Source organism: Glycine soja, chromosome 2 (genome assembly GCF_004193775.1).
Source record: "Glycine soja cultivar W05 chromosome 2, ASM419377v2, whole genome shotgun sequence".
Classification (NCBI taxonomy): Eukaryota; Viridiplantae; Streptophyta; class Magnoliopsida; order Fabales; family Fabaceae; genus Glycine; species Glycine soja.
In genome coordinates this window covers 1,691,097-1,978,360 of record NC_041003.1, presented here as the reverse complement: position 1 = coordinate 1,978,360, position 287,264 = coordinate 1,691,097, and the positions used below count along the sequence as shown (strand labels likewise).

The window sequence follows — 287,264 nt, the reverse complement described above, 5'->3', positions numbered from 1 at the left end:
ATCTTACCGTTTGAGCTAACTCATTGTTGGCAACAAGGGATCGAGATTTTCTCAAAACTTGACTCAGATTCTAGAACAGGTACAACAAACGTAATATTAATCGAATGAATCATTTATATACATAAGCGTGCTACTTTAATATCTCAATCGATAGCGCGTGCTTTTGAGATATTTTTCTCTAAGGTCCTTATTTGTCGAGTTGGAGACTTAAGACTATGTATGCACTTAATGAGATACTTTTCAAGATAATTTAGCCATAGCTGTTAACTACTAATCAAATGGTAGCTTTGTTTAGCACATTTAATTTAAGTGCTGGTAGGTAACGTGCCTCCTGGGTCTACACTTGGGAAGAAAATATATATATAGCAAACTGGTTGTTTTATTAAATTCCGTGTTTGCGTTCAATTAGGTATTGCAAACTGGTATGTGAATTGAATGATCCTTCCCTATCCTACAGAAAAAAAACTGGCCGTGAAAGAGAAACATCAAGAATAAATGTACAAACACAAAGCTGTGTTTTCTCTTTCTGGGAGAATAATCACTGTTTGGAGTGTTTGTACTTATGCAAGATTCGTAGGATCCAAAATAGAGTATAGTTTTAGATTAGGAATGATTCCTAAAATTAGATGTCAATATAACACGAACATTATTGCTTTAAAAATGTAACATAGTTAGCAATATGGTCATAATACTCCTTATAAAGTGTGAACAATACGTTAGAATACGCTATATTATTCATATGATAGAATGATTAATTGTAAGTTGTTATATTTCAAATTTAAATTATAAATAGATTTAAATTTAAGTTATTAAGATAATTTAGTAGATAAATTTAGAATTTGTTATTCTTCTATATTTTATATATATCTTTTGTAGACTTATAATTAAATATGAATAAAATCTTAATTATTTTATCTTTTAATATAATCTTTTTTTGATTAGCTAGTTTTTGACGTTGAATAAACTTAAATCTAGTTTTAACGTGTGTTTGATTTTGCATCCCATTGAACCAAAATCATATAAACACACGTATTCCCTCTCCTGACGCACAACCAAACATATATACTAAAAATCAGCTAGAGTAGGAGAGATTTTGCACATGCCCTGCTTCATTCGTTTGAAGGAAGAAAATGGCAGGGTATTTGATGCTTCAATATTCATGAGTATAAAATGGAACATCCACGTTGGAACTTCCAAACTATTGAGAAAAGAAGAACATAGAAGGCATAGAGCTGTCATTGTTGAAGAAACAGCCAAGACACAAGAATACAGGGTACAATTTTCATCTTGTTCACTTGATTCTGTCGGCTAGTTTATGTTTAAAGCAGAATAAAGTATATGGCGCACATGAACAAAGCTAAACCATTCCAATGGAGGACATATATATATATATATATATGTTCATGGTGGTTGTACACGCTTCTTTTGTTGTGAAAATGGCCCGTTCACAAGACCCCTTTTTATCATACCTGCCTCGAAATAGAAACTGCCAAGAGTAAAAGGATTTAACCTAATCTAGCAGCTTAATTTAAGTGTTGAGTAAGAAGATTTGTGTTAAAAGGAGTTCTTTTTTGTTTGTACCAATTAAGAATATCACTTGATAGTCCAAGATTAATTTCTTGTGAATCATAAGCATTACTGAAATGAGTTTTGACATTCCTAATAAAATCTGTTTCATGTACTCGATCAGAAATTAATCTTTTTTTTAGAAGCAGATATCAATCTCTTGTCAACATATACACTTAAGGAACCCAATTAATTTTCTCATCAATGATACATATTACTTTATTTTTACTCACTTTAGATTAATCAAATTTGAAAATGAGAGCAACAATAATTGATATCTATATAACAAATTTAAGTTGTGATAAGTATGTGACTCAAGTGAGGGTAAAGTAATTTCAATTGTTGATGAGAAAATTATATTCTGACAACATCAAGATTTCTTTTTGTACGTCTACAGAATCATTCCTAAATAATAGGGTTGAATTTTAGAAGATTTGGTGGGTGATATAGCTGACAAGTATAGTAAATTATTCGACTAATTGTTACTCATTATTTACCAATTTCTTAGATCTAATATTGTCTATATCGTACACCTGCGAGCAAATGTATACAAGCTGGAAAGTCAAGAATAATTGTTATAATGGTTTGGAGTAGAAAGTATAGCTAAATTGACTAAAAATCCTCATCTACATCATTATATATCCAAGTATAGAATGCAAAGAGAAAAACCTTATTAGCTGGCTATGTATACCTTTTGACAAGTATAACACGTTAATTACCAAGCAGGACATGACCAATGTTTAACCTTTTTCAACTGATTCCCAGGCATACCTTTTTGGCTTGCCTGCCAGGCTGCCACATGAGTTGCTCCTAGCAAAATAGTTATAGCTAGGGCTAGAATTGTATATGTAAGTAATTCCTCAGAAGCCGAAACCTTTGCAATCTCCTTTAATTATTTTGCTCTTTTTTTTTATCTTTTCTTTTCTTGAATGGATTTCCATATTTCACAATTCACGTGAGGGATGCATAGTAGTGGGTCCAGTGTTACATCAGTTGGGAATGATGCTGCGGCATAGTCGCATGTGGGTTTGGAAGGGACGGCAAGGGACACAACTTTGGCCTTACCCTAAGAGCGAGGACTCACTATTATAAATGGTAAAATTATAAATTTAGTTTCCTTAATTGTCTTTAATCTTGATTTTGATTTTTCTTTAAAGTTATTTAGATCTTTTATCTTTCTTTTTTATCCAATCACATAATCTTGACCCTTAAGTAGATTTAGACGTTTTCCGTTATAAATGAATGTTGACAGTCGCGTGTCACATTTTGATTGGACGATGATTGTCACGTGTCATGTTCTGATTGACCAATAACAACAATAATACATTTCATCATCCATAGAATCGACATCCAATCAGAACATGACAAGTGACCATAAGATTGTGTGATTGAATAAAATAAGAGGACAAAATGCGTCAATAATTTTAAAGGAGAGCTAAAATCAAAAATTGAAAATAACTAAAAGAACTAATAAAAATACAATTTTGCCTAGAAATTAAGGCACTTGTGAAAGGAGAAAAATAAAACTTATTAACAATTGAATGTTGAAATTTTAAGAAATATTTAATAATATATAAAACGACACAGTACAAGCGTTTATATGTGATTCTTGTAAAAAAACTTTGGTCAACAGAATTCACGCATTCACGCACCAGAGGAATAATTAGTCTTTCGAGAACATCTTTTTTTATTAATTGAAATTCATTAAAAATTATATAAAAAAATATATTACAAGCACTATTAAAAAATCTCACATAATAATGTTGATATATAATTATATATCATTAAAACTATCATTTTTTTGTGCAATCATTAAAACCTTGGTCCGGGTCAAATTACATCGCCCAGTTCTATTTCCTTCACAATTCACAAGCAATGTAACAACAGTAATACACGTATATAATAAATATTAAATAAGAATGTTTTATATTGTTTACATAAAACATGTATTATCAATTAATTTGTTTTACAAATCTTTTATATAAAAAAAGTGCACCATAGATCATTGACTAGATATACGTTATGCAAAGCTGGCAGGTAATTAAAAGCTAAAAATTGAAAAAATAATTTATTAAATTAAAAATGTTAAGTAAAACTAGTAGTTGAAGTAACTCAAAATTATAAAATAATAGAAAAATAATAATATCATGATTTATTTAAAAAACGTAAGAAGGAAAGTAAATAAATATATCAAGAATAAAAGTGGAAAAAATATAAAAAATTAGAAGTTAGCATTTTAAAAAATGTTAAATTTCAAAGAAGTACTAAAAATTACTGATAAACTATTAAAAAAAATTTATTTATCAAACAATCAAATAAGTTTTTCAACTAATAAAAAAATTTAAAAGTTAACTGAAATATCTTGTCAAACATAATCATAATATTTGTGTGTGACATATTTATTTGAATATAAAAACAATTAAATATGTAAAAAGAATATGGTCCGGATTGGTTTGAATTATTTTTTATTGAGTTCAGCTTTAACAATAATAAATAAAATTGAATCAAAGCAGCTATAATAAAAAAAATTGGTAGTTAAGTATAATTTTTAAATTTCGATATGATTAATTTTCATTTAATTTACCGGTTTGATAATTTAAAATGTTTTGCTTCCATTTTCTATCATCCTAAAACCAAAATATCACAAAGAGCTTCTATAATCCTCCTGTATTTCCTCATCTAGAAGCCAGACAAAGTCATAAATCATAATGATTTGAGGATTCGATGAGTAAAAGTATGTTGGCCCATCATTTAAATAAGCCGTGGCCCAAGCTACCAACATATGGGCCTCATCAAAACGGACCAATGAAAAACGCAGCCCACCACCGTTCGATGAACGTTCGGATAAAGGCGGGTTCGGTTCGTAGCGGGTGGGTTATTTGGGGTATCTATTTCCATTGAGCCTTGGTGCATTCTTGAACCTTGGTGCGCGAAGGTGTGGGTGATGCAAGGTACGTTGGTTTTTGTTTTTATAACCCGCACCCGCCCGAAATAACCCACATATTACCATTTTCACACTATTTAACCCGATACCCGCATATACCCACCCGAAACACTTATTTTTGGGTCGAATTGCTCGGTTTTCTCTGATTTATGCTCACCCCTATATTTGCTGGCCTAGTTTTGACGGCAAAAATATCCAGAATTAAAATGTTGAATCAACAAGTTTAGAAAGTAAATAGCAAAATTATGTAAATTCAGTAAAATCTCTATACATCAAAGTGAAGGCTTTGAGAAATAGTTTTATTCCTTTAACAAACTTAGCGCAATACAAGTAGTTGTAGTTTATCTTTTTTCTAATTTTTTAAAAAAATTAAAGAAAAATTTATTTTTCTTTTTCTATTTTTTAATAAAATTTTATAGAATTTTTTTATTGAAGTGCACCAATCAAACTAATTTTCAAGAGTCTAAGTGGGTTATGCCTAATCCGGGAACCTATCTAATCCAATTTATCTCAATTATAATTTTATAAGTTGGATCGAGTCATTATTGAATTTGGTTATTTTAGTGCAGTCAATTAGAATTGTGTTAGGTAACAACTAATGAGTTCATAAGTTTCAAACTCAATGAAACTCAATTCAACTCAACTAGATAATAAATATAATAAAAATAGTAATTGTTCAATTCTTTCTATGTGAGTAATAAAAAAGTGAGAAAAAAAAACAAAACTCTCTCACTCTTGTTTACTCGCAAGTTGCAACAATTTATTTTGATTTTGGATATTGACTCAATATAATAATTGTGACTTGTAAAATAATGAGGCAAATAATACTAATTGTGGGCTTTATAAGAATTAAGAAGCAATGAAACAATGTTGAATTACTTATTTTGAAGTATTTTTTGTTAAAAGGTTAAAAAGATAACATTTTTTAAATTATTCAACCTGATGACCCAACCCAACCTAATTGAGGTTTAATTGGGTAGTTAAAAAAAGGTAAATCCAACTCAATCCAATTAAGTTTAATTAGGTTGAAAATTAGATTAAACTCAATATTTTCATGATTCTATTCAGGTAATTGGTTTGATTCTATTTTTGTTTCGCAATTTGTTCTCGTTCAATTTAAGTTTTGGGTTACAACTTTGTAAAATTGAAAATTCCAACTCGAATCAATTGCTTTCATCCCTTTCTTTGTTGATTGCTTCTTCTTTCCTTATTTCTTTGAGGACCTTCTCACACTAGTACTGCATGGTGTAAGTTGTCAACCAGGTCATTAATTTCTATATATTTGTCTTTGATCTTTACCTTAGCTCTCATATCTCAAATCTCACTTAATTTTGCCATTGATAGCAACCACTTGGTTTTCAAATCTTGCCCACCATGTCTAAGATTTTGTCGTTGCAAACATTGTCTTATATTTCCTTGAGACAAAATTAATAAACTAAATAAGTAACTAATTGTCACATAAAGCAATTGAAAAAAATGAACAATTAAACACTTTTACCTGGCAAGACATAGTCATCGTCGTTGTTGGCCACAACTTGACAATAATTTGTTCTCCAATCTCTTCAACAAAAAAGTCTAAGAGTTCAAACAACTTCAACCCCTTTATAAACCCAAGATCATTAACACTCTGTATAACCATGGTTTTACTTGGATAATTGACCAATAAGTCTATCAATGCCCTATTCTTTCCATTTTGTTGATGCATAAGACATGATAAAGCATCCATATCGAGTTCAATTTATCTCATGAAGCTTAAGCATTTCTTTTATGATCATTAGCAAGTGAATTCTTCTCAGCATCATCAAAACCTGCATTATTCACAACACCTGCATCCAATTACAAATCACCGTTTGAATTACTTTAAAATAATTATTTTAAAAGTCAACAAACTTATCATACATAATGAATTGTTATTAGATGACAATATAAGAAGAGATTGTTACAAATATAGAAGTATGAATAATAATATAGATTCTTTTGTACAGGTTAAAATTAAACTCTAGATTATAGTTTTTGCTTCCAAAATGGACTTTTCGTGAGCCCCATATTGATTTTTGAATCCCTCTTTTCAGAATATATAAAATAAACTTCTAGAAAGGTTGTTCCAAGTTTTGAAAAATGTCTTTGGAAATCACCTTTCCGTAAGCAAAAATACTTCTAGAACAATTATTCTGGAAAAAAAATTTGCCTGACAAAAAGGTCATTTCGGATTTTTTTTTGCATATGAAAAGATCATTTCAGAAAGTTTTTTCTTATGGAATTGCCATTCTAGAAACTATTTTACAGTAAATTAAATTTGATTAGAGAAGCCATTTACCTTCTCAGGAGGAAGGAGCGAGAGGGAGATGTCGTTGTGGGTGGTGACCACCGAGGGAGGGAGATGCCATCATGGGGGAGGGGGGTTAGAATTGAGATAGGTAGAAGGGAGTTGTTAGGATTGGGAGATGGAAGGTGAAAATTTCATTAAGGGTATGATTGTTTTTTCACTGAATAATGGGTTGTGCATGATTCAAGAAAGGAGGTGCAGGATTCAAGTCACATCCATCAAAACTTTTATGGGCAATGTAAAGAAAAATGTTTTCACTTGGGTGGATTGAAGGGCAATTGGTTTCTACATTCCCTTTTTTCTTCCTACATTGTGAGCAACAATAACCCCTTTCCTAATTCATCACCACTCTGTCAAAATTTTCGTCAAAATGCAAAACAAAATCATGATTTCGTCAAAGATACAACATAATTGTGATTTCATTGGTAAGAAAAAAAAAACTTACCTTGTCTTGAATGGGTTTGACGAGAGAGACGAGGAGATGAATTAGTAATGGAAATGGTTGGGGGTGTCATGAAAGAGGAAGGGAGAAGTGAGAGAGGAAAGGAGAAGGGTTGTGGGTGTAGGAAAACTCATAAGGGTAAAATGATCATTTGGTTGGTAGTACAAATAGCAATACAGATAGTTGTAATAGCAACTCCCTTGGAAGAATGACGGTTAAGCCCAATTTGAGAATTTGGTTTGAAAAAAAAGTAGTTAAACTGCGTTTAGGTAATAGAAATTGGACACCATAATTTTTATAATTGGGCTTGGGTCTTATTTTAGGTAGACCCAACTGAACATAATATAGGATAATATTTTTTAAATTTTAATAACTTTTTAAAACTTACTAAAATGTTTACAAGGAATTTTAATGAAATATATTTGAAGTATAGTTTTTTTTTTCAAAATCAATTCTTGATGATCCGAAACAAACATAAGTAAGAATTAGAAAGAACGGGAGCAAATTATTTTGTTATTTGATAAAATCATGATATTAAATTATAATTTTGATTTTTAAATACTTTCAGCTATATAATTAAAATTAATATTTTTTATTAATTGATAAAATAATGATATTACATTATAAATTTGATTTTTAAAGACTTTCAATTCTATAAATTTAAATTAATAAATTTAATTTCAATTTTATGATTAATTTCAGATATCAAATAAGTATTTTTAACATTTCAAATCTCAATACTATATTCTCCAAGTTTAATAAAATTCATATCAACCCGTTAGGTACGCTTGCACTCAGCTAGCAATTTGTTCTATGGGTTTATATCACACTTTCATTTATGTTAGTGAAAGATCGATCTTGGAACATAAAATATTTTTTAACATATTCTTTTTATATGTTTTGGACTGGTGGCTAAGCTTTTGTATAATGGTATAATATATGCTTAAAAGTATTTTTTGGTTCCACTAGTGCACATTATATGTGATTTTATTTGTAATTTTTTTATAAATTAATTAAGTTGCTTTATTTTGAAGAGAATTTTACTAACCAGTACTTAATATACTTGTAAAAAAAGAAAAAAGATATAAGGTTAACTTGGTAAAGGGAGAAAAGATAGGAAAAAAGTCATGGGTTTAAATTCTTCTTACTAATAAAGATTAACAAATTAACAATTAACGTTGATAAAAAATACTTGTCCAAAAATTACTAAAACATATATCGAAAAATATGTTGCAGGGGCATTGAAATTATGCAAAAATACATTATAAAATTTTTTAATAAAAAATGTTTTTAATATTTTAACTGTTATCTTTAGAGTACATATTGCCACCAAATTTATAGATCAATTGGTGTAATGCTGTTTCAACTTAATCATTACATTTGTGTTAAATATTTAAAGAAATTTTTTTATCATCTATACAATAATTTTACTTGAGTCAAATATGATTGTCTCAATTAGAAGATACTCTTTTTACAATAAGTAATACTTGTTGTTTATAAAAAAATATTTTTTTTATTATTAAACTTTTTTAAAAATTAAGTAAATTTGGTCTCTTACTTGTACTTAAAATCCTTAAATTCTCATTATTTTTACTAATTTTTAAATTAAATTGACTTTGACTCAAAATTCACCAAATTAACAAAATATCATATTTCACCCGATGCGTTGTTTTTTGAAGACCTTAATTTTACATCTTATGAAATTCCTCAAATTTTATCAATTTTTTTTATACTAAATTTCTTCTAAATTTTCAAAACTATTTCAATCACAAAACCATCACAAACCGTTAAATATTTGGAAGAAAATAAACAATTTGAGGATTTTAAGTAAAGGATCGTGATAATTTAAATTTATACTCAATTTTAAGAATTGGAAAACTTAAATAACTAAAACTTGGAGATCAAAAAGCACATAATCCAAATTAGGGAGATTAGCATTGCATTTTAATGTTTAAAATAATAATTGAATCTTTTTAAAGTTAATAATTTGCTGTTCCTCTATCACCGAAAGCATAGATTATCTGACACAACATTATTTCAACATAATAAGTTATTTCAAGTTCTAGTCGATCATAAATAATTTTACTCGTCTCAAACTAATTACCACCGTGAAAATTACATATGTTATATTTTAAACATAAATTCACGAAATGAATACTTTCAAAGATTTCTTTAAGAAGTGAGGACAATCTTCTTAAAAAAAGAAAGAAGAAGAAGAAGAAGAAAGAAAATATAATGAAGCAAGGATTCAAAGTCGTATACTCAGCCGTTCTTGCATAGCAGGGTCTCATGACAATGCCTCTCCAGCTAGATCTAATGCACTGCTAATAGAAAACTACAAAACAAATATTGAAAATAATACTAACAAGCTACCAAGACCACCCACTGAAGCAACAATTACTTTACGTGAATATTTCTGTTCACAATAATTTGCGGCTTTTTCTGTCCTTTACACGTGCAGCTTGCGATAGTACGTACCTGCATATTAAGTTATAGTAGTTATACAGCTATTTTTATTAATAAAAATATAATGTACGCCTATCTTCATATATGCCGTTGAATGTTTACTAAACACTGTAATAATATATTGAAAATTTGAAATTTTTATAAAATTTTGTAAGAGTCACATTACTGTTTGACTTTGGCAGTTCTCCTTCACAGTGACTTCTTTCAAAAATATAAAAAATAGGTAGAAATAGAATCTTTTAATATATTTAACTTATAAGATTGTTATTGATTCAATGTGACGTGTTAGAGAGTCACTTGAGATAAACACAAATTTTTTTTAGTGAAAAAAATGAATATTTAAGTTGTATAGTAGAGCCTAAATTAAGCTAATACACCGACTTTGCCTTGCTAAGATCGAATTTCGTTTTGTTTGAACTTTTTTAGAATAAAAAAAATTGAGCGACCACTTTATACGCAACAAAAGTCGTTAGAAAGAAAAAAAAAATGATTCGTGTCATGATTTCTATTCACCTAGGTTTACTTCACCCTGCACCAATCCTGTTCCACTCTCTAGCTACTATATCATCTTGTTAATTAATTAATTAATAAATATATGCAACGATAATGAAATTTTATGTAAGTCAAACAATGTCGTCACTTAAAACAAAATATGCCAGATGGTGATCTACAGAATTTGATCTATTTCTGTTTGTGTGAAATATGGTACACACATTCAAGGGGCCTTTGCTTTGTCGAGAGGCAAATGGAAAATCTCATATATTCTATTCACACTTGAAATTAAATTAAATTCGACGAAACTCAACCACTAAGGTCAGCTTAGTGGTGAAATTTTGAATAATATGCATTAGTTCATAATTTTTAACTCCAGTGTGACTATTGTAAAAAAAAAATGACATAACTGCAATAAAAATAAAATGTCTCAGAAGTCAGAATTGAAGCTCTCTAGAATGGCGAATAGAATTAGCATCTAGAGCATACCATAACAACACTTCAATTATTACATCAATCTGCTGCAGCTGCAGTGATATACATACATACATCCATCTATCTATATATATATATATTATTGTATCTAAACTATGAAGCAATTTGACACTACTAAAGTTAGATTGCATATTTAGCCTGTGTTAGATCCGGAAATTATAGATTATTTCTTTCATGTCCAAGAGATCAAGTTTAATTTTAAAGCAAAGAATAAATAATGACTAGATGTTAATTAATTTCCTGTATGTCACCAGGAACGTCTGAACCAGAGTTTGGATAACAGAAGGGAATCAAATGGAGCTGGAGGTGTCCTCATAAAGATCATAAGATAAAATCATACAGAGTTATCTCCAAATTCTCTTAATTAGCTGTCCAATGATATCAAGAAAAATTGTGCATGAATTGACATAAAGGTCACACAATGTGTGATCTCAGGTCTAATGAAGTTACTTATTGCAAGGAAGCTACCAATAACCCACCACCTCGTGTTGAAAGCTTCAGGCCATATGGCTTTTGATTTTGCATGGGCATAAAGTGTTGCATTTTAATTTTTCCAGACCAAGTATTGCATTCAAGTAAAGGAATACATAAATTATACTGCATGTAATAAGAAAATAGAGTTGAATAAAAGTAATTTGATTTTTTGTTGGGAATGTCTAAACCATAATTTGGATAAAACTATGGAACTTTCTAACAATTGTTTTGGACTTTCTAACAAACAAATAAATTTATAGTAAATGGGCTCCACAGAGGTTAACTCTCTAAACAAAGTTTATTATAACTTTTTTTATATTAGCTCCTATTTTAATTCCAACAACATGATAATAATTCTCAATTCCAAATGTGTCTCAATATAGTCTTAAAAATTCTAATAATACAAGGAATAAATAAATTTGGTGTTTTTAATAAAAAACACTTCGTCTAAACAGATTTTATGTAGAGAATCATAAACCCACAAATATTTTGGCCAGATGATCACACAGTCGGCATCTCATGTTAAGTCATGCGTTTGAATTTGGAGGAATCTAGCTAGATTTCAATATTGTGAGTAAAATTCCAACAAATTTGTTTAGATCCGCTCAGGAAGGAACTACTGTCAACCTGAAAACCAGAATATATTACTCACAATGAAAAAAGAAACACTCAATATATGAAGTTATTGATTTGCCCAAGAATTTAATTATATAAAAATGTTATAGATATGACTTTGTATACATTTAAAAACAAACTTAACAATATTGAATGGTACCTGAATTTTTAATTAGGAAGTATCTGAATCATCTATTTGACACTTAGTTAATATTTTTATATTGGGTCAGCCTATTTTGAAACAAAATGATACTTTTAGTCACAATTTCGTACCAAGCTGCAATAGTTCAAAACACATACCTTAGATAAAAATGCTTATTGATTAAGAAAATAAACTTTTAGCTGTGATATCAGCTCAGTATAGAAGTAATATTTATCAAAGATCAGTTATTTTTATTTTTGACAAACTATGACTACATGAGATTATACATTAATAAAAGTTAAAACCACACCTTCTCTAAGATAACAGGACTGCTTGGTATGCAACAGAGTACTCTCAAATTTGCAAAGAGTTATATATAATTTGATACTGACTCACTCTGACAATAAAAAACTTCCATTGATAGTTTTTTCTTTGCTAGAACTAGAAGTCGTATAATTAGGTGATATAATCCAATAAAGAACGTTGGAACACTATTTTTGTATGAAAACTGTCACAAATGAGGATTAAATAATTATAATTAGAGAAAAATAAAGTACAAAAGTAAATAGATAATTGATCATAAAGTGTAAGATTTTTTCTTCTTCTTGATTTGTAAGTCATTCAAGGAAAATTCGTTCAAATTATTCTAAAGATAATAGTCTTACAATATATATCACTGCTTTAACAAACTTTTGAAACTATACAGAGTAATTAATTGGAATCTTATCGCTAGAGGAATCTTCGCTAAATAACTGAAGGCGCCGCCGCCGCCGTTGGCATGTGTCGTAACAACTGCTGAAACAAACAGTTGATTAAATTAATTAAGGAAAACAACTCTGTTTAAAAAAGTATGAATTAAAAATTGAATCTTATCTTGACTAAATAAAGGGAAGCATCTTTTAAGAGATTTATCTTCTAAAATCAAACATAGCCGTAGGTTTCTTTTCTTTATTGAATGCTAAACAAATACTTCTTCGTTGATTTGAAATTAATAATACGAGAGGAAGAAAAAAACTATTCACACCTTTTACAAAAGGAAATGTGAATATATATTACCCCATAGATATTCTCTCAATCACTGTGCATCTTTAGATATTTTACTTGATTGTCTTGAAGTTCACATTGCACTTGCAGTATATATAAAATAAAGAAAATAATTACTTTTAGAACTATCACGTGTAGTTTGCTAATTAAAGGAAGGGTATCAATGTGATAAGGTAAAAGGTGTTTGATTCGTCACACGCATCATCTTTTTTTTTTTCCATCTTATTATACATAAGAATGTAAATACTTAGAGATTAGACATGATCAATATATATGCTTTGGTTATGTATGGCAATTATTCCATTCAAATCACGAATTTTCATTCACGTTACATTCTATCGTAAGTTAGAATTTGACCAAAAAGACATTTAAATCAGCGAGATAATTATATTAAAGGCAAATGTAAAAGATTTTACAAATCACTTAGTAAAATGTTTATATTAAAAAAATAACTAGGCGAATATATTCTACCCATGTGGTAACAAATTTTAATGTTGCATTTTCATGCATGAATAAAAAGGACTTAGAAATTTAAATAGACAATCACAAAAAAAAATACTTAATACAGTATTATAATTCCCTATAGCATAGTAACCCTCTCGTTTCTTTTCTTTATTAATTTTAACGAGGAATGAGTTCCACGTTTAATGTGAATGATGAAAAAAGTAACCATAAACTCGTCAATATCTTCAATTTCAAGTGTCAATATTGGCGGGGGATAAGTTTAATTAAATAGAATACAGATGAATCTAACTGAACTTTCTAAACTCTTCATATTCAGTGGAGAATAATGACCAGAGAAACAAGGGGGGAGCAGAGAGGGTGCTAGGGATAATATACGGATAAGCAATTATAATAAAGAGGTGATTAGGTTCCCCAAAGCAAATTAAAAGATGCCATTTTATTTCTGTGCCACAGAATAAGAATTTTTGTGTGCGGCAGTTGCAACTGTTGGTTGTGAACACTTTACGTATGTGTATTTTCACTCACAGATTTGGTGGCATCTATACTTGGTTTAACTTTGTGGGCCACATGATGAGAATAATATATGACATATTCTGAGAAATTGGGTTTTATAATCTACTCTTCATCTTTACAACAGTATAGTGTGCTTGTGTTCTTTCTTTATCCACATTGTTGAATATCATAAGAATGTTTTTTATTTCTAGGTTACAAGCACTAGAATTCTGATATGATCCTCTCTGATTTGTCATCTCTCTCGGCCACGTTTCCTAACATGGATAATAACTATTTTTTGTGGAATCGGTTGTTGTCATACTAATAGGGAAACTCTACAGTCACTTTGACAAACCACTTTGTCAGGTAGTACTGAACTCATAATGAAAGAGTCATGTCTTGTTGGAGTCACTTTGTTTCGTGGCAAAATATAATTGCATCTGCAATATTTCAGATTAATAGGTAGGAGGCAAAGCAGCATATGAGCATTACGGATTGATTCATTGGAATCGATACTATGGTTTTACTACTATGTTTGATCGAGTCTTGATAAAAGTTAGATGTGATGATTATGGTTGATGTTGAAAGTTCAAGGTTATTACCAATAAGAATAGCTTGTTTTTTTTAGTGAGAATAAATTAATAAATTATAAGTAAAGATTATTTTTAAATATATTGACGATTTATTTTATTAATGTACTCTGACTAAAAAATATATTGATAAATTATAATAACTCTTTCTCTCTTTCTGTGCGTGCACGTGTCATAATAAACAATAACAATCCTTAAATTATAATTAAAATAATAAATTATTGACATTAATTAAAAACCCAATTATAGACACTTCTGAGGTTTCTAATATCGTTGTTACCACCCAATATGATGATAATTCTAATAATTTCATAAGAAAGATTTATAATTGAGTTTTAATCTTAACAAATTATTATTTTTAATCTTGTTTGAAGAGTTATCACTGTTTGTTCTCATGTGTTTTCGTAATAATCAATTGTTCTCGTTGGAGTTGTTATCATAATAATCAATTGTAGAAGCACATCTTCTATATTAATTATCCACCATAATAAATTAGTGAATATGATATTAATTAGTGGCCACATATTCAAAATATTAATGACCACCAATAAGAACAATCTTGATTATGTTTTCAAAGGATATATAATTCGATGGCTGAGAATGTTGACAATTAATGATGACTTTTTTTTAATAACAATAAAAATTAATCTTAAGTTCTTATGCATGTAATCCAACCTTAACCGGCCCCCACTGCAAGGTTAAGCTTAGTGGGATAGCTAAAGATGTTAATGAATACTATGTAGATCTTAAGTTAAAAATTTAGGTCCCTCTAAAAGTTAAATGTGTTTGAGATCTTTTATATATATATATATATATATATATATGTGTATATATATATAAATTTAGTTGAATCTTTGAATTTTTTTTTATTTTGAGTCTCTAATATATTAAAAATTTTGTTCAAATTCATGACATTATTTAAGGGATAATGTAATATCATCTCAATAACTTTTATATAAATTTATCAAAAACTCAAAATAATAATCCAATATATATCATGACTCTAAAAATTATTTAAGCCTTTAATTAAAATTCATATACTGTGTTTGAGGGATTGAATAAACAAATTAATGAGAGCAGAACGAGATAGTGTCATAACTATATACTTTTTTTTATTTTGGGTTAAATATATTCTTATCACTCTAAAATTATCAAAGTTTGGTTTTGTTTTTCTAAATATTTTTTTATCCATTTTTAATCTATTTAATTTGGAAATGTTTCTATTTATTTTTTCATTTTGAGCGCTACTTAACTGTTTTTCACCCCTTATAGAACGTGATTTAAAGTACTTTAAGAATTAAAATGATGCATTTTAAATTTAAAGGAACAAAAAACAAATAACTTTTACTAAAAGGATTAAAATTAAAATTTAAAAATTTTAAAAGAAAAAAAAAACATATTTTACACTTTTATTCCTACTTTTAGACAAAAAAACTCATTAACAAAACCAAAACCACCGATGATGGTCAAGGAAGGCTCTGCTCCGACACTACCTTATCCTTATCAATTAAGTATTAACTATCATTCCACACAATTGTTATATCAGGCAAATAAGACACAAAAAAAAAATTGTATGAATAGACAAATGACAGTATTTTCCTAGCTATAGGTGGGTTTTATTACTACTTATGTAGTGACTACCAGCACACAAAACAGATATATAGACCATGAAAATCACATGTAATTGTTTAGTAAAAAAAAGCTTTAATTTTTTTTTACTAAATATGAGTAACAAGATATGATAAGCTAACCTACGTACTATTAGATTCAATTTTTTTAAATAAAATTTTAAGTTTGAATTTTCCGGAAAAACATCATAACTAACTAAATTCTCATATGTAAATTAGTTATGGATAAAATAAATGATTATTTTGTATAATAATATGCTAATAAAAAAATATAATATACTAAAATTCATGTAAATTAAAACTGAAATATATCCTAAAAAATCAACCTGTCTTCCAAAATTCTTCCATATGAACTGCTGAGCAAATTGACATTAAATAGATTAAGTTCTAAAATAGAAAAAAAGTTTTCTCAAAAATTAAAAATAAAATGACTTAGACTTGGAAATATAACTATAAGGTTAATTTAGTGATAAAAAATGAAATAAAGAAAGATAATCTATGAATTCAAATCTTTCACTAACAAAAATTAATAATTAACATTTTTTTATTTAAAAAAAAAAAAACTAAGACTGTGTGATGACTTGTGACATGGGTTGGGGTATGGTAAACCCTGCCGTCGGTGTTATGTAGTGCTATGCGTGGGTATGTGATACATATGACCTTAGAAGAAAATGGTAAGAAAGAGAAAAACAGAAAATGTCTTCATCGATTGGCTTCATAATTTATTAACGTTTTCTATTCTACAATACAATAATGAGCGAAAGCAATTTGACCCGAATGGCGCGGCACCCTGTTGCTCGTGTGCTTGAATTGGAATATTTCACCTTATAAATTAATAATGTTAATAATATATTTTTTTGACATAATTTCCATTACGTTTTTTTTATTATTAAATAAGAAGTTTTATATGTGTACTATTGTATAACAGACATTGTTTTGCTTTCACTAATAAGATCCCTCTCAAATTAATGAAAAGAGATTATAACTAACAAAGGATAATAGGTATCTATTTGAGTTTGAGGTACATGCATACAAAGTCAACTAATAAAAAAGTTTTTAATTATTAACAAAGGATAATATGTAAAAAGTTTTACATTGACAACTACTAAAAAAAACAGCAAAAGTCAATAACTTACTATATGACTGTTTGTGACAGTATAAAATACATTTACACTAATGTGCACTAATTATTTAATCTTTTTTTTTGTAATTGTCAATTTTTTAAAATGAATTTTTATTTTATTTGTCTATCTAAAAGTTTAGGATAGTTATATCTTTAACTAATATTTTATACATTTGTCATAAATGAAAAAGAAATAATAGTATTTTTTAATTTAGGACAGAAATAATAGTAATATCATGTTAAAAAGCTTAAAATAATTTTGATATAAATAACTATATTAATTTTTTTTTCAAATTTGTACGTTATTTTCTTAAGTAAACAGATAAAAAAATTCGAGGGAGTAATATAATTAAAAGGAAAAATATTAATATCAATTATCTACCCATAAAAAATAAAACATGATTTTAAGCAACTGAAAATAGTAAAATTTTATTGTAAAAAGTAAGAATTTATTACACTGTATTTTTAATATGATAAATACTTTCTCTTTTATAAAATCACACTATTTTTTATTCTTTAAAAACAACCTTAAAAACCAATGTTTGTATAATTTTAATTTCTTCTACAACTCTTTTTACTATTTTTTTTATGTTTTCAAGACATTAATTATATTTACTTTCCATTTAATATTTTATAAAATATTAAAAAACGTGTTAAATAACTTATAATAGGATATAACATTACTTCATGTATCAGCAAGATGGTTGTTAAAATATCTGCATCATGACTTTAATAGGAGAAATGCTTGAAAGGAGGTCTTAACCGTTATCCTCCCATAAAGCTTTGAGAAAACCGTGTATATCACATTCTTTATAGGTCAAACACAAACGTCCTTTTTGTAAACCTAGTTCTATATATCTGTATCGGTTGTTGTATATTCATGGTATATATAATATAGTTATTGCGCTACATATAAACTACTCTTGCTTCATGTGGCTATTTATAATGTAGTTAAATGTGTTAATGTTCTGTTTTGTCCTTTTCTCGTCGGTTCCAATTCCATGGATAGGTAGAGTAAACACGTTGTAGACTGTAGTAGTCTCGTCTCAGACTCAATTAATTTCATGCTTCTTGGCATTTTTTAATTCACATAAAAAAGGATAATATATATTACTCATAAATAGCTGGCTGTAGTTTGTCGCAAGAAGTGACCAAATTACAAAACCTGCAGGTAACTGTACATAGTAACATAGGTAATAAAAATACATCAACAACCTCCCCAACTCAGGATATGTTTTGGTGCTAATTTCTTGTTAAATATTAGATCTTGAGGAACATGTACATGTGCATTTACACAGGGCGTTTAGTGTCAAAGATACCATTAATTATGATATAGACACGTATAGCTGTGTTAGGCTTCTGAATAATAAATAATGTATACATTCCGTAGCTTGAGTCAAAGCTACAACACATGACAAAGGCCAAGTGAGGAAAAAAGAAACGTCAGAATATATATGTGCCGACGGGTTGACAAGGATAAAAGGTATAAAAACCTTCTAAAATACATTGAATAGAAAATATCTTCGCCCATTCTAAGTTATTTAGTTTAGCAGCTATAAATTTACTTGTGTTCTAAATTTATCAGTGCCGTTTATGTTTGCCTTGAATTTCAAAACAATGTTATCTATGAAATTAATACTGTAAATAATGTTTAATAAATTATATTTAAGAAGAAGAAATGTAAAAAAGAACCATCTTTTGGATCTTATAGTTAAAGTGAAATCTTAATCTTAGTTTTGCTTTATATATGGTTGTAAGGAAAATGCTTGCCTTTTTTCAGTATAAGTAAAATATTTTCCTAGTCATAATTAATGAAATAGAACTCTCGAGAAAATAGAGTACTAATTAAAGAATCTTCTCTCTGCAAGTGTTATATATTCTATTTACATGTTTAACAATCAAATGTTAAAAATATATATATACTTAAAGGATGGAATGCATGTAAACTAATTACTTAAATGCAGATCCTTCTTGCTGATACATGAAGTAATGTTATATCCTATTATTAAAAAGAGTAATACTTGTTATACTTGCTGATATTGACGCCTTAAATTATTTTACAGAGATAAAAAAAAGTTAACAAATGGATAAATTTTTTTATTATAAAATCAACCAAAAAGAATAATATTAATTAATATTATATTAAAAATAAAATGTCACTTATTAAAAATATTAATAAAAAGAGTAATAAATATTACATTAAAAATTAACATTACACTTATTTTATGATAATTTTTTTAAATGTAATACTTATTTTGAGATTAAGAGAGTATTTATTGCTTATTTATTAAAAAAAATAAAATTATATATATGTTTTAAATAAATAAGTAATAAATAAAACATAACAGTTATTTTTTATTTTATCACAAAATTAAACATTATAAAAATAGTGTAAACATTATTATTGATTCGGCATATATTCTCAACATTTCGAATCAATCCTGCATTTTATGCTTCTAGAACGGTTATTTATACCTTTCACACCTCACGATGTGACAGCATGCTACTGGTAACTAACCAGTTATTAGACATAAATAAATAAAAAATCTTTTTTGGGTTAGAAAAATTAAACCCGGTGCTTTTTCTTCGAAGTTCTCTTGTCTCTATATTATGGTGGAGGATTAGTGGCTTATTGGCTTGTATTTGAATTTGTCCACAATATGGCATGCGTTGATTTAATTTGGTTGGTTGGCTTTGTCAAAAAAGAGATAAGGTAGGCTTAGAATATCGCATATATGTATAAAATAACATTTTGCGATTCCGGTACATATAACATTTCATTTACTTTAACATCTGGATTAGCTAGGTAGGATTTTGTGTTCTCCATTATAATATTAATTATATCAATAAATATTTCATCAAAACCCTTCCTTCCTGTCAATTTATGTGGAATTTCTCATAGGTTGACTAATGCACCCAAATAACTACAACAAATGTTTGAATTAACTATAAAATTGTACCAGAAACTTGACCGTGCATATATGCACACCTACGAGTTCATTGTAAAAGGGTACCAATGTTCACTGAATAATACACTTATCTGTCTTTTCAAAGGGTAATCAACCTTACCTGAAAATTAAGCATATACAGCATTGACTAAATTTACTATAGCATCTACCCCTGAATGCTTATAGAGTTAGGATTAATATAGTATACTAGAGATACAAGGAACAAAAACATGTCATTGTTTTACTTTGACAATTGGTTAATAGGTTGGATGCTTTGAATTAAGTATATAGTATAGTAGAGACACAAGGAACAGAACAAGGGTCATTGTTTCACTTTGAAAATTAGTTGGTTAATAGGGTATATATTGTATATTGCAATTGCGTGTAAAAACTCTACAAAAGAAAAGACAACTGTTTATGTACTCTGAACTAAACAATGAAGCATGTATTGACAGTATTCTGTTTTATTGTAGCTTCTATTTATTTAAATTTTTAATACGTTTTTTCATTTTCTTAAACCAAAATAATTAATATTTAATTGATCGTTGAGCACATGCATTAATTTATACAAAATTATTTTAACTTAAAGTAATCTTAAATTTTCAAAATCAATTCTCACTCTTAATATCATCTAAACTTCTTATCACTAATTTAATCATTTTCAAATTAACAACGAGTTGTTTTTATTTTCCAGTAGGTTATATGCTGAATATTTCAGTCAAAACATAAAATCCTGAGAGAACTTTAATATATGCTATATATATTGAAATTCCTCAGCATTTTAATATAACTACCATTTGATTATATAACTACAAAATGAATTACGTATGTTATTCGAAATATGACATATAACTTGGGACGTAATTACTTTTAGTAGAAAGATGTTCATATAAACTTTTTTTTTAATTATCGAGATTCAGAGAAAAAAACTTGCATGAGTTTATCAAAAATATTTAAGATTTATTAGAATAATTTAAAAAAAATGGTTTTAAATTATACAATTTTAGCATGCATTTTATGAAGAGGTGTTTCTCTCAGACTTATTTTCCTTTTTTATTTTTATATAAAACTCAATCATTATAATGATGAAAAGTTATATAATGAATACTAATCAGAGCAACTACGTCTTTTCCGAACAACCAATTAAAAATCGTAAGTAAAATTAATTGTTGCAAATCATTTAATGAGTAAATATTATGTTCTCTTCTCCATGCTGAAAAGATTTTTTTTTTCTTCTAAAAATTATTAAATTAATAATATGGGTTGAAACAAAATTAGGAAAGGAAATGGACTATATCTTTGGGTAGGAAAAAGGAAAAGGATGACATTTTAGAAAAACAAATAAATAAATTTTAATTAAAGAAAAATAATAATAGACACATAAGAGTGCTAATAAACATATATATATATATATATATATATATATATATATATATATATATATATATATATATATATCTTTTAAACATGTAATCTTTTATTATTATGTGTGATCGATTGGGGTTAAATCATAACAAATTTTTTATGCCTTAATTTATAATATATTGCCACATATGTTTCCTGATTAGTAGGTATAAGAACTTGTTGCATCCCTCATTTTAAATTGGATTAGTTTTATGCAAAGAAAATAGTATTTTTTTTTTGTTCACATTTTATAATATTTTCACTTTTGAGATTATACCAAGTACATAGTTAAAAACCTTTGTGATTAAATACCTCTTCTGTCTTTAGACTCATTCCTAATTAACCCCTCCATCACCAAACTACGTTATAATTAAACTGTCGTATTTCACTTTATAATTACCAACTTATGTGTTTTTAATATGAAAATAATATATACACACATTTAACAAGTTGCTAGACATCAACAAAAAATTCAACTTAAAAACGTAAGGATAACATTAATCCCTCAAAAGAATTTAATGCTAACTAGGTTGATTAAATTGCTAACAAGGTAGATTAAATGGTCTGGAAAACAAACCTTTTGTTGAATTTCTCAATTTCCATATATAGCAGGCTCAAATTGCTTCATGATGTAGCTATAGCCTATACGAAACACATGGAAATGAGAATCATACGTTTTCAACCCAAAATAAAGGTAACGGATTGGTTTGAGTGAGGATAATATGTTTATTTGTCAAAATTTGTGACATATATAAAGGGATAGGGTCAAAATAAATATTTGTTTCCTTTGATTAAATAATGACTTTTGTGACACCCAGTTACTGTCACTAGCTGTACATTATATTGAGGAGTGCGCAATAGTTAGGTATGTCCTAAAAAAGGCGAAATTGACTCACTATTGAGCCTCCATACATCAACTCCAAAAATTAAAAAATCACATTTCTTAACCATATATGGAGAAATCACATTTTCTAACCATATCTGGAAACTCCACTACCTTATGCAACATAGATTCTCAAATTTCATCATTCTATCTTAAGCTGCATGCCTAAAATTTATTTTACGTACCAATTAAAACATTGCACCAATTCTATTGATCTACTAATAGAGACCCAATATGTGATGCATGCGTATACATGTGTTGCACAGTTTTGTGATGAATGAACAAACCATCAATTTCCTGAGGGGTAGGACAACTTTAATTTAATTACCTATGTGATGCTTCTGCCACGCGTGTTACCGGAGATAGAGGGATCAATTTTTATTATTATTGAATGATATGATGACTTAATTAATTACTTTATTATCACAAACCAAATTTAGAAATAAAGGGAAGGGAAGATCGGAAGAGAAGCTAGCAGATATTTTTCCCCATTGCCATCTAGAGTAAAAGATTGCATGCTACAGATAGAAAGGTGAAGTATCAACCATCATATAATTAAGGAACCAAAATCTTTAATTAAAGTGATTTATCTTTAAAATAAAGTGTATCACTAATTAATAATTTAGTTGGAAGCGTTTTATAATTTTTTTTCTTAATTAAAACTTAAAGATATTTATTCATTTTAAAAATCTTTTTAGTTTCCACGGATTTAAGTTTTCGGTCTTTGGTCAAACACAATGCAATACTTGTCTATCAATTATTACAATATCTTGCCCTCCTTTAGATTTTCAGCGTGGATCTAATACTCCTACTTTTGGTGGGAAGAGCAGTCTACTTCAACTGCGAAATTATTTAATTAAAAATAAAATCAAATATTCAATTATTATACTAGTGTAAAATTAATTTCCTAATTAAGATGCAATCTAACATCGAAATAATTAAATGTAAAAAAAATTAAGTGAGAAACGTATTTAAGATAGAGTGTAACTTTAACATATTTCCGCCTCGATTTCTTGAGAAATGTTAACGACATACTCTCTTTGTCTCTTTATTGGTGCTTTAGTAATTTTTGTATATTCACCTTAGTACTTCTGGTATCGCTTTTATAAAATATACTTAATTTTAAATATCAAATTTTAATTATTTCATGAATTTAATTATTTAAGTTTTATTTTCACAAATTTTATCATCTAATTTTCATAATTTTATGGATTTTATTATAATTTTTTTTTCTACACAAATTTTATCATTCAACTTTTAATATTTTACAAATTTTGTCATTTAAATTTTTTTTATTTTTATATATTTTATCATCACATTGATAACTAAACAAATGATATAAAAAATCAAAGATTTTTGTGTATCAAATAGTTATAATTGATATTAAAAAGTTACTTTCTAAATTCATTGTGGTTATAACCAATGTTATAAACAACTTTTCTATATCATTTATAATTATGATGTAACTTTTTTACATTAATTATAATTATGATGTCAAAATCATCCATTTTTTATTAGTGGTGATGAAATATACAAAAATTAAAAACTTAAGTAATAAAATTTATGAAAATAAAATTTAATTATAAAACTAATTTGTAATTAAGCCTAAATATATCTTCAATCTGCCGATAAAAAAAATAACACATACTCTCTTACATATTTTTAATTGAAATTTGTTGAAAATTATTGAATTGTGTGAGTTTTACTATTTATTTAATAAATATCAATCGTAATTTTATACTCTTTTAAACTTAAATATAAGTAAAAAAAATGTCCAAAATATAAACAAATTTTAACTCATATGTCTAACCTTATTTAAATATGAAGGGAGTATTTTTCAATATAATTGTACAAAATTATACTATTAAAGAATGTGTTTGCCAGCGCTCGTCTTATTTCCTACTCAAAAAGCATAAAATTTTCAAAAGAAAAATAATGAGACCTCTTTAATTAATTGTTTAGCTAGTTATATTTTTATAGAATTTGATGCACACTCTAATTTACTAATCAACAATTATAAGTATATATATGCTTTATCCTCTCAAATATATTTTCTCACTTTTCAAGTGTTAATTTTTTTACAATAATCAAGCTTACAAAATGTTACGAATATAATAAATTTTAAACTTTAGAAAGTTTGGCACTTCAATATATGCTCATTTTTTTCTGATATCTTAAATAATGGTTATCCACTAAATTGATTTCTGAAATCTATTTTCAAGAATATTGGTGATTGGAGAAATTTCTCTTTTTGGCATGACGAATAAGTGGATGGTGTCACAATATTAACATTAAAGTATCAGAGATTACATACACTAGCAATGGATAAAAATGATATAGTACGTAGATAATTCATTATTATATGGCTCTAGGAGGGAGTGGTGTTGAGTTGAGATTAGAGGTGGAGAAGCTAGATGATTATTTATATACTAGAAAGATTTACTTAGGGAATTGGAGAATGGTTTCTATTAAGTAGTATCGAAGGAAGGAACTGATATTTTCGGGTACATATGGGGGTTTCAGTTTTGCTGTAAACTGATTGTGGGGTATTCGCTGGTGACTTTGTATTTGTTATTGCACTTCTTGTGCTCATTATTGAAATTGCAATTGCTAACCAAAACAAAGTAATATCGAAGGAAGATGAAGAAGATAAGTGAGTATGAGGAAGACCCATCCGACATTTATTCAGTTAAATCAATGTACTAGGTTTTAGTCTCACATATATCGTTGTATCCATGTGTTTTTTTCTTCTTAATTTGTATGGTTAAAAAGTCTTCCTTAAGAAAAAGAAAGCATTTGTTTTGGAAATTGTCTTAAAACTAACTTCTCGGGCACTTTGTAGAATTCAGAATAAAAACGTATTATTTCAGCTAATATCAGGAATTATTTTGACATTTAAACAATTTTAGAGAATAAATAGATATTGTTTTACAATTTTGAGGACTAAGATGATTATTCACTCAAAATATTATTAAGCTATTTAAGCTTTTAATAATATGGTTTTTCTAATATATATTCATGAGATAAGAAGGTAAAAATATAATTTTTTTATTAAAAAGAAAATTAAAATATTTATATACTCTCTAATCGCTAAGAAATAAAAAAAAATTATTAGATATCATGTGAGTTGCATTGGTAACATTTAAATTAATGTTATATATAATTTTTCATTAAAAACATTTTACCTTTTGTTTTTTAATCTCTTCATATTATACATGAAAGAATTTGAAGTATTTTTTTAATAAGATGAATTTTATATTTTCACAACATAAGTTAAGGGGCAGATAATAATAATAATAATAATAATAATAATAATAAATATATAACTTTATATTAGTACCAATTTATTAAAAAAATTAATGTTTAAAAACATTTAATGTATATTAATACCGTTTCTTATTTTATATTTTCTTGGAAGTATTCCTATAAGAGAAAAAATTATCTTTACTCTTTATGCATTACCAAATGTATAACATATACATTTATATAAATAAGACGAGGGAAAGAAAAAGACCGGAGGTGAAAGGTAAAACAAATTTTAAAATATTTTTTTTTAATTTGGTAATGCAAGATTTTTAATTTTTCAATAATTTTTTATTATGGTCGCATTTTTTAATTGTATAATTTAAAAATTAATTTATTCTGTCAATTTATTCTTAAATTATCTACAAAAGTTATAATTAAAAATTATTTACGTTAATACGGTATTTACTGAATTGTTATTTTGATAAACTCGTTATTAAGTTTAACTTATTTAAATCTTGTAATATATATAAAGTGTAAAATACGTATTTACTTTAAATATATACAAAAGCGTACGTGGTGTTATCGTATTCACAGGTAAAACTATTAAAAGATTGTACAAGGTAAAGTATCATATTACCTACGCTAATGACGTCACATTGTAATACGTTATTTAAAATCCAAGATTAAACATTATTATAATATAATAATAAACAAATGCAAAGCACATATCAAGGAATAAAAAAAATGAATGTGAAAAGAAGGATTAAAGTCAATTTCAATGTTAATGGTGTGGTGCGTGATGACCATTATGCCGCCAAATTGGAGTCTTCTTCGCTCTACCTCCCCTATAAATACCACCCACAGTCACCACTCTTTATCCCCTAAGTCCTAACCATCGATAGAACGTGTCTCAGATCCAAACTAATCTAACCACCATGGTGGGTTGGATTGAATTTTCTCTCTCCTTTTTACTCTCCCAAATATATATATTGTGTTGCATTAATATGACACTTAATTTCTAATTAATAAAAATTCTGCAGGAACTAGAAGCTCCACAAGTTAGCACATGGGAAGGGTATGTGGATTGGAGGAACAAGCCTGCTCTTAGAGGTCGCCATGGAGGCATGCTTGCAGCCTCCTTTGTTCTGGGTCAGTCTCAAAATCTTTTCTTTTTTTTTTTTACTCAAAAAATTTCATTTTCACACACTCATACACACATTTATAGGGGCATCTTAAGCCAAATTCAATGGGGACACCGTTTCTTTTTATGTACAACGACGACAAAAAGAATCAAACTTAAATCAGCATGCATATTATTCAAACTCGTTATTAGACTAATCTTAGTGGTTTTTAGGACTCGATTTCGACCAGAGTCCTTTTTTTATGTTAAAGAACAAAAAAAAAGTAGTTTAAGATAAATATAAAATGTTCATAAGGTCATACCATAGAAATTTAATAGTTAGTATGAGACAAATTCATTGTGATATGTCTAGTATTGATTTCCGAGGTGGTTGTGTTTTGTTTATTAGTGGCGGAGATATTGGAGAATCTGGCGTTTTTGGCCAATGCTAGCAACTTGGTGTTGTACCTGAGGCAGTACATGCACATGTCACCTTCAAAGTCTGCGAACAATGTCACCAATTTCATGGGAACAGCCTTTCTTCTTGCCCTCCTCGGTGGTTTCTTATCCGATGCCTTTTTCACCACTTATCGTGTCTACCTGATAAGTGCAGTTATTGAGTTCCTGGTAAGCCACCGCAATGCATTATTATTATTACTACTACACTCTAGCTTGTTTTCTCCATGTGATATGATGATATCACTTTATGCTTTGTCTGTGTTTGTGTAAGTGTATGTTGTGTCTTGTGTTCGACTTTCTCTCACTCAACTCAAACCTACCTACTAAGTTACCTTAATTTGTCTAACTCAAGCTTTTGCACTTATTGTTTTTCCTTTTCCATGATATGTGACTCAGAGAAATGGGAAATCAAATTTTGTGTTTCTCTCTTTCTTTATAAATTTTAAACAGATAAAATTTGTTTAATATTTATTGTACAGGAGAAGATTTACTTAAATATAAAGGAGATTTTCGATTTATTTTTTTCTGGGTGACTCAAGGAACACGTGTCCGGCAAAAGGATGTGACGTGTCTACCGGAATAAGAGTCAGTTGCAAAGGTTTGCAACTTGCAGGAGGGTAGGGTTGAATCAAATGGTGCAATTTATCAAATTCTCATCGAAGAATTGAAAATGTGAATGGTGTTAAAAAACACTTATCCCAACCCTGGATTCCTTTTCTTTTGTTGCAATTCCCTCCCCCACTTGTTGTCTAACAAAACCTTATGAATTGCATGAATTAATGCCCACTCAGATATATACAAGTCAACAAACAGACCAAGTCTAGAATATATTTATTAGTTTGGGGCACAAAATGGGGGAGAGGAAAAAGATACACAATCATTTACATAGGTTTATGTCTCTTCTCAATTGATCCCAATTAAAAATATCACCATAAAGAATGTATACTAGTATATGTTATAAATTATAACCTCGAACTTGCAATCTTAGTGGTGGCCAGGGAAGAAAAATAGAGTAGCTGAGAGAAAGAAAAAAAAAAAGTAATGCATGAGCATGATGCACATAATTATATAATTGATCTTGTGGTCAGCATCTCACAACATCAGTTAAATGGAAAGGGCACATAATATGGCTGTTAGTGTCCGACGACTTTATCCTTTTGCTTAATGGAGTGGAGGAGATAAAATAATATTGGTGGAAGGAGATTTTGTCTTTTTATATAATATGATTTTTTGGTGTTACATGAAGTAAAGATGTGAGAAGATTAATTATATATATATACATGATATAGAATGCTGCTTAATTTATTATAAAGGCTAAAGAGTGTTTTATTTTATTAATTGTTAAAAAGAAAATATTTTTTTAATGTATTAAGTAATTTTATATTATCTTGATTCTTTTAAAAGGTATCTTTAAAAGACTTGTTAGCATATCTTTAATTAATTTATTAAATAAAAGAGGACCCACGTATTATTTTTCATGCAACGTATATTTAATTTCCTCAAGTGCCTAGGACCCCTTTGTTTAGTGCATCAACTTTTGTCGTTTTGGCTCCTCAAATCTCGCCTATAGTATTACGTGTCATCGTGATCACTTACTCTGGCTGTTGTACAACTCTTCCTCGTCTCTTAATTATTTTTAAATGATTTAATAATCATAAAAATTTTTATTTAGCTATAAAATTAATATTCAAACAATTTTTACTGAGATGTTTGACCAGAATCTTTTTGCTCTATTAATTTCTGTTAACTAGTAGTATCTATTTAAGAAGATAGCACGCATATTAAAAACGTAATTAATATATTTGTTTATATTAAAATTATAAAATTATTTATAATAACTGTGTAAATTATCTAAAATTTAAATAGATATAAGAATATAATTAAAATATACTAATTATATATATTTTTTTAAAAACAATACATATAAATAGAAATATTAATGAAATAGAAAAAAATATATAAAAACCAGAAGGAGTAATAAAAAATAGGAATATTAAGTCAGCGCTAATTAACTTTCCAGGGAGCAATTAACCATTTAAATACATGAACTCAGGACAATAACATCTGAGTTCAAATTAATTAAGACATCATTTTCACTTCACGCTATTATTTGGGAACAGCTTATAAATCATAGCCAAGTGAATAAGAATAAGAATTTGTAACGTGTGCTCCAAAGCCTCAACAGCTCATCTCGCGAATTCGTCAATAAATTCCTTAGAGAAAAAAATAAAATTATGCATACTAAGGTGTACTATGCACTACTTAGTAACATCAAGTAATTGATTCATTGGTATTTGGTTGGTATATATCATGTTCATGCCAAGCCTAAGTGCCATTTCTACATCTAGTAGCAGTGCATGGTCCTTGAAAATCTTTGTGGTCATAATGAACACCTTGTCTTCATGTCTTTGTTTTTTATTCTAAAAGGTTTTCTTTTCTAAAATCTACAAATTCTAGAAGTCTTAAAGGCACATATAAGGCAAGTTCACGTATTAACATAGTTATTTTTTAAGCAAAGAAAGTTTGTGAACCACGTGTGTGGTTGTCATTTTGATGATCCATTATCTGATTATCACTACCCTTTCACATATATATCGCATATTGAAAACTTACTCAAAACGCCAACATAGCACAAGTGACATTTCATAACAAAATGTTAATAGTGGATTATAATACGTCCTTGTCCGTGCGAGGTCCAGACACTGAGGTGGGGATGGAGGCATAGACACGTGGCCTAGGACCTTGTTTTATGTTGAAAACTTTTTTTGTGTATAGTACTAGAGCATTCTTTATTATTGGTCTAATATTCGAGGAAATATGGTAGGCACTAGTAGGCACACTTATGATATATGTGTAGTCCAAAAGCATATATCCGCTGGCAAATTTGTGATATTTTATTGGTTTGCTTTCCTGAGCAAAAACAGAGGGAAATAAGGGTTAGAAAAAGATTGGTAGGTGTCACTAATGCGATCAACGCAATGCCCATGCCATGTGCATTGATGTCTAACATTTGGAAGTGGTACCCACCAGTTGATGATATTTTCTTGCAGCTTTTTGTGTTTTGTTGTACATCATATTGGGCCCATGAACTGGGGCAAACTTTGGACTTGGAGGGTCCGGGTCTGCACCTAGTTTGGGCCTTCTATAAAAGCCCTTTCCAGAACCATGGCAAAAACAAAACGAGGTTATTAACTACTAGAACTAGAACAACATAAAATTAGTGAAAAGAAAAAGAGGTTAAAGCAGGAAGTATAATTACTTACTAGTGTTAATGGCCTCTAGAATTGAATGACTTTGGTGAGATGGTTATGGAAAAAAGCATAATAACGTGACTAACGTATTTTAATTCATGTAGCTAATCCTATTCAGTGTCTGATCCTTTTACACCTAAAGTCAATTTCTTTTTCTGTTGCAAAACGTTTTAAGTTAAATTCATAATTGAAATTAATTTTGGCATACATCTCAATTACTTTTGATGGTATAAAATTAATTCTAGCTAGAATTATTTTGCAATTCTTTAAAGCAAATGAGTCCTTTGTAGGTTAGAGTTAAAAATTTGAGTCTTGTGTATGAATGTTCTGACTTCTGATTGAAACAAGATTGTTTCTGGATACTTGTGCTATAGATCCCAAAACCCTTCATTTGAGTTGTGAAGCTGTGAACATGAGATTTTATTACAGATGTTGAATGTAGAAACTAAATCAACTAAAAGGGTTGACACATTTTTCCTTTTTGTTATGCTTTGTTATATATTGCAAAAACGTGACATGGCTAAGGAACTTGGACTTTTTGTGCAGGGTCTGATTGTACTCACCATCCAAGCTCGTGATCCTTCATTGAAGCCACCAAAGTGTGACTTAGACACCCCATGTCAAGAAGTTAATGGTAGCAAAGCAGCAATGTTGTTCATTGGCCTCTATCTGGTGGCTCTGGGGGTTGGAGGAATCAAAGGGTCACTGCCAGCACATGGTGGTGAGCAATTTGATGAAACCACCCCATCTGGGAGGAAGCAGAGATCAACCTTCTTCAACTACTTCGTCTTCTGCCTATCATGCGGTGCCCTTATTGCAGTTACTTTTGTGGTGTGGATTGAAGACAACAAAGGGTGGCAATGGGGTTTTGCAATATCTACTATTAGCATATTTGTGTCTATCCCAGTATTCTTGGCCGGTTCACCAACCTACAAGAACAAGATCCCTTCAGGAAGCCCACTTACAACCATTTTAAAGGTAACTTTCATTGCACCAACCTCTACTTAAGCTATTTGTTTACTTTATAAGAAGAGTTTAATTTAATTTCTATCTACTGTCAATACAAAAGTTTTAAACTGTAGACAAATCAGAAATTAAGATAGGTATGACTTTTGAAATGATTATATAAATATTAATAATCTTATCATATATAATAAATTGTAATTTAATGATGATATAATTTTTTACACCGATAGTGCATACACTATTTACTCTTAAAGATAAGCAAATTTTGCATTTTTTTTCTTCCACTGTTCCTTAAAATTTCTTAAAAAGTTTGTGATTAAATAACTATAAAATCTCTTTACACTACTAATGCATACACTATTTACTCTTATAAGATAGCCTCATATTTCCCATTTCTCTTTCACTATTATCATGAGTTATACCCCTCTCATAATAATTTAGCATGGTATGTGATTCTTTGTTTTGAATTTGAGCAGGTTCTTATTGCTGCTTTACTGAATAGCTGCACCTACAAAAACACTAGCAGTGCAGTTGTGAATATGACTTCAAGCCCTTCTAATCCACACTCAGGTAGAACAGAATCACAACAAGAAACTGTTAAAGCAAGCACAACAACTGAAACCCCAACAAGCAACCTCAAGTTTCTCAACAAAGCAGTTACAAACAAGCCAAGGTATTCATCACTAGAATGCACTGTACAACAAGTAGAAGATGTCAAGGTAGTATTGAAAATGCTACCCATATTTGCTTGCACCATCATCCTCAACTGTTGCCTAGCTCAATTGTCCACATTCTCTGTTGAACAAGCAGCCACAATGGACACCAAGCTTGGTTCCCTAAAGGTTCCACCGTCTTCGCTACCGGTTTTCCCGGTGGTATTCATCATGATCCTAGCACCAATCTATGACCACATCATCATCCCCTACACAAGGAAAGCAACCAAGTCAGAAATGGGAATCACACACCTCCAAAGGATTGGTTTTGGATTGGTACTCTCCATAGTTGCCATGGCAGTGGCTGCTATTGTTGAAATCAAAAGGAAAAGAGTGGCAACTCAGTCAGGGCTACTTGATGATCCAACCAAACCACTTCCTATCACATTCTTGTGGATTGCTTTTCAGTACTTGTTCCTTGGATCTGCTGATCTTTTCACCTTGGCAGGATTGTTGGAATTTTTCTTCACAGAGGCACCAATAAGAATGAGATCATTGGCTACTTCTCTTTCTTGGGCTTCTTTGGCAATGGGGTACTACCTAAGTTCAGTGATTGTGTCTATAGTAAACAGTGTCACTGGAAATGGCACCCACAATAAACCATGGCTATCCGGTGCCAACTTTAACCACTATCACCTAGAGAAGTTCTATTGGCTCATGTGTGTGCTAAGTGGGTTGAACTTCCTACACTACTTGTATTGGGCCACTAAGTACAAATATAGAGGAACAGGTACTACTAATTAATGAAGCAAAGGGGGAAAATTTTTCATATGGTTTAATTGAGAATTTGACTTAAAGAGTTCAATGACCAAATTTTGGCCAAGCCAGTCTTGTGTTGGAGTTGTGTTCAACGGGTGCACAGCATTTACCCCCTAATTCAAATAGCATCGGGATATGTTATATATGTATGTGCTACAATAATAGAATAGAAACAAAAACAAAAATAGTGATATAGCACCATGTGTAATCATTCTAACTCTTTCTTTTATCAATAGTGAGAGCAAAATGGTTTTTATTCAACTTGTGTTTGGGACGGTTTATTAATCTGCACACGATGTGAAATGGGACGACACAACCAAATTAACGAGATCACCCTCATAGTACCAAAATAATAAAAGCCATGCTGCAACTAAAACAAAACAGAGGCAACAAAATATAACTAAATGTGCTTGACTATTTGTTTAGTGTTTTTTTTTTATGTATTTCAAATTAAAGCACTTGTTAGGAGAGTTAATCAAACCATGATGTTGAGGACTCGAAAATAGAATTATCATATATCTTGAAAAGAAAAGGTTTTTATAATATCATTCCTGCGTTGCCTTGGTGAGAGACATTTTATTAGTTTGTAAATAATTGTGGGCCAATTAAATAAGTTTTTGCTATCTAAAATCCACAGTTGACGAATAAAATCTTTAGGCGTGAGGCTATACATTCTGTCGCTTCTTTTTGAAGTTGAATGTTTTTGTATCCTGATTAAACTTGATCTGCATGGCCAAATTGTAAAGATAGTTACCATACAGACTAAGGATGCTGATTCCGCCGCTTCTTTTAAGACCAATATTACTACATCGTTCAGTGGTACAAGGTATCAATGGGATGAAAAGTTAGAATCATCAACCCCATATAATCAAGGAATAAAGATTTTATAATTTGGCAAACAATTTATTCTACCGATGCAACCCTTTTCTTAAAAGCTTTTATCAAACAATTTTTCCTAATTTCGCTTGCATATCATCCCCTGTAACAAAGATAATTTAGTTTGGCTTGTACTATACTCTGACAATGTGAAAGATAAATGCTTATCTATCCCGAGAATGTATAGTTATCTACTCTACCTAAATAAAAAATGAATTGATTTTCTGTGGCCCAAATTGTTGAGGTGATGATTAACACATATTTTTCTCCTAATGCCTAACCTGCAAAAATCCATAGGGTAAAGCCCTACTCAAGTGTTCCGAAGTATACCATTCTCATTCTCATTTAGTTTAGCTATATTTATTTTCTATTTTTAGTTGTGTGTTTCAAAAGTTTAAAGTAACAATATTTAATTGAGTTAAATAAGAAATTGCCATTCATTTCCTCTTTTAATGAACCTAGCTAATGGGGTAGGGGGAAGAAGAAACAGCCATGGTTCCTCAAAAATATTAATTTTCAGAAGCATCACCTTCCATGCCACTACTTGCATGCACAGAAAATGTGTACATACAGCCATTGAATCATCACATCTTGTATTAATGATGCTGCTGCTGATTTTCCCATATGTTTGTGGCACAAGTGGAGATATATGGCCTCCCCTGAGTAAAATTTTAGGTAGATCCAATTTAATTGAATTAATTATATCGTGGTTCATAAATGTTATAGTACACAGTTTCCTCATATTTATATTTGACAGATCTGAGCCATTCCCTGTTGTGTAAGGTGAGTGAAGCGCGATTCTATTCTAAATAGACAAAAACATGGTCCATGCTGGTGAATGTAGTCAGATACTATCATAATAGTTGACAGCCACCACCGTCAAAGTTTCCAATTGAAGTGTGTGAATTGCCGCAAAACACAGAAAGTTTAAGGCCCCATTCAGTCAGAAACAACAGAGTACTCATTTTTTGCAAGACTTGTAACGTTGACCTTATTACTGCTACTAACCAACAGCATGCAGACGCTGCACACTAGTAGTATCTCATAGCCCCACACACATTCACTCTCTTAATTACAAGTAATAATTCACAATTTCACTTTCAACTCTTAACTACAATTAATTGTACGTAGACCGCATGCTCCTTAAATTATTTGGCATCGTGCTTTTATCAATTAATTAACTGATTCATTCATAAGTCTAAGATTGTCAAATCAATGGTAAGTTAGTTTTGATCTTGAGAGGCATACCTACCTAACCTTCCTTACTTTGTAATTAATTACTAATTATATATCATCAAATTATAGAATTGGATAGTTTAGTACGTACTACCGTCATAGGAAAATTCTAGTCGTTAACCGCAGAGTACGTATTGGAGAGGTAATTCAAGTTTTCCTTCACGTACACACGTTTTAAGACATTTGCTTGATGAAATCAAGTGAAAAAAAGAACATGTTAATTATACCATGCATCATGGCCTAATTAGCAAGGTTCAAAATCCACTTTTTAATATGTTAGTAGAAAATGATAACTCACACAAGAATGTATTTTTCAGTATGATATTCAACTCTATTTCATACTAATCATCGTGTCAGAAAAAAAATCAAAATAATTATCATCATTTAAGCTTTTTAATATACCATTAATTTTATTTTACTTATATTTTTTATAATATTAATGATATGAGTTATAAAAATAAAAAATAAATTAATAATAATAAAAATTAATTTTATAAAATTTTTATTATTTTTCATCTATTTATTAATTTTTTTTATGTAAAACAACATTAGACAATAATTATAATCCGAAAGAAAAAGTATCACATAGGAACTACATTTTTCTCTATTTTCCTAATATTACATGTTGACAATGTTAACTTGTACTATTAATTAATATTCATTATTTTTTATCTCTCTTTTTCTATTACATGATTACTACTTATCACCATAACTACATATTTTCCATCCTCTTGTGTCTCTCTAATGGATGGTATCAACTATCATTTTCCAAAGGATTATGTGTCCTCCCAAAACCCTCAAAAGCCTTGCCCCCCCTTTTATCCTCACGAGCTAGCAGACTGTCATTGCTGCTTGCTCTATTCTTTAATGCACAACAAACTCAATATCCACAATAAATTCTTCTGAGAGGGACAGTAACAAAGAGTGAGATAACGCGCAAAAGCGACGATATAAAAGAAGATAGCAGCAGTAAATACAAGAACAAAAAAGTAAAGATAATAGCCTTTGCAACGTAGGAACATAAACACTTCCATAATTAAGCACCCTTCCCTTATAAGTTTGCCTTCTATATAAATAGTTATATATACACACAATCTCGTTGGGGAAAAGAAAACACAGTAGGATCGTATAAGCACTTCTTAGTTCTTACAATGGCGTTCAAGATCAAGAACGCCTCGCCTTTCTTCCTTCTTCTTCTTCTTCTCCAATTCACCATGACACTTCAAGAGGGATCAACAAGTACTGGTGGCCACTGGGTTCAGCTGCAACGCAGCATAGGCATCTCCGCCATGCACATGCAAGTAATGTACGACAACAAGGTGGTGATCTTCGACCGCACCGACTTCGGCCCCTCCAACATCTCCCTCTCCGGCCACCGCTGCCGCTTCAACCCCCGCGACCTCGCCCTAAAACTCGACTGCACCGCCCACTCCGTCCTCTACGACCTCGCCACCGACACGTTCCGCCCCCTCACCCTCCGCTCCGACGCTTGGTGCTCCTCCGGCGCCCTCACCGCCTCCGGCACCCTCCTCCAGACCGGTGGCTTCAACGACGGCTACACAAAACTCCGCTCCTTCACCCCTTGCCCTAGCCACAACACCTGCGACTGGCTCGAACACAATAACCACAACCTCTCCACAAGCCGCTGGTACGCCTCAAACCAGATCCTCCCCAACGGCAAAGTCATCGTCGTCGGCGGCCGCAACTCCTTCACCTACGAATTCGTCCCAAAGAACCAAAACGACGCGTCGTCGTTTTGGTTCTTACCGTTCTTGAAACTCACACGCGACCCCAACCGCGGCGAGGAGAACAATCTTTACCCGTTCTTGCACCTCCTCCCCGACGGCAACCTCTTCATCTTCGCCAACCGGAATTCCATTCTCTTCGATTACACCAAAAACAAAATCCTCCGCAACTTTCCATTAATCCCAGGCCAAGAAAAAAGAAACTACCCTAGCACCGCTTCCTCCGTTCTCCTCCCGTTAAACCTGACGGGACTAACTAACGGACAAACACGTTTGCCGGAAGCAGAGGTTATGATATGTGGCGGCGCGTACCCCGGCGCGTATAGCTTGGCGAACAAGTTAAGAATATTTCTAGAAGCTTCTAGAACGTGCGGGAGGTTGAAAGTGACGGATGAAAATCCTGAATGGGTTATGGAAGTTATGCCAATGCCTAGGGTTATGCCTGATATGATTTTGCTTCCTACTGGTGATTTGATTATTTTGAACGGTGCAATGAATGGTAGTGCGGGATGGGAGAATGCGGTGAACCCGGTTTTGCATCCGGTTATGTATAAACCCGGTTCGGCCGATCCGTTTAAGTTACTGGCTCCAGCGAGTACTGGAAGATTGTATCATTCTTCTGCAGTGTTGGTGCCAGATGGCAGGGTTTTGGTAGGTGGGAGCAACCCGCACCGGGTTTATGATTTTCGGGCCAACCCGTACCCGACGGAGCTGAGTATGGACGCGTATTACCCGGAATATTTGGGGGTGGAATTTGAGAACTTGAAGCCCTCCATTCTCACGGTGGAGGCGGAGAATAATACGGCGTCGTACGGGAGATTGTTTGCTGTGACGTTTGAACTGAAGGAGTACCGTGAGGGAGGGGTGGGAGTCACGCTCGTGGCGCCGTCGTTTACCACGCACTCGTTCGCGATGAACCAGAGGGTGCTGGTTTTGGACGTTGTGGCGGTTCAGGAGGTGGCGAAGTTCGGCTACAAGGTGGTGGCGCGTGGGCCCCCCTCGCTCGCGGTGGCACCACCGGGGTATTATATGCTTTTTATAGTGCACGCGGGAGTTCCCAGCGCTGCGGTTTGGGTTCAGGTTAAGTGACTGAGGCTGCATGGTTTGGAAGTTTGAAATCAGAATTATGGTTTGGACAAAAATGTGTAAGTTTTTGTCCAAATGGTAATTTTGAGTTTCATAGGGGAAATCGTAATGGGATATTGAGGCATTCGTGTGGATGTATAGATTAGAGGGGTAATTTTGAGGTTTCGACTCGATCAGACACACCACCTATTCTTTTTGCCCTATATGCTGTTGTACATCTTTTTAATTTCCCATTTCATGTTATTTTTGGAATTCTCTATTCTGTTTAAGACTTTAAGTTATCCATCAGTTTTTGCTGAATCTTATTTTATCAACCGAGTTTTTCTTTTCTTCCTTTTGTTAGTAAAAAATAGTAGCATATCTACCATTTTAATTTGTCACCTGTTCATCTACTTAAAGAGTTAAAGCCCACGAATTTAGTGTGGTACTTAGTAACCTCTCCTTCTAAAGTGCTCTAACTAATTAATAACAAGCTAAGTTTTTTTTATTAATTACAGTAGTTTTCTAGAAATGTAAGATTAAAGACATGCATTAAGAAGAAAAAGAAGATATAGTTTAAATTCAATATTAAGATATTATAATACACTATGAAGATATTTATAACACTTATTTATTTAATTAACTGAGTTAAACCTCGTGTTAAATCAATATTAATTTGCTTTAAGACTTTATCTGTGAATTGCAATAAACACTCAAAATGGATGAAGGCCTTCTTTTCTTTAAAGAAATATAGATACTTTAATATTCTACTAAAATTAATACGTGCTGTATTAGTTACTCTTAAATTTGACCATTCAATAGCTAAATTAAAAAAAAAAACATAAAAAGGTCAATGCAGGTCAATTTTATCAAGTGGGAAAAAGCATAATGATAAAAGATAAGATGAAAATAGTACAAGTCAACTTTTATTGCTACATTACGGAAAATAAATGCAGTTAGGAAATATAATACATTTTATTTATACACGTCCAACAGAGAATGTTTTCTTACAATTGACAGTATGGACTCTCTTTTTTTTTCTTCTTCACAAATTAATTCTTTTACCTTTCTATCATCTCAACAATCACCAATTGAGATTGATTATTTTTTCGAATGGATTAATATTTCTGGGAAGTAGGCAAATATTATTTGTTCCAAACTCACATGATCCTTTTGCTACGACTCAGAAGATCCCGCAGTCATTGATAAACTCCTCACTGCAACCTTGACTACACCAACCACACTAAGTTGTCTCTTCTCAGGACTCAAACAATGGCTATCATCGTTTTTATTGTTGTCTTCTATTTGAACTCCCACAAAGTATGCAACCTGAACAAACAGAGGATTCAGTAATTGTCAGTATAATTAGCAGAATATTTTCCGTGACTTCACTATTACAAAAAATTTCACCATAAAAAAGGGGCAGAATAAGTTGGTGTTGGTCTACATTTTGCACACAGATTTCACCAGTTTAGCTTGTATGCAACTAAAATAGAAGTGGGTAATAAATCATCAAATTCAAGGCATGTAAATGTGAAGGACTATCACATGATGTATAGTGTATATACACTTAAAACCCGTATATGAAGCTGAAAGCATCTCTTCCCAAAGTGCTTGTAATGGACCCGTGACTAAATTAAATCCGCAAGATCCTTATTGATTGTATCCATGGGAAAACAAAATTCACCCAATTAACTAATGATAGTTGGTAACTCAAATTAAAAAGCCTGGATCAATAAGTCTATTGCCTATTCTAAGGAAAATAGATTGGACGGGAGGAGGCTAGACCTGGAATTTTCAACCTTTTAGCCACAGAAAGAAAAGAATGTGTGGAATAATCCAGGTATCAAATGGGTAAACGAGAGACCAAATGCTCGCATTTGAAATTGTAATCAGGTACAACAATGGACTGTAAAAATTATCCAAATAACTAAGATAGAATTGCGAATATTTATTAAGGCATCAACTACAATGTCTGCTACTACTCTTCATCATAAGACTCTCATCTCAGCCATCAGATTACATCAATTCAATTCTAGAAATTATAGATCTATAAAGTTAACGGTAGATGATGATACATCACCAAAACTTACTGTAGGGAAATTTCCAATGAACCAATCTTGAATACGTTATAATTTTTTGCAAATCAGTTTACTGACTTCATTGCTTGAATGTTTTTTCTTTTTGGTGGGGGATTAGTAAGAACTGGTAAAAAGCAACCAAATAGAATCAGTTTTGTTACTATATGAATGATTACCTTCTTAACAACCTAGCCTTAGAAAATGATTTTTCCAGACCAACAAAGCACTTCCCATGCACAAGGAATGAGAAATTTCAGAGTTTAGAATCATAAAGGGGGGATACTTCAACAAACAACATAAAAACTTCTGTAAATTTAAATATTGGTATGCATTACGACCTGACTGATTAGAATACTAAAAAAATTGGTACGGTCAAAGCAGCAAAAACAGAAGCTGTCATCTAATTTCTCCAATATAAAGACCATAATCATGTTTGATTGTGTTGAAATCCTCGCTGCTGTCCAATCAGACTGAGGAAAACAAACGACTGACAAAAAGAAAAACAGGCGTTTAAGATTTATATTTCAGCTAGTAAATACTCTGTCAACATTACCTTGCCAGAAGCATCACGAACGGGTGAGATATGAAGAAAATTCCAAAATGAGCTTTTGTCCTTCCTGTTAGTGTTGCAGAAAACTAATTCAGCATATTCAATAAATAAACTTCACGGCTTAGGCAGCAGACACAAAAGTGAAGTATTAACCTGTAATTCAAAATACGTACTGTGCATGGTTGTTCTGTTTTAATGCTTTCCCTTATCTGAACGTAAGCAATAAGAGAAAGGCATAACAAAATGGTCCATTCCCATTAGTCTAAGACTCTAAGTTGCCAAATTACAAGACAAAATTAAAAAACCTATGGCGAGAAGAAGTGTATCACCAGATGTAAAGTCGAGGTATCGGTATCTGTTCCACCTAAAAATCTACAGTTGTGGCCCAAAACTTCATTTTTTGCATAACCTATTCAAGTAACAGGATAATTGAAAACATAAGTAAATCTGAGCTATAGGTTTTAGATCCATATATCAGATGTCAGAATTTAGCTGTAAATGATCGTGAGGCTTTTTTATAAGGCTAAGTTTGGATATTCAATAAACACTTGAAAAAAAAGACAATGAACCAAACTTCTTCCACCAGTTAAAATCAACTTATGTGTCTCAGTTATTAGATGAAAACTTGAGATGAAAGTGGAAATGCATAGGCTGATATTAACTTGAGATGAAAATTTAATTCATTTTACATTTGTAGAAGTTCATTTGAAGTTGATCTAATTTATACAAGGTAACGGCTTTAGAACCTGTCAATTTCAAGAAGGCGTCACTAGCATAAACAATAGGCATGTCTGGTAAATGCGGATTAGTTCTGCATGGAAACTCAAAATCATACAAACAACAAATTAAGGGTCTGCAAAAAAGCATAAAGCTTGCGGTAAAGTAATAACAAAACTAGACATTTCCAATAACTCACAATACAAAGCTTTGTTTGATTCTACCAAGAGAAATAATCAAGGATGTGCTTAAAAGACCCACGTCAGGAATGCTGGACCTCTTTCTACACACCAATCTCCCTGTGGCCTCACTGTAATGGGTTAGCACAGAAAATATACTGTCCATGGCAGTAACAGCACTTCGCTTCTCATCATCACTCGCCTCACACGGCTCTTCTCTCTCCACTTCTGCATCCCACAAAGCTAAAAAATCAGTAGAACCCAAACACTAGGACAATTACTGGGAGACCAAAAGGAACTATTACAATTCTGCATCAAATATCAAGTTTAAAATACATTTTAACTTTTTTTCTTTATTTAGCATAACCTAACATGATCAAAAAGCACATGTATCTACGTTTTGTCCTAAAATTATTTTTAATTATGCGACTAATTTAATTATTAGGGTTGGTGAAGCAACGCTTGAGTACGAAGCACTCACTTGACATGCATGAAAAAGTAAAGAAAAGGAAGAAAAAAAAAACAAAACAAAGAAATAAACCTCTGACATCAGGTTCGAGCACTTGCTCCAATGAACAAACGCGATCAATCTCCGCCAACGAATCCACGCACACTTCCTTCCGACAGCACCCGAACCCGAAATCCCTCACTCCGGACCCTTCTTTTTTCTGAAGCGGTACCTGTACGGCAACAAAGTGCACGACGGCGCCACCGTCGCTGCTGAAAACAGGGGAAACACGAAAAAGCATCCAAAACGGCGTACCGTCTCTGCGGTAGTTGAGTAAAACGACCTGCGCGTTTCGCTCCTCTCTAACGGCCTCGCGAATTTCGATTACGGATTTTCGGGATGTTCGTGGGCCCTGGAAGATGGCTGCGGGCCGGCCCAGGACTTCGCGGAGGGAGTAGCCCGTGAGCTTGAGGAAGCCCGGGCTGGCGAAGACGATGGGGTGGCCGGGGATGGAGGGGTCGGTGATGGTGAAGCTGTCAGGCAATTCGCCGAGCGAGTCGCGCGCGTGGCGGGTGTAGCGCGCGTCGAAGGAACGCTGGATTGTTGTTGAACCTAGCTCCTGCTCCAGCTCCATCGGCATCGGCGTTGTTGGTGTTGTTGTGTGTTCTTGTTCTAGAACCTTCTTCGATGACGATTCTTCTTCTGCTTCTCGCGGTTGTTCCCAATCCCATGTGAACTCGCGCTGCTGCTGCTGCTTCTTGTTGTTGTTCTGCTTCCGGTGAATTATGGAGTCATGAAAACGACGGCGTTTAATGCTGTGAGAAGAAGAAGGAGGAAGAGAATATCTGAGGCGAATTGTGGTGGAATAGAAGGGTAGCCATTAACTGGTGTTTGAATTATTGAATGGAAAATGAAAGGGGGAACTGGGTGGACACAAGAGGAAGGAAGCAACTGAGGGAGGAACCATTCCCCTACGCAGCAAACCGGAGTCACATAAATTTCTTACATTTTCCTTATAAATTCAATTAAATATTGTTATGCTTTTTTAACTTTATCCTTTTTTCCTCTTACGGTAACCCATTAACAATACTAGTAGTAGTTATCAACTTATCATGCACAGTACATCACTACACGTAGTTTTTCAACTTCATGTACGAAAAAAAATCTTGGTTACGAAAAGTTTAGGTAAGTTCTGTACAAAAAATGAGATAAGTTTGATTTTGAGAACTCATAGATCTCAAAGTTCAAATAATTCATACTAATTAGTTGCCAACAAGATGTTCACATTAATAATAAATATCAAACTTATATTATTTTGAAATATTAATTACCTCACATGAGTTTGATTTTGACATGCATGCTAATTGCATCCGTACTATATTATACTTTCCCCTGGGGCCGAAAATGAGTTAATATGAGTTTATCTTGGCTGGATTCCATAAGCCTTGATATGGTTCAAGTTTGATATAAAAAAAAATTAACTTGGATTTAATTAAGTTGAAGTCCGTGAACAATTTAATTTAACTGGTTAATCTAATTCGATTCAAAATTGTTGTTACATATTTTTATTTCATTTCATATAAAAATAAAATTAACATGAAATATTAAAGATAAGATTAGTTTAGTTAGTTAAAGTTAGTTTGGTTAGTTACAAATTAGATTAACTAGTTATAAGTTAGTTACTAACTAATTATGTTATATAAGGCACATTGCATTTATGTTATGAGTGGGGTTTGCTCATTTGAACATTACCCCAATATTAATGAGTTTTACCTTGCTTTATCTTTCTCTTTTTTTCTCTCTTCCATTTGCACTCATTCATTCATGACAAACATGAGATTTATCATGGTATCAAGTCATACCACCCTTCATTTTTCGCCTGCTTCATTTTGTTTGCAAGTCATTATCTTTGCACTAGCCAATGTCAAAATCAGTTTGATCCCAACGCTTCTTTTTTTTCGCTTCGTTCATTTTTTTTGTTTAGAGAAACAGTCTTGCTACTCACCATTTCCAGTTCCCAATGCAGATCCTTCTTCAACAATATTGCTCACCCTTTCTTTACTCAAAACATATTGACTTTTTACCATTGCAACCTCTTTTGTGCCTTGCCGATTACGATGTCATCAGATTTTCATCATCCATATGTGAAGAAATATCAGAGTTGTTCTTGTCAGCACTCCTTTTGGTTCTACTTCAGACAATTTTTTTGTGGCCTTTCCCATCTGCATTTGAACTCTGTGTGCCACGTGATACCAAATTCATATCAGAAACAACTGATAAATCCATGAACTCGATTTTGCGTGAAAGATGTTCAACAAAACTAGGATTCTGAAGAGCCTTCTCAAAGAAGTTCAACAATTTTACGTGATACCGTCTAATAATTGCTGCAAAAAATCTTTCAACTTAGGCTTTGTTGTTGACTGATGCTGTTTGAAGTTATAAATATTGGATTCAAAAGAAGTTTTCTTATGGGAAAGTCTTGCACTATTTCAAAAAGGTGCACACCAATTGTTTGGTGATTAATCTTTTCATTGTTTCATTGATATTTGGCCTATTTTGGCTTATTGTTTTCAGCCTTTTAAGTTTATTTTGATGATTTTAGCTTAAGTCATGTGTGGTGGTTAAGAATTATTCATTTGTTTGCTTCTTCCATGGTGATTAAGTATTGTTTTAGCTTTTGCCATGGGTGGTTAAGCCTTGGTTATTGTTGGTTCACAAAGTGTTTATGAAAAGTTCTCATTAAAGATAAATTTTGTTATTCTTCTATTTTGTTAATGTAAACTTCTGTCCATGGTGATTAAGCATTGTTTAAGCTTTTGCCATGGATGGTTAAGTATTGAATTGTTATTTTGCTTCTGTCTTGAGTGGTTAAGCATTGATCTTAGCTTCTTCTCTTGATGGTTAAGCCTTGTTGCCTCTGCAAGTGGTTAAACTTTAAGGTATAGTTTCTGCTCTTGGTGGTTAAGCTTTAATAGTTTTCTAGATTGATGATTTGAGTTTTTGTCAAATAGCCTTATTGTTGATTTCGCTTGATGGTTAAGCTTTGATGCTTACTTTGGACTCTTGGAAGAAGATTGGGAAAGTTGATGATGGTCGAAGATTTTTAGAAGATATGCACCATGTCCACACCTACATTTTGATTTGTTTCTAGATTTCTATTTTGGCCGATGTATTTTCGACATATTCCAATTTTTTAGACTTTATTTTCATTTCCTTTGATGTTGATGTACTGTCTTCTCCAATCTAAAAGTATTTTCAACACCTTCTAACATGCGGGGTATTAAAGATATGTATTAGTTTAGTTAGTTACAAGTTAGTTTGATTAATTACAAATTAGTTTAGTTAGTTACAATTAGTTGCTCTTATGACTAATTACGTTATATAAGGCACATTGTATTTATGTAATCAGTGAGTTTTGCTCATCTTAGCATTACCCGGATGTTAATCAATTTTACCTTTCTTCATCTTTCTCTCTTCCACTCTTCCGTTTTTCTCTCTTCCATTTGCACTCATTCATTCATGATAAACATGAGATTTATCATAAAATTAATTAAAAATTAATTATTCATAATTCAAACAAGTTAAACTATACTAATAATTTAAGTTCATCTTATTTATTAAAATTAACATTTACTTTAAATTCAACTCATTTAATTCAAGAATCAAATTCAATCAATTATCAAATTAAAATTTAAATTAATTTAGAATTGGTTAAATTCATTATCAATCTTAACTTTAACTCTGAAGGGCCTTTTTCATGACTTTCTCATTAAAAGGCACTTTACTATGTCAAGAAAGAAAGAGGTTTATAAACTAATTATCTTAATTTTTAAGTTATGTAAGATTTTTTAGTGTACTAAAACAAATTATGCTGTCTTGATAATTATTAAAACAGGATTTTTTTTAAAGAAATGAGATGTTAATAGAAAAGATATTTCAGTCCGCGCTAGATTTTTTTCCTTCTTAATTTTACGAAAACTAATAATTTCTCTGATCATTGTACCATACTCTGAAACGAAAATTATCGCATTTTTTAAGACAAACAAAACCACCATAGTCTTTATGTGAGTACGTGAATTATTAACAATGATAAAGTGCAAGATATTTTTCAGTTATAGCACGACTTCAAGTCAAGTAAATGGACCAGTGAAGCAACATCTACAACACAAAGAAGGGGAAAAAATAGTCAGGGAAAGCCACAACCATACGTTTGTCAATTTGCTTTGTATAGTTCAAAACCCGGTTTCTCACCAGTCATTATCCATTAACAGCGACGATTTTTTTTTATTCAGGCTATATAAATTATAAGCAACGATAGATTTTGAATTTTACAATGAAAGAGTAGAAAATACGAAAGAATTCGAAAGTAATAACCATATGGTATTAAGTAACTTAGTACATTTCAAAACCATGGGTTCAAAGCCCCGGGTGAAACGGTTTCAAGTGAGTTTCAATTTTGATAGACAACAATCGAAACTAACAAATGTGCATGTTGGCTCTTACCAGATTCTTATCCAATCCGCGTCATCACTTAGTAGACATGTTTTTTGTTTGTTTCGGTAACGTGTGAGTTTCGTTTTGATTAAGATAAGCTGATAAAATGGCAGAGGGCGTCTTGGGTTTGGACTGTTGCGAGTGAATAGTCCTAATCATTGAATTCTCTCTCGTTTTTTGTTTTCGTCCGGTAAAGTTAGAGATTGCTGTGCGTTTGAACTTTGAATTGTATTGAATTTTCTTACTTAAGTGTTTTAGATTTATCTTAAAATTAATTAATATTAAATAAAATTACCTAATAAATATATAAACTGCATTTTAAGGGATGAGACAGTGGAGGTCCAGGATCAGATTTTTCCAAGGAGTGAGATAGCCGATGCGAGACTTGAATATTTTCAATAAAGTAATCTAAACATCTAGTTCAAATGATTAAGCAATCCTGTATCGATTATTGTAAAAAAAATTATATTTAAGTTTAATTCTTACCAATTACTAAAAAAATTGATGTTTTAGTTTTCAATAAAATATTAAAATTTTTATTTTAAATTTATCTATAAAAAAATTACATCAATTTAATGACTTTTGAAGTTATGGCAATGAGCAAGGCACTAGCATACAACATTAACACAAGGATTTGGAATTCATAAACTTAAAAAATGGTAGCTAAGCATCATTTGATAAACTTCAGACATGATAGCAATGCTTAATTTCATAAAATGACCATTTTGAGACGGACTTATGGACTTATAACGTAAGGATCGAGTTGTGACTTGCAGAAGACAATCATCAAATAAGAAAAAACAAAAGAAAACTTAATAATAGTCATAATTTTTAATCGTCACTATATTAAATACACTTAATATGTGTTGTTTGAAACTTAAAAAGAATATCATGGAAGACAATGTCACAATAGAATTGTTGGAGACAAAATGCTCTAGAAAAAAAGTATGTGAAAAAAAGGTATAATTAAGCCAAAATATTTAATATATGTGTTTTTATATAAAATATATTTAGCCTAATATAAAGTAAAGTTATGAAAAAATATAATAAACACACAATATAAATTAAATTATCCTATCGACAAACTTAGTTCTTTTGTCAATTTTTGTCTATTTAAAATCTTATTTTCTATTTAGAAAGTGGAAAATTTACAATAAATTTGAGAAATGAAACAATTTTTAAAATTTAAAAGTTATAAAAGATTGATAAAATTTGAAGAATTTAATAAAATACAATATTTTTTTTACTGTAATAAAATATAATATTAAATTTTGAAAAGAAGGAAAATTTATTTATTTTTTATATTAGATTAAATTTATTATTTTAATTAGTAAATTTTGAGCGAACAAAAGTTTTTAATTATAGACACCAAAATCAAGTTTGACGGAAAGTTTAAGAACCAGAAATATATTTTATTTTAAGTTAATGGATATTTTTTAGTATTTAAATATTTTCTTTGTAATTTTTTTATTTTCAAATACGATTACTTAAATTTACCTCCAATTTTATAATTTTGTAATTCTTACATCTTAATACATTATATTTTTTAAATATATAATGATAATAATAAAGTTTGAACTTAAATTCCTCACTTTTTTACTGTACTTAAATTCCTCATTTGCTAGGTGGATCCCAGTAGTTATTCTTGATACATTGTACAAAAGTGAGGGTGTTATTTACATAAATAAATTTTTAAAATTATATAATCTTAATAAACCATAGTTACATTTAAAAAATAAATTTTATATAATACATCAATAAAATAAAATATTTTAATTCAAATAATTTACATCTGATATTTTAATTATAGAAGCTTTATTTTTTCATTTATTCTCGCTTAATATAACAAGACTTTCATTATTATTAATAAAATTAATTATTATTATTTGATAACTACAAAATTTGAGTTTGATTGATAGTGAATTTTGACTATGAATGATTAAAATTTATCTATTGTTATCTTTAATGGACTAATGAGGATTTTAATATTATTGTAATTTTTTACCAGTAAGATTCAAAAGAAGGAAAATATAAATGATTTGGAGAGAAAAAATTGGTGAAAAAACTTGAATAAAAGTTGAAGATTAGGACATCTCATTTAACGTACAAGACAAGTCTAACGTGTTTCCTCGTTTAGCGGTCAAACTAAAGATCCACTTAGAGTGGATTCACATCAAGTACGAGATCACCGCCATACTTATTAAGTTCAGACACCGTCGCGCTCAACACGTGATCACATTGTTATATTTGCTAAGCACGAGGTCGGGTAAATTTTAGCAAGCCAAACTCTTGTAATGTAAACCCCATTGTATATTTAATGTAATTCCAGTTTTTATTACTCTTTTTCTGTGCTTTATTGTCATGTATTGTTTAGGAGGTAATACATTAGAAAATTGTTATTTTCTAAGGACAGGAAAAAGGGTGGAAATTGATATTGCATTAAATAGAAAAAAATTTATTAACATTAGATAGAAAAAAATTATTATCATTGTATCACAAGTAGTTTTGACATGCTAAACCCTAACACATTTACATCATAAATTCATCTTTTGCATTCAAATTATTTTTCATTTTTTTTTATCTTCTTATCTTTTACTTCTACCCTCTAATTTCTCACCTTTAATTCTTTGCCTCTTTTACTCCTTCTAATTGTTTAAAAATTTAGATTTACACCGATCTAAATACAAACAAAGTCCAACATTCTCTTTAAATAATAAATTTTATTTAAATTAAAATTATCTATATAAAATATACAAAATTTGTTAGCAGATAATGTTTTTTATATTATAAAGATACTACCACTTGTTGCTTCATTTGTAAGGAAATTTTGAGCTTTGCAGCATCGCCCATTGCCCATCGTCACGTGTGCCTTTTATATCACTAGTTTGTAGTGAGATTCGGAAGTGCACAAGGGAGCTTCATTATGTGTCATGTAGTGAGTTTGTACCCTTTAGATTTTTTTTTTCGAATCTAGAATGCACTAATTTTAGTAATTCCCGTAGAAGAGTCTATATAATATATATAACCACGAAATATAACAAAACACTTCGAGGTAGTTGTGTGTTTAGCGATAGAACAAACTATGGGACAAATGAAAATCTCAATTTCTAACTTGCTTATCATGGAAATGTAGTGCCTTATAATTTTAAGGTGTTGATGGAGTTTAACTAAATAAAATCTCACATGTTAAGTTGTAGGTTTAGGTTTTTAGGGACTTTATTTGTAATTTTAAGGTGTTGATGTAGTACTTTTATTATTTGATTAATCTTACCTGTATTTTGTAGTTTAGGAATACACTCGATAAAGATTCTCCGTGAGTGGTATGTAGTTTTCCCTTCATTTTTTCTTGGTATGATATCTTGGATTATGTACTTTGTAACACCCAATATTATGATGTGCATTTTTCAAATGTTGTAGTACTTCAGTTCTATGTTAAGTAATCATGTTGTTTTAAATTTAAAATTAACATTTTTTTTTAGTTTTTAGGATTATTCCATTTATTTATGTAATTTTTTCTTATTAAAAAAATTAGTTAAATTGACTAAATATGCATGTGAGTGTTATAAATCAATCATTAATATTGGTTCAATTTTTATAAATCAATTTTTTTTTCTTTTTTTTTTCTTTTTCTAAGTATCTTATATCATAATGAGTATTCATCAAATATATTTTAAATAAAAAACTATTATTATTTCTTTCAAAGTGTTTAAAATACTTTCATCTCTTTTTTATTTATAATATTTAAAATCTCAAACGAACTAAATATAAAGATTACAGGCCTATCCTACCATTCCACACGTCCAAGTATATTTTCAAAATTAAAAGACAACAACAATATTCCTTAAAAAAGAAAGGAAAAAAAAAGAATAAATAGTCATTTTCGTTCATCAATATGTACTACATTGACAAATTCATTTCCGAAAAATAAAAATTCAAATTTTAATATTCAAAAGTGAAAAAAGTACATTAAATTCATTCATTCCTTATCTTTCATTTGTTACTCTTGATTAAAGAGACTATGTGACACATCCAAATCCTCTACACATTTAGGGACAAAAATGATTATTTACCCAAAATATAATTTAATCTTCATATATTTGTCTTTCTAGTCATAGTAAAAATAACATTACAATAATCACTTAAAAAATAGAAAAATAAATATAAGTTAGAACAACTTAATATTGATCAATAAACATGATTTGTCTGTTGCTTTGACATTTCTATTATGACAACATTAAGTAGTGATAAAATCAAGTTAAATCTCATTTTTTGTAAGGATTAACTTCATGGTCATGCATTTTTATTTGAGTGTTATATTTTAGATAAGATACTATCACATTAGAAAATTTTGGAACAATAGATATATTATGCTTATTATTATATTTATTATAATTTATGTTTGTTTTCTTATTCTCTTGAGTATTTATTGTAATTTGAGTATTTATTGTAATGTTATAAATTAAAATAAGAGAAGAAAAAAAATTAAATTATATGTTAAATAAATAATTATTTTTATCTCGTGCGTAACAAGTTGATTTATTAAGACTATCCATAGACTTTTTCATTGTTGACAAAATGATAGATTTATCAACCTTTTTTACTTTCGGAATTTAATTTTTCCGGACGAATTTATTATTTCCATATACATTCACGAGTAAAAATGATTATTGTTTTTTTAAAAAAAAATCACAAACAGCGAATTCTATTTGATGCCCCCTCAATAATAAAATAGATGCCACCCGAAAAACAAAAGGTTCAAACTTTCAAGAAGAGAATAATTTGCCAAAACTTTGCAGTGAATAATCTTGAAAATGAAATCAAGACAGCATTCTCACTGATCACGATCGCAGCTTTCGATCTCCACCATTTCCCTAGGTAACATTCAAAGCAATTCTCTATTCGATATTCACTTTCCGTTTGTTCCGATTCCATTAGCGCTTTCTCGTTCTCGTTTCGCTCAGTTCCACCAAATTCCGTTTCGCGCTTTACAATCCGGCAATGTTATAGCATATTTCCTCGTTCTTCGCTGAAATTGAACCGTTTGAATTCGCAGGACAATATCGTAATTAACTTTTCGGTGGTGCAATGAATTTTTTGCTGCGGTCCACGACGGGCGTGTACAGAGAGCCTTCTCCGTCGATTCCGGTTCCGGAGCCGCGTGTTGATACGCATCATAGGTCTGCATCTGCTGGATCTTCTTTGGAGAATCGTGTGTCTGATGATCCGTATGCGTGGTATGATGCAAGGGTTGTTAGTGGCGTGTTCCTTAAGCACGTGGATGTTGCTGAGGATGAAGGATGGGTTACCATTCCATGCAGTATGTCTTTGCTTCACCTATCATCATTTTCCTGCTTGTTTCTGTTTTTGTTGATTCTTCCGCGTTGCAACGGAATTTGATTGCGGCGTGGTTCAATTTATTGCTATGTCAATTACTTACAGATGAGAAATGCTAAGAAGACACTTTCTCTCACACTCTTTTTGCCCACACTCTATTTGATCGATTGAAATTTATTGGAAATGACATATTTTTGTGGGTCCCACATCACATATAATGATTCTTTCTCATGTTTTTTTTTTATTTTCAATAAGTTTTAACTAATAAGTGTATTGCTAACCCTCCTCACTTACATATTGATGTCTGCTCAGTGCTTATATGACCACTAGAGTAATGCTAGTAACACATTTCCTAAAACACTCTTTATTATTTGCTGAAATTTATTGGAAAATCACGGAATTTTGTGGGTCTCACTTCTTGTCTATTGAGTCTCAGTCATGATTTTATAGTTTCTAGTATATTTTAACTAATAGTAATATAGCATAGGGTGTGTTAGAGAATATGTTATTAGTTCTTTTCATTCCGTCATTTTTTGTTTGGCTGTATTGAGTAGGGAGAAAGACACTCTCGTCATGATTGTTGGTGAAAAAATGGGAGGAACGGGTTGTTCCCTTGCATGTTAGATGTGAGCTTGTTATTGATATAAGGATTTTAAATTGCTGTTTAGTGATTGCAAAGGATTACAAGTGCTATAAACATGATACCAGCTTTAGTTTACAATTTTAGGGTATGTTGGGAGTCGGGAGTTGGGAGTTGGGTTTTGGAGGAGAAGGGAAAGGGAGAACAATTTTTTTAATTTTTTATTTCTGATGAATATTCTCTAATTTGTTAATTTTTTAAAATAAAAAATTAAATGATAGATTAATGTAAGATTAATTAGCTTGCCCCCAATGGAGTATATTTACACTTTTTTTTTATACCAGTATAAGATATGAAATATTTTTCCTAATGTTAAGCATAAAGAAACGCTGTAATAGGTCTCCACCCTTTTTGGATATAAGTCTTCGTGGTGCAAGTGCAAGTACTTGATTAATGGAGTATTGAATTGATATCTACATGGGGTACAGGAGCAGCTGTTGTGTGCTAAACCATTAGGGAAAGTAGTATTACATCAATTGTCTCTTCTCTTCAAGGTCTACCAGCAATTTGTTAATTTTGTTTCTTATATGCTTTGCACATGACTAAAATTATAATCATATCACGGTTTTTGTTAGCATTCAGTTCAATGGTAGAAAAAAACAATTTCTTTTAAGTCCTTCCTCTTGTATGTGATGTTATGGACCTGATTTCTCTGCATGTATTATGCGATACATCCAATTCTCAATTTCTTTTTGTAGAGGAACTTCCTGAAAACTGGACTTGTGCACCAGATATACAGTCTCTGTGCTCTCTTGATCGCTCCTTTCTTTTCCCTGGTAAATAGATTGTTCATTCTTTAATTATGTTAATCTCAGTTTTGGCATATGTAATTTGGTCAGCTGGCTTTCACAAAAAGTTGAGCAGACCTAATTTATACCTGTAATTCAGGTGAACGAGTTCATATCTTGGCATGCTTTTCTGCATGTAAGCAGGATACATCTTCATTCAAAGTTGATGCAGTGACAAGTGACAATGGCATAGGTCACAGCCCCAAGAAAGAAAATGGAAACATTGAAAACAGAAACAATTCAGTGTCTGGAGAAGGGGAACCTGGTACCAGTGATGAAGAGCAGATGGAAGATGTTTCTGATGATGAATCCCTTCTTCAAAAAGAGGTTCTCAAAAAACAAACCGCATTATTGTTGCAAAAGTTTGAAAATTCTCACTTCTTTGTGAGGATTTCTGAGTCTGATGATCCCCTTTGGTCCAAAAGAAGCTCTTCAGAAATTTTTTCCAACTCTTCTGATGCAAATACTGAAAAGGCCTCAACAATCAAATCTAAAGGGGACACATTTTCTCCTATTAGTACTATTATTGATAGAGGGAATTTTGATTCAAATGTTTCTGGTGGAGTGGCAAGAAATTCTGTGAAGTGTTGTGCTTTACCTAATGGAGACTTAGTGGTATGTGCCATAAAAGTTGAAAACTATGATTGTGCATTTAATTGATCTAAATTTGGTTAGGAGAGACAAGGATTTTTTTTGTTTGTTAAGGGTTTGGATTTTAAAGTTCCACTGTCAGACGAAGTATTCTTTATTCATTAAATTTGGGACCAAGCAATATAGTTCTCTGCTTCTTCCCTTTTGATTGCCTAGATTTCTCCATTATTTCCACAAATGCATGCAAGCAGCTTGCTATGTTCTTTTATTTATAATATACAATTATAGGTATTTTTAACTCAGAAAATCTATGGAAATTGTGATACACAATAAGGAAAATAAAAGATAAATTGTATTAATGGTAGCTGGGATTTTCCCCTGTGGTGGGTAGGGTGCTATGTTACTGAATCTTATGTTATTGGTATTATTGAGAATGGCATAAATAATAACTGTGAAAGCAGTATTTCATCAGATATAATTTCAACCATTATCCATGTTTTTCTATCTATTTTGGCTGAGTCAGTTAGTTCACATTCAGTGAAGAAATCACCTATGGTTGTAATTCAAGCTATTTTGTTCATAACTAAAAAATCATGGCAAAGTCAATTACTGCTGGTGATCCTTTATTTGTAGGCCATATTTACTCTGTATGCCCTGATCAAGGTTTGTGTCTGGTCTTGATCTTGGAATGTGGCCACCTGCTCTCCTTCAAAACCCATTTTTAACAAAAAAACAGAAAGGCTAAGTTCCATTTTAATTTTCTGTATTTAAGGACCACATTCATTTGGCCTACTTCAATTGTGTGTTGGGAACCAAATTTATATTATGAAAGAGTCAGTCCAGGTGTTAGAGTCAAGCACCACCTATTTTTGTACATTGTTCTCGTTTCTTAATTTAGAAGGTAAAATTCATATAAATGGTCCACTTTTCTGTCTTGAAACTAGGAACTTAAATTGAAGCATTTTGAAAGTTGGATCTTTTTCTTTCTTTCTTTCTTTTTTTTTTTTTTTTAAAGTTTTTGTTATGGTGAAAGTTAGGGATGATATAGTTCTAGTTAGAAAGTTTAGAGAGGAAATAAATCGGAAATTAGAGATGTGGAGACAAACTTTGGAAGCTCATGACTTTTTGTTAATTAGAAGTATGATAAAGTATATGAAATGCAAATTTAGCAAGAGGTGCTACAACCATAGCTTTGAGGTGAAAGTTGGAGAAAATATCTTACCACTAGTCACAGAATTTTAGTATCTAGGGCCCATCACTCCATTATACAGAATGGTGGAGAAGTAGGGATGTAAATCATAGCATTCAAGCAATGCCTTGCGTGCTATCTACAACAAAAAGATACTTCTTCAGCTTAAACAAAAAATTGTGTACACAACTATAAGACCTGGGAAGTTGTATAGAATTGAATGTTGGGCAGTAAAAAGCCAACAAGATTACAAGTGAAGAAACTCAATCCAGTACAAATGAGAATGTTGCATTAGATGAGTGGATAAACCAGAGAAAAATAGGATTAGGAATGAATGCATTAGAGAAAAGTGGGGTACCAGTACCACCTATGATAGAAAAGGTGATAGAAACTTGCTTTAGGTAGTTTGGGCACATGTGGAGAAGACCTATAGAAGAATCCCTAGTAAGGAGAGTAAATCAGATAAAGGTAACCCTGGCACTATAGCTAGAGGAAGACTGAGAAAAGTTGTAGGTGAAACCATTTTGAAGGATTTAGAGGTTAATAGTTTGTCTATAGACATGATTTCTGATAACAAACTATGGTGCTGTTTGATTCATGTTGCCAACCCTACTTAAAACATTTCATCGTTGTTTTTTGTTGTGTACCCTGTTTCTTTTTTGGTCACTATTCTGCATCTATTAGTTTGTTTTTTGTTGGATAAATTACTATTCTGCATACTGTATAATTTCTTTACAATGTTGTTTTCATCCATACTATGGAAATAATTAAGATACGGTTTTGTAATCAATTATTTGTAATGAATAATGTGCAGATTAGAGAATAAAATCTGTAGTTTGGGTTGGCATGCTTACTTTATTAAGATTGTCTGTTGCCACTAAACTTGGAGACATAATTATGTTTATGGCCTCTTTGGTGTTCAGCCCATAGTTGTGTTTTTACACCTTTTTCTTGTATCTAGGTTTTTTCTTGGATGATATCTTGTCCTCACTCTAGTTGTATTTCCCTCTTCTCTGTAATGAAAATTTCTTTCTTCCATAAAATAATCCATACAAATACATAGTTTGTTCTTACTTTATTAAGACTAGAAATAAATTTTAGTGAACCAAGGCATGCAAGAATGCAGTTCAATTCACTTGCTGTTCTTGTTATGGCTAGTGAAACATGGAGAATCTTTTAGTTAGAATGTAACTTGTTAGTGCATTTGGATGAGGTTATGGAATGGGTTTATTGTATGTTCTGCTTTGATTCAGTGTTTAACAGTATAGACATCTGAATCTTTATATTTTCTCTGGATTATATGGATCATAAAAATTTTATACGTATATGATGCTTGGACCTGCTATTGTGGAGTATATTTATTATGTAATTACATCATCATTGGCCTATCTAGTACATATCCTTTAAAACTGGGGATTTGTTGCTTCAAACTGTCTTCTGGATGCTTTCACCTTAGTCTCTTCTTTTCATTGAACATTTCCTTTTATTAAATATCTCTTAGTGGTGTTTGCCTTGCCTCTTTAATGCCTTTGAAGGCATTTGTGAATTTTTGCTAGCAAAGTCCTAGTTGATCAAGAAATGCTTTCTATATAACTTCTTGACTTCTGGGCTTTTTTATGATTGGGAAATCTAATTATCTCAATTACTCAGATTATTGATCTAACTCTGCTTTCCTGTGTGGAAGGATGCAGGTTGTTTTACAGGTGAATGTTGGTGTTAATTTTCTTAGAGATCCTTGTATAGAAATTCTTCAATTTGAAAAGCGTCAGGAGAGAATGTCATCTCCTGACAGCAAGGTGGATGCAGCAAATCAGGATTCATGTGCAGAGCTGTTAAATTGGATGCTTCCGTTGGATAATGGGAGGCCTTCTACTTACCCGCCATTTCCTCCTCATTTAACTTCAACTTCAGGAATTGGTAGCTCCTCTCAGGGATCCAATTTTTCTGGATCATCTAGCTCTCAGTTATTCTCCTTTGGCAATTTTAGAAGTTACTCCATGTCATCATTACCGCAAACCATGAGCACTCCATCTGCTCCTGTCAAAGCAGTTAGTTCTAAGCCAAATTTTGACCTTAAGGATTGGGATCAAATCTCATCTCAGAAATATTTTTGGAAAAAGATGGGGTTTGAAGGACTTCTATCTTTCCGAGGTGTTTCACTGGAACAAGAGAGATTTCATGTTTGTTGTGGATTAGAAGGCCTATATACACCAGGAAGAAGGTGGAGAAGGAAACTTAAAATAATACAGCCATTAGACATTCATTCTTTTGCTGCTGACGTCAATTCAGATGATCTTCTGTGTGTTCAGATAAAGGTTTGAACTACTCATCCATCAAATTGACATTTTTTTTCAATGTCTATTGTGTTGTAAACAAGCAATCCTAATTTCTTAATATGTTAAGTGAACATACACGAATTGTTTTATATTATATTTCTAGCACACTCTCACGCAAAAGCCCTTTGAGCTTGAAGCATGGAAAATACACAAGCCACCTACCTTGTGATGATATTTTTTATTAAAAGAATGGGGGTAACAAGGATTGTACTATAGACTACTTGATCATAGAGATTTTGATACCATGTAATGAATCAACTGCCCTAAAAGCTTAAGCTGTTAGATGAAAACATGAATGAATTTATATTATATTTCTAATATATTGTATATTATGTTTTCATGCCTCTCTTTTGGGCATTTCTACTGTTACTTATTTTTTCGGTTCTGCTTTTATTAATAGTTCTTAAGTTGTTCTCCAGAATGTTGCTCCTATACATGCTCCAGACATTGTGATATTTATAGATACCATAACTATTGTTCTTGAGGAGTTTACAAAAAATGGATCACTGTCGTCATTGCCGATTTCATGTATTGAAGCTGGAAATGATCATTCTTTACCAAATCTAGCTCTCAGGTTATTTTCCTGAATAAATATGTTAATATTGTTTATAACTTTCTATCATTACTTATCTTATGCATTGACTGACCTTAATACATGGCTATCAAATATACTTGTGTAGATGGACAACTCTCCCCAATACCTTAAACAAACCTTGTAAAATGGGGAAAGGGGGGGGGGGGGTGTTCAATAGTCAATATGCACTTGAGAAATTACTAACTAGAGATCCTAATAAGGCATGCATTTTGTTAGAATGGATATCTCATCTGTCTAATGATTCTAATGCTACTCTATATTATAATAGTTGTAATTGTTCAGATTGCTTTACTTGGTATCCTAGCTACTGTACCATATAAGCACAAAATGAACAAGTGGATAAACAAGTGTGAGGCCTAGAGCCTATGGCCTATGTGGAGGAGCAAGGCAACTTTTCTAAGGACAAAGAACCTACAAGTTTGAGAGTGTATGCAAGGAATCCAAGAGGCATTTGTACAAGGAGTGTGGGTAACGAGGAAAAAGGCAACAATGTAAACTTCAACAACTACTAGTTAGTTATGTCACAAGGCTTATGACATTGGAGATTGAAGAAAAAAAGGCATTATGGTTTCTCAGAATGTGGGTTTGATCCTAAAAAACCGACTTGTAAGATGAAAGTTGCCCCCCACTTATATACACTACTTTGGGCTTTCTCGTGAATCCTTCATGGTGTGGTGGCTGGCTCTATTGAATAGCATTCTGATTGGTCCTGGTTAGCTAGTTAATTATTGGGTTACTTAGTGAGTCAAGAGGCTTGATGATGTAAGTAAATAAGAAGAGGGGTTGAGAGGAGACTCATTCATCGTGTGGGAATAATTTGTAAAGGAATTGAGAGAGACTTGGACCTCTTGATAGTCCAGGAGTGTTCAATAGTGCATAAATAATCCAAAAATTACCTTGGAGAATAATATTTTTATCATGTTTTTTACAAAAATATTATCTGCATGTAGATAGTGAAGGTGATGTGTGTTTATTGAACACCTGATTTTTTTATTTTTTATTTTATTTTTGAGATCAATCTGATTAGCTGTTTGTGAAATTCAGAATTTGGTTTTTGTGATTAGCTATAATAATCTTCATCTTACTAAAAGTTTCTAATTACAGGAGAGGTGAAGAGCATTCTTTTATTCTTAAACCAGCAACTTCTATATGGAAGGGTCACAAGATTCAGGATGATAGAAGTTCTCAATGGTCAAGGATGAAACATAGAAATAAAACATCAAAACTAAGACTCAACAGACGGAAGACTGCTTTAATTAATGACCAGTATTCAATTTTGGTTTCATGTCGATGCAATTATACTGGTAGGCTTTTTGCCCTACTCGGTTTACTGTTGTGCCATCTAGTATCGCATGTAAGGTGATAATTAGTTTTTTTTCCCATTTTTTTTTTGTTTAATCTAGCATCAAGGTTGTTCTTTAAGCAACCAACCAGTTGGCGACCACGTAGCTCAAGGGATATTATGATCTCGGTTGTGTCAGAGATGTCAGGACAGTCTCTTGCTGCTTATGGAAAAACTTGCCAACTTCCCATACAGGTTAATATATTGTTTAGCTATTGTCTATCTCAACTTGATTGTTTTCATGTAAGCTCATTTACTTTTGTTTGATTATTTTCCTTCAGAAACTATCAGTACTTTTATACTGTCATCATCCTCAATCACAATTAATTTATTATTTGATTTAATTTTTATCAGATATTAACTCTTCAAGCTTCAAATTTGACCTCTGAGGATCTAACTTTGACTGTGCTTGCTCCAGCCTCATTTACTTCACCCCTTTCAGTAGTCTCCTTGAATTCACCAACGACTCCAATGAGTCCTTTTTTAGGTTTCTCAGAGTTATTAGTAAGAGTAAATGGTGAAAGAGGAATTGGTGCCACCCAGCGACAAAGTTTCACTCTTGGTGTAAAAGATAATGAGAAACAAAGTTATGATGGCAAAGCCCAGGCTGTTTCTACGAGTGATGATGTCATTCCTGGTTCTGATCTTAGTTGTACACATCTATGGCTGCAGAGTAGAATTCCACTTGGGTAATGTATCAAATCTCTCTGTGTCTCTTTTTCCTGTAAATTGTGTTTAGACTGGTACTGATTGATTTGAAGACATGTTTGGGCCACATCAGATGTATTCCATCTCAATCCATTGCCACTATAAAGCTTGAGCTACTTCCATTGACTGATGGCATAATTGTTCTGGACACTTTGCAAATTGATGTCAAGGAAAAAGGTATAGATTGCTGTACTTTTGGACCATTTTTTTCCTCTTAATTCCATGTTTAAGCATCTATATAGAGAATATTTGGTCAATACAAATTAATGAGAAGATGAACTGCTGGTTTAAGATCTGTTACTTGTATGATTGTCATTGTTATTTTGAAGTATCGCCCATTCACATAACAATAAGGTCTTCTGTTGGCTTCCCTTAGCTGTGAGTGTGACATTCTGTAACAAGTGCCCATTTTTGTCTTGATCCATTTCATATTAATAGTTTTGCTGCCTAGATCTAGTCATTTGTTTCACTTGAGAAGAGAAGTGAATATTATTGAGTGTTTTGCAATACAAGCACTAATCCCTATTTATAAGCTAAACGGGATGAGATAAGGAAAGACTAACCATTAGGCCTGAAAGAAGAGTCAGCGGCTACTTGCTATGTGCTGGCGAGTGGTTGGCACAGGAATGGTATGTGGCTTTCACGTGTTGGGAAGAAGCATGTGTAGTGGTGGTGGTGGAAGGCAACGTGAATTTGGGGACAAGCCAATCTGGAGATGACACCCCATCCGGTATGGTCACACTGGTCAAATTGGCAGCTGAGTGGTGACAGGCAGTGGTGGACGGCAGCAAGAGCGGAGCCCTTGAAATTGAGAGTTCTGATACCTACTTGAAATTTGAAAAGAGAAAAAACTGAATATTATCGAGTGTGTTTTGCAATACAAGCACTAATGTCTATTTATAGGCTAGACATATTATGAGAAAGAGGGAAAATAGGAAAACAAAACTATCCTAAAAATTACAAATATATTCTTAATATATACAGGGAGATTCTATTGTAAATTAGTGCAAATTTACAGCAGTTTCCACCATCATCCCTTTTGGTGTTTACATGTGAAGAACATATGCTTTTACGAATGTACAACGCAAAAGTGAGAAGTATGTATACAAAGAACTTTGGTTTATTATTTTGTACATTCTGTTTTATTTGTCATTGGAAAGATTTTTCTTCTTTGCAAATAGTCAACTGCCAATCACAATGCAAAATGCCAAAACGATACAGCTCAAGTTCTCACTGATTTACATTCGGGTGTAACAGGTGTTACCTATATCCCTGAGTGCTCATTAAAGATACATGCAACTTCCAGTATCTCCAAGGGGATATAGATTGGAATTGGACGTATAGCTGGTTTCATTTTTCTTGGGTACAGTAGAAACAAAAAATGGATGATGTGCATACTTAAATTTTAGAATTTCTCTTGCAACTTACTCTTAATTGCACAAAATGGGTATTTTGCTTGGACTTCAAATTGATCTCGTGACTTACTGTCAATAGCTCAACAGTAGTTATCTTCTGTTAGTCAGTTGAGAATTGTGTCGGAGTTGGCATGTCAAATTGTGTTAGTAGTTTCACTTTTGCTTTGTAAACCACGAGCTTAAATAGAAGCTTGTTACGTACCTCTTTAAGGGGAAGAATGTAATCATTATATATAATACTATTGAGCTGCAACTGAGTGCATTTTCCACTGATCATCTAGTTTTCAGATTTTTACACTTTTAAGATTGGATGGAGGGAAAGAGATAGAGGAATAGAGTTTGTTACTTTAAAATTTCATTTCGAGTAAAAATTCTCCTTATTTGATAATTTTTTTATATTGAAATTTATCATGTAAACTTACAATCATTTAATGCTTATTAATTATTATAAACATTTTATAATGTTCATTATGATCCATTCCCTTTTCCTTTGTAGCTCTCGTTCTGAACATACTCTCTATTCTGCTGCATTTTTCCGTACTGTGATTTCTACTCATGTTAATACTATATGGAGCTGAAGTAGGCTCGAGCAATGATGATGATGAGTCTGTAATTTATGAATGAGGCCTCCTGGGGTTCGAAAAATTCGTTTTTTTTTTTTTTTTCAAGCGAAAAGAAACTCGAGCTGCAGGACAACCCTACAAGTCAGCCTCGCATTGAAATTATTTTGAAATCCTAAGACTTAACCAAATTAAAAAACTATTTCCCATTAGAATGGTTTCGATCATATGATGGTTACTTTCTAGTTTCTACTGTTGGGAGTTGTTACGAGCAGAAATGCGAAAAACATTCATGTCTTGTGTGCTTGAGTTTAATGTAGTTACCAGAGTGCGCTGCTTGTGCAGGTAGGTGATTATACCGTTCATTATTTCAGGCCAACTATCCTTGTTTTAAGTTTTAACTGCTATATAAGCCAGAAGTATTTTCCAGAGCTTTCCTATTGAAAATATAAAATTTCTTTTAATAGAGAAACGTCCAAAAGCACTTCTAGCCTTATATGCAAACAGCCTAATATTACAATTTTGATCTACATGATGATATTCCCATGGACGGATTGAAGGGGGGCAGGCCCCCCTCATTCGGTATCTTTATGTATATTATGTGCTTCGTATTTATATGATTGTTTAATTCTAGAAAATTCGAATATAATAGTGTAATTATATAAGATTGCTTTATAGGCAATTCTTATCAATTAAACTGATTTGGTATAAATATTTTTGCAAACTTATTATTTATGTATTAATTTATTGTTTATTAAAAATCATATATTTAAATTAAAATAATTATAAAAGAAAAAAGTTCCAGTCCCTTTAATAGAGTTCTGATCCTTCCCCGGATCTTCCCATATCAGACTTTCAAAGATACTATATAAAATTCGGGCGAAACCTGATAATTGAGGTACCATTGAAATCTCATATCGATGAATAATATTTTAAGTAAATTTTTTATTGCATATTATAGACCAAATTGTTGATTTAATTATGGAAAAAACTCATATACAGTACTTTAGCTGTTTTTTTGTTTTCCCATAAAAATTGAGGTTTTATCTTGGTAATCCGCAAAAAAAAAATAATGCAGATTTTATTATAAAAATTATCAAGATAAACTATAATTCTAATTTGAGAATATTACAAATAGTACCTAAAATACGGTATTTAAGTTTTGTCAAATGCTACTTTGACATATGCTTAGAACAGATAAAAATTAAAAAGTCTACTTTGTTCTCTTTGGTTCCATTAAAGTGCTGTTTTTTTCTTTTTAATTTCTTGTTTCATTTTATTTTCACAATGCTCCAAGCATAACAAAAAAACATAAGAACCCATATGTTATTTGTCCACCAAATGGTACTTTGGCACGTGAACATATCAAATTAAAATAGAACATTATGTTGTGTTCTATTCTCTTTGATTCTGATTTCGTTTAATCTTAAATCTTGTTCTATTTTATTATTAAAAAACACCAAATATAAAATAGAACTCACATGTTTTATATGTGTTTCTAATATATATATAGATTGTGCAAAGGCCCTTAAACAAATCGAGACAAAGATTCCCATGCTCTCTTCAAGCAAGAGTTCCAAAGCCATCGGGGACAGCTCAACATTGTATAAAACCTTAAGAGAGAGAGAGAGAAGCAAGCAAGGAATTTGCTACATATATGGTTTCCCTAAAAACACTCCATAATTCTAGAGTTCAATTTGACCCAGTCGAGATTCTATATCTTAAAACTAGTGCCGCCACATAAACTGTTTTTGCATGTATTATTATTTTATAGAGGATTAATTATGCCAATAATATTTTTCCTCATTGACTCCACTGAACTTCTCAGTTCTCACCACTTTACAAGTGAAAAATTAATGAAATTTTTATGGATAATGAGTCAAATTTGTGTTTGAGAGTGTATGACACTGATAAAATTAGTTTATGAAAAATGAAAATTTTAAATTTAATTCTTAAATGTGTAAAAAATATATGATAAATTAATCTTGTAAACAATTTAATGATAAATTGATCATTAAACTTTACATCATAATGTTAAATTGATTTTTAAAAAATATAATTTATTGTCAAATTAATTTTTGAATATTATAATTTAATAATAAAATAGCCTCACAAATTTAACAACAATACTAATTTGTCACATTTTTTTATACATTTAAAGACTAAATTTATAATTTTTATCTTTCAAGAACTAATTTGTTATCGTATCACACTTTTAAGGACAAATTAAATTATTTACCCAATATTTAATTATCTTATTAGGTTATTATTATTAATTGAGAGAATCGGCATACTGAAGCAATAGATCTGAACAACATGAAATGATATACAGCTACCTAAAGAAAATAATAACAAAAGGTAACAAGAGAAAATGTTCGTCAAGTAGATAGATCGGCATCCACAAACCAAAAACAATGTACATATTTTCCCACCTTTTTCATAGTCAAATTTAAATTTCACCATTTAAACATTTTCAAATCTTACTAAAATAGTTGCTATCTTGCGGTTTAATTAACATGAATAAGGTTTATGACTTTCATCATGCATGACAAAACCATGTATGAAATGTGAAACTGTATTAATGTTGTCTTATGCAGCTCACGTACCTCACAAACTTCTCATTAATAATATTTTTACAACATTAAATTATTTGAATACCTGAGACTTGGTTTAAAACTTGCATTAATGCATGCTCTAACTAACATATTGTTATAAGCAAAGGGAAGAGACCTTGATTTCGAGGACAACGAACTTCCTTATTACACTAAATATTCTTACTCAAATTCATCTTTGTTGATTCATTTATTTACTCATGTTTATATAGGTAATAACAAACTTCTGTGATCCACACAAAATTGATTCTCCACTAATAACAAACTTCATACTCCACTAATATTACTAATAGCTTCTAATAGAATTTGGTATTATCCAGAAATAGCACTACTGTTATTGGATCCTACAGAGGCTACACAAAATTATCAAGATATGAAGGTTTATTAGTGCTCCTCGTGGGCCTACTGTCATGAGCTTCTGCTGCAACTTCTTGTTAATTGTTATTCATGAGTTATTAGTGTTTTGAAAAATTGTAAGAAAATAGCAATGTATCTCCAATTTATGGTTCTTTTAGTGGAAGTTATAAATATTTTCATTCTTGTGTGAATTTATAGAGTAGAATTCCATTTTTTGTGATCTAATGTTGAAATTCAACTCAGTTTGTAGGGCAAAGAAGAGAAGGTGCAAAAAGTTAATGATGAACTCGCTTAGCGAGACAGATTGACTAAGCGAGCCTCATCCGCTTAGCGAGGCAGCCAGCTCGCTTAGCGGATGCAAAATCCTAGAAGAGGATAAGTCAGAGATCAGCGCACAGTCAACCCGCCCAACGAGGATGTTGTCTTTTCTCGCACTTAGCACGCACAAGCTTGCTTATCAGGTTTTCACTTACTCATTCGCTTAGCGAGGCAGCTAGCTTGCTTAGCAGATGCAAAACCCTAGAAGAGGATAAGTCAGAGATCAGCACGCTCAGTGCGCAGCCAGCCCGCCCAGCGAGGATGTTGTCTCTTCTCACACTTAGCGCGCACAAGCTCGCTTAACAGATTTTCACTTACTCTCGTTTAGCGAGACATACTTGCTAAGTGAGCCTTTGTGTGCTGAGAAGTCCAAGAGCCCTTAAAGCACTGAGTTGGCAAAAAACCAAAGGTTATCACCACAACCACAGTCTAGCCAGCCATTTTGCTATGTGAAAAACAAAGAGAAGAAAGGCAGAGAGGTTGGATAAGACATTCTCCTTCACCTTTTTCCATTTTCTTTCACCAAAAATATTCTTTTTCTTGTTTGTATGAAGCTTTTCTTGTAATGGAAGGCTAGAACTTTCTTGTTGGGGAGTAGTCTACTAAAAACTCTTGATGTAATCTTCTAACTATCTATTTAATGTTATTTTCTGGTGGTTTGATCTCCCATTTGTATGTTTAGTTAGGCTTTTTAGTGTTGGAAAATGCTTTAAAACCATAGAACTTGATAAAGAAAGCTAGAGACTTGTGTATCTAGGAATAGAATGCAGTAATCTAGTATGTTTTGCACTATATGCTTATTGCAACTCTTTTAGAACGAGTTTGTTAAGAAATCAAGAACAAAAGCTAAGAGAGTTAGGCTCATTTGTGCTAGGAATCATGGTCTGAGTATTTTCTCGGTGCAAGAGCACTAGAATAACGTTAAATAGAGAAAAACCTTTTTATACGGCAAGAGAAGTTTCAGTAGGTAACTCCCCGATGCTTTTACCTTGATATTTATCGCATTTTTACAGCTTTGAATTTATTTTTCCATTGTTTACGTAGTTAAACACATTGCAAAAAACTTATCCATCATTTAATCTTTATTTTATTTCCAAGTTAAAAAGTGTTTACATATTGAATATACATAACCTAAGTGAAACAAATTCCTTGTGGATACGATACTCGGTCTTACCGTTTTATATACTACTTGTGCAAATCGGTACACTTGTCGACGAGTATTAACACTTTTTTCTATCATTCCCTAGTCCATCAAAAACACCTTGTCCTCAAGGTGTTGGGTGTAAGAAAAGAGAACTCGGATCCCAAATTAAAGTGGGTGTAGGAATGAATAAATGAAGATTGTTGCGGAGGCAGAGCCATTTGGCAGCGACGAGAATTGTGTAGAAGGTGAGGAGGAATGGGTGGTCGAGCTTTGTGTCCCTGACCTTGGTGATGAACACGACGGAAAGGGATAAGTGGAGGCCGGAGGGAAGGATGCTGCAGCTGGGAGGCTCTGAGCGAAACTGGTGAATGGCGGCCCAAAGAGGGTCAAAGGAGGATGCGTGGGGCTTGCCATTAACAGGAGGTGGGAAGTTGCCATGGGAAGGGGAATCGACATGGTTTCGACTGTGGGTGGTGACTTTGCAGTGGAAGAAGATAGAAAGTGTTGGTTGGGTACCATGGTATTCAGTTTTAGGATAATGACATCGAGTTTGGAGGCCATGGAGGCTTGGGTCATGGCAAAGCGGAGTTGAGCTACAGCGAGTTCGACAATGGCGGCCTCGAGGGGGTCCGGGTTGGCTGAGGAAGGTACGACTTCCGTCATTGGAGGGCGGCAGGTCGGACCAATTGTTATGAACAGAGGGTTTTTACCTTGTATTCGAGGACAAGGTAACCTCCTGGTATCTAAGCTATTCTAAATAAAAGATAAAAATTGAGTGATAATTTTCTTTGCTTGTTATTATTTCGTATATCATGGTATTTATAATTGTGGCTACATAGGATATTGGCACTAATGGCCTCAACAGAGGAGACAAGATAATAATAGAATGAAAATATCCTAATAACAAAATTGTGGAAATATCCTAAGTGGTTGGAGCGACTGGAATATGTTGTCTGTGAATCAAGCATAGTCACAAAGGTAAGCTGGTATCTGCACCCTTTTGAGCCTACTCTCTTTTTGGGTTGTATTGCTATCATTATCCGTCGTTGGAAAACAAACCTTTTCCTCCAGGTTGGGCAACGAAAACAAAACTAGAATAGGGGTGGGTTTAGAAAAAAACATGATGGAAGTTGCTTTGTTGGTGGGCTTGTTTGGGCCCTGACAATGTTGGAAAGCAAAGGACAAAAATGGTGTCGTGTGGGAAAGTAAAACCCAATCCCTCTTTTTCTTTCTCAATAGTGTTATTTTTTTTACTCTATTCTCTGCAGCAATTATGCCTAACCCTAAGGTCTTCTTCTACATGACCATCGATGGGAAACCTGTTGGTCGCATCGTGATGGGGCTCTACACCAATGTGACTCCTCACACCACCAAGAACTTCGGGGCGTTTTGCACCGGCGAGAAGGGCGTAAGGAGGAGCAGCAAGCCCCTTCATTACAAGGGCTTGTCCTTCCACGACATGATCTCAAGTTTCATGTGTTAGGGTGGCCACTTCACCGCCGGAAAAGAAACTCGCGGCGAGTCGATCTATGGTGCCAAGTTCACTGTGAAGAAGCACATTTGTCTCGATATCCTCTCCATGGCGAACATTGATCCCGAAACCATCATATTGAAGTTCTTCATTTGCATGGAGAAGACAGAATGGCTTGATGGAATCGGGAGATGATGGATGATGTTGAATATTGGAATGAAGTTTTTCAAAAGGAGAATGGCTGTAGTGAAGGAAGGGAAAACTTGGAAGGGAGGAGCAAGACCGCGCCGGCCATGGTGGTGGAGGAGGCGGTGGTTTGTGCATCACCATTCTCATTGCTGATCTTGTTGATGGCTCTGCTGCACCAGCAAAGGTAGGAGTAAACAGTGACGTTTGGTGCTTGGAGACGGAGGATGTTGGAGGGGGCGATATCAAAGACGGTGAGTGCTGGGGCAGTTGCAGAGGGCGATTTGGTGGAAGATGAAGGCACGTGCTGTGGTGGTCGCATGGGAAATTGGCTTTTCTGCGCTCCTGTGAAGAAGTGTGTTGACATGGAGGCTTAATGGCTCTTGATGTTGTCCTGATTGTTTCATTTGTTAGGTTGTGTTTACGTGTAGCAGTGTTAACTTGTGAATGAAACGGTAGATATGGTGGTGGAGGTGGCGACGACAGATACAATGGTTGTGGAAGAGAGGCGTCTATACTTTCTAGAGGCAGGCAAGGACATTTTATGGTTTTAGTGGTCTTCATGAAGGTGGGAAATGAAGGTTGAAGAGTTTCCTTGGTATCGCACAAGGCTAGCAATTGGTTCTACTCGCAAAATCAATCCCAAGGGATTAAGCTGGGTGCACATAAGGAGAAGGTGGGTGCTAGTGGATGGCTATGTGGAAAGACTATGATGGAAAGAGGTGGACTGGTGGGTGGTGTGGTCTGGCGTGGCAGCCATGAAAGACAGGGTAACGGCATGTCAGACCAATTATTATGAGCAAAGGGAGAAATAGAGGAAAGAGACATTGATTTCAAGGACAAGGGACCTTCTTATTACACTAAGTATTCTTACTCAAATTCATCTCCACTTATTCATTTATATACTCATGTTTATATAGACAATAACAAATTTCGGTGATCCTAATAGAATTGATTCTCCACTAATAATAGACTTCATACTTCGCTAATATTACTAACAGCTTCTAAGAGAATTTGGCATTATCCTTAAACAACACTATTGCTAATTGATCCTAGAGAGGCTACATAAAATCATCGAGATATGAAGGATTGTTAATGCTCCTCTTGGGCCTACTGTCATGCTACAGCTTCTTCCTATCACATATGCTATATTAATCATTTAAAAAAAATCTTAATTTAACTACACACTAGAAAATCTTCCTCTCGGTTCTCTACTAGCCAATTGGCTCTCTTTAATTAATTTTTTTTTATAGGGACTGGCTCTCTATAATAAATATTCATTGTTGGATTGAGATGTGAATTAATTGCACTTTGATCAAGACCTTTTATGGCTAACACAAACAAAATATACTTTTAGCTGACCATATAATGTAACGTGAAGAGATGATAAAGCATAGAACAATAATTGAATTAATGGTTAGTTATTCATTTCAAATCAAAATATCAAATCAAAAGCACTGAAGGTAAACCTCCATGCTCCACGATGATCCTTAAAGTCAAGCTTGATCCCTTATCTAGCAAGCAATCTCTTAAAATAAATCTATTATTAGGACTCTCGTAAATTCCCTTTTACTCCTACTTCCTGTTCTCCCCTTTATATCTGTGTACAGTGTGCCTTACTGTTACTACAGCCTACACTTGAATGACAAGTTTTAGGTATCAAAAGTTGGAAGCTACTTATTTCGTTTTCCTAAATTAATATTTAATACCATGGGAGAATATATAGAAGAATGGAGTATTGGAGAAAAATGTAACATGCTTATCTCCTTTTTGCATAATGTGTTTGGGACAAAATTAAATTAATTAATTAAATACTCCATAGATTATGTATAATTGATATATACAATCAGAATATTGTTATATGTATACTTGATTACTGTTATAATTCATTATAATTTGAATTAATTTTTGTTAGAATAAGTTTTTATGAAGTTAAAAGGGGAAACAACTAGTAAAAAAATTGAGGGTAAATTTTGCAAATAACGTTTTTTAAGAGAAATAAAACTGCTGAAAAATGATGGCAAGTTTCAATTTTCAAATGCATATGTTTGCTAACGCTATCTATGCACTTTTTACCTGATTTTCAGGCCAATAATGAGAAAAAAAAAAAAACGCTAGTTATATTGTGCTATTGCATGAGGAAAAAAACCGCTGGTTATATTGTGCTATTGCATCCAAGTTACGTGCATAACACTCTTAACCAACGATATTGTTTAATGCCAAAAAAATTTACAAAAATCCATTGAAATTCCAAAAAAAATTCTTTTACAGTGTGTTTTGATAAGGGAATTTAAAAATTTTAAATACTTTAATTGAAATTATTTTATTTTCAAAATTTTGTATTTGGATAAAAAAATTAAAATTGTGAGGATAAAAGAAAATAAAGACAAGAAGAGGAGAATTATGTGCGTGAGAGAAGAGTTGAAAGTTCAAAAAATGAATTTAGATAAATTTTAGGTGAAAAAGAGGATGAATATTATAAAAAAAATATGTGAATGTTTTGAAAGGTTATGTCAAAAATAGAATTTTAATTTCTCATATCTTATAAGAAAATTAAAATTACACATTTTTAGTTGTTTAAAATTCTGTTTTAAAATTTCAAAAATTTAAATTTCTCATACAAAACATACAAACATACAAACGATGAATTTTAGATTAAAGAAATTTAAATTTTCTATCAAATACAATCTTATTTAAAATTATTCTATAAGAAACTAAATAAAACATAAACACCATTTTGAAAAACAAATATTTTTTGTCCAAAGGAATATCCCTAGTATCTAATTATTTCAAGCATAAACATAAACACATCTAAAGCATTTATTTATTTTAGTGGATTCGGGTTATTCTTTAGTTTTTTTGGTTATCCATGTATTGGTAGCCCAAAGCATTTCAAGATGTTAAAGATTTATATAAAAGATTGACGTTTTCCAATAATTTCTTGATAATTTATTCTTTTCTTTATTTAAATATTTTATACACTTAAATTTTAGAGTAAAGTCCTATTCTCATGTTTACGTAGTTTTCTCAAATTCTAATCAGATAATTACGGGAAAGTGTAAAATATTTGATTAATAAATTTAATTTGATCCATTAATTATTTTAAGTTTAATCCAGAATTTAATATACTAAATAAAACATAAACACATTTAAAGCATTTATTTTTAGTGGCGACTATAAGAAACTAAATGTGAATTTTTTAAATTGATTATTTTATTTATATTTAATGTTCTGTCAAAAATTAAAACATGGACAAAATATTAATGTTTTGAACGAAACATGAAAAAAAAATCATGAAACTTTAAAAAATATAGGAGTAAAATAATTTTTTTAAAATATAATGTAGTAAAATAAAAAATTTAAAATATAAAGAATTAAAATAAATTTTTAAAATTTAATGTAATAAAATAAAAAATATTAAAATATAATGAATTAAGAGTATCATTTAATCTTTAAATAAATCTTAACATCTTAATTCCGTAAAAAAAATCTTAACATCTTAAAAAAATTATCTCTATCTTTTAACTAAACAATAACCCGGATTCACAGTGAAAAAAAATGCTTTAAATGTGGTTTATTAGCCAGGGAAATATGATAGGTATGTCACTAATTTATAATTTATTCCATATTAAGCTAGACCTTGTTTAAGTTTATTTATTAAATAAGTTGAGATATTTTTTTAAATATATATCTTATTTAGTTGTAAGAGGTGTAAATTGATGATGAAGAACAAATATGATATATTTTTCCACTGTCTAGATCCAACGTTTAGAGTTTATGAAAGAAGTTTAACCTTAGTTAGGAGGTACTGCGACGTTACTATAAACAATGTGATTAATCTGAATCATTTGAAGACCTTATTCTAGATCAATGCCAAAACTTAGAACCTTATGAGCATTATGAGATTTTAGATACCATACCACCTTCACTAATTATATGTATTGGTTTTTCCTTTTTACATATTAAAATATAATATTATAATTCTTTAAATTAATTATTAGTTTTTATGTATTAAATTTAGTTTTCACTCTTGAGAATAAGTACTTCTTACTGTATCTTTCTCTTAACTAGTCTTTATACCTGTGCATGCACGAATATTATTATATTGTATATAGATTGTATTGTAATAATTATTTAATTAAATTATAATTTATATTTTGGTAGATATTTTTAATTTTTTTATAATTAAATATCATTGGTGGAAGTTAAAAAATAATTTTTATAATTTTTATATTCCTATAAATATTAAATTATTTAGATTTAATTAACTATCTTTAATTGAGTAAAATATATATTTTATTTTTTAGTTAAAATATTTTAATTCCTTAATTTATTTTTTTATGAAATACATAATACTTTTATTTTCTTTTAAAATATTAGCCCGAGACAATTTTAATTAATTATATAAAAAATATTATTTTATAACATATAGGAAATAAAATTGTTGTTTAAAGTTTAAACTCATGTGAATTCATATTGAAAAATATATTTATCAATTGTTTTATACATGTTTATCACTCCTCTCCAGATTCACTTCATTTGAACAACTTATAACCAATTAAATTCACTTTTTCAATTAGAATTTTATTGCGATTAAACTTCAAATTATACACATTATTTCTTGTTAGCTTTTCATTTATTTCAATCTTTAAAAACATGATCAAGCCTTTCAAGATTTTCAATGAAGTTATCATCTTCTACAAAATAATTGAAAATCTTTAGTTTGATTTTCACTTATTTCAATCTTTTATGAAGTTACCATCTTCTATATAATAAGAATGATAAAAGAATAATACATTATAATTATATTGAGTACAACGGTCCCATGAAATTAAAATATACTACTATATTGCAATTACAAACTTTTTATGTTTTTTCTTTAGTTTTACGACACTAACTTGCAACAATTTACATTCCTTTCATTCAAACAAAGACAGACAAAACATTTGAGGAACCTCGTTAATTATACATAATTGCAATTTTTTTAAAGAGTAGAATATAATTGATGTTACTTGAATGAAAACATTAAATAAAAGTATTAAATGAAAGTATAAAATTAATTTATATAAAAACTATTATTATAGGATATTAAACAAATAAACAACTTATTTAGGATAAAAAAAATCCTTAATCACAAAGAACATTTTATGTAGAGATTTTTTTAATAATTATTATGCGAGACACATAGCAATTAATGATATACAGCATAAGAATATGAATTATATTGATTTACTTTCATAAAAAAACGTTTATTTATAATATAAGAAAATAAACTATATATTGAAAATATAAAATATTTTTATACTATTATTTAACTTTAATACAGAATACTTTTATTAACTTTTACAATAATTATTTAAAAGTTATATTAATGAGAATTTTTTATTTAAGAATAACATAAAATTGTTTTATATTATGAATGCGTGACCATTAAATTTTTACCGTATATACTCAAAAGATATATAATAAAAGAATAATTGATTAATGTTAAAAAAAATTAATGTGTCAGAAAATGTATTATAGTATTATTTTTTTTGTTAATTTTACTATTATTAATATTTTTATGTAATCACGTATTTTTTTTACTCGGTATATTACACTAAAGTTGAAGATAGAATAATAATAATAACTCTTTAATATGATATTTTTATGTTTAATATTCAAATTCATAAATATAATAACTAAATGCATAATAACCAATTAATAGTTTAAATATTTATTAATGGCACCATTAAAATCTATTGTCCTTATCCTAAAACCTACTAGTAATAATAAATGCGCATTTAAAATACACTTATAATAAACAAACATTTAAAACTCATTTCTATTAAATGTTTCATTATTAAATATGATTTATTAAATAAAAAAATTAAATACTTAAAAAGAAATTGTCTAAAATACCCTTGTTTTGAATGGAAAAAATGCACCAAAACTTTCTTAATTTATATTACTAGTAAAAGATTAAATACTACTAATACCTAAATTTAGCTCAATTCATCCAATTTATAATCCTTAAACATTGTATATTTACAACTTAATAATATACTGGTATATGTTTGTACTTTGAAGTTTGTTTAACTTTTTAGATACATTACCATCTTTGAATACATATTCTTTTCAAATACCAAGAGATATATTTAGCTCTCATAGTGAATAACGTAGTATTTAAAATTTTATTGTTTTTTCTTAAAAATGTACATAATTATCAATTAAATAAATATTTATTGTGCACTAAAATATTAATTATTATTACATATTTTAAATAAATATATACACAGTTACACACACATGCCAAATGCCTACCGCTGAAACAGTGAAGCTGACGCGAGGTTCGGCTTGGCTTTTGCTACGCCGACCAAGGGCAGCCACGTCAGCATCACGGCGGGTCCCACTTTTTCGGGCAGCTCAAACTCCTTCCCGTCTTCTTCGGGCAGCTAGCCACAAAATACAAATCCCCTTTTTTCTTCTGGTCTTCGATAACAAAAATCTCACTTTTAATTAATTAAATTTAATTAAGAATATACCGAAATCCGACTCTCACCTCATCATCCAACAATAATAGCAGCAGCAATCAACAAACGAGAGTTAGTATCGTAATTCGTATAATATTATTATTAGTATTATTATATGAATATATTTAAATTTTGAAAAACCCCACATTAATTAAATATTAAAAAGAAAATCCGAATAGTATTTTTGTTTTATCAGAGTTGTGTTGTGTAATGTGCTTGTGTTTTTGTTGTTGCTGCATAGAGAGGACCCCATATCTGTTATGTAGCGGAGATTACTCAGTTCAGCTCAGGTGCTGTTCTGTTCTCTCTGCCCCCTACTCTACTCACTTTCCATTTCCCAATTCCCAATCCATCTAATCTACCCTTCAAGGGTTTTGTTTTTTTTTTTTTTTTTAATTTTTTTTATTTACTTACTAATGTGATCTGTTACTTTTGCCCTTTTTCAGTTTCAATTTCTGGGGTTTGTGGGTTACCCGGTTTCAAGGGTTGTTGGCATGTAAAGTTGTGATTTTTAGGTTTCATCTGGGAATTTCCCATCTGGGGGTTGTGGTCTTTGGTATTTGATGGTATCTGGGTTTCTAGGGATTGATTGATCATTGATTGGTAGAGATAATAGATGGGGTTGGGTGCTGAGAATGGCAAGGTGGTGGAGTCTTGGGATGTGTGTAAATCAAAGGGGAGGAAGAAGAAGAAGGGGGATGAAGGGGGTGAGGCTGAGGCTGGGTGTTGGGTTAGGTTGAGGTTCATTGGGAGCTGCATTTCTTCAAGATCCAAGGTTGATACCTCAGTCAGTGGCAGTGGCACCAGTACTCATTATGGTAAATTCATCACTATTTCCTTGCAAGACTTGCTGTTGTTCTTGTGATGATGTGCTTGCTTGCTTGGATGTTCCATCCTTGGTAATGTGTTTGTGATATGATTTTGTTTTGTGTATAAATGTTGTTCCTTTTTTTGTTTTTAGTAGTTTGTTTTGTCTTAGCTTTTAAGAAAATCCGAATAGTATTTTGAGAATTCCTCCCTGGAGCACCTAGTGCAGGTTTGTTTGCAGTTTGGTTGAAAGTTACTGTGCTAAGTAATGTGAAATGTATACCCAACTGATATGCCAAAAGAACTAGGGTGTCTGATTACGAGTTCTGCAGGTGGTGTTTGCATCGCTGCAGCAAAACTATGTTGAAATATAATTTTGAGTTCTCTTTATTCCTGTTTATTCAGAACTGCAGTGAGTTACTTGGTTAATCCCAAAATATATGCCAATGCATATGTAAGCTTCATCACGAGAATGTTTCCTTTACCTCCCTGTGGTCTTCCAGGTTTATAGAGTGAGAAACCACTGAAAATTTAGATTTTAGATTGCCTAGGAAAATAAGGAAATACACAAAACTTGAGACTTTAGTTAACCTAATTATTATCAGATGTGCTTGTGGGTAAATATTAGAAAGGAAGCTAAACTCAGCTACTATTTGGACATAACTTAATTTCAAACATATGCTAAAAATGTAAATTACTTGTGGTGGTGCTTATTTCCTTATCTATTCTAAAACCTATAATGCATGATGCTATTTTTACTGCTTATCCTAATACTTTTTATTTTCCCTCTCTTGGTGGCTTTCCATTAGCTGAAAGTAAATCAACTAATGATACTAGTAGAGACCAACCAACAGCCCCAGCAGTCTCTTCTACAACCACTAGTAATGCTGAAAGCAATTCATCATCCACTTCCAAGCTTGAAGAAGAGCTTAAAATTGCTTCCAGGCTGCGAAAGTTCTCTTTCAATGAACTCAAGTTAGCAACAAGAAATTTCCGACCTGAAAGTTTTCTTGGTGAAGGTGGGTTTGGTTGTGTTTTCAAGGGGTGGATTGAAGAAAATGGAACTGCTCCAGTGAAACCTGGCACAGGACTTACGGTTGCTGTAAAAACCCTAAACCATGATGGGCTCCAGGGTCATAAAGAATGGCTGGTTTGTATATTTTCAAAAGTCCTTCTTTTCTTCTATTGTCAACTACTGAAATCTATATTTTTAATGATCTTTCGTGTTTGTATCATGTGGCAGGCTGAAGTGAATTTTCTTGGTGACCTAGTTCATCCAAACCTTGTTAAACTTGTAGGTTACTGCATTGAAGAGGATCAAAGGTTGCTAGTGTATGAGTTCATGCCTCGGGGTAGCCTGGAAAACCACTTATTTAGGAGTAAGTAACTATTTTATTATATCTAATTAGTTTCACATTTTCTTTTTCAAGAACAATAGTTGGACCACTGCTGCACCTTGAAATTTTTTAGTAACATCAAATGAAGATCCTTTCTCTTGTGAAGCATGGTTCCTTCACGGAAGCCAGATTAATTTTTTTTGGCAGTTTGGCATGGAAAAGTATTTTCTCAACATGTGAGGGAAGCGAGATGATATGATACAGCACTATACTACTCTTATAATTTCCATTAATAACCTGTTTCTTTGAGTATCTCAGTTGTCTAATGATGAATTTAGCAGCTTTCTCTATCTTGGGTAGAACTGGAACTCAAAACTATTGCTGTATATTTTATGTTTGTATTTTGTCCCTTTTTATTTATGTTCTCATGTGGAAATTAATGTAGGATCCATTCCTCTTCCATGGTCCATTAGAATGAAAATTGCACTAGGAGCTGCTAAGGGTCTTGCTTTTCTTCATGAAGAAGCTGAACGACCAGTAATATATAGGGATTTTAAAACTTCAAACATATTACTGGATGCAGTAAGTGTCAAAAACTACAATAAGATTGCATTTCCCCCTTTTTATCAGTCTAATATTGTACCGATTCAGGAGTACAATGCCAAGCTCTCAGATTTTGGTCTTGCCAAAGATGGTCCAGAAGGTGATAAAACCCATGTGTCTACTCGAGTGATGGGAACCTATGGTTATGCAGCACCAGAATATGTCATGACGGGTAAGTTTAGTTTGATATAGCCAGTTCAAATCTGCATGTTTTAGTTGTTATTTATTTGGAAAGTCACACATGCTTATGCTTTGTTGCTGTTTCTATCTGTCTTTATTTTGTTAGGCATTTTTCATCTTTGAATTCGTTGGTTGTTATTGATGATCACTACTTTCAAAAAAATTGGAACATAATTCCTTGTGGGACTGTTTTTAATGTTTGGTACATATAAAGCTCTTGATCTCTGATGTTATTTGTTTTCCACTCAAGCCAGATTTATGATTATGATCATAAATTACTTTCCGTCTATAATTTCCCTGTCTGATCAATTGTATTGATGGTTTGGTATTCGGTTGTTGTGTTCTCATAATGTTTATGACTTACAAAATTGGGAGTTTTATCATATTTTGTTGATAATTTTCAGTTATGTTTGTTCTAAATTCTTTTTAGACGCAATCCAACATCTGTAGTATCTATTTGCTTCCATTCTAATCAAGATTTACTCGTGTGTTTGGCAGGTCATCTTACATCAAAAAGTGATGTGTACAGTTTCGGAGTGGTACTACTTGAGATGTTGACCGGCAGAAGATCCATGGACAAACACCGACCCAACGGTGAGCATAACCTTGTGGAATGGGCTCGGCCACATCTAGGAGAGAGAAGAAGGTTCTACAGGTTGATAGACCCTCGCTTGGAAGGCCATTTTTCGGTAAAAGGAGCTCAGAAAGCTGCCCTACTGGCTGCTCACTGCCTTAGTAGAGATCCAAAAGCCAGACCCCTAATGAGTGAAGTTGTGGAAGCTTTAAAGCCTTTGCCAAACCTCAAGGACATGGCAAGCTCTTCATATTATTTCCAGGCAATGCAAGCTGACCGCATTGGAGCGAGCCCAAACACAAGAAATGGGCGAATGCAAGGAGCGTTGCTCACCCGCAATGGACAGCAGCAAAGGAGCCTTTCAATACCAAATGGTACTTATGCATCTCCATATCACCATCAGTTTCCCCAACCATCACCAAAACCCAATGGCAAAGCATAGAGCTGATGAAAATTTTCTTTTTCTTTTTCTCTTTCACCCTTTACACCATTTCTTAGTTTCTTCTTATAGATGTACCTTCTCTTAAAGCATAGCATATGCTGCTTTATGATGTTATGTTAACTTATGGGTGTTGACCCCCTTTATCTTGAAAGAATGTGAGGGTGAGAGCAAGTGAAGCTTATTGAGCTACTATGTCTTATCTCAAATTGTCATTCAATATTTTCTTCAGGTTGCTTGGAAATATTGAACACCATCAAATCCTCATCCTTATTTTATTTTGTTTTTCACATTAGTCCCCGGAAATGTTATCTCCTGATTTATTTAGGCTTTTCTTGTGATATCAAACACTGCATCTCCCCTTAAATTAATCACTAGCTTTTGTTTATGAAAAGACGAGAAAGAAGCTTTATTGCATTAATTTATAACCAGTTATTTGTTCTCATATGACCCGGTTCCTTATTTTATATAACTTATAGGCACCAGCTTATATACTTTATAGCACCTTCTAGTTGCAAAAAACTCAAATTTCAATGTTTATAGTTTGATCTCGATGTTGTTGTTCATTCTTATCATTATTGTTTCTAAAGATTATAGTGCGTGGGGTTCTAGTGTAGGATAATATACTTTTATGTGGGGTCACGTAGGAATGTTCTAAAAGTATTAGTTAAAGAATTACTAATAGATAAAAAGTTTTTAAGAGGTATGCTGGAAGTGTTTTAATAATGTAATGTTATTACATTAATGATGTGCGATATATACAATCCATGGTCCATTCTTTAATTGGTGTTCTAACATTTTCCTTTTACGTCCTTTTAATAATCGAATGTCTGGTGAATAACTCGATGACATGGTAATGAGCATTCTCATTGTTGAAAGTGGTTTACGTGCAATAGCAACAGTACACGTGTAAATGATGTACAGTATATAATTCCATGTTACGATTAAATTTTTTGGCACGTGTTAGATTTCCAATTAGGTTGATACAGTCAACAACACTCGAGGTTTGAGTTTTGACTAAATCTAGTAATCTCTTTCGTCTTGTTACAAGATTCATTTAATTAATTCACAATTATTAAAGAAATTAATTTATTTAATAAATTTAAACATTTAAATTTATTTTTAATTTATATATTATTTAAAATTCTAACACGAGACATACTCTATTTTTTTAAAAAAATATTTTTATTAATTATAATCATTCTAATATCTCCCATCAGTAATAAATATATTTATTGTTTTAATTTTTCTTTATTTTCTTTTAAGTGTAAAGAAGCAAAGTAAGACTTTAAAATATTTTTCATGAGACGAAGTTAGACTGTCAAAGAGCTTTTTTTTTAAGATCTACAATTTATTGAACTCAGAAATAGTTCGATTAAAGATATTTTTGGTAAAAAAAAAATTAATACAAGCGGAATGATAGGTTTAAAGACAAATGTTAAAATCATAAAATTATATTACATTCTAATAAAATAAATTAGATACTTTAAAATTGAAAATACTAAAAAAAACTGAAAAAAATATTAAGTTTAAATTTATATAAAAAGAGGGAGACAAAATGTAAAAGTCCAATATGTTGTTTATTTGTAATATTATCAAATAAGGAGTGCATTTGAATATCTTTAAACATATATAAGTCCACCATTGAATGCAAGAGATATTTTAAATTGATTCTTATAAAAAGAATTAAACAAAACTTCTAATTACCGAGAAATATAGATTAGTTGGTTGAATAGTATGCGTAATTTTAATCTTTATGAATAAAAAAAAAATCATAATTTCATTCGTATAAAACAAGGACGAGAAATTTACTGCATTTCTTCAAATATCAAAGTTATAAGGTCCACACAGGAAAACGGCAATGCTATTAAGACCCAATACATGTTCGACGAAATTGAGATATTGGCTCTTGATAAATTGAATACAAATCAAAGGGATTAGAAATATGAAAGATTTAAGCACCAAGTATCGGTGATTTTTTTTATCGGCAAATTTAATTGTTAGTTTTTGTCTAAGAGTATCGGTATATTTTATTATTTCAATCATATTCATGAAAAGTTTTAACAAATCATTCTTCGTATGAACAACTACTGTAACCATACTTCTTTCAAGAGACCATTTGGCAGTAGTACACTGCCTAAAGTGAGACCATGATAATGCAAAATAGGAAATCAAATAAAAAGAGACCAGACTAATGGTTTGTACGTGAAATTTTATGCCAAAAAGAGAAACACTTCTTGTTTTTGGCCATTTTGGCTGATACTAGTAATGTAGCTTTCTCTTGTAGTCTTGTGTAGTCTCTTGTTTAGTTGTTTGTTTTTTGGGCCTTTCTGATACCATGCTCATTAAAATTAAAAGTTGGACTCATTCATGTGAATTCTTTCTCTCCTTGGACCATTCATTTACATAGAAACTTCCTCATCTCTGGCCAGACCAGATTTCCTATGCAAATTACACAGATCCTTTACCTTTTGCCCACCATTGTGATATCTTCTAATTCCATTTTATCTTCCTCCCTTCTTTTTTTTTTTTTATTAAAAAAAACTCAAATTATTTAGCCCTAGTAGTAAGAAAAGCAGAAATTAAGGAAAAAGACATGTTATTTTATGTTTGTGTTTTTATTTTTGTATAGAAAAATTTAGGGGAAAGAAATGACATATTTGTACTAGACAAAAAAAGTCTTCCGACTAAAAAACACTTACAAATGCACTTATATTTATCTCACTGCAAGAAGACAAGGGAGAATCTCGAACTTGCATGTAAAATCTGAGACTCTATATTGTGCTGCTAGACAAATCCCTTACGATTATTTTATGTTTGTGTTTGAGTTAATTATTTTTTTTGAAATTAATCAACCCAAATTATTGATGCAACATCCACATGATTGGAATTGTATGAAATCCAAACTTCCAGAATACAACTGGGTATAAATTGTAATATATTTCCCCAAGGGAAATAAAGTATACACATTCTTGGTATGGAGTGAGATGAGCCTCTTATGAGCCTACTCTGCTCAACTGCTCCTTGGATGTGCTTTCAAATATCTTGTCAGCACTTGCTACCTCAAAACCATCTCTTCTATGGAACTCTTTAACCTGCTCCATTAGTTAAAAACGAAACAAGGATTAGCAAATCCTGCAGAAAAATGTCTTACAATACATATTATATTAGCAGGTCATTCAAATTCTTAAAGTAGTTCACTGTTTCACCAGTAACCAAAAACACTGGTCATAAAATTAGTCCTAATCATCAACAGCCAAAGATAAGAATTATAATAAAAAGTTGAAAGCTGATGTTGAAAAGAATGATGCTTACCTCTGTGTCAGGTAAATTTTTATACTGCGGCAGCACCAGTCGCTCAGCAAATTCAATGTATGAGCATGGAACTGATTCAGTTATACCATCAGAAAATTTGAAAGAAATTGAATCTGCTACAGTTGAGCTTTGCTGGAGAAGACCATCAGGGCTCACTGGAAGTAGAGGAAATATTCAAATCATTCACATGATCCTTGATCACAATGAATTACAACTTGCTATGGTCATCTTCAATTTCAAGATGATTATATCAGCACGTTCATAGTTAATCTAGGTTATAATTTCAGTATACATCTCATAATTAGGAGCATGCAAACAGATTAAACAGCTTTACGGGACTTTTATTTCCAACATAGGAGTGAGGGAAAGAAGATAGATCTGATGAGCAAGGAAAACTTTCAGAAGGTGAACACAAGCAGGAATTGAAGGAAAATTGTCATATTTGCCATTATAATGAATATGAGGGGATTTTTCTCTTCAATCCTCATTTTTTTTCACTTGAGATAGCAATTGTCTTAATCAGAAAGAAACCAACCTGAGATTGTCTTACATTGAACATTGAATGCTTTTATTTTGGTAAGAAAAAAACCTTGAAAACCTTATAGTTGCATAATAAGAAACAAGGGTACAAACCTTTCAGCACTCCTCCTTCAGAATTCAATCTGAATCCACTATCCTTAATAAACTGATTTAGTTTTTTTATCTCCTTCAAATGAGTTTTCAGCCGATGAGTGGATATAGTAACATGGTTTAGTGCATACCCGTTGACTAGGGTCCAGGCAGCATACTCACTTTCACTGTTCATCAAATACCAACAAACCATAAGTAAGCCAGAAGCTAGAAGGGAGTAGAGACTTTCCTATAAAAATATTGCCCGCCATACATATAGTAATACCTTGCCAATTGTTGAAACTCAGAATATAAGGGCTTTTCCCATGTTAAATGTCCAAGGGAACTTGCAAGTGCTGCATACTTGTTTCCATCCACAGATGATTCGGTGTATTTTTTAATTATTTCCTGCAGAAAAATTCAAAACTTCTTTTACTACAATTGGCTTTTGGGGAGTTGGAGCCACAATGCAGCAGAAATGTAAGTATAAACCTTTGGTGTCATGCAATTATGTATATCACTATAGTCTACAGATAAGATATCATATACTGCATCTCAATCTTAATATATAGAGAAGTACCATATGGAAAATCCTAAGAAATCAAACAATTTTTTGCTTATCAAATTTTTGTCATCATACTGAATACAACTACTAACAACACAAGATAATAAGACAAAACACTGCCTTACAAGTTTACAACGGTTCCGGTAGTTGCATAGGAACCATTCAAGAAATTATCTATGATCTATCCCCATACCAAGTAAAACGGAACCTATAAACACAATTTCAACAACTGGGATTGTGATGGATTTTAAGTCCAAAATAGTGAGAGAGAAGATAACAAGAATTAACATATGTTAAACTCAAACCCTGGTACAATTTAGTAAATTTCAGAAAATTATGCAGTACTCCTTTTAGCATCATACCATTGAGTATATGAAGAGCTGAAAAACAAAATAGCTGCTCAATTTGCCACATAAAAATAGTGGTGAAAGTCACATAGCAGTTGTAAATAGCCCAGCACAACACTATTATGACGCTGACAAATGGTGGGAACTAATTTGTAAATACTTATTAAAGTAGGGACCAAAGTGTAAAGTTTTTTCATGTAAGAACTAAACCAAGAAATAGTGTCAAGTATCAGGACCAAACTTCTAGCCTAACATAAATTAAACAGGCTTTTAAAAGTCCTTCTCCCAACTTATTTAGTAAATAGGCCTAACTTGACTACGCCTGATAGGGGTTAGGCCATAGGCCTCGGACCATCAGTCTTACCTATTTTCACCGCACCCTTACATAAAAACAACCACAAGAACATCATGATAAAAGATTATCTTTATCATATTATTACTTTGCTAATATTTGAAACTTTTCTTGGTACAGTTGCTAACATTTTAAACAGGTTGCAAAATAGAAGGAGGAAACCAGCCTCCATCATACTAAATTTAATTCTCAGACCATAGATGTAAAGTGACATTAATTGAACATTTTTCTTACGAACACACCTGAGTTTGTGGACTCATTTGATCTACCAGTAGCTCTGATATAAATATTCTTGGCAAAGGCCCATTAATGCCACTGCCATTGCTAGCCAGTGAATCAGCAGGAGGAGAAAACCACAAAGCCCTCAACTTTTTGGCTGGAAACCTCAACTCTTCCCTTTGTGTATAGCCATAATCCAGAAAAAAACTAGCCATGGAATCAATTCCATAACCATTCACCTAATTAAGTGCAATGATAGTACGATACACATGAATGGGCTAATCAGGTATAACTGAGTCACACAGAAAAGTGTAAAGTGTAAGGAACTAAAGCCAAGAGAAGTACCCCAAATGTCCTGAATGCAAGATGATCATAGCATAATGAGTTATTCTCAGCAGAGTGAACAAGGTCCAATATGGCCTTAGCAGTACGATTTCTGTTCAAGTAAACAGATTGCATACTTTCCAACACACCCCTGAAAAAAGCTTCACCCCCCTGCATGAAGAGAAACCGTATTCTCATGAGAAACAGAGAATCCAGACCAAAATCTCAATAGTTAGGACATGTTTGATTCCCTTCTCACTTTTTTATTTCAAAAACTGCTTTGTAAACCAATTTCACACCATGCAGCAATCAATTTCTCGTCCTAAATCTTTTTTGTTTTGAAAATTGCTTCCAAAACAAGTGATTTAAAAACCTAAAACCGTAAACAGCTAGGATATGTTTTCTCACCCTCTTCTATTTTCTTTTATGATTCAAGTGTTTAGGAGACAACCTTTTAGAAAACAGAAATATGCTCAGGGACAAACACTTTCAAAGTGGACACAACTTTTGGAAAACAGAAAATGTTTTTGAAAACAGTAAACAAACAAGGCCTTACTATCACTATAAGCATCATGGATATCCATTGGCGATACAATCAAGTGTCAAATTCATTTTTCTCTTCAAAATTAACAGAAGAAACAATCAAGCACAATGATCATTTTGGTCCCTTAACGTGTAAATTGATAACAATTTAGCCTTGAAAGAACGAAATTCTGATTTAGTCACTCAATCTGTAAAAAAGTGCGATAATTAGGTCTTGCACATTCAGGACCAAAATGATCTTTTATCCAACAATAAATCAAGTCCTCTGGGGGAGTACATCATATTATAACATTAAGCACAACAAACATAGCAGAATTTTGGGTTCAAAAAGAATTAGAACATGTCACAAGAAATTCTAGGATGCTATAAATAAAATCAAACAAATAAAATGGAACCTGAATTGATGATCTCTGGGAAGCATGTGGTGATGTGGAGCCACAAGACACGTGAAGTGTTCTACGTGGATTGTCTAAGGCTAAGGCCAAGTGCCCCGGAGAAGAAGATTGTTTCATTGGAACCAAATTCCAGAATGTGGGTTTGGAAGGCAGAGAGGTTGCTGTTGTTCTACTGAAAGAGAATAAAGGTGACAAAGTGGAGGAATTGGTAGTTGCAAACATGGTTCTATAATTAATTTAAGGTTCAGTTCAATGGATGATGAAAAAGAAACTACATGAAACTTCAATCTTTTAATTTAAGGTACAATGTCCCTTTGCAGGCCTTTTTTTCTTCTCAAGTTTAATTTGTTTTTATTTGCCTAAAATAGTAAATTATTGAATTCTAGATAGACTAGACACTTCTTTCTGTTACCAATTATCAATTATTTCTATTAATGGAGGTATTATTATATACGAACGAACACTTTCCCGAAAAAGATGTGATTTGCTGTAGCCACATTGAAGAGTCTTGTACGACATTGGTTACGTCTGAGTCTTGATGGCTGATGCGTGCACGTCACATCATCTTTATAAAACAGCTTGTCATTTGTCCTTGTCTCTATATAATATTAATGGTTGCTCAAAAGAATTTCTCTCCACTTATTGAAATTCTCCCAGAGAGGAGTTTTTCCCACCTTGTCACCAAAAATAATTAGGTAAGTAAAAAAAATGGTTAACCAAAATAACATTTACCCCAAACATAGAACAATCGGAGCCAAGATGCCTTGTTTTTTTAATTGAATTTAATGGATACAATTAATTATGTAATCGTAATAGAGTTTTGCTACTCAATATCATTAGAGTATTGATTAAGGAATTAGAAAAAAAAAATATTTATTGTGTAAATTATAAGACAATGTAAAAAATATCATGAATAAAATTTTTTTATCTCCCACTAAAAGTATTTCTGTTTTAAGTTTATTAATCAATGTGCTTAGAACACTTAATATTTGTCATTGTCATAATTGGTTATATCACAAGATTAGAGGACACTTGAGACTAATTTTGAAAAGATTTTAAACTCAATTAAAGCTGTATGATAATCGATTATGGCAAAAGTTTGCATAACTGACCAGTGACCATATAATCGATTATGTTTGATGCATAACTGATTATCCTGCGAACCCAAGAGTGACCGGTATAAAATTGGAGCAACATAATCAATTAATTAACTTGTTGGTATTATTGATTATGTGTGCCAACAAGAATTACGAAGGGCTTGTGAGAGGGACAATTTTGGCAACCAATCAAAGTATTTAGGTAGTATTTGGTTTAATTCTTCTTTGGGAGAATTTGAAATGAAAATTTCAAAAATTGATATGGATTCTTTTATACCTCTATCCTTTACTTTAATTCAAACATTTTACATTTTTTTTTTATCTTTTTCACTTTCACACCTCTTTCATTCTTTTTAGACCAAGCCGGTGCCTTACTATGTTATGTGTAAATGCCTGTTTTTCACTCTTTTTTTCTTCCTTTTTTGAGATGAAAGTAAAAGTTCGTGGGTTCCTCATTTTTTTTTCTACACCCATGCATTTCCAAAACCTTTTTTTTAGCTGAAATCCCTTTCAGGGTTGTTTCATGCTTCTAAACCAAACACTAGCTTAGGTTGGGGACTTGAGGATATCCCTTGTTGTGAGAAACAAATATGGTCTGTTAGATTTAGACTCTTTAAGATTAAGGGTTAAGATAAATGCGAGATTACCATCAATATGTAATGAAATAAATTAAAAAATATATATTAAAAAATAGTCTTGACTCCCTCGTTTGTCTTTCTCCAATTCTAGTCAATGCTCCCTCCCCAAAAATGAAAAAGAGGAGAAAGACAAAAGGGAAAAAACAAGAGTATTTTTTTTTAAAATTATTTCAGTGCAAGTATTTTACAATAGTCCCACATTTATTTTATTGTTGTTATTAAAAAGTCCATATCTAACAGAAATATATTCATGCATGATATCCTAGCTTTCCAAAATAAATTATATTATTTAAATAATTAAGTAAAATGTAACTCAAAATTTTGTATACCCTTATTAGATGATCACTGCAAGACCCTGCAATTGCTTTATAATTGTAGGGAATCCAGGTACATATCTAACACACCACATTTGTTTTCCATGACAAGAATTTTTGCTCAAGTCCCTCACCCTAGAATTTATCATATACAGATTAGGATCAGGATTGTAACTTCCTTTTATATTCTTAATTTATTCTCAAAATCAATTAATGTATTCATTAACCTATTATCAATTTAAATATGTTTTTGGAGAATTAAATAAGTCAGATTATTTAAATATGGTTTATGTTCTTGTTAATAATTTTTGTTTTTTACTATCTATAATATTTTTTTATCTTTATAATGTTTGATGTCACCTATTTTAGTTTTTGTTGTAACACTGGGGATTAAAAATAAAAAACAATGGTATTTTACAAAAATGTAATGATATGAACTGATTAACCAAGGTTAGCTAACTTCATCCTACTTACCTTTAGAGTTTGCAATTCCAACTAGGCTGACATCCCAAACACTAACCAAGAAATTCATTTTAAAAGATGAAGAAAATACAAAAGACCATGAGGACATGAACCAAACCTATTGGAGGGAAATCAAGAGAATTAGACAAAACTATTCTATTCCTATTCAATTCTGCAGCAATGAAAATAGGAGCAGAATTCCACCAACAAAAATAATTGAGATTTGAGAGAAGAAGCCAAACGGGCTATTTTGTACGTCTGCACAAATATTATCCTCTCTATTGATTTGACCTACTACAAAAGGCATATTTTTTGTTAACTCTATATAGTTTAACCATTTGTTTCTAACAGACCAAGGAACGAAATTATCATTAGAAAAGGCCTGCACTATCAAAATGGAGTCACTTTCCAGTGAAAATTTTCTCCAACCCTTGTCATAATTTTTTCAATAGCTAGGATGACACCCATTAATTCAGCAAAAACTTAATTTTTAAGACCCAAGTTGGCTGTGAAACAGCCTAAGAAACTACTGTATGATTTCTCAAGATACCAGTGCAGCCCGCTCTGGACAACCCAAAGCTACATGTAAAAATAAAATGTTATATTTACTGAAATTAAAAAAAAAATCCCTATATTTTATAAGAAAATAAAAAGTTATTATGTTTGCAAAAATGTAAAACATGTTATTACTAATAACGATTCATGATAGGAACCGAAATATATAACGTCATAATAATGATCATTGAATGAATAAAAAACTAAAAAGAAAATTACAAATTTAAATAAAAAATATTATATTTAGAAATATCTCAAACATATTTAAATCATTTAGTTTTTTCTAAGACTGACAAATAAATTTAGTTTTTCTATAGATTCACTTGAAAATAATTTAATTTATGTGATATTACTTTAGTCTTTAAAATTAAAAACTTATTTAATATAAGAAATCTTAAAAATTATATTATCTGCAAGTAATCATTTATTTAATATTTTTGTAATAATTAAATGTTTAGAGAATTAAATAATTTATTTAATATTTTCAAAATAAGTTATATTAGTTTTTGGTAAATAATTAGTTAAATTATAATATTTTTAAATATATAGTAATTTTAATATTATTTACCAATTAATACATTTTCAATCATGAATAACATAAAAATATATATTTTCCTATAATTCAAAGTATAATTAGCAAACTATGGGGAATTTTAGAAAATAAGAAAAAATAAAAACAAAACCAGTGGTGAATCTGTATGAACATTTGGAAATTTGATGGTATTGCTCTATACTAACACCTAAATTGTCTGAACGAAAAGCTTTTCCAAAAGATTATCAATGGGAAGGGTACTTTGTTCTAATTCGTGAAATGGGCTATCTTGGTAAAATGTTGGATCTATCCAAGTTATAAAGTGGGTGTTGTTATTGGCCCAACAACATTATTCATGGCTCCAACCAAGTGGTTTAAGCTTTCTTTTTTTCAAAAAATATCTTTAGTCCGAAAACACATTTTTTTTTTATAACTGCATATAAAATTTATAACAGAAACATATTTTTATTGAGCTACAAGGATGCGAACAAAATATCACATAAACACATTTTTGTTGTTGATTTTATTTGCAAAAACATGTTTCTGTTGTATATTTTGCTTTGTATTACAACAATGTTTTATTATTGTATAAGAAATTTGTACAAAATGTAAAATAGAAACACATTTTTGCTTACAAAATCAACAACAAAAACATGTTTCTAGTGTGTCTCCAACATATTTCTATTGTAGATTTTGTATGCCCCCTTATTACAATGAAATCATGATTTCGTGTGTCTCCAAATGGTTTAAGCTTTCTTTTTTTCAAAAAATATCTTTAGTCCGAAAACACGTTTTTTTGTATAACTGTATATAAAATTTATAACATAAACATATTTTTATTGAGCTACAAGGATGCGAACAAAATATCACATAAACACATTTTTGTTGTTGATCTTATTTGCAAAAACATGTTTATGTTTTACATTTTGCATGCATCCTCTATATTACAACAATGTTTTATTATTGTATAAGAAGTTTGTACAAAATGTAAAATAGAAACACATTTTCGCTTACAAAATCAACAACAAAAACATGTTTCTAGTGTGTCTCCAACATATTTCTATTGTAGATTTTGTATGTCCCTTATTACAATGAAATCATGATTTCGTGTGTCTCCAACACAAAGATGTTGATTTCGTTGCATAAGAAAACAAAGAAAGGGACAAGGGAGAAGTGATGAGATTTGAAGTAAGGGATAAAAAAGTCTTTTCCATGCTTTTTAAAATTTGTAGGAACAGATAGGAAAGATTATAGGAGCCCAACTCCCATTGTAAAGTTTGTAAATGTTGTGAGCCTCCCTTTTATATATATAAAAAAAGTGTTTGAGTGATGTTAGCATCCAACTCAGCTCCAGAATTTTTAAAGTACATGTACGAATAATGATTATACCTTGGGTCGGATTAAATTTACCTTTACACTTTGTTAGACTAAAAATATTTTTAATTTAAAGATGAAAAATAATGTATTAATAAATAATTAGAAGAAAGATAAATATTAACATCAATGATAATTTTATTTTTCTTATAAATTTAAAATAAATTGATTATTCTTAATTAACTTAACCATTTTTTTAAATATTAATAAATTAGATATTTAAGTCTTATAAATAAAAACTGATAACTTAATATTATTGAGAGGTATTGGATCTAACTCATGATTTAGATTCTTGTCGTCTAGGAATAATGAATTGTAATTTAGTATTAATTTATTCCTTAAAATTACTATAATATGCAAATTATTCTTGAAATTATAAATCGTCAAATAAATTACTCAAATTTTTTTTACTTTTATAATTTCAAGATGTTGTTTTGAGGATTTTTTCTTACTATGAATTAAAATTGACAAATGAAATTTATGACTTGCATATATATTAATAATAAATAAAGTGAAAATTCAAATAGAATTTGATTCACCGACCCATTAAATCTTGGTTCAATATTTTCCTCCATATATCTAGATATCAATCTGCAAATCATGAAGAACTTAATAAATATGAATAACTTTGCTCTAATTTTTTATTATTCACTAGTACAAGTTATACGCATTGTTTCCATGAATCCTTCAAGTCGACGATTTTTTTATTTTTTATTTTTTATTTTTTATTTTTGGTATAATTCGACGAAACTTGGGTTCATTATTTGAGTCCAATGTTCAGTTTACGCGCTTAAATTAGTACTATTCTATCTTAATTACTTTTTCTTATTTCTAACATTGTTGAATTAGCTTTCCCAATCTTCTAAAAAAAGCGTTTCCGTGTTATCAGTTGATGCTGCAAAAGGAAACCAGACGTTTCCTGTTTAGGAAAGTCGATCCATAAAGTTTTCACTCCATTATTTAATCAGTTTAATGCCGTTTAATATTTTTGTACTGATGTAAAATAATTTTATATTATTATTTTAAAAGTTAATAAATTTGAATAATTTTTTACTGTATAATTCTTTTTCTCTTGTATAATTAGTCACTGCACTAGAATCAGAACCTAATTCACTTTTGGAAACGATTACCAAAATAAATAAATAACCATGCTGACGAAAAATTTAAAAATATTGATAGTACTGCTTGGTTATTGGCAAACTAAGTTTTGATATGTACTAGCAGGAGCCGAGATATTTAATTTATAGCATTTGGATTAATTAGTTTTGTGGTAAGAAATAATCAATTATTTATTTATGATGGACATAAAAGAATAAATAGTTGTTTATACTTTTTCACAATTTTATCATATTTTTATTGAGTAGAATTAATTATTTTGTATTATTCAAACACCCTATTAGTATTGAAAAAAATACTTGAAAGGGACGAATTCGTCACTGACTTGTGGCTCCTTGGTCTTAAAGTGTTGGTAATGCGATTTTAAATATCAATAATAATTAAAATGTGAAAAGAGAAAAATATTTATACTAGTATGTTAGGTAAAATCTTATCAAGCTAATTTAAGATATACTTTTATCTTGCATATGCGATGTACAAATTAAAGAACATTCAATATATATTAATTAGAAAAAAGTTACTGTTAAAATTTCAAAGGTAGCGAGAGGAATAATATGGTATCACATGGACAATAGTTATGGTGAAGAGAGTGATAGACTGATGGATGGGACAAAGACAAAAGCACTTCCAAAATAAGAGAGTAGTTCAATTCAACTTAATTAGTAAGTAATATGCATATTAAGGAAGCATTGCAATTTTGCAAATTAAAACAAACCCATCACAATTAATATAGCATGACTCACCTACCATCATTATTTGTGAAACTGATTTATCATTCCTTGGCTCACTCTTTCCTAATTCTAAAGTACTCCCTCTCTATATAAATTCTCACTCACCTTAGTTTTCTTCTCATTTCACTCACTTGCTTTCAAATTCTCATTTTCAAGGTGAGAGTGGACTATGACTATACTATATATCTTTGTTTTTTGTTTTTGAAAATCAAACGCCGAAGAGTCTTCTTTATTTTCTCTTCTGAAATTAAATCATGTGTTGCTATTAGCATTTTCTCTTCTTTATTTTGTTATTATATATTGTTTGTGATCATCCAATTGATGCATTTAAATTTATGTTGGTGTTATTTGTGTAGCTGTTTGGTGTAAAGATGGGACAAGTGCTTGGTTGTGTTCAAGTGAAGCAGTCAACTGTAGCCGTCAAGGAATGTTTCGGGAAGTACGATGATGTTCTTCAACCTGGTTGCCATTTTGTGCCATGGTGTCTTGGCTGCGGTGTGGCTGGTGTCCTTTCTACGCGTGTCATGCAGCTAAGTCTTCGTTGTGAAACTAAGACAAAGGTTTGTTTGTTTCTTCCTCAAAACCCTTTTATTTTAATTTCAAGTGTAATATAACATATCATTCATGTGTTGACACACTAATTAACAAAGTAACAATGTTTCAAGTGTAATATTTTTGTTCATATATAATATTGGCTTGACTATTATTTGAGTGAACATGGTTTGATGCATTTTTCATCAGGACAATGTGTTTGTTAATGTGGTTGCCTCAATCCAATATCGAGCATTGGCAGAAAAGGCATCAGATGCTTACTACAAACTCACCAATACCAAAGCACAGATACAATCCTATGTCTTTGATGGTTAATATTTCAATTAGAGCTTGTGTTGTGAATCTACTTAGAAGAAGGAAATTAGGTTAATTTTATGTGTGCATCTTATCTTCAGGTTGAAACTAATTTACTCCTATTGTTATTTTAGTTATCAGAGCTACTGTTCCAAAGATGGAACTTGATGCTGTTTTTGAGCAGAAGAACACAATTGCAAAAGCAGTGGACGAAGAACTTGGGAAGGTATTTCCTTTCATTTTATTTTTAAATTAAGAATGGAGAACTATGTAATCTGTTTGGTTTTACTTTCTAGGCTATGTCAGCATATGGGTACGAGATAGTTCAGACTCTTATTGTGGATATTGTGCCGGATGAGCATGTGAAGAAAGCCATGAATGAGATTAATGCTGGTATGTTTCCTACAGTTTTATGTTCTTGCTTCAATTTGAGTTATTCGTATTTCCTTTTTAAGCATGCTAACAAAATAAATGCTAGAATTTAGTGTGGTGTCTGGAGATTTCGTTGCTGAAATTAAGGTTTTGATTGGAGAGTTTTCTCAATTCCTTGTCATTATATAACCAAAGCAATAATACATCTTAGAAACAAGTTGGACCTTTTACATATTTAAGCATATTAGACAAAAGCCTAGACTTTCATGAAGCTAACATTCTAAATTGTGATTCATTTTTCATCATAGAATACTTTTACAAATTCCTGATGTCATTAGCATCATTATCCTGAACAATTACTTTCTTATATACATAACCTTGCATGTACACAATTAAGTTGGTGCCACCTTAAATTAATACACAACCTTGCATATACTTACAAGCTAAAGCATTATCTAGTTTGAACAAAAAATTATTTGATGCATTTTTTTTTCTTCCTGATCACTCTTTACATTGTTCTTTTACCATTACAAATTATAGCTGCAAGATTGAGGGTGGCTACAAACGACAAAGCTGAAGCAGAGAAAATAATGCAGATAAAGCGAGCAGAAGGGGATGCAGAATCAAAGTACCTAGCAGGCCTTGGAGTTTCTCGTCAGCGCCAAGCCATAGTTGATGGGCTAAGAGACAGTGTTCTAGCATTTTCTGGTAATGTGCCTGGAACATCATCAAAGGATATCATGGACATGGTTCTCATGACTCAATATTTTGACACAATGAAGGAGATTGGTGCATCCTCCAAATCCAATGCTGTTTTCATTCCACATGGACCTGGTGCTGTGAGTGATGTTGCTTCACAAGTAAGGAATGGTCTTCTCCAAGGAAATGCAACAACAGAGTCTTGAAGACATACACATATATCATCATACCATGATTTCCTCCTCCAGGCACTTGTAGTTTAGCTTTGCAACTAAATCTTTATATATGCTACTATTATGAATCATCCATGGCAAGTTGGCAACTAATGCCTTCTATATGTATATGGTCTTCCTAATCAACCATGGCAACTTTCTTAATTTTATCCACTATTATGAATCTTCAACTTTTATGATATCTCATTAAATATAATATAATTACATACCCACGCGTATGCATGATTTCAATTTATCAGAGTTTCTTCCTAAACTCATGGAACATGTCCGCAATATAAGTATTAAACTATTAATACTAAGCCTTGACGATTGATTACAACCTTCCATGATTCGGGTGTATATCTATTGAATTGGCCAGGCTAGGTGAAACCGTGAAAACATATTACAAAAAGAGTAAATTTTCATTTTACCTTCTAGAATTTAAAGATCATACTTATGAATGATTATGATTACTTCTCTTAAGAAGAACGCTAATTTGTTAAATAATACAAAAATATGAAGATCATTAAATGAATAATAAATATATTGTGATATAATTGATGTGTGCGTTGGTTCGTGAGGAGTTACAAATTTAGATGGATCGTGGTTCTTCTTTTTAGAGATGCAATGAATGAAGGAAGTGTTTTAGTAAAGAAACACTCCATCCCTAGTGAGAATTATAGCAGAATAACCCTAAAGAAAGCATTTTCCGTGAAGATTGATCTATGTTATTTATAGATATAGGATTGTAATGAGGTATGGAAATTTAAGGGTTCATTTTGCTATCGTCACTTACTTAATTGCTCCCTGCAGTATTTATACACATAGGATAATAATGAGGTATGAAGGAGGTTAATTTCGCTCACTGACTAATTAATTGTTCCCTTTAATCAGAGATGATAAAATGGGTTAAATTTATTGAGTTGGTTCGTTTACTCACTAAAAATAGGGTTGAATCTTTTTCCTCAATCAAGAATAAATTTTAAAAACATTTTTATTCACGGAAAATGATAAATATATATAAAGATAGATAAAAGATGAAAGAAATCTCAAGTGAAGGAATTTATATTTGAATATTTTTATTTTAAAAAATACAAGTCAACAAAAAAATGAAGTATATACTTTTTTATTTAACAAAAAACTACTATAATTTATTTTAAGTCAAAATCAGATTTGTCCTGAAGCTAATTTAGGAAAACATTTATCAAAACTAGGTTATATGATATCTTAATTTTAAATGATTCAATAATATCATTAAAACTAAAAAATATTACTACATTACTCCCACAGTCCCATCTTAATTGTTATCCTAAATTATTTTGCAGAAAACTAATAAATAGATAAAATAGAATAACAATTTTACAAAATTATTCTTATAATCATTAAATTGATTTTTAATTTTTTTAGGTCATATCAATATAAAGAATATAAATAAAAAATAATTAATATTATAGTAAAAATCAGAGGGAGTAGTATAGTATCATTATCAATCCACGCTTTGCCTCCTTTCGCGGTAGAACGACGCGGTAACGACGATGACAAGGTGCGTTGTATTTTACTATTTTGGTGCATTTGGATTCTGAAAACTGAAAACCTTGCGAAGCTGCTTTATCACTGCCATTACTTTACCTTATTCCTTCGCTCCCACTTTCCTTCTCTTTTCCTCTTAATTTCTAACTCCCTCCCTATAAGTATAATTATCATCATCTTTTCTTTTCAATTTTCATTGACACTCTCTTTGCTATTATCAAATTCAAGTTCTCATTATCAAGGTGAGTGCGCTTTCTTTCAAAATCAAACGCCAAATAACTCTTCTTTATTTTCTTTCTTGCAACAAAAAAAATCATGTTTTTATTATTATTATTATTATTCTTTTGAGCATTGAGCATGATCAATTGATGTATTATAGTTATGTTGGTGTGTTGTTTAGGTGTTTTGATCTGTTGAGGGGGTTTAATACTGAAAATGGGACAAGTGTTAGGTTGCGTGCAAGTGGATCAGTCAAGTTTGGCCATCAAGGAGGTTTTCGGGAAGTACGATGATGTTCTCGAACCTGGTTGCCACTGTGTTCCATGGTGTTTCGGCAGTCGTGTGGCTGGTGCTCTTTCTTTGCGTGTCAAACAGCTAGATGTTCGCTGTGAAACCAAGACTAAGGTTTGTTTCTTCCACTCACATGCAATTTCTCAGTTATTTTGGTGTTGTTCTCCTATCAGTATTTTGGTGCTGTTCTCTGATCACAATTGAATTTTCACCTTGGTATTCTATGTTGATCTTTATTACGTGAAATATAGATGTGAAACTCTAATTATTATAGGATGATAACGCCACAAGCATATGGATTCCTCCTTTTATGATTAACCTTTAAAATATTGTTTAGAACGATTTCTAATTGGTTGACACTTGACACTGATAAAACCACATTGCCATTGCATATAAATTCAAGTATATACAAACAGGAATATAGGATACATTTTAGTCTTTCCATCTTATAAATAGAAGGATTAAAGTGTTTCACATTTGTTTCTATATATAATGTTCGTATCATGCGATTAGTGTATCCCTAAGCAAGTGGTCTAGTATTAAAGTTTACTTTCAGAACAAGGTTGGTGGCCAGTCCATTATCTACACTTGGAATGAAGAAGGATATCATTGATCATTGATGTGTTGGCATATTGTTTGGTCATCATTTTTCCTACAAATGATTGCATGTATACGCATCCTGATTATTGGCTGGAATTTTTGACTGAACTTGTTGTAATGCATTCCATCAGGACAATGTCTTTGTGACTGTGGTTGCTTCTATCCAATATCGAGCATTGGCAGAAAAGGCAGTGGATGCTTACTACAAACTCAGCAATACCAGATCACAGATTCAGTCCTATGTCTTTGATGGTGGCTATTTTAGATCCTGTGTTGTGATTTGCGAATCTGCTTCAAAGTAATTAGGTTTATGTGTGCATCTTCACGTTAAAACTTATTTACTCTGTTGTTATTTCAGTTATCAGAGCAAGTGTTCCAAAGATGGAACTAGATGCTACTTTTGAGCAGAAGAATGAAATTGCAAAAGCAGTGGAGGAAGAACTTGAAAAGGTATCCCTGTCATTTTAAATTCAGAGTGGAGTAAGACATGCTTAATCTGTTTGCTTTTACTTTCTAGGCTATGTCAGCTTATGGGTATGAGATAGTTCAGACGCTTATTGTGGATATTGAGCCAGATGAGCATGTGAAGAGAGCCATGAATGAGATTAATGCTGGTATGTTTTCTAGATGTTCATGTTTTTGCTTCAGTTATAGAGTTATTCATATTTCCATTTCAAGCATTGAAAAAAATTTAAATGTTAGTTTAGTTTGGTGTCCGGGGATATCCTAGGTGAGAGGTTTTGATTGTAGAGTTTCTTTTCAAGTCATTATTATATGACTAAAGCTGTATTACCTTAGAAATGAGTTAGTTGGACTATATGCATACATAAACATATTAGACCAAAGCCCAGACTCTTCATGCAGCTAACAACTCTGAACAGTGAATCACTTTTCGTTATAGAATATACTTCCTAAATTCCTGATGTCATTAAGTCATTAGCATCACTATCCTGAACAATTACTTTCTTATACTTGTCAGTACCACCTTAATTCTTAAATACCCAACCTTGCATATACTTACATACACTAGGCTAAAAATTTACATTGTTTGAACAAAAAATTATTTGATGCATGCTTTTATCTATTATTCCTGATCACTCACCCTTTACATTGTTCTTTTACCATTACAAATAGCTGCAAGATTGAGGGTGGCTGCAAATGAGAAAGCTGAAGCAGAGAAGATATTGCAGATAAAGCGAGCAGAAGGGGATGCAGAATCAAAGTACCTAGCAGGCCTTGGGATTGCTCGTCAGCGCCAAGCCATAGTAGATGGCCTGAGGGACAGTGTGCTGGCTTTCTCTGAGAATGTTCCCGGGACAACATCAAAGGATATCATGGACATGGTTCTCATGACCCAATATTTTGACACAATGAAGGACATTGGTGCATCCTCCAAATCCAATGCTGTTTTCATTCCACATGGACCTGGTGCTGTACAAGACGTTGCTTCACAAATTAGGAATGGTCTTCTCCAAGGAAATGCAACACAGTCTTGAAGGATTGACATCACATACTACTACTCTACTAGTAGTTGAGCTTCCCAACCATATGCATATATCTTCTCAACCACATCCAAACGTTTTTTGTTTTTTATATATATGTCGTTGCCATCTTTGTCCTCTGGGTTTCTATCTAGTTCAATCCTTTTTAGTTTGTGAATATAGTAATGATAGTGGGCAAAATTGCTTTATTTGTGATTTATAGTTTGTGTTTGCGTTAATGTTATGTAGATTTATCCTTTGCTTTGTCTTCTATGAGAATGAGAATTACCGATAGGCTCATTTTTCCTAGTGGATAGTGCTTTCAAATCAGATGACGAGTTTGCCCTACGAGAAATTGGGAAGACATTGTCCTGGATTAAGGACAATGTATGCATCACAAGTTGAGCCAACCATTTCTAGACCAGATATAATTTTCTTAGTGTTACAAGTTGAGTCAATATATGCAGCAACCTCGCATTCCTGACTTACATGCGATCCATCACTTGATAGTTGATATCATGTATCTCAAACTCAAAGTAGCTCCTGCTCAAGGACTATTGTTTCTTGTTTCGAATCCTCTTAATTTGTGTGCCTATGTCGATGATGACTAGGTTAGTTGCTTGGAAACTTTCTAGGCAATGCGCTGATCTCTTTGGAAGTCCAAGAAGCCTACTGTGTCCAAATCTGCAATTTGCAAGTGAACTGGTGTAGCTCAAAATGCTCATTCTCCATTTTGAAGTTCCCATTCAGTAGTTTTCAATGACTTTTTGTGACAATTAGTCAACACAGTGACGGATCTAGAATCCTAAGCTAGGAAGGACAATTTATTAAAAAAATAAAATTTAATAATTAATATTATGAAAGGGGTAAAAAATTAGAGTGGGTGTCAAATACACAAAATTAGGGGGGCAGGGGGTGACGGACAAAATTTCTACACTCAACATATTTATATGTAATTTTAAAAAAATGAGGGAATGTAGCATTAATACATTATAATGTGGATCTACCACTGAGTTAGCGATTCATCTAGCATCGAACATAGCTAGCTCATCATGAAAGATCAAAGCATTATCATTTCATCTGTGAGTTGGTTAGTTCCCAATTATATCAAGTTGATTCATGTCAAAAGCCAACATCAATTGGTTGATATATTCACTAAAGCACTGCCACTTCCCCTCTTTACTACCTTCATTCGTAACATCAATTAGTTATTAGATATATAGGCTTTTATTCTATTTTGTGTTTTTTTTTTTATATAGTATTGCATCTTTTAATATCCTTGTATTTTCTTTTACGGTTTGATAAAACTCTATATACTTTGATTCAGTAATTAGTTATAGAAGGCTTTCATTCTATTTTGGTCCCATCATGAGGAGTTTCATTGTGGTCGTTCCTTCATTCGCTCATAAGTTGCTACTCACACTCGACACAGGGAGAAGATGAAGACTTCTCTTTGTTTCTATCGGCAACACAGATCATCAATTCGAGCTGAATTAGAATTAAGAGTAAAATCGTGGATGGTTTACGCTGATCCAAACACGGTGGAAGAAATTCACGTTACTGTTCAAATTTCAAAGTACTTACAGTAGATGGTATCACATGGGGGCAATTACTGTGGAGAGTGATATGTGGGACAAAGAAAAAATGTTTCCAAAATAAGTGGTTCAATTATTATAACCATTAATTCTAGTTCTAGCCATTGTACTTAATTTCATATACGGAATTAATTATATGCATGCTAGGACGCATTGCAATTTGCATTGATTGATCATTTCATTAATTATATATAGCTACGAAATTTCCGTTCAATGGTTTGGGTCCTTCCTCTCATCTCATACCATATAAAAAAACAATGTTCAATTCCATTTTCTTCTTTAGGCAAAATAATAAATATTCTCTCCAATATCATTAACTTTTATGACATGTTTTGTACACGGAGTCTGAAGATATGACATGGTTTGATGAAATGAAGACTCCATTTTCATTTTTCACCCAACCCACAGCTTTGGATTCTGAAAATTGAAAACCTTTCAAATCTGCTTTTATCACTCACTGCTGCCGTTAATTACCTTACCACATTCCTTCACTCTCTATCTCTATTTTTTGTAGCTGTCAAAATAGGTAAAGTCTACTTCAATCCATCTTATAAATGAATCAATCCAACCATGCTCATTTAAGATTGAATTTTGAAAATATTAGTTAGCTCTGACCCATGGCGGGTTGATGAATTAAATGGACTGACCCACCCACCAACTCACCTAAAATTTATTTATTTTTTAAAAAAGAAAATTCAATAGAAAATCATTTTTTTCTTAAAAAATAAATTTAAATAAATTATAAAATATTAATTAAATTAAATCTTCCATTATTGATAAACCAAACCTATAACAAAACATATTATCACAAACTAGAACTATAATAACAAAAATTTAGAAAAATGACAAATATTTTATGATTTAGTCTAAAATAAAACAGTCTTAAACAAGATAATAAATAAACAAAATTGAAGGCTATAACTCTCAATTTTTAAGTCTTTAAATAATATGACAAAATACTAAAAAGTTTAAAACTTTGAAGGCTCAAAATAATATTACAAAATATTATGTTATTTTTAGGTGGATCAATCCGGCTCATCAGTATTTGACCCGAGTGGACCGAATCTAAATTTTCAACCAATTACAACTTTTGTATATTTTTTTGGCCAAACCAGTGGTGGACCAAGTTGACTCACGGGTTTTTATGGCTTTACTAATTTCCTTTTTAAAACTCCCTAGTAGTCCCTCCCCATAACGAAAGGGATTTAACTAAGTTAATATATTGATCAAATTAAAGTGTGTCAATAATATAAATTTTTTACACCGTATTCAATTTTTAAAAAAAATCCGACCCCATAAATTTCACCAACTTTTCTAACTCTCTCTCTTTCAAAAATTTCAAATTGCAAGTTGAGTTCACTGTCTTTGTGGTTTGTGTTTGAAAATCAAACGCAAAAAGCCTTTATTTTCTCTTTTGAAAATAAAAATATAATGGGAAAATAGGAACTCACGTTTTTTTTTTGTTATCATTCTTGTGAGTATTGAGGAGAATAAATCCAATTGATGCACTAATTTTATGTTGGTGTTTGTGTGTAGCTGTAGTGAAGATGGGACAAGTGTACGGTTGCTTTCAAGTGAAGCATTCAAGTGTAGCCATTAAGGAGGTTTTCGGGAAGTACGATGATGTTCTTGAACCAGGTTGCCACTTTGTTGCATGGTGTTTTGGGCGGCGTGTGGCTGGTGCACTTTCTTTACGTGTGAAACTAAGACTAAGGTTTGTTTTTTCTACCACTCTCACTTCTCCTTAAAAGGGGTCTCAACTCTCAATCACTATTTCTTCCTCAAAGTTGTTTATTTTTCAAGTGTAATAGAAAATCATTCATGTGTTGACCAAGCATGGTTTAATGCATATGCCATCAGGACAATGTGTTTGTTAGTGTGGTTGCCTCAATCCAATATCGAGCATTGGCAGAAAAGGCAGCAGATGTTTACTACAAACTCACCAATACCAAAGCACAGATACAACCCTTATGTCTTTGATGGTTAATATTTCAGTTAGAGCTTGTGTTGTGAATCTACTTAAAAATAAATAAATTAGGTTAATTTTATGTGTGCATCTTCAGGTTGAAACTTATTTGCTACGGTTGCTATTTCAGTTATCAGAGCAAGTGTTCCAAAGATGGAACTTGATGCTGCTTTTGAGCGAACAAAAATGCAAAAGCTGTGGAGGATGAACTTGAAAAGGTATATATCCCCTTTTCATTTTAAACTAAGAATGGAATAAGACATCCTTAATCTGTTTCCTTTTATTACCTTCTGGGCTGTGTCAGCTTATGGTTACGAGATAGTTCAGACTCTTATTGTGGATATTGAGCCAGATGAGGGTGTCAAGAAAGCCATGAATGAGATTAATGCTGGTATGTTATGTTTCCTAGATGGTCATCATGTGCTTGCTTCAGTTAAGAGTTATATTCATATTTATCCTTTTCAAGCATGCTAACAAGTGTTACTATGTTAGTTTAGTGTGGTATCTGGAGATTTCCTAGCCGAGAGGTTTTGATTCAAAAGCATATATACTTTTCATGTAGCTAACAAGTCTGATTAGGGAATCAATTTTCATTTTAGAATATACTTCCCAAAATCCTGATTTCATTAGCATCAGTATCCTGTAAAATTGCTTTCTTATACTTTGTGCCACCTTAAATACACAAAATTACATACTTATACAGACACTTTTAACTAAAAATTTATATAGTTAATTTCAACATAAGTTTATTTGATGCATGTGTTTTATTTTCCCTGATGCATTGTTCTATAATGTTCTTTTACCATTATTACAAATAGCTTCAAGATTGAGGATGGCTGCCAACGAGAAAGCCGAAGTAAAGAAGATATTGCAGATAAAGCGAGCAGAAAAGATTGGAAATGAAATTGAAAGACCGGAGGATGATGGTGAGTTTGGTAAAGCATTGAATAAGGGCTGAAATGTGCCTCTTTCTTCATTTACTCCCAATAATAAATTAAATTATAAATCAATCAATAAATAAATAAGTGTTATGTCTCCCAAATATTACTTTTCGTGCTACATCAGTGTCACCTACGTTGTCCTCTCAACCCTCTGCATTATGTAATTTGTATTTATATATAAGTAGTAAAATACGTAACAGTAAATGTTCATTAATAGTAGTGATCGATGGTAAGCAAATTTTAATGCGAGAGACTTAAATGTCATATTAATAGTATTTTAATCATCCGTAGTTAATTTGGGATGTTTGATAGGAGATTTGGGATGTTTTAGATTTATTGAAAATCTTGGGAAATTTAATTTCTCATATTAGATATATATTTTTAAAAAATAACATACCTAAAAAGGGAGATTTCTTGCATGAAAATTTTTTCAATGAGCGCGAGATGTGATTTTACTTTTTTGAATTTATTTATTTAGTATAATAAAAACATCATTTTATTTTTTTTATTAAATTATATAATATAATAAATAATTAAAATAATCAATAAAAATATACATCTCTTTGATTCATAATTCTTAAGAAAAAAACTTCTCCCCATCAAATGCCAAAAAAATTCTAAAAAATGCAAACATTTTTTTAATATAACTAGAAACATGTTTAGTTAAGCTTAATTCGAAATGCCATCATTGTATTCAGTTCCTGGTCTAAAGTCTGAAGCCATTAGAACTTCGAAATGCCATCATTGTATTCAGTTCCTGGTCTAAAATCTGAAGCCATCACATAAATATCAAGAACAGAATCCCACACAACTTTTACCATCTTTTTACCATTTTTTCCTCCACTTTTAAACAATTAAATGTTAAATTTTAATCTCTCAATGGATGCAAAACTCCATCAAAAGAAATAAAGAGTATTCTCAAAGAACCACCCTCAGCTTCTCAGCATTTGAAACAATACAAACACTTGCAATACACAACCCAGAGAAATGGATGACCGAATCCAAAGAAAAAATGACTACAGAAAAATAAGGTGGCTTTACTCATCAATTTTGTCAAACTCCCCACTTTTCTGCTAAGCAGCAGAAAATAAATTGAATATTCCATAACCTGGCAAATAGGAGACAACTCCATAGCAAGGAAAATGAGTGATCGCTTACCATTTTATTGTTAAATTCTGCCATTGCTCTATCAAATTCTATACGTTTTTCTGATACTATATCATAGTATTTAACCTACTCCTGTCAGGTACAAGTGCTGTTAACATAAACGAATAAACTATATGCAAACTTCATGCTACATTTTGCCAAGTAATCAAACAGGAAACAAACTTCAAAAACTAGTTCTATATTGATTTTGAATGAACATCAGCAAATGAGCATGGGTGCTTATAAAAACTATAGGAGAAACATACCACAAAAGGTAGTTGTTGTAGTTGAGGGAGTCCAAGGCTCTATAAAACACCACACTATCTTTTTCTTCTAGCAAGAACAACAAAATTTTATCCCACTAGATGAGGTCAGCTACATGGATTACATGATGTCATTCAGATTGGTTAAAGACCAAAGTTTCATTGATGTTATCTACCATAAAATCTGCCCCGCCATGGTGCCACCATTTAATAATGCAAGAAACTGAAGATAATTACATATATATCTTTTTTGGTGATCAATTCTGGGTATACCATTTTTCTAAAACTGAAGAACAAAGCTAAATTTCATGTACCCAATAATATAATTTAATACTATAGTCTGAACCATAGTATCTTAATCTATTTCTGCATTAAATCTCAGTTCACCCTAGAATTCTAATCAGAGGGCACAGTTCTGCTACTTCTGCATTACATCTATATGCTAAAAGGAAGAAAATATGAAGTAAAAGGGATGGACACCTTTGTATCAGTAAATATATCCGTTGCCATTATTAGTATATCAGCCTAGAAATGAAAAAGTAGTTACAATTAATTACAACTGCTTCAAATATAACAAAAATGTTCTTCTTCCTCACATGCTTAATTTACTCAGTTTTCAGCCATCAGACATCACAATCATAATAACGCAATTCAAGTCAATAATAAAAAAAGGAAAGGCTACAAGAGAAACTAACCTCATTAATCATTGATATCCACTTCTTTCCAGATGCATTGCCAATCTGAATGAACAAAGGGTGGAATAAAACAAAAAAAAATTATATACTTTGCAAATGATAATAATAGAGCTGCTAGTTTCACAAATGAAGAGAAGTATAAAAACTTCTCACTCTTAAAACAACAGGCAAATTTTAAAAATTGATGCTTAAGTTTGTATTGGCTTTAAAGAAATTTATAGTTTGTAAATGATTAGTTGTGCAACAATCCTTCTTCTTGAGCAATTAAAAGTATAAAATAAAATAGAAGAAATTCTAATAGAATGGATTCTACACATACATCAAACCTTGACTTTACATCTGAATTCTTCTCTTGAAATTCTTTATGAAAATCCTCCCTAAAGAATGAAAAAGAACTTACAGTAAACATAATAAATTTGAAGATAAGACTTTCCATTTAAGAAAGATGCAGTTGGCTAAACATAGCCACTATGAAAGATTCAATGGCAGTGCTATGTATAAAGTAAATAGCAGTATATTGAAGTGGAACATAGAACAATAAAACAAGCAAGAATCAAGGAAAGGAAACTATCACAAGAAAACCATGTTTAAATGTCACAACAATTAAAGACGAATGGTCTTTTTTACTGTTCAACAATTAAAAAATAAGATCCTTCTGCAAGCGATGAATAAAGAATTCATCTCATAGAATCAAGAAAAGTATACTTACATGTTGATTTGGTGGTTCTTCTTTCTAGAGATGTAATGAGTGAAGGAAGTGTTTCTCGAGAAAGACACTCCAATTAATACCTAAAAACTATTGAGAATTTTGGGAAAATAACAACTCTTAAGGTAAGAAGGATCATAGTTTGTGTGAGAATTGATCCATGATATTTATAGACATCAGATGGTAATTATGGGGTTTGGAGGAGTTCAATTAATACCTGGAAACTTAAACTGCTCTAGGTAATTACCTTACTACCCCTGTCAATTATAATGTATAATCACCCTTATAACAAGGTATAATAGGGTTAAAGATTAATTCTTGAAATTGTGGGAAAATTAGATCGTCCTTATTTTGTAGCACTTCCATCATGCGGTGTAAGCCTAGATGTGATCGTGAGTCCGGGATGTAAGTTGGATGAGTTTGACTTGTACGGGCATTGTCTTTGTCATATTACGACTAATTTAGGAATGTTTGCTTTAAGATATAATATTTTGTATTTTAGAATGTTTGCTTTAAGATATAATATTTTGTATTTTAGAAATTATGTTTTCAAGAATGTTTGTCATTCTGGTATGTGAAATAAACACACTCATATTTATATAATTAATAATTTAATGTTATAAAATATTAACTTATCACAAATTTTAATTATAATATAATTTATATATTAAAAATATTTTTTTCTTATAAATTTTACTTAATATAATTATATAAAAACAAAATTTTATCTTTACATTTCTCCAACTAAAATACCAGCTAAATATAATTCATCATAAAAAAGGTTAACTCTAAATTTTTTTAACGGTAAAGATACTTAAAATTATTTCAAACTTAAAATACACATCTAATGTAAAATTATTATTTTTTAGTATAAAACAGACATTTAAATGGCCAAAAAAAACATTTATTAAATTTCCCACCTAATTTTAAACAATTCAATATATTCCCTTTTCTGTTGGACACGGCAAAGTGCGAACTTGCGTAATTCTTGTTGATTTGGATTCTGAAAACTGAAAATCGAAAACTTTGCAAACTGCTCTATACACTTACGAACTTACCTCTCTCTTTCCTCTTCCAAACTCTCCCTCCCTATAAATAGTTAAATAATATCACTCTCTCCACCCTTTTTCTTTGTATATATATCAAATTCTCTCATCACCAAGGTGCATGAGTGCATTATCATGTTTTTTTTTTTTGTTATTATCCTTTTGAGTTTGGAGTAGAATCCAATTGGTGCATTATATTTATGTTAGTGTGTTTGTGTAGCTGTTTTCTGTTGTAGTTTTAGTGATCAAGATGGGACAAATGTTTAGTATGTGTGGTTTTGTGCAAGTGGAGCAGTCAAGTGTTGTCATCAAGGAAGTATTTGGGAAGTACGATGATGTTCTTGATCCTGGTTGCCACTGTGTGCCGTGGTATTTCGGCAATCGTGTGGCTGGTGCACTTTCTTTGCGTATACAACAGCTAGATGTTCGTTGTGAAACCAAGACAAAGGTTTGTTTCTTCCACTTTTCCACTTGCACGCACTTTCTCAGGAATGTTTGAGTATCTAGTGGTTGGCCTCCAACCTGCGAATCGAAGGGATGTCTTCTTCGTTCGTCTGTTTGGATGCGTTTCCAAACAAATTGGACGAAAATTCAAACATGCACTCACTTGTTTGGTGTTATTCTCCTACCACATTTGAAGTATTTTGGTGTTGTTCCTTAATTACAATTAAAGTTTTAATTTTGTAATCCTTGTTGGTCTTTATTGTGTGGATGAAATTCTAATTCTGATAGAAAAATGAATCAAAAACACCGATTCCTCCTCCTTAAAATTGATCTTGCTCATTTTACAATAAGTATCTTAAAAGTAATCTTTGAAATCATCTAAAAATTCTTTATACTATCAATTAATGTACATAAATTAATAAATTATGAATAGAAAGACATTTTAGTCAAATAAATAAACTATAGAAGGATTAAAGTGTTTCACATTTGTTATCTTGAGCATCATTTCTTTTAGAGGCAAAATTGAAATTATTTTCTCTACACACACTTATCCGCACTTGGCATGAGCAAGGATATTATAGATGAAATGTAAAATTATTGATATGCATGTTGACATAAATTACAATATTTTTGTTTGGTCGTTGCTTTTCCTTCAAATGATTGCACATATATGTATCCTGATTAATGGTTGGATTAACTATTTGAATGAACATGGCCATTAAATGCAAATCCCCTCAGGACAATGTGTTTGTTACTGTGGTTGCCTCAATCCAATATCGAGCATTGGCAGAAAAGGCATCAGATGCTTACTACAAACTCACCAATACCAAAGCACAGATACAATCCTATGTCTTTGATGGTGAATATTTTAATTAGAGCTTGTGTTGTGGATCTACTTAAAAGAAATTAATTAGGTTAATTTTATGTGTGCATCTTCAGGTTGAAACTTATTCACGTTTGCTATTTCAGTTATCAGAGCAAGTGTTCCAAAGATGGAACTAGATGCTACATTTGAGCAGAAGAACGACATCGCAAAAACAGTGGAGGAAGAACTTGAAAAGGTATACCCTTTTGCTTTATGTTTTAAATTAAGAATGGTGTAGGACATCCTTAATCTGTTTTCTTTTACTTTCTAGGCCATGTCAGCTTATGGGTACGAGATAGTTCAGACTCTTATTGTGGATATTGAGCCAGATGAGCGTGTGAAGAGAGCCATGAATGAGATCAACGCTGGTATGTTTTCAAAATGTTCATGTTCATGTTCTTGCTTCAGTTATAGAGTCATTCATTTTTTCCTTTTCAAGCATGCTATCAAAATAAATGTTAGTTTAATGGAGAGGTTTTGATAGGAGAGTTTCTCGATTCTTTTTCATTATATATAAAGCTGTATTAGCTTATAACGGAGTTAGATCTCATAAATTAGACAAAAGACTTCCCCAATTCCTGATATCTTTAGCATCATTATCCTGAACACAATTACTTTCTTATACTTGTTGGTGCCCCCTTAAATTAAAAAAGACAATCTTGCATACTTACAGAGACCTTAAATTAAAAAAAGATTTATCTTGTTTGAAGAAAAAAGTTAATTATTTGCAATTTTATGTTTTCATGATCACCCTTTACATTGTTGTTTTACCATCATCACAACAAATAGCTGCAAGATTGAGGGTGGCTTCGAATGAGAAAGCCGAAGCAGAGAAGATATTACAGATAAAGCGAGCAGAAGGGGATGCAGAATCAAAGTACCTAGCAGGTCTTGGAGTCGCTCGTCAGCGCCAAGCCATAGTTGATGGCTTGAGGGACAGTGTTATTGCTTTCTCCGAGAATGTTCCCGGGACAACATCAAAGGATATCTTGGACATGGTTCTCATGACTCAATATTTTGACACAATGAAGGACATTGGTGCATCCTCAAAATCCAATGCTGTTTTCATTCCACATGGACCGGGTTCTGTACATGATGTTGCTTCACAAATTAGGGATGGTCTTCTACAAGGAAATGCAACAAAGTCTTGATCACTTAGCATATCATACCTCTAGCTAGTAGGTTAAGCTTCACAACTATGTGTATAGGGGACAACATATAGTTGCTATTCTTTGTTAAGTATTTTTTTTTTGTGGTTCTTCAAGTCAATAATCTGCATAATAAAAGATTTGCATAGATTATCCAAGTGAACCCATCATATCTTCTGGATCACACCACAACTTTGTTTTTTTTTCTTTTATATACATTATCCAAGTGAACCCATCATATAAAAGGTTTTGTGGTTTGTGTAGTGTGCATTCAGAGCACAAGATGAGTTTGCCCTGCTAGAATTGAAAATTGTCCTAGAATCAGGATTACTGTTCCTTGTTAACATTGTGTTAGTCTCATATGATAAATGCTCAAAATTAAAAACCAAAACAACAAAGACGGGCTGTGGTTTTTATTTGAATTGGTTTTACTCCTCGTTGATTTCAAGCTATAGTAAACGGAATAATTTATGATCTTCAGCAGAATTTGCTGCACACTCATAAGATCTTTGGTTAAGTTTATGAAGGTGACAAGTCTTCTTATCAGTTTTTAAACATATATCATGTTTGTGAAATTTTAACTTCATTATGATGATTTTTATTTGTTTGTGTAAATTAATGATATACTTTAACTTCATCATGATTTTATTTGTTTTTGTAAGCACAGAATTCTTACTAAATCCTGATGTCATAATTAGCATCACTATTTTGGAATCTGGGCATTACTATTCTTATACTTGCTGGTGCTACCTTAAATATACAACCTTGCTGTCCTTGCATGTTGGACACTTTTTGTTAAAGATTTCATTGTTTATACCTAGATTTATTGGTACCAAAATGTATCTAAAAGATTTCATTGTTTGTAGATAGATATATTTTTGAGTTTAATGTGTGATGTACTTTTTACACTGTAAATGCGTATTTCTTTTTTCTCTATCTTTTTATTATAATTTTATTTTACTTATTTATATTTTAAAATTTTCACATAACATATAATAAGTACAAATTCTTACTTATCAACTTGTTATATGTAATTGTATAATGCCAAAGAGAATGCACATGATGCACATTATTATTTCTTTTGTCTTTACTTACCTAGTGAATTCTTAACACATGCATATTCTTTGCACCATAGTTTTATTGTATTAGAGATATTCAAAATATATGAATATCAACCTGTGAATGCAAATTTGATTACAAGAAAATGAACGAATGATGCTAGTATACACGTAAACGCTATTCCTAAAATAAAAATGCGTTACCCATACAATTTTTACATGCGCATCCTTCCACAAAGAAGTGAAAGTAAGGCAAAAAAAATAAAAATAGGGGGAAAAATAGTATATCAAGGTTGCTAGTTGGCCTAATTAATCTATCCAAGCAAAGTCATTATTAAAGGATTTGACTCTGGTAAGATTTGACAATTCAACTTGAAGTCTTGAACAATCACACTTAAAAATTCAGAAGAAAAAAACTAGACTTAAAAAAATAAAACAAGGTTTCTTCAACGCTAGGATCACCAACATCTACTCAGGGTTATTAAGAATCATCATCATCATCTTCATTAGCATTAGTAGAACTAGATGAAATAAGTTACACGGCAAGAGACGCTTTATGATTAAACGCATTTTTAATAGCCATTATAATTATAATTATTAAAACATCTGTCATGCCTTTTAACTTCAACTTGTTTCCTATCGATGTTGAAGTTAAAACAGGCCACTCCTAAGTAGGAAATTAAAATGCGAAAAAACTAGTGAAATTATCAGATTTAGGATATTAATTATTAGTGTAATTAATGACTCAAATAACATTTACTAATGGTATTTGATTTCATTTACCACACCAAGAAGTTTATGAAGACAAAAATTCATTCATAAAAACCAAAAATCGTGTTGTACCATAAATTTTCTAAAGCTTTTTCTCCACTTTGCGAGTGCAACCATGGCAACATAATCCATTCACCTTGAAAAGATGAGTTTGAAATTTTCAAAAGCACACATACGTAAATATAAATCATGCATAAATTTGTTAATGGAAGGTGTAGGAAGAAAATATGCATGTATAAGGGGTTTTGAAGGCGTTACCGACTCAGAATTACTCATTGAGAAAAAACCTTTAATTTGATGCGTTATCTGCCAATCTTACAATTGCAATTGCAAATTCTAAATACTAACTTTCTCTCACAAATTTTAAGCAAATTAATACCAAGTACTTCCTTTTAATAGAGGCCAGGAAAAGGCATGTATGAAGTTGATTTGGAAAAAAAAATATGTAGAAGAAAATTAAAAGATGATTAAATCAAATAAAATTCTTTCCATAAGTTATAATGATTGCTAGATCGGTATATTCATACATGTCCTTTTAATAGAGGCCAGGAAAAGGCATGTATGACCTTGAACATTATTTGGTTTGCAATCTATAGTCCTATTTCAATCTTTTTCACTAAATTAAATGACACTACTACTTAATTATGAACTAATATATAATAGATATTACTGTTATATATATATATATATATATATATATATATATATATATATATATATATATTCTACCTCTTAAAAAAATATTCGATTAGATAATGGTGTTGGTCGTGATTTTTGTAGCATATTGTGTATAAGGTACATACTTTTTAAATTTCCAATCCCAACTATGTATATATTTATATATTTAAATCAATTATGATAAAAATATCCGTTCATTTAAATCTTAAATGAATTTTGATTTTAAATTCATTTTTATCAAATATATGATAACTGATTTATTTTATTTGGTGGAATATTTTTATAATTATAGCAATATATTTAATAATTGAATATAGTACGAGAAAAATTAACATGACTCTCACACCATATTTAGTCAAATCCTCTTAATAAATTTAAATTTATCTAATCTATCTTATTTTATTTGTCTATTACTATAAAAAAAATTTGTGAAGTATATATGCAAATGTGATGTGTCAACATCATATCCATTATTTTGTTTTTTAATCCATAAGATAAAATAAAATCATATTATTATTATTATTATTATTTATGTGGTAACTGATTGATTTTATTTGGTGAAGTATTTTTATAAATATAAAAATATATTTAATGATAATTGTAACATTCTTTTATAATATGATAATATATATATATATATATATATAATGATAATTTTAACATTATTTTATATACTAATTTAAAATTAAAATCTATCTATAATCTATTACTTATCTTATCCATCTAGTTTATCTATTATTTATTTATTCTATCTATTACCTATATATTCTATCTAAATATCAAATTAAATTTATCTATCATCTATTATATATCTTATCTATCTATATATCCTTATTTAAAATTAAAATTAATTTTAAAGATTCAAATTAAGAAATCTTGCACCATTTATGTTGATTTATAAAAGAATGTTACAATGTATGTGTATATTACACGAGGTATTCGCTCATGATTATGTTTTAAGCTCTACCCCACACAGCCCCTTCCCTTTCACGCTCTCTATCTCCTCTCTCGTGCGCCGATCTCCCTCTCCGTCTGGTGCGCCGCCGTCGTCGCTGCCGCTTGCCGATCGCTTCTTGTCGCCGCCTCCGTCAGTCCGTGAGTTCTCTTTCTTCCTAACATAGACAGTTTCCACTAAGCTGCCTCTACACTTCTTGCTATATTTGAGTAAATTCCAGTTTGGGAATAGTTGGGTCAGTCCAAAATAGTTTACCAAGCTGTCATGTATTCCTAAAAAAAATGGCTATCTTTTGTAGTTTGACTGGGATTTTATGTCTGAGTCTTTATTCATATGTTTTGAGTTGATGAATTCTGCTGTTGTTAGTTAATTACCAGATGGGAATGGAATTTCGAGGAGCATCTCCAATGGGGGTTTCTTGAAGGTTTTCTTAAGTGAATAAACTGTTTGTTACAGTTTTTTCCCTATTGGAGCAAATCTATGTCACAACGAGTTTCTTAAAAATAAGATTTCTGCAAGAAACTGTTTCTTGGCAATAAAAAATAATATTTATCTAACACATAACAGCACCATGATTAAGTGAAAATAAACAAGATATAAGTGTGAGTTTCTTGAAGTTTGTTTGAGTTTCTTGAAGTTTGTTTGAGTTTCTTACCATTGGAACAAAATTGTGTATGAATTTCTTACAATGACATGACACTGTGGGATCACAAAAAGTAACTTAAGAAATCCACTTAAGAAATTCCCAATGGAGATGCTCTGACAAATTCTTCTGTATGACTTATCTGGATTGAGAAACCTTTTTTTTTTCTATTAGATGCATGTTGCTTATGTCATATGCAACTTTTAGGTGGTATCATGTCAAAATTAGGTTAAAGATCTGTTGTTTTTCATTTGGGGTTTTACACTCTCCCTTTTCTTCTAGTGCTCAAGCCCCAAACCTAATAGATTAACTATTCTTCCTTTCTTTCTCCTTTTATTTCATATCTTTGACCACCATCACGTATTACTCTGCAGATGTTTAGTTTTCTTATAACATCATTTTGTTATCTTATATGCTATGATTAGTCTTAACAGTGATGTGTTTCAAGATGTGCTTTCATTAACTTGGTAAATATACTTTGAGTTCTGTAAAAGTATTCAATATGTTGTAAGTATATTTCGATAGTTCTCTGAATGAAGTTTTTTTTTTCTTTTTTGAAACTGAAATGAAGTTTGCTACTTTTCTTTTTTAAAATGTTGTAGAAGTTTTGGAAAACACTGTAGCATTGTTAGATTTTGTAAGGTATCTTTCAGAGTAAGGAAATATCCAGCAATAACAGCTTTGAAGCCAACCTTCAAGGTTTTACATACCAAAAATTTCTGAGAGTTATATACTGACAAGTTTGGTCAAAATGTAATTTTTTTTTATTTTAACAAATAAAATATAGGGTGGAAAAAATTGCCTTGTAGAGCAGTACCAGAAGCAGCTATTTTCAGGGATAGTTGTTGTAGGAAGGCCATTTGTTGTTTCTGTTTTGTAAAGTTTACGTTGGTGTTTGTAGTCATATTGGGTCATTCATGCATTGATTTCATTATCTTTGGTTTAACTTTTCCAAGTCGAAGTTCCTGTTAACATCGAGGACAATCCTGGAGAAAGAACCATACAACTAAAGGGAAAATTCGGAGATGAGAGTAGAGACACAGTCTTGCAGAGGCAAACGAAACACAGTCGTTTAGGAAGGCGGTTCCCCTGTTCCTGTGTTTGGGTCAGTGGTCAAAGCATTTGATAGTGCAACCAAACCTAACTAACAATTAACACACCAACATCACACACATTTCTCTCTCTCGCCATGGCTATGGCTATGCAAAGCGGAATTGGAGTCTCTAAGATCCTCATCATAGCTGGAGCAGGTACCTGTCTCTCTCTCTTAATCACATCTCAGTAACTACTTTCATCACTTCTCTGATTCCACTCTGTTCCTTCAGGTTATACCAGCACTGTCCTCATCAAAACTGGAAAACTCTCTGATTTAATCGGCGAGCTTCAGGTATATCCAATTTCATCGCCACCTTCACTTTCTGCTTCACCCAAGCACAATCTGCTTCTCTATCTTAACTTCTACTTTTTTTTTAAATCCACGAGCAAAAATTTGTGCAATTGCTTCTTTTCGGTAATACATTTTGTGATATTGTTGTTGAAGTTGAGGAGGTGTTGTATAAATACACTAGTGTTAGTTTGTATGAGATGCGGTCGATAGAGTTACAGGAGATTTGTTTTTAACAGATAGTTAGGTTTTCGGAAGATCCGTCTTTAGCTTTGAATCTGATTATCAGCAGTTGTGACCGTAAATACATTTGGTTCCCACAAATTTGGAATTATTGTTTAATGCTGAGGCTTAATATGGTGGCCATTGTGTGTTTTCTGTAGTCCTCGTAATTTTTTAATTTTTTTAATTGTTTTTATGACTAATTATTTGATTGAGAAGCTGGATTATTGTTTTTTATTAATCTGGAAGTTACCTTTTTAATATATGTATGCTGATGGTGTTTAATTTTACTATTTTTGGGTTGTAGTTGCTGGTGAAGGGATTGGAAAAATCCGGGGAGCATGCTGAAGGTGAAGGTGAATATGCTGATGCCATAGCTGCTCAGGTAACTAACTGGTTGGATACGTCTTGGTGTCTTTTTGTTTATGAAATAACCTTGGAGGATAATTTGAGTTTTTTTTGTTACGAAATTGTTGCTTGATTTTGCTTTAGGTGCGTCGCCTGGCGAATGAAGTTCGGCAGCTAGCATCAAACAGGCCAATCACAGTACTGAATGGGGGTTCTGAACAAAGTAATGCAATCTATTTTACCATCTAATGTAGCTGCTTCTCTTAAGATTCTGTGTTTCACTTTTCATGTTTCTCTGTATTTCATACACAGGCTGTCAAGAGGTTGATGTGTATTGTGTAGGCTTAGATTTTGTGTTTTGTCTGCTCCGTACCTTGCTTTTTCTAAGTGTGTGTCCTTTTCAACAGGTAATTTATCATCTCTCGTCGTTCCAGCTGCTGCCTTGGGTGCTCTGGGTTATGGCTACATGTGGTGGAAGGTATGGAACTGCTTGCCTGCTTGGTTTATTGTGCATTCTTTGAATAGTTTCATTGGTTTATGGTTGACATTGTATTGTATTTTTCTTTTTTAACAGTATTTGTTTCTAATTTCTATCATTTAAAAGTAGCTAAATGATCTTCATCCCATAACTCAGATGATTTTATCCATTTAATATTTCTGATTTAATTGTTGTTTGTGATTCGGATTTCTGTTTTCTCCTTTCCAATATCAGGGAATTTCATTCTCAGATCTCATGTATGTGACTAAACGGAATATGGAAAAAGCTGTTGCAGATTTAACCAAAAAGTTGCAGCATGCCTCAGATGTCATTGCTGTATGTGTCAATTTACTACTTGGGATTTTCTTGTTATATCTTTATGTAACTATGTTTGTTAGGCACTGCATACTTATTGCACTTGAAAGCTATGAGGCCCCATTGTCATAGAATATCAATTGATGAAGAATTCGTCATAATACTCAGTTTTTTACTCTTATAATTTCCGCTCAATTCTTTTGATGGCAGGATACCAAGAAGCATTTGACTCAGAGAATTCAGAATTTGAATGACAAAATGCTCAAGCTGAATGAGTTGCAAAGGTCAACTAAGGATGAAGTACGTTTTCTGCCACATACAAATTTGATGCTTGCATGTGTACCTACATAATGCAATCAAACAGATTTCCATACACATGCCAAAATGCTGTTACATGCATTTTTTTCTCTATTTAGCATATATACCGGTCCATACTTACTAATTCTCTATAGACAACTGGATCAAGATTCTTTTAGAAGATATTGATTTTGACAGTGTTGATGGATATCTATGTTTGTGAATATTATGTGGTAGTAAGGCATCAAAACTCTCCACTGGGTTGTCTTGATCTCATCCTGATCAGTGATCAGTGATCAGTAATTAAGTGGCTTACATGCCTATCATGTTCGTATATTTATTCATTATTCTAAATAGTTTACAACTCTTGAATTTTTATTGATAATGTTTGGTAAGCTCCATACCTCTCCTTCTTCTACCTCTTTCTGTGGGAGCATTATGTTTTGGTTACTGTTCTTGGCAGTAGAACATTCAATATATTTTTGCTAACTAAATTTATATTGTGAAGAAGACCAGCTACTGTATGTTTACAGTTGCTCTTCGTTTACCCTTTGTTACCATATAAATTAAGCTCTAGTTATATTGATTCTCTGCCATAAATTCAAACTTAAAATTTTCAAACTGGCAGCTAACCTTTTTGTGTGCCTTGAACCTAATCATTAAAAATCTTCAAATCACACAAATATATATTTTTTTAATTCAAAATACTTGAATTTAAGTGTGAGGAAATTTCACTCACTTGACTCTTGATATTCATGTTTCAGCTTACAATTTATAGAGTACAAAGCATAAGAGAGAGAAAGGGGGAAAAGACAGCCTAGCCTAGTCTATGTGACAGGCTAGTCTAGTCTATGTCTGCTGACTTCTAAAACAAGGAAAAAATATTTAGTAATGATGCACACAAATCTAATTTAGAAACCCCAAAAGATATTCAACAAAAATCTTAGAATTTTTAACTTTTTTGCTAAAGCTTGATTTAGTTACTTTAATCAAATTGCTCGAAGTATTTCTTGCATTACTAACTGCAGATCTAGAAACAGTCTAGAAATATTTAGGATAATTTATTTTATAGATGTCTATCTTTTTATAAGTTACATATTATACTGATAAGCTCTTTTAAATTAGTTGTGTTGTCATGATAAACTGATAAAGGAATTGAAACCAAGTTTATCAAATCATTTGTATAATAATTTATGAACATTATGGGAAGAAAACAAATCTGAAAGTTTTTCCTGCATTACTAGATCTACAGACAGTCTAGAAATATTTTGGATAAAATAATTTTATAGATGCCTATCTTTTTACAAGTGTAGGTATGGTGGTAAGCTATTTCAATCAGCTGTTTAGTCCAGGATAAAGGAATTGAAACCACAGTTTGTTAATGCCATATCCATTTCTATTATAATTTATAAACATTATGGGAAGGAAACAAATCTGTGATTAATTGTGATACATCTTTCACAGGTTGCTGGAGTTAGAAGTACTATTACTGATATCCATGAAGACTTGGGTTATTTGCAACAAACAGTGGAAACATTGGTATGTAATATGTTTGTTTTCTCGCAGTGGCTAGTTGATTGTTATTGGTGTTGTCTTGCTAGCATAGGAGAGTAATATGAAGTATTTTTAGGGCTTTGCCGTGATTATTTGATTTTCATTTGAATTAAAATACCTATCAACTTGTCACAGTAAATATTATGTTTCTCCAAAATTGGTTAGTTGTTTTATTTGCTTCTGTGTGTTTGCCTGTGCCCACTCTTATGCTTGTGTGTGCCATTTCTTTTATTTGATTTATTCTTATGTTGTATAATTATGCCATTTCAGGATTATAGGTTGGCTGAATTGAGTTCTAAGCAGGTAAAACTTTTTCATGTCATTGTTAAATTTGGAAAGAAATATGTGATTGTCATAAACATTCGTGTTTCTTTTATTTCGAAAAAATTGAAGTGCTAGAATGATTTGGTATGCATGTAAGATCTTGGTATGAGAATTGTCACTCTGGTCGATACAGCTAAAGAAAATACTGATTTCGTTGTGGTTGCAGGATTATGCAAATTATGGATTGTCATATCTCATCGACTATGTACACGGAAAAAGCCAGAAAAAGCCTGAATTGTTGCAGGTTGGGGTTTGTTTCTTATATTTGTCAGTTGTAAATTGTAATTATACTCTTTTGTTGTTTGTCACTCTCAAATTACCCGTGACTGCTAAATATGCAAATTATATTATTTATAGGCTTAAATATGTTTTTTATCCCTGATAAATTTTTCCTTCGGATCTGTTCCCTGATATTTGAAAAAATTTGTTTTAGATCTCTTTCGCCAGTTAAGTGATGACGTGTTCGTTAAATATTTGATAATATGATTTGTGGCGGCTCAAAAACGACCAATATTTGTTTCAAAATCAAATTTAAATTTTCCGGCTGTTAAGAACTACCAGAGTCAATTAGAGTAAAAAATAAATATCTCAAACATTGAGAAGGAAAAGGCGAGGTTCTGACCACCATTCGCCACTATTGGAGGTGATTATTGGTGACACAGCGTTTTCAAGTTTTTTTCCCCTTCCCTTGCCACCATTGCCCTCTTTTTCCTCCTCTTTGGTGCCGACAGTCCCTTGGAGCTGGTTCAACCTCACCATTACTGTAAAATTTTTGCATATGAACCGTGAGTTGTAGATCTAAACCTTGAGCTTGCAGATCTGAAATGTCATTTTCAGATCTTGGTTGAGAGCATGAAGCTCGTAATGGCTGTTGGAGTGACGTATCGCTGCACAGGGAGAAGTCGCTCTTGCGGTGTTCATAGAGGTTGCACACGTCATGCTTTCTGACCACACCAGCGATGCGCACAAGATGGAGAACGAAGGCGGTAGAGAGAGCAACCCATTACAAGATGGAGGTCTCCACCATTCTTCTGTTGTTGTTGGGGTTGGGTGTTGGTGTTTGGCTCAGATCTGGACTTGTGGGTGCTGTTTGGGTGAGTTAAGGTGGTGGTGATGGAGTTGGCGAGGTAGGTGAAGGGTGGGGTTGTAGTGGCGCGATGGTCCATGTGGCCAGATCTGGTAGACAGTGGTGGTGGCAGTCGGAGGAGGCATTGCGGATCAGATCTGGTCGCTTCAGAATCTGCAGATTCCCACATGCGGCGATCCCGCAGAGAATGTTGTCGCTGCAGCGCTGCAGTTCGAGTTCCTGCAAAGTGGAGCACTCCTCGGTGATGGTGAGGAGGATGATCTCGGTGGCGCTGATGACATGGAGGCTGTTGTTGATGACTTTGAAAGGGAGCATGTTGTCCTCGCATAAGCACCAAACGGAGAGAAGCAGAAAGTTCTAGTAGGTGATCAAGGGCCATTGGATTGTTTTGATTTTAATTGATTATGAAGGTTTTTAACTGCCAAAAAAATTTAAATTTGATTTTGAAACAAATACCGACGGTTTTTGAGCTTTCACAAATTGCATTATCAAATATTTAACGGATATGTCATCACTTAAATGACGACAGAGATCTAAAACAAAACTTTTCAAATATCAGGGATCAAACACAAAATTCGGATATATATCAGGGATAAAAAACATATTTTATATAGTCTGGACTCTGGATTATCAGCTGCAAGTGTTATAAGAAACTTTGGTTTGCTGACTTTTAAATTACAGTAGACAACACCTTTTTCAGATCTTCTCATTTTTATGGTGGCTTAGTTATTAATTATATCTTTTTATATTCCTGTTGAGATATTGATCTGATGTTGATGAGTAAATATTCTGCAGGAGCAACTGAAACTTTCAGGGAAGTCCCCTAATTTGATCACATATAAAGGAACTCCAAATCTAATGGTATTCTTCTACGTTGTGCTTTGTTTTCAAACCAATTTGGCTGTAATATGTTAATATGCTTTTATATTGTATTTATATCCATAGGAATATGTGATACGGCATCCCACTCTATTCATTAACTTGAATCTTGTTTCGTATAATATACTCAATGATTCTGTTTTCACTTGCAGGGTCTTAAAGACATTGCGGAAACATTGTCTGCTTCAGATAGGTCTGCTTCAGATAGTGTCATGCCAGATGGCATGGATAAACGAGAGCAACAACGAAGGCCATTGTTGAGGTTTGAACTAGCTCATTTTTGGTTCTTTGAATCTTTTGCATGCTGTGCATTCTAAACTCACTTATATAAATTTCCGGGGCATTATATTTTTCTATAACCTTGGGTCTTCTCATTGACTGCCTAAATGTTGCTTGGTTAATGTTACCTTTGTATTTGAAAACAAAATTTAGGGTAGGGTTGAAGTCCTTGTCTTGTAGGAAGGGCATTGTTTTCCTCAGGATGGCAATTTTATTTATGCAGAAGTGCAATGTTACAAAAACAGGAGACTGCAAGCATTTAATGTTAATAATCCAGCATTAAATGTCGTCTGGTTAACCTAACATTAATGTCTTGTAGGAATGGCATTGCTAAAACTTTGTCCGGTTTAGACAAGTCTGCTTTAGACAGTATCATGCCAAATGGTGTGGATAAACTAGAGCAACTGTGAAGGCCATTGTGGAGGTTTGAAATAGCTCATTTTTTAGTTCTTTGAATCTTCTCCCTATGTAGAAGAACGCATTGCATGCTGGGCATTCTAAATTTTGATCCTGACAGTTGTTTCCTTGGTTGTGCCTATGCTCAATCTGTTTGCATTTTTGATTCAAACATGCTTTGATTTTGCAGTAGTAGTTCAACCAAGCGTTGATGACAAGGTCTTAAATCATAATTACCAACCTTTTAAGCGTTCCTTCCTCCCTTGTTTTTATTCAGCAGTAACTTTGACTTTCAGTTCACTTGTCCATAAATCACAATATATTTGTGACAGCTATTGTGATTTTCACATTAAATTTTATCCTACATAGTATATTAATAGACTGGATAACATTATATATTCAAGCTGGTGAGTTGTGATTCTAAATTGTAAATAAACTTTTTGCTGTCAAGGTGTGTGTTGGTTTGGTGCTACCAGTTTATGCCAGATGCTTTTGGTGTGCAAGATTATGACTTCTGTTGTATTTGTTTTACCATAATTGTGATTGCCTTCGACTATGAGGTGGATGTGGCATCATGAATTAATGATTTATGAACATCGTCGACAGCTTTATACAAGTTAACTTTTTATGAAGCTTAGTGAGGTTTCCAGTCAGCAATTTAAGTTGTATATATTCATGTTAATTGGTAATCAAGTTAAATCGAAACAGGTTTTCATTGTTTTTACCTAATTTTAACTGGCAGCAAATTCTCTGGTTCAATTCAATCGCACCTTCTTACTACATGAGGAATGTTAATATTTTCTTGACATTTTTATTTTGTAAAATTTATATGGGACTAATTATTTAAGATTTGATCATAAGTACTATATTGAAAATTGAAACGTGTCATGGCGAATTTTTAGCACTTACATTAATACAAAAATATATGTTTTGATATAAATCTCAGGAGTTTTTAAGCAAAATCATTATTCGGTTATAATCAATCAAATTCATTTTTTTTATCATGGTACTGGTATAAAATAGCCTCCACTAAGGAATTAAGTTGTTATTACTTGTGTCACTAGTTGTTGATAAAACCAAATTTATTTAATTATATGAAAGATTGCTTACCAAATTTGAAATAGTTGAAAGTTCATCAATGATAAGAAAATTAAATACTTTACAATGGTTGATAATTGGGGTACCACAATAACTAAGGCAAGGAGGAGTTTGTTGATAATTTGCCTTGGTGTTTCAATTACAGAATTTTTTTTAAGCAAAACGAGATGAATCTCGGGGAAGGAGAGATGGACTTCTCAACTATGATGGTACCCCAATTCTTACAACCCCAAAGAGATCCATATCAGAATAAATTAATGATGAAAAACAATTACAAAACACGAGGGCCACATCATATCATGGACAAAACTTAAGGAAGTCTATAAAAAGAAAGCCTCTATCTATACATAAGGAGCTTCTTAGAAACAAAAAGAAGGTGAAGAATTCCACCAAGAATACCTTAAATATTGTGTACCAAAAGAGACAAGTCTATATATTGGTACAAACATTGCCTTGGCCATATATATGAGTACTTTTGAAATTAGAGTTAGTGTGTTTACATGAGGATTAACATAATTGATTTTGAATGAAGTTGATTTTGTAATAAGCACAAGGAGCTGAAAGGCATTGTTCGAATAGAGATAGGAGCGAAAGGCACAAAAATCCCGATTGAAATTTACATCAAGCATTATATTGGAGGTCTTAACATATTAGTGAATGATTTGTCTCTTGCATTGATGGAAATTGATTTTGATTAAAATTATTTTGAAGTGATGTAATTTATGTGTGATTATTTTATTATAAAATAGTTAGAAGTAAAATTCTAACACAAAATATTGGATTGAACACAAAAGTTCCTTAAAAGTACTTAATCAATCAATTCTAAATTCTTCTTTAAAGTAAAAATATATCGAAAATCAATTTTTGACCCAAGTTAATTCTCCAAAAAGTCAAATTAAACTCATTGTTAGTTGTTAGCTTTATATTATTCATCCAGTGTAGAGAGTCCAACCAACTATCATCATCGGATGAGAGAATGCATGAACAAAAAGCTGAGAATTCGTTTCCGGCCATAGCCAAGACCAATGGTTGCTGACACCAAACTCAATAGTCAATAGCGATGATGGCTGCCATCGTTTCAGCATAAAAAAACATAATGGGTTTCTAAATGACAAGCAAAAGCCCCCTTGAACCGAAGATGGTGATCCACCAAAAAACCACCACACCCCACCGGTCCCGGGCATCTTCTGGCAACCCCATCAGTGTTTCATTTTATCCAATGTGTAAGTGGCCGATTCCATAAAATTTGCTTTATGCCAACAAAGCTTACGGAATAAATGGTCAGTAGAGCAGGCCAAGTTTTAAAGAGTTGTTATTCTCTGAATTTCTGTTATGTTTTGCTTCTTAAGAGCATTGATCTGTGGTTTTTCTTTTTCTAATCATCTTTAGCATTTAGCTCTTTATAAAGAACAATATCATTTTTTGTAATTTGTGTGCTTGCTGATATAACCCTGATTTGGGAATTTGGTGCAGAACCAACAAAATGAACCCTAATTTCTGAATTTGGGGAAGAAGATCCCTGTAAACATTTTCCGTTGGCATTGTAATGGTACGGACAAAAAATAAACCATTTTGAAAGCATATTAGACTCAAATGAATTTTTTAAAAGATAAAAGTACAAATTAAAATTAAATAAATAAATAAAGGACTATAAGTGGTATTTAGCCTAAATTATTTGTAATTTTTTAATCTGCTGTGATTTTCCTTAATTGTTACTAGTTAAAAGAGATCGTGTCTCTATCTATATTTTTAAAATAAATAACAGTTGAAGAAAATAGTAACAATAGTTATATTTTAAAATTTATGAAAGAAATAAAAATAATTATATATTAAAAGATAATTTAGAAATAAAAAATGTATACATCAAAGAAAATAATTGTCTTTATTAATAGTTATTAATATAACATTGATACATAAACAACTAAAACCAAGTACCAGTTGCCAAATACAGCTATATAACAATCTATTTGTCTATATCTACATGTACATACATGTATGGGTATGCAAATGGACACCATAGCTTACATTGCATGCTAATACAGGGAAACATCTCCATTTAATAAAATTATGTGATGAACTAACATATTTTCTTTCCAACAAACTAAGGAAAAATTATGACAAAGGTATGATATATTACAGAGGCCACCATCTTGATTTGATTGCTCGGTTTCTTCTTGTCTTGCTCTTCTCTCTTTTTCCAAAGAATGATGGCTACTAATTAACAAGGCTTTCCCACCATGCACTTAAGGCTTCCAGCATAACGAGTGAGTCTTCCCACGTATGATCCAGGCCTTGCTGTCATCATGTCATGCCTTGAGTATGGCCTGTCTGTTAGTTGAGCACCACCTTCTCTGAAAAATCCTCCGTTCAGGTACTCGTCATTGATTGATCTCCATTGCCAGCTTTTCCACTCTTGCTCTGGTGAGTACTCCCTCTTTGTTATCTTCACCAACACCAAAATAGCAAATTAGTTATGTGAGTCACTCTTGGATGGTCTACATTCCAGTTTCATCAATTTCATTTTGTATGTTACTTAGAGTAATGCAAGACCAAAAAACTAGCAACATTTTATAGGAATTCTTTGTGGTTTCTTTGTTTGTAACTATCCTTCACTTATACATGTGGATTATTTAGTCAAGAACATGTGATGCATGAGGTGTTGACATTTAGAGTTTAGGAAATGAACTTACTTAACTAAGGATCAATGCTAAACCAAATGAATATTAGCTTTGAGTACTTATAATTAGTGCATGTTGGCTTCAAAACACACTCACACACATATTGCATGAAGGCCAAAGAAATTAGAAAAGTAATACTATCTTCCATAATAGTCAAGAGCAAATGACACACGGCAATATAATTTTGTTTGTTGGGTCTCTGAGTTCATTGGAGTTTAAGATGTGCTTGGTAAGAGGGAAATTGGAAAAAATGAAGGGGAAAAGGTTTAGATTCTTAATTTTTGTTGTTGAATAACAACATTTGGTCCAATTAATATATATATATATATATAAATTAACTACTAGATCCTACAATTAGTCACGATGAATCAATGTATAACAATTTGTGTCTTTCTCTTTCTAAGATGGTATCATGGTGAGATACTAATTATAGGAGAAAAAATGATCAACAAAGAAAAGATGCATTCTATTATTTGTAAGGAGGAGCATGAGTATATATTTAGATGCATACCTCTTTAGCATTAATGTTGTCAGGGGCAATGAATCTGTTGCCCTCACTAATAATGGTAGGATGCTTGCTACCACCAATGGCATACATTTCCCAATGAGTGTAGTCATTATTAACCACATGGACAAAACCATATCTGCACCTTGGCATCCTTTGGACTAATCTCTTGCCAAAGTGGTTGAATGCCAATGTGATTTGCATTATCGTATCACCATCATAGCTGTCACTAGCACCAAACAACATCACCTGCATCACATAAAACAAAATCAGGCAAGGAAACATTTTCACTTTCAAAACCTGGAATTAAAAATCTATACACAACTGAAAGAAATTAGGATAAAGTATGTATTTGGTTCATCAAAATATCGCAAAATTTGATTTTAGTCCCTATAAAAATTTGATACGTTTTTAGTCGATCTCTTTATTTATCAAAAGTCATGTGGTTTTAATTAGTTCCTCATCAAAGATTAAAAAACATGTGTTTCTGTTAAAATAAAAGGACTAAAAACATGTATGGAGGGACTAAATAAACAAACAACTGAGATAAATTAACTAATCACCTCATTGTGGTCTGTGAAATGGCTATTGGAGATGGTAATAGCAGTGGAACCCTGAATAGCATCTATCAATCCATCTTTGCATTTTCTCATGGAAACATGGTCAATCCAAATATTGCTAGAGCCAAAGATGGAAATGCCATCTCCATCACTCATAGTCCTCAAACCATAGTGGTTCTCAGAATCTATAATAAGTCCACCATTACCAACCTGAATGTCAAAAATCTTGACTCCATGGATGATCACATTCTTGATGAACTGGATGGTAATACCAGCCCCACCAGCAAGGTAGACATCAACTCCTCTTCCGTCAATGGTCTTGTCACTTGCCATAATGAGCTCCTGATTGAGCCTAATCTTCATGCTATGAGCAAAGATGATCCACAAGGGTCCGGTTCTTGTAACTGCATGCCTAAGGGTACCAGGAACAGGATTCACCATGTCATTATCTAAATTACTGGTCACCACATAGAATGGACCATTCTTTCCACCAACAGTGTTTCTGCCAAAACCTTGCACACAATTTGCAAGCTTCTTTCGGTTGTTTGCCCAATTGGGGTCACACCTCCAGCACCTGTCGATTGGGTTTGTTGCCATACAATTACCACCTTTTCCCTTCAAATTCCTTCTTCCATTCTGCTCACCAACTATGATTCTGTTTTGTCAAACAAACAGAAAAATATAAGGGGGCCTTTCTTTCCCAAACTAAATTAAATTATACTTCTGGGAATGATATTCTTAGGAATACTGTTACTGGAAAGATTATTTCCATCAACATGTTTTGTAACTACATAACATTCCTTAGAATAAATTTGTATGACTTGAAACAAACAGGAATAAAAAGCCTTATTCTACTAGAGATAAAAAAAAAATTATATATAATCACCATTGAAAATGAATATATATGTGAACATTTTCTCATGAAATAGAACTTGATATGACACTAATATGAAAATTTATAAGACTCACTCGCTAACACTATAGGTCAAGTTCTTGGTGAGTGAATATGGGTCAGAAGTATAAGCTTGTTTGTTCTCTTTTTCTGCAACTGATGCTTTTTGCTTCCAATATGAATCATTAAGTATTTGACTTTGCCTCTTCCAATATATTTCATCCTCCTTGACATTGGCATGCAAGGTAGGTATGATGACTATCAAACACGTTAAAAGGAAGAAATTATGCATTTTTGCCATGAAGGTTCTTTTTTCTTTTCTTTTCTTTATTTTTATTTTTTGGGTGATTATGGCCAAGGGGAAGGTAACCTCAGCCGAATGGATTGAAAGGTTAAGAACCCTCCGGCAATGAAATGAGTACAAAACTATCTCTCTATATATAAGTGCTCTATGAAGCACTTGCCAATTGACATAATAGTTTATATTTGGGTGAATTTGGAGAAAAAATTGGCTGGATTTACGGTTAACCTCTATCAATGAATATATATTTAGAGAGAAAACTTGTTGTGAAATACTGAAATCCAGTTTACTTGCATTTCAATTCATTGAAAACAATGCACATAAATTCCTTATTATGACCATCAAGGAAAATTAACGGGTAATTTTTGTTTTTCACCCTATAAACATGATGGTTGATCTACCAACCAAACTTTGTTGCTATAATATTGTTTGTTCTACCTTGCCAGGGGAAGGCAAAGCTCATATAAACCATTGATTTGATAATGCATGCATGCACTTGAAATAGATATTTATGATTTTGCCATGCATGCGATGATTGATCCTTAGGACACTACGTACCTATAATCAGTGTAACATTTTATTATTGTGAAAAGGGTACATATTAGCCGAACACATAATATTCTAACTACAAAATAATTTATAACAAGAACATTTTATGTTTTGATAATATTGATACTATAATTTTAATGTCAAAATAGTTTTTAATTAAAATTAACATATCACCTGAGATAGGATATATGTTGACCTGATCAAATCACTTTGTGGATACATGGATTTTGACCCTCTGATTAATTAACTAATAAGCTAGCTATTATCAGCTCATTTTATTGTTTAGACATAATGGTCGTACGTGTTTGCAAACTTGCTTAATAAAAGCTTAATTATAATTCGATAATTTATTTTTAAATTGTAATATATGAAGCTCACTCAAATAAACTAAAAAGAAATCATTTTGATAATTTTTTTGTTTAAAATATTTTTTGTCTCTTAAAATTTATAAGCAAATTCATTTTTAGTCCCTCACAACTTCCTTAGCATTTTTTTTATCACTTGTTGATTTTTGGTCTTAATTTTTTATTCGTGGCATTAAATGGAATCTCTTAACTATCAATCTTTTATCTATGTGAACACTTGCCACATATACCCATGTAATTACCTGGTTGCTAGATTGAAATCCAAATGCCAACCACATGACAAGTGTTGTTTATGCCATTTTAAAAATGTTTTTTTTACTCAGAAAATTATAATAAAAAATTATCCTCATAAAATTCAAAATTTCATTTTAGTTGATTTTTTATTTAGTTTTAGTTTGTTTTCTAAACCCGGCCACAATTTCTTTATCCACTTCCACCATCACTGGAGGAATATGTGTTCAATTTTTATCGTGTAAAAAAAAAATTTGGGCCAACAACAACTCAGGTTTGAAAGCTATGATTTTTGCGTTATTAACACAACAGTCTAACTACCTGAGCTATATATAATTAATGTCGTTGTATATAACACTAAATTTTTTAATATATATTTAATGCTATATAAGTTTACATAATAAATTTTGTGACAATTAATTTTGATGTAATAATTAATTTTTTTATATATAAATTTTTATTAAACCTATAGTTTTTATTTAAAATTTATATATGTAAAAAAATTATAGATCAAAATTAATTTTAATAAGACCAAAAACAAAAATTTACTTAATGTAATAATTATAAAAAACTATAATTAAATTTATTAGAAAACATTAAAAATATATATATTTTTTAAAAAATTAGGTGATACAAATTGTCAATCTGTATGAATCATACACGGATTGCCAATCCGTATATTTATTAGTAGGAATAATTTTAAAAAGTGTTAGATGTAAAGAAAATGTACACGGTGTAAAAAGAAAAAGTATAATTTTAATTTTTGACCCATTCACGTGTAATCTTTCACCTAAACAAAAAAAATTCACAAAAATAAATAGTAAATTTAAGATTAAGAACATTTACAAAAATTGATATCAACTTTCCTGAATATTATCATCACCTATATCTTAAAGAGGGTATAACAAATTGTTAACTGAGGGAAAATATGCCACATAAGCAAAAATGCTTATGTGAAAGATTTTGTGATTTTTAAAAATCTAAAAGTGGGAACACCATAATCTGCAACTCAAAATTGATATATTACAAATAGATAAATGAATAATTTCACATTACCTCACCTTTATAAATTTTCTTATTTTCAAATATGCGACACCTTATTCACAAGCATATAATGCTAGATTACTGATGAAAAAATATAATGTCTTGCGTTTTTTTTTTCTATAACTGACATTTTAATCAAATTTAATCTCTTAATAATTACAAATTAATAATCATTAGTGTATATATATATATATATAGCTGCTAATTGAATACAACTTCAAACTATCATTTGCTCAGGAATAATTGTAGCAATGTTATACAATTAGTACTAATTACACATGACAATATGACACAACTTTCATGTTCAACTATGACAAAATTATTTTGATTGCATTTTTGTTATTAAAATATTCAACTTTTATTTGGTTAGAAAGTAAACTATAATTATATATAGGCTTTATGTGAAAGAGTAAAATAATTAATTTGGTGTATTTAGTTATCTTTAGTCAATTAAATATAAAAGTTGAAATAAAAAAAAACACATCTTAACCCTTGAAAAAGGAAATAAATAGAAAACACAAGTGATGTGAGAAGTGAAACAAAATTAAGAAATAAAAAAGGAGAGAAGATAGATTCAACAAATAATGAGTGATGAAGATATAAAAAATAATATTATAGAAAGTAATACATGAGTGATGTGAGAAAGAGAAAAAATATTTAGAAACATGAGTGATTCTATGAAAACAATATGTTAAAATGTAAAATAACTTTCCATATGTATCATTCACATGGGGCATCTTTAATATTTTGGGACATCTTCTCCTTTACTAAACATGCTTTTACAATCATACACTATTGCTTTTAAAATATTTGTAAATGGGTGAAATATATATTTTTTTAATGTAAAATAACAAAAGAATAAAAGTACAATATCTCATTCTACATAAATTTGCTATGACATTGATAGTATAAAGGAGGGTGATAGGAGAATGAATTAGGTTGCTAATAGTTTACCAACGCATAACAGTAGGCTTTTCTATTTACAGACCTTGTGTCTAGAGTCCAACCATACTAACATTGTCTCATCAGGTATTTGTCCACGGACATATACCATAATACTGCAATCGCATAGTTGTATGCTTCGAACTTCCAATTTACTACATGATCTACTTAGGTAATGCCGATAGAATAAAACTGCTCTATGATAACAGAATGTCATGTCAATTGCCACAATTACAGAATATCTCATCATTATGCCATGCCAATTGCTCACACCTGATCTTGCAATTTGAGCTTGTACCACCAGACATTATCTTGGTACATGTATCCTGTTTCTTCTCAAGCCATAAAACATAAAAATTGAGAAGGTAGAATGGGAATGGTGCTGCGAAACTGAAGATCGACTAACATACTGAGTAGGAAATATCAATGTTGTTGTCTGCCAATACCAAGGATCGAAATGGTCTTATGAACAATATAGTAGTATTCTTGGTATTATTATTTTTGAAAGATTTTAATAGAGTTTAGTAACTGATTAAAAACATTTGTTTCAGACTTTCACAGTTGAAAAACATTATTTACTCATGACATAAAGAGAGTATAACAAATTGTGAAATGAGAGGAGTGTGCCACATAAGCAAAGAGGTTGACATGGAAAAATTTGTGATTTCTAAAATTCACATGTGCCAATTTTACAATTAGTTCAGCTTTTATTTTATATATTATAAATAGATAGATTAGTAACAACAATAAAAGTGGAACCGTGTAGCCTGCTCTAAATAACAAACGTTGACAACATTGTTGATGTAACACTTTTTTATGACATGTTTTGTTTTCTTTTTTGATAATAATGTGACACTTTATATGATTTGATAACGTAATACTTGAAACATCATTCTCCATTAGTTACCTCAGCACTTAACAAAATTTCCCTGCAGTGAAGACCAACAGGAAAAAAATAGAGAATTTTTTTATTATAAACAAAGGTCAAATATAGAAATAAAGATCAAAAGTATATTTAAGTTGTGTTTATATCATTATCATGAGATTTGATGTTATATTTGAACCCACAGTACCTTTATTATTATTATTATTATTGAGAAGATATCAGCAATTAAAATGAATGTCATTATCCTGAGATCTTCTTAGTACAGTACTTAATATAAAAGACATTAAATTTGATACTCACAAAGTTATTAAGTGAACCAAGTAAATTCCTGTTATATTCACTTAATCTTAAGTCGTCTGATATCTGACATCAACTGGGCATGCTTGTCAATCAAGAAACAATACGTGTAAGAACAAGTGATCACAATTGAATTACTCTAATTAACACATTATGTATTCCAGATGAGTCTGCATTTGGCTGAAAATGTAGCCTATGCAGCTTTCTCGGTAGTGTTGCTTACATGGCCATAAGCCTATATATACCTTAAGCAGCAACGTGGAACAACCTATTCTTGAGTAAGGCAACGTAATGTGCAAGGGGGAGAATGTACAAGGGACTATCTATATCCATACTTGTTACTATTCCTCTTTATAAGAAACAAGTTAACAAGTTATAGTGTAAATATAGTGTATTTTATTTTACACTATAACTTTTCTCTTATAAATAGGAACAAATGTATAGTGCTAATTATAAATGATAATATTATGATTTATGATTATGATGCTTCCCAAATCTTATAGTCTTTTCCCTCAATAGCTAATGACCATTTCTGGGAGTCACTTGGTGGTTCAAAATGTCCAGGTCCAATCTTCATAGCTACTTTCTCATCTATGATTGCTGCATAAACATCCTTTTCTGCTTTACTAATTTGAACCTTGAGCAAGAAAGAGGAAGGGTTAGTGCTCCAAAGATATACACAATTTAAAGAACATTTATTACATTTTGAATAAGACAATCATGAATGATATAGGCATGCACATGACATTATTTTTCATATCAAACACCAAGAAAATCTAAACATATGATTCCTGTTAATTTAACCTCCACCACTAGAGAGCGGTCAAGAAAACAATAGATGTATATTGTGGAATGTCATGTGTCATTTTGCATTATGATTTTTGAGTATTTGGTTTCACTCTCTTAACCTATGCCGAGAACCAAAATTAGTTTGCCTTCACAAGATAAGAAAACAGTTTCTTCTTATTTTTCCACCCCAGAAAATATTGAGTACACACTATTTAGATTTAGTACACAGTACAATATTCTGATACTTACTCTACTCCTGCAGTGGATCTTGTTCCTCTTCCTGAGAGATATTAGACTTGCTATTTCACTTTTATCGTGAGAGGAAATGTGGTCGTAAAACACTGATGGAGTTCCTGGGTGAGTAAGAATGTAGGCATATCCTTGCATTTGTTTTCCACTGGGAAATCTCCAATGACCCTGCAAGAGAAAATGTTAAAGAGGACTAAAAATCTGAAGAATTTCCAAGGAAAATGGCTAATTTGAAAGATCTAATTACCCTAGTGGCATTGTTTTTAACAACAGGTTAAGCAAAACTTTTCAGTATGAAATCGTTGGTGATAAATTTTTTCAACATAATTAAACCAAGTAGAACAAATGTCGTCATGATATTTTTAGAATGAAGAAGTTCAAACCTGGGTGGAACCAGTGTCATGATTCTCTATAAACGTAACAGCTCGAGATGGCCACCAGCCAAGAACGCCTGGGGGCTTTCCCTTCTCATCTGACAATCGCCAATATTCACATCTTTCCAATGCCTATATTGAGAAAGAATTTAACATTTCACAATTAAAGAATAAATGGGAACAGCAATCATGTTATTGCAAGAACATTTGTGTTTTCTCACAAGAGGTACAGGTTTTAGTTGGAAAAAATTAAGAGGATAATGTAAGGTTTCTTATGTAAGATTGTTTATATCACTATATCAGTAAATTGCATATATTTCTGGTATAGCAACAAGATATGTGATGTTATGACAGACAGAGTAATCAGCAGATGAGCACCAAAACCTGACTTCACTAAAGGAAGAAAATGTGTAAACTGTCAAGTGTGTAAAGTGTGCACCTACCCTTGATTTAAATTAAAGAATCTCATAAATTTAACCTACTTTAAAGCAATGGCTAATATATCTTCATTTTCTTACTTTACATGCATAACAATCATGAAATTTTAGGCATAGCAACAAGCAGCTTGTAACAATGAGTGTGACATTATTTCCCCAGAAGAGTTAACACTTTACACTAACAGTAAAATTAATTATGTATGCAAAATTATATAAAAAAATCATAAGAAACACAGTAGTATACTACCTTTACTCCCACCTAAAAAATCTCAACAAATTCCATAAAATAAATGAAACTAGTGACAATTTCAAAATACGTTTAACTTTGTAAGAGGTACATGGAATATGTAAATGTGAACAAATGCTATGAAAAAGATGTACCAGAGTTGATGCTTACAGGGTGAAGAATTCCTTTTGTTGTGACATCAAATGCACCAGAGGTACCATTAGTGGCATTGATCCAATCAATTATCCTCTGCCTATGAGCATCTTGATTATGATCCATTTCACTATATGTATAACTGAGGGAATCCCAGTACTCTCCCACGGAAAAATAAGGTTCACTTGCATCTATGTAGTCCTTTACATAACCACCCCAAAATCCTCTCACAAAGTCAAGCCTCCATCCATCATACCCAACTTCTTTCCTGAAGGTCACGGAGAAAAGTATACAATTCTGTAAGACACTATATTAGTTTTAATCACACCATAAAGCATATGGCAATTCCTTGGGAATATTAAGTTTCCATTCCTGTCTCTCATGCTTTCAATAAATCACAAAGCAGCACCCCCCTCCCCCAAGCAAACCAAGTTACAAGGGTTTTGCATAAAATGAGTCTTTAACAAAGAATATATGACTAGCACAAAACACTTGATAACTTTTGTCTGATATCTCCTGAACATACAAGCTATATAGCTTACACAAACTAGGGACTGGCATCTTTATTACCAGGACATGTCAAAGATAAAGACAACAACACAAATATGAGATAATATGGAACCAGCTTAGCTCTCAATCGGCTATAACTTAAGCCTGTTTTAGCATCAAGCAGTCAATGCACACTTACAAACTCCGTACACGAGACGCTATTTGTAATTAGTTAAGCCACATTGTGGTAGTTGCCAAGTCATGTACTACTAATAAAGTCTGAAACATAAAGCTTCAAACATGAAATTCTACAAAAATTTAGAGATGATTTTAACTTCAATTCTCTATAGTCTAGACAGAATGTCTTAGTTCTCCAGCATAACCATCTTGGCAGTGAAACCATTACTCTCAATATCATATGATTAGAACCTATGATCTACTCACAAACTGACAAAACATTCTTTTGTTAAGAATAAGCTGAAGAAAATTTGGGTCTAAAAATATCAACCTCAACCAGCATAACCATTCTTTGAGATCCTTTCTCACAAACTCCTGAGAATGATCAATGTTTGGAGCGGCATGAAAATTATCTCCACTACTCTTGTTGCCCCTGCCCTGTATGTTAGAAAGGATATTCAATGTTTTTTTTCTCAGGTTCACACAGAAAGTAACAATATCATAGTGTGAAAATTATGAATGAACAAAATGTTAAGGCATGAACTACTGTTATAGAAAAAAAGTAGAAAACCTTTTATCTTATTCTGTTTTATGATTATTATTTTTAATTTCAAAGAACAATGAAACAGAACAAACATCCAAAATCTTCACAAACAAACCTGAAAATGTGGATCATCAGCTACAACTGCACGATCATCCCAGTTAAGAGGGCCTCCAAATATGTTCCAAATACCATTTTGATTCTGATAGTGAGCACAGCGGTGGTTTAAAACGGCATCTCCAAGAACTTTGATCCCAACTTCATGAAATCTTTTCACCAAATCTTTCAGTTCATCAATGTTTCCGTATCTGATATTTATTTTCAAAAAAACAAAATTGTAATAATTCATATGAACAAGTTCCTTTTCATGATGACTTATGACTGTTATCTATTCTTTGAGATTAATTATTTTTTTTGTTTTTCTCATGTATTATTATAAACCAGCAGCTGAAAATATTTGAAAGTCCATCATATAGCATATGCTGCTGAATGTAAGCACTGTAGAACATAAGCAATTTTCCTAACACTGAACCTTCTATCAAATCAAAGTATTAAGACAAGATTGGCATAAATAATTGGAATGCTTCTAATCTAGTACCTGGAATTTAAATTATATAAATCCTTTGGCATGTATCCTTCAGGTGAAACAGATTCAGTAGGTGGTGGCAACCAAACCACAGTGAAACCAAGTGATGCTAGTTCTGAAGCCATTTCTTTAAGCTCTATGTACCATCTTCCAGATTTGTGAGATTCCCAGTTAAACGCTTGGCATAATATTTCATACCCTGTGCCTGTTCCTGAGCATATTTTTGGATCCAGGGACTGTGTCTCTGATTCCACTGAAGTCTCAGGTATCACAATAGTTGTTGCCTGAGGTTCCACAATACTTGTCTCAGGTTCCACAATAGTTACCTCAGGTTCTGCAGCAGTTTCCTCAGAGAAAGTTGGAATGGAGATTCTGAATATATTATAGGCTTCAGCAGCCAGCCTTTCAATTTCTTGAAAAATGCTTCGTTGTGCCATTTTTGATTTTGTCCTTTGAATCTTCTCAGAGGAATTGTCTGTGACCAAATTTCTTATTTCATTGGTTATTGTATCAGTAAATGCAAAGAAAGAACTCTTTTGACTAGCCTCTTGAGTCACTTCCCTCTGCATACCTTCTGACTGGCCCTCTTTGTTGCCACTATTAAGAAAGCTACTAGAACTTGAGAGGGGGATATAAAAATCATGTCCATTGTACTTGAACCAAGTATTTTCATTTTGCTTAAGAACAAACATAAAGCCTGAAAATTCTTCCTCTAAAGTGATTAGTGCTAAAGATCCTTTTCCATCATCTCTTGGCTACAAAACAGGATGAATAGGTAAATATATCATAAAACAAAATAAGATAACCAAACTTAAAGTTTTGTCCCAAAAGAGAGAAGGGGAAGAGCAAGTAAGAAACTCTTAAAAGAATTGTTGCTCGAATACCATGCATTCAGTCATAATCTAAAATTCTAAATATATTTGTGAAGGCATTAAAACCATCAATATTTGTAAAAGAATATGTAGTGAAAAAAGAGGACCTGGTTGTTAGTAAGCATGAAGGACTTTCAATAACTTATACAATATAAAAAAGAAAAAAAAGGACAGATTTGTGAGTTTTATACCCGAAATTGAGTTCTCAAAGCCCTTTCTTTAAATGCTACTGTTCCTGGTGGATGAGGACGAGGTGGAACTTCCCACTTTCTCGAATCATCCCTACAAACTCCCCAGTGAAGGACAACATCTCCAGGTAGATCAGTTTCCAAAAGTAAAAGTTCCTTAACTGCCCCAGACTCATGGCATTTTGTGGTGGAGACACTGATAGAGTTTTGGACTAAAACCTTCTTTGTTATAGGCACTTCTTCACAAAAACTTTCTGGTTGATTATTGTCTTGCTCTGGAACTCTAGATTCACTGCTGTCATCTTGGTCAGCTTCTTCTGACTGGAGGAACATTTTAGATATCTGTCCCAAATTCCCTATGATTGAAAAAAATAGTATCACAAATCTTGGACTGTGTATATCACAAGGTTATGGTTTATTTGACACTCCTAAAGAATTGAAAAGATAAACAAGATAGACTTCTTTACAGAAGCAAATAAACCACTGAGTAATGATTTGTAAAACCTGGCCATAAATCAAAGCCCCATTTAGGTCCAATTATGCTATTATCCTCCTTAAGGTTGTTGACCAAAGAAACCTTGAAATCTCTTCTTTTGTTTTTGTACCAAGCTTCGGTTTCCTCATCCTGAATCAACAACGGGGCCACCCGAATTAGGAAGCAGAGAAAAATGTTCAGTCAAAACGTTCTCACAATCAATGCCTTCTTTTTATGCACTCTCAACTGCTAAATTGTTAGAAAATAAACCTTGAGAACAAAATTAATCGCTGCAATTCCATTGTTGGCTTTAAGATCAATCCTGATTTCGTGAAGCGTATCTCCTTCGGCGGATAAGGATGACTCCTTCAAAGGGGTCTCTATTGCATAGTCCTGAAATGTTATTCACTTCCAACTCAAAACTTTCTGCATGGCAATATGAACATGTGCCACATGTGATCATGAATAGTCACAAAGTCATTGTCTACCTTTATAAGAATAGATCCGGGGGGTATCATATCACGAGGAGGTTGATCCCATTCCCTAAAGAATCAAGCTTACATCATCATTATATATAAAACTTAATTGGATTATTATTATTAAGATCCGTCGACACTTCAATAATATAAAAAACATAATAACTTGGCATCTCAAAACCAGAATCAAAGAGAATTCAAGCTTGTTGTTTAACATGATGTACCTTCCAACATCATCAACATAGGTAACTCCCCAATGAAGAATCCATTTTCCGGGAAGATTGCAACCCACCGTAAGCTCCCGATCCCTCAAACCCTTTCCGTGATCTAATCTCACAAAAATCTTTCCCTCCACCTAAAATGTTCCATCCCAAACATTAACCCCATCAATGCCAAACACCAAAACATGTTAGTTACGTAAAGACATAACAAAACAAAAGTAAAATCAGGACACCCTTTTTGTCTTTTGATGCATGGTGGTTCCTTTTAACCTAAATTCAATAACAAAATGGATCTAGCTGATTCAAAAGTTTTAACTTTTTTCTTTCTCAAAAAAAAAAAAAAAAACTAGGACTAGGACACCCAACAACATTTTTTATCCAAGCATATTCCTGAAAATAGAAAAAACAAAACTTTTCCCTATTGGGTATTCCCATAACAAGGTGATAATGATATATCTGCTATATATACAATGAGAAGGGAAATTTGAGACCGTTTCGGTTGTGTTGATTAGGAAAGTGTTGGTGATGGTGTGAGGGCATTGAAGGGAGTGGAGGACAGATGTGTCTGTGTGGGAAACTGCATGCACGGGAGAGAGAGTTTTGCGAGGTTGTTGGTGGAAGATGAAGGATGCATCATCATTGAGGTTGGAAGAGCAAGTCACAAAGAAGGGTCTGAGAGGGATTGGTTTATGGCGGTGAAATGAAGGTTTTCTACGGCAAAGAGGGAAGAGAGTCTCTAATGCAACGGTGGACATGGTTTGTTTTGCTATGCAAGCAAATGAGAAGAAGAAGAAGAGGAGGAGGAGGAATGAAGGTAGTTACATTGGCTTTGTACTCCAACTAAAAATTATTAATAAAGAATGGACTAGAGTGTTGTTGTCACTTTTAAGGTAGAATTCAAAATAATAATAATAATAATCCCAGATTAGTAGCATTTATTTACGTCCCATTAAATGAAAAATGAATAGTGAAAAAATAATGTCCGTAAACTCGGACGAAACGAACGAACGAGCATAATGGAGTGTCGCATGCATCATATCATATCAGAAGTAGTGTTCCGTGCTGGTCGGAACCAAAAATAGCGTGTGGAAAATATGCCAGCGGCACCACGTGTGAACCAACAAATTAATTAAATGAGAAAGAAAATGGCGTATACTATACTAATAGTCATGTTCGTAGCTGCAGCCATCGTATCTTCATGGACCTTATATATACTTCTTTCTTCCCCATCCATAATAAGACACAGTGAATTAAAAATTAGTTAATTTAAGTAGATGTAAATATATTTTAGATTTTTAATAAATAATCAAATTTTATTATAGATTTTTAATATTTTTTTGAATTTTTAATAAATAATCAAATTTTATTATAGATTTTTAATATTTTTTTGAATTTTTAATATTTAAATTTTTTATTTTAAATTTATATTATTAATTAAGTAATGACATGACATCTATTAGAATCACTAAAAATATTAAAAAAATTAATTTATAAAATAATATGTTATCACTTAATTAATAACAAAAACTTAAAATAAAAATTTTCATGCATGAAAGACTTATACTAATGAAAAAATTTATTAGAAATTTATATAAAATTTTAATCATTTATCACAAACTTTAAATATATTTAAGCTATTTAAGTTTTAGCATCAAAATTTATCTTTAACATTAAAGTGAACTTTCTATATTCATCTTTTTCAATCTTTATCTTTATAGAAGAGAGAAAGTTCACAATTTAAAGTAGCATTAATTAATTATAGATTAAAATAAGGGTTTTGCTTAGGGTATTGATTATTAAGAAATTAAAATGACACGAGTCAACTATTTAACTATAAAGTATTGAATACTTTTTCTCTCTTTCCAATCTTACCCTTACACTGCGGCTTCCGTGAACGTTCTCCCTCCCTCCGCTCCCAAGTCCCAATTCCGTTCTTCCTCCACACTTCTTATTCCATTCCCTTGCTCAAACCCTTAATCTTCAATGGATCGAGCAACCTCACAATCCCAAGTTTCCATTTTGACGATAACCCACTATGCAAAACTAAGATCAAAAACCAAAGGAAGCTCTTTTGGATCATAATCACCGACAACGACGCCTCCGATGAAGAACAAAACAACCCAACAAAAACACCAAGAGTGAAGAGAGAAATTACACATAAAAAAATCGTCATCGTTCTTTGCCGCTGGGTAACACCATGTTTGTAGGTGGAGCTTCTGTGACTACTTTCAAGGAGCTTGCGTTTTTACTTTGAATTGGTTTAATTCCTCTCAAAATACCACAACAAAAAAATGAGTTTTGTTAGAAAAAATCACCAGGTCATGGCTATGTCATCATTGCTAGAAAAAAATGAGTTTATTATGCATTTAGCGGTATTATAAAGTCCAGAACTTGAATCGAAAAGTGTTTGCTATGAATTTCTAATTTTTCTTTTCTGTTTTGTGTGTTGGAATTGTAGATTTAATGTTTGGTTATGGAAGGTTCTGGTGTTTGTTTTGTAGTCTGGGGCGTTCAAAGTGTCCAAGGAAGGTTATGTTGTGCTCCAGTTTGCTCCCTCAGTTGGTGCTGATGAGCTCATATATGATTAACTTAACTTGTGCTTCCTCTATGGAGTCTATACTTTAGGTCCTGTTTGAATAAATTTCTCACAAGCACTTACGAGAGAAGAAACTAACTAGTAAAAAATGAAATTAACTTCTCCCATACTAGCTTCTCTAAAAGCTCATTTTTAACTTATATATAAGCTAATTTTAACTTATGAGAGATGAAATTGGAGGTGTGATTCGGGGGGATGATTTCAACAGTACCTCCACGGATGTGATAGAGTTTGGTCAGGATTGAAATTGTGATAGGAGGTTCTAAAGTCGTGATAAAGGCTGCTGTTGAAAATGGTTCGAGGAGTCCTGGTGTGGGTGCGGTGATGATGTATATATAAAATGAACAAAAAATGTAAGAAATAGGCGTGATTGAAAATTTTTAGTATGTAAGAAATTAGTGGTGGTGTGAAACAAAAAATGAACATTTTGAGAGAAACCCACACATTGGTTAGACTTAATTTAGAATAGGCGTGACTTTAATTTGAAGGAGTTCAAGACAAGGTCATTCTGTAAAACTAATATTTTATTTGTGCAGGTCTCTGTGTTTATGATTTTGTTTATGTACAAAATTAAGGAAATTTAATCTTTGTTTTTGAATGAGCCTTGGGTTAGACATGTAGGCGACTTCACCTAGTAGGATAAGGTTTTTGATGTTGTAGTTTTTGAATGAGCCTTAGAGCAGACATTATCAAGTAGTCATAGTACATTTTATGAATGATTTATTTTTTCATCCAATGACTAACAAGTAGCAATTCATCAGAATATCATTGTCTATTGCATTCATTCTTCTGTATGTGCTCATTGCCAACTCAACTGGATGATTTTTTGCCCTTCTTTGAGAAAAATAAAGATATGATTCCGTTGTTCCTTTGAGGCAGTGTAGTGGGTATAGCTATCAGCTATGAGATATGCAAGGACTGTTCAGGTTCAATTTCAAACCTTGCAATTCTCTCTCCCCTTCTCCTCATGAGACCTCTTGTGGGCTTCCCCCAAGGCCCATCAGTGATGGGCCTACCTTGAACCAAAAAGAAAAACAAATGTGATTTTGTTGGAATTTATGATTCTGTTGAACATAGTCTTATAGTTTAAAACGTGAGGTAATTGCCCACTTTGCTTGAATGCAGATATTCTCACTATCAGTGAGTGAAATGGGAACTCTAATTATCCTTGGTGCAAGGGATTCTTGGGAATTTTCTCATGAGACTGTTAAGTCGAAAAGGTAGTTTCTGTGATGTATCTTCTAGTAATTGTTAATGAACAATCCAACATATCAGCATATTGACAAATTTATGATTATTGCTTGCTTTATCTTGCGATACAAATTGGATTTTCTTTTCTCGTGAGAAGGGTATCTGATGGTGTCTTCAAACCATGAAACAAATTAAACATGTGATATGACCATATATGTTGATTCATGTGAATTAACTAAATCAGTATCCACTGTACTTGTTGAGTTTTTTTGGGATGTGTGTATGTTATGCCATAAGTAATGGCGGTATTATTTTATCCTTTTAAATCATTTTGGAAATTGTCCTTTTATGAAGCAACGAAATTGAAGTTAGAAAAGTTTTGAAGGTGGAGCCACTTCTGGATGCTACTGGCCACTTAATTTATGTACAGGTCTATGTGCAGGTCTATGTGTTTATGATTTTGTTTATGTACAAAATTAAGGAAATTTAATCTTTGTTTTTGAATGAGCCTTGGGTTAGACATGTAGGTGACCTCACATAGTAGGATAAGGTTTTTGATGTTGTATTTTTTGAATGAGCCTTTGAGCAGACATTATCAAGTAGTCATAGTAGATTTTATGAATGATTTATTTTTTCATCCTATGACTAACGAAATTGAAGTTAGAAAAGTTTTGAAGGTGGAGCCACTTCTGGATGCTACTGGCCACTTATTTAGCTTAAGTAATTCTCTTTATTCTTAAACTTTTGTTTCTGTTATTGGTATCATTCTGATTTTACTTTCCTGCCATCTTGAAGTTGTTAGGATACTCTGTACTTCCGGTTTGATTCAGTTCACAAATCAGTATTTGGTGTAAACTGCAAATAGATTGCTTAGTGATGCAATATTTTAACAGTGATATGACTCACTTCAAGGTTTAGCTTACCCATTTTTATGCCAATACCTGCAATATAAAGGAAAAATATTAAATGCTATAAACATTAAAGCTGGTGGAGGCAGTGAAGGTTTTTTCATGGCAGTGCAACAATTTAAGGGGGAGCCTGACATATCCTCTTTCGGGGTGGATGTAGGGATTCAGAGTTAAGAGACCGCAGAAAAAGTAATTGGTGAGATGGGGAGTAAAAGAAATGGTGAAGGAGGTATCGTATTTTTTGGTATTGGAGTGTTCAGTGTGTGGAGGGTGAAGTTTGTTCTTTTATCTTGTTATTATTAGGAAAAAGTCCGATGATGAAATCTTCTTTAAGGTGTGTTTCTGGAAAGTTCACAGCAGTTTGGAATTGGTGTGTTATTGTAAGGTTTGGAGGTTTTTCATCAAACAGACGGGGCGCAGGTGGTTTTGGAGACAGATAAATGGTGGTGGGGAATGTATTCCGTCCGTATATTTTGAAATGCCACATAAACAGACTAACATTTTTTTTATAAGATAAGAAAAAGGTGCAGTATGATGCAAATAATTGATGACGGTATCATGCAGAGTTATGCCATTTTTGTTTCTTTGCATAGTAGCTACACCATATAATTTATATGGCACATATGTTGTTTGTGGAGCTACATTGGTGCATTTTAGCAGAATGGAGAACAGAGTAAATTTTTAGAGTCTTACTTGCTTTTGATTAAAGCTTAGATCTTATTTGTATTGGTTTTTTTTTTTGCTTCACTTTACACATTTGTAATTTGTTGCAGCCAGCTTGTATCACAACTTGTGACAGTGCTGGTTTTTTTAATAAAATGATTCAATTTGTCTGTCAAAAAAAAAAAGTTCTGACTTTGTTGTGTGAATTTTCAAAGGCGTTCTGAAAAAACCTGCGAACATGGAGGGAATTCAGGAAAGCATCTTTCTCCCTGTTACAAGGGCAGACCTAGAAGTTTTAAGGTCACTTTTCAATGTATGCTCTCTGTCTCTCTCTCCTCTAATGGTAGAATGTTCATTGCCATGATTCTCTGATAATGCAATGGGAATATATATAGTAGCAACAAGATAAGGCTGTGAGAGTGTATATGCATGATTTAATTTAAAGTGTACTGTATCTTAACCCACTGAAATTCAAGGGTAGATACAACCTTACTTGCTTACATTATAGATCTGAGTCTTTTTCCATTGCACAGAAGAAGAGATCAAACTTTCTCTTGCTGTAAAATTCTGTGTAATAGTAACTCAGTTTTTTAGTCAAAAAAATTACTTGTCTAGCCAAATTAGTTGTCATGAAATCTTCAAGGTTTATAGTTTTCTGTCAGACAAACAATTTGTAATTTGGAAAGAAAAGTTCCTGGTTATGTTTATTCAATAAAGTGATATAGCATTTAAAAACTGGTTGCTCCACAACATTTTTTGTTCATTTAGTGATTCCAATTTCCGGAAACAGCCTCTTTGCATATGCAAGGGTAAGGCTGCGTACAACATCCCTCCCCCATACCTTCGCATAGCGAAGAGCCTCTGGGTAATGGGGTACGAAGTTTTTTTTTAGTGATTCCAATTTTCCTGTGCACTCAACATGATTAATATTTTGCTCATTTTGATTGTACTTATGCTTCTTGTCTATGCAGTGTATCATGCCATACCTTCTAGGTTGGAATGCCTTTGGAAACTCCATAAAGCCAGAGGTATATAGTCAAGTGAATAGTACCAACCCCAGATATGGAGCAGACAATGAATGGAACAGATAGGGATCACTCTTGCAATTATTTTCTCAAGACTGCAGGCAGTTACACAGCCCTGTGCTACCTTCTCAACTTTAAAATGTGTTGAATGTCTTCATCTGGTAGCACAGAATTGTTTGAGAAATTGAGTATCATTATTAGAAACTCATCTTTAATTTAATTATTTACTTATTTGTTAAAATAAATTATTTACTATTTTCCTTTTGTTTTTTTCTGTGGCTAGTGCTTTTCCTTTTTGTTTTTGAATGTAATTAGAATTTATTGACAGCGTAAAAGTTTTTTGGTACTGTAAAAAAATCTTCAATTTCTATGTATGGGAAGATCGTTGAATTTTGTATTAAATTATTTCAAGTCTTGTCTAGGGTTATAGTTAGTTGATCGGGTAAAAATGTTTGTATTAATATTATATCAAAATTAAACTTTACTTTTCTTCATTGTCTAGTTTAAAAAAAAACAGTTTACTAAGATTGATCAATATGATTGATCAATATCAATGGATTGAATTATTGAAAATTGATTCTTGATGTCATTGTCATTATAACATTAAATTCATTTCATTGAAGCATAAATGTAATGATTAATTCAAATATTTCATAAAATCATTGATAAATGAATTCAAATATTTCAGTGAATATTATAAAAAAAAAAAATAAGTAGCGGTTAAAAACTGTTATTATTTGTAAATAAAAACCATTAAATTCATAATTCTAACCTTTTATTTGGACAAAAATAACCAAGTTAATACATTTTTAAAAAAGTTGAGAACTAAAAATTAAATCTTTTAAAAATTTAAAAATTGAATTGAATCTTTTAAAATAATTTAGTAATCAAATTGATAATTAAGAAAAAAAAATTGTAGATCCACCGTACTCAACAATATGTAAAATCAAAGTTATGAAATTATTGATATAATCGAACTAGTGGGTCAATGATTCAATTGGTTGGATCGCTAAGTTTACCTAAAATTGATTGGATTTGATTGGAGAAGATGCATAATTCATCTAATAATTAACTCGGTCTGATTATACCATCCGGTTTCCATTGGACCGGGCCGGACAGAAATCTTTCCCTCAAAAATCAAATTAGATTAGGCAATTTTTTCTGCAGCTCTTTTAACTTTATTTACTAAATTCCAAAATTACCTTACGCCCGCCTTCCTTTTTGGTTATTTTCCAAAAAGCTGAATTCGTAACACAAACATTGGACCTTAATATTTTTATCTCTATCTCTGTAAGTGTACACATTTGTAAGTGATTTTTGAACCTGAAGGTTTTTTTTCTTCTTGGATTGTAGTTTCCTCCCCTATCCTAAATTTTATTGTACCGAAAAAAAGGGAAAAATAATGATTTAGCTTAGTAATGAAAATACATAATAATATTATGCACAGTTTATATTTTAAATTATAAATATTATATTAAAAATTATATTAAAGTATTATTACTATTAAAAAATTATCAACATGATTTCAAATATATATATATATATATATATATATATATATATATATATATATGATATTGAAAAATTATATATTATTCTAATGTTTTAATACCAGTTTTTTTTTATAAAAAAAGTAAACGTATTTTTTTATTTTATGTATGAACTATATACATAGTATCCTTAAAAATAACAAAGGAACGAATAAGAAACGAAGGTGCAGTGTAAGTTTTGAAATAAGTAGAGTTTATCATATTTACTAAATTCAAAGAAGATTCATGTACTTATTCTTAAAAATTAAATAGAAGAGAATTCTAACTACTATATATTTTTATTAATTTATATTAAATTTCTTCAATTTGCACAAATCGTCATAAATAAATAATGTAGAAATGTAAAGCATACTATATATTGGCAGGCGACTGCTGTAATCGAATTATTATTAATTAATTTTAAAACTCTTAGATAGTCATCAATTAAATATATATTTCCTTGAAAGTCAAATGAAATTATTTGATCAGTTTCACTAATTTTACGCAATTAAAAAGGAAAACACTTGGGGATTATTAATAAAGCATGTGTAGCATATATAATTGTACTGGAAAGGCCATCGGCATTCCACATCGGAATTAGGTAACGTTAAGTGCCGCTTCCTTTGTAGTATACACATAATTTATTGGAAAAGACTGTCACATTAATATTAAATTTACTTTAGCTCTAATAAAAAAAGTTGAGGTCAACCTAGCTAATTTAAGGTCGTGTGGAAATGATCTTATTAATTTTTTTTATAATGAAAAAATGTTCTTACATTAAAAACTTAAATACAAACCACTTGACTTGACCATGATCTGTTGAAGATTGAATCACTTGGTTTTTCTTTATCAACTTTTAAGAATCTTAATAATGCATCAAATTGATTAAGTAATTTGATGCAGTCCTGCTCAGTTTGCTTACCTTCTTTTGATCAGCTGGCATTAATATCGAGTCGAGTGTTTTAATTAATATATATGGTCAGTTGAACTCTTATGCCAAGTAGATTGTTAATTAATGCTAAACATTCTTATTGAAGTAAGCTTGCATAGACAAATTCCATCCCTTGACCTTATTAGACAGATTTAACTATGCCCATGAACGATAAATTATTTTTTATCAATAAAAAATGCCACTAGGCTAGGATAGTTGTATTTCGGAGTTATGACACTTCTAATTTTTTTAATTTATCTTGTGATGTGATTACGTTAAAATATAAATTCAAGTTTTGACACTTAAAAGCACACCAAATATTTAATTTCTCCAATTTAAAAGTGGTTTTTTTCGTTATAATTTATATTTTAATTTTTTTATTTTCTATAGTTTATAAGTGATATTTTTAATTTTTATATTTTATATATTTTTTTAATCTTTTAGTTCAAAAGTGATCTTTTTAATTTTTATAATTTTTATTTTAACTATCTTTTAATTCTTATTAAAAAAATATAAAAATAATTAACTACAAATTAGTTATAAATTATCAATTATTTTTTTATTACAAATTATTTTGTGATAAATTAGTTATAAATTATTTGTTAATATTTTTGTACTTAATTGTATTTGATAATATTATTCATATTTTGATGATAAAAATTAAAAAAAATTAAAATATAAATTATAGGAACTAAAATAATATTTTTAAACTATAGGGACTAAAAGAGAATTAAATAAGAATATGAAAAAAAAAATGAATATGAATATGCAAAAGAATCAAATAATTCAAGTGGACATACATTGGATAAAACTTAATTATGAGTTAATTAAATAAACTGATAATAGAAGCTGCCTCCCCCTCGCGTCATACAAATATTGATTGTTTTAAGGTCAAAGTTTTAATCTTAATTATGACAATGTGGAACAATAACTTTTCCTCTTTGATCATTAATTTCTGATGTACACAATATCTTCTCATGAATAATATACTACTAAGTTTCTCTACGAAAATAGAAATAACACCGCTTTTGCATATATACTAATTAAATAAACTGACAAGACCTTACTACTTATACTTTGTCCCCATATAAGATTAATAGTATTGCCTCATTATAGTCGATCATGTGCAGAGAAAAGTCTTAATTCTTTATTTATCCGTCTATAAGTTGTCAAGTAATATTTAGTAAATAAGAGATATTATTTCTCTGAGAATTTGTATAATATTTAATAATTATTAAAAAAAATTACTATTTAAACTAACAAATGAATGATAATGATTTAAACATAGCATTCAATAATAAAGATAAATTAAAACAAAGTAACAAGTTATAATATTTTTTGATAAACACACAATAAAATGATATGAAAATCAAATGATGAAGATCCTTAGAGTTAGATTTCACCGAATCAAATTATTTTTACACTTTATGATTTAATGTCATAGTTCAAAAACAAAATTTTAATTTCTAATTCTTTAAGTGAAAAGATCTAAGTTTCTCCATTAAATGTTAATCCTTTATACATTTAATAAATAAATTTGTTTTAAGCTGAATGACCCACTAGATAACCATTAGCTCTCATTTTATTCCTAACTTTGAGATTTAATGAACATTTTACCACAACTTAAGATAAAAAAAATTTCAATCGCAATCTCATCTAAAAATCAAATTATAAATGACCAATTCATAATAAGCATAAAGTATAGAAATAAATAGGCTAACATAAAAGAAAAATATGGATACATAACAATATTTTAAAAGAAATACATGTAATGTTTGATACAATCTATTTTACACAAATAGGTTGTTTTTACAAAGCAAAACCGGCTGGGTATAAAAAAAGGAACACACACCTATTTATAGAATTCCTAAAAATCTGTACTTTAATAAAGATCTACTTAAGTAAAAAATTCCAGGTTTAAATAGATTCTTCAAATTTGCAATAATGTGTTCTGTCTTGATTCATCTTAAGCTAAAAGTTATTTGGCTTAAGCTAATTTCTCCTCTCGAAAAAAAATATTTCAATTTAAGCCCTTCTTTTCGAGCTTGAGCACACTTCAGTTACCATTTTCCATTTCAAACTTTCACAAACATTGAAGTTGTCATTCAATCCACTTCAAGTTCCTACAAAATACTCCATCCATGAGCACATATAACCTATCAAAATGATAAACTAAAAAGAAAAACCACACATTTTCAATTTTAACAACAAAAAGACACAAACAAAATCTTAAATAAGAGAAGAGTTTAGATATTGCAATTATCACAAACCACATAATTTTAACTAGTCTTAAAAAAGCCCCACAGGATTTAAAATGGTTTTTATAAACGTTTTTAAATTTTAGAAAAAACAATTTTAGAAGAATAAATTGTATTTAAATATGATGTTTTAAAAGTAAATTAAGAAAAAATAAGTTTGTATAACTAGTAAAATAGATTTATTTTGGAGTACAAATTAAAAATATAATTTGTAAAGCTCATAATTTTTTTTATCAGCAAATCAAAATATTGAATATATTTGGGTACCAGAAGTACCAATTTCATAATCAGAGTTTAGTTACACAATAAGAAAAGGAGATAAAACAATCACCTATCTTAGACGTAACTACACTCAAACTCAACACCTATTGTAAAGCTCATAATTGAAATCAATTTATGTAAAAATGTTAAGAAAAATTCTTAAAATTAATTCTGCTCATTTCAGAATTTTAAAATGAGAAAATAGTAACCAAACAAACACTATTCTTTTGTAATTGACTTTGTTTAGACAAGATCGTGATTTTGGATCAACAAAACAAACAGAAACTAAATAGTATTTGAAGAATTCACACTCAAATGCGACTTTTCTTTACAAAAATAATTTACCTAATTAATGTACCCTTAATAAATACGATTTTTATATATAATAATAGTAATAATAATTTCCTTTAGTTAGGTGTGCAAACATAATGATTTCATAAAACTGTCTTATTTTATTTCATGGAAAGCTAGAAGGTTAAGACAATTGGGTTTATTTCTGATACGTAATTGTATAGACTTTTTGGTTTTTTTTTTACAGAGACTTTTTGATCGGTTAAAAATAAGAATATCCTTCATATATAAATCATAATCATAATGCTTTCAACAAAACAAAATAGAAAAAAAATGTCTGCTCATGAGATTGGTTTAATGCCAACTGCCAAAGTCTCCAATCAATTTACCCCCCAAAGTTTTGTCATTTTGGAAATAAAAAATATTATATAGTAGTAGTGGTATGCATCTAATACGTATGAATTTTACTAATAAATTAAATAAAATGTATATAACTGATAAAATTTCTTGACTACAGTGAAAAGACCGACATCTTCAAAGTTCAAACTTCAGGTGCCCTTTAATTACATCTATGCGACAAGGTAATGCGGCTTCATGCATTACTTAGTGGATCTTCAAACATGATGACGACTGCTATATAGGCCACACACATTGATCAGCATTCCTTTCCTGGACCAAATAACAAGTAATTAATTGCTTCCTTTGATGACTCATGCATCATTTGCAGAAGTTGAAAAAAAAAACATATTTAATTAATTGATAATTGATTTTTGAAAATTGTTTTCAAAACTAATATATCCATGTTGTTTTGTTTATTTATTGTTTTCAAAAATAAATTTGGATCTGTTTTCTAAAATTTGTTTGTCTCCTGAATAATTTTTTGCTTACAGACAAAACTAATTTTCCCCTATAGACAATGGTTATGTACATCTATATGCCAGCTACCTTTCGAGTTACATATGGCTACATCATATATGTGGTTCAAGAACCAAAAGTTATTAGATATTCTCAGCACCAAAAAATTAGATATTCTTAGAGGCACACGGAGCTTGTTAAACATAATTAAGTACCAAATGGGTTTATTTCAATTAGTTATGTAGTGTACTAAGATGGTAATTTTTTTTTAAACCATAATATTGTTATGAAGTTGTCCTCATCGAAAATAATAATAAATCTTTATAAGAAATCTTAAAAACATACAATGTGAATATTCTTTTTTTTTAACACGAAGAAAGTCTAATTTAATTAACTAAACATAATACATGACATAAATTATTATAAATCTTTAGTATCTATCTTTAATTTGTATGAATAAAAAAAGTTGAATAGTATTTATGATTTGTTGTAAATATATTTTGATATCAAAGATTTATTCCGTTCTTTGAAAAACAAGTAACAACTCCCCCCTCCTAAAAGAAAAAAGCATAATCAATACTATAGTAATAGTAATATTGGAATGAGAAACTTCATAAGCCGTGAATAATTAACGTATATTATGTACATCCACGTATACACATTGCCGGCCCTTAAAGTTGGTCATAGAATTAAGGTATGCAACGATCCTTATAATGCTGGAATGCTTTAATTCTTCCATGCAGCTAGCCTGCAGCAGGAATGGCTCTTCAAAGGTTGGAGTGGCTTTGAAAATTAGGGACATATTCGTATTCTCATGTTTCATTAGCTGGAATGATGTACTAATGCTTGAGCAATCATTTAGTAACAATTTTAATTTGTTTTTCAATTCACACACATTAGTTAGGAGTCAATTACTCCTGCCTGCTCCTTGATTAATTTCTATAAAATATATATTCTTGAGGAATTTCTCCAACGTCAAATCTATTTAGTTCCAAAAGTTTGATTCCTTATTATATAAACTATAATAATTATATAATGAAAGGTTGATCATTCGCCTAACAAATGTATTAGAAATGATACTTTGCAACGGTGTAAAGTTAAACAAATTGTTAATGCCCCAAGAACCAGTGTACTACGTTAATTGTAAGAGGTGTGAATCCACCTATCTGATGCAATTTATAACTGTTTAGGAATATAGGTTTTCTCAATCTAGGATTAGAGGTATAGCCTACCTAGAACATCTAGTGTTCTCTGACTCTCTGCTCATCTTGTGTGCTTTATATAGGCTCCCAAAGTTTATGATTATTACCTTAATCATAGATAAGACATAACTAGAATATGATTGAGATATGATAGAATTCTACAGATATAATTGAATACGATAAGATATGTATTAGATATTGCAGAAGGATAACAAGGATAAGATGTTAATCCTTTCCAATTCGTTAATACCCTTCATGTCATTAGGCTCTGTCTCAGTCGGTAGTAGGGTGTTGGGTCTTATTTGGCCCTAGATTGACTGAAAAGTACACAATGTATGTCACACTAAAGATCAAGGATACACAGTCCCGTAATTTCAAATGAATAAATATCGTATGACTTATAAATGAAGTTTTATTTTTTATCCTATAACTTTCACTTTTGTTATTGAAATTATATATATATATATATATATATACGTGAAAATGAGCATTGCCGACCCAGACGTGAGAGAAGGAGGAAGAAAGATGAGAGAGGAATGAGTTAGAGTGGGGAGGACGGTGAAAAGAGAAAAAGTATTTTTTTTTTTAAAAAAAGTCTTAAATGACTTCAATATAACTAAAACAAAAGAGATATAAGTTTTTTGTGTCCTAAAGTGTTGGTATCAGATAGTAAATTACTAATATACTCCAACTAAAATATAGGCATGAGTATGTTACCAATCCCCTTGTATAAAAGTCCTTGTTTATTATTTCACCTTAAATTCATAAAATTTGACAGTTGGTGATCATTGTCAAGGATGTTGAATGCATGCGGTGAACTTTGACAAATAGATGAATCCTCAATCCTACCTCAAGTGGCATGAGTTCTATATAATAAAATATTTCTCCAATCTCTCTCATGAACGTTGAAATCCAGAATTATAATATGTTATTTTTTTATCTACAAGAAAGCCAACTAATATATATATATATATATATATATATATATATATATATATATATATATATATATATATATATAAAATTCTTGTTCTTCAAGTTTATATGGTCGCTATTGACATTTCTCTGGGAAAAAAAAACTCTCTATTTGAACCTCAGCTTATATAATTAATTTAAGTCAACATCTGAAAGCTTTAGTATATAAGAAGCCAGGCTCGTAGAGAAAATTTGTCGCCATAGAAACTAAACTTTGCTCTTCTCCTCCGAGATATCATATATATACGGTACTAGTAATGGAAGATAATAACTTCTTGGATTCTAATGGTGATGAAGAGATCAATGTGAAGGTGTGATTTTCTTTGCTCTAAAATCTTTTATTGAATGTGTTTCTTTCCAAAGAACTTTGATGCTTTTTGAAATTATATATCTATTTCACATTCGTATTCCATTTCTGGGTATCTGTATATAATTAGCTGCTTCAACTTTTTTTCCAAAGTAAGGTAGTTAATTTAATTTACTTATAACTCATTCACACGTGTGGCTGCAGGAGTGAACGATCTTTACAGTTAGGAATTAATGGTGCGTGTATGTCGATTTTAATTAGCCTAATTTCTATCATAGGACCATTGAATTTGATCAATAAATCACCTCAAAATTCAAAAAGCATATCTTGATGTGTTTTTCGGATGATTTGTTTGTTTCTACACATGGTGAGAATTAGTCATTTTTCCCATTATTGAGTCAAATATCTCATACTTCAGATAGTGTTAATGAAATGTTTTGTGAGCTACAATAATGGGTAATAGGTTCTTCTAGAAGATTGAAAAATTAGTTTGTATGTACTTTGCAGCGTGAATTATATAGTAGCCAAGGTATTGGATTGAATCCTACTATGAATGAGGAAGCAGACCGACTCACCTTAAACATTTTAGCGTGTGTTTTGTTTTTAATTTTTAGAATTAGAATAGAGTCTAAGTAATAACGTAAAAAAAAAAAAGAGAGACTAAGTAATAAATATTTTTAGGTTAACGCAAGGATTTTTTTGGTTTTATGCTTTTTTTCTTCTCGTAATTAATGTATGTAATGAATATAGGCAACTTTATTTTTTTGACTTAAATATGTTTTTATTTATTATATATACTCGATTTTTGTGTTTGATTTCTGATAAATTTTTCATTCGAATTGACTTCTTGATATTTGAAAAATCCTGTTTTAGATCTCGATCGTTAGTTAAGTAATGACATGTCTATTAAATATTTGATAGCACGATTTGTGGTGACTCAAAAATTGTTTTTGTTCTAAAATCAAATTTAAATTTTTTGACGGTTAAAAACCGTCAGAATCAATTAAAGTAAAAAAATAAATGATAAACTTCTCTTAATCATTTCGTTAAACACCTCCAACGTCTCCCCCACCATATGTAGAGTGAGAGAGGATGTTGATGATGCTGACATGGTTCGCGTTCGGGTTTCCAACGTTGTCGTCCTTGGAGGTGTCGAACTCCATGCCAACATAGTTTGAGACGTTGTCGTTGGCGGCAAGGACAAGGAGGCCGTGGCCATCACAGAGACAAAGAAGGAGAACTTCGTGGAGAGGGATGTGGGGTCGGAGAAAGCCAGGGGCTCGCGATGGCGGAGGATGCTAGAGAAGGAAGGGGTGGGGCGTGTGAGTTGCACATGGGAGTCGCCATTGTCGACAGCGGCAACAAAGACAACGTGGGCGTCGCAAAGGAAGTAGATGTTATCGAGGTCTAAATTGGGGGGTTGTTGGGTCAAAGAAGAAGAAGGTTGAACGAGGAGGATTAAGAAGCAGAGAATTATGTAAGGGTCTCTTTTGGATTGGATCGTGACGTAGAGGCGGGTGAGGTTAGTGAGGAGGAAGAATAAGAGTGAGAGAGGATGTATATGTAGCTCGAGATGCAGAGTGAGAGAGGTTGGTGATGTGTCACGCGTGAAAAATTTGTGTTGTGAAATTTTTACAATTTATAAAATGAAAGGCAAACACAAGAAGAACAAGAAGATGATGCTGGAGTTAAAACTGCGTTTTTCAACTTGTTATTCGGGCAAGAGAGAAGAAGAAGAAGAAGAAGAAAGAAATGGAAAATTTGAAAATTGTTTCATTTCTACTTTGGAAGATGAAGAAAAATGAAATTTTACCATACCTAGCGATTTTTAACAAATAGTGTCAATTTTTGAGCCGTCACAAATCGTCTTATCAAATATTTAATGGGCATGTCATCACCTAACTTGTAGCAAGAGTCTAAAATAAAACTTTTCAAATATCAAGGAGCCAATTCAAAATAAAAATTTATCAAAAATCAAACATAAAAATAAAATATATATCATGAATCAACAACATATTTAAGTTTTTTTTAAAGCAACTATAGGCAACTTTTTGGTATTGTGACCATAGGAAACTAAACACACGCTAAGAACATTATCCTATATGATAAAATTATGTTTGGACGTTTGGGCAACCGATCGATGGTCAGATCAGTATATTTTGGGGGAAATTATAAAAAAAAAATTAAAAAAATGCAAGTACACCAAAAGTAGTTATATATTTAAAGAGGTATTTAATGATAAGTAACTACTTTAATAATTGATTAGCTTAATTGCATTTTGTTGTCCTTTTAGTTTGGGCTATGTATGATTTTGATCGTTCAAGCTTCTTTTTTTCAAATTAATTTTCTCTATATTTAATTTTAAAGTTAAAAAAATTTGGTCCTTCTATTATTTTTTTTCCTACTTGAAACTCCCAAATTCTCATTTTTATCGTATCTAAATATTTGAGATTTATGATTAATTTGGGATATAAAGTCGTTTTATAAGTTTAAAGGTTAAGAATTTGGTAGGAATTTTGAAAGATTTTGTAGGAGGTAGGATTGAAGTTCGTGGAGAGAAAAATGAATTTATTTTTATTTCAATTGAAATGTGATATTTTAATTAGTAAAATTAAGCGGAAAAAAAAAGAAGATTTTGATCTAGCAAATAAAAAATTAAAAATTTTAAGTGAAAAAATTCCACTTGAATTAAGTGTGCTGGGGAAATTAAAAGACTGTATTATCGTGTCTTACATAAATTAATATACTATAAACAGAAGCTAGTATATGGAGAACCCCACACAAAGCACCAACTGTCTCTATTTTATGCCCGTGCTCAATTCAACTCATCATATGAATGAAAGTCAATTGAAATGCAGAATATGATTGTTCAGACAAACAATGGTTGTATGCATGCATATTGTCGACAACAGAAATAAGAAAAGTTGCGGTTGGCTCAATACATATTATATTACAGTACATGTATAAGAATATATATATATATATATATATATATATATATATATATATATATATATATGTAAGTCTTACTTTTAATTGATTAGTCTCACTAATGATTTTATAATTGAAGATATGTTGGAAAGTATATATATATATATATATATATATATATATATATATATATATATATATATATACCGGCCACATTTTTTTTATTTTTATATTTTACAAAAATACACCACGTGTACGTGGCTTATTATTACAAATGTTGCCCAGAATTGCACTGAGATAATGTACTTGAACTCCTATTATATCTTACGGGAAAAAAATTCTTTACCCAATTAATTAACTTTCTGAATTTCTTAAAATTTTAAGTTTTATTCTTTAAATAAAATGTTAGAATGAAGGTTTTTGAAGTTTTTAATACCGTTATAACGTTATAATGTATTGTTATATGGCGATATGATGGCCTCTAGAACTGCCATATATTATATTTTTAATTATTTAATGGGAGTTATTTTCTGAGGACTAAAAATCACTAAAAAAATATATCTCATAATAGTGTTTACTTTTAAAAGTTATTTCCTGCTATTAAAAACCTCCAAAACTGGTCCCTAACACATTCAAACTTGTATTCTTCCAAAATGAAACCTCTGAACGTACAAGACGATAAACTTGAAACACTATACAACTGAAACATCCAAATCAAACTTGTTTTCAACTTGAACCAACAAAAAAAAAAAAAAAATAGAAACACATATCACGTTCATAACATCTGAGCTACAGGCGAGGGTTTGAGGGTGGAGTCCTTGGAGGAAGATTAGATTTAAAAGAGGGATACTGAGAGCGTGAGGGTGTTCCTTTTTGTGTGGGAAGATCAGATCTGAAAATCTTGCCCAGTTTTAAACTTCACTATTTTGATGGTGATGATGAGAATGGTTTTGGTTATATGTTTTCGTGTCTCTAGAGTTGATGACTCTTTTGCTTGATTCTTTCTTTTTTAATGTTGATCATGCAATCTATCTTGTGTGACCTAGTTTAGTCACTGCAAATAATGTGTGATTAAATTCTGGCAGTTAAAAGTCATAAGAAAATGAACTCCCAGTTAAATAATTTAAATACAACAATGATAGTTTCATAGCCTGTCCGGTCGTCATTTAACATAGGAACTAAAAATCGTGACACAAAAAAGCTTCAAGGAACCTTGTTTAGTTAATATTTTTTTTTAGAGACTAAAACTTAATTTTTTTTAAAAAAATTAAGACTAAAAACTTAATTAATCTTTTAAAAAATTAATAATTTAGAATATTCTCTTATAATATGTTCTTACACATCTTAATTTCTACTTATTAAATAAATAAAAAAACACTAATGCCTTTTATATAAATTTATTTGAATACTTCATAAAATATTAAAAAATAAAATAGAAAGTAAATTTATTACAATTAAATATACATTCTTACTTTTCTCCCATTGGAAAAAATATATTTCAGCTTCTCCTTTTCACTGAGGAACCGATTTTTCTAACAAAGGGGGAGGAGGGATGGAATTAATTAACCGTGTTTTTAGATAGACAAAAACAATTTATTTAGAACTAGAATATTGTAGACCTTAAAGCTGAAATTATGTTAGAATATATGCTTCTACTTTTCCTCCCTATTTTCTGGAGAAATGTTGAAAAACTAGCACACACGAATAATTTGGTCAAAAGTCGTCTTTATATGTTTTTGGTATAGGTGGGATGGTCACATCGACACTGGAGTTCACGAAAGGCATGATATTTGTACAGTATGTAATGTTTGTTTCACATTACTGTATTACACTTCTTTTATATTTAATTTCCTTATAAAATTTCAAATTAGTGCAATGATATTATAATTTTAGAGGACTAATAAGAAGGATTACATTTATTAATGAAATAAAAAAAACTTGTTATTGATTTATATTATCTTAAAATAATGAAGTTAAATTTAAATTCCTAAAATTAATTATAATTATAATAATTAGGTTAAAAGTTAACTCAGAACAAGATTTTATTAGTTGCCCTACTTAACCCGGCTCAAATTAATTAAACAATTAATGTGATAATTAAGTAGTCCTAAATCAAGATAAACACTTTCAACGCACAGTGTAGCTATGGAGTCAACCCAAAACCCAGAAGTGTAAAAGACGCATGCATAGTATACTATACACACACGCTTACACCAACATGATAACCGTTTTTTTTTTTTTTCAATGCACAAAAGTATAAAGTAATCAATTGCATTTTGACCATACGTGTTTAAATCTCATAAGAAATCTCATTTTTCAATTGCACTCATCACCCAGGAATTATTATATACTCGAATTACCTTTCATTCCTTCATCTCTTTTCCTCTCTCGATCTGATCACATAAAAAAGTAGTAATCACTTGCTAATATTATACTATATAGTCTTAATTATAAATATTTGTCTCTTGTATATGTGTTGTCATTATTTCATGCAGAATCAAGATCTTGAATCAGCTAAAGGGGAAACAATGGGAGAGGCTAGAGAAGAAAACAAGATGTTAGAATTCTTTGAGATTCTTCAACAAGATAAACCTGAAGATGCTACAAATGCTAAAGGTGTGTTTAGCCATGATGAGGAAAATGAAGAAAGTGAACTTGTGTCACTTTCTCTTGGGATATCAATATCAAAAGGCAAGCCTACCAAGGATGAGAAAATATTGAAAAACAAAAATGGAATTGAAAAGACAGAAGATGAGGATGTGCATAATAAAAGACTTGTGCTTGGGTTAGATATCAATTTGGACCCTGTAGATCAAGATGAATTGACTGCAAATAATTCCACCACTGAAAGTAGCTTTGTTGGTGAGAGAGGGAAGGAAGAGGAACCAACTGAGATGTGGCCACCCAGTAAAGTTTTGAAGACAATGAAAAGTGTGGATAAAAGTGAAGTTTCTCAACATGATCAGCCCAAGAAGACTAGGGTTTCTATTAGAGCCAGATGTGATACCCAAACGGTTAGTAACATGTTTATTGATTAATGATGTTATGTAAGATAGTGATATATTGCTTATTCTTGACAATATATGGCTAGGATTGATTTTATTGCATGAACACGTTTAAATGAAATATTAAATTCAAAGAAATCAATCCTAAAGAAAACAAATATTGGAAGAGAAAATAAAAGCGTAAGTTAGGAAGGTGTCAAGATGCAAGGTTAGTCTAAAAAACTTGCAACCGGATTATTATCATTTTTATAATATTGCGATATTGTTTTTAATTAATTTATAAACAAAAAAACTGAAATTAAAACTTGCATGATTTATTCAATTTTTATACAGATGAATGATGGGTGCCATTGGAGAAAATATGGACAGAAAATGGCCAAAGGAAATCCATGCCCCCGAGCTTACTATCGATGCACTGCTTCTCCATCTTGTCCTGTAAGAAAACAGGTATGAATCCTCTAATGACTTGTTTTGAATAATAAATAAACATAGCAGAATAGAAAACAATAAATTTTGTTTTCGATGGGCATATAGAAAACAATGAAAATTAACAATTAGTCTAGATACATATGATGCATGCATGCAGTCATGTATTTAATAATTAATTTTATTTCTTTCATTTTCTTTACTCTTTCAATTTGTTTCTCTTAAGTAGTATCTCAATTTTCACTATTTTATATATTACATTGGACTAGATTAGATAGATTAATAAAAATTGAGTTGCTAATTTAATTGTGCCATGGGATGGGAAGCCTAATAGCTAGTAAGGTACTCTATTTCCTCTAAACTTCACTACACTATCACACTTCAAATCTTTTTAACTTCTAGCACTTTGTACTTGGGCATTCAAGTGATTAGTTAGTAAAAGTAAAGGTAGATTTATCAGGTTTGAATAGTACTGGTTTTCTTAACTTTTTTATTGATGTTATGACATCAAATTAAGCTGAAATTAGAATCCAAAAATTGGTGTGTTTGATATAAGTTACTATAATTAGCTTACAAGGTTTCAGCTCTTAACTTATATAGCTTATAAGCTAATTTTACTAAACATGTTATTAATTAATATCATTTTCTTGTAATTAATTAATTTTCAGGTGCAAAGATGTGCTGAAGACATGTCCATATTGATTACCACCTATGAAGGAACTCACAATCACCCTCTTCCTATGTCAGCCACTGCAATGGCCTGCACAACTTCTGCTGCAGCTTCCATGCTCCAATCTCCCTCATTGAGTTCACAACATGGATTAGTTGATTCAGCTATATCCTCCATCATCAACTCTAGTGCTCCTTATTACAACCCTAATAATGCTCTAAACTTCTCTACACACCAAGTTTCAAGACCACAACAATTCTACTTCCCCAACTCATCCATTTCAACCTTGAATTCTCACCCCACAATCACTTTAGATCTTACAACACCTCCAACTTCTTCCTCAAACTCAAGCTTCACTTGCATGCCAAAATACTCATCAACAAACCTTAACTTTTCCTCAGGTTTCTCTCCTCTGCATTCTAGCATGCCGCAATCACCTTGGAACAGTTATAGTGGTTACTTCAACTCTGGAACACTTTCTCAAAATAGACACCATGGTGGTAATTACATGTTAAACACGGGAAATCAAAATCAACCACATTCTCTAGGGCATCTCCATCAACCTATTTACATGAGCAACAATAGTACCATTTCTCAGCATTCTTTCCCTAATCCCATTGTTGCTGCAACTGAGGCAATAATCACAAGCAACCCAAAATTTCAATCAGCACTAGCAACTGCTCTCACAGCATATGTTGGCAATGAAGCTAGTGGTGGTAGGTTAAGAGAAAATCATGTTCTTGAGAATGCAGAACTGATGAACTTAAAGCTGCTACGCAGTGAAAATAGTATAGGAAACTCAAGTATATTTCCACTACCACTACCGGAGCAATGGAAGTGAAACAAAACTTAAAGCATTGTGTATGTGTCTGTTTGTATAAGATGTTGGTAGAGTTGATTTCAATTTTAAATGAGAACCGAAGAGGTGAAAAAGGAGCTTGACATAACCTACAAAGGACATCCATGAAAGTTACATCTATGGTTTTCCAGGTTTTGTTTTGGCAAATAGAAAGGAATGACTCAATGTAATTTTAGTTTTTTTATTTTTTAAAATCTATAATTTTGATTTTCTTATTTTAAAATAAAGACATGTAATTTTTATATTTTTAAAATCCATAATTTTAGTTTTTTATTTTAAAATAAAGATATTTAATCCTCCAGTTTTATAAAATTTATAGTTTTGATCCTTCCATCAATTTTAAAAAGTGTTAATTGATAAAAAAAAGTCAATCAGGTGTGATCCCAATTTAGTAACATGACACAAGATTATTTATTTAATTTATGTTATGATCAATTAATATCTTAACAATCAAGGTTTCCAGTTTAGCGAATGACTAAAATTAAAGATTTTATAAAAAGTAAGATACTAAATACTCTATTTTGAAATAAAATAATTAAAATTGTAGATTTTAAAAAATAGAAAAATTAAATATCTCTATTTAAAAATAAGAAGATTAAAATAATAAATTTTAAAAAATAAGAAAGCTAAAATTGCATCGAAACGAATATTGAAGGGCATTGATCAGCAGTTTTCAAGGTTGTTTGATTCACAATTGCCAAATTTCCATTGAGATTATAGCACGGTGTAATACTATTTACTATTTCCCTTTGTATAATGAAGTTGTTATTTTGTAGATAACATTTATTTATTATTGTTGTTGAGGTATATATGGATGGGATTTTATATATATATATATATATATATATATATATATATATATAAAGCAATCATTGCCCATGCAATTTGGCTTGATAAAGTTCCCTTGAGGTTTGAGGGGGAGTCTCTACTCTAGCATGCAGCTTCTAGCGAGACTCGACGTTAATTACGGTAACAAGTGAGCAAAATGTGAAAGAAAAACAAACATGGTAAGCATTTCGGAATGGTGAGAAGATGACAAACTGCTTATAATGAAATAGGATCAAACTACCTTTAGTTAACTGCCTCTAATTCTATGCATAAGATAGCTTTAAATTTTAATGGCTTCATGTAAGAATTACGAAGTTTTTTTTTTTGTTCATGAAGGAAAAGAAAAGCAAAACACAAAAACTACACTACATAACGTAAGTTATTTAATTTAGACAGAGATATTAAATTTGGTAATAGTTTATATAACTTTTCAGTGTCATCTTAAAAAATATTGAGATTCTATTTTTTTTAATATCTTTTTATCTAATTAATTAATATTAATACATCTCCACTTTAAAAAAAAATAGTTAATATAAAAAATCAATTATGAAATGAAAAACTAGAAAACACCCACGTAGTTGGTGCACTGGTTCCGTCCATGAGCCATTGGCTTACGGGTGAATTTTGGGCCTGCTAAGTTTTGCTGGAGACGTTTGTTGATGACAAAATCCAGAGGTAAGAGTGTCTGAATCTGTTTTCCAATAGCGGGTGAGAGTGATCATCTAAAGGGATGAAAAACAATTAGCAGTTAACAAATGGTTCAATCAGCCACTGACACATGTAATATAACAACACTTGGCATTGCTAGCAACCCCCAGCAGTCATTCAAAAAAACCACACATAACTGCTTTTCCAATAGACCACAGAATTAAAACTCCAACAAGGGTCTGAATCTGTTGGCATTCATTCACATACTGACAGGTACGTCATGTTCAATCTATCTCCATTTATTTATCTTTTCATATACAGTTTCATGGTTCCAAATCAAATTCTGTTATTCATGCATTATAACCATTTCAAGCACTAAGTTCAATCTATGGTTTCATGATTTCAAATCAAAATCTGTTGTTCAATCTACATTTATTTATCTTTCCATATATAGTGTCATGGTTCCAAATCAAATTCTGTTATTCATGCACTAGAAGCATTTCAAGCAGTAAGTTCACTCTGTCTACATTTATTTATCTTTTCCTGGTTTCATGATTTCAAATCAAAATCTGTTGTTCAATCTACATTTATTTATCTTTCCATATATAGTTTCATGATTTCAAATCAAAATCGGTTTCATTTTTATGCATCCTATAATAAACAATTTCTCAACCAAATATTGTAATTCAAATTCATCCGTTATGATACACGAATTATTTTGATTTAGCCATTCCAATCAAACATCATATTAGGTGGAAATGCCAATTATGGCCTAGTGTTCTATATGATATAGGAGATGAGTAATTATGATTACTAGTTCTTCCAGACGATAAATAGATCGAAGAGTTACATTGTTGAATCTTGCAGGGGTATCATACCAAGTCACTTTCCAATATGAGTATAACTTCCAACCAAAGAAAATGTAATACATAGAATTGCCACATGAAACCATACTATTAAGCCATCTAGGATTTCCAGTCACTTGTCATTCATTTTCATATTCGGGAGAAACAAAATCCAGGGGGTGATTAAGATGAGAGAGATGAATGAACCAAAATGACAACAGAATCTGTTCATCTTAACAGTTCAAAAGCATTGTGTTGGGTGTGGTTGCAAAAGCTGTTTAAAAATGTGATAACATCCCATGATTCCTGCTAACTTTTGACACCAGAAAGTGATAGCTTTATTTTTTATGTAAACCATGCTGAGGGTCTAGATATTTCTACGTCTACAATTCTGTAATTTCAAGAAAATTATCGAAACATTAATTAATAGCAATACATGTCTTTAGTTCCAGATATGGCGCAAGAACAAGAGTACAGAACCAGCACCACACTTCCAAAGTGTGATACCTATTTCGAAACCATACAATCCAGAAAGAAGCTACCACTGTCTCTGCAGGAGACCTTGACAGATGCATTTGCAAAGATTCCTGTTTCTTCTTTTCCAGCAGTTCCTAGTGGAAAAGGTAAGGAGGGGCTAACCATTAAAAAGCATTCATTCCATCACTGTTACCTTATGCATTTAATACCTTCATGGCCAAAAACACTAACATGTAAAATACTTTGGTAGTGATTGAAATTCTAGCAGACACGCCCATTGGTGAAGCAGTTAAGATTCTATCTGAAAGCAACATTTTATCAGCTCCAGTTAAAGACCCAGAAGCAGCTAATAGTTCAGATTGGAGAAGAAGGTACCTTGGCATCATAGATTATTCAGCAATCATTCTCTGGGTGCTGGAGGGTGCAGAACTTGCACACAAAGCACTATTGGTAGGTACAGCAACAGCTGCTGGAGTTGGTGCAGGAGCCGCTGGTGCTATGGGAGCGCTAGCATTGGGAGTGACAGGTCCTGCAGCAATTGCTGGGCTAACCGCTGCTGCAGCAGGTGCTGCACTGGCAGGTGGCATTGCTGCAGATAGAGTGGTGGCTAAAGATGCACCTCAAGCAGCTGATAACCTAGGAGAGGACTTTTACAAAATAATACTGGAAGAAGAACCCTTCAAGTCAACAACGGTAAGCATGATAATGCCAGAGATTCTGGAACTGCATATTCTTGGCTTTTATGCTTATGTAAGCATTTTCTCTCTTGGTATTGATGGGTTGGGAAGAAATATTTTTAAGTTAGGATATCTCACTAATAGAGGAGGCCAGTGCCAGCAGAGCTAGGCTAGTTAGCTATTTATTTGGCTTTTGTTGTGTTTGTAGTCAATCATATCCATTTCACAGAAAAATGGTGGATGTATTCTTGCATAATCCATTTGGGAATTTTTTTATTTATTTTTACATTATTGAGCTAATTATAGGTCAGCAAAATTCTTTCCTTACCTCCACATTGGAAAGAAAAAGATACATTTATGTTGATTTTTGGTTTCAGGTGCGATCAATAATTAAATCATACCGATGGGCTCCTTTTGTTCCAGTTGCAAGAAATAGTGCTATGTTGACTGTCCTGCTGCTTCTCTCAAAGTACAGGCTGAGGAATGTACCTGTGATAGAAACAGGTAAGCCTGACATTGTAAACTTCATTACTCAATCAGCAGTTGTCCAAGGTCTCGAGGGATGCAAAGGAAGAGATTGGTTTGACTGCATTGCGGAAAAGCGTATAGCTGATCTGGGACTTCCATTTATGTCTACTGATGAGGCAAGGATTGGTGTTTTAAATTTTAAGCTTCCCTTTGCTTAAAGGTTTTAAAATCTTCATTTTTCTTCCTGTCCAGGTTATTAGCATCCAGAGCAATGAATTGATTCTTGAAGCTTTCAAGCAGATGAGGGATAATAAAATTGGTGGTCTTCCTATAGTAGAGGGGCCAAAGAAGAGAATTGTTGGAAACTTGAGCATACGAGACATCAGACACTTACTTCTAAGGCCTGAGCTTTTCACCAATTTTAGGTAAGACGAAGTAAAAAATCTTGAATCTGCATGGGATACTTCTTTGACAACAATTAGTAAGACATATATGCCACTCTCTAACAACTCCAAAATCAGATGAAAATGTATTTTACAGTTTCAACAATAAAATTCACTTTGGGAGAAGACGAGAAGCATATAAAACTGGTTATGAGGGAAACTCAAAAATACAAGATAGTTTTCAGTAAAAACAAAATAGAAGATAACCAAACAAATTATGACAAATTTAAATAGAATATAATCAACCAGGGCTATATGATTATCTACTTAATATAAAAGGGCATGAGTGTGTCTGTATGAGGTGATTTTCATTTTTAAAATTGAGGAAAACAAACAATAAGTGCACCTCTGGTCATTACAGAAGCTTGTAACATGTAACTGAACTAATTGCTTAACTGAAATGTTCTCCTTTACTGCTCCTCTATTTTGACTTTCAGGAAGTTGACTGTGATGAATTTCATGAACAAAATTGTCTCGTCATCCCTTCAAACTGGAAAAGTTACCCAATCCATAACATGCAAGCCTGACTCAACACTGCAGGGTGTGATCCATACTCTTGCTTCTCAGTCTATTCACAGGATTTATGTAGTAGATGGGCAGGATGAAGTAGTTGGAGTCATTACACTGAGAGATGTGATCTCTTGTTTTGTCACCGAACCTCCTTACAATTTTGACGATTACTATGGATTTGCGGTGAAAGAGATGTTGAATCAGTGATTTTATGGAAGTTTAAATAGATGAAACATTCCAAACGTAACAAACTCTTATGTTATCTGAGAAAACATTTTATTTTAATTTTTACTGTTTAAGTATTTTTCATGCAAGTTCTATCATGCTAAAGCCAGAGAGTTTGTCCAGTCCCTTATCCGTGATCACCCCTCTTATTCTTTCTACTTCCTTCCATCTTCCCAGTCCAGCATATATGTTAGACAATACCACCAGAGGAGCAGGGTTTTCTGGTTCTACATCTAGAAGCTTCTTGGCCATTTCTTCCCCAAGATTGGAATCTAGGTAACACCTACAAGCACCAAGCAAAGAAGCAAAAACAGATGCAGGAGGCTCTGCTAATTCCTCCATCAGGTCTTGAGCTTCACTCAATCGACCAGACCGACCTAAAAGATCAACTATGCAACCAAAATGCTCAGGCTTTGGCTGCAAGCCATACTCTATTCTCATCATTCTGAAAAAATGCAACCCTCTATCAACCTGACCCGTGTGGCTGCAAGCAGATAAAACACTGACAAATGTTGCACTGTTTGGTCGAACCATTTCTTCCAGCATTTCATCAAAGATTTCAAAGGCAGACTCATAGTCTCCATTTCTTCCATACCCACCAATCATTGCATTCCAAAATGCCGGATCATCTGGTTTTGCATCATACTGATCAAAAACTCCTCGTGCCCAAGAAGCAAGCCCACATTTCATGTACATATCAACCAGAGCAGTTACCAAAAAATCATCCCTATTGATATCAGTTCTTAAAGATAACCCATGTATCTCTTTTCCATGCTGTAACATAGATGAATCTGCACATGCTGACAAAAGGCTAGTAACAATTTTCAAACATGGAGCCACACCAACAGACTGCATTTGCCCAAAGTACTTAAAAGCTTCCCCACACTCCCCTAGTTGTGCAAACCCACTGATCATGGAATTCCAAGTAGCTGAATCAGGCTTCAACCCTTCAGATTCCAGCCTTTGAAACATATCAACAGCTCTCTCACTCTCTTTATTTAACATCATTCCCGCAATCATGGAATTCCAAGTGATCAAATTTCTCCTATTCCCTTCCACCCCTGTGAAAACCTCAAAAGCAGAACGCCAAAAACCACACTTTGAATACATATCTACAAGTGCAGTCATCACCATAACCCCATCACCTGCTTCAAGTTTCACAACAACCCCATGAACCTGCCTCCCAAAACGAATACTTTGTAGACTACCACACGCAGAAAGAACAGACACCAACGTCACTGAATTGAGTTTGCACTCCACACACTCCTCCCCCCTCATCATCTCCTTAAACACATCCAACACCAAACGAGGAACCCCATTCTGCAACAAACCCGAAACGAAAGCGTTGTAACTCACCACACTCTTAACAGGCAACTCCTCAAACACCTTAGAAGCCGAAACCACCTCTCCACACTTACAATACGCAGTTACAAGCGAGGTGGCAACATAGGCATCAAATTCAACCCCTAACTTCACCGCGCAGCAATGCATCATCTCAACGTGGTTGGCACCCACACGAGGAACGCCGAGCATGCACGCAATAGTGACCGAGTTGGGCCTCAAGGGGCCCAACCCAGCTCGCCGGAACACCCGGAGAGCTTCTCCGCGACGCCCGTTTCGCGAGAAGCCAGAAAGTGCAGCATTTAGAGATGCGACGTTTGGTTGGGGCATTTCGTCGAACGCCTTGAGTGCGTCGAGGAAATGGCGAGGGTTGGCGGCGTAGGCGGCAGTGAGGGCGGAGGAAGCATAAGGGTCGGAATGGAAACCGGTTTTGAGGAGATGGGCATGGAGGGTTTGGGTGTGGGAAGGGGAACGGAGGTTGGTGCATGCTTTGAAGAGAGTGGGGAAGGTGAAAGAGTGAAGGGTGTGGGAAGAACAAGAATGGAGGTGGGAGAAGAGGGAGAGTGCTTCTCTGTAGAAGCCATCTGATACGAGTTTTGCTAATGTTATGTGATCTCTCCTCATTGACTTTGAGTTGCTAATGTTATGTTGCATGTTTTGTGTCCATGCAACTCTGATTTGGCTCTTTTCGTGAGTAAACGAATGAATCAAGGGTGCATCTCCTTAAGCTATGCCTTGGTAAATAGTCTTGCATAAAATAAAATAAAAGGAAATAAAATATTTGGACATTCTGTACATTCAAAAAATGGAAATTAAGAGAGGTAAGTAATTAGTTATACCATTATAATATACTATAAATTTTGAATTACGAAATAATATCATTTTTACTAGATAGAGATCACGAATATTTTTTAAGTCAATGATTAATCAGGAGAGGCCAACTTTGAGAACTTGGGAAGCTTCAATTAAGAATTAACTAAATTTTGTAGATGACACAAAATCACTAAACAGGATATATAGTCATTAATATTTTCATCCTCAAAATAAAATAAAAAGCCATGATGGAGTATCATAAAAGAAACAAAAAAAAAAATCCATGGCTAAATTGGTAGAAATTCATCCATATAAATCTAAATTTTTTGCTACATCTATCCATTTTAGTTGAAAAGAGAAATGGCAGTGTAATATTAATTCGCACCTTTTTACGGCTTATTCTGTGTTGATGACTCAAATTATAGTACTGTTATACCCACTTAGAGAAGATATAAGTCTAAAAAATTACAAAAGAAAACAAAAAAATATTATAAGAATATAAGTAGACAAATTTTAATATATATTATTAATATTAAATTCCACTTGTGTAAGGCACAAGTTACCATTAAAGACGTAGTAATTAATATGTTAAGAAGAAAAAGATAAAAAGATGTTAAGGAAATATTTATATATTCGGATATTAAAAGTCAGGACTCAATATATAATTAACTAGGGAGTTGTATATGTGCATTTGGGTGATCAAACTGACCCTCTGTATACAAAATTTAAATAATTATCTTGAGCACATATTTAAGAATTATTTTTTAATGGATTAGGTTAGCTAGGTTGATCCGTCAAAAATTGTAAAAAGATTAAATAATAAAAAGATATAATTCATGAGAGTTAACTCATCAAATAAATAAATAAATAAATCATTATTATATATTTCAACCATAAAAATATAAATAAATTATGCTAGTAATATAATAAAACATTCAAATATTTTAATTTTAAATTTTTAAAAAAATATCAATAAGACAAGTCAACCCAACTCGACATTGACATGTCAAATTAGTAGGTTGAATTCAATTGGGTTATGTGAATTGATGGGTTTAAGCATACAACAACCTAATCAATTTAGGTGAGTTAAATAGGTTTACTTGAGCTCAAGAGGTTGATTTTGAAGCATGGTGAATAGGTTGAAATTTATTTTCTTTCATTGGGTATCTAAAGAGATTTCAAATGGGATGATATTAGAAAGATATTTTTAATTTTATTTTCATATATTATTGATTTATGACCTGAGTGGTGAGTTCTAATAAAAGTCTTAAGGTTAGGTTAATATGTAAGGCATTTGAGCCAACAAAAACTATAGTTAAGTGATATATTATATTGAGTTCAAAATAAAAAGTGATATATTGTATTGTTGCTTATTTTTCTTTTGTTATTTAATATTTTTATTTTATATTAAGTTTAAATTTAACCTATAGTTCCTACTAACAACAGAAAAAAAACATGATTGAAAATGTTGGCCAGCCTAATAGGCTTTATTTTTAAAACCTGAAGCTTCAACTTTTTACTTTAAAAAAAGCTTCTTAAAAAGACTAAATCTGATATTTTTAATAAATAGATCAAATTAGACTAAGCTTTAGGCTAACTAAGTTGTAAGCCCCTGACATACTGATTGACCTATTTCTATAGTTCTTGATTTTTTTTTTATTTAAGATTTTTTAATATATTAATTTGACAATTTAAATGTGTTTTTAGTCTCTAAAATTTAAATTTTTATATTTTTAATCCTCAATTAAAATTTATATTTTTTAATCTCTTAAATCCACAAAATGTTTTTTTAGATGCATGGATGTGCAAAATAAAAAAGGAGATAACTGCCTCAAATGAAGCGATATAGATCATTCCCATCCAACAATTAATAAACATGTCACATTAATTATCTCGACCAAAAATTCAATCTATAATTATTAAAGAGTTGAAATCGTTTCTCATAAAATGAACTTAATTTAAGATTCGCGCTTGTACTTGAATTAATATTTTTTAAATTAATACTCAACACTTGGCAAAAAAATATTTTATACTAAAAGGCTTTAAAGAAATTCACTTTTGTTTTATTTGTATGTAACAAAATTAATTATATACTGGGGAGGTCTTTTTAAGATTTCGAATATTACAATTAATCCTTTTAATTTAATATTCTCATAAAAGTATAACCTTATGAGATTGGGTGAATAGCATATATATATATATCAACTTGTTCATTTTTTCTTTCTCCCATTCACAATTCATGATATGTATAATGTATCCCCTATAATATTATATATTGCTGTCATGTATTGCCCCATGCAGTGCCGAAAGCATGAAGCAGCAATAGCATATATATCAACTTGTTCTGCACCAATTTAATTGTCTGAAAAGTATCAAAGATATTCTCTATTAATTGCATGAAGCAGCAATAGAAGACAACTGTATAGATTCTTGGATGTTCTTCTGCATGTATCTTTCATTGCTGTCCAAATATAAGCCATAATCTATGATTTTGATTTGTTTGTGTGTAATATATAACGTCTTCTAACTCTGCAAAGGGAATCTAATTAACTCCCATAGTTTTCCAATTGAGGCAAAGTCTTCGTGTTAGTTTTTTCTTTATCTTGGTAATAAAACTTCAACTCGACAATACATAAGAAAGTTTAATGTGCAGTGATTGTTGAAACATTTACAAGGAGGGGGTAATTTTTGTGAGGTAGTTAGACCCTTCTAAATGGAGTACCCGAGCTGAAGAGGTGAGAAATTGTTTTAGTACTATTTTTTTTAATAAAGATTTTATTCTATATTTTATTCATTCATTTTTAAACGAACTTAAAGACACATATAAGCGGTTATATTCTTTAATTTATTACCAAACACATAAATCGATGTAATTAAAAGTCTCAAATTCAAATCTATTATTTTCGGTGGAGATTCTTTGGAAAAAAAAAAAAAGAGAAGTGATTATATGTGTTATAATTAAAAGATGCAAGGGGTAATAAATAATTTGATAAAAATATAGTGTTTAAAGAAGAATCCCAAAATGTTATTGTAAGGATTTGCTTATACTAATAACACATAATTATATGAGAGAAAAATATAGGTTTAATTATACAATTAATCTTTTAATTATATAAGATTTAATCTGATACTTTAATTGTTTAAAATAAAATAATTATATCTTTTATTGTCAAATATGTTATAATTTGATGTAAAATGTTATTTTTTAAAATTAGTTATTTGACAACCAATATAAAAGAAGGTTCTTAAACTTTAATTAAATTAGATCTTTACACAATTAAAAACCAAATTGAATCTTTTAATAATTAAGTCAAAAATAAATGAGTAAATACATTCTTGTCTTTCAAAAGTAATGTGTGTGTTTGGTACTTGAATGTTTTGTTTATATAAATTAATCTTCAAAGTGATAAACTTAATACAATGTTGATAATTTTCAAGATGGCATGAGATATTAAATATAAATGTTTATTGGAACCGTGATTGGACTAACTCCTTCCTACACCTAGCACCATCATGACTTAAGTTTTGCTACAGGCAGTAGTAGTTAGTAGTTACGCACACACATGCCGATTTCTATTTTCACACAAACAACGAGACATCGCGTGTATATATAAAAATCCATTACAACGTGTGAAACCCTTCAGTCATGAGCAGTTCAAGTTGCCAAGCAAATGAGTGGTTAGTGGTTGCATTAGTACAATTTACAAGAGAAAAGAAAGCGACACAACCTTTTTTTTTTTTTTTTTTTTAATTTTCATATACATATCATAGTACTAATAATAATAATGATGATGATAACAAGAAGAAGAATCTCTTTCTCTCAGTACTGATAAGCATGGAAGCACTTTTCAAATGATCAAATCAAATTCTCTGTTCACGTTCACATCTTTTATAACCCGTTCCATCTTTTGCTTTCTCCTGGGACTGCACCCTTCACTCACAAGTCACCAGTCTCTCTCTTAGGTTCATCTTGTTCTTTTCTTAACCCCATTTTTGCTTAAAAAATTGTTTTTGATGTTCTAGGAAGGTTTGTTTATGAAACCAAGTGATGCCCATTTGCTTTGTAGTTAAACGGTTGGTTACTTTTTACAAATCCTGCGTTGGAATTTTTTTATGAGAAAAGTGGAAGAATTGATCTGCCGAGTGAGGATTTGGGCTTGTGATTTTTGAGAAACCAAGTTTTTGTGTATTTTGGAAAACCTTGAGTATGTTTATTTGTGTTGTGTAGGCATGAATTTGCTTCCCCCCACTTTGTGGTTTTGACTTTGACAGGGAAATGAATCCATCTTTAAACTCAATAACACGTCCTCTGTAGGAATTGGTTTTCCATCATACGTAATTTTGGAAATTATGAACTTTGATCATTGTGTACCACTGTACTAGCTTGATTGTTGTGAGCCACTGTAGAAAAATCAATTTTATCTCTCATTTTGTGCGGGTTTGCATTTCTTTAAACTTTTAATGTGTTGTGTAGTAATTTGTTGTAGATTGCTACTGTCTTCAATCAGTTGCTTGCTGATGTTGCTCTCTGTTTATCCATCTCTTGTTTCTCTATGCACAATGGCTTGTCAATTACTGATTGCCACTGCTTGTGTTGGACTTGATTGGAATATAGGTTGTGACTTGTGAGGATGTCAACTCCTGCAAGGAAGAGACTCATGAGAGATTTCAAAAGATTGCAACTAGATCCTCCTGCTGGCATCAGTGGTGCTCCTCAAGACAATAATATTATGCTTTGGAATGCAGTTATCTTCGGGTATGTTAGTATACCGAAGAATTTTCTTTCCTTAAGGGTTTGTTCCCTTTTGTGGTCTAATTTTGCTTTTTTTGTTGTTTTTCTAGACCGGATGACACCCCCTGGGATGGAGGTACAATAATATCTTCTACCTTATTTACTCAAAAAGACTTTATTGTTTCAATGTTCACATGAAAATTTCTTTGCATGTCCTAAGATACTGTTTTGTTTCCTCTCTCCCCCCTCTGCGTCACTCACTAACCAAAGATTGTGCAGTCCTTTTCTTGATGAACCTTTAACATTTTAAACCAAAGATTGTGCACATTTAACTGAAGTTTCCATTATTAAGATGATCAGTTGTGATTGTTTTGTTTGTAATTAGCCCCTAGGCATAGCATCTTTCTATTACCGTTGATATGATAGCACAACCTTCACCCCTAATAATTGAGAAGAAGAAAGTTGAACTTTGCATCTATCTATCTATCTATCTATCTATTATTATTATTATTATTATTATTATTATTATTATTATTATGTTGCTGTAAAGTACAATCAGATGATTTTTTTAAGATGCAAGTACTAGAAATCTTCAAGAATATTAGTGTTTATATCTGTCATCCAATTTGAAAAGCATCTAGAAAGATGGTGTTCTTTTATTTGATTCAAGCAAATATTTATAGTGCTACAGGTTTTGGTATTGATTTTAGGCATCTTTAGGTGATTGATTTTACTGTTTGATAGATTCTTCAAGTGAGGGTATTTTAATTAGACATGGTTACTTTGTCTTATAATTTCAGTATGGCTTATCTGATCTAATTTGTGCGTCTTTCAGGCACATTTAAGTTAACACTTCAGTTCACCGAGGATTATCCTAATAAACCACCTACAGTGCGCTTTGTTTCTCAAATGTTTCATCCCAACAGTAAGTAGGAAACTAGAACTTGCCTTCTTGCCTCTCTTTCTGAGTCAACATGTGTAGAACCCTGCAATCACATAATGGAATTGAAATAGCAACCACTTGAACTATTTGTATATTCAGCACCCATGACTTACAATCCAACTTCAAACAGAACAGAAAATCATTATTTAAATCTACCAAATAAATTTGGATTTTGGAAGTCACTGGTGAACCAAGAGTTTGCTTTTTTGTTTCTTTCAATGGATTAATGAATCTGTATGGAAATAAGTAATTAAGTACTATTTGCTTTTGTCAAGTTCGGTAATTTGCAGTTCTGAGCCCCTTTTCCTTTGTCAATTTTAGTTTATGCAGATGGAAGCATATGTTTGGACATTTTACAAAATCAATGGAGCCCGATTTATGATGTTGCGGCGATACTTACCTCAATTCAGGTCATAGTGATTCTCTATATTTTGGTATTGCCTTAAGACTATTAATGTGAACACTAATTTGATTGTATCCCATCCCAAAATCTGTGTACCTTTCTTTTGATAGCAGCGATTCATTGGAGTCATCGTTATACTTGTGCGAAGTTATGAGGGTGTAGGAGCCTTTAGCTGCCTTGTCTGTTAAGACTGTGAAATAAGAAATATTGCCTTTCGATTAGTTTTGCATACTCACAACAGTTCAAGAGTGTATCATATGTAGATTCATGTGCAAGTGCCAGATTCGTGTGTCTACAATACACTTATCTGTCAGTTTTGGTCTTGCAGTCTTTTATTCTTTCCATTTCATCATCTTATTTTTCAAGTAGTTATGTCTTTGCATGCCTTCTTGTTTACTAACAAAAAAAAGTAGTTAAGAATCTAGGAATTTCCACAAGGTTCAATAACAACTGGCTGTATTGTAATCTCGATTTTTTTTTTCTTTTTAAAAGAGAAAACTGTTGTAGTAGGCTTCTAGAAAACAAATAATGTCCTCTTTAAAAAATTATATTCTCTCCTTTATGTAAGAAATCACTGTATTTATTTAGTTCTATCACTGTTTTCTTTAAGATAAGAGATGGAAAAGAGCTAAGTACAATATAAGAGGATTATATATCCTCCAAAAGCCTAAGTAAACTAGAAATACACTTGACTAATTGGTAAGCATTAAGAATATAATGTGTTACTTGTGCTTTGCTTTGAATATTTTCTGCTCACATGAAACTGAGTTTCTTGTTGCAGAGCTTGCTTTGTGATCCAAACCCAAACTCTCCAGCGAATTCAGAAGCTGCTCGGATGTTTAGTGAAAACAAACGTGAATACAACAGAAGAGTACGAGATATTGTTGAGCAGAGTTGGACTGCTGATTAATTATCTTGGAGCCTCTATTGCTGTTAAAAGGTTGTCAAAGGATCTGATTGAATAACCATATAAGTACTTAAAAGAACAATTGTGTTTTGTAACCCTTGACAATGTGTTTGTTCAGACTTATATGAATGGATGCTCCACCTTATGATCTCTATGTTGTGCATAATCTTGTTTTGTTCAATACTTGTCATTTTGTTTCATCATTGTCACATAGGATAACTACATTATGATCTAAACAAAAGTTATCCCCCGGAAGGTTCAAGGAGGGGAACAAGAGATTGCTTGGTAGAAACCTAAATAAAAATTAGATAGGTACTTAAAATAATAGTAATATTGAAAAGTGTTGGCCTGTTTTAAGAAATTATATATTTACAATTCCATTTTAGGCTTTGTTCACTGTTTTCAAAAACAGTTTTTTGTTTTATTTGCATGGTTGACCCGAAATAATATATATATATATATATATATATATAATAAACATAATATTTATTAATAGTATAATATAAATATACTTTATGATAATTATATTATCTACATTTATTAAATATTAATAAATATTATGTTTATTATATATATATATATATATATATATATATATATATATATATATATAGTGTATATTATGTGTTGGAGTGCTTTCGTGTATATAATAATATACAGGGGATTATTCAACATATATATGCTTTCCCCTTCCCTTGTGGGATTCGGGAGGCACTACTGAGAGAGTGACACTAGAAGCAAGGCAACCTATTATTTTCCTTTTACACCATTGTACGTAAAGAATGACAGGATAAGTTGAATCTTTTTGGCACACCGTAGTTGCATGAAAATACACACTCACACCATCAAAGTAAAAGAATTGTGTCGTATTGGGACATCTTTCTCCGTATAAAGCAAAGGGCTTTGCCTCCATGTCACGCTCGATTCCAAACCCCTCTTTCTCTCAGTTCGAGAAAGTGCAACATATAATCCCCCCAATCTATAAAGAAAACCACACACACCCTTAATCCTTTGCAGTAAAAAAAGTTCTCATTGCCTTAACTCCACCACCCCTCTCTCCTCTTCTTCTCTTTCCCTCTTCTTCTTCTTCTTACCCTATTCCACTTCAATTAATCATCATGCAATCATAGATAGCCTTTTCTGTTTTTTCTTTCTTTTCTTTTCTCTTCACCGTCCATATGTCTATGTCATAGACATATCTCTCTATCTTCCTCCTATGACATAAAAATATACAAATATAACTCACATAATTAGCAAGAACAAAACAAAACTTACATATGGGTGGTAGTAGTAGTAGTAGTTCTTTCCTTCCAAGGTTCTTTAAAGCACTTCTTGTGGTGGGGCTTGTTTGTCTTCTTGGGAAGCTTAGGTAGTGGTGAAGGAACAAGACATCCAACTACACAATGGTCTCAAGAAAGGGTCAAGCATGAACGAGTGGTTGGTAGAGATAAGCCTGTGGACAGTGCAGAATTGGATTTCAACTACATGAGCAAAAGAAGAGTTCCCAATGGACCAGATCCTATTCACAACAGGTTTGTCTACCTTTTCTTAACCCAAATAAGATACACAGATTATATAGTATTTTGTTTATCATCCATGCGTGTCTTTTGATTTCAACTTATGTCACTGTTCTTTACTTAATTAGATGTGTATTATGTTTGTTCAACGGTTTCTGCCACCAAGACATGCATTTCTTTTGATAACAAGACATAGTAGGCATATATGTAGTAAGTTTACTATATGATTTATATTATAATATTGTTAGAAATTCAAGTGTGTAAGAGAAAGAATGTGCAAACTAAGTAAGAAACATATAAATATATACATATATGTTTGAGGTGTTTTTGGCTCCCCTGTTCCTATCATGGATATGAGGTCACCCCTGTTACTTGGCAAATATTTATCTTTTTCCCCAACTCAATTTAAAATTTCCATTGGATTATTTTCAAATATAGTAGTATTATACTACTATTAAGGTGTTTGGTTCCACGTCTCACACGTGATTTTTTAAGTTTACTAAGAAGCTAATAATTCTAACTTCAATATCCTAGACGTGAGCTTTTACTTCTCAACGGATTTTCAGACATGTTTCATGTCTCTTGCGAAATAAAACTCATCAATTTCAAGTTTAGTGGTTCCTGCCAAAGTGAAGCTTAACACAAAAGGATGAAAAGCCAACTATGGGGGATTGATTACCATGCTTTTAACTGTTACATTGAATTGTTGATTTAAATTCTTTTAACATGGATACTTCTTTATAATAGATTAATACATATAAAGCCATAAAAAAGAAAGATAACTCCATCTAACAACTTTATTCCACTTCTTAATTAATCATGAGCAACTAAAGTTATTCATGTCATTCGGTTCTCTCTTCATTAAGAAACTTTTTTAACCTTTTCTTGGTTGTCTTTCTTTATTTCTATTAGCACAAGGGGAACAAGGGATTGCTTGGTAGAAACCTAAATAAAAATTAGATAGGTACTTAAAATAATAGTAATATTGAAAAGTGTTGGCCTGTTTTAAGAAATTATATATTTACAATTCCATTTTAGGCTTTGTTCACTGTTTTCAAAAACAGTTTTTTGTTTTATTCGCATGGTTGACCCAGACTTTATATATATATATATATAGAGAGAGAGAGAGAGAGAGAGAGAGAGAGAGAGTATATTATGTGTTGGAGTGCTTTCGTGTATATAATAATATACAGGGGATTATTCTCTGATCTAGGAAAAGAAAATAACCCGGTCATTGAGTCTTTTTTTTCTCAATAAAATTGACAAACATAAAATTAATGTATTGAAAGGTGGGAATCTGTGAACTTGGACAAGTATTAAAGCTGTGAATTCTAATTGACAGATTAGGCGGTGTGCAGTTTCAACCGTAGAAGCTAGCCTTCAAAATTCAAGTTACTTCTTCTTCTTCTCACTTTACCTCTTCTATTCTGTGTTTCAAAATTCAAACTTTCTTCATCTTCTTCTCACCTCACCCCTTCTCATTTCCGACATCAACCATGGTGTCTCAGGTGAGTGAGGGTTCAGGGATTGTTTCGGGACCGTCATTTTAGTTTCTTTTTTTTTTAACACGTGTCTTGGACCGGTTAGGTGACCGGTTCCCGGGTTAATGAGTCAACCCGGCCGGTCCGAGCCGGGTTTAATAACACTGCTTCAAACCATAAATAACATTAACATAGGATAGAAAGACAAGGTGCAAGATGTCGCAGATTCAGTCCATTACCTTGAAGCACCTCTCACTACCAACCCACACTTTCGTTCCTTCAAAGTTCAAAATTCCTTTGAACCGCAATTTTTCTTTAACACCCAGATTCACATTCTCTTCATCACTCTCTGTCAAATGCTACCACCCCAACCTCGTTCAACCCAAGCCATTCCCTCCACTGCCACAACGCCCTCCATGTTTGTTCTTCAACTTCACAACAAAATTCAACATGTTTCTTTCAAAAGCTACGATTTTGAATGATGGGTATGTTCGTGTGTTCAGTTGCAGAATTGCCGCAGCAAAGGGTGTACGTGGGTTACTCCGTTTACACGAAGAAGGGCATGCTCACCGTGATTCCTAGACCTCCGGAATTTGAATCGAAAAGTGTATGCTATGAGTTTCTGATTTTTTTTTTTCTATTTTGTGTGTTGGAATTGTAGATTTAATGTTTGGTTATAGAAGGTTCTGGTGTTTGTTTTGTAGTCTGGGGCGTTCAAAGTGTCCAAGGAAGGTTATGTTGTGCTCCAGTTTGCTCCCTCAGTTGGTGCTGATGAGCCCATATATGATTGGAACCACAAGCAGGTAACTTAACTTGTGCTTCCTCTATGGAGTCTATACTTTAGGTTCTGTTTGAATAAATTTCTCACAAGCACTTACGAGAGAAGAAACTAACTAGTAAAAAATGAAATTAACTTATCCCATACTAGCTTCTCTAAAAGCTCATTTTCACTTATATATAAGCTAATTTTAACATATGAGAGATGAAATTGGAGGGTGATTCTGGGGGATGATTTCAACAGTACCTCCACGGATGTGATAGAGTTTGGTCAGGATTGAAATTGTGATGGGAGGTTTTAAAGTCGTGATAATGGCTGCTGATGAAAATGGTTCAAGGAGTCCTGGTGTGGGTGCGGTGATGATGTATATATAAAATGAACAAAAAATGTAAGAAATAGGCGTGATTGAAAAAATTTTGTAAGAAATTAGTGGTGGTGTGAAACAAAAAATGAACATTTTGAGAGAAACCCACACATTGGTTAGACTTAATTTAGAATAGGCGTGACTTTAATTTGAAGGAGTTCAAGACAAGGTCATTCTGTAAAACTAATATTTTATTTGTGCAGGTCTCTGTGTTTATGATTTTGTTTATGTATGAAATTAAGGAAATTTAATCTTTGTTTTTGAATGAGCCTTGGGTTGGACATGTAGGCAACCTCACCTAGTAGGATAAGGTTTTTGGTGTTGTAGTTTTTGAATGAGCCTTAGAGCAGACATTATCAAGTAGTCATAGTAGATTTTATGAATGATTTCTTTTCTCATCCTATGACTAACAAGTAGCAACTCATCAGAATATCATTGTCTATTGCATTCATTCTTCTGTATGTGCTCATTGCCAACTCAACTGGATGATTTTTTCCCCTTCTTTGAGAAAAATAAAGATATGATTCTGTTGTTCCTTTAAGGCAGTGTAGTGGGTATAGCTATCAGCTATGAGATACGCAAGGACTGTGCAGGTTCAATTTCAAACCTTGCAATACCCTCTGCCTCCATTTCTCTCTCCCCTTCTTCTCATGGGACCTCTTGTGGGCTTCCCCCAAGGCCCATCAGTGATGGGCCCTACCTTGAACCAAAAAGAAAAACAAATGTGATTTTGTTGGAATTTATGATTCTGTTGAACATAGTCTTATAGTTTAAAACGTGAGGTAATTGTCCACTTTGCTTGAATGCAGACATTCTCACTATCAGTGAGTGAAATGGGAACTCTAATTATCCTTGGTGCAAGGGATTCTTGGGAATTTTCTCATGAGACTGTTAAGTTGAAAAGGTAGTTTCTGTGCTGTATCTTCTAGTAATTGTTAATGAACAATCCAACATATCAACATATTGACAAATTTATGATTATTGCTTGCTTTATCTTGTGATACAAATTGGATTTTCTTTTCACATGAGAAGGGTATCTGATGGTGTCTTCAAACCATGAAACAAATTAAACATGTACGATGACCATATATGTTGATTCATGTGAATTAACTAAATCAGTATCCACTGTACTTGTTGAGTTTTTTTGGGATGTGTGTATATTATGCCATAAGTAATGGTGGTATTATTTCATCCTTTTAAATCATTTTGGAAATTGTCCTTTTATGCAGCAGCAAAATTGATGTTAGAAAAGTTTTGAAGGTGGAGCCACTTCTGGATGCTACTGGCCACTTATTTAGCTTAAGTAATTCTCTTTATTCTTAAACTTTTGTTGCTGTTATTGGTATCAATTTGATTTTATTTTCCTGCCATCTTGAAGTTGTTAGGATACTCTGTACTTCCGGTTTGATTCAGTTCACAAATCAGTTGTAAACTGCAAATAGATTGCTTAGTGATGCAATATTTTAACAGTGATATGTACTCACTTTAAGGAATAGTTTACCTTACCCATTGTTATTCCAATACCTGCAATATAAAGGAAAAATATTAAATGCCATAAATATTAAAGCTGGTGGGGGCTGTGAAGGATTTTTCATGCCAGTGGAACAATTTAAGGGGGAGTCTGACATATCCTCTTTCTGGGTGGATGTAGGGATTCAGAGTTAAGAGACCACAGAAAAAGTAATTGGTGAGATTGGGTGTAAAAGAAATGGTGAAGGAGGTATCGTATTTTTTGGTATTGGAGTGTGTAGTGTGTGGAGGGTGAAGTTTGTTCTTTTATTTTGTTATTATTAGGAAAAAGTCTGATGATGAAATTTTCTTTAAGGTGCATTTCTGGAAAGTTTACAGCAGTTTGGAGTTGGTGTGTTATTGTAAGTGTTCAGAGGTTTTCATTGAACAGATGGGGTGCAGGTGGTTTTGGAGATAGATAAATGGTTGTGGGGAAAGTATTCGGCCCATATATTTTGAAATGCCATCTAAACAGACCAGCAATTTTTACTAGATAAGAAGTTGCAGTATGATGAAATAATTGATGACGGTATCATGCAGAGTTATGGCATTTTTGTTTCTTTGCATAGTAGCTACACCATATAATTTATGGCACATATGTTGTTTGTGGTGCTACATTGGTGACGTTTTAGCAGAATGGAGAACGGAGTAAATTCTTGGAGTCTTACTTGCTTTTGATTAAAGCTTAGATCTTATTTGTATTGTTTTTTTTTTTTGCTTCATTTTACACATTTGTAATTTGTTGCAGCCAGCTTGTATCACAACTTGTGACCATGCTAGTTTTTTTTTAATAAAATGATTCAATTTGCCTGTAAAAAAAAAGTGCTGACTTTGTTGTGTGAATATTCAAAGGGGTTCTGAAAAAGCCTGCGAACATGGAGGGAATTCAGAAAAGCATCTTTCTCCCTGTTACAAGGGCAGATCTAGAAGTTTTAAGGTCACTTTTCAATGTATGGTCTCTCTCTCCCCTCTAATGGTAGAATATTCATTGCCATGATTCTCTGATAATGCAATGGGAATATATATAGTAGCAACAAGATAAGGTTGTCAGAGTGTATATGCCTGATTTAATTTAAAGTGTATTGCATCTTAACCCACTGAAATTCAAGGGTAGATACAATACAACCTTACTTGCTTACATAATAGATCTGAGTCTTTTTCCATTGCACAGAAGAAGAGATCAAACTTTCTCATGCTGTAAAATTCTGTGTAATAGTAACTCAGTTTTTTAGTCAAGAAAATTACTTGGCATGAAATCTTCAAGGTTTATAGTTTTTTCTTTTCTGTCAGACAAATAATTTGTAATTTGGAAAAGAAAGTTCCTGGTTATGTTTATTCAATAAAGTGATGTAGCATTTAAAAACAGGTTGCTCTACAACATTTTTTGTTCTTTTAGTGATTCCAATTTTCTTGTGCACTCAACATGATTAATATTTTGCTCATTTTGATTGTACTTATGCTTCTTTTCTATGCAGTATATCATGCCATACCTTCTAGGTTGGAATGCCTTTGGAAACTCCATAAAGCCAGAGGTATATAGTCAAGTGAATAGTACTAACCCCAGATATGGAGCAGACAATGAATGGAACAGATAGGGATCACTCTTGCAATTATTTTCTCAAGACTGCAGGCAGTTACACAGCCCTTTGCTACCTTCTCAACTTAAAAATTTGTTGAATGTCTTCATCCGGTAGCACAGAATTGTTTGAGAAATTGAGTGTCATTATTAGAAACTCATCTTTAATTTAATTATTTAATTATTTGTTAAAATAAATTATTTGTTCCTTTCCTTTTTTTGTGTGGCTAGTGTTTTTCCTTTTTGTTTTTGAATGTAATTAGAATGTGTTGACAGCGTAACAGTTTTTTGGATCTGATTGAAAACCATACAAGTAGTTAAAAGATCTGATTGTGTTTTGTAACACTTGACAATGTGTTTGTTCAAACTTATATGAATGGATGTTCTGCCTTATGATCTCTATGTTGTGCAGAATCATGTTTTGTTCAATACTTGTCATTTTGTTTCATCACTGTAACATACGATAACTACATTATCAGCCTATGTTGGACCTATGATCCAAACAAAAGTTATCCCCCGGAAGGTTCAAAGAGGGGAACAAGGGATTGCTTGGTAGGAACCTCAATAAAAATTAGATAGGTACTTAAATAATTATTGAAAAATTTTGGCCAGTTTTAAGAAATTATATATTTACAATTCCATTTTAGGCTTTGTTTGTTCACTGTTTTCAAAAATAGTTTTCTGTTTTATAAAATTTGTTTGTTTCCTCATGGTAAATAACATCTCTGAAACTTTTGTCTTTAACCAAACTGAATCATGTCATGTTGTCCATATTTTAAAATATGATGTGGATGAGATTACCAAGTACTGTAGAATTATTTTAAAAAACAACTTTTTAAAACAAAAAGTGAGGAGTGAATCAAACTAGCCCTTATTCTTTATGATTAAATACTTAAGAACTCTGAAAATCAGCAAACCATTTTGTTACAGCAAGTTTACATATCTGTAAAGAAATGTACACCACTGGTCCTTGGCTCTTGAACTTGCATGGAGTACTGCAAATTCCAGAGAATATCCTCTATTGAAGGGCGGTTACTTGAAACCTTGCTGAGACAACTGATGGTGATCTGAACTGTAGTCTTCAATGATTCATGCACACAAGTATCCCGGAGGGAAGAATCAGACATGCCCTTTAGTATCGGTGATGTACCCTTTAGTGATGGTGTTGCACCCTTTAGAGATGGTGATGAAGCTTCTGCTAAACCTCTCTCAAGCTGAACAAGACAAAGAGGACATTAGAGATAGGAAAAACAAATCTAATAGTACATATCTGGCTAAGAATAAAATGTCATGCTCATGCATACATCATTCTTCAGCTCCTCTACTTCACTGGAAGATGTAATTAGTTTGCCAGTGATAACTTCAAGTAGAATAACACCAAACTGATAGATGTCTTCCTTTTCTGCATCATTAATGCTGCATATGGGGACAACATGTTATAGTTTGGATGCATCAGTGGAAGAAAGATATAGATTGAACTGAGAAATACCTGCCAATTTGATTGAGTGCTCTTTGATCATAAAGTTTGCTGTCATGACCTTTCTAAAAATCGACAAAGGCAGATTTCATTAAAGTTAGATACTTTGATTGAATGCAAATATTACCGAGAACTAGTCAAATTTACACATATTCTTTTCTAACTCTAACCTTGGATGGCCATGGAATGCTGTATCCGCTAACTTTTGCATTGAGGCAATCATCCAACAGAATATTCTCAATCTTTATATTGTTGCCAAATATGCCAGGATGAACTCTAGTGTGTAAGAACTGGATTCCTCTTGCAATGCCTATGCTGATTGCCATTCTTTGTGGCCATTTCAGCATTTCCCTTTTTCTCCTATCTGTGTTACATGGAATTTCCATGTTACATCTTTTGGTCATACAAGTGTTAATTTGCCTTTGCAATTAATTCTGTGTTAATGTTTTTGTTTACCTGCAAGGTAATCCCTCAAGGACACGTTTGAGACATGTTCGAATACAATGAATATTGTGCTTATCATTTGGGGATGGTCATGATGAGTAATGACACAGTGTCCTAGAACACTCACCAAATGCCTGTGCCTTAAATAGGGTAATACCTTCAAGCTCTGAATACTGTTTTTGTGCAAACTTTTCTGCTTTAGTTTATTGCGATTGACCATAACCATTGAACCATCTATGAGCCAACCTTTATATAGCTGTGCAAATGCAAGCAAGAGTATAGGCCATTACCACTTGGTCTTGTAGAGATTATCATTATGAAACTATTGAACAAAAAAAAAAAATTCTTTTACCTGTTCCTGTGATCCTTCTGCTATAAGATTTGATGGGTCAAAGTTGTTTGTAGCATCTTCAATTTCTTCTATTGAGAAAATGCAGTATGGTGGGAATCCAAGAACAGGTTGCCTCATTGGTAGAGGAGGACGTCCTATTTCCATAGGGGAAAAATTAACAATTCGTGCATGAGTTAAATAAAGGACTAGAAATATGTAAACCACCACAAGAGGAACGAAAATTATGATCTGAATTGAACATGTGCACGATTTATCATATCATCATACAACAGCAACCAAGCCTTTTGTATCATACCATTGTATTCAAATAGAATAATAGATAAATAAATTGCATTCCAGTCCCCTAATAGATGTTTCAAGTATATAGTCTCTAATTTTAAAGATTACTCTCTCTTTTTGAGAAATGAAATGTACTACATTTTAATCTATTTGAATGTAAACAAATGTCTTAGTAGTGATAAATAATTATAAAATGACAACTAATTTTAGATACTCATTATTGATTTTAGAACTTTAGGAAATGAAGTTTCAAAATTCCTTTATTGTCGACTTGGAAACTTTACTAAAAAAGACTTCATTTATATTCTCTAGTTTCAAAATTGATAATAGGGATGAAAAACTAGTTGTCAAATGTCAATAACATCAACAATCACATAAAGGAAAAAATGTCCCTAACAAGTTCATTTATATAAATATGGATCGAAGTGAAATACATATTAATTTCACACGGAGAGAAATGCAGTGTAGTGTCAACTTACCTCTAGAGATGAGAATGTAAATTATAACAACAATTATAATAATAATGTCCTTACTTGCATTAATATTTGGTCTTGAATATGCACGGATGGAAAAATTATTTGGAGCAGAGATGCCTATGCTATAATTACTGTCTGCTTTTTCTAGTTTAGACTTTCTGAAGATGCACCAAATGAGAAGAACCATAAGCCCTGCAATTCCCACAACACCTCCAACAATACCAATAATTTGGCCTAGTTCCATCTCTGGTTCCCTCTTCTGGCTTTTAATTGATGGCTTGACAGCTGCTAAGGACTCCACTTTCTGGCAATAAGAAGATGGATATTGGTCACTTAATAAGCTTCTGGTTACCAAACAATTCCCATAATAAAGTGTTGTTCGGTTTGAAGCATTTGAACCGATACAAGATGGCAATGTTCCCACCAAGAGGTTGTGTGAGATATCAACAAATGTGAGAGAAGAACTACATGACACATTCAAAGAAAGGTAGCCACTTAATTGGTTTGAAGCCAAGTTTAGGTACTTTAGGGAAGGAAGAGAGAAAATAAATGATGGGATATTTCCAAATATCACATTGGAAGAGATATCAAACAGCTCAAGTTTATAAACATGAATGAGTTGAGGAGGGATTCTACATCTCAATGAGTTGTTTCTCAAGATAACCCTCACAAGATTCTTGCTCAATGAAGGGAACTCAGGGCCTAATTTGTTGCCACTCAAATTGAGCTCTTCAAGAGAAGCTAGTTTTCCAAGATCAGGCACACTCCCATTGAAAAGATTATTAGCCAAAACAAGACTTTTTAGATTCTTCAAAGAGGAAACTGATGGTGAAATTTCCCCATAAATGAAGTTTGAGCTAAAGTTCATCACTTCAAGGGACCAGAACCTGTCAATCTTGGAAGGCAAGGGACCCCACAAACCAAGTGACACCAATGACAACACCTTCATATTTGAGAGCTTTGTCAAGACAGTAAAGAAAGACTCAATGGAGAATCTTTCTGAGAGAGTCCAAGATGAATTGCCAACGACGGTTAACTCGGTTACATGGCCATTGAAGCACACAATGCTGAGGGGAGGAGGGAGAGAGCAAAAATTGGTCAAGTTGGTCCATCCTTGAAGAGCTTGAGGATATTCAAGAAGCTTCTGAACTTGGAGAAGGATTCTGTTCTCACTTGTTGTTAGCTGTGCACTTGGAATTGGAGTGAGCAGCACAAGAATAATTGCAATGATTGCAGGAAACAAGTAGTACAAAGAAACCAAGAAATTCTTCATTTTCTGATGGTGAAATTGACACCTGTGTAGTATAGTAAGACAGAGGATAGTGAGTGAGTCTCAGAAAGAACAGTGTATAACTATATATTGCAGTTTTGAAGCTAAAGAATTGAAATACTATGCCACCAAGAAGCTTAACTGTAACAGAAGCAGTTATTGCTCAAAATATTAATGTTCTGCAAAATTCTTGACTTCTACTACTATTATTATTACAGTCAACAACATACTTTTGAAAACATTTATTTTTATTTTCTAATGCATTTCTTATTATCATTTAAAATTTATTAAAACTTACAAAACTATAAGACTCATCAAATATAAAGAAAAATCTTTTTTTTGATAATTTTTAATAAATTTCATTCAATGATAAAAAATATAAAGAATTTTTTTTTATAATTTTTAATAAATTTCATTCAGTGATAAAAAAAGTATGTTAGATAATGTGATGCTACTTACATTTTTCTCATTATTATTATTATTGCTGCTGCTGCAGCATAATGTAATAACTTAATTACACAGAAAAGCTAATAAGCAGAAGCAGAGAAGTTCATTTTCATTGCATATCGCTTCCAAGAAAAAATCTTGTTTGCATGATATGAGGATAAAAAGTTTCCATAAACGTGGAGCAGTTAGAAACTAGAAACTTTGTAAAGAGAATCTGGGATTCTAAAAAAGAGTGAGATTTTATGATTACATGTAACTGAAGCCACCAAAGTTGTTGATCAAAGAGTATAAGTCAAGAATCCTGATCAGATGCTACGCAGACTACATAATCTTGATTAGCAACCGGTTTTATACGCTGCCACGTGGCCCCATGAAGCACCATTTTCCACAATGCTAAATTCAACAGTTCAACGCAGATTTGTACTTTGGTGTTGGCATGTTATTGTGGACCTGCCTATACCCTATAGTATGTTATAATATTGACCCAATTTTTAGTTTCTAAAAAAAGAAATTATTCATGTCACCGCATGAAGCCACGCACGAGTATCACAATATCACATAACAATTTAGCATTACATTGTAAATCACGGGAAAGTTATGTTTTACGAGTATGAAAATTGGATACGATACAAGATTGTTGCAATTTTGAGTTTTGAAATTTACTGATTGTGGATTTGTGTCGGCAAGGTGTTAAAAGTCTCGGTTGCTACTTGCCACACATTATTACCTTGACACATTCTTTAATGTGCTTTGAATTAGTTACACCTAATCCTCTTCTTGATGTTTCCAGCATAAGAAACTAAACCTGAAATTTTGACACATTACTGGTTGCAGCATATATATATATCAGTACAACAACAAGCTGCCATAAAATATTGAAGTTCAGTATGGCAATTCTAGTACGGTCTTTTATGTCATTATTTATGGACACGAGATTTTGTCAACTTTCTATGACTTCCATCTCAATTTTTATTTGCGCAGAATAAGGCCACAACCAATAATTAATTTCCCACAGCCTCCATACATAGAGTGATTATCTTGATAATAACATATTCTTTCAAATACATTCAGTATTGTTTGACCAAAACTAAAAATTTTATTTGAAATAGTAAAATTAAATAAGTTTCACTTCCCTTTTAATAAGTTTTACTGTGATTTTATAATTTTTAATATATTTTAATCAATAAATAAATTTAAGTTAATTAACGAGAGTGTATTAATATTCCTCTCTAGCCAGTAATCTAATATTGGCATTCAATAAATTTAAAAAATTATATATTTATTAATTATTATTATTGTTAATTTATTTTATAAAATCAATTCCTCTAGTAAGAATATTAATATTTAAGTTTAGGCTAAGTTACTAATACAATTTGGGCACTTTAATTAAATATACCAATTTAAGTTAGTGTTGTGAATTATGAAACTTAAACTTTCTTTTTTTAGCCAGTTGATTAGCCAATTCACGCTAAATGGGACATTCCAAGACTTTCAACCCATCAAGAATAAGTAGCTTAAACTATCATGTCTTATTTTTGGCAAGCTAGGGACCGAACAAGTCAAAATGTGATGGACTGGCTCACCTTGTTACCCGTAATATGTAACCCATATAATTGCCTTTTTTTTTTTTTTTCTTTTCAATTCCATATCTTTACCTTGCGAGTTTAATAGGCTGGTATGTCAATTATGGGTAGACCCTCAATTATTTTTAATTATTATTAAAATATTATTTTTTGTTAAAATGTTTGAATAGGTTGATTTTTGTTAATTATTTGCTTAAATATTGATTGATAGGCTCAAATATGTGGTTAGATTTTATTTATTAGTATATATTTAGTATTTAACTGAGACTTTTTTATAGTTATTTTGTTTGCATTTCATTATTATAAATACATATTATGAAATCTAATGAATTACTATTAATAACAAACTGTAGAAGGAAAATACAATTTTTTATGAATATAAAAAAATAATTCTTATCTAGCTTTCTTTAATTTCTTTTATTTCCAATTTTTATTTAATTTTAATATTTTCTTCATATTTTTTTATCTTTAATTTACAAGCCGACACATTTAAGTTTTTACTACAAATTTTGCAAAACAGGCATAAAAACAAAATAAAACACCAGCCCAACCTATTAAAATTGTGGGCCAATAACTTTAAATAGATCCAACCCGTATGACCCACCTTTGCTATTAACCCATCCTCAAACTCTAATGTCCACAACAGCCGCCAAAGATCTTATCACTCGAAACACGAAAGTCATTAAATTTTACTAGCACATTAATGAAATTAGTTTACGAATTGCCAACCAATCTAATCCGGTTTAAATATATTGTTTTTCTTATCATATTATAACTATAACTAAAGATAAAACAAGAGAAATGGTTGTTACATAACACTACTCATAAAATTATTTTAATAACAGTGTTCGATATTTTAATGATAATGTGAATATATTATCCAAAAAATGTTTTGTTACTATGCACCTAAAGTACAATTTTAAAATAGAACACAAACTAACCAAAGTTGTTAAAACATTATTTTTCCATCTCGGTTTCAACATGGATCCATATATATAATACTTAACTCAATAAGACAAAATATCATGTGCCATAGGCAGTTAGGCACAATTATTATGTTTTTTTTTTACTTAGAAGATAAATATTGGGAAGAAACATAAAAAAAAGGCATTATCCGATTATCATTGTCAAATACTACGAGAAGTGCATATACATTAAAGTTATAGTTATAGATTATCAAATATCAATCGGTAATTTGTTAACTTTTGTTTTTAAGAAAATTACTAGGATCTATTTTTCTTTATTCAAAATTTAAACCTCGTAAGAGGAATCTATGACGTTGTTGCTTTTCTTTTCAGCTTCAGCCATACTTTCTCTTCCTTCTATGTCCTTTCAGCTTCTCACTGTTCCCTCACTCTTCAACCAAATATAAAAACGGCAACTTTGATCCAAACCTCACCTTCACTTTATTGAAGAACCTTTCAAATCCCTTCTTCTTTCTCTCCCAAATCTCAATCTTCATAACATTCACCCATTTCTTCACATTGGGGGCTTAGGGTTCTATTTGTTGGTGTGACCCTCTTTCTCTTCCCTTGCTTTTGTGTGTTGTTGATCTGAATCTGTTGTATTGTGTTTTAACTTGGCTTCATTGGGTTGATCTTTTTTTTTTTAAGATAAAATTTATTGCTTTTTCTTATTTTTGAGATGGGTTTTGCTGATTTTAATGCTGTTCTTAAGGAAAGACTTGAATTGACTCATGGTTGGTGCTGTGTAGAATTAATTGCAGCTTTTGTTTGTTTTGACTTCTAGTTTTAGTTCTTGTCTTTTTTTGAAAATAGCCTGCACGGTTTGGTTTTGGATTTTTCATTTACTTTATGGTATTTTTTTTTTCTGTACATAACTGCTAACTCATGTTTCAGTTATTAATTATACTTGAAAAATGCATTTATGTTAGGGTATTAATGTCTTTTTCAAATTTAAAATTTATGGCTAGTGAATTTAATTTAGTTTGACATTTAATTAAGCTGGAATTGAGGGTCTGTTGTATATGCTTCTTGCAGATTTTGATGCTCGAGTTCTGTGGTTTCTAAAGCATTGAAATGGGGAAAGGAAGAAGTCCTGGGAAATGGTTCAAGAATTTACTCTTGGGGAAGAAATCGTCTTCAAAGTCTACTTCATCAAAGAAGAATGACATTTTTGTAAGTATTTTTGTGGTTGGCATTCGTTTGTGTTTATGATTTGTTATAAAAGAAACTATGGAAGGGAGAAAGTCTCATTGTTGTTGCCTATAATCTGTGTCTGTGAGTGCTTAGTCTTTTGAAATATGCATGTTCTAATTTTTATTTCATTTTGTGTGTAAAGAAACCTTCAATTGACAAGGATTTGCTGGTGTCGTCTGAGGTACCCGTGCCTGATCCAACCATGGATTCGTTGCAGATATCCACACCAATATCTGGAGCTAATGATTATAAAGGAGTGTTTTCCGAAAAGGAGGTAGTTAGTAGGTCATCACATGATAGGGATGTTCTTTCAACTAGAGTCAAAGAAGCTAAGGTGCAAGATGTTGCTAATTTTGGATCTCAAGAGAATCTTGAGAAACTCCAGCTTACGGAAGCAACTATAAAAGTTCAGGCTGCTTGTAGAAGTTATCTGGTAATAAGTCCCTTGTAATTATACAATTTTGTTATACTAACTGATGTGCCTAAGTTATAATTATCTGAAAGGCTTCATTGGCATTCCATATATAAATGCAGTAGAAATACTTACAGATGAAAATGCAACCACAGTTATTTCACTTTTAATATTTCAAATTTTTGGTTGTAGAGGAAAGAAAAAATATAAGTATTTTATTTATAGTTAGTGCCTTGTCTACCCTGCTTTTTTATTTGAAATTCTCTCTGTACCCATTGATTCTTAATTTGTATGCTATCGCATGCAAGTTTCCTAACCATCAGTTCTGCATTGGGAAGTTTCTTTATTTATGTTAATAAATTCATAAAGTGATTCCTGCATAACTTCATTGAAGGCTCGTCGAACATTGCAAAAACTCAAAGGTGTCATACAACTGCAAGCTTTTATTCGTGGCCACTTGGTTAGAAGACACGCTGTTTCTGCATTATATTGTGTGAAGGGAATAGTTAAATTTCAAGCATTGGCTCGTGGTTACAATGTTAGATGCTCTGATATTGGGCTTGCAGTCCAGAAAATTCGTAAGGTAAAAGTTCTTTAATTAATTCAACAGTTCAGTGTTCTGTGCATTATTTTCCCTGCCTTTCGGGTGGAAATGTTTCTCATTAAATTAGGATCAAGAGGTGTTTTCTACCATACAGTTGTCCCGCTCTAGTGATTTGTGGATCTTATTCAATGTGGTGAAGGAAAAGATGAATGCCTTCAATTGCATTCTGCTTGCCCTTCTATTACTTAACTAACTCCTTTTTTCAACATGTTTTTATCAGGATACTCATTGCTCAAATTCTGTTCGGGTAGTTTCGTCCACACAGGCAGAGAAGTTGTCTGAAAATGTCTTTGTTTGCAAGGTAAGAAACTGCTATATCATGCCTACATAGAGGATAAATAGATTCTTATAGCTACTTCTAGTATCTGAAATATGACTCATTCCAGTTAATTGAAACTACTAGACATTATCAGCTTAAAATGTTATTGTCCATGAAGATTTCTTCCCCTGATTATGTGTGAGCTTGGTGCGTTTTTCTTTCTCCTAATCTGGAGCTATTTTTTTGGTTACCAGTAGTAGGTACTTGTTGCCTTTAGAAAGGATAAATTTGTCTCAACTTTTGGGCTCATAAACTCTCTCTAGTTCTATGTGCTATGATATTAATGTTTTCAACTTGTTTTGGTTATATTTCTAGGGTTGTGGTCTTGTTTTACTCCACATTATATTAACTGTATGCTTCATCTGAAGTTTCTCCATCCTGTAATATCTGATTTTTTTCTCAATCTGGTTGTCTTTGCCATGCATTGTGGAGAATGATGTTAATGTTCAATGATGGTTCCAGTAATTATTAATGTTGAATGACAATGATAACAAGTTATTTTTGGTCACTGAATCAGTGAATCTCATGAGCATTGTTTGTAAGTTGATTTAGCAAATTTTTGGGTCAATTACCATTTTTACTTTACACACTCTTTTATTGATATGATTTTTGAATATGAATGATATGACAAAGGTTGTGAACAAATGGTGTACTTTTTATTCTTATCATTCCTTTTCAATTCTTATTGTTTTGAAACTAAGTTATCTCATCATATTATTTTGGTTTTGATTAAAGCTCATTACGTATGTTATCCATTTTAGCTTCTGGCTTCATCCCCATATGCAGTTCCTCTATCACTCAACAGTGATCCTGGAGAACCTAACATGGGTCAGAAGTGGCTTGACTATTGGACAAGGTCCCACTTTTGGGCATCTCTTCCTGAATTTAAAAAGAAACTTGAGTCAGTGTCTGATGAGAAAAATGGCACTTCTCAGACAGTTCAAAAGGGGCAAGTTAAAAAAATTACTCGGAAATCTCCTACTGTGAAAGCTGACAATGTCTCAAATTTAGGTTCTAACAAATCTAAACAGCATCTGAAAAAGGATTCAAGCCACCCATTGCCTTCAGCTCAGGAAAACCCACCAAAAGAAACTGAGAAAAGTAGTTTTGGAAAGACTCATGCGCATAATGCTTCAAATGGATCTGAGGTTGTTAATGAAAAAAGAAAATCCGGCAATAAAAAGATTTTGGATCATGCTGTCATTGATGTTTCAGAGCAGGGCCCAAATGCCTCTTCAGCGAAAGAGAAAGATTCGACTGTGCCAAAGTCAAAAGAGTCTGATCCTGAGAAAGGTCATGGACAGCAAACAAAAGACAAGAATGATAATGAGCCACATAATGATCCCATTGCTGTCTCAAAGACAAGTGTGAAGAAGGGTGGAAATGAAGGAATTCAAGTAGTCAGTGAGAATTTGAATGGTGGTGACAATTGTATCAGTAACAATAGCCAAAGAAGAGCTTCACTACCTGCTAACATTAATGAACAAGAGAATGAGTTATATAACACTCCTGTTACTCCAAGACTGCCCAGTTACATGGCTCCTACTGAATCTGCAAAAGCTAGGCTAAGAGGACAAGGCTCTCCAAGATTTACTACTGATTTGGTAGACAAAAACAGTGCAACCAGGCGGCATTCACTTTCATCCTCACTTAATGGCAAGTCAGGTTCATTTTCCCCGAGAGCTGAAAAGCTGATAGGCGTAAGCAGTAGAGGAGGGATAAGGTCTGATAGATCTCTGTCATCTTCAAGGGATGGGACTGGTAAGCATTTAAGATTTTGCTTTATTTTTGTTGTATTTTTTAATTAATTGATTGATGCTTTGGTTTATTGATTGGTTGATGCTTTGGTCCCACCATCAAAAATAAAACGAAATTGATTATGGTAGGCATGCTTTTGGAATACAATACAGTGAACATGCATAGAGACAAGTATCCATCTACATAAATACATGCTTAAATTATTTGCTTGCATGTTTTGTGGTGAGGAAAAAAGTTGCTGTTCTTATGGATGACTGACTACTACAAGACTTTGCTAGACTACTAATGCTCACTTGCATGTTTGAAATCTATAGTTTTCTTTCTTTCTTTTCTATTAACAAAAGGTTTTTCCAATCCAAGTTTCATTTTCATTTTCACCTTGCAAAGCAGGAATTTCACTATTCGTAATACTCTCATAGGAATGAAAACACAAAAACAATTTACTAGATGGAGGATACATTAAGAGTCAATTTTTGAGAAATTACTCTGGATATCTCCAACATCTCTAGCTTCCTCTTCCCTTTGGCTACTTCTCTAGACACCATGCATTTAACTTTTCCCCCCTACTTAACCATGAACTAGCCTCAGGTGTCTGCATATAAGATGTAGGAATTTTTCTTATCTTTCCATAGACTTCAAAATTAGCTCAATCTGAGGTTTGTAGCAAAAGTTACAATCAAAATAATATGAGGTTTAAAGGTCTCTATTAGAATTTTGGTAATTTGGCTTACATTTTCATAAAAACCCATAATTTTCTTGAAAGCACATTAGAAACACATTTAATTTAATGGGCATAAAGAATTCACTTAAAATAAGTTATTAGTGACATGATCTTCATTAAAATCACTTATGTTTCTTTTTTACTTAAATCAAGTAGTAGGTATGTCGAATTTTCACACGTATTAAATATTGGTGGTGTACTCTGATTTTTATTTTGCCCTTTTCTGATTCCCTTAATCACTGTTATGTGGATATTATCAATTTCAGAGAAGTTGATCCAACCTCAGTGGAGAAGGTGATTCTACCTTATTTTTCGAGGCAAGGATACTTGAAGAAGGTAAAAACTTGAATAGTAAAAAACATGCAGAGACTATTTATGGTCATGGATACAGAAAGGGATATGATATCAAATTTCTTTAATTTTCATTTTCATTACTACTATTTATGGTCATGGATACAGAAAGGGATATGATATCAAATTTCTTCTAATAGGAGTACTTTGGTGGGTATATATTAAGGATCTAAGCTTATGTGCTTCTTTTTCTAAGCTCATGTGATGTATTGCTAAAGAAATTGTTCAAACAGTGTCATTTTCAAAAGTTGAGAAATTTCTTCATTTCGAATTTCAGAAATATCAGAGGCATTATGAGCAATCGGAAGAATTTGTAGTCACATTTATATGGTTGGTTTGGTCTTAAAAAGAGAAGGGAGGGAGGTAAAAATTGTAGATTCGATTTTCTCCGCTAGCAAAAAAATCTAACAATTAATGACTAATATTAATTGTTTTTTTTTCAGTAGTTATTTTTAATTTATCAGAAAAGTAGCGAAATTGTTTTTTTTTTTGTTGATAAGTTTTTACTATTTTTTTAGAAACATAATTTAATTTAAAAACACATGGTTAAGAAACTGCTCTAATAAACGGGTTTTAGATTTAGCCACATCATGCACACTTGTAAGGATCTAGGGAAGTTGCCTTTGCTGGAAACTAAAATAAAAAAGAGTTGATGAGTAACAATTTGATGTCAGTTATTTCTCTTAAAAATTCACTTAGAAAGAATATGAAAGATGAGAAAAAAAGTTGAAAGTTTGATTTCGAGAAGAGTATTTTTTTTCTGTTACATTTTCTTTGAATCTATTTAATTTGTCAATGATTTTTATTTTTCCTTCAATCAAGTCTCCAATTTTTTAAGTTAAACAACTCTAGTCCTTTTAGTTTAAAAAAATGTGACGCAATTATTAGATGTGACATAATATTAAGTTGGGCTCCTCGGAGTCGAAGCATATATGTAGGATATAATTGCAATGGATTAATATTTTTTAAAAAAGATAAATGATGCATTTCATGTTGTAGATGATCCTGAAAAACTGCAGCATCAATATTACACTGACAAAGTCTACTTGCGGTGGTATCCATGCAGCACGATGATGTGATGCTCGAAATCTTCATGTTCTGCCAGTCAGAAATATGCTGGGAGGACCAAACTGGAATTGGCCTCTTCAAATTTTCCCAAATATTTTCATTACGCCACTTCCAAATAGTCCACAAAACAGAGGCAAATAGATCAGTTTTATTGGGAGAGAATTTTTGCAATGCTCTAAAAATAAACTCTCTGAAAATGAATAGCTTCTAAAAGTAAAAAGAATTTCTTCTTTTTTTTAATAGAGTTTCATGGGAGCCAAATCCTTTGGAACAAAGGTGATAATTGCTAAATAATTGTACTGTTGATAAAGAAAAATAAAGCAAAATTGTATTTAAAAATAATTATTTAGCATATTTGTGTCTAATTGTTAAAAGTTGATGTTTTTTCAAATTTTGACTGCAAATATAAAAACTAGAGGAAACAAAAGCAAAAAATAGAAGAATTATGAAAAAAGATGAAGCTTCAGCACCAGGCCAGTCCAAAGGCACGCTCAGCGCGCTCTGCCTGTGCTAAGGGCACTGGCGCTAAGCGCAACACGCACTAAGTGGGGAAACGAGCACCCGCGAGAAGAGCGCGCTAAGCGCATGTACGAAGGCCCAAGTCTATTTCAACAGCTATAAAAAGAGAGTCAAGCAGGGGAAAATGACACACCGAGTCTCAAAGCACTCTCACTAATACCCAAAGCCTGAGAACTCTTCCTTAGGGAATTCTCTTCTTTCTTTCACCATTTTTTCTATTGCCTTCTTCCATCCCTCCTCTTCCATCAATTCTTATACTCCAATTTCAGTGTAAGGTCCTCAATGGGCATGAGAGACTAAACCCCTGGTTAGGGCCTGTCAGGCCTAACAAGTCAAAGTGATGTATGATGTATCCCCTATTTATCAATGCAACATGTGTTTTCTATCCTATTTCTTTTCTATTTATATTCCATGCATTATTCATATTTACATAATTTTAGAGGGTAAGTGCTCGATAGAGGGTAACTCTTAATAAAAATATAAAGAAGATATGCATCTATTAGTTTTAGGGGTTAGACGCTCGACAGAGGATAACTTCTAATAGAACAAAAAGAAAAGATATCATAAGAAAATCATTACTAGACATAGGATGATAACTTTATGCCCATGCATTCAAGCACACATCTAGAATCAAGGCTTCATGCTTTTTATCTATTGACTATTTGCAAAGGCATTTTGGAGATAGATAGATAAAATATGCTTGTCATCGTGAGGCATTAGAGACAAGTAATTGAATAAATGTGGGTATGATAAATTCACCTAAATTGATAAAGAAAAATCCAAAAATCATACATCCTAGACAAATAAGGCATGTTAGGTCCTAACATTCACATTCCATCGAATTCCCTACTTCTTTGCTCTCTACTATTTATAATTTCATGTTATTGTTTACTGTTCTTTCTTCTACACCTCTCTTTAATTATTTATTCTCTTATAAATTGAAAAGTATACAATAAAAAGTAAAACACAAAATTCCTTTGGAATTCGACACTCGGACGTCCGAATCTTATTACTTGGACATTTGGTGCCCTTGTCAAATCGTTAACAAAAGAAAATCGTTCATGGCCTAAAGTCTCTTTGTTTTTTTAATTTTAATTTATTATTTTTATGTATTGATCTACTTAAATGTGAGATGCTCTCTTTTGTTAACACCGTAAGCTTTAGATTATTTTATATTTAGTGAGTTCCTTTGATTATCCACATGTAAAATGAGTATTTTGGTTGGGATCATAAATGATGTGGTGCTAATAATTTCTCCCGGAAAGAATCAATTCATAATTAAATTAAAAAGGGTAAAATAGTGTTTTTACTTCTCAAAATTAATATTATGATCATGATAAAAATTAATTTATGGTAAACAAAATTTAAAATTAGGATGGGAATTTCTCGAGAATTTTGAAATTAAAATAAGCTATGTATAAATACATTTGTGAAATTTAATAAAAAAAAAGAAGGGTAAACTATAATTTCAGCCATTTTAAGTTCATTTCATAATGTTAATCATTAATAATTTTATTTGGTCATGTTTGAAAGAATTTATAATTTCAAGATAAAAAGGGTTAAGGGAAAATTGTTTTTTTTTTCTTTACATAAAACATAACCAGAAAATTCTGCAGAAATTAAAACTGAAAATTGGCATCATTTTAGTCTTCAAAATAATAAAATTAAGCCAAAATAATGTAATAAAATCATATGGAAGCTAGAATCCACGTTGCATTTGAATCATCCATGTTCTAGTTTTCATCAGCCTTTAATGATGTAGTTTCGAATGTCAATTCTCCCTTACTAATTTTTTTGTCTTTGCACACTTCCAACTTTGGTAAAACTTCTCCCTTCTTCTAACCACAAACTCACTTAGGACATCCTTGTTTTTCAGGGCCTTGTTATTCCTCCTCCTCTATATGCTCCATAGCAAGATAACCATTTGATCCTTTCTTTCTTCTTACCATTTCAAAAACAAGGTGAAAAAAAATTCCTTACATAATTCTATTTGTAACAAGACTTCCTCCAAACAATGACTTAGGTTGAGTTTCGACCAACAATCTTTATTTTTTGTGCACATAAAAAAAAACCGAGAACAATTGTCTAAACTTCAACTTCACATAGCAAACAAACAATTAGACACAACACCCCTCTAGAATTTAAGGTTGTTCTAGTTGGAATGTTGCCTTCACATATTTTCCACATCAAATTTCTTACTCATGGAGGAACATTCACTTTCCAAATCAATCTCCAATTACTAGATATTGCTAGGTGTTCATTATCCACTAGCTCATTCATTATCACTTTGTATGCACTCTTTACTGAGTAGACTCCATTCGGTGTATAATCTCATATCTTGGTGTCTTGTTGATCAACATTCAATAATGGTGTTCTCAAGATGGCCTCAACATCCTGCACTTCAAAAATTTGTGTAAGGAGTGTGTAGTTCCAACACAAAGCCTCTTTATCCATCAAAACTCCCACTTTCAAATCCTCCAAGCCATTTGTAGGTGGTGTTCAAATTATTGCATGACCCTTGTGCCTTAACCACGGTTCTCCCCAAACATTAACATTCTTCCCATTTCCTAGCTTCCACCCCACACTTTCCTTCAACACCGTTTTGGAAGACAATATGCTTCACTAAAAATATGATGAGTTATTAGCTAAGTCAACACCCATAAAATCCCTTTTAGGGAAGTATTTGGCTTTGAATACTCTTGCTAACAAAGCATTGTATTTTGATATAAATCTTCACCCTTGTTTTCCTAACATGACCAAGTTGAAAGCATAGATATTTTGAAAACCTAAGCCCCTAAACTCCTTTGAGACACATAATTTGTCTCAAGCTAACCAATTTGATTCCCTACTACTTGATCCCACCAATATGAGTTCATCATCCTCTGAATCTCATCACCAAGAGTTGTAGGTATAAGAAAAAATCTCATGCAATAATTAGGAGTTTGAAGAACATATTTCACCGTTACATATCTTTCCGTCGTCGTTGATCGGTTCCTCTAACTCCAAGAATTATATTTTTTTTCACACCTTATTCTTGATGAAGTTAAAAATAGCCTTCTTGCTCATTCCCACAAAAGAAAGGAAGCCCAGATATTTCCCTCCGCCATTTCCTTCAGTCATCCTCACATCATTCTTCAAACCTTGATTCACATTCCTACTAAAAGTGACTTCAAATTTTTGTTGATTAATATATTGCCCAGATGCCTCTGCATAGTCATACAAAATTTTTCTAACCACCACAACTTCTCTCTCATCATCTCTAAAAAATAAAACACTATCATCTGCAAATACTAAGTGAGAAACAACAAGAGCATCCATACAAATTTTAACCTCATGCACCTTAGCCTTCTTTTCAACATCTTTTATTAGCATAAATAATTCTTCAACACACAGTATAAAAATGTAGGGGCAGAGAGGATCCCCTGACACAGGTCCCTTTGTGGAGTAATATGCCCAATCATTTCATCATTGACATTAACATAGAATTTCACTAAAGAAACACAAAACATTATCCATTTAGCAAAGTCTGTATGAAGCCAACTTAAATGAGCATCTCATGCAAATAACCTCAGTCATGCTTTACTAATATCAATTTTCAATGCTACATCTCCTTTTTTTTTCCTTCTTTTGCAATTCATAAAATGCAAATTTTCAGAAGCAACTGGAGCATTATCAATAATATATCTACCAGGAACAAAAACTGATTGTTCTTCAGATACACAATTTTTCCATGACCTTCTTTAGTCTATTAGCTATCACTTTAGACAAAATTTTATAGATCACATTACACAAGGAGATAGGTCTGTAATCTTTCATACCTTGTGGATCATCAACATTTGGAATCAAAACAATGATAATATCATTAACAATAGGGGGAAAACACCATTTGTGAACCACCACCCACAGTCAACCATGAACTATTACTAACATATCATGTCATAGTTATGTGAAATGTGCCATAAAAAATTAGACTTGAATATAAGGAACAAATTTATGAAATATGAGTCGAGTGATGATAATTTATAAGTTAAATTTAATTTTAAATTATGAATTAATAAATATCATATTATTTTTTATTTAATTTTTCTTTATATATTATGTTGAAAATTAAAATAATATTATTTAATTGTTACTAGTTGAACAACAGTTAGACTGTTAACTCTTACACTGGTGGGTTTACTGGTTCAATTATTGGTTTGATTTTAAAAACATTTTGGTGATGGATGGGTGAACATTATGAAATGATAAATCCTATGGACAACTGCACCGACTATATTACTATCTTTTACAATATTATATCTGTATTTAATGAATAAAATTCACATAAATTGATATACAATTTAGCAATTTAACCTTTTGTAAATAGTACTATTTTTGTGAGTATAGTTTTTCTTCTAACCAACACCCCGGACAGCAATGATACCTTGCTGTATCCTTTTCTTTGTGTAGACACTCTCCTTACTGTTTAGATACCACTTGTTAGAAAAATCAATTGACAAACCGCAAAACAATATTCTACAGAGGATCACTAAGCATTTAAAGTCTAGCACCTCTCCACTTTCAAAGAGTGATCTTATAAAGATGTTATTGCAGGATTTTCAGCTAAATGGGCACATTCCACACCCACACAACATTAAAAAAAAAATGAACAATTCAATGATTAAACACTAGCATGCATTAACGAACAAAAATTGATCCAGTTGATAAGAAAGAGACCTATATTCTAAAAGGATATGAATTCGATTCTCATATATTAATGTGAAGATTTTGTTGGTGAGTCATCTATAAATACTTCTGTAAGTGCTCTTTAAACTTGAGATCTGTTCTGTCTCTGATGAGCCCCTGAATCCAACTCATTTAAACTTTTTGTCATAAAAAAATAGCATGCATTTGACTTGCAACAACAGAGAAAATTAGATAGAAACTGAGGAACTGACAGAGCTTTCAAGTTGAGACTTTGCTTGGTGTAAGTAAAGGAAACGGATGGCTATGCTGTATGTAGGGTCTACATTAAATGTAGAAGTAGCTTAAAATGTATTGATAATTCCCTCACATCATGATCCAGCCAAGCTAAGGTTTTAAATTACTGTCGCAGTTTCATTATGATCATTGACATTGTGAGAAATGGAATATCTGCCATGTTTGTTTTATGTTCCTGTACATGTACTCCGGTCCATTCAATATCGGTTATTCCTCGATCATCTTCAAATGAAATCTCAGTTCTGTGCCATTCATTCTCAATGTGTAATCTTTCAAATTTGAGCAGCAGATCAGACAGAATTGTATAATTTGTCCAAATTGAATATTTTGTAGCAGTAAATAAAGTAATTTCTGGGACATATGTAGTATGGCAGTTAAGATCCGGCCCAACTTACATTTAAGAAACCTACCAAAAACTCCAATAACACATAGAGTAATTGATGTGAACTTGTTAGGAAGGGATGGACCCCTACATCTGTAATTAAACCAATTTGGGATAGCTGATCCTGGGAATTTAATTAAAATGTGTACCCCCAGTCTCATGTAGTATCTGTAAATCAATCACATGATTTAATTCTGAAAGTTAGTTTTTATGATATACCGTTGCTGGTGTATATATATATATATATGTGTGTGTGAGAGAGAGAGAGAGAGAGGAAATTGCTATTCTTTATTTTTTAGTGTAGAAGTAGATTATATCTTAGTTCTTTATTAAAATGGGCAATGAAAGGTCAAGAGGGTGCTCAATTTGCTCATCATAAGCTTCTTCCAATGCTTTCATTTTTCAAAAACCATTCACCATTTCTAAATATACCAGCAAACCTGCACTCGATCAAGACCACAGCCAACTTGTAGACTAGACACAATTAAAGAACATGTTGAAAATATAAACTCCGATTTTGGATTTTTTTGGTCTAATTAAATAAAAGCCCAATTTCTAGAAACATGTTTAGTCCAAATTCTAGAAGCATGCTGTACAAAAATCTACTATTTTAGAAGATAATTCTAGAGTGGCATATAAAATATTCTAGAACAGGTGAGTAGGTTTGTATTTTTGAAAAAATTTTGGAGAATCATTTATAACCATTAAATTAAGTTTGTGTTGGTGAAATTTTAATCATTGATTTAGGAGGAGTCATTAATATAAATAAGAATTTGAATCAAGTCAAAAACAAGAAGTGATCAATTATTCAAGTAGTCTCTTTTTTCAAAACTTTTTAATCTCTCGCATCCTTAAATATTTCATTCAATACTATTCCAACACAATGAAAGCTTTTGATTAAATGAAAGCTAGCATGGCAAGAGAAAACTAAAAATAAAATAGAGAACAATAATGATGCAAACTGAAATACTAGTACAAGACATGCACTTGATAAGAAAACTACACTGCAAACTTGAAAAAACCGATCATATTAACTAATAACACCCTTTCTGTTAAAAAGCATCAAATGGCTCCTAGAGTTCCCCCAAACACTTCAATATGGCTAACTATAGGGCCTCACTGGTGTCAGTGAAACCTAAGGAATTGCTAATGAAGTGTTCAGGGAAATTCAAGGGGACAACTGACCTTCCTTTAATTCTTGAATTTGCTAGCATTCTTTGCAAGCTGGCAATAAACTGTTACTAAAAACATTCTTATTTATAGTGAGATGTAAATTCGTTGCTAGCTTCACCTTCTATGTGTAGTCACAATGGCCTTTCGGTTGGGGAGCAGTCACTGACTGAGAAAAATTCTAGCATATAATTCATAAATTAAAAAAAATTAAAGAAATTATTGTCAACATGAACCTAGTCGGATTTTGTTGTCAAGGGAGAAGTATATTTAGTGATTGCAATGTCCTTATCATTGCTTTTTGACATATTATTCACTGATAATTAAATGAATACATTAATATTGCTTTAGCTTACCGTTGTGGAAAGATGCCCAAGGAAAAGTGAGGTCCATGTTTATGTTGCATTTTCTCTGGCTCATGAGTAGGGACTAGGGAGAAATATTCAACAGGGCCATGGAATTCTGAAGCTTTTTTCTGTGTGTATATATACCAGATTCTTTTAAGAAAAGGGGTTTATTCTTTTGTCTCAAAAAGAAGCTGAATATGAAGGGAAGGAGAAAAGAGTCTAATTTTGATATAACAATAGTAAAATATTATCAATTAATTAGAAATTGTTTTAATATAATTTTAAAGTAATTATAAAAAAACAGTAATTTTAATTCATATATAAATGTATAGTTGAATAATAATATAAAAAGTTTTTAGATGTGCATGCGTCTATATATTATCCTATTAAATTTAGAAGTAAAGAAAAAGCAAAATCTGTTTGACTTTGGTACTGGTCTTGTCATCTTCATTATCCACCATAGCCCACCTTTTAGTCCATGTTCACTATGTAATAATATTATATTTTTCTTATAAAACACAGTCAGAGCAGCAAATAACTAATTGAAGTCGTCATATATGTATAGTATATTTAATTGACACGTGAACCTTTCGTTGTCATGCATAATATACCAATGTGCCAACAATAACCAAGTAAAGAATCAGAAATGTAAGCATCGATCTACTCTAGGTGTTCCATAGAGTTAATTTCTTGAACATTTCACGACGGACTCATTTTCTATTTTTCCGTATATATTGAAGTGTTTGGCCGCGGGAACTCCTGGAATCACACTGGTAAGGGTGATCGTGGTTTGGAACTGTCATGCATTTTGCTGCTGACCTAATTATTTGCTAGATTATTCCTGGTTCATTTTTTTACTGTGATATGAAGCTGATCGAAATATTCAAGGGTTTGGTTTTATAACCTTTGATGAAGCAATTGTTTATGCATTTGGAAAGGAAATAAAATCGTTCTTTCTTTCTTTTTCCTTCTTCTGCCCGTTTATGTTGCTATATCTATATTTAAGAAATCTCAGTAGCTTTTATTTTGACCAAATTGAAATAATTAATGGAACATAAGAATTAATCTCTGAGAATGACCAAGAACGGAAACTCACATAAAGTTACATGTTTCAAATTGGTTGCTTTGCTAGCCAAATGACACACTAGCGCTGTTACACACCCCATCTCATGTTTTATGGAGTATAAATTACTAATGAGGAAAATAAAATTAGAGAAAATTTTCTCCGATAACATTTTAAGATGACATTTGAGAAATATAATATATCGTGCATGTTACTAACATTTTAAAAATTTGCCCGATAATATTAATCAATCTCAATTTAATTTTTTTTTAATGTAAAAAAGTTTTAAAATAATTATTTTAAAAATAAAAAATTTATTATATATGAAAAATTGTGATCAGATAACTGAGTCAGTACATAATCCTTTTTCTCATTAATAAATATGACATGTCTTAATTTAAATAGTTTATTTCCATAATTTTTATTTTTAGCTTTTATCTTAATTTAAATGTGTTTTTTTTAGCACATCCTTTATTTAAAAATATGTAATAATATTTAAAATACTATGGTTGATTCTACCTGTTGAGAGTAGTAATAGAGTAACTAACTAGGAATGTTAGTTACAAGCAAACTCATACTAGGAATGTTAGTTTCAATAGCCCAACTCAATTAATGAGGAGATAAAAGAAAAAGAAGAAAAGAACCTTAAACTCATACTTATATATACAGAGAGACAATGTCAGTTGGCACCCGGAGTTTCCCAAAACACTTCAGTGTTGCATGCATGCTTTGAGAATTTTGATAATTCTTTGAAGCCACAAGCAAACTCAATGAAGTGATCAGAGGAACTCTAGGGGATATAGCTGACTTTTTTCATTCCTCATTTGCATGTTTTTTGTGTTTGAATGACAACGTGGCCCTAGAGATGAGTCCTACCATTTATAGGAAAAACTTGTAATGTTCCTTCACATGATGGTGTGGTACCACATGAAGGAGGACCACTGAAGCTAAAAATTACGATGTTAGTGTTGATGTAACTGTAGCTGAACCTGGTCATAGTCTAGGGTCAGATAAAGAATAATGGAGAATACTTTAATGTGGCGTAGCGGGCCGAAAGCTCTCCAAATATTCTACATGTCCATATGCCGGAGTCATAAAGCTTATGAAGGTGTGGTTAAGTTGTTTCTAATTAATGCTGATTGCACTATAGTTCTGAAATTTGATTATCACGTGGGAGTACCATGATGTTAACTATGAAATATTAATTATTTGAGTTGTGTTCATTGTTTACTTATATTATAGAATACAATAATTATCATATTTTTACAAAAAAAAAACCCTTAATATCACAAAAGACAGAAAAAGAACCATTTATTATATACTTTAGTATTTAGAGCAATGAATTATATTAGTTATCGTAAATATTTTATTTTATTTTTTCAAAAATATATATAACTGCTGTTCTACTGATAAAAAAATATATAACTGATGTTCTTATTTTTATATAAATCAATTAGTAGCAACTTCTTGTTATAAGATTTTAATTCATTCAGAGTTAAGTTGTCAGCAAAAGGGAATATAAGACTGGATTGTTTTGTCACTGATCAACTTGGCGAAATTTCTTTTAGCTGTAAAATCTAAATGGTGCTTTCCAAAATCTAGATATGGTCCTTGCATGGCATCAATTCCTGAAAGCTGGGAACAAAAGCTCCATACGGATGGTATAAAGCGAAAATGGTATCCAAAAAGAAAATCAGGATAAGAAAGCAAAGGAAAGAGAAAAAAGAATGTTAATTCCGAAACCGCACAATGCATATTGGTACGAAAATGCTATATATTCGAAACCCACATATATAGTCACAATGAATCCGTTCTTTCGTCTAGGTTCATGATGATGGATAGTGTAGTGGCTGTGGCTGGATCTGTGGAATGTGCTCCAAATTTGGTGTGAGATTAGAGGAGTATGTGGGTCTCATTGAGTACTAAGATTTGATTGTTGAAGCAGGTCTGAGGAGAACATTTAACATTGATTATTTTATAAGCCATTTAAAAAATCCTGACTTACTACATCGATGGGATTTACATCGGTTGAAGAATCCCAAACAACCACATGCTAGAGTAATATTTTGTGTATAAAGTATTGAAAAGGTTAATAAGAGTAGTTAATTAAGGAAGATACATAATATACTCTTTAAAATTATAGTATCTCATATAACAAATATAATTCTCTTTAAATTAACTATAATCTTATTCAATTTAATTAGTGGAATCAAATGCTAATATATATAGCAGTAACCTAATTCAGCACATAAAAAATAAATTTTTAAAAAAATTAAGGAGATAGAATTGATGTTGACATACTCAAGTTAATAAGTGAGTCTCAATTTAATCAATTTAGGCTTAATATATTACACATTTTACTATTCATCAATTATCATCATTTCATGTTTTACAATCAAAGTTAGCTTTTACACATTTTATTATATCATGTATCTTTAATTTTCGTGCATTTTATTGATGTTGGTGTGTCCCTAAAAAAGAAAAAAAATGGTGTTATTTTTTTTATTAACGTAATGGTAAAATGTGCGAAATTAAAAAAAAAAATCAAATGGGAAAAAAAACTTGTATTTAAAAGGCATGGAAATTGAAAACATAATGGTAAAATATACAAATAAAAAAATGAATGATTAAATTTATAAAACAATGATAATTGGATAGTAGAATGTGTTATTAAGTTGTTAATTATACATGCATTTACTATATATCCTTTGTTTTAGAATTTTTAGTACTGTTGTTATCTATTTGAAATTCCAAACCTGTTTTAGCTGCATAAAAATAAGCTTAGTTAACCTTGAACAGTTGAACTACAAACTTTTCCTTTTAACATAGTAATACTAGCTATATTAAACCACAAAATCATGAGTGAGACTCTTAACAAATAAAGAGTATGTTCAAAATAGTGTACTAGAGTGGGTGTTGCTAGTATTTTTTTAATGGTAATATAATAGCAAGTTCAGCCCAAGTAATTAACTTACAGCCGTTTGATAATATTATAATATTAGACTTTAAGTTTCTTTTTTTTTCTTTAATAAATCTAAGCAGTCTGTCTATAATTTGTATACCAGTATATGTTAAACTATATATGGCTTAATCCTTTTAATTAACACCCTTAAACAAATTTTCATAAAAACAAAGATTTAATTAAGCAGAAATTTCAGATCGAGTATATGGTAAAAAAAACAAAAAAAAGTCAGAGAGATTCTAGAGTAAGGAAGGTTGAACGAATGTGAAAATTACCAATGAAAACTCACAGCTTGAAGTTAGATTATCCAAACTTCTCAACTCTCTGTAAGCCCAATGGACCCTAATTGCACTGATAGGACCTTTGGGACTCTAGACATTTAGTATTTTTCTTTTCAAGAAACTTCTTGCACTTTAACAACTGGCTGCTAGCTATATTTGACCATTGTGTGTTAATTCAGACTTCAGTTTGTGTATTTAAAGCCTTTTATCAGCAGTGAGAAGCAGGAAGCAGAAAGTATTTACGACATTAACTTTGAGAAACTCAAGCATGGTTTCTGGGGTCACAATGTCAATTATGACTGCATCTGCCCGTAATTTCTCACAATGTCAAAGATCGTGATAAAATTGTAACTACGACTGCTATGTAAAACTTTATTAGGCATCTATAGGTAATTTAAAACCTTAATGTTACTGTTCTTCACATGGATAGCCGTTCCTAATTAATAAAGGCAATCTAGCCTAACCGCCAAAGTTATAGCTGCATGCGCTTAAGTTTATCATATAAACACTCTTTATAAACAAAATGGTTTTCCTTGACCTAACTTCAAATTAAGGGGAATGTTTTGGACAATTAATTACTTAAACTGGCACAAAGATAGCAAGTTTTTTAATTTGACAAATGCATGCTCATCAGGAATTTGCAGATCTTAATTATTCCCATTTCAATTCCCGATACGATAGCAATTGTTTTAGCTGCAATTTTTTAAAATAATTGAATAATGTTAAACATCCACCACATTTTGAGGTGGATTGATGAGAGATAAAGAAAAAAAGAAAAAAAATAGAAAGAGAAAAAGATAAATATGATATACGTTGGTATCTAAATATATGATGTGATAAAAATAGAAACAGAAAAAAAAACAAGATAGAAAAAGAAAAAAAAGATAAATATGATATATTACCAATCATTAATTAATCGAAGAAATTTGTCTTTCAGCTGAACTTGTTCTGCTCAACAAATTCTCATAAGCTTTGACAGACAATGGAACCAAAGAAAATGCGGAATTGAAGGTAGTAAGCTAGTAATTAATAATAGTAATATTAATATATATATATATATATATATATATATATATATATATATATATATATATATATTCGTGTACAAGGTAATTAACTTGCATGCTTCTAGAGTTTTGTTGAACATGGGGTTCCCCTCAAACACTAGTCAAATAGTTATTAAAGCTGTGGTTGGGAATTAATGAAATGAATTCGAATGATATTTTTGCTTAATTTGCAGTGTTAGTTGAATCCAGGAGTTCCCCCAAACACTTCAAGTTGGAACAAGTAATTAATATTAGGCCTATAGCGGGTACAAGTTTAGACTAGCTAGCCTATCAATATTTGAAGCGTTCAGGGGAACTCCGACAAACAACCAACAGAAAATCCCTGAAGTAACATATGCTTCTCTATACTTGTCTGGCACAGTAATTGTTCTATTTAAGGTGGAGAATTTCGTGTTCATTATTGATCAAAATATTATGTTGACATGGAGAATTCTATACGTAATGAATGTATTTTTTATATTCTCTAAACTAGGTCAGAATGTTTGCCAAAAAAGGGATATATATCGAATCTCTGATGGAGTACGTGGGCTCGTTGCTGCTTAAGTATTCAAAAGTTAACATAATATATATAGTAAGATCTTTGCATAGTTGCCCTTCAAGTCATTTTCACACACAGTAGCTTGAATAACCTTTTAGTCATTGTAAAATAAGGTATTTTTAAGTCCTTTAAAGATTTTTTTAATCTCTGTTTTCAAGTTATAACATTATTAGTAATTTTTTTACTTGTAATATCATCAAACAATCAAATAGCATACTCACATAATTTTTTTTAATAAATTAAATTTTTAAATTCTTCATAAATTAGTCATATGTTATGTGTTTAGAATAAATTAATGAGAATTTAAAAAAAAAAATACATCTCTAACTTTTTGATGACGTAACATGTTAATGAGTTACTAACGTTGTTATAATGTCTTTATTTAATGTTATTGAACTAAAATATCCTTAAATTACGAAAATCAAAACAACTTTTTTTTTATTTGAAGAACTAAAATAATAATAAAAAAAACTTCCTATATTATAAGAACAAAAGGTTATTTAAGCCTATATATAGTTATAAAATTTAAAGCTAAGGCAAATAAAAGAGGTGATCTTATGTATTTAGAAAAAAAGGAATTTGTTTAGAATCCACAGACAATCAGATATTACAAATAATATTTAAATTTTGAATTATCAACCAACAAAAATAATCATTGATATTAATTTTAAGATATGTAGTTATATTTTAAATATAATTAAATTTACGATAATAGTTTATAATAAATAATAGGATAAATTCTTTTTACATTATCGCTACATAGACTACATAAACCCTTGGAGTATATGTTTTCTTTCCGATAAAAATAAAATAAAATCAGATAGTGCGTTGGATAATATATTATTCAATCTCATCTTATTTTATTATTTATAATTACTGTGATCCTTCAACGTCTCAATGTGATCTTTTGTTTTTAAAACTGTCTCAAATTCTTTCTATCAGAATTTGCAACTTATAATCGCTAGTCTCAATTGGACGGAAAAGACTACACAATGAGACATTTAAAAAAAATAAAAATAAAGAACTACTTTGAATGATTTTTTTAAAAAAAGAATTGATTGAAACTTCTAAAAATAGAAAGATCTAACTAAAAATTCTAAATAAATAAAGGAACCAAATTGATAATTAAGTAAAAAAAATATTATCCATTAATTAAAATACCATTTTTTATAACTGAAATATTAATAACATAAAATTTAATTTTAAAATTAAACAATACATAAAATGCAATGAAGTTTTATGATATATAGAGTTTTGAAAAGTGCGCTCTCAAATGATGGCCATGCGCCATTGAGAATTTTTTTAAAAGAAAAAGTAATTCCACTTGCTTGTTCTTGAATGGGAAGATTGGCCACTATAATAAGTGGTGGGATTGCTTTCTTTTGTTGTGTACAGGGCGTGGACGAATTGCTTGGCTGCTGCTACTTATATAAGCGCAGATGATATATATGGCTTTAGTGTTATGCCTCATTCCTCTATGGTTTTGGTCCTTTTTTTTTATATTGCAAATGGAGGATTATTCCAATTTACTATGTGTATTGCTGCTAATTTGTACGGTAAAGTGACCACCAACACCAATGACATTGCATCTCTCAAGTGCGTCATCTTTAGGTCCAAATGCAGACCTGGATGTGCGTCATGAGTTTTTGGGTTCAAATGAAGACCTAGATTGTTGAGCTTTAATTTGTCCAATCATTTTTGAGTTATATAAATTCTCACGTGATTTCCTTTACATAATTAATGGTGTCTTGTCCGGTTTTGTTGCGTGTAATGCGATTACTTTGTCTTTTTGTCAGTTTTGCTGTGTCATTTCTCATTTATTCAATTCCTTTGTGGTGGATATTGAATTGCCTTATTGGGGTTATACAATACTACTAAATTATTGGAGTACCATGCAATCACACTGTTTTAAAAACTGAACAAATTGTGTTGAACTGATGAAAGCAAATGTTCAAGGATGAATGTTCCAATTATAGGCAAACAATCTTTGAACTATCAATATATACTAACATAATATTTTTATAATTTTAATATAATGAATATTAAACAAAAAATTTAAAAAATATTCATAATTTCATAATATTAAAAGTTAAGTATCACTTAAAAATATGGTCAATCATAACATACAACATGGAAGGAACACAAACCATCCTAATAATTTAGTTGGTAAAATCATAGTGCTTTCAAGTTGCTAAAACACACATACATCAAAGCATAGTAAATTGAGGTGCAATAGTATATTTCAAAGTGTAGATTTATTTTTCAATATTCAATTTAAATATGGTAGAGGTACTGATCGAGCTGTAGGAATTAAGTAGCGTGAAAGTAGAGGCAATGTCAGCCCTTAAAATGGAAATGAAAAGAAATGCACCTATGATGGTCACAACTGTTGGAATCAAAGACACTCCAATATAATGATAAGAGCGGCTGCATATATAATTATAACATGTAACACTTTCAAACAAAATAATTATCCTATATTAATTATAACAACAGATTAAAAGTCGATATCAGTTAATTATACTGGCACATACCTAATTAGCATTTTCTTTCCACAAATATTCTTTACATTTCCAATCTTCAATTTAAATGTAAACAACCTAGCTAGACATTCGACAAATTTGGCTTTCACGAAATAAGTACTTCAAATATGTAAAATTGTGCGAGATGCATGCATTTCAGAACCGCTCAAATTTATTGTCCACTCTCGAGTCACGACTGCGCTAGCTACCTGCCAGTGATTATAAATTAAAAAAAATAAAAAAAAATAATATATATATATATATATATATATATATTAAATTAAAAAAACTCAAAAATATTTTTTGTCGCTAAAAAGTACTCAAATTTTGTAATTATTTCTTGATTTAATTTTTTTCTTTGTGGTTACTCCCTATAATTTAAATTTTTTTGTTTCTGTTTCCTAGCTACCGTCAAATTTCGTCAAATGATTGTTAACATGTTATAACAAATATATTTTTTGTTGCTAAAAAGCACACGTCACTTGTCCATGCGTAATGTAAAATGTATCAAGTTTTTAATTTTTTAAATAAATTATGTTTATAATTGGAGTAAAAAATGTTATTATTCTATATCGGTTATAATATAACCGATTTAAAAATTTCTTCCATCACCTGCAGTCCTCTGAATGTAGAATAATAACGTTTTCTACGTCGATTATAAATATAATCAATTTAAAAAGTATCTGAATTTTTTTCACACGTGGACAAGTAGCATGTTCTTTTATTGGACACATCAACAATCATTTGATGAAACCTGACTGCAGAGATAAACAAAATTAAATTATAGGGAACAACCACAAAGAAAATTTTTCAGGGAATAATCATAAAATTTGAGTATTTTTCATAAATAAAAAATATATGTAAGTCATTGAAAAAAATAAAAGAGAGATTGGATTTCTGCATAAATTTTGTATAAAAATCTTGTAAAAAAAAGACAAGAAAGAAAGGTAAAATAAGTTTATCGATAAGGTGGAAAGAGATAATATATATATATATATATATATATATATATATATATATATATATATATTTGGAATTATTGTATAAATAATATAACTGAAAAAGGAAAAAAAAAACAGTTCATCGGATGCTAGTATACCTGTGGATATAATTGAATGCAAATAGAGAAAGAATTAATATATACCTGCGGTTTTCGTGCACAAGGTAAATTTGCATGCTTAATTTCCCATTGTGCAATATTTTAATCTCTATAATAATAATTGCGACGAATGATAAGGGTTTGGTTCATTTTTGCTTTGCAGTGTTGGTTGATGCCCAAGAGTTCCCCCAAACACTTCATTGAAGAAGGCATATAACGTTTACAATAGCTAGCCCCTCACATGAAGCGTTCAGAGAGGAACTCCAAGAGACAGCCAACAGAAAAAATTATCCCTGAATTAGTTATAGATTCATGCTTATCTACCATTTTGTCTTGGAAAGACAAAGGCAAAGAAATTGTTCTATTTATGGTGGAGAGTTTCATGCTAATTGATCAAAATACATGAGAATTTTATGTGGACATGGAGAATTCTACCTTATGAATTGTACTTTAATTTCTTTCTATGAACCTGGTCAGGATGTTTGCCAAGAAGGGGACTCAGTGATGGAGTGGGCTCGTTGCTGCTATATAAAGTGATTCTAAACATACATCTAAAGCTAGCATAAGATTTTTTGTTGCCCTTCCAGTCATTTTCGAAGTCATTAGGCAAAATATATGCAGAATAAGGGAAAATATGCATACTTTCTATGCCTATTCATAAAAAAAAACTGTAAAAACTGTGTATTGAATTAGAATTTAAAAGATTATTTTGACATAATTTTTTTTTTGAATTTTAAAAGACTTTATAAAAATATAATGATTTTTAAAATTATTTTAAAGACTTTTATCATTAAGATTTATAGTTTGAATTTTAATATATTTATAAAATATAAATTTTTAAGATTTGAAAAGAAATTATAAATTTTTAAAATTTTAAAGGATTCCATGATTTTTAAAAAATTAAAATTATTAATAAAGATTCATGAATTTTTCTCACCTAACACTTTAAATAAAATTCATCATATACAAAGAATCATAAACTTGTTACATAATAAATCAATTTCTCCTTCCTAGCATATTTACAAGCATAATAATAGGTCTATTCCCCTTCAATCTTAAATCATGTTAATTATAAAAAATTATATACTACAATATTTGTCAATAACATGAATATTTATAATCATTTTCACAATTAACGATCCCACCAAACAAAAAACATGTTCAACAATTATTTCAAATTCCATTTATAGATGTACCAAAAAAACTCATGTACAAAAAAATCATTTATATATTTATCAACTTATACGTGAATCAATTTCTCACTTTCATTGAAAATAAACATGTAATCAAGATGCCTCAAATTCAATGAATTGTGAAAATCTCATATCATTCTGAGATATGTCCATGGGTTGAAAGAGAAAAAAAATTATGAATGTTTATTATTTTCAACACAGAAACAAAGAATTATATATAATAAAAAAAAGAAAAACATGTCAATTGACAAGAAAAAAGAAAAAAGGTCTCAAGAAATTCCAAGGGTTTATGTGTGATTATTTGATATATATTTTTTTATTAAAAAATCTTATAAAATTCATCTTAAAAAAATCCATTGAAATCTTTATATTTTTAAATATCAAAAGACTTTTTTAAGTTATAAAAAATCTTAATTAAAAATATCAATGGATTTTATTAACTTCGTTAAAAAAATCCTAATAATCTTAATTAAATACTACATGTCTTATTTTTATTATTTAAAAAATTTGATTGATTTTAATAAGCTATTTAATTTCTAAACCATCTTTTTTTCAAGTCTCTTAAATTATCAATATTTCTATTTCATTTTCATCAGATAGATAAATTATAGTACTTTAGTTTCCTTATAGACATAACTTTAGTAAAAAAAACAAAACAAAATCAAGACCTAGAAGCCTTAATCAAATATTCATAAGCTTAAGTGAAGTTTTAATTAATACTGAAACTTAATAAAAATGCAAAATTTACTTAAAACAATGTTTGGAACTAATTATTGCACCCAATTATAGTGTTACAAACGTTTAATTAAAGTTTAAGAGACTTGAAAAAAGAGGGTTTAAAATTGAGAAATGATTAGATGATCCAGGATTATCATATTATTCATTATTTCAGTCAATAAATCTTTGACATGTGGAAAATTTGTCACTTTAACAAGGTTTTAATATTTCAAATATTATCGCTAATAATGAAAAACTCAGATCGGGTTTCAAATTCCAAAAACATATCGTTTACTGTATTCTATCAACTTTACACTATAAGGAACATTTCTTCTTCCAACTTGCTACCGTGACAAAGCCACCGCGTGAAGGTGGCGGCGCTGCCGGCACACAACTAAGGAAATCATTCTGAAAATGAATAGCTTCTAAAAGTAAAAAGAGTTTCTTCTTTTTCGAATAAAGTTTCATGGGAGCCAAATCCTTTGGAACAAAGGAAATTGTTCATGGAGTAAAAGTCTCTCTGTTTTTTAATTTTAATTTATTATTTTTATGTATTGATTACTTAAATGTGAGATGCGCTCTTTTGTTAAACACCGTAAGCTTTCGGTTATTTTATATTTAGTGAGTTTCTTTGATTGTCCACGTGTAAAATGAGTATTTTAGCTGGATCATAAATGATGTGGTGCTAATAATTTCTCCTGGAAAGAGTCAATTCATAATTTTGAGTAATATATTCATAATTAAATGAAAAGGGGTAAAATAGTATTTTTATTTCTCAAAATTAATATTATGATAATGATAAAAATTAATTTATGGTAAAAAAAATTTAAAATTAGGATGGGAATTTCTCGAGAATTTTGAAATTTAAATAAGCTATGTATAAATACATTTGTGAAATTTAATAAAAAAAAAAGAAGGATAAACTATAATTTCAGCCATTTTAAGTTCATTTCATAATATTAATCATTATAATTTTATTTGGTCATGTTTGAAAGAATTTATAATTTCAAGATAAAACGGGTTAAGGGATTTTTTTTTCTTTACATAAAACATAACCAGAAAATTCTGCAAAAACTAAAACTGAAAATTGACATCATTTTAGTCTTCAAAATAATAAAATTAAGCCAAAATGATGTAAGGATAATCAGATATGAGTTTTTGAGGTTTAATGAAATATAATAAAATAGAAGCATTTTGGAAATTCCAATTTTAATTAATTTTATTCTATAAACATTTATTTAAATACTATTTTTGGTGAATATTTAAATACTATAGTATGAATATTAATAAAACTTATTTAACATTTCCAGGTGAAATTTTAAGGATTCTATTCATAAAACTTATTAAGACCGCATAAATAATGATGATTTAATGCTACAAGACAAAAAAACTTTCAAATAAAAAATTTATTTAGCCCCCGTCTTCCTATAACCTTAATCTTTGAGATTTTTTGTGCTTATAACATTGGGTAGGGTTACAGTTGATATTGGATTAATTGTGTGATGGTTGTATTCACAAGCATGAGTTATTTTCTTTCATTGGTAGAAATCAAACTAATATTAGAAATTTATAATAATTCAAATCTTATTTAACTGAATGAGTTAAATCCTTTTAATTAAGTATGAATTGTTTAAGCGAACATGTTATCTAAGAGACTAAGACACATATTATGATAAGGCTAGTGGAGTTTTCAAAGATATACAAATGTGCGAATTCAATATATTTTTTGAACGTCCACCAAATGTGTATATATATATATATATATATATATATATATATATATATATATATATATATATATATATATATATATATATATATATATATATATATATATATATATATATATATAAAGTTATTATAGTTAAAAATATAATTTATAATTAATAGTATTTTAAATATATAAATGTATTTTATATTTAAAATAAATTATTTGCATAATTATTTTAATAAACCAAAATGATATTTTAATTGGGGCTCTAAACAACAATTAAAGAATTAACAAAAAAATATTTTATTAGAAAGACATACATTGCTTAACAATATTTTTTTATTATACAACCATAATTCCCTATTTTTTTAAGGTCTATATTTTTTCCCTAAATGTTTCTTAATAAAAAAAATTAAAAGAATATTAATTATACAATCAAAACCCAAGGGTAGAACCTATTTAAATCTGTACAATCGGAGCCCTTGCCTTTCTCTAAGAAGCTCCTCTGAGATGAATAACGAGAGAGAATCCTACCAAGTATAATATGTGTTATGAGCATTAAAGGAAACAAACTTATCAACACAAGCATTACTCTCTCGGAATATGACTAAATCTAAAGCAAAAATATTTGGTTAAAGCTATACAATTTAATTTAACCAGGGATTCCTAAAAGACCAAGCAACAACAGCAGTTTCCTGATAGCTTGAAGCAAAAAGGTGGAATCTCACTCAAAGCAATTCATACTCAAATAAATTTATACATAATTTTACTTCAATACTAAAAAATCATAAGAAACTTTAAAAAATCCACACATTTATATTTTTTTATTATAACTTAATTATTGTTCAAATAAAATAATTAATTTATTTTTTTTAATTTTTATGTATAAAAATAATAAATATGAATAATTAAAAAAATATTAAATATCAATTAAAAAATAATAAAAATTACATAACATCACCTATCGTCATTAAAAAAATCTCAAGAACGTTCCTTCCCTTTCCACAACGTTTCAATTTCAATTTTCTTTGAAAAAGAAAAAAACATCACCCACCGTCATTCTGATCAGGTAAATAAATTCAGCTACATCTTCACATCCAATTTTCAGTAATAAATTCATACAACCTATTTGACCCATTAAATATTGAGTAGTAACACATGAGTATTATAAGAAGTCTGATGGAGGGGTGCTAGAGCCCCTGGCCATGGGTGTCCCCTCTACCTACATTCCTCCTTGATCATATTGTTTAAGAAAATGAGAAGATGAGTGTAGGAAAAAATCAAATCTAGTGTGTCGTTGTCAATTGCATGCACATCCAAAAAAGGGAAAGAGGGAGTAAAAACCATATATACTTTCTATCTAGCAACACTTGTATACACATCTTAGAAGAAATAATTAGAGGATTGATAACTGATATATTTTGAGGTTAAATTATATAGAAATTTGTAAATTTTCTCTCTTAAATCTTTCTTTTTGAGCAAAATGCTCTGCCTTCTTACATCATTTATATATATAGCAGCAAGTAAAATGTTGAGATAACAGAATTATAACAGAAAGCATGAAAAAAAATGGCAGACAGGATCAAGACAACATCTCTAGCTCGTGCCAGCTGAGTCAAATTCTGTTAGACAAAGTCCTTGAGGTATCGTGGTGGAGTAACCTTCCTCTTGGGCCTTTCCCTCGAGCCCGGTTGCAGTTCTGATTGCAACTCCTTCCCATTAAGGGGAGTTATTTTTCATGAGTTGATAAAAGTAAATGTGAATTTTATGTGAACATGAAGAATTCAACGCAATGAAGGTACTTTCTTTCTATAAACCAGGTCACGATGTACGCCAAGAAGGGGAGTCTGTGGCGAAGTGGGCTCGTTGCTGCTAAAGTGATTCAAAACATAAAAGCTAACGTTAGATCCTTTGATGGTCTTTCAGTCATTCTCATGGTCACTAAAGCTAGGGAAAATATACATATATGAGTTACATATATTGTGAGAAAGGGAAGTGCATCCTTTCTATGCGTATTCATAGAAAAAGTATTCTTATTCTCCTTTCTGAAATATAGTGAATAAATTCCAATGAGGTCAATCATCAATCCAATATTATAAATATTTAATTGTGCCTAATTATATATTGGTCAACTCAACATTTTATATGCACGAGAATTTAATTTACTGTGAAAAATATTAATTTTAGACTATATTATCAATTTATTAGACACTATAGTTGATAATATTTTAAAATATTATTAATGTTTTATACATTCTCAATATATATATATATATATATATATATATATTTCATTTTCATCACTTTAAATACTACATTTTTTTTATTTTCTCTTTATTTTTCATCTCTGAAAATATACATTTCAATTTATTTCTTAAAATTTATTTAATATTTCATTTCAATAATCAATCTCGATAGTTAATTAACTACATTTATTTATTGGTTTAATGGTTAAATATGGTTTTCTTCACTAATTTTTTTTAATTTAAATTTTAGTTTCTAAATGAAAAATTGTCTAGTCTTAGTATTTATACTTTTCTCAAGATAATATTTTTTTGTCTCTATTATCAAAATCATTTTTAAGTAATGATGTGACAATCACATAAATTATTATACAATTGATCACTTAGTCTTATGAGATAATATGTAATTTTTTTTTATAAATTATGTTTTTAGTTGGTATTCTTTTTGTGAAATTTGCTTTTAGCCCATCAATTTTTTGATCGGATTTAGTCTTCATCTTTTCAAAAAATTTGCTTTTAGTAACATAACAATATTTTGATCGATATTAGTCTCTCAGGTATTGTTTATCATTTTTTCTGTTTTTCTTGTCTATTATCACTATTAAGTGATGTTGTGGCACTCACATAACTTATTATATAGACTATTATATGGACTACTATGATGTAATAATCACATGATAAAATATTGCTAATTCAAGACATTTTGATCTAGTGGTTGTAAGGTACTACAATTTTTTTTGGCAACTAGCAGAAAAAGGGTTTGAAAAAACAAGATGAAGTAAGAAAGATCAAAACCCATAATACACAAATGAACAACCATAATACACATGAAATTTCTTGCAACATCGAAACTCGTTGTTGTTTTCCTTGCTCTTTAATTTGCCACCATTGCCACCTCCTACTCACCCTCTGTGTGTATGTTACCTGTAGAGCAAAAGGGTTCATGGGAATAAGATTTAAATGGAAGGATTTGGTGTTTATTTGAAAAGTGCTTGGTTGGATCATGGTTTAGTGGGTTGCTAATTTGTATTGATGATTGTTGATTTTGCTTACTACACCTCTGTTGGGACTCAAAAATTGAATTTCCGTAACATAAACTGAATGACTAATTAACAGATAGAGAGATGCTATATATATATTGGGGTTGACCATGCGAGTAAATTCAAACATTTGGTAACCAATTGGGCTGTAACAATGTGAAGTGAATTCAGTAGAAGTGGCATGAGCTATTGTGAAATTCAGCTATTGGGAATTCAATAGATCGAAGTGGATATTTGGCCATTGAGGATTCAGTAGAAGTGAATTTAGTAGAGATACACAGTTGGCTACTGAGAAACAAATCAAGGTTAAGGTTACTTAAAAATAGGAGGCGATTCCTACGTGGTTTTTAAGATTCAAAATGCAACAACCCAAAACAATTCTTTCTTCTTTCTCCATCAATTTTTTTTATAAAAAAAACAACAACAAAACCCTAATCCCCTATTCTCTCACACTCGCGCTCCTTCTCCTCTTCTGGTTTGTCTTTTTCTCTCTTTGCAGTGCGGATCCATATAGTTAACATCGTTGACGTTGTCTCGGATTCAGGCTTAGGCAATTGGACAAAGGTGGTGCCAGCACCTTGCAACAATGTTCACGGGATGTTTGTCGCAACAATCATGAAACCCAACACAAGCCTCCCCCCTGCCACCGCCTCCTACCATAACTCTCACTGACCCAAACTAGGGTCGCAAAGTGAAGATCTTGGTTCTGTGACTATCGAATTGAGTGTGTTTGTTGATGGATGAATAAGTTGTTTCAGGGTTTTTTAAGTTTCACTTTCCCTTCGTTTCAATCTTCTTACTCATCATAATTCTTTTATTATTTCGTGATTGGAGGGCACTAGATTTGCACATGTTTGGAGGGTTTTTTTTTTTTTTTCATGATATAGCATTTCATGATTAATATTATTTCGTCATACAGCACCATGGGGAGATTTAAGCATGCTAAGGAAAATTTCTTAACCTTCCCTCTTCGTTAACAAAATAACCATGTTAGTGTTGATCTTTGAAAAGCATATGAAAATCACAAATACGACCATATATTTCTTCCGTCCCAAGTTATTTTTTAAAAAATAATGCTTAATGATTTGTGAACTTATTTGATTTTGGTTTGAAAAATAGTGTGGATTTTAATATATTTGAGGGGAATTAATCGCATATTCATGATTATTAGCGGAGTGTAGTAATTTCTGGTAATTTTAAACACCAAAAAATGAAATGACACAAAACCTGATAAATATTAATAAAATTAATGTCACATGTCATAATTTATTGATGGTATTTCACAATAATGACGAAAAGCATTAATGAAACCAAACTTTAACAACTACAATAAAGCCGGTGAAACTTTAGTTCATGACTAACAATGTAATTCAATTGTCAATATAAATTAATTAATACAAAAAGTCATGCACCTAATTAAAGACAAATGTCTGTCAACTCAATAGGAAAATGCGTATCCATCATAGCTAGATGCCTAGATATATAGAGAGATCCCAACAAAACAACCTAATACTAAACAGACCTACACTCATTAAGCTATACGTTTACAAGACTACTCTCGATCAATTAATATTGAGAATTCTGGGAGGGGTCCTCCTCACAACTCGATATTCTAACAACCGAGCATTGTCTTTGTGTCCTCATGACTTGTGAAGAGGTAACAGATCCTTCACACTGGCTGTAGTAGGGTGGGCTCCATACATGGGTAGACTGAAATCTAGCATCGTACATATATGTTAAAAATGAGAATGTCATCAGATGATTGTCGTGACTAAAAATGAGACAAACACCTGCATAAAGTTAACAACAATACACTTGAGCGATTAGTGTAATGCCTCTTGGTATTACAATGATCCAAACAAGTGAAACAACTATAATTGCAAAAAATAAATAAATTTATGGAAAATTAAACTTCATACTACCTGTGTATAGGTGGTTTGGGAATTAAACTCATATTTTTTCTTTGATGTGTTAGTTGAACCTAAGAGTTCCCCCAAACACTTCATCAAAGGCCTATAACTAGCCAATCACATGAAGCGTTCAGAGGAACTCCAAGAGACAACCAACAGAAAGCCCCTGAAGTTAATTATACATGTTTCACTACTATTTGTCTTGGATAGACAAAGACACAGCGACTGTTCTATTTATGAGGGAAATTTTCATGTTTATTGATCAAAATAAATGTGAATTTTATGTGGACATGGAGAGTTCTACGCAATGAGGGTACTTTCTATCTCTGAACCTGGTCTGGATGTTTGCCAAGAAGGGGAGTTGGAGATTGAGTGGTCTCGTTGCTGCTAAAGTAATTCGAAAGCTAACATTATAAGATGCTTGCCCTTTCAGTCACTGTCATAGTCATGAACTTTAAAGCTAGGGCAAACTTAAAGATGTGATCTTATGTATATATCCGAACTCCGATATTTTTTCATTAATTGTAATTGTGCACTATTCACTTTAATTATCATTTTTCAAATAAACAATTCAATTTAATAGCCAGTTGTCACTAACGACTAAAACTAAATAAAAAAAAATCAAGAATTAAGACAGTTCAAATAAAAATTTAAGGAAAAGTAAAATTTTGTGAAAACTTAAAGAACTAAAATCATAAATTTTCTCACTTCTAAATAGACGTTTTTTTCAGTATATGCCAGTTTGGATTCTTGATTTTATTTTTTGATTTTTAAAACATAAATAAAAATGAGAAAAAAATTGATGAAGTGTAAAATTTTAAATATTTCAATATAATTAAAGTAGGCCTAAATATGTTTTTATATTTTATATATATTTAAATTTTATATTTAATCACTAATAAATTTGCTTCTTATTATTTAAATTTTTTTATTTTAAATTCATACCTCAATTAAGTAATAACATGTCCGCTAAATATTTGAAAATATAATTTATAACGACTTAAAAATTATTAATATTTATTTTAAAATCAAATTTAAATTTTTTGGTGATTAAAAATCATTAGTAAAAAAAAATAAAAATCAAACATCCCCTCTGTGGAGGCTTCTTTAATTTAAATCTTCCATCTTTTTTATCTTCCCACCATCATTTTTTCTTCTTCACCCCTTCTACTTTTAGACCTTCTCTCACAACCTCAACTTTATCTCTTCTCTATTCCTCTCCAAGCAACTCTGTTCTTGACCCTCGTCAACCTACCACACCCTCTAACATCGTATCCTCTTCCCCGACCACCAACTCCTCATTATCACCAACTCCCAACAACAAAATCTCCACGAACTAAAGTGCGTCTACTACACGCTCCACCCCAACGCTTCCTCTTCCGGTTCACCTGAATCGATTTTCCAAGTTCAGGTTCGACCGGTCCTGTCCACGAACGGTTATGACGAATCTCGATTCATTGTTAGGTGCCCACTTACCCCAAACAAACTCCTCTGCAAATGGCGCCTCCCAAGTCGTCGACTTGCGGCGGCATGACGAGGTGGGTCATTGGAATTTGGGCGTTTTGATGAACTAAACGGCTCAATCTTGGGACAGGGTGGAGTACGAGGCTACCCTTCACGGAGACATCGTGGTTATGTTCGTGAAAGGGCTGAATCTTCGGTCACACAAGATCTCGGATCCAACCCGGATCCGGTGCCATTTGGGGCTGAAAGTTTCCACAAAGGCAATGCCTTTTTACTTACCACGAGAGTTGTTTCTATGGCTCAAGAAGTTGTGAGGTGTATGTTGCCATAGAGCATAAGAAATAATCCTGATAAGGCTCGAGGAATTCAGATTACTGCATGTGAGTTATTTGGGTGGCAATGTGAGGCACCCGGTTTGTGTTCTTGTGCCTTTTGTGGCTAGGGTTAGTAGCCCTAGTGGTGGTGATAGAGTTCATATAGGGTTCACCTAGTAGTGAAAGATTATAGTAAATGCACGAAGTCTTTGGCTCACTTCTAACTACTGCCATTGTATACCAAAACAATTTTGACACTAATATAATTTATACACTTTTTAATTCTATCGTTAATATTTCTTAAATTTTCACGAACATTGCCTATCATAGTTACTATATTTTATCTCTTTTCTAAAATTATTTTCTTTCATGTTTTTACTTATTTTTGTCGTATTACCCATTACATTTACTAGTTTTCCCTATCTTTCTCATCTCATATTATTACATTTTCAATTTTTCATCTTTTTCCTATCCTCTCTCTCTCTCTCTCTCTCTCAAAATATATCCACTTTAAAAAAAATTCAAAATTATTCATGATTACATTTCATTTTCATAATTAATCGTTGATGATTATATTCATTTGTTTGCATAATAATAGTAAATAGTAAATTCAAACTTAAATTGTTAAAATGATAATTTAAAATTTTAATTTAAAATTTTAATAAAAAATTTAACCTCACATTGAAATAAATATTGCTCACATAAAAATGTATCAATATTTCTATTTCATTTTTATTAAGTACATAAATTAAATATAATGGTTTTTATTCCAATCTTTTTAATGATTTTTTAATGGATCCGGCTCAGTTTCACTCCAACTTTTTTGATAAATTATAGATTGAATTTGTTGATTGAGAATAAGGACTCAAGTTTCACACAAGCAATCCAAATTCCAAGATTTGTTGATTGCAATGACTTCTACTTTCCTTTGAGTGTGTAGGTGTTCAATTGCCAAATGAACGTGTTGCATTAAAGGAGGCTTGTTCTTGCTTCTTGCTATTTGGATTATTAGTATCAACGAGTACATGCATGCATGCATAAATAGAGTTTCTTTGATTGGTGATCGTTGACTTTGTATTGCAATGGGAATTGGATATGAGTCAAGGTTTGAATTAGGAACCATAAGTTTCAGATATCTAAGGATAAATTCTAATTCATATATATGCATTCTTGGGAGTTCTAATTAAATTTTTCCTAAGGAATTAGATTTCCCATTAAAAGGAAAATGATTCATTTTCACCAAGGAAACATGACTATGGATTAGATGTATATATGCTAGTGTTGAATGATAATGGGGGCATAATTGAAGGAGGAATGTGAGACTATATATACGAGGTAAACTGACTTAGAGGGATTAATCTAACTCCTGACTACTTAATCATACATAGTCTTTGTTCATACCTTGCATCATGTTGCATTCTATTGCATTGTGCTCTTTTTTAATTTGATGAAATAAAAATTTGTTGATGATGGAGCATAAAGATTACCCCTGTCCAATTAATTATATGAAGGTAAAGAAGTCCCGATAAACACATGTAGATGGGTCTCAACAAAAAAAGATATAATATTCTTACCTGCTTACATGATCAAACCAACTCACCTACATAGTAGGGTGGATTATGTTTATTTCAGCTGATTCAATTAAAATTTGATTGGGTATTGGGTTAACGGATTTCAAACCCGACTAACCTAATCCATATTATAGTTATAATAAAATAAATATTATTTGTATTGTTGTGACATGTATTATCTATTTGGGACATGTATTTTTATGATAGTGTTTGGATTTGAAAAGTTGGACTTACATTTTAAATAATTTTCTATTTTCTATTTTTGGAGCAAGTAATTAATTTTGTTATTTTTTTCTAATTTTTTTTATTTTAAAAAAATCATTATTTTTTTAATTAGTCAATCTAACTAACCAACTCAACCCAAGCTGTTAAATATGTTTAAACATAGCAAGACTATTTATTTTAAAATAATTAATAATTATAAAGTTTAATTAATTGAGTTCTCATTATTAATATTATTCTTACCTTAATACTCCAATTTATACCTATTTATAGATAAATTATTTATTTATTATAAATATTTTTATATCATATTTCATTAAATATTTTTATGAGAATATCTTCTCTATTAAAATTGAAAAAATATAATTTAATATTCTATATATTGTTTATTTTTTAAATTTAATTTTACCGCATAACACACTTGCCATATATTAGAATTGTAGAAGTACTTTCTCTTTTCAAAATACTAACATGTCACATCGATCTGTTTTCAGGAATGCTTCTTTAGCCTAATGTTTTTTGCTAGAAGATGATCATTCAATCATTTTTCACTTGTGGTAGCAATTTGACATAAGCCACATTGCCACTGCAGATTCTTAGGTTTTTTTGCCAAACTCTTATTGTCATCAATTGTAGTAGGTGTCGTTGTTTTACGCTTTGTTCCATAATGATCAGCATCTGACTTAACCTATAATGAGATAAACCAAAAGAGAAAAACTTTCATTAAGAAAGTAGAAGAATTTTTTTTCAATTTGAAGAGAAAGATAAAGACAAAAAAGAAGGATAAATACACTAACCAATATGACCATATTTCCCTTTTTATTACTATTAGTCTTATAAGGTGGTCTAATGTCAACTTTGGTGGAGTAATTGGGATTGGGGCCCTACATATCCGTCAATGTTATTAACTAAGTTGTTCGTTCCTTTGATTCAACAAATTTGCTTAATTAACAAAAGGTTTAAATATATTTTTAATTTCTTGATATATATCTAAATTTTGTATTTGGCCTTTAATAAATTTTTCCTTCGTGATAGGTTCCTAATATTTGATCTTTGATAACTCGGCACATCGGCAAGCTACATATAATGTCACATGTACTCTATGTCTGAGTTGGAATTCTACATAAGAAATAGGTTTTTATTTTTAAAAATAATTACCAAATATTATTTAGAATAAAAATTTAAATTAAGATTAAGAAAAAGGGAGAAGGAGGTTACTTAGAAATCCAAGTGAATATCAAATGGTGGAGGGTGGCGTTAAGAGTGAGGGAATTGTTGGAAATAAGGCTTTTTATGTTTAGAAGGAATATTGAAGACTTTGAATAGAAACTTGATAGGAAGGAGAATTCTTTATGGAGGAGAGAACTTTGTATTTTTGCTTGATACAAATGTGTAGGATTACATCTCTATTTATACTACTCTAAGAAGAACTCTAGACACACTAATTCTAGAGAGTTCTCAACTCTAGATATCCAAAGAGTATTCTAGAGAATATTACAACCGACACTCCAAACACTACAAGAATTCTCTAGAAACATGACCCATAATTACTTAAGCCCAAAATAACTAAGTCCAAGGAATCAAATAATTAATTTAGGCCCAAATCAAGTTTATATTTCGAGAGGAATCATCCCAAAACTCTTGCATTGTGGTGGGGAATGTGAAGTGGCCCAAACTGAACCATTTGAGAATGTTGCACCTCTCATAGGTCTTAGTTAGTGCAAATGGTCAGAGGGTCATACATTGGCTCAAGGGAAACGGGGTAAATGAGCACAGAGGGAATAAAATGAACTTGTGTGGCAAAAGTTTTGCTTTTATAAACAGAAAAAAATGGGTCTCTTAAAAAGAACGTGAAGAATAGTGTTACCTTGTAATGAGGGTCCAGAGATATCTAAATTCATGTAGGCAATGGTAGAAAGTTGGTGCAGTATTGGTATTGGTGTCCTGTGGTTTTTGTCATCCTGATATTTAAATTCCATGAAAAAAGTTGAAACATGAAACAATGGAAAGAGGAAAGCGAGAAGAAAATCTTGTTTCTGTTTAATTTTTCACTCTCCAGTAATGACGGAAACATGTTGTTTAATATTTTTCACCCCAAAAAATATATACAATGGAAATACGATTTTGTTTCAAAGTGAACAACGGAATCATGTTTTTGTGTGAACGATATTTTTGGAATTTAGTAAAAAAAACCCTACACACGTTGCTAGTGAGAAACACAACTTTTGTAGTATGAATAGTAGCTCCCTAAAAGAGAATAGAAAAGGCCCACGTTGTTTCATAATATAAATATGATAGTTGTCTTAAGTAGTTAGACGCGACAGTTTCAGAGTGGAGAATTTTTGGTTTAAGTAGTTAGACGTGACAATTTTTAAGTTCTTCATTGCAGTGTGTGGCTAAATCCTTGTAACAAATTTCGTATTTTAATACCTGTTGTAATCAATTATAATGGCTGAACCTTTATGAACAATGACATGACTAGGTCCTTAGGTTCTTTCTGCTAAAATCCTATAATTATGTTAACATACCTCCCATCAAAAGGGTGTACACTTAGAAACCAGGAACAGTTAATCAGAACCTCAATTAAATGATGATTATGATGATGATAATAGCTGTCAAGGACACAGGAGACAGTCGTTGGAATAGCTGGTGGAGGGAAAATATAAAGCCGTGGGATCAATTTAGATGGGGGATCAATTTTCAAAGAATAAGGATAGTTATCATCAGTGGTAATGTATTTATCTTTATATTATATATCTGTAAGAGAAATGCTAGCAACATATTCTCTGACATACTTTTTCTATTACATCCTTTTTAATTGGTTTAATTTTTTTGGAAATCATACAAAATTGTGGGTCCTAAATCTTATTCAATGATTCTCATGATTTTATATTTTTCAAAAAAATTCATCCGATGAGTGTATGTCAGGAGGAGTATGCTAGAGAGTCTCTTGCTAGTACTCCTCATATCTGTAATCCATCTCTCAAATAGTACTTGGAAGATTTGCTACTGTTATATATATGTAAATTCTTATTTATTTTTTCACTGGCAATGCACCCCATACCATTGAATAAGGATAGCTATCATCACTAAAACATCATTTCTTTCAAGATTCTGCGCCAGTTGCTCTAAATTATAATTATGTTTAGTGCAAGTGAATCCACTGCTTATTTGCCACATGCCAGAGTCCTTTTGCAACGGGTTTCTGATATCTTCCACTTATGTCCTCAATCCTCATATGACTTCCATCTACAGGAAAAGGTGGGAGTAAGTGAGTAACCACAGTTTTTTTTAGCTATAACATTTATAGTTGTAATTTTTGTTAGAATAGTATTCTATATTCACTATCAGATTTAACAATTTTCTTGAACTATATATTGTCTCTGGGTTTTAAATTTTCAGAGTCAACAGGTTCAGCCAGTGCATATTAGTTAGGTGATGTTAGAAGGACTGAAGGAGTGTATATCTTATTCAACATAAGGTAGAGATTTCATTGTTGTCAGGTTTATATTTCTGTTTTCCTTCAAAGCATTGGCAGTTAATCTGATAATCATCATATATATACTGATTTCTTTAGCAACATTTATAACTTACCTGTCAACAAGTGTTTGAAAACCCGGCTTGTCCTGCATAACCCAAAAAATTGATTGATCATCAAAAAACTGGCTTAACAGCCCCAAATTGGAAAATCAGACAGATTTTGAAAAAACAGACAGTTCTTTGCAAAACTAAAATCTGTTCTTTTGTCATACATAAACTGGCTGCTGGTCAACCTTTCCAATGGTACAATGCTGACATTATATTAGAGAGCTTACATAAATTAGACATATTTTAGTGTTTTGTGGCTCTGTTTGAATGATGGATTTTATTGTCATTTTATGTCAATATGCTTGTATTGATTCCATCTAGATGACTTTCTCATAAAAGTTATTTATTGGATAGCATGAAAGTAGAGGGACATATAGTCAAGACATAACATTGCAGCAGATAATTTGTTGTCATAGAGAGCATTTCTCTGATACCAGACAAGAAATTAGATCTAACTTCAATGACCCTCTAATGGTTATCTTAGATGAAGCATCAACAGAAAGGTCCTGTCCCAAAAAAACAGTTGTGCTAAATGAGAGTTTTCAGATGCTGCAGCAATCGATTGTTCATTTTTTAAAAGTCCAGATGAGGTATTATCTTTCACAACTGAGAGTACTAGGAATCCTTCAGCTGTATAGATTGTGGTGATCCGGGCAAATATGGATGCAATTTCATTTATCTTCAATTACTCCCCAGAAAATTGCATAAACTCTTCGCTGCTGAAGTTTTCAAATAGTAGGCCACTTACCAGGTTCTTTCCTGAGAAGGTTTATACATGTTAAATTCTTTCATTTCTAACCATTCTCTTCAAAGAGTGCATAAGCCATTCTTGAATTGAACCATCCCCTAATGATGGCTGTGGTAGGTATATATACTTATCAGAGTAATCCCCTATTTGGTATCCTGTCTTGTAGTCACCTTAAACACTAATCCTACGAATGAGAATTCTAACTGATAGAACAGTGAATTATTTAGATGGAGCAGGCACCATGGATCAAAATTTTCAATAAATGGTTGATTCAGGCAAATTGGGATTTGAGACCTCTTTTACTACTTCATTAACCTAGTTATAATAAATAAATTTGCGTCTGGTGCTAGTTGCTCATCACTCAGTTATAAAATGTGGTTCAGTTGTGAGCATTTGTAACAGTAGTGCAACTCAAGGCACGTTAATTTGAAGCAGCGGGACTCAAATTCTCAATCTATTTTACAGTAATGCAAGTTTGCTCCTTTATTAATCTAAAGAAACCGTAATTTGAAATTTCGAATAAACTTTATCATGAAAAAGAAACCCATATAACGTGATAGTCTGCTTTTTAACTAAACTAATCAATCTATATTGAAGCCAAGGAAAGGAAAGAAATGTTACTAATTCAAACTAACAATGTGAACAAAACTTGGTTTTCGAATGCTGATTTGACGAAATCTTGCAAACATATTCGGCCTTTTGTTGACATTTTTTTTATCAAGTCTTGTTTTCTAATTTTCACTATCTGCAGTAAAGTTCATAACATGTAAATTATAGTACTGAAGACTCAAGTTTCTGTAAACACCATTCACAAAGTATATGATACTCAGGTGGTGGCAATCATAATGCATTTGAGTGCAGACTTATCAAATTCTTTCTTTCAAACAAACAAAGAAAAAAGTATAGATATGTACCACATGCTCACTTCAAAACCCATATCAATTCATAATGAAAAGTTTTCAAGAGTAAAATTGCCTCTGAACTATATAGCTATGATGAATCTAAAAGCAAGTCAATCAGAAAGCAGTGTTTTAGCTAAAAGCAAAACACTTTATTCATCCATTCAAGATGTCCTTACACCTCAGTCTGCACTATGCATATTGCATTCATGTTGAAAGCTTATTTTGTCACACGGTTTGCAGTTCATTTTCAATATCAAACAAGAACCATATCTCATTGACCCTATTGTCATATTCAAAAGGGGCATTGTACTGCGCAACCGTGTAAACAGAAGCATGGCCAGCTCTCTTCTGGCTTTTCTCAACTGCATCAGCCCACTTGGTTCCAGCAATGCTAGCCTTCAAGGCAGCAGCTTCCTCCCCAACACTAGAATCTTTGACAAATCCACCGAACTGTCTAACTGCCACAAACACGGTCTTCCATCTTTGAACTTGAAGGCCCTTCGCAGGAGGCGGGTTTGCTTGGTTCTCTTTTGGCACATAGAAGCTCACAACAAATGAGGACTCACAGAAGGGTCCATCACTGGGTAATACTTCACTGATCACAGGTGCTGTCATCTCAATCTTCTGCTTGTAGTTATTCTTACCTTGAATATAGTCAAATAACCTAAGCAAAACACAAAGGTTACTCAAATTTAATCAAACTCCTTGGATGGTACTATCCTCTGTCCTATGCACTTACTCTTGCTGAAAACTTTTCCCAGTTTACACAACTTATGAACAAAAATAGTAATTTAGTTCGAGCTATATAAATTACTTAGGATAAAGTATGTTTTTGGTCTCTCTAAAATATATGAAATCTAGAATTGGTCCCTCCAATTTTTATTTTTTTTTTATCCCATTTCAGTTTCTCTAAAATTTTAACATGTTATTTATATTCAGTATGTTAACTTTGTTAGTGAAATTGCTTATTAACCAAAATGACAAACAGGGTTGAACAAAGACCCTTCTGAGGCATTTGTACAACACAATTTTAAAAACAAATTTGTCGGTAGTGCATGTTAAAATACTGGATGAACATACTGGATTTACTAACCGAGTTAACATAGATTTTTTTTTTATCGACAAATGTTAATTTGTAAATTTATATTAGTAGGAAGGATCATACCGGCAACCTTTGCCTCCTTTTATTCTTTCTTAACGACCCTTAGATGAACACTAACATATTGAAAAAGTTAGACTTAGCAGAGAGAGATAAAAATGACCTCCTGAAGCCGGTTCTTGTGGCTTCAACGAGAGAAATGTCCTGAATGGGGCTGTTTGAAATCCAAACGGGTGAATTATAGCGACGGATTTCGTAGCCGTTGCCTACGTGAATGACATCATAGCTGGGACACTCTATGCGCTTGCATGTGGGGGGAATTGCGCCTACATTCTGAAGGGTATCAGACCTCACACCCAGCAAAAGTGAAACTGAGAGAAGACTCAAAAGCAGTGAGAGCTTGCATGTGGTGATGATGGTAGCAGCCATGGCGCGAGTGAGTTAGTTGCTCAATGCAAAAGATAAAATGTGAAATTCTATGGCTACAGAGAAGGTGAGTTTAATGTCCACGCATTATATGGACCTCTGTCGTCATATTAGAAGCTACACACACCACAAATCGGTTTTTTTTGTTTTTTGTTTTTGGATTTTAATTTTCTTGAATTGATTCAACTGCACTTTTAGGACTAATTCAGAACTAGCGTGTGACCCGGGTGCATATGTTTAACTATAAAATAATATGAACCCATGGGCCCAAAGCCCAACTAACTGCATTGCTGTGCAATTCATCTGGATGGGGGGTTTCTCCTTTTTACTATTCACAGCTCTTAAATCTTCTGAAATTTTTTATATGCTTAATTATTTAATTATGTTTTTAGTCTCTTAAATTAGAGTTTGTTATGTAAAAAAAAATTAAGAGTTTATTTTTAGTCTTTCAAATTAAAACGTATGCTGCAGTATTTTTAGTCTTCCAAATCTAAAAAATATTTCTTTTAGTTCCTTCACTCAAATAAAAATTTATATTTTATTAGTCTCTTAAATTCTGGCGGAAAAACTAAAGAGTTTTGAATTTATTTAATTTTAAGTAAAAGATTTTTTAATTTAAGAGACTAAAATTTATGATTATTTTTTGAGAACTAAAAAGACTGACCCCCTAATTTAAGAGATTTAAAACATAATTATATTATTTAGAGTTGACAAGCTTTCGTAATCGATGGTTGATCAAGTAGTCTACTTGGAATTTAGATATCCTGACTGATATAATTAAGATAAAAGAAAAATTTTATCATATCTTTTACCTGATAAAAGATAAGAATGTCCCCTACAATCGAATAACTTTCATTTCTTACTTTATTGCCTTATCCTTGATTCGGCATTACCTGCCTTAGGAATCAATCTAGATGCACTATTTCCGATCAAATAAAATAAGAAGTAATTCCTCTTTGTGTAATTTTTTATTAGAGAAAAAATAAGATAAGATCATTTTTTTTTAAATTATACTATCTAACAAGGGAGATTGAGATCAGAGATCCAATCTTAACTTATAAAAGGGTCTCCAAGGTTAAGGTAAAATTTAACCTTAATACAACTTATTTTGATACATGTTCATACTTATACGTCACTAATTTGAGTGTCAGAACATCTTCACATGTAAATAACAACATCATCATAAAGAGATCCTGTCAAATCTAATAAGACATGAAATCCGGTAAGAACAATAATTAAGCCTATCATATAATACATAAACGAACTAGCCATTAAATTTTTGGTTACCATGTGCAATGGTTAGGCCATCTAATGCTAGCTTCCTATCCATAACCAAGGTAATGGTTAAAAAACCAACTAAATTTCATCTACAACTAATTAAGTTCGTACAACCTGATCATTTAAATACAACAATCATACAAAACTAATTTAGATTTCAACTAAACTAATTAGTTTCGTTAAAAGACAAGATTATATATAGTCAAATTAAAATATGACATTACAATGAAAAGACCATGCACCCTAATTTAATTATTTTAAAATCCTACAACTAAAGATCAACAAATTTTCCTAAATACGACATTACTATGTTAATATAGTATATTAAATTTGTTTTTTTAGCCCTTTAATTTATTATTTAAATTTAATTTAATCCTCTAATTTTTAAAATTGATTCAATCTAATTTTTTCTAAATTAAATTGACAGTATTAAAAAATATGTGTTTTGTGACAATTTAAAATCACTAAATGACAGTTTTAAACCATCACAAAGCATATTTCCTAAATATTGTCGATCCAATTTAGATGATAGAACAATATTAAAACAATTTTAAAAATTAAAAAATCAAATTGATTTAAAAAAATATTAAAGAAATAAATTGAATCTAAAAAATAAATGAAAGAACAAAAAACTAATATAGCCATTAAACACATTTACGTTATCAAGAACTAAGCATCAATGCTTGTATAAAGAGATTATTTACTCATGGTCATAAAAACAATCAAATAATAGAAGAGAAATAGAACAAATAGAAAAAGAGTTGTAGAAGATGATCCTCCACTTTCTCTTTAAGTCATATGCTAATCAAAATTAGAATCCTTAATATTAGGTAGAAAATTCTATTTAAAGATAATGGGCTAAAAAGATTTGGGTCCAAATTAATTAAATACATTCCAAAATACAAAAAAAGATAAGATAATTGCATCTAATGTCGTCATGGTCACCGTAACCTTTCCTGCCAAGAAGAACTCATAACACCTTATGTCGGTCAAGAAAACTCTACTCAAACTAGAACTGAGAAGTATATGTTTAGTTTTCCATTGGGAGACCCTCAAAAATGACCAATTGAATGAAAAACTAGGAGTTCCTATACTTCTACTTCTCACAAAATGCTTATGGGAAAGTGTGCTTGTTCAACTAAGGTTAAACCAAACACACCCGAGACCTTTGAGGGGTCCTCTCCTATAAACTAGATATGCACAAAGTGTATCATGGACTCGGTCCACATGTATAGAAGATAAGAGTAATCCTTCTCTTGGAGTCTACATAGAAAGGAGCTATCCTCTGGTGCTAGACGGATAAGTTGGTTCCACAGTCATCCTAACAGAGAAAAAGAATGTATGGAACAACGAGGGAAAATAGGTATAAATATAGATAACTTTCTTCATTATAACTCACATGGCAATCCTTGTAAAACAAATAGTCATGCCTCCTGATGAGATCCCTTCACGTACTCAATCTTAAGTAATCTCGTGTGTCGTTTTGTACCACAAATTGAACATGATCACCACATGAACACATGCATACACACACAATATACAGAGAGTGAGGGAGAAACAAGACATATATTATACAACTCCTATAAAAATATTACAATAAGCACAATCTGCGCATATATGATAGACATTAAGTACATTATACAAACTAAAGTTTTATAAAATTATACAAACTTTTCGTGATTTTTTAACATTTACACAAACCTCACTTTAGGAGAATCTGACGTAATATTTTCAAATAATAATTAAGGGGTCACAGTGTATAACTTAAATAACTATAAGGGAGTTAATGTAATGTCCAAGAAATATCAGCATATATTTTTAAATAACTACTCTAGATATTAATTATGTTAGGTTAATGTAAATCAAATCTAATGCTCATGCATGAGAAAAGTTAATAACTACTCATTCAAATGACCAGGCAAATGTGTTTCCTAACAAATATGGTAAAATGATATCAACATGACATGTGAGACAAAACCTTTTGGCGAACATATCAAACTATATATGATCCAAAGAGGAACTGTGGCTTCCTCAACATGTGTCATGCCCGGGTAGCCGCTTGGGATGCATAAACCCAGTTCCTCCCGTGGAGTCACACCTATACATCCTCAAAATTTATTAAATGACCTTCATTAACCCATCAAGACACAAGGTGTAAAAGCTCACAATCAAAAACTTCACATATGAATAGGGATATATGCCGACAACAATGTACGTACATTATCAACTACTTTTAGATTATTATTTTCAACTTTACTTGTTAAGATATGTTCAACTCAACATTGTTGTGCCTAAGTTTTACAGCCTTAAAATCCAACTGAACACATGCCTAGGCTCCACGGACAAGGTAAGTTAGCTCAAGAAATTTTTACAAAGCTTTGATAGCAAATAGAACTAAATTAGAAAGAAGATAGTAGAGAGAGAAATTGAAGGTAGTAATAATATCTAGTATAGCTAGCAATTACTAGTGTGGTTTTCGTGTACAAGGCATGGTTTTAAATTGCGATCCACAATTGTAATTGTAGTCGCAACATCAAGATATTTTAACACTTCACAATCGCACCATGATCACAATTGCGACCACATCAGCCGTAATTATTGGTAATGTAAAGGTTTTCTAACTCATCATAGCCATAATACAAGGTAGTAGGGTTTGCACTTGTAGTAGTGTTAGTTGAACCCAAGAGTTCCCCCAAACACTTCATAAGAAGGCTTATAATAATGGGTACCAGTCCAGTTTACACTGGCTACCCCCCTCACTAACATGAAGCGTTCAGAGGAACTCCAAAGGACAGCCAACAGAAAACTCTTGAATCTATACATGCTTCTGAACTACTTTGTCTTCTTGGATATATAGACAGAGACACAGCAACTGCTCTATATTTATGGGGGAGATTTTCATGTTTATTGCTAAAAAAAAAATGTGAAATTTTATGTGGACATGGAGAATTCAACGCAGTGAAAGTACTTTCTATCTCTGAACCTGGTCAGGATGTTCGCCAAGAAGGGGAATCGGTGATTGAGGGGCTCCTTGCTGCTAAAGTAATTCCAAAGCTAACATAATAAGATCCTTGCCCTTCCAGTCACTTTCATAGTCTTGAACTGCAAAGCTAGCTAGCTAGGGCAAACATAAGAGCTTTTCTTTGTTCACTATGCCAAACATAAGAGTAACTAGATTTTTAAAAAATGTAACTATTAGTATAAAAAAAATTAAAGCTGTTCTTTCTAATTAGTTTATAATGTACATGAATTTTTCTCTTTTAAGAAATCTGATAATTCAATGTGAATATGAGATGGTAATAATTTTTGTACCATGTCATATAATTGTTCTTAATAAAACTATTTTCATTATCTTATTAATATACATTTTTGTTTGTACATTATTAACAATTATTTAATTTCACCGTAAGTTTATAAATAAGATAATCCCTCTTAATTAATTGCTACAAAAACAATTATAATGTCCAAAGTCTCCTGTATCAGTATTAAATTTTGAAAAAAAAGAAGCTACTTTAATCTATATTATAAACTATTTTAAGTTTTTAACTAATATAAATTTATCAAATAAATGATAAATTTACAACAATTAAGTAATAAATTTTAGTTTTTTTAATTAGATAAAAATTTGATTTGTTATGAAAAATATCAAAAGGGAGTTCAATAATTAAAATATTATATATAAATAAGTATTCCAAAACAATATATGTATTCCGAAAATCGATGAACTAGTCAACACTGGTTCAAATAAACCACAAAACTGACCTGAAGAAAAACCGGTAAAAGAATCAGAAAATTGGTCAACAATTTTATAAGAAAAAAAGGTAAAAAAAAAAAAAGAAACTGAAGAATCGGCAAAAAAAAATATTGTTTATAGAAAGTCAACGAAAAATACTTAATATAACATCATTTAAACTTTTTTCTTAAAAAAATGAAAATCAACCTAAAATATTTATATTTTTTAAATCTAAATGTAAACTTGTCATTTTAATAAATTTTAATGTGAAACTTTGACTTAGCATTATAATATATTTGATGTTAACTTTTGTATGTACTTTAAATATATTAAGAACTTATGTTTAGTAATATTTAATATTATTTTTAGTATTGTAATGTTTCTTTAATATTATTTCATGCATTATTTGATTTAATTATGAAAAAAGTTAAATACAATAATTACTGTTTGTGTTGCTCTTCTATCAGAATTGGAATTCTACCTCGATAATCCGCATAGCAAGGAGGATTTGCATTAAAGAATTATCCAGTTTATTGAGATAAAAATTAAATTTTGACCAGAGAAGAAAAAAAAACGTACAGCACCTAATGTACTGTATATGAATTTTGCCCTTTAACTATTAGTACTCTCTTCCGTCCTTATTAATTACAATGTCAGAATTAACTAATTTACATATAACTAATTCACTTAGATTGAAAATTTTAATTAATTTAATCAAAAATATTAAATTTATCTTAAATTAACAATATGTTTTAAAACTAACAAATATTAATGAGTTATGTGTCTTCACTTTTACATTATTCTAGGGATTATTTTTTTAAAATATAAATAATTCATGAAAAATTATAAATTGAACTTTATAAAAAGAATTAAATTATATTTTTAATTTGGATTTTATAATAAGAATCAATGACAATATTATTTTATTAATATCGATTGGTCCAGGTTAATCACAGTTGAACCAGTATCATCAATGACGTCTGATTTTAAAACATTAACATGGTAAGTATCACGGAAATGAGTGAGAAGAGCTTTTTTCTTTCTTTCTTTTTCTTTCTCTAAAGCTTAAATTGAGAATTGCAGAAAACGAGAAAAGGAAAAGTTAAGGACGAGAGTTTTCTACTTGGCTTCTGCCAAGCCAAAATTCTTAGCTATATGCATCAGCATCGCATTCGAAGACCCATGTGTTGTGATTTCAAAGAAAAGTTAACACTCTTTCGCGTTCTAGATTCCATCTAACGCATGTCTCTGTGTAAAAGAAAAGGTTAAAACAGAGGGAATATATATAGCAGAAACTAACATGGTAGAATCAAATATGTGGCCACTCGATATTGGGTTCTTACTGTTTGATTTTCTTCCTACTTCAATTCCCCCTATTGCCCAATGTTGTGTCTAGGTTCACTTGCTTGCATCTTTATCAGTCAACTTTTGTACAAGGTCGAATTTTACAGGTCAACACAGAGAGCATAATTCATTCTGGATAGTGAGCTAGGGCACACCATGCAGGACATAACATGTAAAGCTAATAGAATAGAATGATATAATTAATAACCTAAAGTTCCTTCAAAATCCCCAAGTATAGTCAAGCTATTCTCTTTGAAGTATAATTGGGGAACCTTCAGTTGCATTAGATAATGTACACGGAGTGGTTCTCATGGAGAGTGAAATCGAAGTTGGATTGAAGGGAGAGAGTGTACACACTTGTATATGGGATATTGTACCCTTTACCAAAGTTAATATAATTTGTCTTTAGCTGATAAAAAATAGCGTATATGAAATTGCTATGTTTTGTTTTCCGTTCTGATATTAATTTCAACCGTTAAATGATAGAGTGACCAGCATAAAGAAATTGTATGTGAAATTAATAATGTGAGGGATTAAAAAACAAAACAGAACAATTTATGAAAGAGTAAAAATAGTAAAATAATTTACAAAAGACTAGAAACAGAAATCAAGATAAACAATGAAAAAAAAAAACATATTTTACCCTAATTATAATTCTATGATTTGAGATATTCTCAAAAGATGAAAAGTTATCAGACTTTACTTAATCAATAATAAGTTGTATTGATCAACATTTTTAAAACTAAATCGTTTTTTGTTAAATTGATGAAAGTATTGGTTCACGGTTCATTAATTCAACCGTACATGGTTTAATAATAATGTGGATAAATTAGTGATAAATAAATATATATTTTTATACTATATTATAGAATATGAAGTAATAAATATAACACAAAATTATAAGAAATTAAATTAAGTGAAACCTTACATTAATATAAAGGAATGATATTATATGTCTTGTAAAATAAATAATAATAAAAAGCTAATCAATAAATAAAATTTATATAAATTTGGTTGATGAAAATACTTAAACATTTATTATCTAAAATGTAATATTAGAAATTGAAAAATTCATTCCGTCAAAAAAATTGAAAAATTCACATATTAATTTATCATTTAAATATTAAAAGATTATTATCTTGAAAAAAAAATAAAAATGCATATAAAGAAGTTGAGTACGTAATATATGTAGGATCCATTTTAACTTCTTAATTCAATTCATTATTGAAATAAAAAGTTGAAGTTTTAAAATTCGATGTGACAATGTAAAATTCAGGACAGCTAAGAACTCTTAAATGAATTATTCCAAAAGTAGCAGTGGTACAAAATTTGTTGGTAATGTGGTTGTGCACACCCAATTAATGTCAATATACATAAAATTTCTGTATAATTTTGATTACCAATTTGGATTATTTGAGTAATGAAGCACAAATTAGTGAATAGACACTACTAGAATAATGTGGATTAGCGACAAAAAATAGCGACCGAAATATACTGGTACAAACAAGTACCAATTTAGCGACGGATGTCTTAAATTCATTTAGACAAATCAGTGACAGCTTTGGCGACCGAGTACTAGGTCGCCAGATGTTTTAAATAATTGTTTCTTGAAGATTCTAGCAACTAAATTTGCGACCAAAATTCGGTCGCTGAGACTCAAGAATAGCTACCAAATTGGTGAAGGTGGTTGTTGAGACTCAAGAATAACTACCGAATTGGTTTCAAAGGAATAGAAAGGCAATTGTCTAGAAACAACTAGGTACAAATCCCCTTCATTATCATCACTCTATATGTAGAAATCCATAAAAATATAATAAAATATAATTCTTGTGTATGCATACTTCAAATCTACTGATTTAGAATTAAGCTTAAATTCTCAGCTAGTTAGAATTTGTGTTCTTCTTCTAAACTAGTATTCCTAATCCTTTAGCTAGTTTCTTATTTGGCTAACCTATAAGATCAAAGATTCCTAGGAACTGAGAGACTTATTTCTTAATACACCTAAACTTATGATAAACTATTCCAAATTTAACCTATATATATGCTTTCTATTCTTATTGTTGTGCAAGCCAAAATTATTTCTAAAAGCTATAAAACATAAAAAAAAAAACGCATGTTGCATAAAATCAAATATTATAAGCAAAAAAAATCACTAAACTACATAGATTTTCAGGTAAGGTTGATTAACCCTAATCCAAATATCTCTCTCTAGTTACACATGAAAACACAAAAACGAGAAGAAAAACACCATATCCCTTCAAATTTTCCAGCCTCTTGACTCCTGCGTCGCTCTAGAAAACTTGCATTCTTCCTCCGCTCTGAATTAATTCCAAAGATGACTCTTTGACTCCGAATCCAAAATAAATACAATACTAGTAGTATATATAGGGCTCGCATCTCTTTAAAATTAACTATTCAGATTGTTACATATTTCTCTTCAACTGAAACAAGGAAATTAAACAGAAAGTAGTCATCTCAAACAGCTGTCTTGTCATTTTTGTCATCGCAATTATATCAATAATCTTTATAGAAAGCTAGCAGCTAATTAATAAAGGACCAACCTTATATTGATGCTTACACGCATGTGACACATATCAAGAAATGAGGGGATTTCATGGTCACCAGAGTTAAATGACAATTGCAGACATGATTTTAAATTGTGGTCCATAACCACAATTATGACTGCAACGTAAATGTATTTTGAATCACCGCCGCAACCGCATCATGACTGCATTTTCGGGTGTATCAATCGCATTTTCTTGTAATATAAAGGTTTTTTTATTCTCCCCAACCGCAATTTGATTGCAGCTAATCTTATAATCAAAGAATGCAACTCCAATTGACAACAAATTACCCAGTTCTAAGCACTTTCCTTTGAAAAATGGAGTGTGTTTATGAAGGTTGTGAGAGCTGTTGCTGGCATGTAATCCGAGAAGTTTCTCCTCCAGTTCTGTTTGTTGATTTTGCAAATACAAGTCATGGAAGAATCTTGTTTAATTCAAACACTGCAAATTCTGATGAAAGCAGTATATATACAGACAATAAAACAGCAGAATGTAAAAAGAAATATTTGGTAGATCACAGTCCATGAAATAACAAATATTATAATATGTGTGCTTCACTACTATGCAAGAAGCTATCATGAAATGTAAGAAAGATAAAGCATAACCCTAGATCCTGGAATTGCTGAACACGTCAATGAAATCAACCATGTTGGAAATGAAATTAATGAATATGGTTCATTTATTCTTCATATGCAATGGTGGTTGAATCCAGGAGTTCCCCCAAACACTTCATTGAAGGACTAACTTTTTCTAATGAGTCTTAGACTAGTCCCTAATATATGAAGCATTCAGAGGAACTCCAAGAGACAGCCAACAAATGAATAATCCCCTGAGACATGTTTCACTGGCTTTTTTCCTTGCCTAAACAATGCACAGCAAGTGCTCTATATATAGTAGAGATATTTGTTGAGTGAACAAATAAAGTTGAAAATTTGTGCGGTCATTTTGAAAGCAAATATTTGCTCAATTTTCTTCTACTAATATATCCAACCTTTAGTTTTACACATAAAATTAATAATAAATATTTATTAAATTTATTATATATTTATTCATTAGACTTCAATATTTAAATAATTGTGTAAAAAAATTAACTCCCCAAAATGTACTCAGACTTTTTCGTTCTAATTAAATTTATTTTTTTCCAGTATATATATATATATATATATATATATATATATATATATATATATATATATATATATATATAAGTAATTTGCAGTTAACAAAAGACAATACAATTAACATAAATTACAGTCTTCTCTTGTAAGACTAGATATATATTCCAGGTTAAATAGACTTATTTTCTTTCTTTCTGAGAATATATATAAATAACGTTTTGCTGGTACAAGTTTGACCTTTTTTTCCTCTTTATCCCCAAAACGTCCATTTTGGCCGCTGAAGAAAAGTGTTCCTTTCACGAAAATTGTATCTGCGCGCTTTTCACGATGAGTCATGAAAAAAATATCACACAAATATTTAACAAGCTGTAAGAATTCAGGTTCATTCATTTGAAATAGTAACCTCTGGAGACTCTTATAGCTGGACCACATCACAGAAAAAGAGAAAGAGATGTATGATAAATGAATCTCGCTAGCATTTAGTTGAAGAGGGTTTAAAGGCGCTATTAAGTGGCAACACAGTATTTAATTTATATTTTAACACTTATTATTAATTAAAGTTTATATATGACCTGTTAAATTAATAAAGAGAAAAAGGTTTACATCATTTAGTCTTTTTTTTTCTGAATTCATTTAGTCTCTCGTATCTACGTATTTCAATATTAAGAATAAAACATGTACTAAAAAGAAGAATAAAATATGTTTTGGATTCTTTAGAATGTATTAAAATTCAATTTTAATCCTTATAAACACTTACCAAAAGTGATGTAGTTTAAGTTATTCACAGAGATTAAAAACTGGCCTGGTATTGTATAGAGAATAAAACTAAATTTCAAAATATTTCGAGTAATCAGATCATACTTTACTCTGAAAAGAATATTGTTGCTTACATTTCCCTTCGATATTCCTTAAACCTTTTGTTCTTTGATTTTCTTAGTTCCTTTGGAATTTCAACAAACTTACAAAAATATCTCCTTTAGACTAAAATATTATGCAAACCTCTTTTTTTCATAAAGCATATTATAATTTTTTGTTTATCTTTTTTAACTCTATATTATAGTACAGATACCGCGCGCAAAATTTCTTACTCGTGAATTCTCGACAAGTTAGGAACAATATTCGTGTAAGCTAATCTTAAGATAATTCAGCCCTATACATCTCTGGCATAATTATAATATCTCACTTAAGTACAGGCTAAAGTCATGATAATGCCTGTTTATGTTGGTGCTGAAATGTTTGGTCTGCATCACTTTTTATTTGTCTCTTTATGGGAACATATATGTAAGAGACTATGTATGCTGAACCACGGCATCCCTTGTGCTTCTATTCAGCTTTCTTCCGTTTTTTTTGATATATTACTCTCTTTTTTTTAAAGAAAGAAGTCATGATAATGCATCACTACATCTCTATATATCTAAAGTTTCGTGCATGCATGTTTAGGAATGAAAAAAATTTCAGAAGAGGAGAGAAACTATTTTTTGGAATTCCTAATTATCTTGTAAAATAAAAGTCTAACATATGATGAAAATTAAGGGTTAACTTAATTTTTATAATATAGATCATATGGATTGCTATCTTTGCTTAAATTTTAAATGATCTAATCAAGTTCTTAATAACCTAAACCAAATATAAAAAGTTAATAAAAATTAAATGGTAAGATGAAAAAAAATGATTATTTGTGACTTTGGAATAGGATAATTTTCGATTTATTAAATTCAAATGATTTGAAATGTAAAAGTGAAACCTCTCTTTTAAAGCTTAATTTGAATGTACTGGAAGTTAATAATAAAATAGTCAAGGGCATAGGGCACTCCTCTACTTAATCATCTTCTACCTATAGCCAAAAACATTTTAGTTGCATCCCCGTCACATCTGCAAGACCTATTTCGTGATTTCAAATTTAAACATCACAGACTTTTCATGTATGCATGAGATTCCATAATATAATTTACACTTACGTGTTTGTGCATCTGAAAAGCTTAAAACAAAGGACATAGCATAAATACAGTAGAATATAGCATGTGCCCACTCAATATCCGCTGTCTTGATAATATTCTCATTCTATTAAATTTCCTATTGTCTTATGTTGCGTCCAGGTTCACTTGCTGGCATTTTCACCGCGCTCTAGTCCTTGAACAAAAGCAAATCTTTCAAATCCAACTAAATGTATGTTTGGATTAAAATGCAAAGTAAAATTTAGATTAAATGTAAGTTTGTAAAATGAGTTTGCAAAAATATTTTAAGTTTTATTTAACTAAAACGGAGTTTCTAGGAAAAACTTTACTCTCAAAGGTATTTTTGAGGGATAACCAAACATGACTTCAAATTAATTTTACTCTCAAACATACTTTTCGATCTCACTACTGAAAATTTAAACATATCCTAAGTCAGCGTAAGTTGTACTCAGATTTTTCATGTATGTGGTGGGTTTCTTGTGCAATCAGCACAATCACATAGCAACATTGTCCCTAGGACAAATAAAAGGAGTTGTCAATGGGACCATTGGCAAAGTTAGAATGCAAACATAATTTAAAACAGATATTAAGTTGTACTTACAAATATAAGGTGCTTGGTAAATTTGTTTTCTGTTTTTAATCATGCATCCATTTGTGAAGGTAAGTTTGGACTTTTACTTTATTTTTTTCCTAACTTTTGAATGAATTGAGGGTCAAGAAATTCGTATAAATAAGGATTCCCCGTATGTAAACTTAACTGGTTCAAATGCCTAAAATGTAGAAATAAATGTTAACTGTAAATCAATGATTCTCAATTAGCTAATGAACCTAGAAATAAAATCTACTTACAAGTTACATCTCCATAATTGTATAACTTAGATGTTCATCATCACATTATGTGTTATTTCCAAACATCTTGCTAGTCTATATACAACGAGACATTATCATCTATGTGTGCTTCAGAATAAGTGATGTCACATAAAGAAAGCGAGCAATTAGATCACCTACGAGTTCCAATGTCATTTCATAATACGCCTCAAATGTCAGTTCATCCTATGGTTTTGTGCAGGCCTACTTTCACTTTTAATGATGTGTAGGAGATGATAGAGGATCAATATATATTTCAAGATTATATTGGTTTGATTCATGACGTCTCTTGAGCATATCTTTCATCATCTTTTTCTCAAACAAATCATAACTCCCACAAGACATCTATGAGGGGAGCATTCTTTTTATGTATGTCTTATGCCTTTTTTCTTTCATCTTGTAATAAATAACACACCATTAATTTTATAGCTAGTAAAATAATAGAATAAAATATAAATGTCAATTTTTTATATAAAAAGAAGAAGCCCTAACTAACCTGCCAAGAAAGGTCCAATTAGCTCTCACCGAATATGTTCCTTGTCTCCTCGTCAATATTATACGTGGAACAAGGATATTTTTCCCTCAATTTCCCAAATATGTATTAGCTGGTTGGATATGTCTAAAATTACCTCCACTTTCTAGTCACATATGGAAGTATCTTGCTCCTAAAGGTAGTGGAATTTTCAATATCAAAGTTGGTATACCTACAAATCAAAATTGATGAGTTAGTGTATAATAATAATATGATTAAATGCATGAAGCTACCATATTTACAAATCAAGTTTATCTCTCAATCGTGTAACTTCTCTAGTCCTCGTTGACGTAGATTATGAAGGAAGGGAGATACAAGAAGGAGAGCTACATGGATCAACCATGTGCTTATTTATTCAGAAAAATAAGGTTGATCAATAGCAAGATAAACACTAAATGAATTATAAATATGAAGATAAAGATAATTAATGAAAAATATGATTAAATTAAATAATAAGATCAAAATAACATAACGGGGTTGGCATAAATTTTAGTTGGAGTGCGACTCCTGATTGGTGATTGCTACCATTTCAAACATTCATATTGTTCCTTGGGAGTGGCATGGTCGTTAAAAATTTTTGTCTTAGTCTATGTTCTCATGTGACATTTTTATCTTCTCATTTACAGAGAAGGAAACCAATGTGCGAATAAAGTTGCTAATTAAGGGATTGTCCATAGGAATGATTTCATTTGGTGGGACTCTTTATCTAAGTTTATTAGGGGATGTTCTTTAGAAATCGTGTTGGTTTAACTGATTTCAAATTCTGTTGATTTTTCATGGCTCTTGGTCTAATCCTACCATGAGTTTGTTTTTATTTTTCTTTTTCTTAATAATACTGCAATGTCAGGGGATCAATTGGTCTTGGAGTGCTAAAGTTGTTGGAATGCCTGGGTCTTGTCGTGATGTATTGCATACCATAGATTCATAAATAAATAAAAACAGTTAGTAAGAATGTTCACCCGTATATCCCTTCATCTTGATCATTATGAGTGGCATGTACATCATTCACTTCATTTTTCCTCAATAATAGTAGCCATACGTGTGTTGAAAAAGAATGAGTCTCACAAATATAGTGTTGAATCTAGATTTTAATTTCTTGATGCCATGCATGCTTCCTAGAGTCATCAAAATGGATCGACTTGGCCCAGCTAGACCCTGGCCAGCGTGGGCCGCAGGGCCAAAAGGCACGCATTAAAAAGCCCAAAGGGCTAAAAAGCCCCAAAAACCTTCATGGCTAAGGTCGGCTTGTGGGTCTTAAGCTTTTTAATGCAGTAAACTTAATTAATAGAAGTTTTGCTGACTTATGTTTGTTCTTGTACAGTATATATAATTAGAAACAGTTGGTGATTATATATAGTTGGTTCCATTTCATTGGTTTGCTTGGTCTCTTAACGTTTCACGCATGACCTACTCGAAGTCTTTCTCTAGCTTCTTATTTCTTTTCTTTTTCAAGTTAAAAATCAGTTTATGCTTATTTGACTTTTATTTTGCTGCTTTATAGATTATTTTATTCTACTTTTAAAGGGTGTGGATGAAGAGTCAAATCAAGCCAATTGAACCAAATTGGATACTTATAGTGCCCCGTATGTCACTGTAAGTTCACCATCAGCTACTATGAAATTCAAGATTCTAAAACATCGTGTAAAAATCTTAGACTTGTGTATTATTGTTCTATGGTCCAATCTCAATTTGTCTCTAGTTCCATACTGTCAGTTTTTAGCATGTAGCTTCTGGTGTATTCAATTTTGATACCAAGTCAACATTTTGTATTTATAAAAGACTATACTACTTTAAAAAAAATTAAGACTTGAGCTTTGTTTTGATACAGATCCTTCAGAACCCAACTACAGTGGGTTGGCTTTGAAGGTCAAATGATCATGATTCATGAAGTATTCCTTCGTTTGCAGTCATTGAAGCCAACGAGTGGTTCTCTCAGATATTGCAGCCTCCCATTGGTACAAGGACTGGTGCCAGTAAATGATAACAAGAGCTTGCTTATGCAAGATATTATCATGTTTGAAGGATTATAAAATTTAGAAATAGGACCCTAGCTGTTTACTGATTTTAGCATATCAGTTGTTATGTTATTATAATATCCATAGATTTTAAATCTAAAAAATTAGGTGGGTACATAAAGAAATAAAGGATACTGCACAGTAGATATTCACTACTTAGAGACTGATTTAGTAACAAACTAGTAATCCTTACAAAATGATCACTGAATCGGTTTATATATAATCGATCATTGAATAAGTTTATATATAAAATCGATACTGAGAGGGTTTCAAGATCAGTCTTTAAAACAGTCTCCAAAATTAGCTACCAAGGATTTAGCTACTTGTTGAAAGTGGATTCTAATTTGGTCTCTGAGTGCTTTAGTGACCAATTTTCTCAATTTAGTGATTGAGTTTTTGGTCTCTAAATTGAGTTTTCTTGTAGTAATATTGTAATAATACCAACTCGTTTGGGGGTTGAAATAGCAATGAGACGGTGCCAATAGTAACCCTATATGAAATTATAGCTTCCCAAGATCACCCGAAAGCCCAATTCAGACCACAATTCAGCAAAACTTACAACGCCCCATTTGACAAAGCAATAAATTGTATTAAAAGAATAAAAATAAAAATAAAATAGTCTAAAATATACAATGAGAGCCCAAATAAAGTTGATTTTAATTATTTTTTGAAATATACATGTATGAGCTTTATTACATGCTATTGTTACTAAGGTATCTATCTCAATTGTTAAGTCATGTATGTCTAAGTTATAGTAAACTCCTAATATTCGAGTTCAATTCTTACTAGAAAATTTTCATTCCATGCTATTGTTGAATCTGGTCACAATTGTGGGAAAGATGGCAAGAGCATAACATTGAAAGTGCATGGCTAATGGCCATGGTATCTTAGCTTTTCTAATTCTTAATTTGCTGATCCATCACTTGACCACTTTCGAATGAACTAGTACTCCAATCGTTTCATGATAGAATCAAATGTTGTCGGGCTCATTAGTTATCTTAAGCTCACTCTACGCACATGTACTAACATTAAGAGCATTTTATTTACGGTTCATATTTTATCAAATTCAGGTGGCGACGAACCGTGGTATATAGTTGAATCGTATATCAATCTTCAACTTGCCCTTGTGCATCACAATGACATCTTACGTAGGATACCACCACATTATTTGCATGCAAGATGCCAGATTCCAGAAATGTAAATTGTTGATTGATAAATGATTCAACCATAATAACACAAAAAAAGAAAAGGAAAATTGAGACTGCTTTGAAAAAATTATTCCCTCTTGGTCGCTGTCTAGGTTCAGTGCATGGTTTATGCTTGTTGATATTTCTTGGCAGAAACAGCGTTGTGGTGACCAGAGAATACCACTATAAATATAACAACATAGCAAACGTTTCCATACCAAGAAACCAAAGAAGATTTAACTTGAAGCAGATGACAAGGCATGTATACTATTCAGGTTTTCCCTAGAGTTTCCCTGAACACTTCATTAAAGGGCTTTATTGAAATATAATCCAAAGTTAGTCTATACTGAAGTGTTTGGGGGAACTCCTGGTGATACTCGAAATTAGAAAAAAAATTTGGTGAGGAACATCATAAAATTGTTTACCCCATGAAAGCGGTTAGTCAGTAATGATATTTAGTTTAGTTTAATTATTTTCCTGAATTTTGGCCTTGGATGTATGCATGGTTATTTAATTATTTGTTTGTTTTCAAGCATTTTCCCGGTGTTAGTTATATGGTATTTGACAAATCAGTGATTTTTTTATCAGACACAGGGTTACCGGTTGCTCAAATCATAGCTATGACAGTACTATATTTTCTTATGCTTTTCAGAAGATGGAGATCTATGGATTATTGGATTTTGATTAAATCTAAAGTCTTGTTTATAATAATATTTTGGATAGATGATTTGTAAGCTACAACACCACTTTGGAAGTCATTTATGAATGTTGATGATGATAATATTCAGGCACGGCCAAATCACAATGTAAGCATTTTCTTTTAAAAATATAGCAAAACAAAATATGTACTCATCATAAGGCAAAAAAAACTTAAATGAAAGTTACACTCCAGATATTTTATATATAAAAAAACTAAAAAAATAATTAGGTTAGTTAATTTTAATTAATAAATAAATTTAAATTTTATTCTAAAAATATTTCTTTTTCAAGATATGTATTTCAATTAATATTAGATCAGAAATTAATCTTATTCATAAAATGTGATTATTATCGGTCAAGAAAATTTATATATAAAAATAATCAAACATAAATTGTCTTATTAAATAGATATTTTTCTTTAATGTAACACAACATATCTTAATTATATCACTATATTAATCCTTTGAATTTCAAAAATAATTATATAATTAAATAGTTTAAGTAAGTAATTATTATATTTAAATACATTACACATAATTCAAGAAATCATTTTTTTAACCGATAAATATGGTATATGTTTTTTTTAAGGCAAAAGAAAAGAAGTAATATGTTATATTATATTATATTATATATATATATATATATATATATATATATATATATATATATATATATATATATATATATATATATAAGGAAATATCTTACAGAACTGTACAAGGTGTACAGGTATACCCCATCATGCATATTCCAAAAAAAAACAGCTCCTCCATACAATTGTGATCGAAGCTCCAAAAAATAACATCTTAAACCCTTCTACTATCCATATCATTCTCAACAAATATATGTATTACCAACTAAAGCATTTTGTCTGGGGTTACAGCACCAATTTGAGAAGAATACCCCTGGCTTCACTCCCATTTTGAAAAGTACCTATTTCCATGGTAGAGCTTTAATATTCGCCAAAAGGCCCGTGAAATTAACTGTCTCTCCTCTGAAAATGACAGCATTTGGCAGAAGCCATATGCTCTAACATGTAGCATGTCAAAACATATATTTTACCTTCCTGGATTCCTCCCGGACATACACAATCCTAATTGCAAGTAGAGTTGTTTAATATCATTGGGCAAAACAAAATCTAACCCCGACCAATTAAAAACACCTTTCCATAGGTTCTGAGTGAAATAACGTTGCAGAAAAATGGATGTTTCATTAATTTTCTACAATACATTAAGAGTGTAAAAAAATAGTAATTGATGAGGGTCCATATATCTTACAATAAGGAACAAAATATATTTCAAATTAAAAGTGTAAAAGATTATTAGGAGTACTGTATATTTAGTCAAGAACAATATTAGGAATAATTTTTTTTTCTTTAAAAATATATAATTCCCCATTTTTATGATTTATTTGTATCATAAAATAGAATATGTTATTTTTTTAGCATATTAATCTTAATTAAAATAATATTTTCTATTATTTAATATTATTAATGGTAGAATATGTCATATTTATTTGGAAATAAAACTTGTCACAACCTTAAATATTTCTTAAAACATAATGATTGGTTGAATTAATAATGATGAATTTTATTTATTTTTAAATATTATATATATTACATACATTAGTGATGTTAACAATTCTATTAACTTTATTTTAAAAAGAAAAATTTTATTAACTTATGCCTCAACAAATGAAAATATCAAAATTAATAAAAACTTGCATAATAAATATATAATATCTCAAAAATTTAATGGATTTTATTATTGACTAGGGGGAGAGAGGCATGGATCCGTGCCTCTCTAAATTTTTTAAATAAAAAAATAGTAGTTAAATACAATTTAAAAAATATAGAATTAAAAAACTAATAATATAAAAAAGTATTTGGAAGTTAATGTAAATTAGAAGAAAATTTTGAAATTTAAGAAGTAATTTAAGGATAAAATTATCTATTGAATCAAATAGGCAGGATAATTCTCATTACTAACAGTTATAGATTAAAAAAGAAAAGCTCAACAAAATTACTATATTACCTATATACTTCCAAATAGTTATTCTAAAATACTTTACACTTTCAAAATATTCATTCCATAAAAATGAAGGGAAATATAGGAAATTGTGGAGCAGGAAGAGAAAAACATGGTGCAAGAAGTAATTCCCCAATTTCCATGCATGTTAAATATAAAAGTGGACCAAAAAATTACTAGCCCAGAAAAATAAAACTGAGATATGGAGTATACATCACCTCATTTTTGTTTGTTTGGGCCAAGCACCTTAAACTTTGATTGTTAGGTGGGGAGTTGCTATTGGCCTTAATGATATTTATTATTGGCTCATCCTTCAAAATTACTCATCCCCAAAATACATTATTGAATTGTGTTTCCGCATCACAACAGGGTGGACGAAAATCATGGATAACAGAATCATGATTCTATTGTGCATGGTTTTCACACCCCTTCTTGTGCAGCAGAATCATGATTCCATAATGCATCTTGGTTTGAAAAAAAAATACAAGGGAATCATAATTTCATTATGTAATGAGAGTAAAAAAACAGGATGTACAACAACCTAAGTGTGATTTTGTTTTATTATGTATAATGTTGGATTTTGCATTTTAAAGCATGCATTCAATTCCGGTTGCCGATCATAGCATGGAAATTAACCTTGATCATTAAATGGTTGTAGCTTTTTAAATTAGGTTAACTAAGTTTTTAATCCTTAATTTTTTTTAAAAAATTGTCTTTTGTCTTTAAACAAAAGTTTGATTGATATATATCCTCAACTTTTTTTCCTTTAAGAATTTTTAATTCTCAAACAAAAGTATGACAAATCGAAATTCCTAAAGTGTTGTTTAAGGTGGTTGTTAATTTACAAGTTTTCAATTTGAAAATGCATTTTCAAAATGAAAACTTGTTTGATAAAAAAAGGGGACCGAGTTGATTTTCTACATCTTTTTAAAACATTTTTTACTACATTTGAGAAACAATAAAAACAATCTCTAAATTTTTTTAAAAAAAATCAATTTTAGTCCTGAAATCTTATTAAATAATTAAAAATAATAGATTCAAACTTTTGTTCAACTACTAAAAGTTAATTTTTTAAAAAACTTAGAACTTCCATTGGTCAAACTTTTATTAAAGGACTAAAAACCTTAAAAAATAATGTTGAGGGATAGTGACTGATCAAATTTTTGTTCATAACTAAAAATCGAATTTTGAAAGAATTTAGAGACTAAAAACATAGTTAATCATTTTAAATTTTTTTAGAACTATCTAAAAATTACTTTTTAGCCTATTTTATTATTGTTTAAAATTTATTACTAATAAAACTTACAAAACCATGAGTGAGATTGATTTTAAAAAAAATAGTAAAGCCTACAAAATTTAATGATTTTTAACAAAATTTCGATCAACAAATAGTATGTTTAAAACAATGTGGTGAAAGATGTATTACTAATTTTTTTGACTTTAAATTAAACAAATTCAACAGAAATGTTGTTACAAGAATAAATAATGTATATATACACTATTAAGTACAGTATTATCAAACACAAACCGATGTGTACAATAAGTTTATTACAGTAAATTTTTTTATTATTTATCTTAAAAGTTATAATATAATATTGTTTAATTAGTTAATTGTGTAATAATTTACACACATAATACATAAAAGTTAAACTCCTATTAAATGTATCTTCACTTTTCAAGTGACAAAAATGATGTCCGAATCAATAAAAAATAAACTCCTATTATCATTAAATGTATCATCACTTTTCAAGGGACAAAAATGTTGCCGCAATCAATTCCAAACTTCGATCTGTCTTCAATGAAAATCAGTACTTCTACTAGTAATTAATAATAATTTTTTTTATTAAAATCACAGTAAAATTATATTGAAAAGGTGCGTTGTTAGTATTTTTTTCATAAAAAGTTGTACTTTTAATTTCTTAATCAAGAGACTTAATTGTTACCAGTAATTTTGTTTTCAAAATGACTTGTAAAACAATGAAAACTTTATGAAAAGAAACACGAGTACATCAAATGCAACTATGCAAGTGAAGTTCATGCAAACTGATGCGCCCTCAGAATGAGACTCCTTACACCCTCATCCATCCAATCCGCGCCACACACATATGTGTGTAATGATTAATTAATTCAGTTTAGTTAGTTGTCCATTTAGCTAGAAGCTGTTGTAAGTCTAATCAGATAATCACTCAATTGAATAAGCAACTATTCCTTTTAGCCTTTACTTCACGTGAGGTATCTATAAACTATCTCCATGTACAGTAAACTGAATTAACTCATTCAATACACCCTCAGATTTCTGATAAAGTACATGCATTTTACATGTTACTAGTTATGTCATGTCACATCTTTTATCATATATCTGGTCTCGTTGCTTCCCATGATGTAAGCCAATTTAGAGCATAATTCGGGATTTGCATGGTGACAGTAACAACTCTCGCATCACAAGTTTCTTCATAACTCAAATCCAGCATTCTAGATCAAAGACGAGATAATATATTGACATGTTTAAAGTCTTTTTTGAAAATCTTATAGTAGTATGAACTAATATGTTTTTCTTTCTCATATGAAAATATTTGAAATTTTTTTAAAAATTTTCAGCATATTTTTTTTCTCCACAAAATTAAAATGTGTTATTTTTTTTGTTTGAAATAAATTCAAACATTTAAACTTATCTTATCTGTTTGACTTTTTTACATTAATTATATACATAATCAATATAAAAAATGTCACATTTACATTGATTATTTATATAATTGATATGAAAAATCATTATCATAAAATCTACATCCGGACAAAGAAATAATACATTTTAATCTTATAAAGATAAAAAATATACTAAAAATTTTATAAAAACAAACTTTTGAAACATTTTCATATTTATAAAAATAAAAAAATATATATTTTAATCTCAAAATAATATATATAAACGAGAGATAATTCTCACTCAAACAAAATAATAAAGTTAAATTAAACTCAAAATCCAAATCCAAATTATAAGAAGGTATTAAAAACTAATTCAACAAATTTTGCACACAAGATGTTAAGTATATACAACAACCCTCTCTCTCTCTCCATGTTTTGGAATTGTTTTAGGCCAAAACCAAATAAAGGGACACCCATAATAGAAGGGAAGCAATGTGTCAGGTTGTTATTATCAACAAGACATTGGTAACAGGAGATATATATGCAGAATACTGCTCTGCAATAACTTGCATAGCATTTGGATAAATGGTGTTAACTACTCTACCGTGCATGACCCAAAATTGCATTTAAGTACACATGCCTCAACGCATGCTGTCCAAAACACAACCTGATAAATTTAAGGAATTTACATATACAGATGTTCTATGTTCACAGCTTTAGTGCACACGAGGCGATTGCCGGTGAGCTGGGAGAGGAGACGCAGTAGGAGTTAGATTTAACGGTGACCGGTTTCGCGCAGGAGACTTTCTCACAGGAGTCTGAAGTCTATGGTGTTCTGAATGGGAGTTTCTGCCTGCTGTCTTGGGGGCCTCTATCTGTTCCAGAGTTGCTAAAACCTCTGTCATTGGAGGCCTTGCCTTGGCCTCACTGTTTAGGCATTGTAGAGCAAGTGTGGCAGCCGTGAAGGCCCCCTTTTGTGGGTACTGGCCCTCCAACTTGGTATCCATAATCCTGAACAGTCTTCGTTTATCGCTCAAATATGGTTTTGCCCAGTCCACCAGATTCTGCTCCATTCCGGTTATGGTTTTATCAACTGCGCGTCTTCCTGATAGAAGTTCAAGCAACACAACTCCGAAGCTGTAGACATCACTTTTGGCCGTCAACCGACCTGTAAATCAAGTAGGGATTTAGTGTAATGTTTTAACGATGAAATGAGTCCTTCTTCTCATTTATCCTACGAAGAGAGATGCTAACAACACAATTATTGGGTGAAATCCCATACAGGACCCAAAGTTATCTAGTGAGGTTATCATGAGATTTTGCTCAATAATGTGAGAGCATTTAAACGAGGGTAAAAGTGTGTTATTAGCATTCCTCATCCTATGAAATAGTACAACATAAAAAAACAAGATGAACCTAAAAAGTTGAGGTACAAAATGCCTAGTTTGAAACGAAAACGAGGATTAAAACTCATAATTATTATGTTTAGCAGAAATTAAACCAGACTCATGATTTAGGTGAAGCTAAAGCATACCAGTTGCAACATATTCAGGTGCTGCATATCCTTGAGTACCCATGACTTGAGTAGACACATGAGTTCTATCACCAGTAGGACCCGCCTTAGCTAAACCAAAGTCAGAGAGTTTCGAATTAAACTCCTGCAATCCCCCTTACAAGATAAGTAAGCAGTTCACTCAGAAAGAAAAACAAAGAACTTATAACACTGTTTATATTCTCATTGTTCTTACAGCATCCAGCAGGATGTTAGAAGCTTTAAAATCACGGTATATGACTTGTGATTTGGCATTATGAAGAAAGGAGAGTCCTCTGGCAGCACCAATAGCCACTTTCATCCTCACCGACCAAGAGAGTGGTTGCGGTCCTCCTGTCAAATAAAATGAACACATAAATCTTAAACGCAGTAACAAATGAAACTCAAATATCTCTCATTTAGGCCATCAACAAACTGATTTATAATTTTGAAACATGTTGGTTAAGAAAAAGGATCATTCTTAAGGAAGCATTAATCTGCTCTTGTTACTTTCTTTCTTCTGAGTTTCTTTGGTGACCAAATTATGAATGAATGGCATAATGGTTATGGTAACTTACTTCTAAATAGATGGTTCTCTAAGCTCCCTTTAGGCATAAACTCATACACCAATAGCCGGTTCTCTCCCTCCAAGCAGTACCCGATTAATTTAACCAGATTAGGGTGGTACAGTTGTCCGAGGTAATTAACCTCAGTCTGAAAATAGATTAAGATTTCATTACCATATATATTATTATGAGAATAAAAACAAAAACATGTACTTTTTTTCTTTTGGAGCAGGGGAAAGCAAACACTTACCAACCACTCCTTATGACCTTGAAAACCTTCAGGTTTAAGCCTTTTTACAGCAACAACCATTCCTGATCCAGGTTTTGAAGCTGTAAATGTGTGTTCATCAATCCATCCCTTGTAGACATATCCAAATCCCCCTTCACCGAGAAGACTATCGGGGCGAAAATTTCTGGTGGCATTCTTCAGCTCATTGAATGTGAAGGGCTTAAGATTGGGAGAAGACAAGATTTCACCCTCGGACCTTGGTGTGGGAAGACTTGAGGCATTGCTTTTTTCACTGTATGATGGAATAGATAAACTGGAAGGAGTAGTTTTTGAGATTCCTGATGCTAAAAGAAAAGGGAAACAAGGTTAATCCATAGTGTCACTACACAAACAAAAGCAAGTAGCCAAAAAAAAACAGGTTTCAAATTTAACCATCAACATTCAACAATACTAGAAAGTAGAACCCATTTCTGAACAAGTAATTCATACTTTGTGCATCACAACAGCAAATTTCTTTAGTTATAACTCAATTTCATGATTTCAACACGCAATTCACATAATCACAGAAAAACAAAACCAAATCTTCCACTTTAATTACTTTATGAACTCCAAACTCCTCCATTTAAAATTTAAATTGCTTATAATTAAATTAAAAGTTTGCTTCACCATTCTGATGTAACGCTTATTTTCAACATAAAAAAAAAAAGCATAAAGTTATAAAACTTCAGATATAAATATGGGAACGTACTCAACTTCTTATTTCACACGATTCCCAGACAACTTATAAAAACCAACCAAACTTCAATTCTCAAAACAATACATGTCTAAAGTCAGACTATACGGTAACGTTTAAATCCACGTAAAAATTGAAGAAGGAAAAATAAAAAACCCATAATCATAAAAGTAGAAAAGGATGATATTTCGAATAATCCAAACCCTGATAGTAATATTTCAAGCTGAAATGTACAAACACTAAAATTAACAAAAAAAAAAAAAGACATAACACCCCCTCCACACACAAAAATTCCATATATTATACTAGTTTGAGAAAAATGTCAAATTTTATCCAACCCATGTGATCAAGAGATTAAAAAATTTACATCCTTGCAACATCATCAACACATAACTATGAAACCCAGTTCCGATAACAATCACAAGCCTTAAAAAAATACAAAAAGAAGAAAAATCAGAACGAGGGTAATGATCTAAGACCAACCAGAAGTGGATCTGGAGCTCTGAGCTGCATCAACTTTGGCAGAAGAATCTAGGCAGTTACCCATTAGACCCTGCCACAACTCTCAATTCTCAACCCAAAAAGCAACACTTTTCAAAGTATTATTATGAATGAAGGAATAAAAACAAACAATTTTTTTTATGGTTGCAATTTCCAAGGAAGTGATGAGTGGAATAAAAAGTTGGGTTGGGTGGTTGAGGAAGAAAGTTTGTGTCTTTGTGATGAGAAGAAAGAAAGAAGACGGTGAGGAATTAATGCGGGGTGGGGAACACAACACAACAGAGAGATGAAAAGAATAACACTTTGTGTTTGGATTCGCCTCTCTATGCTTTGAAGGCACCCACACACTGACATAAGAACCGCGTCATACGTGGCCACGTGTGAAACGAACTTTACTTCTTTTTTTTTTCTTTCTAGATCATAGATATTCTGCACGGAAGATAATATCGTCCAAACCGATTATCAAGTTTTAAAATTTTTTCTCTAACAATTTAACACAAATAAATATTAAAGATTCAAATTCAAAATTTTTCATTAAACTTAAATAATATCAGCTACTTGATCCAGTGGTAATTGAACACCATTGTACCTGGTAAGAGTAAACACGAGCTCGTCGTCAAATTTGGTTTATCTTTTCCGACTTTCCTAGAATGCCCTACTTCTTGACGTTTTCCTTTTTTTTTTCTTTTCTTTTTTAACGTAAACAATTATGTGATGATTGACAAACTGGTTGACTTTTATGTTGTATTGTTGTCAATTTGGAAAAATTTACTTCTAGTATTTTCTGATAGCAAACATATGCAGCGGTCGCAGCAATAAATTGTGAAAGTATTTGACTAATTGTGTTAAATAAACACAACACTGCTAATAAATTTGTTAGAGAATTAACTACATATGACAATGATTATGGTTAAGAAATTAAAGAAATATATGTTTTTATTAGAATGTATAAACTTATGTTATTTATTATTATTTTTTATTAAATTGTAATTATGATCCTCTTATTTTTAAATTTATAATTTTGATTTCTTAAAATTTTAATTGTAATATTTAATTCTCTTAATTTTATAAATTAATTATTTTGGCCCCTTTAATAAATTATTAACTAATAATTGTGATTAATAGATTTATTAAAATAATTATTAATTAAAAAAACTATTAATCATTAAAAAAAATAACAAAAGATTATTAATCCCAACGTGTTAATAATTTTTATCATAGTTTTAATAATTAATTATTTTATAATTAACTTAATAATTCTATTAATTAAGATTATTTGTTAATAATCTATTAAATAAATCAAAATCATCCATTTATAATATTAGGAGATCAAATATTATAATTAAAAGTAAAAAAAATCAAACTCCTAATTTAATCTATTTTTTTTCTTTTATAATTTTCATAATAAATATTTTCTTAATTTTTAGCTGGTGCCCTAAAGATATATGTTAATAAGATCATTTATGTATAATGATCATTCTTATCACTAACGTATGGATGAATTAATAAAAGTTATTTTAATTTAACCAATATTCTTAACTTCACGTTTTAGATACATAATTACTCGAATATTCAGATAGAGATAATAATGATACTCGACTCCAACGTATTACTTTTAGTGGTGCCTTTTTGCTAAATTATAATTAGATTGATCTTAAATATTCATAATAAATACATTTTGCACATATGAACCAAATTTGACTTAAAGTAACAAAAAAGATAGAATTTTGTTGTATACATCACGTTTGACTTTAATTTTAATTTTACTTACGCGTAGTTGGAAACATGATGTTGCTACGTTAGAGAAATGTGTCAGTGAGTTTTTGTGTGATTCTACAGCAAACGAAACATAAAATGGATTTAATCGCCTGATCAACTTATCTGGATTTGGTAGGATAAACTTTTTTATAAGTATTTATAAAAAAAAAATGAGAAAATTCTATAAGTTAAAATTAAGTAATGTATAAAAAAATAAATTTGGAGAAGCTAATAAGAAAGATTTATATAAAATATTTTATAAATAAGCTAATTTTAATTTCAAAAAAAATTATTTTATTTTTCTTCTTATTTTTTGTGAAACCAGTTTTAAGATGGAAATTAATTAATGAGAGAAGTGGTCACTTTAACGTCAACACGAAGCAAGCAAGAACGTCAACACGGCCCCATAGAAACAAATAATGACATGAGAGATGAGACTGTAAGAATAGGCATCCATCTCGATCCCCTATTATTTTCTTTAAAAAAATATATATATAATCTGTTGATTAAATTAAAATATATATCTAAAAGCTAAGAAAGTTTGTGCCCTTTGAAGCCGTCGACGAGCTTGCAATCAACAAATCCAGTTCACACTCAGACAGGGTCCACCATCTTCTGTTGGAATATTTATCTAAATTCATATAAAATGACATAGGTTAAAACTATAATATAAGTGAAAATAACATAAATCTTACTCTATAAAGCACAACACACATGCACCTAAAGAAATTAGATGTGTCCCTGTGTTAAATAAATAGCATCCCTAATTCCCTATATCATATTCCATATATAGGTATGCGGTAGTATTTTTAAAATACAAGTGATGTGAACTTGTCAAATTTTATTATATGGAGGTATTGATATATGCTACCGTCTTTTAAGTATAAATAAATTAATTAATTGTTATATTTATTCTAAGGTAGTAATTATAAGGTAGTATTTAAGAACTGAACTATCAAATCATAAAAGAATGGCATTATCTATTTTTTGAAGAATTGTGTCATAATTTAATTTCTTTGAAACTATTAATTTTCAGTTTTTCCAATACAACGTGGTTTTTTTTAATTTTTATATGAGAAAAGTAAATTCCAGTAAAAAAAAAAAAGGTATGATAGGGGAAATTATTAGATCAAAATTGTAAAGTATTAAGGATTCACCGCAGCCAACACGCCATCCTGTTGGTGCTTGACATTGTATGTTAAAAATATAACTATTTAAGGAGAGTGAAGTCACTTATAAATCGATTATTATAAAAAAGGAATTTTTATGGTGACAATTACAAAATGGAATTTAATGTTAAGAAAATCTTATAATTTCGTTATAAAAAATATTTCTTGTATGATAATTGATAAAGTAAATGCAATTACGTAATTCAATTCGTAAGCATAAAGTTAACAATAATTGATTGATTTTGGTCGCCTAATCCTTGAAAATGATGGATGAGAGGAATCACAGACTTCACACACACTGAAATGAGAGGCATGGGACCATCAGGGCAATGGGTCATTTACTCTTCCAGTACCGTACGTATTTACAGTAAGACCTATATATATATATATATATATATAATTGAGAAAAACATGGCCACAGACATTAGTTAAATAAATTGACCGTCATAAATTAGATTATATTCATTAAATTTTCAATGTCACCTAACCTATGCATGTATATATAAAAAAATCACTTTAAATTATCTTCACTATTTTATTTTTAACTTTTTTTTTCTCTTTTTTCCTCTTATTTCTATTATTTTATTAAGATTTGAAATCGGTTGTTAAAGTGGATAACATATGACTTTATTGACTTATATTAAATTATTGCAATAGAGAAAGTATTAACAAGTAATTGTTTCTATTTTTAGGTTATATCGGTTCATCATTTTGTCTTGTTTATTTTATATTTTATATTTATAATTTATATTAAATAAATTATTTATTTTATATATTAAGAGTAAAATATTATAATTAGTTGACTATAAAATAAGGCTAAATTATTTTTGTAGCTCAAAAAACTAATAGATTAATATAAAAATTAATAATTAATATTTCATTTAAGTCTTTTTATAATTTGTCTTAAATCCTAATATTTCTAGACATGGCCATGCACTCTCCTACTTAGTAATTTCCTCATTAAATCATGATAAAAGCATTAAGAATCATAATGTATGTTCGCTTTAGATACTAATAGAATTAATTTTTTAAAAATTAAAAATTAAAAACTATTTATGTTTTAGATAATATGAAAAGTAAATTTGTTTAGGTTTAAAGTATAAAACTTGATTTATTAAAAAAAATTAAGAAACTAAAATCACATAATTTAAACTATAGAAACCAAAAGTATGATTAAATGAAATGTGTTATTTTAAATATAGATTTAGTTTTCTACTATTTTGATGTAAAAAAAGGGGGGTTTAAAACCACCATACCTTACACATTAACTGCCACTAATCAACCAAGAAAAATCTCACACACCGTAACTTTTCTCTTTGCAATTCCATTTTTTGCAATAAATCTTCACAAAAGTATAATAAAAAACAAAGATGTGTATAGTCGATCTATATTTAATTAATCATTAACACTAATCAGAGTTATATTATTGACTAATGGCCTAATAGCCACAATTACCAATTAACATGAAGATAAACAAACAAATAATTTAAAATGTAATTTGCTTTAATTACTATTGTTCATTTGACTTCGTCGTAGACTAATAGCTTTGCGATTTATATATATATATTTTATTTTGGACATATGAGCTTTAAGGTTGACTTGTTTATAGTTCTTGCCCCTTGCCTCTGGGTAAGGGTGGTCCAGTCCCACTTCTAAGGCTGAAAACACACCCGTACAGTGATTGATAAACGTGTGAAAAGGAAATAATCATTTATATTTTGATCAATTCTAATGAAAAAGGTTTAGGTATAATAATATTTTTTTGATACATTCTAGGCATGATAATATAATCTTAGCATTTGTATTTTGCAAAATATATATATATATATATATATATATATATATATATATATATATATATATATATATATATATATATATATCATTTATCAGTATCTAAATGAATTTTTATTTGATTTTTCAATATTAATATCTTTATTTATCTGATACCAATATAATTAAGCTTATATTTACTACAAATTAAAATTTTAGAAAATTTAAATAAATTTATATGATTAATTAAAAAATCAAAAATATTATTATGATATTAATATCAATGATAAAAATCAATTAAATCCTTAAAATTCATTATATAACTTTATAAAAATATTTAAAAAATTATAATTTTAATTATACAACTTTACAAACACATGTACATTAATTTTCTTTGACTCTTTCACTTTTATATTTTTATCACTCTAAACAAAAATGAGGTTGTCTCGTGAAGCACATTTTCCCATCGTTTCAAACGTTGTCTTGGCTAAGCTAGAAATAAAATAAAAATCATTTACTCTGTAAAAATATATATAAGAGCATAAATATGGAAAAATTTAAAGTATTATGAAATTTGTCTGTATATATTAAGATGCATGCTCAGTTGGACATGGATTATTATATATAATGAGCTGGAACAAAACGATAATTAATTTAGTGGCAACTATCAAGAACGGACATAACGTGAAATTATGAGTGGTTTTATAAGCTTGATTAAGAGTGAGTCCTTATGACTTTAAAGTAGCCTTTTAAATTTGATACGGTTTGTATGTACGGATGTGTTTATAACAATATACTTTAATAATTTTTTAAAAATAAATGTCTTAACAAGTTATACTTTTTTTATATAAAAGTACGTTTTAAATTTAATTTATTAATATATTCTTATATAAAAACAAATAAAATATATTACGTAGTTATATATATATATATATATATATATATAGAATTATTTTAGTAAATTATGTGAAATTAGTATATAAATTTAAATTTTATTGCTGTTATGTATAGAGAGACATCTTATGATTATATTCTTAATTACAGGTACTCACTAATTTTTAATCACATGTAAGATCATTATCCTATTTATAGATACATTTATTATTCTACTGAAATGCATGGATACGAATCTATAGATATTTTTTTAAGAATAAGTTTCAAAACCAAATTATAAGTATACTTTGGTTTAGCAGCCTCCACACTCTCCGGAAATCATCCGACACAATTTAAACATCTTAACTGGAAACCCCTTTCAAAAAAAAAAAAAAAAACTGGAAACCATTGACTGTATGCCCATGGATCCAACTTTATATTTCTAAAATAGGAAGGAAATAGTTATTGGTAATTAAGTCTTATGTTGACTACGTAGTAGTTAAAAGTAATTAAAAGGTTTAAATATATTTTTAATTTTTATAAATTTTTTTTTGTTTTTTATTATAAATTATATTTATTTTAATTTTAGTCTTTAAAACACTTTAGATAATTAGATAATACTTTGAAAAATGGAAAAAATATTATCTAAAATGACTAAAGGCTTAAGGACTAAAAATAAAAAATAATAATTTTATAAAGACGAAAAAAATATTAAATTATAGGAACTAAAAATATATTTAAATTTAATTAAAATATAAGCCTCTCAAAATTTATTTTTATAGTAGAAATTTGCATAGCATGAAAGCAATCAATTATGTATTAATGTTTTTTAATGACATAACTGAACTAAAATTCTATTGTAAGTTATGACATCCACGAATAAACAAGACCATTGCATTAATATCAAATGAGTTTGCTTCTTTTTTTTATGTAAAGAAAAAGTAAAAAAAATTCTTACTACCATGCTTTTGATTCACATATATACATTCTTACGATGATTCACATAATACTAATTGCAAAATTTACCAAAACATATATACATTCTTACGATGATTTTGATCATTTTTCTCATTCCTTTTCTCGTATATAATAATGTATAACAAGATGCCTTACGTACTATTGTAATAATAACAACACCATATATAATAGTTGTCATGTGATTTAATATATATATTATAATTTGGTATATATCCGAATGTTGAACAACATATGTTAGTTTAGTCTCTTAAAGACTAAATCTAATTATATATAGTAAATTTTATTAGTAAGTTAACATTTTTTAACATTAAATAATGCATGTACTACATTTTTAGAGATGAAAATAACATAGATGTAATTTTTAGAAGTTAAATTGTAAGGGCTGTTCCGTGTGGCAGGGTTGACTTAAGGCAATGGTTACTGACAGCTGACAACACCCCTCGCCGTAACACACGTCGCGTGGATGGTGGTCACTAGTCAATGTTAAGGTTTACATGTGGCTGTGTGAATTGGAAACTCATACTTCTTATCCTCCTTATTGTTTTCCATAAACAAAATAATAATATTATTAAATAAAAAAGAAGTTTTGCTTATATTTAGAAAAAAAAAATTGAAATATGTTTTGCTTATAAAAGAGAATAGAAAGAGTAATAATTTCATAAAATTAATCTTATATTATCATTAATATATTTATAGATTTTTGTAATCCATCATTAATATTATAAAAAATATAAGTAAAAAAATATTATTAAAAAATTAAAATAGAAATTATTTTGATGGGATAATTATTTTTTACACAACCATTATAATAAAATGAACGAAGAACTACTCACACTGAATGGAAAAAAAAAATGCACATTTCAAAGAAAAAACGCCAAAGCAATGATGAAGTTGTTCTTGCATTGCGTCGTCCAGTTGACAGGCTTTGGCGATTTTTACAATGGTGATTTTTACAAACACATGCATTTGAGCTAACAAAAGTTTAACTAGTTTGTAAAAATCAAACTCATGAGATAAAGATAAAAATTTGAATTCTGGAGTGAATCTGAAGCTTTAATTGAAAAATAATTTATATGTGTATCTTAGTTTTGATAAATCACCAGGATCTAACTTGCCTATTTTTTTATTTTTATTTTTATAAAAAAAGTCTTCATGTGAGGTATTTATAGACCAGGTTCATGGTTTCTTGGCACGTACACACAGACGTGTTGCCACGTTACAACGAAGTAAATATTTAGTTATAAAGAATTATTCGATAATTAAAGCACGATCGAGACAAGGAACTACAAGAATTAATATTCGTAGCTAGTTCATCAATATAAATGTATAGCTTGTAATGGTTCATACTTCTTTGCAGGTTATTTTATATAGACACCCTAAATCATTGGCAGTCCACTTGTGACCATGACGTTTTAATTGTGTGAATTTGGCTTGTAATTAAGCTAGATCTTCAGGTGAGCTCGTCATAAAAGTTTTGTTGCGTACACCAGAATCTGATTCCGATATCATCTTAGAGTGTATAATATGAGAGGTCTAACTCAATCCTAAAAATTAGTTTAAGGGGTGAGGGTTGCCCCTTATTTATATATTTTAATGTGATATTATTTTTAACCGTGAGACTTTGATTATTTTTAATATATATATATATATATATGGATTAATTAGATTGTGGTGTGGCAAAAAATTCATTTGATGGGGTGAAATAATTGTAATGTTACGTAAGAAAGAATGTTAATTAGACCACGGAAGGTATATACTGTACTTAGTTTAATCAAGCTAGCTATATATAACTCTTGCAACTTGCAAGGTTTCAAACTATACATAAATGAGAGATTAAAATAAACGCAGCATAGAGACAGAGATTTCGGTTAGGCAACACATTTAGGATGGTAATTTTATCATACAAAGATGAAATTGAACTATTTGTTAATATATCTATAGATACTAATCGAGATTGGAAATTGACAAGAAGATGAGAAAAACTAACGAGGAAAGAGAGACGACTTTTAAATATTGTATATACTTGGAATATTGGTGAATACACGTGATTGGGTTTGTCAAGATGCTGCGTTAGTTTCTAAAAGCCTGTTCAATTTTTTTTTCATTCGGTTATTTGGGCACATGCATGATGTGGATTCTAATTTTTTTTTTAATCTTTGATTATTATGCAAAGTCGTAAATTACTTAGTTTTCTAAGACTCAAGCTGCATGATGCTTCTAAGTCGGTGTTTTTTACTCTCTTTTTTCATTGTTTTTCATTTGATTATATCGGCTCATGCATGATTTGTTGATTCCAAAGTGTTTGATTCTTGATGATTATGCAAAGTCTTGCAAACATTCAAGCTGGCGCTGCATGATGTTTTGGGCCGTTCAGTCCAAACTAGGGGGTCCAGTTGTTGTTAAACTGGGATTCGGGCCATGTAAGATCACATGTGGGTTTGAAGGTCTTTGCTATTTGCACCTCCTCATGGTTATTTAAACCCCAAAAGTTGTATATTTATATTGACAAAAAGGCCCCTCATAATGGAAACTAGTACTCATTGTTTATGTCTACCCGTAATACAGAAAATCTTTTACCACTATGTAATTGAGAAAAAAAAAAAAAATAGAAGCAAGTTTTCCTTGTGCAAAATTTTTTTACACACCTATTGATTTCGCTATGTATCTATGTACATGTTTCCAGAAACACAACATAAGTTTTTGTTGAATTTGTGAATTAAAGAAATTGAAAAGTGGAGCAAACATGAGCTAAAGACGATGGCGACTTTGAGCTTGACAAATGTTTACCAGCTTGAATTGAGGAGGGTTATCACGTATTCATGTATGGGGTTCTTCCACATATATTTGAGTTAATGGGGTTTTAAATATTTTTTTTTATGATTCATTTTATTTTGATTCAATTGAACTCTATGTTTAATATATTTATTTAAAGTATCATTGAAAAATAATTTAATTAATTAAAATATAAAAAATATATTAACATGTTATTACTCTAAGTGAAACTGGATTGAGTCCTTGTAAGCAACATTTTTTTGGTTTTGACTCATTGTATAAAAATAATTGTCGATGGAAAAAGAGATTAAATAAATGTGGGTAGGCAGTTTTTAAAATAAAAATTGGTTATCAATAAAATAGATAAATGTTGTATACCACTATCATTTTTTTTTGTATAGTGACAAAAAAATGAAGAAAAAAAACAAAAAAAAAAACATGTGAAAATTAAGAATTGAACAAAAAATAATTTTTAAAAAAATATTGGAACTAAAATTACAAAAATAATAAGAAAAACCAGAATTTTAATTTTAGCTAAATAGATATTTATCATTCAAATACTACTTAACTTATGGTTTAATTGGATATTTTATCACCTAATTTTTCCTGCTTATTTTATCATTACGTTAAGAAAAAAATATTTATTATGGAGATCATAAGAAAATATAAAAAAAAATCATGTATAGCACAATTTTGTGTCTCTTAATAAATTTTTTTCTTTTTAATTTCTTAACTGATATGCTAAAGTCACTTATTAACATTTACTTAAACTATTTTTTAGCATTTTAGTGACCTCTTAAATGTGTAATGAAGTGCTTATGTTTTTGTGAAAGCCATCATTTAGAAACCAGTTTTCGCAAAACGATATAGTTTTGCTATCAACATGGAATAAGTAGGTGGAAAAAAAATTAAATTCTAAAACTAACGAAATAATAATAATATAACAAAAATGGAGTTGTAAAATATATAATTTAAATCTTAATCTTAATTTATAAAACCGTAAGGTGGGGGCAACAACATTATAACAAGTAGGACCGATGAAAAAGTGAAAACGTGGCAGGCGCTGGCGAGTCCAATAAGGAGCGCGATGGCGTGTCAGATCCAATAAAAGGCCGCCACGTGGCAAATCCACGTAGCATAACACTTGTTATTTGATCCTTCCTTTCCCACGTTGCTTCTTTGTCCCATCTCCGTTTCGTAACTTTCGGTTCCTCCCATTTTCCGGTTCAATAAATTAAATTAAAAAAACCGAACCGGCGGATCTCGGTGGTTTCATGGAGGCTCATGGCGGAGGGCTCCGTCGCATCCTTGTGCTCGCCTTCTGCGTCGCCGGAATCTGGTCCGCGTACATCTACCAAGGCGTTCTTCAGGAAAATGTGTAAGAATCCCTATCCGCTCCGAAACTCTCGAGCTCGCGGTGAATTTCGAAATGCCGCTACTAATTGCTATGATTTTCGTTTTTTTTTTTTTTTGGTTTCAGGTCGACGAAGCGATTCAACGGTGAAAGGTTCGAGCACCTTGCGTTTCTGAACTTGGCGCAGAATGTTGTGTGTTTAATCTGGTCGTTTATCAGTAAGATTCTATCGCTAATTACTCTATCTCTATAGCAATTACAGTTTTTTTTATAGGCTTGGTTTAATTCCCATATAGTGTGTCTCTGAAACTAATCAGAAAGCAGTTGCTTACAAAAGTCAATAATCTTATCTTATATGACAAATTATGATTGAACGATAATATAAAAAGTCTGGAGATATAAGGTTGGTTGGTTAGTTGGTTAAGAAAGAAGGAAAGGAGGAAAAGGTCGCATGTTCGATTTATCTTGATGACAAAAAACTAATAAACTAACCATTAACATTTGTTGATAAAAAAACAATATAAAAGTCTTTACACTGGTGATTTTAAATTAGATCCATTTAGCATTTTATTTTGTTTACTTTTGTTTATTTTGGTATTGTTTATGTGGACAGTGATAAAGATGTGGGCTAGTGGAAATTCTGGTGGTGCTCCTTGGTGGAGTTATTGGAGCGCTGGAATTACCAACACCATTGGTCCTGCTATGGGAATTGAAGCTTTGAAGTATATTAGTTACCCTGCTCAGGTATCATTTCTTCAACACTCTTTTTCTGTCTCCTTTTTTTTTAAAAAAAAAGTTTATAATCTGGTATGGAAGTTGTGATTTTACCTGAAGTGTGTTGTTTAATTTGGAGAAATGCCAGTGGTGAGACTTGACATGGACTTGGGTGGGGGGGGGGGGGGGGGGGGATTATTATGTACGAAAATCCAGGATTAAAATAAAAAAGGACGTTAACAAACACAAGCTAGCCATATCATGCATCTAAGTTGAAACAAGCTTTTGATATTTATGCTGCATGCTGCAGCATTTGTTGTGGACTCATTGTTCAGTCATTCAGTGTCTTTAGCATTAGGCTATAAACTTTTTAATGGGTGGTGTTAATTTTGCTACTTGCAGGTGCTGGCAAAGTCCTCCAAAATGATTCCAGGTCAGTACATTGTGCTTGATGCACAAGAAAAGCTTGCATTTTAATTAAAATCAACGGAAAATTAGCTGTTTTTTTTATTTCTTTTGAGGGCGAGCCCTGGTGCAGCGGTAAAGTTGTGCCTTGGTGACTTGTTGGTCATGGGTTCGAATCCGGAAACAGCCTCTTTGCATATGCAAGGGTAAGGCTGCGTACAACATCCCTCCCCCATACCTTCGCATAGCGAAGAGCCTCTGGGCAATGGGGTACGAAGTTTTTTTTTATGTCCTGAATTTATGATTGAATTATATTGTTATATCCTGTTCTTAAGTGTTTTTCGTACCCTTTTGTTTAAGTGGGACTAGGTAATAGGGATAGTCTGTATAAGGTCAATGGAAGTGAATATTTAATGTTTTACCAATACCATGGATACTATGGTTATGTATTCTGGGACATTTTTAGCTCCTGCACTTGTGCTTTTGACCTGACAATCCATCTTGATTTCTATCTTCAACTTTTATTTGTTATGTACCCTTTCTTTCCTTTTTGCATATGGATAGGTAGAAATAATTTCATTCGTTATTTTTTAATTTTTACCATCTTTTGAGCATGCTAAATAGAGGAACTTCTGGCAGGATCTGATATATAAAGCATTTAAAAGAAAATGATGATTGAAAAATCTCAATCATTTTTTTTGTTGATTTTTATAATTTAAATTTGTCCTCAGATTATGTATAAGGTACTCTTGGTCTAACAAAAGATTCACTTTACCTTAATGCAGTTATGCTGATGGGTACTCTGGTATATGGTATAAGATACACTTTTCCAGAATACCTTTGTACTTTCCTTGTTGCTGGAGGGGTATCAACATTTGCACTTCTAAAGGTTAGGAAGTTCTCAGAATAACAGAGCTCTTCCTTCTTATATAGGGATTTTCATAGTCTATGAATTGCAGCTTAGCTTTATTTGTTTATGCCTGATTACAGACTAGCTCTAAGACTATCAGCAAGCTGGCACATCCAAATGCTCCCCTTGGATATGGGTTGTGTTTCCTGAACCTTGCTTTTGATGGATTTACCAATGCAACCCAGGATTCTTTAAAAGCAAGGTAATAATAGAGAAGCTCCTCTCTCTTTTGTTCTGGCATACAGAAATTCCTGTCTGTCTGATGTCATGCAAACTACCAAATTTGCACATGCAATTCCTTGATTTCCTCTTTACTTCTTCACCCTCCCTTATACTCCTTCCTGTGTTCTCTCCTTTTTTTCTTTTTTTTTGAACCAAGTCCCTTCTCCAATGTTTTATGTTTAGCTCGACAGATAAAAACAATCTCAATAAAGAATACCAAATAAGAACAATTTCTTAATAGACAGTTCTTGGAATTGTTTGTCTCTTTAGTTAAGGTGTTTTTTTTTAATCCATCTATGAAGTATGAAAAGTGGTTATTATTAATTATTTCAATTAAACACAATTTTTAGAGATAAGTTCAATACTGGTAGCTGAAAAAATGAACCAAAATAGATTGGCTTACCATAATACCATCTAAGGCTTACATAATTAGCTTACTAACTGAAAATATTGGTCCTCCTTAGGATTGTCTCTAGTGGTTAATTTAATAGTCAAGTAGAAAAAACTAAATATGATTTTTCATTTTCCCTTACCCATGCAATGTTGCTTGTAGGGAAAACTCCATTGCCTGTTGTTGCTTTCACATGTCAAATATTTGAACTTCTCAGATCTCAATACTGTTGGACTTTCTTAGTGGCAAATGACTCTTTTAGCTAAGAACATCTTAAATAAATTGATATTAATTTTATTATTTTGAACTATGGTTTGCCTTACCAGGTATCCAAAAACAAGTGCTTGGGATATTATGCTGGGCATGAATTTATGGGGAACCATATATAATATGATTTACATGTTTGGATGGCCCCATGCCAGTGGATTTGAGGCAGTTCGCTTTTGCCAACATCATCCAGAGGCAGCATGGGATATTTTTCTCTACTGCTGCTGTGGTGCTGTGGGCCAAAATTTCATCTTCTTGACTATAAGCCGGTTTGGTTCTTTGGCTAACACTACCATCACTACCACCCGCAAATTTGTAAGCATTGTGGTATCTTCTCTATTGAGTGGAAATCCCCTCTCAACAAAGCAATGGGGGTGTGTTTCCATGGTGTTCTCAGGATTGTCTTACCAGATCTACCTCAAGTGGCAGAAGTTGCAGAGATTGCAGAAGAAAAGAAAAGCCATGTGAAGCCCATCAGCAATTTTGAAGTCAAAACGATAATACTATCGTAGTTAATTTGCCCTTACTAAAATCTTGAAGGTTCAATGAACCAGATTTAGGCTTATGCAAAAGAATATTTGTAATTTTAATTGAACAGATACTTTTTGAGAAGAACAAAGCTGAGAAGTTTAGATCCCATTCTCTCATTCATTGTGCCAATATTTAGTTGCCTGTATTCTACTGAAGAGCTAGATTTAGTTTTATAGCATAACACTAGGGGAAAGCTATACTCTCTGTAAACATGATTTTCAGATTATCTCATTGTCTCTGGTTTGTTTAGAAGATTATCCCAGTATTGTATGAGCGGCAAAAGTACCTTTCTAAGTAGTGGGATGAGCAATAAAAGTAGCTTTACTAAATTGTTTGCAATAGTTTATTTTGCTTTCTTAAATTTTCAGTTAAAATTTATGTTTAGCTTATTTTTCTTTTAATAAGCTTATAATCAAAATGGTATGGGAGATTTTTCTCTTTTTTTAATACCAAATGAACTAAGTTAAGATGTTTTTTGACATTTTATTGAACCAGCAGATTGTTTGGGATACGTGTAAATTGTTAGTATTTGTGATTTGAACTTCATCTCAATTTCAAATTCCATTTAAGAAATTTTGATATAGCATAAACAAGAGGCAAAGAAAAAGGAAAAGGAAATTACTGAATAAAATTGAGTGGTTGGATCTCCACGGGAAAACTCACTTTAGAACAGGTGGGGTATATGTCCATTATTTAGAATAGTGCTTCACATGTACTAATTTTAAAATCAGAATAGAGAAACGGTACTATTTTAGTCACTAACAACTATTTCACTGTGGAATTCCACAGAATAAATGTATGCATTAATAGCATATTCATCATAAAATCAATTACACTTAAAAAAAAATCAGTTGAGGCTTTGACCAGCTGATTGATATGTTTTGGTGAGATCAAGTTGTTAAGTAAGTGGAAATTGGAATGTCAAATGAGTCAAAGGGTACCTTCCCTCGAGAAAGTAAACAGCTAACAAAATGAGTCAAAATATGCTTTATTTTGTAAGGAGTTCCCTCCTTCTTTTTACCAGTCTCTTTAGCCATTGCCATTATTATTATTATTATTATTATCTTTCTCCTGTCTTCCACCACCACCCTTGAACTAATAATCATCCTAAATAAAAACTAGTTCCCCCCAGAATTGTTCTTCTGCAAAGCACACTCCATGGCAAAACAAGTGTGCTGAAAGGGAAGAGAGAAATGTTTGCATGCCTCTGTCAGTCCAGGGTCCCAGGTATGCTCTGTAGTGTTTGTAAGTACACAACTTTTGCTTTCTTTATTTTTATTTTTGCCTTTTGGAAACGAAATGGAGCTCATGTTGCTGAAAGGTCTGTCTTTTGCAGTAGTGAAATGAGGGTCAAACTTGCAATGAATTGTTTGCCATTTGCTACCAACAGTTCTCAGTGATGTTATTTACATCGTTTTTTTTTCATTTCTCTTCTTGAAAGCTTTACTTTCATAATGTTCTTTGAGACTGAGTGTGTTCATGCCTGTTTCTTTTTTCCTGCTGTGAGCTCCTTGCTTTTCTTTTGCTTTGTTTGAACTACATATGGTTGTGTTTAAATCCAGGTTAGACAAAATAGAAACAGTATCTGCACACCCAAGCCAAAATGCATTTCCACTCCAATTATAACTATGTTTCAGTACATCAGAACCAAAAAGGAATAAAAAAATGTTTATTCTATGATATATGCACACCCAAAAACAACAAAGAGGAATCCAATTTGCCACTGGTTAATCTTTTTACTCTTTTTTTTCTTCTTTCTCTCTTCTATCTATGTCTCTGTTCATTATATGTAGTAGGATGGCGAATTGCCAGTGTATACATACACTCAGGACTACTAGTATCACACTGCAAACTCTGTACAAAAAGGCAAACCAAGATCAAAAGCTGGATTGGAGAAAAACAAACCCAGAATAATATCAAAACAAACCAAAGAATGACACACTAAGCAGTAAGCACACTATTTTTTCGGTGCAGGTATCAAGAAAGGTAACCCTTTGAGGAGGAGGGCCAGAAAAGGACACTGTTAGATGTGTTGATGATCCTCAGAATGTACCATTACATTCTGGAGGAGGGTATGGCTTCCAAAATTTTAGGCTGAACAAAATTGCAATCTTTCTCAAACCAAGCAGAAAAGAACTAACAGGCTAGATTGCCATGGGTGGGGAGAAAGGGTTCAGAAATGGGAAAGGGCTTGTAAATGTCTTGTATTTCAGATGAATTAGAGATTCAGATTAGGAGGGCTCTTTTGCAGAGTGGCGGTTGTGAGGGGTTGACACTTGGATTGAGCGACGGAGACTCCATTCCGAGTGTTTTCATAAGGAAGCTCCTTTCCTGAAAAAGAAAAGGAAAACATATAAAAGAATGCCAAAGAAAGAAGAAAATATGGTTGATGCTGCAAGAATGGTAGATGTATGCTTTGTGTTCTATTGATACATTAGATGATAAATGAAGATGGTGATAACAACTAACATCTTACACTATAAATCTTGTCACATAATTATTTCTTGTTGGGTAAGAGGTTTCTTGCTTCAATAGTTTTCAGCACAAAGATACAATATTTATATGCTTAACCTATATGTTTTTGTTTTGTCAACATTTTATCAGTATATTTCTTACAAAGGAAAACAAATAAATATAAAGTGTATTTAAATTTAGAGATGAAACTATTTTTGTGGGTTAAAGTGATAAACATTATGCCTGCAATATCTTTTCACGAAAACAAATACAGCTTCCCCCTTTTTGTTGTAGTTATTGTCTTATTGAGTTGGGACTAGATGCAGGACTAAAGACCTAGCTGTATATTTTATTATTTTATTTTAAATATATATTGAATAACATATTATGTCAAAGTATGTCCTAATTATAGAAGAAAATGTGACACTAGCTTCTTATAGTAAAATATATTTGTTTTGAATCCTGTCTTATGAAATATAATGAACCTTCCTCAAACGAAAGTTTTTAAGTTACAAAGTCTAAATGAGAAACTTTAAAAAACCTACATAATGTATTGCATGAGTGTCACAACTACAAGTAACCCGCATATTAGCTTTTACAAAGCCTAGATACTTAAACTATTAGGAATGAAAAAGATACTAAAACTAATCATGGTGAGAAAAGAAGCTTAAATTATCCTTGCAACACCAAAGCTTTACCTATCAGTTTCAGTTACATGACACATTATATGTGCTTATTATTGCTAAACAAGTTATTTCCCATCTTAAAACCTATCTCCAATTATGTAACTACCTGTCCCCTTGACATCACTTCCTAGAATAAACTTTTTTTACTCCTTTTTTATCTGTATCAATTGAATTCCAGTTCCACTAATCCAATGCCCTAATGATGTTTACCCCAACATTTTAAGGATAAAATCTTAAAATCAGTAACAGTACGTAACTCGAGCATTAATGATTTATTCTTTATCTTCCTATTACTATCTCCACCATTAGTTATGCTGAAAGATCCCCACCACTACTACTGAAGTATCTAGCAATAAATGATATTCCAAAAGTCCTAGGGTTGATAGAGGTTGATCTTATAAGAAGTTAAGAACAACTAGAACTGATGAGGGTACAACTTGTATGCTACATGGTTCAGTATCTCCCCTATTTATCATTATTACAAGTATAAATGTATAATCAGACTGTAATTTTGTGGTTGGCCATATTTATTTGATCTCAAAGTGCTTGGCTAACTTACACTTTCTGAAAATTGTGGGCTAGGAATTCCAGCAGCTAAGGATCTAAACAGAGGGGTAACTTGAAGAGGTGAACTGAACTCCGCTGAACTTGATAAGGCAGAAACAATTGCATCATTGTTTATCTGTTCCTCACAAGATGGGAATAAATCTGTGATAGAAAGATATATCTAATTAGTGATTCTGATTCATTAAAATGTTAGCATATAAAAACAATTCTATTTTGAGGAAATTATAAAATATTAACTCCTTGGTAAAAAACATTTCCAGTTTAGGAATAACTAACCATTTAAATTAGATAAATAAGTGGCTACACATTAATCAGCAGAGTGGTTAGTTGTTCCTAAACTGGAAATATTTTTACCAAAATTTATCTTCATTTTTACTTTTTGTTATCATGGGACTTAATTATCTAACCTTGATCCAGAGTTGCACTAGAAAGAACCCCTTGGTCACATCCCCTAACTCCTTCTGAATCTTCAATTTGTATATTCAGTTCGGTTCCAATATCCTGATGCAGTGAGTGTTCCAAATCCTCACCAGCTGAATGAGGCAGGAGAGTTGATCCTGTACTGTATTCCGAACTGCCTGGAGAGTCTTCATATAGTTCCATTTGCCTACGATAGATGCAGAAACTGTTAGATATTCGATAGCTCTCATGAAGTCATATTTTTAATGAAAATAAAGTACCTCCAGCATGGCTGGATTTCCTCACTACTGCTCTTTAAGTCCGCCAATAACTCTTTTAGATCTACAAGTTGTAAATCTGGAATCTTATATCTAGGAATGTCTGACTCTTTGGTTCGGTTCAGAAATTCTTGAAGAACCTGGCATAAATACACACAAGCGTTAGAACATATCTTTTTAACAATGACCTTTCTCTTATTTATAAGCTGAAGAACTAAGCCTTGGTGATATCAGCTGGTGATGGGCTTATCATAAACAAGTTGAGCCTTTTTATATTTGATTATATGCTAACAAGCTGATCTGCGAAATTATCATATTTTTTAAAGCCATTACTAACATTTAGGACTAAGTGGTCAAGTGTTCAATCCATGCCACCTCATCGTGTGCAAAATTAAATTTAGTAGAAGGTAATGTGGGCTTGTGCACTATTCACACTTCAAGTGACTCTTGTGTTAAGGAACATATTGGAGATACACAAATCAATCCTAGGAAATCTTTGACATTTATAAATGCTTCGAACACAGGCGGAAATGTTGTTTTAGTGTAGCAATTGTAGTATCATATAATGTCTGATTCTTTGTGATTAGCATATAATAAATGACCAGGGTGCTGAAGAACTAAGCATTGTAAAATCAGCTAGTACAGAAATACATACAAGCATTAGCAGAATCAATGTAATCTCTCCAATAATAAATGTATACTATCCAGCGGACCAGTGAATCTGTTTTAGGTTTTTCAAAGCCAGCATCAAATATATTAAGATGTTAAATGACTTCCATGAGTTTCATGTAGATAGGCTTGGCATGTTAAAAATTGATTTAGTTCTGTTCATGTTGAACTTCTTCATAATCTATAATTCGGTCTTTTCTTTTGATGACATCAATTGGAGCTCATTTCTAAAGAAGCCCATAAGATGTTCAAAAATCGAAACAAAAGTAAGTTCTGAGACTATCAAGCCTCACCTTCCATGCATTTTCAAGACTTTGGTCCATATTCTCTGCATCTACTTTTAGAGCTAGTGAACTTAATAACTCTGCTTGTTGCATCAATGCGTTTATCTTTGGGTCATCCTTTTTAAGGAATGTTCCTTGAATCTTGTTATTTTCAGCTGCAAAAGCATGATAAACCAAGAGTCACATTAGAGTGATAGAATAGACAATGCTATTTATGGCATAATATATTTAGAGGTGTTTTACTAATTTTCTATTTTCATTTTCAGTTTATATGTTTTCACTTATAATTTTAAAATGTCACCTTGTTTTCATTTAGTTTCCTCTTTTCCTTATGTTGATTTCAGTTTCACCAATTCCTTCACAAAAACTTGAAAACAGGAAACACAATAATGTGATATTTTTACTATTAGTGAAAAAATATTAACTGAAAATGTAAATGAAAATAGAAAACAAACCAAACAGTATGTTTGTTTTATGTTTTCATTAATGATTGCAAAAGTGTCACATTGTTTTCACTTGTTTTCTGTTTTCAAATATTTGAATAGGATATGGGCAACATGGGAAACGAGGTGAAAATGATGTGACATTATTGTAATTAATAATAAAAGCAGAAAACACTTCCGCATACCAAACACACCCTTAATGTTGTCCTGTTCTCTTATTTTGAGTTTGTTCTCTTATTTTGAGTTTCACAACTGCAAGAATTAAGTTCCAAAGAAAAAAAAAATTCAATCTAAAGGCATTACCATAATCACTAAATTTCAAATTGCAGACATGATGCTGGTCTGGCAAGTTGACATTGTGAGTGTTTTGAGCTAAAACCGCAAATGGGGCTCTTGATTGCTCATTTAATGGAATCCCATTTTGTTTATGTGATCTGTCTCCAAAGTTGATCTTCTCTGCGGCATCAGGGATATGTGACCTCCTATATTGCAATAGGACGACATGTCAACATTCTTCTTAATAGAATTTGTATATTTTGATCTCTTAGAACACCATACCTCATCTTCTTAATTGCAGTTTCTGATGCTACATCTGTATCACACCCGTGCTGGAGAAAAATCCTTTTGTTATTTGAATTGATGTATGAAGTGCTGTTCTCTTTTACTAAGGCTTCATATTTTGCTCTCTTTTTGCACAATGTGGAGAAACGGTTTTTCACAGCGTTATCCGTTCTGCATACAAAGCAATGGAAGCATTGCAATAAGAATGACTGTTGTATAAAAGATTCTATTTTGTATTTCGATGAAGAAAAGAATGAAATTCTGATTACCTGCCTGAAACCACCTTTGCTATTTCTGTCCACCTGTTACCAAATATTTTTTGAGCCTACGGAGATAATAATAATAGTAAGAAATTAGTTCGCAGATCATAAGGTGTCATAAATAATACAATTTCAAGTGCAACACAATTGTTATCATCTACAGAACTATACAAGCAGAAAATCTTGGTTTGGTTACTTTTGGTTGTAATCTACTCTTGGTTTTGAGGCAAAATAAATGAATTTTCCAATTGCCTTGGTAATAGCCCTTACAATGATACAATCCTTGTACATCAATGGATTGAGGTCTACCATACAGAATGGAAAGACCGAAAAGTAGACAGCAAAAGATGAAGTGCAAAATTTTTCCAAGTTCTTAAACTTGAATGGCAACTGCTGTAATACAAAAGTGTAGCTATGGAACACAAGGATCGTCAATTTACCTCACATAAAAGCATGTCTTCCTCTGGTGACCATCCTCCTTTCTTGAAATCGGAATTCAAATAAGTGTACCATCTGGCAAAGCATCATTTACTTAATCATCAGATTAAGGACAAAAATAAAGCAAGAGCCATGAAAAGTCTTCATGAGCTAAAGCATTAAATCAGAGGACCAAAGTAAACATCTTGAATGAATCATCATAAAAAATTCAAACACACACTCATTCATTAACTCAAAAACTTCACCTTCTTCTGCACTGTCTTGTTGTTTTGTCCTTGAATTTAGAAGCAATAATTGCCCAACTGCATATAGTCATGGTAATTAAAACCCCTTAGTGTCACTCATCAAATGAAAATTAAAAAAAAAAAAAAAAGCAATAGTGACTATTGAGTAACTCAGGAAGAATAACCAAAGGGCTATGAATATGAGTGTGATTGATTACTTTTCAGTTCCATGTACACCAATCTGCTCCCTCAGTATGTCATCTTCCTGCAACTCACATAACACTCATTAGACTCCAAAGAAGGAGAAATTTAAAAATGAATTTATTTACCAAAAAACAGAAGGAAAATAATTTTATAGTGAGAGAAGAAGGACCTCTTGAGTCCACGTCACAATGTGACGCTCCTTCTTCTTAGATTCTTCATTGACCATTTGCTTCTTATGTTTCTCCTGCTGCTGCTGCTTCTTCATATCTTGTTGCACGATCTTGTTCTTGTCTTGTCTCCGTGTGAGTGTTTATTCTATTGTTGTGGCTCTCTTTCTTCGACGCTCCCTCCCACCCAAGTTGCATGCTAAAGCCAACGCTCCCCCTTTATAATATGAAATCTTTTCCTGTAAAAAATTTATGAAAAAAGGATAAAAAAACAAAATTAAAAACAAATAAACAAAAAGGGAAAAGAAAGAAAGAGAAAGAAAAGAAAGAAACCCTTCTCCATTCTCTTTCATTCACCTTTTACACGCTCACCTCACAGATACACACATGACAGAACACTGTTGTGTTTCAAAACGGAAACCGTAACAAGCATATATTCCTCTCTCAAAAGCCACCTTAACAAAAAGTTATATTCAAGTGAAAGAGAAAAATGGCTATGTATTATGGCTGCTACAACTACTACTACTTACTACCCTCCAAAGAAATGGCCTCGGATCCTAACTTTTCAGATCCTTTGAATTTGATCTCACTCGCTATCTTATTATTATCAATATCCCCTATAACCAAGGCAGAGCATAACCCAATGTTCAAATTAGGGAGCCACAAAATGGGCAATGAAGAATACTTATCGGGGTCTGTAAAGGGTACATGGGTTGGCATCAAAATCGTATTTTTCGAAACCCGATAGAAAGAAAGAACACGTCCATGTATTTCTATGCCCAGAAAGTGAGTTTGGTTAGATCTTAAAAAAAAAATGAGAAACTTTGGGAATACCCAAATGAGAAAAAAGTGGTTTTGTTCAAAGTTTGGTAGACAAATACCTCGACTATGAAATGAATACTATGGTTAGATTCTCATGTCTGAGTTATACAGAGAAAATAAACTGAGAAGAGAAAAAAAAAAAGACGGTGGTGGCGGAGGTTGAATGAATGCAATAAACTTTGTAGTTAGAGAGAACACAGTGTAGTCATTAGTGTGTACAGTTGTACTAGGAAGTGATGTGTCTCGTTTGTTATTTTGTTCGGTTTTCTCTCTCTAGCTTTTTCAAAACGGTCACACACTAGAAAAAAAAAATACACAAAACAAAAAAATAGAGTATACAACAATAAATAAACAATAAAAATAATACTTAGTGCGCGGGTATGAAGGGAAGTTTGAAAATAACGCTGAATTTCATGAGCTACGTGCAGTGTGCAGTATATCATGGCGGCGTAGACTAATGTCCACTATGTAGTTTGCAGCACTGAACAAAGTTCAAACTTCAAAGGATCATTATGTGATTCTTGCGAGTGAAATTGAAGTTAATTTCTTTAAATAATGTGTTCATTCAAGTTTATAAGTAAAAAAAATATAACTAAAAGTGATTGATTAAATTTTTAATAAAAATTAATGAATGCTATCAATTTCATCTGGACAAAAAAAAAGGTTCAAAGGTACCATACCACAACATATGATGATGAATATACTGCAATGGTTAAAGAGAACAACACTTGTGACCTAACATAACATCATACACCGATGCAACTATTATATTAGGTGTGTGTACATATATATATATATATTCACATATGCAAAAGGTTGTAATTTGAATTTTTGTGATTTTTAAGGAGACATGAGAAGGTGCGTGAGTGAGCCAACCAGCTAGCTAGCGAAGCGTCGTGACCAAACTTTCGCGTGCATTGAGAATAAATAATGGTTCGTGAGTATCATGTGCTTCATTTATCTTACATCTTTGGTCACGGTTAAATAGTTGAATGTGCCATTCAATTTGTTTCCCCCTTTTCCTCCATTGTTTAGGAAAGTTTGGATTCAAATGGTGGCTGGACTCAATTTGGTGTAAATGTGTGTGTGAAGTTTAAGGATTTTGTCCATTGGTTGCAATGTGTTTTTGAATTTTCTCCCAAAGGATTGAAAATTTTGTTAATTCCTACGCTCACATCTACCCTTCTCACCCATTGGTGCGTGACATTTTAAATGCTATTTTTTAAAAAATAAGCATGTAGATGCACATACATGTATTGAGTAATATATTACTACTGTCTTAGTACGCAGTATTTTTTTTATTAATTCAACTTGAATGATTAACAATTATCTTGTCGATGGAGGATTTGAAAATCTAATGAAAATGTCGGACTAATAAAGTCCGCTGATTTGTGTGTGTGTGTGTGTATTGCCTTAATATATTCGTTTAATAATTGGTCCATCAGCAATCTTGATGGGAATTTCAAGCTAGAAGTCGCAGGCATTCCTAGTTCCAAAATCCATTATGTTGTCAAGAATACATGGCTTTGATGTCTGATATTGAAACATAAATAGTTTCGAATGTGTTGATTATTGTATTTTTTTTTCTTTTCTTTTCAAATGTTCTTCTCAAATGTTTAACATGCTACCATTACATTCAAAAATTTCCTATTATTTACTAGTACCAATTGTTTACAAATTAAAAAGGATAATGTCAATATTATGATTATACGCCTACAAAATATTACAAATCAAAAGTCAAAGATAAAGTAAACTCGACTACTAATAAGAGATTGGATAAAGCTCTGCACTACTTAACTGTATGGGTTCTAATCATTTGAAATAAATAATAAAAAAAAATCAGCAAGAGTAAATTGTTAGTCATTTATAAAAATTCTACCATTTTTATAAAACAGAAAACTCAGAACAAAAATTTATATTTTTTGGAGACTGAACAAAACTTTATATATCATTAAATAAAATAATTTATAAATTATCAACAACTGTTCTATATAATTTTTCAAATAGGAAAGAAAATGACAAAAAAATAATATTAATTGTTTTTCTTTATTTTATGAATCATTCACTATGATTAATGTCAGATAACAGCTGTTTCATAATAAATATTTTATATTTCATACATTTTAAGACTTCACATAATTATTGAGACAAATGACTTAGTAGAGGTTGTAATAATTTATAATTTGTCATCGTTAAGTATAAATCATTCCAATAATTTATATATATATATATATATATATATATATATATATATATATATATATATATATATATATATATATATATAAAACGGTTATCTCTCTCACACAAACACACATTTGATATAATATAAATAAAATTATACTTTTTATGTAATTTAAAATAAATAATATGTATATGCATACAAATTAAAATGATTGATGTGTGAAAAAAATGAATTAATATTATTTTTAATATTTACTTTTTAATTTTTTAGGAAGATTTTAACAAGTTAACATGTAATTTTATGACCTTTCAACTCACTTCTAAACGAGATGACATGTATTTTTTAATCCTCTTTTCGTTAACAAGTCTACTTGCTCTATATCCTGTTTTAGACGAATTGATGGTAAGTTATAAGGATGTGTTAGTTTTCTTTGTCACCCTTATGAGTTATTGTTAGAAATTAAGGATGCGAAACAAAAACTTGATGCACGAGTTATCATCGGAGACTAAGGAACACAAAAGCTACCAATAAGAGTCCTAATAAAATGCACACAAAAAGTTAGAAACAAATGGGTGGAGAAAAAAAAAGCCAAAGGTGATATAGGAAAATATTTATTAATCCTAATAAGTAAGCTACCTGTTAATTGGCAAATAAGATACGATAAAGTATTAAGATTGTCTTATTATATCCTATTGACTCACCAAATAATGGATTAAGATAAAGTTTGATAACTTATCTTATCATATATCCTTTATCGTGTCTAGCAAACAAGTCCAAAAAATAAATTAGGTCTAATTTAGGGATGATAAAATCGTTTGAATTTGATGAAGTAACATATTTAGTTTTTTTTTCATCAAACAAATTAGGATTTTCAACCCACCAATCCATTTCAACCTATGTCACTTAACTTGCAAAGAAAATGGGTAGGAATGAGTAGGGATTGACCAACTCGTTAATCCATTTTTTTTTCTTTTAGGGGATATTTAATGTTCATAATTTAAAAAATGATATGCATTAATTTTATTTTTTTTGCATTGATGTAAAATATTTAAACAATTCTTTAGACTTATAATTGATTTATTTAATATTTTGGCATTTGTGGATAAAAGTGAAAATAAGCCAAGCTCGCAATAAGGATCTATGACTCAACTTATACCAGACCAAGCTATGCCAAGCTTGTATAGGAAATAAATTAGACTAATGCTTTTATAAAAGCCTATTTAATTATAAAAATGGTTAAACTTTAATTCATTCAAAAAAGTCTTTTAGACCTAATAGACCGACCTATAGGTAAATATAAATTATATTTTAATTTTATTGGCATTATTATTATATTAAATTTTTATAATACATTTAAATAATATATTCATTTATCTTTTTAAATGCTGAGCCTATAGATATACATAAGGAATCAAACCTATAAACTTATTAGACGATAAATTTATGCTATATATACTTAGAGACTATTACAAAATATATAGACTTTTAAATAAGTAATCTTGAAAGTTATATCGGGATTTAAAACTAAAATTATATCATATAAATATGTTAGACTACTCAACTCTTATAAAATTGAACCAACTTATTGTTGTCATTGTTCCATTCCTTAAGTAAAAATACTTTTAGCTATCATATTTTGTTTTACATTTAAAGTTTCAACATCACAATAAATCTAAAGGATAAGATTTGAATTAAGAAATAGATTTTAGAAACTAAAACGGATATCTCAAACAATTTCAATAATAAGGTTCATTGATATTTTTGGTATAGCATATGCTATGAGACATACAATCTAAGTTTTTTTTTTCCAAATGACTATATATTCTTTTAGCGTATTTAATGATATGTCATACCTATTTAAATTTTTTAATATTAAACAAGCCTTTAAATAGGTTAATAGACTTACACATACTACTGTTTAGTTGGTGTTAAAGTGATAAAATACTTTTATGACTTTTTGTTGTGTCTAGACTTTATTAGAAACTGGTATTTTATTCTATGCATTATATTGGATAAATGTTTATTTTATATATTTAAAATTTATAATAAATAAATATTTTTAAATATATAATTATATTTTAGATGTCCAATGAATAATTTAAATTGATTTAAAGTTGACTATTGATAATTTTTTTATTGAAATTTAATTTAGAGATGGAGATAAAAGACATAGATTAAAATCAAACAAAATAATTGTTTCATAAATTAAAATTAATTTATGTACCTCAAATTTTTTTAGAAGAATTCTTTTTAAATTTTCTTAAACTGTAGTGCATAAATTCATTTTAATTTATATGATTTTTTTAATTTATTTTGAAGTCATTTATTTTGTTCCCTTACAAAAATTTGTTGAAACATTATCCGAATTTATCCTTATCATAAAGATATAACTAGCGAAAAAGTCATATCCAACATCATCTTTAATTAGCTAGGTAAAAGTTTCTCCAACAAGATTTGTTTTACCAACATGTTTCTCAATCCAAGGTTTTGAGTTATCCCTTGTAACTTGTAAGGGAATGCTAACATTTTTCTGATGTGTTGAAAACTAATCTTCTAAGTGTTCTCTCTTGCCATATTTTTCAAATGAATTGCTTTCAACCGCACAATATGCATGAAGTCTACAGTCTACCAGCCTTTCCTCAAGTTAGAAATTCTCTGTTTTGCTAATTCTAGACCTTCCGTCAAAAAGATCCAATGCAATATTTTCAAATTCGACCGTTACATATATAATAAAAAGTCCAACTTTCGGCCTAATATAATGAGGATAAAGAATGCTACATCCAATGATTTAACATACCATTACAATAAATGACGCAATTAAAGCTTAAGGTCAATTTAATTAACCATGGACATCCCAAAATTAAAGAAACCCTAGTTGCTTTAAATTGAAAATAATAAAACAACATGACGGAAAGAGAGGGTATTGGCATGAGCCCACAGCGATATGACCTAAACCTAACAACGCTGGAATTTAGGATAGATTTGCACTTTCATTAATCAAATTTGACACACTATGTAGCATCGTGGGCCTCAAAATATAGCCTATGGGTGATTATTTGATAAACCTCAATTTAAAATATTAAATAAAATACTACTAACGTATTTCTATATGTAGTCATTGTTGATAGATGATAGGTGTAGACAAAGTATGTGTAACTGTAGCACATATGTTTGGTAGAAAAAGCCAAGCCACTAAACCCTTCAATGTGCAGCCAAAAACTATTTTAAAAAATAGTGTTTATTAATTAAACATAATTTTACGGTACTAACCTATGATATCTTAATTAACTTTCCCATGTTGGGTTCATAAACCAACGGTTTTACCTACCAGATCCACCATTTCCTACGTGGACAAGAAGTTGGTGTGCCACGTGGAGAGTTCAAAAAGAGAGTGCATACTAATAAACTGCACAAGTGAAGTGAGAGCCACCTTATCTAGCTTTTTGAATCTTGAAATGGTGGAGCCCTAAGGATGGCATAAAACTACAAAATGGCCACCTCATTGTTCCCTGTCTTGACACCCAAATCTCCCGCCAAAAGAGACCCATTTGATGGCCAAAACCCATGTCTCTACTCATACAAATTGGACCTATCAAAGATTTTTTTTTTCAAATAAATAAATTGGTATAATTTACTTAATAATCTTCTGAGTAAGAAATGATACACAATTACACGTTCAAAGGAAAGGGGAAAAAGAGGATGAAAAAGAGGAAAGGTAATAATATACAAAGGAGCTGTAAGTAGGAAAAAATGTGAATAACATTTAGAAACAGATGCTTTTAGTAGAGGGAATCTGAAGCTGAACTTCAAGTAAATAAAGGAAAATGAAAAGGTAAATAAAAATTATTAGGTGAAAAAGGGGTAGTGATAAGGGTATAGTCGGTGATATTTTGTCTAGTCACTTTGTGGTAACCCTATGGAAAGAAAATGTTTTTCTTATATATAGTATACACAATACATGACCCTATGCTTAAAAAAAGAGCAAATATGTTTTAAAATTTTTCAAATAGAGCACACCCTCACAAGCCACGAATTTGTCATTTTTCGGCTATTGATTGAACATGGGCACTTAGTCCTTGGTCCTCTCTCCTTGTCCTGGCTTGACCCTATCAACCTATAGCCTCCTCTTTTATGTATTCTATTTGTTAATATTGTGTTAATGGGGTTATGAATATATGATAAAGTTGCTACTAAAACGCGTTGATATTGATTTAATCTTTGACAAATCGCACGCGAAGGGATTAATTGGACCCATTGCTTTGTATTTTGAATTTTATTCATATTATATATATCCAATCCAATATATATAAATATGTGATGCATGTATGTAAGTAAACAAATAATAATAATAATAATAATTCCCAGGTGTACAATAGAATAATTTCAAAACGTTCAATCACCGGGGCCAAAATGGTTATACAGTAGTCTTACATAGGGTCCTAGCAATTCTAATTTTTGTACCATCTACAGTTATGAAATTGGTGACGAGACATGCAAAGCCAGAGAGAAAGGAAGAGAATTTGGGTCATTGTTGTGGAAATTGTAATGAGCACTTGGGAGCGGAATGGCATTTTATGAGTGTCTGAACTTCCCACCTTATATTGTTTTGTGAGAATCATAATAGTCATGGCCATGACATGTACAGGAAAGTTTGGCAAAATTGCATATCCTAAGTATTAAAGGGTCCCTTCAAAAAATGGACTGATTATAACCTTTCAAATACTATGGCCAGTTTGATAGACTTTTAGAAGGGGGTCTATTTAATTTATATGGACATTTCCTACCCCTCCACAATGAAATATTAAAATCAAGATAATGATAAACCAAGTGGGGAAATTGGTATAATTTCACTGGCTTTTTTCTAGCTAATTGAAGGTTTATTAATTAAGGACCCATCATTAATGATGTTTGATGTTTTAGGTTCTTGCATCGATCAATGCTTATCTGTAACATATTTTCAAAAGATTTCTCGAATGTGTTTGAGAAATTAATTGTTGCTTGTGTAGCATCCTTGCGATCTGTCCAAGAGGTGATACCAATTTGAACATAATTATATAAAGTATGTTTAGTGACGTAGAAATGGCCAATATTGAGGCAAAAAAAAACTGGTATAAGTTTCTAATATCATCAGCTAGAGACAGATTAACAACCCGTGTCATTGAGCCTAATGACACCAAAATTAAATCAATATTATGATGGCAAAGACTATTAGGAGCTTAGTGGAGAGGCCCAAGTTCCCAAAGAGATTGATATTTGATTGGATGGGGAGGGTCTTGTATGCATATTCTTTTTATAAGCCCTTCATCATGTCAAACCCCAGCGGCCACCCAATCAATTGCATATTGCCAAGTGTCCCCACTCTTTGAGCCCTTAATTTCTTTAGCCCAAAATCAGGGAAGAAAAATCAAAATTAATGAATAAGACATAAAGGAAAGAAAAAAAGTGATCAACCGGGTAGACACACATTAGTAACTTTCTCTCTTAATAAAGTAGTTCAGGATTTGAATCTTAATT

At 31.3% G+C, this 287,264-nt stretch overlaps 24 protein-coding genes, 2 long non-coding RNA genes and 2 pseudogenes across 55 annotated transcripts; 18 read left to right on the top strand and 10 right to left on the bottom strand.

The window, feature by feature from the left end:
* Positions 1–26,589: 26,589 nt before the first annotated feature.
* On the top strand, positions 26,590–33,314 carry LOC114379256 (protein NRT1/ PTR FAMILY 4.6-like). Its single transcript, XM_028337887.1, has 5 exons — positions 26,590–26,723; positions 26,826–26,934; positions 27,315–27,532; positions 31,162–31,593; positions 32,058–33,314. Exons 1-5 carry the CDS (start codon positions 26,721–26,723, stop codon positions 33,036–33,038), a joined length of 1,743 nt encoding a protein of 580 aa, XP_028193688.1. The 5' UTR covers positions 26,590–26,720; the 3' UTR covers positions 33,039–33,314.
* Positions 33,315–36,164: 2,850 nt separating this feature from the next.
* On the top strand, positions 36,165–38,325 carry LOC114379246 (aldehyde oxidase GLOX). Its single transcript, XM_028337876.1, has one exon. It carries the CDS (start codon positions 36,317–36,319, stop codon positions 37,997–37,999), a length of 1,683 nt encoding a protein of 560 aa, XP_028193677.1. The 5' UTR covers positions 36,165–36,316; the 3' UTR covers positions 38,000–38,325.
* A 551-nt stretch (positions 38,326–38,876) lies between these two features.
* Positions 38,877–42,971, bottom strand: LOC114379223 (protein TWIN LOV 1-like). Of its 4 annotated transcripts, none has more exons than XM_028337852.1 (7): positions 42,044–42,968; positions 41,523–41,730; positions 41,353–41,417; positions 40,936–41,015; positions 40,760–40,815; positions 40,610–40,673; positions 38,877–39,304 (listed from the first exon to the last, which is right to left on the bottom strand). In XM_028337852.1, exons 1-7 carry the CDS (start codon positions 42,588–42,590, stop codon positions 39,152–39,154), a joined length of 1,173 nt encoding a protein of 390 aa, XP_028193653.1. In that variant the 5' UTR covers positions 42,591–42,968; the 3' UTR covers positions 38,877–39,151. The 4 variants fall into 4 exon arrangements, with proteins under 4 accessions (XP_028193653.1, XP_028193668.1, XP_028193646.1 ...); XM_028337867.1 differs by having other exon boundaries at positions 38,880–39,304; positions 40,780–40,815; positions 41,523–41,745; positions 42,044–42,971; XM_028337845.1 differs by having other exon boundaries at positions 38,880–39,304; positions 41,523–41,745.
* Positions 42,972–51,168: 8,197 nt separating this feature from the next.
* LOC114379212 lies at positions 51,169–61,655 on the top strand. Of its 2 annotated transcripts, XM_028337821.1 has the most exons (11): positions 51,169–51,319; positions 51,498–51,761; positions 53,117–53,194; positions 53,307–53,821; positions 56,678–57,301; positions 57,742–57,896; positions 59,022–59,221; positions 59,321–59,454; positions 59,614–59,948; positions 60,041–60,144; positions 61,225–61,655. In XM_028337821.1, the coding sequence occupies exons 2-11, from the start codon at positions 51,530–51,532 to the stop codon at positions 61,290–61,292; spliced, it is 2,445 nt and encodes an 814-aa protein (XP_028193622.1). In that variant the 5' UTR covers positions 51,169–51,319; positions 51,498–51,529; the 3' UTR covers positions 61,293–61,655. The 2 variants fall into 2 exon arrangements, with proteins under 2 accessions (XP_028193622.1, XP_028193633.1); XM_028337832.1 differs by lacking the exon at positions 51,169–51,319 and having other exon boundaries at positions 51,699–51,761; positions 53,351–53,821.
* Positions 61,656–67,646: 5,991 nt separating this feature from the next.
* On the top strand, positions 67,647–68,039 carry LOC114369389 (annotated as a pseudogene).
* A 6,630-nt stretch (positions 68,040–74,669) lies between these two features.
* LOC114379204 (probable serine/threonine-protein kinase PIX7) lies at positions 74,670–78,809 on the top strand. Its single transcript, XM_028337810.1, has 7 exons — positions 74,670–74,832; positions 74,989–75,360; positions 76,159–76,499; positions 76,593–76,728; positions 77,132–77,268; positions 77,338–77,461; positions 77,968–78,809. Exons 2-7 carry the CDS (start codon positions 75,159–75,161, stop codon positions 78,483–78,485), a joined length of 1,458 nt encoding a protein of 485 aa, XP_028193611.1. The 5' UTR covers positions 74,670–74,832; positions 74,989–75,158; the 3' UTR covers positions 78,486–78,809.
* A 2,354-nt stretch (positions 78,810–81,163) lies between these two features.
* Positions 81,164–85,503, bottom strand: LOC114379194. The gene is made up of 7 exons (XM_028337799.1): positions 85,152–85,503; positions 84,235–84,384; positions 83,913–84,128; positions 82,693–82,814; positions 82,431–82,594; positions 81,798–81,952; positions 81,164–81,577 (listed from the first exon to the last, which is right to left on the bottom strand). Exons 1-7 carry the CDS (start codon positions 85,371–85,373, stop codon positions 81,479–81,481), a joined length of 1,128 nt encoding a protein of 375 aa, XP_028193600.1. The 5' UTR covers positions 85,374–85,503; the 3' UTR covers positions 81,164–81,478.
* Positions 85,504–91,990: 6,487 nt separating this feature from the next.
* LOC114379189 (hypersensitive-induced response protein 1-like) lies at positions 91,991–94,326 on the top strand. Its single transcript, XM_028337792.1, has 6 exons — positions 91,991–92,126; positions 92,327–92,530; positions 92,712–92,832; positions 92,951–93,042; positions 93,113–93,209; positions 93,729–94,326. The coding sequence occupies exons 2-6, from the start codon at positions 92,342–92,344 to the stop codon at positions 94,091–94,093; spliced, it is 864 nt and encodes a 287-aa protein (XP_028193593.1). The 5' UTR covers positions 91,991–92,126; positions 92,327–92,341; the 3' UTR covers positions 94,094–94,326.
* Positions 94,327–95,691: 1,365 nt separating this feature from the next.
* LOC114379179 (hypersensitive-induced response protein 1-like) lies at positions 95,692–98,550 on the top strand. The gene is made up of 6 exons (XM_028337783.1): positions 95,692–95,871; positions 96,030–96,253; positions 96,871–96,991; positions 97,098–97,189; positions 97,257–97,353; positions 97,874–98,550. Exons 2-6 carry the CDS (start codon positions 96,065–96,067, stop codon positions 98,233–98,235), a joined length of 861 nt encoding a protein of 286 aa, XP_028193584.1. The 5' UTR covers positions 95,692–95,871; positions 96,030–96,064; the 3' UTR covers positions 98,236–98,550.
* A 2,812-nt stretch (positions 98,551–101,362) lies between these two features.
* Positions 101,363–102,128, top strand: LOC114369382 (hypersensitive-induced response protein 2-like). The gene is made up of 4 exons (XM_028326613.1): positions 101,363–101,529; positions 101,676–101,797; positions 101,912–101,999; positions 102,086–102,128. Exons 1-4 carry the CDS (start codon positions 101,363–101,365, stop codon positions 102,126–102,128), a joined length of 420 nt encoding a protein of 139 aa, XP_028182414.1.
* Positions 101,396–109,379, top strand: LOC114379155 (hypersensitive-induced response protein 1-like). 2 transcript variants are annotated; one of them, XM_028337759.1, is made up of 10 exons: positions 101,396–101,529; positions 101,676–101,797; positions 101,912–101,999; positions 102,086–102,172; positions 102,600–102,707; positions 106,799–107,026; positions 107,761–107,881; positions 107,992–108,083; positions 108,159–108,255; positions 108,677–109,379. In XM_028337759.1, the coding sequence occupies exons 5-10, from the start codon at positions 102,681–102,683 to the stop codon at positions 109,036–109,038; spliced, it is 927 nt and encodes a 308-aa protein (XP_028193560.1). In that variant the 5' UTR covers positions 101,396–101,529; positions 101,676–101,797; positions 101,912–101,999; positions 102,086–102,172; positions 102,600–102,680; the 3' UTR covers positions 109,039–109,379. The 2 variants fall into 2 exon arrangements, with proteins under 2 accessions (XP_028193560.1, XP_028193567.1); XM_028337766.1 differs by lacking the exons at positions 101,396–101,529; positions 101,676–101,797; positions 101,912–101,999; positions 102,086–102,172; positions 102,600–102,707 and adding an exon at positions 106,582–106,695.
* On the bottom strand, positions 103,437–105,682 carry LOC114379172. The gene is made up of 3 exons (XR_003659426.1): positions 105,536–105,682; positions 105,146–105,203; positions 103,437–104,871 (listed from the first exon to the last, which is right to left on the bottom strand). It is a non-coding gene; the product is annotated as an uncharacterized LOC114379172 (long non-coding RNA).
* Positions 109,380–112,468: 3,089 nt separating the features above from the next.
* LOC114379138 lies at positions 112,469–121,335 on the top strand. 3 transcript variants are annotated; one of them, XM_028337749.1, is made up of 15 exons: positions 112,469–112,637; positions 114,097–114,390; positions 114,466–114,527; positions 115,054–115,131; positions 115,239–115,317; positions 115,502–115,572; positions 115,807–115,908; positions 116,098–116,187; positions 117,649–117,723; positions 118,009–118,041; positions 118,229–118,306; positions 119,945–120,010; positions 120,181–120,290; positions 120,627–120,731; positions 121,155–121,335. In XM_028337749.1, exons 2-14 carry the CDS (start codon positions 114,330–114,332, stop codon positions 120,715–120,717), a joined length of 996 nt encoding a protein of 331 aa, XP_028193550.1. In that variant the 5' UTR covers positions 112,469–112,637; positions 114,097–114,329; the 3' UTR covers positions 120,718–120,731; positions 121,155–121,335. The 3 variants fall into 3 exon arrangements, with proteins under 3 accessions (XP_028193550.1, XP_028193544.1, XP_028193536.1); XM_028337743.1 differs by lacking the exon at positions 121,155–121,335 and adding an exon at positions 120,894–121,153; XM_028337735.1 differs by having other exon boundaries at positions 120,627–121,335.
* A 1,375-nt stretch (positions 121,336–122,710) lies between these two features.
* On the top strand, positions 122,711–144,094 carry LOC114379113 (single-stranded DNA-binding protein WHY1, chloroplastic-like). Of its 10 annotated transcripts, none has more exons than XR_003659412.1 (6): positions 122,713–123,024; positions 123,941–124,222; positions 141,026–141,120; positions 141,469–141,811; positions 142,878–142,975; positions 143,634–144,094. XR_003659412.1 is itself a non-coding variant. In XM_028337688.1 (5 exons), the coding sequence occupies exons 2-5, from the start codon at positions 141,050–141,052 to the stop codon at positions 143,751–143,753; spliced, it is 345 nt and encodes a 114-aa protein (XP_028193489.1). In that variant the 5' UTR covers positions 139,149–139,511; positions 141,026–141,049; the 3' UTR covers positions 143,754–144,094. The 10 variants fall into 10 exon arrangements, 1 of the variants encoding a protein (XP_028193489.1); XR_003659411.1 differs by having other exon boundaries at positions 141,464–141,811; XR_003659416.1 differs by having other exon boundaries at positions 122,715–123,024; positions 141,761–141,811.
* On the bottom strand, positions 123,998–126,850 carry LOC114379065 (pectate lyase-like). The gene is made up of 4 exons (XM_028337624.1): positions 126,514–126,850; positions 125,548–126,199; positions 124,991–125,233; positions 123,998–124,244 (listed from the first exon to the last, which is right to left on the bottom strand). The coding sequence occupies exons 1-4, from the start codon at positions 126,735–126,737 to the stop codon at positions 124,020–124,022; spliced, it is 1,344 nt and encodes a 447-aa protein (XP_028193425.1). The 5' UTR covers positions 126,738–126,850; the 3' UTR covers positions 123,998–124,019.
* Positions 131,156–138,187, bottom strand: LOC114379011 (alpha-amylase 3, chloroplastic-like). The gene is made up of 13 exons (XM_028337578.1): positions 137,796–138,187; positions 137,308–137,438; positions 137,096–137,150; positions 136,878–137,000; positions 136,637–136,757; positions 136,136–136,488; positions 135,085–135,827; positions 134,605–134,794; positions 134,277–134,383; positions 133,298–133,547; positions 132,473–132,595; positions 132,090–132,257; positions 131,156–131,688 (listed from the first exon to the last, which is right to left on the bottom strand). The coding sequence occupies exons 1-13, from the start codon at positions 138,057–138,059 to the stop codon at positions 131,530–131,532; spliced, it is 2,787 nt and encodes a 928-aa protein (XP_028193379.1). The 5' UTR covers positions 138,060–138,187; the 3' UTR covers positions 131,156–131,529.
* Positions 144,095–152,196: 8,102 nt separating the features above from the next.
* On the top strand, positions 152,197–160,365 carry LOC114379039 (probable WRKY transcription factor 61). The gene is made up of 4 exons (XM_028337596.1): positions 152,197–152,300; positions 157,723–158,241; positions 158,566–158,679; positions 159,327–160,365. Exons 1-4 carry the CDS (start codon positions 152,247–152,249, stop codon positions 160,167–160,169), a joined length of 1,530 nt encoding a protein of 509 aa, XP_028193397.1. The 5' UTR covers positions 152,197–152,246; the 3' UTR covers positions 160,170–160,365.
* A 1,507-nt stretch (positions 160,366–161,872) lies between these two features.
* LOC114379046 (SNF1-related protein kinase regulatory subunit gamma-1-like) lies at positions 161,873–165,397 on the top strand. 3 transcript variants are annotated; one of them, XM_028337612.1, is made up of 6 exons: positions 161,873–161,936; positions 162,955–163,131; positions 163,236–163,678; positions 164,040–164,306; positions 164,383–164,555; positions 165,011–165,397. In XM_028337612.1, the coding sequence occupies exons 2-6, from the start codon at positions 162,963–162,965 to the stop codon at positions 165,288–165,290; spliced, it is 1,332 nt and encodes a 443-aa protein (XP_028193413.1). In that variant the 5' UTR covers positions 161,873–161,936; positions 162,955–162,962; the 3' UTR covers positions 165,291–165,397. The 3 variants fall into 3 exon arrangements, with proteins under 3 accessions (XP_028193413.1, XP_028193404.1, XP_028193406.1); XM_028337603.1 differs by lacking the exon at positions 161,873–161,936 and adding an exon at positions 162,002–162,171; XM_028337605.1 differs by lacking the exon at positions 161,873–161,936 and having other exon boundaries at positions 162,882–163,131.
* On the bottom strand, positions 164,867–167,368 carry LOC114379030 (pentatricopeptide repeat-containing protein At2g02750). Its single transcript, XM_028337590.1, has one exon. The coding sequence runs from the start codon at positions 167,301–167,303 to the stop codon at positions 165,390–165,392; it is 1,914 nt and encodes a 637-aa protein (XP_028193391.1). The 5' UTR covers positions 167,304–167,368; the 3' UTR covers positions 164,867–165,389.
* A 3,889-nt stretch (positions 167,369–171,257) lies between these two features.
* On the top strand, positions 171,258–174,601 carry LOC114379105 (ubiquitin-conjugating enzyme E2 2-like). The gene is made up of 6 exons (XM_028337673.1): positions 171,258–171,425; positions 172,078–172,218; positions 172,305–172,330; positions 173,030–173,119; positions 173,459–173,547; positions 174,322–174,601. The coding sequence occupies exons 2-6, from the start codon at positions 172,094–172,096 to the stop codon at positions 174,448–174,450; spliced, it is 459 nt and encodes a 152-aa protein (XP_028193474.1). The 5' UTR covers positions 171,258–171,425; positions 172,078–172,093; the 3' UTR covers positions 174,451–174,601.
* A 599-nt stretch (positions 174,602–175,200) lies between these two features.
* On the top strand, positions 175,201–182,072 carry LOC114379072 (single-stranded DNA-binding protein WHY1, chloroplastic-like). 5 transcript variants are annotated; one of them, XM_028337648.1, is made up of 7 exons: positions 175,201–175,979; positions 177,949–178,052; positions 178,150–178,248; positions 179,397–179,491; positions 179,817–179,890; positions 180,949–181,046; positions 181,572–182,072. In XM_028337648.1, the coding sequence occupies exons 1-7, from the start codon at positions 175,955–175,957 to the stop codon at positions 181,689–181,691; spliced, it is 615 nt and encodes a 204-aa protein (XP_028193449.1). In that variant the 5' UTR covers positions 175,201–175,954; the 3' UTR covers positions 181,692–182,072. The 5 variants fall into 5 exon arrangements, with proteins under 5 accessions (XP_028193449.1, XP_028193465.1, XP_028193457.1 ...); XM_028337640.1 differs by lacking the exon at positions 175,201–175,979 and adding an exon at positions 177,312–177,863 and having other exon boundaries at positions 179,820–179,890; XM_028337632.1 differs by lacking the exon at positions 175,201–175,979 and adding an exon at positions 177,317–177,863.
* A 455-nt stretch (positions 182,073–182,527) lies between these two features.
* LOC114379020 (probable LRR receptor-like serine/threonine-protein kinase At1g14390) lies at positions 182,528–185,999 on the bottom strand. Its single transcript, XM_028337584.1, has 7 exons — positions 184,758–185,999; positions 183,946–184,079; positions 183,606–183,849; positions 183,320–183,513; positions 183,162–183,214; positions 182,977–183,088; positions 182,528–182,886 (listed from the first exon to the last, which is right to left on the bottom strand). Exons 1-7 carry the CDS (start codon positions 185,971–185,973, stop codon positions 182,608–182,610), a joined length of 2,232 nt encoding a protein of 743 aa, XP_028193385.1. The 5' UTR covers positions 185,974–185,999; the 3' UTR covers positions 182,528–182,607.
* Positions 186,000–189,276: 3,277 nt separating this feature from the next.
* On the top strand, positions 189,277–196,296 carry LOC114378982 (protein IQ-DOMAIN 31-like). 5 transcript variants are annotated; one of them, XM_028337563.1, is made up of 8 exons: positions 189,277–189,510; positions 190,001–190,138; positions 190,302–190,592; positions 190,966–191,154; positions 191,396–191,476; positions 192,256–193,255; positions 194,240–194,309; positions 195,391–196,296. In XM_028337563.1, the coding sequence occupies exons 2-7, from the start codon at positions 190,040–190,042 to the stop codon at positions 194,269–194,271; spliced, it is 1,692 nt and encodes a 563-aa protein (XP_028193364.1). In that variant the 5' UTR covers positions 189,277–189,510; positions 190,001–190,039; the 3' UTR covers positions 194,272–194,309; positions 195,391–196,296. The 5 variants fall into 5 exon arrangements, with proteins under 5 accessions (XP_028193364.1, XP_028193373.1, XP_028193363.1 ...); XM_028337572.1 differs by having other exon boundaries at positions 195,344–196,296; XM_028337562.1 differs by having other exon boundaries at positions 195,324–196,296.
* A 33,665-nt stretch (positions 196,297–229,961) lies between these two features.
* Positions 229,962–231,569, bottom strand: LOC114378975 (heme-binding protein 2-like). The gene is made up of 2 exons (XM_028337551.1): positions 231,208–231,569; positions 229,962–230,609 (listed from the first exon to the last, which is right to left on the bottom strand). The coding sequence occupies exons 1-2, from the start codon at positions 231,471–231,473 to the stop codon at positions 230,171–230,173; spliced, it is 705 nt and encodes a 234-aa protein (XP_028193352.1). The 5' UTR covers positions 231,474–231,569; the 3' UTR covers positions 229,962–230,170.
* A 22,224-nt stretch (positions 231,570–253,793) lies between these two features.
* LOC114378971 lies at positions 253,794–257,304 on the bottom strand (annotated as a pseudogene). The gene is made up of 6 exons (XR_003659403.1): positions 256,975–257,304; positions 255,780–256,102; positions 255,542–255,677; positions 255,181–255,317; positions 254,967–255,090; positions 253,794–254,600 (listed from the first exon to the last, which is right to left on the bottom strand). The product of XR_003659403.1 is annotated as a probable serine/threonine-protein kinase PBL3 (transcript).
* Positions 257,305–267,483: 10,179 nt separating this feature from the next.
* Positions 267,484–271,438, top strand: LOC114378963 (UDP-galactose/UDP-glucose transporter 3-like). Its single transcript, XM_028337543.1, has 7 exons — positions 267,484–267,693; positions 267,796–267,887; positions 268,283–268,413; positions 268,786–268,816; positions 269,574–269,677; positions 269,779–269,900; positions 270,638–271,438. Exons 1-7 carry the CDS (start codon positions 267,590–267,592, stop codon positions 271,044–271,046), a joined length of 993 nt encoding a protein of 330 aa, XP_028193344.1. The 5' UTR covers positions 267,484–267,589; the 3' UTR covers positions 271,047–271,438.
* Positions 271,439–272,003: 565 nt separating this feature from the next.
* On the top strand, positions 272,004–273,744 carry LOC114378958. Its single transcript, XR_003659401.1, has 2 exons — positions 272,004–272,336; positions 273,084–273,744. It is a non-coding gene; the product is annotated as an uncharacterized LOC114378958 (long non-coding RNA).
* LOC114378942 (transcription factor MYB88-like) lies at positions 272,696–279,789 on the bottom strand. Of its 3 annotated transcripts, none has more exons than XM_028337522.1 (13): positions 279,101–279,789; positions 278,746–278,982; positions 278,591–278,637; positions 278,394–278,450; positions 278,151–278,223; positions 277,720–277,775; positions 277,448–277,621; positions 277,193–277,371; positions 276,456–276,601; positions 275,497–275,633; positions 275,224–275,423; positions 274,809–274,957; positions 272,696–273,440 (listed from the first exon to the last, which is right to left on the bottom strand). In XM_028337522.1, exons 2-13 carry the CDS (start codon positions 278,839–278,841, stop codon positions 273,336–273,338), a joined length of 1,419 nt encoding a protein of 472 aa, XP_028193323.1. In that variant the 5' UTR covers positions 278,842–278,982; positions 279,101–279,789; the 3' UTR covers positions 272,696–273,335. The 3 variants fall into 3 exon arrangements, with proteins under 3 accessions (XP_028193323.1, XP_028193329.1, XP_028193334.1); XM_028337528.1 differs by having other exon boundaries at positions 279,116–279,789; XM_028337533.1 differs by having other exon boundaries at positions 279,625–279,789.
* Between the last annotated feature and the right edge of the window lie 7,475 nt (positions 279,790–287,264).

What these genes read in the sequence shown, in the direction of transcription:
- LOC114379246 (XM_028337876.1), top strand. Translation starts at nt 36,317, where the DNA reads ATGGCGTTCAAGATCAAGAACGCCTCGCCTTTCTTCCTTCTTCTTCTT.
- LOC114379020 (XM_028337584.1), bottom strand. Translation starts at nt 185,973, where the DNA reads ATGAAGAATTTCTTGGTTTCTTTGTACTACTTGTTTCCTGCAATCATT. An exon ending in CAGAAGGATCACAGGAACAG is followed by an intron (nt 183,850 to 183,945) that starts GTAAAAGAATTT and finishes GCATTTGCACAG; the next exon opens with CTATATAAAGGTTGGCTCAT. An exon ending in GCACTCAATCAAATTGGCAG is followed by an intron (nt 183,089 to 183,161) that starts GTATTTCTCAGT and finishes CCCCATATGCAG; the next exon opens with CATTAATGATGCAGAAAAGG.
- LOC114379223 (XM_028337845.1), bottom strand. Translation starts at nt 42,590, where the DNA reads ATGCCGATGGAGCTGGAGCAGGAGCTAGGTTCAACAACAATCCAGCGT. An exon ending in ATCAAACAAAGCTTTGTATT is followed by an intron (nt 41,418 to 41,522) that starts GTGAGTTATTGG and finishes GTTTCCATGCAG; the next exon opens with AACTAATCCGCATTTACCAG. An exon ending in ATACCTCGACTTTACATCTG is followed by an intron (nt 40,816 to 40,935) that starts GTGATACACTTC and finishes GCTTACGTTCAG; the next exon opens with ATAAGGGAAAGCATTAAAAC.
- LOC114379065 (XM_028337624.1), bottom strand. Translation starts at nt 126,737, where the DNA reads ATGGCAAAAATGCATAATTTCTTCCTTTTAACGTGTTTGATAGTCATC. An exon ending in TTGACCTATAGTGTTAGCGA is followed by an intron (nt 126,200 to 126,513) that starts GTGAGTCTTATA and finishes TTGACAAAACAG; the next exon opens with AATCATAGTTGGTGAGCAGA. An exon ending in ATTTCACAGACCACAATGAG is followed by an intron (nt 125,234 to 125,547) that starts GTGATTAGTTAA and finishes TATGTGATGCAG; the next exon opens with GTGATGTTGTTTGGTGCTAG.
- LOC114379204 (XM_028337810.1), top strand. Translation starts at nt 75,159, where the DNA reads ATGGGGTTGGGTGCTGAGAATGGCAAGGTGGTGGAGTCTTGGGATGTG. An exon ending in AGGGTCATAAAGAATGGCTG is followed by an intron (nt 76,500 to 76,592) that starts GTTTGTATATTT and finishes ATCATGTGGCAG; the next exon opens with GCTGAAGTGAATTTTCTTGG. An exon ending in CAAACATATTACTGGATGCA is followed by an intron (nt 77,269 to 77,337) that starts GTAAGTGTCAAA and finishes GTACCGATTCAG; the next exon opens with GAGTACAATGCCAAGCTCTC.
- LOC114379030 (XM_028337590.1), bottom strand. Translation starts at nt 167,303, where the DNA reads ATGCAACATAACATTAGCAACTCAAAGTCAATGAGGAGAGATCACATA.
- LOC114379138 (XM_028337749.1), top strand. Translation starts at nt 114,330, where the DNA reads ATGGCTATGGCTATGCAAAGCGGAATTGGAGTCTCTAAGATCCTCATC. An exon ending in AACAAACAGTGGAAACATTG is followed by an intron (nt 117,724 to 118,008) that starts GTATGTAATATG and finishes ATGCCATTTCAG; the next exon opens with GATTATAGGTTGGCTGAATT. An exon ending in AAAAGCCTGAATTGTTGCAG is followed by an intron (nt 118,307 to 119,944) that starts GTTGGGGTTTGT and finishes AATATTCTGCAG; the next exon opens with GAGCAACTGAAACTTTCAGG.
- LOC114378942 (XM_028337522.1), bottom strand. Translation starts at nt 278,841, where the DNA reads ATGAAGAAGCAGCAGCAGCAGGAGAAACATAAGAAGCAAATGGTCAAT. An exon ending in ACAAGACAGTGCAGAAGAAG is followed by an intron (nt 278,224 to 278,393) that starts GTGAAGTTTTTG and finishes ATGCTTTGCCAG; the next exon opens with ATGGTACACTTATTTGAATT. An exon ending in TAGTGCAACTCTGGATCAAG is followed by an intron (nt 274,958 to 275,223) that starts GTTAGATAATTA and finishes TTTCTATCACAG; the next exon opens with ATTTATTCCCATCTTGTGAG.
- LOC114379046 (XM_028337603.1), top strand. Translation starts at nt 162,060, where the DNA reads ATGATTTCAAATCAAAATCTGTTGTTCAATCTACATTTATTTATCTTT. An exon ending in CACTAGAAGCATTTCAAGCA is followed by an intron (nt 162,172 to 162,954) that starts GTAAGTTCACTC and finishes ACATGTCTTTAG; the next exon opens with TTCCAGATATGGCGCAAGAA. An exon ending in CATTTATGTCTACTGATGAG is followed by an intron (nt 164,307 to 164,382) that starts GCAAGGATTGGT and finishes CTTCCTGTCCAG; the next exon opens with GTTATTAGCATCCAGAGCAA.
- LOC114369382 (XM_028326613.1), top strand. Translation starts at nt 101,363, where the DNA reads ATGGGACAAGTGTACGGTTGCTTTCAAGTGAAGCATTCAAGTGTAGCC. An exon ending in CAACCCTTATGTCTTTGATG is followed by an intron (nt 101,798 to 101,911) that starts GTTAATATTTCA and finishes TTGCTATTTCAG; the next exon opens with TTATCAGAGCAAGTGTTCCA. An exon ending in TGGAGGATGAACTTGAAAAG is followed by an intron (nt 102,000 to 102,085) that starts GTATATATCCCC and finishes GGGCTGTGTCAG; the next exon opens with CTTATGGTTACGAGATAGTT.
- LOC114379212 (XM_028337821.1), top strand. Translation starts at nt 51,530, where the DNA reads ATGAATTTTTTGCTGCGGTCCACGACGGGCGTGTACAGAGAGCCTTCT. An exon ending in TCGCTCCTTTCTTTTCCCTG is followed by an intron (nt 53,195 to 53,306) that starts GTAAATAGATTG and finishes CCTGTAATTCAG; the next exon opens with GTGAACGAGTTCATATCTTG. An exon ending in TTCTGTGTGTTCAGATAAAG is followed by an intron (nt 57,302 to 57,741) that starts GTTTGAACTACT and finishes GTTGTTCTCCAG; the next exon opens with AATGTTGCTCCTATACATGC.
- LOC114379189 (XM_028337792.1), top strand. Translation starts at nt 92,342, where the DNA reads ATGGGACAAGTGCTTGGTTGTGTTCAAGTGAAGCAGTCAACTGTAGCC. An exon ending in ACAATCCTATGTCTTTGATG is followed by an intron (nt 92,833 to 92,950) that starts GTTAATATTTCA and finishes TTGTTATTTTAG; the next exon opens with TTATCAGAGCTACTGTTCCA. An exon ending in TGGACGAAGAACTTGGGAAG is followed by an intron (nt 93,043 to 93,112) that starts GTATTTCCTTTC and finishes TTTACTTTCTAG; the next exon opens with GCTATGTCAGCATATGGGTA.
- LOC114378963 (XM_028337543.1), top strand. Translation starts at nt 267,590, where the DNA reads ATGGAGGCTCATGGCGGAGGGCTCCGTCGCATCCTTGTGCTCGCCTTC. An exon ending in TTTAATCTGGTCGTTTATCA is followed by an intron (nt 267,888 to 268,282) that starts GTAAGATTCTAT and finishes TTATGTGGACAG; the next exon opens with TGATAAAGATGTGGGCTAGT. An exon ending in CAGGATTCTTTAAAAGCAAG is followed by an intron (nt 269,901 to 270,637) that starts GTAATAATAGAG and finishes TTGCCTTACCAG; the next exon opens with GTATCCAAAAACAAGTGCTT.
- LOC114379155 (XM_028337759.1), top strand. Translation starts at nt 102,681, where the DNA reads ATGAAATTGAAAGACCGGAGGATGATG. An exon ending in TGGAGGAAGAACTTGAAAAG is followed by an intron (nt 108,084 to 108,158) that starts GTATACCCTTTT and finishes TTTACTTTCTAG; the next exon opens with GCCATGTCAGCTTATGGGTA. An exon ending in CATGAATGAGATCAACGCTG is followed by an intron (nt 108,256 to 108,676) that starts GTATGTTTTCAA and finishes CACAACAAATAG; the next exon opens with CTGCAAGATTGAGGGTGGCT.
- LOC114379011 (XM_028337578.1), bottom strand. Translation starts at nt 138,059, where the DNA reads ATGTCCACCGTTGCATTAGAGACTCTCTTCCCTCTTTGCCGTAGAAAA. An exon ending in CCGGATCTATTCTTATAAAG is followed by an intron (nt 137,001 to 137,095) that starts GTAGACAATGAC and finishes ATAACATTTCAG; the next exon opens with GACTATGCAATAGAGACCCC. An exon ending in CTGATGATCCACATTTTCAG is followed by an intron (nt 134,384 to 134,604) that starts GTTTGTTTGTGA and finishes TCTAACATACAG; the next exon opens with GGCAGGGGCAACAAGAGTAG.
- LOC114379072 (XM_028337632.1), top strand. Translation starts at nt 177,662, where the DNA reads ATGTCGCAGATTCAGTCCATTACCTTGAAGCACCTCTCACTACCAACC. An exon ending in ATGATTGGAACCACAAGCAG is followed by an intron (nt 178,249 to 179,396) that starts GTAACTTAACTT and finishes GCTTGAATGCAG; the next exon opens with ACATTCTCACTATCAGTGAG. An exon ending in TTTTAAGGTCACTTTTCAAT is followed by an intron (nt 181,047 to 181,571) that starts GTATGGTCTCTC and finishes TTTTCTATGCAG; the next exon opens with TATATCATGCCATACCTTCT.
- LOC114379113 (XM_028337688.1), top strand. Translation starts at nt 141,050, where the DNA reads ATGGGAACTCTAATTATCCTTGGTGCAAGGGATTCTTGGGAATTTTCT. An exon ending in GAGACTGTTAAGTCGAAAAG is followed by an intron (nt 141,121 to 141,755) that starts GTAGTTTCTGTG and finishes AATTGAAGTTAG; the next exon opens with AAAAGTTTTGAAGGTGGAGC. An exon ending in TGGCCACTTATTTAGCTTAA is followed by an intron (nt 141,812 to 142,877) that starts GTAATTCTCTTT and finishes GAATTTTCAAAG; the next exon opens with GCGTTCTGAAAAAACCTGCG.
- LOC114379179 (XM_028337783.1), top strand. Translation starts at nt 96,065, where the DNA reads ATGGGACAAGTGTTAGGTTGCGTGCAAGTGGATCAGTCAAGTTTGGCC. An exon ending in TCAGTCCTATGTCTTTGATG is followed by an intron (nt 96,992 to 97,097) that starts GTGGCTATTTTA and finishes TTGTTATTTCAG; the next exon opens with TTATCAGAGCAAGTGTTCCA. An exon ending in TGGAGGAAGAACTTGAAAAG is followed by an intron (nt 97,190 to 97,256) that starts GTATCCCTGTCA and finishes TTTACTTTCTAG; the next exon opens with GCTATGTCAGCTTATGGGTA.
- LOC114378975 (XM_028337551.1), bottom strand. Translation starts at nt 231,473, where the DNA reads ATGGCTGCTACCATCATCACCACATGCAAGCTCTCACTGCTTTTGAGT. An exon ending in ACAAGAACCGGCTTCAGGAG is followed by an intron (nt 230,610 to 231,207) that starts GTCATTTTTATC and finishes TGTTTTGCTTAG; the next exon opens with GTTATTTGACTATATTCAAG.
- LOC114378982 (XM_028337563.1), top strand. Translation starts at nt 190,040, where the DNA reads ATGGGGAAAGGAAGAAGTCCTGGGAAATGGTTCAAGAATTTACTCTTG. An exon ending in CAAAGAAGAATGACATTTTT is followed by an intron (nt 190,139 to 190,301) that starts GTAAGTATTTTT and finishes TTGTGTGTAAAG; the next exon opens with AAACCTTCAATTGACAAGGA. An exon ending in AAAATGTCTTTGTTTGCAAG is followed by an intron (nt 191,477 to 192,255) that starts GTAAGAAACTGC and finishes TATCCATTTTAG; the next exon opens with CTTCTGGCTTCATCCCCATA.
- LOC114379105 (XM_028337673.1), top strand. Translation starts at nt 172,094, where the DNA reads ATGTCAACTCCTGCAAGGAAGAGACTCATGAGAGATTTCAAAAGATTG. An exon ending in TGACACCCCCTGGGATGGAG is followed by an intron (nt 172,331 to 173,029) that starts GTACAATAATAT and finishes TGCGTCTTTCAG; the next exon opens with GCACATTTAAGTTAACACTT. An exon ending in CGATACTTACCTCAATTCAG is followed by an intron (nt 173,548 to 174,321) that starts GTCATAGTGATT and finishes TTCTTGTTGCAG; the next exon opens with AGCTTGCTTTGTGATCCAAA.
- LOC114379039 (XM_028337596.1), top strand. Translation starts at nt 152,247, where the DNA reads ATGGAAGATAATAACTTCTTGGATTCTAATGGTGATGAAGAGATCAAT. An exon ending in ATGAAGAGATCAATGTGAAG is followed by an intron (nt 152,301 to 157,722) that starts GTGTGATTTTCT and finishes TATTTCATGCAG; the next exon opens with AATCAAGATCTTGAATCAGC. An exon ending in CCAGATGTGATACCCAAACG is followed by an intron (nt 158,242 to 158,565) that starts GTTAGTAACATG and finishes ATTTTTATACAG; the next exon opens with ATGAATGATGGGTGCCATTG.
- LOC114379194 (XM_028337799.1), bottom strand. Translation starts at nt 85,373, where the DNA reads ATGTTTGCAACTACCAATTCCTCCACTTTGTCACCTTTATTCTCTTTC. An exon ending in CCCAGAGATCATCAATTCAG is followed by an intron (nt 84,385 to 85,151) that starts GTTCCATTTTAT and finishes CTCTTCATGCAG; the next exon opens with GGGGGTGAAGCTTTTTTCAG. An exon ending in TTGCATTCAGGACATTTGGG is followed by an intron (nt 84,129 to 84,234) that starts GTACTTCTCTTG and finishes GCACTTAATTAG; the next exon opens with GTGAATGGTTATGGAATTGA.
- LOC114379256 (XM_028337887.1), top strand. An exon ending in TGCAGCCTCCTTTGTTCTGG is followed by an intron (nt 26,935 to 27,314) that starts GTCAGTCTCAAA and finishes TTTGTTTATTAG; the next exon opens with TGGCGGAGATATTGGAGAAT. An exon ending in CACTTACAACCATTTTAAAG is followed by an intron (nt 31,594 to 32,057) that starts GTAACTTTCATT and finishes GAATTTGAGCAG; the next exon opens with GTTCTTATTGCTGCTTTACT.